This window comes from Bufo bufo, chromosome 2 (genome assembly GCF_905171765.1).
Source record: "Bufo bufo chromosome 2, aBufBuf1.1, whole genome shotgun sequence".
Classification (NCBI taxonomy): Eukaryota; Metazoa; Chordata; class Amphibia; order Anura; family Bufonidae; genus Bufo; species Bufo bufo.
In genome coordinates, this window is record NC_053390.1 from 780,482,928 (window position 1) to 780,758,664 (window position 275,737).

General features: G+C 44.7%; 1 protein-coding gene across 6 annotated transcripts; it reads right to left on the reverse strand.

The window, feature by feature from the left end:
* Positions 1–40,660: 40,660 nt before the first annotated feature.
* ABLIM2 (actin binding LIM protein family member 2) lies at positions 40,661–234,597 on the reverse strand. Of its 6 annotated transcripts, XM_040419150.1 has the most exons (21): positions 234,411–234,597; positions 164,990–165,133; positions 160,047–160,230; positions 159,309–159,424; positions 148,706–148,832; positions 148,343–148,436; positions 145,347–145,434; positions 141,440–141,498; positions 140,352–140,429; positions 126,526–126,672; positions 110,436–110,556; positions 106,207–106,305; positions 100,201–100,305; positions 96,789–96,842; positions 59,447–59,499; positions 58,051–58,189; positions 57,586–57,644; positions 56,299–56,353; positions 54,285–54,292; positions 54,012–54,092; positions 40,661–41,480 (listed from the first exon to the last, which is right to left on the reverse strand). In XM_040419150.1, the coding sequence occupies exons 1-21, from the start codon at positions 234,418–234,420 to the stop codon at positions 41,367–41,369; spliced, it is 1,935 nt and encodes a 644-aa protein (XP_040275084.1). In that variant the 5' UTR covers positions 234,421–234,597; the 3' UTR covers positions 40,661–41,366. The 6 variants fall into 6 exon arrangements, with proteins under 6 accessions (XP_040275084.1, XP_040275087.1, XP_040275086.1 ...); XM_040419153.1 differs by lacking the exon at positions 126,526–126,672; XM_040419152.1 differs by lacking the exon at positions 106,207–106,305.
* Between the last annotated feature and the right edge of the window lie 41,140 nt (positions 234,598–275,737).

Genomic DNA, 275,737 nt, shown 5'->3' on the forward strand with positions numbered 1-275,737 from the left:
GCCCCATAGAAGTGAATGGGGCTGCGTGAAAATCTCAAGCATCCGCAAGCAAGTGCGGATGCGGTGCGATTTTCATGCACGGTTTCTAGGAGACTATCGGGATGGGGACCTGATCATTATTATTTTCCCTTATAACATGGTTATAAGGGAAAATAATAGCATTCTTAATACAGAATGCATAGTACAATAGGGCTGGAGGGGTTAAATTTTAAAAAAAAATAATATAACTCACCTTAATCCACTTGATCGCGCAGCCCGGCTTCTCTTCTGTCTTCATCTTTGCTGTGCACAGGAAAAGGACCTTTGATGACATCACTGCGCTCATCACATGGTCCGTCACATGATCCATCACCATGGTAAAAGATCATGTGATGGACCATATGTGATGAGAGCAGTGACGTCATCAAAGGTCCTATTCCTCAAAGAAGAAGACAGAAGATCAAGTGGATTAAGGTGAGTTAAATTATTTTTTATTTTTTTTAACCCCTCCAGCCCTATTGTACTATGCATTCTGTTCTCAGAATGCTATTATTTTCCCTTATTACCATGTTATAAGGGAAAAATAATAAAATCTACACAACACCTAACCCAAACCCGAACTTCTGTGAAGAAGTTCGGGTTCGGGTTTGGGTACCAAACATGCCGATTTTTCTCATGTGCGTGCAAAACGCATTACAATGTTTTGCACCCGCGCGAAAAAAACGCAAACATGGAACGCAATCGCTGTGAAAACTGGCTTGTTTTAGTGTCAAAATCGCACCATTTTCCCTGAACGCATCCGGCCCCAATCCGCAACACCTGTGTGAAAGGGGCCTAACACTGAGAGAACGGAGAACAGATAGAACAGCCAAAACAGCCAGGAGCAGTGTACAGTCTCTATGTCAGCAGCACTGCCAGCTATGTAAAACAGTTACACAGACTCCACCACAGCAAAATAGCAGGACATCATTTATGAAGACTATTTAGGACATAAATGAACAATTAAAAAAATGGTTCAAAAGTGTCCATAGCCGTGAAGTACAAGTCCCCCAGTGGGACAAAAAAAAAGTAAAATAAAGTTTAGTAAAGTTGTGAAATAAAAAAAAAGGGTAAAATAAGGAATAAACTAATTTTACATAAAAATGGCATTTATTGAATAAATGTTATAAAAAAAAAAAAAACGAAGGTTTATTGTATTAGACCCCGGTTTTAATATCCCCTATAGTTCTTAATGTAAGACAGCTTCCTAAAACAGGCTTAGAAAATGGTAAATGAGACGAGCCTGCCGGCCCCGCCCCTTCCCCGCCCACATCACACCAAAAAAAAGGAGATTGCGGCGCAATCTGTGCAAGAAATAAGGCTAATATCGGCGTATTTCTGGTTAGTAAATGACCCTTTATATATATTTGGTATCCTCAAAAATGCAACATCCCAAACAATGTAGGTGTCTCTATTTTGTACAGCGGCCAATCATCCACATCCTATGAGGCCTGAGATGTGGGTCCGCCAGATAGGGAAGGCTCCATGTCACTGCAGCACTGGAGGTCAAGTTGTCCATGACAATTATCTTCATATGTGATTGAATTCTTAATGAAACCACTCAGTTTGCAAATCAGCTAAGCTGTATTCGAATTTATGTTCCCTATGACAGTTAGTTGTTTTAGGCATTTTGTATTGGTTCCTGATTTATGGAGGTCTTCTTGTCGGGTCTCTTAGCTGCATGGTTAGGAGGTTTGCTCTCAGCATAAAGAGAGATAAGAAACAGCTGAGGAGGAGGAGGAGGAGGAGGAGGAGGATGACCTCTCCCTGCTGTGTGCCCTGGCCGGGCTTCTGGGAATATGGCCAACACTAAGATGGAACGCCCTCTGGCTCTTAGTTTACTGCTACAGATTCTGTATAATGTATAATATGACAGCACCAATGTACTCGTGGTTCAGTCCAATGTGGAGGTCTATCACCTGTCCCTCAATTTTTGTTCCTCTCATGCAGTCTCAGACTATCTTGGGTCCAGCCTTTATCTTTACAGAACACGTACATGTCCACATTTAATGACATCATAACCTTTCTTGTTACCATTGTACACACAGGACATATCACCAATAATGTCTAATAAGAAGTAGACCTCGGTGACCAGAAGGATTCTTTGATATCCTGGTGAGCAAATATGACCCCGTTCTTACATACTACTCTATAAATATGTCCAGTGTCAGACTTGGGATGCTTAGGGCCCACCAGTAAAATGTACGGTATTTTGGGGCCCACCATACAGAAACCTGCTCACACAGCAGCAAGATGCTACCAGATGATTGAATATGGGGGTCCCTGCAGCAACTTTGAGAAGGTAGGTCCTGGGGAGAAGAGGACACTGGTGGCTTTCCTCTATACCTAGAAGTCATCTCAGCTCTGATCGTGTTTATAATAATAAACTGGGGAGTTTTTTTATAATCTATTACGTTTTTTAGATGACCATAGGCTGGTTGAGGTTCTATACATTGAATATATGTATGTAGTGCAGTAAGTCTACAGTGCTATGTGCCACTTGTGCAGGGGGTGGGAGACTAGGGGCCCACCTTGCTCAGGGGCCCACCGGCAGATTCATCTGTACCCCTGGGGGCCAGTCTGAGCCTGAATACATCCAATAATATGCTCACTAAACTAAAGTCACCTGTACTGCAAATGTTTGCGCCGTTTTTTTTTTCAGGAATCGGTGCATACCCAGTGCAGATGACTAAATCCCTGGCAGGTAACAGGGCTGTACTGTGCGTTCGCCGATTCCCGAAGCAACGGTGCACGTGCACTAACACAGGGCTAGGTGAGACTACATAACTCCCTGTCGCTAAAAGCTAGGGGGTGGGGCAGCCAGGAGTAAGGAGCGTGGCTTACATTGCAACGAGGTGCAACAGTGATGCCCTTTTTGCACCGACCACTTAAATTGAATATGATAAAAATTTCTTTGGAATGCGACCAACAATCAAGATAGGACCAAAAGAGTTTTACCCAGAGGACCATTGCACACCTAACAACGCACATGGATATGAGGTACGTGGTGACAGGTTACAAGGAAGGGGGGAGGCTCCTGCTGCAGCCGATTGTCTCACAGCCAGACATAGGACAACATGGAGGAGGAGGGAGCACATGGCGGAGCTCGTGGGAAAATCCTCCCTATGGTAATATTCTATTAAAATAGAGTCAAAAGAAAGGAAACACTGGAAAATATATATTTCATTTAGCCTCAAGGAGTAGAATATTCCTCGGAGTTATCTTCTATAAATAAATGGATATTTCTTGAAAAGTCCAATCATTAAATCCCATAAAACCCCCCCTATAAATAAGATAATACAGTCAAGCTTAGTTTTTCAATGTGTTCTTCATTATGTCCGAGAAACATTTCACAAGTCATGTCAGCCGCCTCCGTGCCACGCTTTCTGATGCTCCAATTGTGTAAATATTCAGACGATAAGGCCTCATGCACACAACCGTATGTATTTTGCGGTCCGCAAAAAATACAGGTGACGTCTGTGTGCATTTCGTATTTTGCGGAACGGAACAGCTGGCCCCCTAATAGAACAGTCCTATCCTTGTCCGTAATGCGAACAATAATAGGACATGTTCTATTTTTTTGCCGAACGGACATACGGAAACGGAATGCACACGGAGTAACTTCCGTTTTTTTTGCGGACCAATTGAAATAAATGATTCCGTATACGGTCCGCAAAAAAAAACGGAACGGACACGGAAATAAAATACGTTTATGTGCATGAAGCCTAAATCATTTATGCAAAAACCCCGCCGTTTATGGCAGTGGCCGAGGAATCTCCAATATGATCCAAGCTAAACATATCCAATGTATGTGACGCCACAGTATATAGAATGTATATCTTATATATGCCCAGCCACCTATCAGAGTCATATTCCTAATCCTTGAAGTGTAGCACTTTCTATTAACAATGAATGTGTGTGATTAGGATATACATTGAAGGGGTATTCCGGGACTTACTTATCGATAACCTATCTGACGGACTCCTGGCATCCCGGAACTACACAGCTCCGTACAATCCTGGTTACCGCAGCGTTGCTCCAATTCAAATTAATAAGAAGGAGCTGTAGCACGGCCACTAGACAGTGTAAGGCGCTATTGATACCTAACCAAAAGGAAACGTCATCAATAAAAACCCTTTAACAGGACTTAAGGACAACTTAAAAAAAAAATTTGGGGTGGCGATGTGAAAAAATTGAAAATTGCAAAAATTGGTGCACTACATTGCTAAATGCAATTGACAATATACACTGCGTGCAGAATTATTAGGCAAATGAGTATTTTGACCACATCATCCTCTTTATGCATGTTGTCTTACTCCAAGCTGTATAGGCTCGAAAGCCTACTACCAATTAAGCATATTAGGTGATGTGCATCTCTGTAATGAGAAGGGGTGTGGTCTAATGACATCAACACCCTATATTAGGTGTGCATAATTATTAGGCAACTTCCTTTCCTTTGGCAAAATGGGTCAAAAGAAGGACTTGACAGGCTCAGAAAAGTCAAAAATAGTGAGATATCTTGCAGAGGGATGCAGCACTCTTAAAATTGCAAAGCTTCTGAAGCGTGATCATCGAACAATCAAGCGTTTCATTCAAAATAGTCAACAGGGTCGCAAGAAGCGTGTGGAAAAACCAAGGCGCAAAATAACTGCCCATGAACTGAGAAAAGTCAAGCGTGCAGCTGCCAAGATGCCACTTGCCACCAGTTTGGCCATATTTCAGAGCTGCAACATCACTGGAGTGCCCAAAAGCACAAGGTGTGCAATACTCAGAGACATGGCCAAGGTCAGAAAGGCTGAAAGACGACCACCACTGAACAAGACACACAAGCTGAAACGTCAAGACTGATTTTTCTAAGGTTTTATGGACTGATGAAATGAGAGTGAGTCTTGATGGGCCAGATGGATGGGCCCGTGGCTGGATTGGTAAAGGGCAGAGAGCTCCAGTCCGACTCAGACGCCAGCAAGGTGGAGGTGGAGTACTGGTTTGGGCTGGTATCATCAAAGATGAGCTTGTGGGGCCTTTTCGGGTTGAGGATGGAGTCAAGCTCAACTCCTAGTCCTACTGCCAGTTTCTGGAAGACACCTTCTTCAAGCAGTGGTACAGGAAGAAGTCTGCATCCTTCAAGAAAAACATGATTTTCATGCAGGACAATGCTCCATCACACGCGTCCAAGTACTCCACAGCGTGGCTGGCAAGAAAGGGTATAAAATAAGAAAATCTAATGACATGGCCTCCTTGTTCACCTGATCTGAACCCCATTGAGAACCTGTGGTCCATCATCAAATGTGAGATTTACAAGGAGGGAAAACAGTACACCTCTCTGAACAGTGTCTGGGAGGCTGTGGTTGCTGCTGCACGCAATGTTGATAGTGAACAGATCAAAACACTGACAGAATCCATGGATGGCAGGCTTTTGAATGTCCTTGCAAAGAAAGGTGGCTATATTGGTCACTGATTTGTTTTTGTTTTGTTTTTGAATGTCAGAAATGTATATTTGTGAATGTTGAGATGTTATATTGGTTTCACTGGTAAAAATAAATAATTGAAATGGGTATATATTTGTTTTTTGTTAAGTTGCCTAATAATTATGCACAGTAATAGTCACCTGCACACACAGATATCCCCCTAAAATAGCTAAAACTAAAAACAAACTAAAAACTACTTCCAAAAATATTCAGCTTTGATATTAATGAGTTTTTTCGGTTCATTGAGAACATGGTTGTTGTTCAATAATAAAATTAATCCTCAAAAATACAACTTGCCTAATAATTCTGCACTCCCTGTATGGCTAAACCCTCACTCTGATATTAAAATGAGACTTTCGCCAATATATTCTTGAATCAAGAACATACCGAGGCCCGTGCACCTCGTCAAGGTCTCTCATAGTGGCACAGGATCTAACGCTAACCTACTTGTGCCGTATGGGCAATTACAAGGGCATGAGGTCCGACACACAGCGAACAACTCCCAGGTTACCTCCAGCGTGAAATCATACATACAATGGAAGGAGGAAGAAAGGTGTGAGTCCCCCTTATCACTGACTCATGTGACGCAGGCCGCTCAGGTGCACCTGGATAATACTCAACCTGGAGTTGCCACACCTCCAGAGACACATATGCAATCAAAATTACAGAATAAAGTGGTCATAAGAGGCAGAAAAATGCTCAAAACCCCAAATGCTGTTGCGCATTTCTAGCTGGGGGAGCAAATCCTGCACATGTGATCCGTTGCTAACAGCGATCCCCAGCGAAAATGCATACAATGGAGGATGCTGGCAGCGGACCACATGTACCACAAGGGCATCCTAGACAAGATAGCCAAATGTGCGGATGTGAATGATTATATAAAAGAGAAAATTACAAAAATCGGTGCATTACATTGGTAAATGCAATTGAGAATATATGGCTAAACCCTCCCTCTGACACTTGACGAGGTGCGCGGGCTCCGGTATGTTCTTAATATAAGGAATATATTGGCGAAAGTCTCATTTTCATCAGAGTGAGGGTTTAGCCAAATGTTGTCAATTGCATTTACCAATGTAGTGCACCAATTTTTTTAATTTTCTCTTTTATATAATCATTCACATCCGCACATTTGGCTATCCTGTCTAGGACGTCCTTGTGGTACATGTGGTCCGCTGCCAGCATCCTCCATTGTATGCATTTTCGCTGGGGATCGCTGTTAGCAACGGATCACATGTGCAGGATTTGCTCCCCCAGCTAGAAATGCGCAACAGCATTTGGGGTTTTGAGCATTTTTCTGCCTCTTATGACCACTTTATTCTGTCATTTTGTTTGTCGATGTGAAAAAATACAGCAACTCCACCATTGTTTTTTGGGATTTTGTTTTTATAACATTCATTGTGCAGTGAAATAATAACTTTATTCTACAGGTCAGTACGATTACGCCAATACCAGATTTATATACTATAGTTATTTTATGTTTTTCTACTTTTGCACAATAATTTATTTCTGTATCTCTGCATCCTAAGACACATATATTTCCATCCACACAACTATGTAAGGGCTTATTTTTTTTTAGTTTTCACATGCAATTTTGTATTCAATTTTTATTGCATTTTCCAGGAGTTAGAATGAATAAAAAGATGCATTTTTAATGCTGTTCATTGTACAGGACGAATTATGTGATTACTTTTTTCACATTTTGTATGTGTATAAACTGCTTTGTAAGTGAAAAAAAATTATAAAAAAGTATTTACTTGAGTTTTTTTTTTTTTATGTTTTTTCTGTGCCAGAGATGCACTTGGCTATCTCCATCAGTCCCACAAAGTGTGATTGATACGGCAGCGCGCATGCTTGACCTGCCACTTCATTTATTCTGTGGAACAGGGCCCCCATTCTCGTGATCGATGAGGACCCCAACAGATGGAATCAAATACTTATTTCCTATCCTGTGTATAGGGGAAAAGTTTGTATTGTGTGAAAACCTATTTTGAAGGATTAGAAAGACATGTCTGCTTTCTTCCAAAACAGCGTCACTCCTGTCCATAGGTTGTGTTTGGAACTGCAGCTCAACTCCATTGAAGTAAATGGAGTTACAACACCCAACGCAACCTGTGGATAGACATGGTGCAGTTTCTGGAAGAAAGCAGCCATGTTTTTTCTAAGCCTATGCAGCCCCCTTAAAGGGGTTATCCCATCTCAGCCTTTATAGCAGGGATCAGCAACCTTCGGCACTCCAGCTGTTGTGAAACTACAACTCCCAGCATGCTCCTTTCACTTGTGTGGGAGTTCAGAGAACAGCCAAGCAAGTGTGCATGATCGGAGATGTACAGGGTGGGCCATTTATATGGATACACCTTAATAAAATGGGAATGGTTGGTGATATTAACTTCCTGTTTGTGGCACATTAGTATATGTGAGGGGGGAAACTTTTCAAGATGGGTGGTGACCATGGCGGCCATTTTGAAGTCGGCCATTTTGAATCCAACTTTTGTTTTTTCAATAGGAAGAGGATCATGTGACACATCAAACTTATTGGGAAAAACAATGGTGTGCTTGCTTTTAACGTAACTTTATTCTTTCATGAGTTATTTACAAGTTTCTGACCACTTATAAAATGTGTTCAATGTGCTGCCCATTGTGTTGGATTGTCAATGCAACCCTCTTCTCCCACTCTTCACACACTGATAGCAACACCGCAGGAGAAATGCTAGCACAGGCTTCCAGTATCCGTAGTTTCAGGTGCTGCACATCTCGTATCTTCACAGCATAGACGATTGCCTTCAGTTGACCCCAAAGATAAAAGTCTAAGGGGGTCAGATCGGGAGACCTTGGGGGCCATTCAACTGGCCCACGACGACCAATCCACTTTCCAGGAAACTGTTCATCTAGGAATGCTCGGACCTGACACCCATAATGTGGTGGTGCACCATCACATTATGGGTGTCAGGTCCGAGCATTCCGAGATTGGATTTGATGTGTCACATGACCCTCTTCCTATTGAAAAAACAAAAGTTGGATTCAAAATGGCCGACTTCAAAATGGCCACCATGGTCACCACCCATCTTGAAAAGTTTCCCCCCTCACATATACTAATGTGCCACAAACAGGAAGTTAATATCACCAACCATTCCCATTTTATTAAGGTGTATCCATATAAATGGCCCACCCTGTAGTTTCACAACTCCTCGAGTGCTGGAGTTTGCTGATCCCTGCTTCAATTTAGAGGCCCTGTAGTGGGTCTCAGAGATGTGCCCATACACATGTGATTAAAATCACAGCCATAAATGTTGAGATGAGACAACCCCTTTAAATACATTATTTACTAACATTGCAGCACCCTCGAAGGCTATATCCCTGTGCTGGTACTCACCACCCAATAAAATGGTGATGCGATCAATCAATTCTGTGGTCTTGCATGGCCTACATCTGTGGTACAGAAGCAATATAGAATTTTCACACAGCTTTCCGGAAGAAGATGACTCAAAAATCAGAGAGGACTACTACCATCATCGTCACCTCCTATATAAAGCCTTTGGGGAAAGCATACTCTGTGATATACATCAAAACTGCATCTATTTCTTGTATTTGTACTACAACCTCCATCATCTACAGTACTTAGTAGATAGAGGCTTTATTAATTCCAACCAAACGGACTTGGTCATTGCCTCCACCATCCGGCAGCCGTACCCCTGCTCTCTTACCTTGCACCTGTCTGCCTATCCACATCAAGGGCACCCCAGCCACCACCAGACAGGAGCCTCTGCAATGGGCGCTTCCCCCCAGGGCCTTCCTATGACGCGTCCCAGGTGTAGGAATGCTGAGTGGTGTAGTGCGCCCTAAATGTCTCTTTATGTGTCACGGTGCTCCTACCTGGATACCGCTGGACCCCAGGCTTTGGCTCTGAAGCAATGAAAAGGAGGAATAATTAAGGGACTGGAAAGAACTTGAGTCCAGACCTTGAGATGAAGTCAATGGCAGCTTTACTTTGAATAAACATTTCTTCAAACAGTTTACAGGCTATGTCTTGGTTCCAGCAGGCTTTAGCATTAAACTGGCAGGCAAACTCAACTCTGCTCTATCCTTCTCTCACTCTACTGTACTGACAAGCTGACTTGATAATTTGGCTTCTTCTTTATGATGCACTTAGCTTTTTAGTCGGACTTATCTTCAGCCAAGGAACTAATCTCCTGACTCCTGAGGCTTTAGGCTTCTGCCTCTATGGCCAGCAGAGCTTAAGGTGCTCTGGATGGCATGGGCACATCCAACAGAGACGTGCCCCTGCACACCCTTCCCCTTGCTGGAGGTAGACTAAACTGGAACTAACTGGTTCCCACCCTTCCTGCAGGAAGTAGGACTAGCACACTTCTCTCCAGAGGGGGGGTTAGAATGTAATGGTAAGTTCCATTCTATCGAAGATAGCTCTGCCATGTTTGCTGCCACCTGCTGGTGAACCAGGCATATTACATGAACATAACAGTTGCATAAAGATATTATAGATGCACATTGTGGAGGACCTGGACAAAGATACATAACATGACATTTTGTTATCTTATTAAAGACAGCAGCAGAGTGAAGGAGTGGTAACACCACTCTGGGGTGTTAGACCTCCAACAATCCAAGGTGCACCCTCCTTTTACTGCATGGCCCAGGGAATCTGTGGTAAGGACTGCCACCATGGGTTCAACTACTAAGATCATAGCCACTGCCACCACTCCTGTCCACTGAGTTTTTGACTATGAACACACAATGACAAATATCAGGACACTGATACTATGACTGGAACCTCCTAGCTCTGGGTGGATGACTACATTCCTTTGTTTTTGGGTTATGCATGTCTACTAAACACTCTTCCTAGAAATGACTTCAATGGAACCTTGTAGTTCAACAGCGGGATAGTTCAGCTATTATTGATTTAGGATCTGTGCTCAGGTTTTCTTTCAAGTCATCTTAAGAAACTATTCCAAAAATATATTGGCTTCAGATCACAATTTAAGCTGCCTAATAACATACATAATAAACCAAAGTCCGAAATGCAAACTATATTGCATGTCATAGAAATATACAGGCCCGTCTGCAGTAACCCTTCTGGAGTTAATTGTTGTTATGTCATGTTATTGAGTTAAATGTTGTGATTTGTTATGTTTGTGTACTCACTAACACTGTATGGACAACTAGGGGTTGACACCTCGGCTCACTATGTTAGGTTGCCAGGAGATGGAATTTGTCCACTCCCTGGTTAAGTACTCAGAGTTAGTGTTGAGTGAACTTGTGTTTTCAAGTTCGGCGTACAAGGTTCGGGTTATCTAAGAATTCCATTATGGATTACGCTACCACGGACCATAAGTTATGGTGTTTCCTACCTTGTTACAGCTGGACTCCTGGATCCTGGCTCACTTGCAATAAATGAGTGTGTTGCTAGTATGAGTAATTGATGGACTTGGTAGCAATGAATGAGATCCAGACTTGGAATATAATTCAACTTGTCTTTACTGGAGGCAGCATTAATCCATATGAGTTACAGCAATAGTCCTGGGTCCCAGCAGGAATTGGCAATGTATGGCAGGGATCAATATCTCTTCTGCTTCTATCATTTGCCTCGAGCTCTCTTGCAGGATTAGTCGTCTGCTTATGTCTCTGTAATATGTGGCAGGAATCTATACCTTTTGTTCTGTCTATCTTCTGTTGTGTATAGAACTGACTAGCTGAGGAGGAATTTGGCTTCTCCTGGTCTCTGGATAGTTACTCACAGTTGTGCTCACAGGGAATGGCTCTTCCTGGAGATCTGGAGATGGCTGCTTGCTTGTCAACCGGCTGAGGCTGGAGGCTCAGGCTAGGAATGGTGATCTTTGGTCTCAGCCGAGACAATATTCTGGGTTGGGATCCCTAGAACTGGGAGCTCCTACCAGCACAGCCTTCCCCTAGCCGGGGTGGTTGGCAAACTCTAAACTTAACTTCCTTCTCTCCCCATGAGGCAGGACGTGGGCGAGCCCACTCTGCTCAAAGAGGGGGAGCTAAACTGGAATGTACTATTCCAGTCTAGATATGCTAAACTGTTACTAAGACCCTGGTAACACATTGCTGCCACCTGCTGGTGTACATGGAAATTACAGCAAATACATGTAACAGGCTTAGAAAATGCACATTTGTGAGGAATATTGGATAAGTAGCAAGGCTGAAGATCAGCCTGTGTTTGTGGGAGGGGCGAAGGAGACCTATATAGCGCCGCCTCGCTCTCCCATCATGGACGCCGCGCTCTACCGTGACGTCTCTGCACTTCCGGTTTCAGTGCCGACGCTGCCGCTTACCGCTGCTGCTCGTTCCTGTTCCTGCTTGTGCTCGTTCCTGCTCGTTCCTGCCTCCGGTCGGAAGTTCTCAACCTTCCCGAACCGCGCTCCCCTGGTAAGCGAAGCGGCGCCTTGAGCTGCTCCCTTTCCTGGGAGCCTCGGCGCCGCGCTCTTCAAACGATTTCACTTGTCTGCCTGCTGGCCCCACCTCCCGCACTGGTCTCCAGGCAACACCGACGCTTCCACATGTCTGCCTGCTGGCCTCACCCCCCGCACTGGTCTCCAGGCAACGCCGACGCTTCCACACGTCTGCCTGCTGGCCCCACCTCCCAAATCCAATTAGTTTAGAATCAATTCCCTCATCTGTAAGTGGAGATAGGTTCCTGAAGAACTCTCTTTGGTGCTGCACCACAGTAATGAATGCCGTCCTGTATAGGACCACACATAGCAGGCAGTCCAGCTCTCATGCTTCCTTCCAAAAGTCAAACTCAGCTCTGCTATATCATTACATTATAATGGTACGATCGCAGCGATCTTCACCAGCATGTATCTGCTTATCTGTACATAGATCATATAGCATTGTCCTGCAACTTCTCTTATCCTCTGCTGCTATCAAGCTTTGCTAATTGTTCATATTTCCATGGTAGCTCGTCAATTATGCAGTTCTCCACCATTCTTAAGATCTCTACTAAAACGTCAGTGTCTGCCACACGGCAGATTCAGGTCAAATTGTCCGCCACGCTATTGTCTGCCACGCAGCAGCTTCATGTCAATTTTGTCTGTTTCATTCACGCTATTTTCTGCCACGCAGCAGATTCATGTCAAATTTTGTCTTTTCCTTAGATTCATCCACGTTATTGTCTGCCACGCAGCAGATTCATGTCAATTTGTCTTTTCCTTAGATTAATTCACGCTATTGTCTGCCACGCAGCAGTTTCATTTCAATTTTTCCTCAGGTTCATCCACGCTATTGTCCGCCACGCAGCAGATTCATGTCAATTTGGTCTGTGTCATTCACGCTATTTTCTGCCACGCAGCAGATTCATGTCAATTTTGTCTTTTCCTTAGATTCATTCACGCTATTGTCTGCCACGTGGCAGTTTCATGTCAATTTTTCCTCAGGTTCATCCACGCTATTGTCTGCCACGCAGCAGATTCATGTCAATTTTGTCTTTTCCTTAGATTCATTTACGCTATTGTCTGCCACGCAGCAGATTCATGTCAATTTTTCCTTAGGTTCATCCACGCTATTGCCTGCCACGCAGCAGATTCATGTCAAAAAGTTATCTTTTCCTTGGATTCATTTACGCTATTGTCTGCCACGCAGCAGATTCATGTCAATTTTTTGTCTTGCTTTAGGTTCATGCACGCTATTGTCTGCCACGCAGCAGATTCATGTCAATTTTCCGGTTTCGCTTTCAGGTTTTCATGCACGCTATTGTCTGCCACGCAGCAGATTCATGTCAATTTTATGTCTTGCTTTAGGTTCATGCACGCTATTGTCTGCCACGCAGCAGATTCATGTCAATTTTCTGTCTTACTTTAGGTTCATTCACGCAATTGTCTGACACGCAGCAGATTCATGTCAATTTTCCGGTTTCGCTTTCAGGTTTTCATGCACGCTATTGTCTGCCACGCAGCAGATTCATGTCAATTTTCTGTCTTGCTTTAGGTTCATGCACGCTATTGTCTGCCACGCAGCAGATTCATGTCAATTTAATTTCTTGCTTTAGGTTCATTCACGCAATTGTCTGCCACGCAGCAGATTCATGTCAATTTTCTATCTCATTTAATGTTTCATCCACGTAATCGTCTGCCACGCAGCAGATGCCCTTTCCGGTCTCGTTTCTTTCCCTGACACGCATCAGGTTCTCAGTTTTGGTCTGCCACGCAGCAGTCCATGTTAGTTTTCCTGACACGCATCAGGTTCATCCACCGCCCTGTCACGCATCAGGGTCTGGTTCTCACGTCTCGTTTGCACTTCCTGACACGCATCAGGTGCTGTCGTGGTCCTGCCACGCAGCAGGTGCATCGGCCGCCCTACTCGGCCCGTTCTAACCTGGTCGGACCCTGATGCGCCTCAGGGGCTTCGCCTCTAGCCACGCAGCTAGTTCACGGGTTCCGGCCGCCCGCAAGGCATCAGGTCATTCAAGGGCGCCTCACATGTATCGGGCACGGTCAAGCTTGACCCTCAGCTTCCGCTCCTTGATTCATGTCAGGTTCTACCTTTCTTCTGCATCTCTCAAACCTCACCCCATGTTTTTAGGGTCACCCCGGAGGTTCGTCTAGGTTCAAAAATTCGCTAGGCGAAGTCCTCAAGGTACCAATCCTAGGCCCCCCTTTTTCATCCAGGTCACTTCCGTTCAAAAAAAAAAAAAAAAAAAAAAGATGGGTCCGGTCGTCTGTCCGCCGCGCGGCAGATTCACGTCATTAATTTACTGAGACGCTTGGGTTTGTTCTGTCGTTTGTCTGCCGCGCGGCGGATTCATGTGATTTTATTTTCCAGAGACGCATCGATCTTATCCGGTCATTTGTCTGCCACGCAGCAGATTCATGTCATTTTATTTTTCCTGACACGCATCAGGTTCATTCGATCTTTTGTCTGCCACGCAGCAGTTCGTGTTTTATTTTCCTGACATGCATCAGGTTCATTCGCTTTATATCTGCCACGCAGCAGTTCATGTTCTATTTTCCTGACACGCATCAGGTTCATTCGATATTTGGTCTGCCACGCAGCAGTTCGTGTTTTATTTTCCTGACACGCATCAGGTTCATTCGCTTTATATCTGCCACGCAGCAGTTCATGTTCTATTTTCCTGACACGCATCAGGTTCATTCGATATTTGGTCTGCCACGCAGCAGTTCGTGTTTTATTTTCCTGACACGCATCAGGTTCATTCGCTTTATATCTGCCACGCAGCAGTTCATGTTTTATTTTCCTGACACGCATGAGGTTCATTTACCGCCCTGACACGCATCAGGGACAGGGTTTTCTTTCATGTCATATTTCATATTCCTGACTCGCATCATGTGCTTCTCCACGGTCCTGCCACGCAGCAGGTACGTCAGTCGTCTGACACGCATCAGGCCGTTTCAGCCCGGTTGGACCCTGGTGCGCCTCAGGGGCACTTGCCACTAGCCACACAGCTAGTTCACGAGCTCGACCACCTGACACGGATCAGGTCTTTCGTTTCGCTCTCTGGCCTCGCATGTATCAGGCACGGTTAAGTTAATTGACAACGCGCGCTCCTGCTCCCTGATCCACGTCAGGTTCTACTTTATCTCCAGCATCTCTCAAGCCTCATCCCATGTTTTTCCAGGGTCATCCCAGAGGTCTATTTTGTTCAAATTTCGCTTAGGTGATTTCATCCAGGTACCAGTCTCAGGTCCCTTTCCATCCAGGTCGTTCCTGTTCCACGGTTTCGTACGCCAAGTCCAGGTAATCTAGGTCAGCTCATCAGGTAATGCCAGATTCAAAAGAACAGCAGCAAGCCAGAGTCCCGCAGGAAACCAGTCACCGGGGCAATGTTCAGGGCCTTTTCCACCTCCCTAGACAATGATCCTTTCGGGCCATATAAAAGCATAGTGTCTTTACGGGTTCTTACGGCCCGGGGAATTCAGCAGCTCTCCAGGACACGCAGGCCCCACTTTAGATCAACTAGCCTGGCAGCAGACGCATTGCACCCTATCACTCCACTTCACCAAAACTTCTCAAGTGGGACCGCCAGTCAAAATTCGCTACTACCAGACCTTCAATGACTGGTGCCCGGTTGCCGTGTTCAAAAGCTATTCGCCACTGCAAAAGATCCCGCGCCGGGCAGCCCTCTTTTCCCTTTCAACTCTAAACATCTCACGGCGTCACAGTTCGTTCACCACATCAGAATCTTAGCTTCGGACTAGGGTTCGATGCCAAGGCCATTTCGGGACATTCATTCCGCATAGGGGCGGCATCCGCAGCGTCAAGTCATGGGGTCCCAGCGCACGTCATCCAGAAAATGGGCAGATGGCAATCTTCCCGTTTCACGCACTACGTTCCGAACCCGCAGGTTGAGGTTGCCGGAGCCTTCACCAGCTTAGCTTTACGAGTTCCGCATTAATCTTTCCTACCCGATTGATTTTTGCCCCTCATTTAGCTCGCACACGGCCATGGCTTCCGGCACACCTCAGCCATTGATAGTTGACAATCAGTCACCCCTCCCCAACTCAGTTCGTCCACTCTGCTCCCACCGTAGCCAGGACCACAAGTAGCAAGGCTGAAGATCAGCCTGTGTTTGTGGGAGGGGCGAAGGAGACCTATATAGCGCCGCCTCGCTCTCCCATCATGGACGCCGCGCTCTACCCCTCCCACCCTTCCCCTTTCTTCACCTCTCTCACCATCAGGCTTCCCCCTCATTTAGCTCGCACACGGCCATGGCTTCCGGCACACCTCAGCCATTGATAGTTGACAATCAGTCACCCCTCCCCAACTCAGTTCGTCCACTCTGCTCCCACCGTAGCCAGGACCACAAATCACATTAGATGACAAGGCACATGTTACCAACAAATAGTAGCGGGGAAAAAGAGTTTAGTAACATAACTCTGGGATGTTACACACCTTGATATGCCACACCTGTGAGGTGGGATGGATTATCTTTGCAAAGGAGAAGTACTCACTAACACAGACAGATTTGTGTATTTGAGAGTAATGAGAGTATTGGGTCTTTTGTGTATGTAGAAAATGTTTCATATCTATGAGTTCAGCTCATGCAAATTGGGAGCAAAACCAAAAGTGTTGTGTTTATATTTTTGCTCAGTGTAGTAACATCGTTTATAAGGCCGAAAAACAACAACTGTCCATCCAGTTCAGCCTGGTATACTGAAAGTTGATCCAGAGGAAGGCAAAAAACAAAACTGTGAAGTAGAAGACAATTTTCCCCACTTAAGGGGAAAAATGTCCTTCCCGACTCCAATCAGGCAATCAGAATAACTCCCTGCATCAACGACCCCTCTCTAGTAGCCATAGCCTGTAATTGTCACGGCCATGGCTATGACCGTGACTCCTGAACCGCATGCGGTTGTCAGCGGTTTTCTTTGGTGTTCAATCACAGGTGAGGGCTGTGGTATTTGCCTCACCTGTGGTTGCCGCTGGCAACAGTATGTATGTGGCAGCGTAGCAGGCTGAGCTGTGCCATGCAGCTCGCTACGCTGCGCATGCGGTTTTGTGTGTGATGTGTGGATGTGTGCACTGTGTTTTATGTTATTGTGTGCACGTTCCCTTTACGTGGTGTTTTCCCTTCCCTGGTGTTGGAAGGGTTAATCCCCTTCCTAGTGTGTGTGATCACTGGGTGTGTCTGACTGTGGGGTGTGGCTTCTTGGCCTATAAAGCCTCACTGCTTTTGCAGGCCTTCAGGTTGCTTCAGCCATGCTTAGCTGAGAGCAGCCTCATGTATTTATTACCTGCCAGTAAGAGCCACCCCTGTGGTCATAAACCTTTATGTCTAAACCTTAATGTCATAACCATAATGTCGCTTTAAGTTATTTCTAGTTATGTGTGATGTCCGTGTGATGTTTTATATGTGATTTTGTGCAGCTATGGATCTGGGTTCCTGTGTGGGGATGCGTTTGTGATCTGCACCCTGCTTACACAGGGATCCAGTCAGCAAGGCTGTGGCAGGTAGGTGGAACTCTTTGTTCACCTGCCATATCCATAGAGCTGTTTATGTCTCCCCTTTTCCTGCAGCTTGGCCGTTGAGACTCCTGCTCCTCCGTGTCTAGGAGGAGTGGGCTTGTCTTACTCAGCTCCTAGGTGAGGGTCATCTTGAGGGCTAGCAGGGACTTTTAGGTTCCGGAGCATGAGCCCTCCTACCATCAAGGTTGGCTCATGTAGCTAGGAGCCAGGGTCAGGTTAGGGATGCGTTTAGGAGGTGACCTGCTCCCTAATCCTGTCTTCTTGGTCAAGCAGCCGTAACATCACCGGGCTCCACACGGCTGAGGATTTCCCCCATCCTCAGCCGTGACAGTAATATTATTACACTCCAGAAATACATCCAGGCCCCTCTTGAATTCCTTTATTGTACTCACCATCACCACCTCCTCAGGCAGAGAGTTCCATATTCTCACTGCTCTTACCGTAAAGAATCCTCTTCTATGTTTGTGTACAAACCTTCTTTCCTCCAGACGCAGAGGATGTCCCCTCGTCACAGTCACAGTCCTGGGGATAAATAGATGATGGGAGAGATCTCTGTACTGACCCTTGATAGTTATTAGATCTCCCCTCAGTCGTCTTTTTTCTAAAGTGAATAACCCTAATTTTGATAATCTTTCAGGGTACTGTAGTCCATCCATTCCGGCTATTACTTTAGTTGCCCTCCTCTGGACCCTCTCCAGCTCTGCTTTGTCTGCCTTGTTCACAGGAGCCCAGAACTGTACACAGTACTCCATGTGTGGTCCGACTAATGATTTGTAAAGTGGTAGGACTATGTTTTCATCACCGCCATCTATGCCCCTTTTGATGCAACCCATTATCTTATTGACCTTGGCAGCAGCTGCCTGACACTGGTTTCCACAGCTTAGTTTGCTGTTCACTAGAATTCCTAGATCCTTTTCCATTTCAGTGTTACCGAGTGTTTTACCATTTAGTATGTACGGGTGACTTGCATTATTCCTTCCCATGTGCATAACCTTACATTTGTCAGTGTTAAACCTCATCTGCCACTTATCTGCCCAAGCCTCCAATCTATCCAGATCCCTCTGTAGCAGTATACTGTCCTCTTCTGTGTTAAAGGAAACCTGTCACCTGGAATTTGGCAATATAGATAAGGACATGGGCTGCTAGATCGCCGCTAGCACGTCTGCAATGTCCAGTCCCCATAGCTCTCTGTGTTTTTACTGTATCAAAAAAACGATTTGATAGATATGCAAATTAACCTGACATGTCTCCTGTCCCGGAGATGAGTCCAGCGTGAAGGAGCCCAGCACCGCCCCTCATCCTCCGAATCTCCTCCTTGCTCTCCGATGTCTCAAAGCTAGAGAGCCGTAATATTGCGATGTGCGAGCTAGCGCATGCGCAGTTCGTTCCCTGAGGCTGATGCCAGCACAGGGAAGGAACACTGTGCTGACACTATGCATGCGCTAGCTCGCTCATCACGAGATTACAGCGCTCTAGCTTTGTGACGTCGGGGAGCAAGGAGGAGATTCGGAGGATGCGGGGCAGTGCTGGGCTCCTTCACGCTGGACTCATCTCAGGTTAAATTGCATATCTATCAAATCTTTTTTTTTACACAATAAAAACACAGAGAGCGATGGGGACTGGACATTGCGGACGTGCTAGCGGCGATCTAGCAGCCCATGTCCTTATCTCTATTGCCAAATTCCAGGTGACAGGTTTCCTTTAACACAGAAGAGGACAGTATACTGCTACAGAGGGATCTGGATAGATTGGAGGCTTGGGCAGAGAAGTGGCAGATGAGGTTTAACACTGACAAATGTAAGGTTATGCACATGGGAAGGAATAATGCAAGTCACCCGTACATACTAAATGGTAAAACACTGGGTAACACTGACATATCGCCCCTGAAGAAGCAAGGCAGCGAAACCCGGGTCGGGCAGGAACGTGACGACTGATTTATATTCTATGCCTTTTGTCTACCGACTTTTGTGAGTAGAATAAAACCGTTTTAAAAAAGATTGCAAGAGGGTGCTTCACTATCCTGCCTATCTCCTTTTATCCCTGCAGAGGAGGAGGTCAGGAGCGGACCCTGTGGGTGTCGAAGAGAGGGGCTTATACCCTCTTGCTATCCACTGTTGACCGGGAGACATAGTCTCTAGCAGCGCGGTTCCAAAACCCTGTGATTTGTCTAAGCAAGTGTGAGCGACCTACCACACTATTCCGGGACCAGCAGCAGCGCAAGTAATTGTCCGTGTTGGGACACAGGACTGACTTTCTGTTTTTTTGTATTTTAATGGTAGCCTGTGAATGACACTATTATGGGGGATCTGTGGATGACACTGTTATGGGGGATCTGTGGATGAAGCACTGTTATGGGGGATCTGTGGATGACACTGTTATGGTGGTCTATGGATGACACTATTATGGGGGATCTGTGGCTGACACTGTTATGAGGGTCTGTGGCTGACACTGTTATGAGGGTCTGTGGCTGACACTTATGGGCATCTGTGGATGGCACTGGTATGGGCGTCTGTGGATGGCACTGTTATGGGGGCATCTGTGGATGGCATGACACTGCTATGGGGGGGGGGGGGATCTGTGGATGACAGATAAATAGCATCTTATGCTATGTGTCATCCACAGATCCCCCCTAAAAGTGTCCCTGTGTATAGTGAATGACCCCTAATACAGGGGGTGGGGGCTGGCATCTACACTAGTTTTGTAATGGCAGCGGAGCCCAGTGCAGTCATTGTATTCTATTGCACCGGGCCCCGCTCACTGTAATAATCGTATCTAACTGCAGGCAATGCTTAACTATAGAATATCTTCAATCCAGCAGCCTGTACTTCTACGTCCGTAGCAGGCAGGAGACTGGGCGGGCACTGGCAGCGTAACGCACTATGTCACGTGCCCGCGCCACCTGCTTCATTCATAAAGTGGGCGGAGCAGGCGCGTGACGTAATGAGTTGCGCTCCCAGTGCCCGCTGCCCGCCCAGCCTCCTGCCTGCTACGGACGTAAGTACAGGCTGCTGGATTGAAGATATTCTATAGTTAAACATTGCCTGCAGTTAGATACGATTAGTACAGTGAGCGGGGCCCGATGCAATAGAATACAATGACTGCATTGGGGGGAAAAAAGTGTGTTTTATAGGGCGAAAAATACGGTACTAACCTTTCAGGCGGTACAGTGTCAAATGCTTTGGAGAAGTCCAGATATACGACATCCATTGATTTGCCGCTGTCAAGTCTAGAACTTACCTCCTCATAGAAACTGATTAAATTAGTTTGACATGACCGATCCCCCATGAAGCCATGCTGATATGGAGTTATTTGCTTATTTTAATTGAGGTACTCCAAGATAGCATCTCTTAGAAAACCTTCAAACAGTTTACCCACAACAGATGTTAAACTTACCAGCCTATAGTTTCCAGGCTCTGTTTTTGGACCCTTTTTGAATATTGGCACCACATTTGCCATGCGCCAATCCTGTGTGACATTCCCTGTCAGTATAGAGTCCTTAAATATCAGAAATAAGGGTCTGGCTATGACATTACCTAATTCTCTTAGGATATGCGGGTGTATGCCATCAGGTCCTGGGCTCCTGGCTATTTGTCTATTTTAATCTTTTTAAGACGCCGCTGTATTTCTTCCTGGTTCAAACAGGGCACTTTTAATGGGGAATTTACTTTTACATTCTGCATTTCATCTTACAGTTTATATTCCTCAGTGAATACAGTGGAGAAAAACATATTTAACAGCTTTGCTTTCTCCTCGTCGCTCTCTGCAACTCCCCCCTCATTACTCTCTAGAATGCCGACACCTTCAGATTTATACTTTTTACCATTTATATAATTGAAGAACATTTTAGGGTTAGTTTTGCTCTCTTTGGCTATTAATCTCTCGGTCTCTAGTTTGGCTGCTTTTATTCGTTTTCTACATATTCTATTTTGTGCTTCCTCGCTCCCACCCTGTTTTAGTGATTTAAATGCTTTCTTTTTGTAATTTATTGCTTTCTTTACAGTTCTATTTATCTACATCGTTTTTTTCTTGTTCCTTAACCTTTTATTTCTTTGTACCTCTCACAATTAGATTTTAGGATGCTTTTAAAAATATCCAATTTTGTGGCAGTATTTTTTTTTTGAGGACTTTATCCCATTTAGTTAGGCCTATGGCCTCTCTTAGTTGGCTAAATTTAGCTTTTTTTGAAGTTTGGTATTTTTGTTCCTCCCTGTAGAAACGCTCTTTTGAATGACAATTGGAAGGTTATTACTTTATGGTCACTATTTCCCAGGTGTCCCCCAACCTGCACGTCTGTTGTTCTGTCAGGTCTATTGGTTAATACTAAGTCCAGTATGGCCGTCCCTCTAGTCGGGTCCTGAACCAGTTGGGAGAGGTAATTGTCTTTGGTTATTGGCAAGAACCTGTTTCCTTTATGAGATATACAAGTTTCAGTTTCCCAGTCTATATCTGGGTAGTTGAAGTCCCCCATAATAAGCACCTCATTATGATTTGCCGTCTCGTCTATCTCGTTTAGTAGTAGATTTTCTGTGGACTCTGGTATATTAGGTGGTTTATAGTAAACTCCTATTAGTAATTTATTATTGTTTTTAGCTCCATGTATTTCTACCCACAGTGACTCCACATGTTCATGTCCCTCACTTATATCTTCTCAGAGTGTGGGCTTTAGACAGGACTTTACATAAAGGCAGACCCCTCCCCCTCTCTGATTTTGGCGATCTTTTCTAAACAGACTGTAACCCTGTACATTAACCGCCCAGTCATAGCTATCATCCAGCCATGTCTCAGTTATTCCCACTATGTCATAGTCCTCCTCACACATCATTAATTCCAGCTCCCCAGTTTTATTAGTCAGGCTTCTGGCATTAGTATACATACAAATAGGAGGTTTATGTATATTTTTTACCCTACACCTTTCCTTCTGAACTGTTCTAATCCCTCCTTCCATTCCTCCCCCAGTCCCATTACCTTGCCCCCGGTCTCTATCTGCACTATCTTCCCATCCTATAATGTAATTACCCTCCCCAGTCCCTAGTTTAAACACTCCTCCAACCTTCTAGCCATCTTCTCCCCCAACACAGCTGCCCCTTTTCCATTGAGGTGCAGCCCGTCCCTACGATAGAGCCTGTAGCCGACAGAGAAGTCGGCCCAGTTCTCCAGGAACCCAAACCCCTCCTTCCTGCACCAGTTCTTGAGCCACTTGTCAACCTCCCTAGTCTCCCGCTGCCTTTCTTGTGTGGCCCGTGGTACAGGCAGTATTTAGGAAAATACTACCTTTGAGGTCCTTGCCCTAAGCTTGTAACCTAAATCCCTAAAATCATTTTTAAGGACACTCCACCTACCTCTAACTTTGTCATTTGTTCCGATATGGACCATGACCGCTGGATCTTCTCCAGCCCCTCCCAGTAATCTGTCAACCCGATCCTCGACGCCCCCCCGGCGTCCTAGGCAACACGAGGCTACGCCGCTGACTCCGGAGAGCTGGATCGGATCACAACAGCCAACTATCAGGAACCACTACCAGAGGACCAGAAGGATACAAGCGTCAAGAAGGGTAAGTGATCTCTGTAGCCAGAGACAGTGCGGGACGCCGCACTCAGGCACAGAACACCTCTGCCTTTTACAGAATAATATATGGATTATTACCACTAACAACTATTACCTATATGTAATATCAACCATACCTGTAAAAACGCACCATCCTCTGTTGCGCAATACTCTGCCAAATTGCTACTTACCTTATACCCATGAACTAAGTCATACAAAGGGGCAATACAGGATAATATCCTCACTATAAGATCTTTTATTTTAATCGATTTTATCCACCACACAGTGGTTACCTTATAAAAGACAACAAGACATACAGTTCCATTATCCATATTTTTATGAAGGACAATTTTTACTTTTATTTTAATTTTTTCCACATTTTTATGAAGGACTATTTTTTCCAAGTTTTTATCCCTTTTTCATTGTTTTCTCACTGATATTATCATCTGTCCTAAACAAGACATTGTGCACACCATATATATATATATATTTTCTTTTTTGAAGGTTTTTTAAATAAGACCCCTACCCGGGTTTTCCCATCACAATCCTATATACACTCTCTATTTTTCCTAGGACCCTCCTCCAGGACATCTATCACCTTTTCACCTACTGGTGATCACTCCAACACCCCCTATCTTTACCTAATTATACCTATACTCTTTTTATCTACTACATGAATAACAGACCATAAATAAATTACATTTTGTACCCAAATTAAGAGTGTGCCTGCTTATCCCTTATTGCTTGTTATCCGATCCTCAATGTGTCGAACTCGAGCGCCAGGAAGACAACACACCGTACGACGATCCTGGTCTTTGTGACAGATTGCCCTATCTGCACCCCTAATAATGGAGTCTCCCACTACCAGCACCTGTCTGGCCTGCCCTGCTCTCCTGGTCCCCTGCTTACTGGAGCTGACATTCCCCGGACTGGCAGATGGATGGTCCGTCTGCAGCAGTGCTGTCCCTGGACTGACATCCCTCTCATCTGCCAACCGTACAAACTTGTTGGGGTGTATCAGATCAGAGCTAGCCTCCCTCTTCCCTCTACCCCGCTTTCTAACTGTTATCCAGCTAGCTATCTCACTTTCCTGAGCCTACTCGCTACCACCCTCCCCCTCATCTACCCCATAATGTGCTTGCTTGGTGAGCAGTAAACTCTTTTCCAAGTTGTCAACGCTTCTCAGTGTTCAAACTGGCCCAGTTAGATACACGATGTGCGATTCCGAACGGGCAATTGGCTCACATTTTGAACAAAGATATACACCCTCAAACGGCTGTTCCAGGACTGCATACATCCGACAAGATGTGCACTGGACTGCGCTGTCAAAAATGGAACACATACTAAATGGGGATTACACAAGAAAAGAGAAAAAATGCAATATAGTAACCAAAGGAGTTTTCCCAAGAAATACACTTATCCTCTATCCACAGGAGAGGGGAACAGTATCTGATCTCTAGCAGTCCAACCACTGGGACTCCCATAAATCACAAGAATGTGGGTCTCATGTTTGCCTATTTGAATGGAGCAGTGGTCACACATGTCCACTGCCAATCCATTCAACTCTATAGGACTTCCACAGACAGACAGCTATCTCCAGCAGTTTCATAGAGTTGAGTCGAGCGGCACTGGACATGAGTGACTGCCATTCCAATCAGATGGAAGAACATGAGACCCCCAATCTCGATTACAGTCCTAATGATCTGATCCCTACCTATCAGACACTCCTGTAGATAGGGGAAAGACCTCCTGAACTACTGGCAGAAGAGGCAAATCTCTTGCATGGACATGAGTTTGTAGCCGTGGCTGCAGACAATGACTGACCAGGGCACCGTCAAGTGCATGCAGTTGACAGTTCTAGTCTTGTCTCCTCCTTACAAACTGCTTAAATGTGCATTATATAGAAGATAATTGATGGTTGAACAGCAGTTAAACAATCATCAAAGTAAGATCTTTCTTTTCATTCATCTTTTGGATGAAAATTTAAAAAACTGATGACTTCTTTTCAATGTCATCTGTTAAATTTCACCCAACGAATGTTCATTTTGGTTGAAATCGTCCATTTTGATTAACTTTATTGCCACCTTAGAGATGTTGGACCATCTGGGACTTTGATGGCATATTGCTAGTTTATACCATCAGTGTCAGATAGGTGCGGGTCCCACATCTGAGACCCTCTCCTATTTCCACAGTGACACCACCGAAGTGAACATTGAGAAGCCACGCACGCATGCATGACCACCCTCCGTTCACTACCCAGGGTGTTACAAAAATAGCTGGCTCTATTTCTGGTTGTCCCATAGCGATGAATCGAGAAGTAGCTGCGCATGTACAGTGTGATCTCCATTCACCGCTACGGCGTTTCTGATAATAGCTGAGCGCGGATGAGTGGCTATTTTCGAAACTCCCATAGCGATGAAAGGAACGCACGTGCGGTGCTCTCTCCTTCACTCTAGGGGCTAGTCTCTGTTCACTTTTGGGGTGCCGCTCTGGAGACAAGAGTGGGCAGGGGCAGACTAGGAACTTAAAGTGGACTCTGGAAAAAACACTAAAAGTGGCCCCATTTTGTAGTCGGGTCCAAACTGATAGAAGGCAGGGCCAGCAATACCATATTGTGGCACATAATACCACCCCAACAGAGCCAAATACCACAGTCCATCACAAAATACTGCCAGCAGCACAAAATACATCCCTAAAAACTAGTATATATAGGAGAACGCAACGTCATGTAACACAAAAGAGGCGGCAATGAGTGAAAGATCTTTATTGTTGTAGCACATGGTCATTATCTGCACTGCAAAATAATAAATCACAGAACAAAATATCAAATGCAGAACCGTATTGTGTCATCAACCTGTACAGTGAAAAGAAACCAAGCGGCTTACATCGTCTGGATAGGAAGACATTGAGCTGCAGCAGTAATGTGCGGTCTGGACTGTAAAACGCCATTAGCGCTGTATACTGTATGGAGACGGCTGTGGATCGGATCAGGTGTCATTGAGCCCATGCTCACAGAATAAGACTACAAAACGGACTGCGTACATTCAATGAGGGTAGAAAAGAAAATACATGGAGAAGTATACATTTCCTTTAATTGGATGGAACCATCTCTTGGTCCAAGGCCAAAGTAACAATTCAGATGCTGACGTTCTTTACACGCTTGGGGTGATACGGTATGAAATCTGCACGTAGGACCTGGCTAGGTGGCATTGTGTTGCAAAAAGTAGACTCTTTTATTTTGTACATAAATGCTCTTAGTACTATCCTTTGTAGGAAATGAGAACTTTGCCAATGTGTGGCTTCGAATATATGCTCTACTGTGAGCTTAAAGAGGTTCTTCTAGGAATGAGAATATTGACAACCTATCCTCAGGATAGGTCATCGATATCAAATTGATGGGGGTCCAAAACCCAGAACTCCTGCCGATCAGCTGTTTGAAGAGGCCACGACGCTCCGGTGAGTGCTGCAGCCTCCTCGCACTGTATAGTGGCCGTGCTTGGTACTGCAGTCCAGGCCCATTCACTTGAATGGGACTGGGCTGCACATAGGCCATGTGACTGATGACCGTGATGTCATTGGCCTAAGAAGAGCACCATGGCCTCTTCAAACAGCTGATCGACAAGGTGCTGGGAGTCGGACCCCCACCCATCAGATATTGATGACCTATCATGAGGATAAACCATCAATATGTAAATCCTGGAAAACCCCTATATAGTGCATATCCACCATCTAACAGTTTTTTTTATTTTTATTTCATTCATTTGTTCCTTTCTCTTATGCTTCTGATACAGAGCTCCAAATCCTCTTTGTAGACAAAGCAGGTAGAATTATCTTTCCATTTGCACCAGAATTCTGGAAGATAAGAATTAGAACATTTTTGGCGCATTCCATTTTATTTATTTTCAATTTTTGTAGTCACTTTTTCAAAGTGGGTGGAAAAAAGGTGGAAAAGTCCAAAAAAAAAAAAAAGAACACTCTTGCTCCAGGTGTAAAAAGAAAACTGGAGGAAAAAAGTGCCATTTAAAAAGAGGCTCCAAATTTATCCAACGACGTGTACCGTTTAATAAATCTACAGGAACACAGATTCAATAAAAACTGACTTCAAATATTCCCTCTCATGATAATTTCCCCCATAGAGCTTAATGATAAACCTCTGGCTACCTGCAGCCACCACTAGAGGGAGCTTACTGCACACTATACGCCATTCTATAGGTACACAGTATGCCTTAAGCTCCTAGGCTCCCTCTAGTGGTGACTCCAGACAGAAGTTATTATTTAGCTGGGAATTTGGAGCTCTGTATTAGAAAAAAAAAAATAATGGAAAAAAACTAATTAGCACAGAATTTTTTACCTATAAACAACATGGTATTTAAAGGTGGAAATTCTTTTTAAGTGCTATTTTGCTCTTACAACTACATCCACGCTTTGTGATCTGAATGGCTTAGAGACAGGATGCTGGAGGCTTATTAATGGCCAGTCATAAAGAGTGGGGGCAGCGGAGTGACAACTGCTCTCTGCACGTTTCTGGCTCAGAAACAGTGGTTGTCCTTATTCAAGCCTCTTCATTTCATGGCCTAAAGCTTCGTCTACTGTAATACTCATCCTATGGATGAGAACACAGAACTGAAGTAGGAGACTATTCACACAGAGGAAAAGGAAATGATTCTGTCATCAATACCACTGGAGGTGACTCAGGCTGATTCCCTTCCTCAATCAACACTCCGCCTGGACTGCCATCAATTGCTATTGACTTGAATTGTACCCACGGCCAACACACAGTGAGGTCAGAGATTTTGTTGGACAAAACGATCTTACTCATAATTCAATCATAATTTCAATCACCAGAAAAATTTTAAATAAACTGAGACACGAGGAAAGAATGCAATCATCCCCTTCCGATTTTTTGCGGACCATATGCGGAACCATTCATTTCAACGGGTCCGCAAAAAAAACAGAAGTTACTCCGTGTGCATTCCGTTTCCGTATTTCCATGTGTCCGTTCCGCAAAAAATTAGAACATGCCCTATTATTGTCCGCATTACGGACAAGGATAGGACTGTTCTATTAGGGACCAGCTGTTCTGTTCCTCAAAATACAAAATGCACACGGACATCATCAGTATTTTTTGCGGACCACAAAATACATACAGTCGTGTGCATGAGGCCACGATGGGAGCCGTATCTTAAAGGGGTTGTATGAGATTAGAAAAACATTTCTGCTTTTTGTCAGAAACAGCTCCATTCTTGTCTAGGTTGTTTCTGGTACTAGGTTGTTTTTGCTACTGCAGGTTAGTCCCATTCCATCATTTTAACCAGCATGATCAACCACAATAGGCAGTATGTCTTGTTTAATAGGGTTGTTCCTGCTGATGGGTGCTTTTTACGTTATATACGAGCCCCACTGTCTCTTTGATTTCAAATACTTAAAGGGGTATTCCCATCTCAACATTTGTGGCATATGGCTATGGTATGTCACAAATGTCAGATTGTTGTGGGTCAGACCTTTGGTACCTATCTCCAGAATGGGGCCCTCGAGGTGAAAGGAAAGCAGTCACGTATGCGTGGCCACCCTCCCTTCACAGCTATAGGAGATACGAAGACACCTGAGCACATAATACTTGGATTGGTTACTATATTCTTTTTATAAATGTAATAGTACTGATGACTTTTTATGGGAAGTATAAGAATATGGAACAAAAACACAAATAATGGCTCCAGCTACTGGGGGTGTACAGACCCTACAGGCAGGCTGCTTAGAAAGATCCTTGGTTGGTCCCATCCTCTTCGATACTAGGCCGGGAGAAGCTAGTCAGAACCCTCCTAAGGAAGCAAAAAGCTAGGAACTGACCCATGACTGATGGGAAAGTGGAAACACCAGGTCCATTCATTCTGGGTGAAATAAAAAACTTTCTGCACTAAGGGGCCCGTTTTGATTTAGCACTGGTGCCCTTCTATGTATACCACTGCCTGGAATATAACATGAGGAGTAAAATAGCCAAATCAAAATGGGAACCAAATGGTTTGAGTCTTCACCCTCTGTCTGCCCATAGTCCACTTATACCACAGTGCTTCGTGGTCTATTTGAACCAGAGGCCATTTCCAAAACTGAAGGCACTTTATTGAGTTGACAGGCTTTGGTGCCCATCAGTCGTATGTCTAGTGTGACAGCTACAAAATATTTTGAAGCTGAAGAAAAAAGTTCCACTTTATGTATAACCTATACTAAAAAATTCCACCCTAGTCTAGAATGATCTTTGGCCTATTTCCTTTGACTAGTAAATCCATGACCACTTGGCGTAGGACCATAACCAAACCTAAAAAATCCATGACATTAACTGACATTGACTTTTTTTAGATGGAGGAAGCCCTGTCTGGCCAGACATTTCCCCTTCAGCGGGTGCAAATGAATGGCTGTCCATGTTATTTGGGTTCATTAGAGCAGGAGCACAAAGTGGCTCTCCATTCTGGCTCATTGACGTGGTCCATATACCCTTATGGTTTCCCTGATTGAGGTCTGAGTCTAGAAGCCATATCATAGGAAACTTGAGCACTCCAAGCGTTGGGTCTAATGATCTCTGGTTGGCAAATATGAGCTTCTTGTATCTAAAAGGCTTACTTAGGATTAGAAAAACGTGGCTGATTTCCTCCAGATACTTTTTGTCATGGCATCTCAGCTCCACAGAAGTGAATAGGGCCAGGCTGCAATACTATACACCACCTGTGGACAGGTGTGGCGCTGCTTCTATAAAAGTCTGGAGTGAGGAACATACCTCACATGGTCATACGGCCAAGTTAAATTTAGGACACACAAGTAGGTATCCTCCATAGAATATTATGGATCTTGTTTTTTTATTCTCATGAACTTTGATGAAATATTATAATCTGAAACGTGATATATAGTGTATATACATATGAATTTTTTGGAAATAATCTACTAGCTATGTTTATGTGGCTCTCTCCTCACGTTTATATTTACTGGTCCCTTAGGGCTCATTCACACGACCGTATATTTTTTCCGTTTCCGTTCCATTTTTTTGCGGACCATATGTGGAACCATTCATTTCAATGGTTCTACAGAAAAAACGGAATGTACTCCGTGAGCATTCTGTTTCCGTATGCCCGTATTTCCACAAAAAGATAGAACATGTCCTATTATTTTCCGCATTACGGACAAGGATAGTACTGTTCTATGAAGGGCCAGCTGTTCCGTTCCGCAAAATACGGAATGCACACCAATGTCATCCGTAATTTTTGCGGATCCGTTTTTTGTGGACCGCAAAATATATATACGGTCGTGTGAACAAGCCCTTAGAGGAAGGTAAGAAGAATCTATTTTGACACCAAATTTTCCAAGGCATTTATCATAAGACATGTCTATGGTAATAGAAAAAAATTATTATTTCCTCATACCAGGCTGCAAATGGCCATTGTCACCAATCCTCTTCCAACACCATCATATTTTTCAACTGAAGCTCCTTACGTAAGGCCACGGTATAAGATGTGAAGTTAAAGTGGAAATCCAGTCAAACTTAGGCACAGAATTACAAGACTGTGGGTGTGGCCTACTTTATGGGTGGAGTCTAAGACACTGACCAATCTGTACCTAAAGTGATATAAGTCCAATACTGTACATAAAGGTTACTGAGGGTCCATGAATATCAGTCTAAATACAGTGGGTTAACGCCCATTCGAGTGGGTTGCACCACCTTGGTGTATTCTCCATAGAGGAAAAAATATCCAAGATGGCTGCCTTAATATTTCATATAGAAACTGTGAGGGATTTTCCAATATACAGAAAAAAAGACAACTATTTTATCTCACATATCAGAATACCTCCTCAACCATGTACATATATATTGGTAGCTCTCATGACAACCCTGCCTTTTACAATCTACTACAAGTTTAGTGTCCCTTTAAGAATGCCCTTTAAAAGTCCCTTTAAAAATCTAAATAGATTTCCATTTGAGAGTAAAAACTGATTTTCCTTTTACACCGGTACTCTCCTTTAAAGGGGTTATGCCATGATGAATGTAGAAAGTGATAATTAGACGCCATATAGTGCATAACAATCTCTTTCTAACAAAGCTAGAACCAGCCCTGTACCTCACATGGACCCAGAGATTTAAAAGGTTGTGTCCTTAGACAGGTGGTGGGGGGGGGGGGGGGGGGGGGTCTTCCTTTCTGCTGAGGTTCTCTTCCTATTACAGCTCAGGGGAGTGACCTTTCAGCTGCAGCTCTCGGCTTCTAACAGCGAATATGGCTGGTGGCAGTTGAAGGATGGAACTGAGCATGTGTGACCACCTCAAAGAGATTTTTGAATAGGATGGAGAAATAATTAAATAAACAAACAGCAGGTGGCGCTATACAGACACATTTTACTGGATAACTCAGTGGCTATACATAATTTTTTATTGCATACAACTGCAAAAATATTCAGATCCAGATACTGGTTTTAAAAATCTAAAAAATACTTTCGTGAGACAACCCTTTTAAGTATCAGAGTCTGTGATAAAGTGTTAACCAGGGCGAGGGATAAAAATCATGATGTTGGCAAATTAGTGCCATTAACGGAGGATGAAATCCAGATCTGATTGTCTTTTTGCTCTTTGGGTAACATTCAGTACATGCTCATTCCTCCTTCTCAGCACTTTCATAGAAAACAGATTAATTGTCTCCAGATGTGTCATCCCATAGCGCTAGTCCCTCAGGTTATCGCCTTTGTTTCCTTGGAACTTTCTGCTGCTCTTTTCAGGGAATCTGTCATATTTCATATGTGCAGCACCATGGAATGAATGGCGCTTTAATAATAAATAATAATATTGCTTTACATGACTGATAATTCTTACTATTAAAGGGGTTATCCAAACCTATAAAAAGGTCCCCCATATGCTGGGCCCCTCACACTGAATATACTTACCTGGGTCCCTGCTCCCTGCGCCGCTCCTGGTCCCGGCACCGCTGCTGCTGCTTCTCCCCGTGCGCGGATGAAAACATCCGGTGTCGGGGGGTGCAGCCAATGGCATGCGGGGACGGGGAACGAGCCTCCCTAGCATCACCCGCGATGCTAGGGAGGCTCGTCCCCGTCTGCCATTGGCTGCTCCCCCCCCCCCCGGCACCAGATGTTTTCATCAGCGCACAGGGAGAAGCAGCAGCAGCGGTGCCGGGACCAGGAGCGGCCGCGCAGGGATCGGCGAGCAAGGTAAGTATATTCAGTGTGAGGGGCCCAGCATATGGGGGGGGGGGCTTTTTATATGATTGGATAACCTTATTAATACTAGCTTATATGGAGTTCTGTACGTGCACATGAATCAATCATATACGGGTCACATGGGTGAACCTAATAAACATTAGTACCTATTAGTGACATGGGTGACATATCTTATAGGAGAGTCACGTGGGTGCACTTGCCCTGTGTCTTACAGAACTCACATTTATGCATCCTACAAGGGTCACCCTTTAGAGAGGACTCCAAATGGATGGAAATTATTCTATTTTCACATTTGCTCCTAAACTATACTGGACTACTTTTGAGAAATTACTTCTGGGGGTTATAATGGGCACATGAGCACATCATATTAAAACATACACCTTGCCTCTAAATAAATAAGTGTATATATATACACTCACCTAAAGAATTATTAGGAACACCTGTTCTATTTCTCATTAATGCAATTATCTAGTCAACCAATCACATGGCAGTTGCTTCAATGCATTTAGGGAGGTGGTCCTGGTCAAGACAATCTCCTGAACTCCAAACTGAATGTCAGAATGGGAAAGAAAGGTGATTTAAGCAATTTTGAGCGTGGCATGGTTGTCGGTGCCAGACGGGCCGGTCTGAGTATTTCACAATCTGCTCAGTTACTGGGATTTTCACGCACAACCATTTCTAAGGTTTACAAAGAATGATGTGAAAAGAGAAAAACATCCAGTATGCGGCAGTCCTGTGGGCAAAAATGCCTTGTGGATGCTAGAGGTCAGAGGAGAATGGGCCGACTGATTCCAGCTGATAGAAGAGCAACGTTGACTGAAATAACCACTCGTTACAACCGAGGTATGCAGCAAAGCATTTGTGAAGCCACAACACGCACAACCTTGAGGCGGATGGGTTACAACAGCAGAAGACCCCACCGGGTACCACTCAAATAGGAAAAAGAGGCTACAATCTGCACGAGCTCACCAAAATTGGACTGTTGAAGACTGGAAAAATGTTGCCTGGTCTGATGAGTCTCGATTTCTGTTGAGACATTCAAATGGTAGAGTCCGAATTTGGCGTAAAACATAATGAGAACATGTATCCATCCTCTGATGGCTACTTCCAGCAGGATAATGCACCATGTCACAAAGCTCGAATCATTTCAAATTGGTTTCTTGAACATGAGAATGAGTTCACTGTACTAAAATGGCCCCCACAGTCACCAGATCTCAACCCAATAGAGCATCTTTGGGATGTGGTGGAACGAGAGCTTCGTGCCCTGGATGTGCATCCCTCAAATCTCCATCAACTGCAAGATGCTATCTTATCAATATGGGCCAACATTTCTAAAGAATGCTATCAGCACCTTGTTGAATCAATGCCACGTAGAATTAAGGCAGTTCTGAAGGCAAAAGGGGGTCCAACACCGTATTAGTATGGTGTTCCTAATAATTCTTTAGGTGAGTGTATATTATATGTATACAGTGGTCCCTTGAGATATAATGGCCTCTTGCAATAGTTTTTCCTGGGCCATCGTAAGATTAAACTAAACTCAACATACAATGCCTCAGACTCAGGTCCAACTAATCAACATGGCCATTTCTTGGGCGGACTGGCTGTGGACTCTATAGGGAAATTTCCCGGTGGGGCGATGCCCAGGGGGCCGCCCAACAGGGGCAGATTGGCCATAGACCTTACAGGGAATGAGCTCTTAGCGGTAATTAAAGCTGTGATAATCATCTGACCAGTGCCTGCACATGCGCTTCTGAAGTCAACTGCTGTGGTCCACCCCTAGCTCCCTGCTCCATATCTTAATCAGAGACAACTGGTGGAAGAGGACAGAAAATGATGTCATCTATTGAAGGACACCACAAAGGGGCAGATTTTGGGCCAATATATTGTGCTGCAATGTGATGGTTCTGATGGGACGGTATTTTGCGCTATGGTACTGCTCACCCCACCTAGTTTTATTGCCCCACCTTCTATCAATTTGGACCTGCTTACAACATGGGGCCACTTTTAGTTTTTTTTCCCAGGGCCACTTTAAGCTCCCAGTCCGTCCCTGGCGCCTAAGCCCTCCTTTTGGCCGCTAGCCAGGTACATGATGAGCTGTCGGCAGTAATTAACATTGTACCTGGCCAGCGACCGCACTTGCTCTCCTGAATTCAACTGCTGTGGCCCACACCTCACCTCCTGCTCCATATCTCTTAATCAGAGAGAACTGGAGGAGGACAGAAGATGGCAGCTATTGATGGCCACCACAGAGGGAAAGCTTTTGGGGCAGTATATTGTGCTACACTGTGCTATATGGTTCTGCTTGGACAGTATTTTGCACTATGGTTTTACTGAAGCCACCTACATGTGTTACCCTGCCTTCTGCCAATTTTGGCCCGCCTACAACATGGGGCCAATTTTATTCATTTATTTTTTTCCAGGACCACTTTAAGTTCCCATTCCGCCCCTGGATGAAATCCTTTTACTAGCTTGTCTAGTAGCGCTTCTTTACAGTACAGTGCGATACTACATGTCTAGTACTTCCCTCTGTCTTTACCAGGATGAACTGCTCCTTTAGATGTCAGGGGAGGGCGGCTCCATTTTATTTTCCCCGTACCCTGTGTGCCATACAGGACCCTGAAGAAGCTCCTGTCCTCATCATAGAAAGTGATTTACAGCTTTCAGCATCTACACTGCTTGCAGAATTATTAGGCAAATGAGTATTTTGACCACATCATCCTCTTTATGCATGTTGTCTTACTCCAAGCTGTATAGGCTCGAAAGCCTACTACCAATTAGGCATATTAGGTGATGTGCATCTCTGTAATGAGAAGGGGTGTGGTCTAATGACATCAACACCCTATATCAGGTGTGCATAATTGTTAGGCAACTTCCTTTCCTTTGGCAAAATGGGTCAAAAGAAGGACTTGACAGGCTCAGAAAAGTCAAAAATGGTGAGATATCTTGCAGAAGGATGCAGCACTCTTAAAATTGCAAAGCTTCTGAAGCGTGATCATCGAACAATCAAGCGTTTCATTCAAAATAGTCAACAGGGTCGCAAGAAGCGTGTGGAAAAACCAAGGCGCAAAATAACTGCCCATGAACTGAGAAAAGTCAAGCGTGCAGCTGCCAAGATGCCACTTGCCACCAGTTTGGCCATATTTCAGAGCTGCAACATCAGTGGAGTGCCCAAAAGCACAAGGTGTGCAATACTCAGAGACATGGCCAAGGTAAGAAAGGCTGAAAGACGACCACCACTGAACAAGACACACAAGCTGAAACGTCAAGACTGGGCCAAGAAATATCTCAAGACTGATTTTTCTAAGGTTTTATGGACTGATGAAATGAGAGTGAGTCTTGATGGGCCAGATGGATGGGCCCGTGGCTGGATTGGTAAAGGGCAGAGAGCTCCAGTCCGACTCAGACGCCAGCAAGGTGGAGGTGGAGTACTGGTTTGGGCTGATATCATCAAAGATGAGCTTGTGGGGTCTTTTCGGGTTGAGGATGGAGTCAAGCTCAACTCCCAGTCCTACTGCCAGTTTCTGGAAGACACCTTCTTCAAGCAGTGGTACAGTAAGAAGTCTGCATCCTTCAAGAAAAACATGATTTTCATGCAGGACAATGCTCCATCACACGCGTCCAAGTACTCCACAGCGTGGCTAGCAAGAAAGGGCATAAAAGAAGAAAATCTAATGACATGGCCTCCTTGTTCACCTGATCTGAACCCCATTGAGAACCTGTGGTCCATCATCAAATGTGAGATTTACAAGGAGGGAAAACAGTACACCTCTCTGAACAGTGTCTGGGAGGCTGTGGTTGCTGCTGCACGCAATGTTGATGGTGAACAGATCAAAACACTGACAGAATCCATGGATGGCAGGCTTTTGAGTGTCCTTGCAAAGAAAGGTGGCTATATTGGTCACTGATTTGTTTTTGTTTTGTTTTTGAATGTCAGAAATGTATATTTGTGAATGTTGAGATGTTATATTGGTTTCACTGGTAAAAATAAATAATTGAAATGGGTATATATTTGTTTTTTGTTAAGTTGCCTAATAATTATGCACAGTAATAGTCACCTGCACACACAGATATCCCCCTAAAATAGCTAAAACTAAAAACAAACTAAAAACTACTTCCAAAAATATTCAGCTTTGATATTAATGAGTTTTTTGGGTTCATTGAGAACATGGTTGTTGTTCAATAATAAAATTAATCCTCAAAAATACAACTTGCCTAATAATTCTGCACTCCCTGTATTCCTGACCATTATATGTATGGACTTGCTTTATCAACCTAAGTTATCTGCTTATTTTTCTTAAATCTTCATTTTCTCTTATCTTTGGGTGAAATTTTAGGGCTTGGGAACCAATTTCTAGCCTTCCATAGAGTTATGTGCTCAAGTTACAACGGTTTCAATATACAATGGTCGGTCGTCTTGGAACCAACCAACCGATCAAGAACTTGAGGGATCTCTTTCTCTCTCTATCTTAGGTCCTCAAAATGTTCATCAGTTATTGCCCTTGAATCATGTTTAGTGCACATGACTACTGATCTCCAGATAATATGACAGTGCCAGACACTATTTTACCCCCATTCGAGTAACTAGCCAAAGTTCTACTAAGACAGTCACAGCCAAAATGTCCACCAGCTAATGGGCCTCATGAGATTTACATCTATAATGCCACCCTTAGTTGTCATTATACCTTTCTTAAAGGGATTATCCAACCCCTATAATGACCCCCCCCAATGCCCAGACCCATCATATAGATTATACTTACTCCGCGATGCTAGCGAGGCTGGTCCCCGTCATGGCCTCCTATTGGCTGCTCCCCCGTCACTGGATGTTTTGATCAGTGCGATGGTGAGATGCAGCGGCGGACGTTAAAGGATCAGGAGCGTCGGAGGTGCCAGGGAGCGGGGCAAGTAAAACCTATATGCGGGGCCCAGGCTTTGGTGGGGTCATTATTGGGGTTAGATACCCCCTTTAAGTCAGTGATGGCAGCAGGGACCATTGCTTGTCCCTGCAGCCTGCACGGTAGGTGGTGTCTATTTGTCTACATGCCCGGCAAGCAGCAGGGACAACCCTAATGACCATCACTTAACCTCTAACACCTTCACCAGTAATCCGGGAGATTAGACTACACTTTCCAGGGAAAAATCTACTGTAGGTATATACTGTTGTATGAGAAGCTTTAATTGCCCTGCGAACAGCAGTCATTGTCAAAAATTCGCAATACTCTAGAAATTTCTACTTTCTCCCCATATATAAAATGAATTTACTGTAGATTACAGCATAATTTGAAGTCAATTAATACAATGCCACATTATTCAGTCACCCAGAAAACAGTTTATAGACTCAGCCATGTTCATACATATATAAAATAATGAATATAATAATAATAATAATAATAATAATAATAATATAATATTTTATTATTTATCACAAGAATGGAAATGAGAAATTGCTGTAAAATACATATTTCTAAATTTAATTCTAAATTTACTTTTTATTTTTTTAAACTGTATATCAATAGAATGTGATATCTGTGTATCACACTATATATATATATATATATATATATATATATATATATATATGTATATATAGATACATTTATTTTATATATTAAGATTTATATATTGTATTTTCTATAATTTTTGATAGGTATAGAATAGATAGAAAACATATATTTTTGGCCTGGGATATAGGGCACCCGTGGCCTGTTTGTTTGGCATTGCAGCTGCCCGTAGCCTTGGGTGATACATTTTTATAGTTAGGGCTTTTGGATTTTCCAGGCTGCAGAATTAGGGTGAAAGTGGCCGTCATTAAGAACAAGACTGACCCCATAGATAATATTACTGACCCCGCTGACCCAAGGCAAACAACTTTCGCATTAATACCTAACAAATTCATGCCCCCTAAGGTTGGGGCTGCTGCGTTTTGACCACTCTGTGGACACCCAGACTCAACAAGGTACTTTTACTTAGGTTAAGTTAAAATAAGGATCAAATCATTAATCATACCATACTATCATATAAATCCTCTATTAGTCTGGGTGTTAATACCTTACATTCATACACAGATGAACAGAAACGTCTAAGGCGATATTTCACTAGCTAATCATTAATCTGTGTGACTCTCCATCTATTAACGTCCCGTACAGGAAACTACAACTCAACAATGTTGGGAGTTGTAGCTTTACAACAGCTGGAGAACTGACCGCTACATTATAATATAGATGATAGAATAAGGGGGTGAAGTAATAATGACTTGTAGGATATAGGAGAATAAAAAATAAAACTAACACAAAATAGGAGACTCCTGAATCTATGTAAGAAGCATACCTCCCCCTAGAGAAATTACAGCTGAAGGGCATCATGAGCTGTGACACAATCGGGAGCTCCTCAACCTTATGCTTATGTACCTGACACAGTCACACGTGGAGAAGCCAGAAATCGGTCTCCGTTCTGACCCAACTAGGCGTAATCGGACAATCGAGCAAGACGAGGGTTGTGTGGAGGATGTACTCACCAGTCATATACTGAGGGATGAATGTTTCTTAACTCCAGTCCTCAAGTTCCTCAACAACGATATTTCATAAACAACATCTTTGGCAATTCCTGATGCCAATGACTACATCACCTATGCAATATGAAGGAAATTCTGAAACAAATGAGCTTTTGGGGTCCTTCAGGACTCGAGTTGATTAACACTGATCTGGGGTATGTCACTTAAGGTTCACCGATAGCGATAGGACAGGGAGATAACTTACAGCTCATCTATGGCCAAAAATAGCACCACTGTCTCTGCCAATTTGCATAGTTTCTCTCTATGGAGCATTGCCTATATGACTCCCTACAACAGCTGGATCTCTGCCAGGAGAACTAGTACCTCCTGAAAGATACATCAAAGGCATCTCACCTGGCCAACCAGTATCCTGCTCAGTATTGACAAGGAGCAAGAAACACCAAAACAGCGGCCTACAGATAAGTGTCTCAGCTTCTACTGATATCCATAGTCATGTTTCAAGACTTTTTTTTAATGGGTCAGACTTTCACACAGAGTAGCTACTCATAGGTGGCACTAGAGTTACAGTTTTCTTCCTTCTGGAAGAGAGCTAATTTGCATACTTTTTTCCCCATGAAGCATTGCATATAAGACCACCAGCTAGATCTCTACAAGGACAACCAGCACCCCCTGAGAAACTTTTTTGGGTTATTATAAGCAATATTAAATGTACATCTATGTGCCTCGAGCCTCACCGAAATGTCTATTTGGTGAATAAATTTTCCACTGTGTGTAGGCCATGAGTACACTTTGGGGGTCATTTACTAAGACCGGCGTTTCACACCCTTTTTAATAAATTTGTTGCAAGTTCTGCTATTCATGTGCCCGAACAGAAATCTACCCCAGCGCAACTCTACATCTACACCTCTCGCAACTCACTTTTTGGAAAAGTGGCATGGGTTTCGGAAAAAGTTCCAAATTTTGTTTCAAACCGGAACTATTGCGACTTTTGTATGCCAGAAAACTGATGTAGACGGTTAGTACATAACCCTAGAGAAGTAAACTCCACTCTTTAAGATGCCTGTTGCCATTCTTCCCCATACGGTGCGGTCGTGGGGCGTTTGGGACGGGCCGTGCTGCGGATGAGTACTGTGCAGCCAACTAGGTCGCAGTTGCCTCTTATTTAACTAATGAAGAACGCACTGTATAGTCAGTCTGCATTGTTAATGGCACCTTTAGTACCTCAAGGCCATTAACATTGTAAACCAGCTATACAGTGCAGTCTTCATCAAATAAGAGGCAACTAAGAGGCAGATGAAGCCTTAATGGCCACGAGGTACACGAACACAGCATTGCCGCATCCTCAGCTCCCCACGACGGCACTCAGTGTGGTCTTACCCTTATTCAGCCTAATCCCTACACAGGCTTCAACTGATAGACATATAGTATAGATTTACTTAGGCTACTTTCACACTAGCGTTGTTTTAATCCGGCGTTCAATTCCGACACCGGAACTGCCCGCCGGATCCGGAAAAACGTGTGAAAAAGGATTACATTTGAATCCTGATCAGGATTTTGATCACAATGAAAAAATGCATTGGAAAAAACGGATCCGCCATTTATGGACTTTAACTTTTTTTTCACATTTTTCGGGCTTAACATGCAAAAGCCGGATCCGTTTTGACTGAACACACAGTGCCAGATCCGGCGTTAATGCAAGTCAATGGGAAAAAGGCCTGATCCGGCGTTCAGTCAAAGTGTTCAGGCTTTTTGGCCGGAGGTAAAAATACTGCATGCTACGTTTTTCTGAAAAGCCTGATCAGTCAAAAAGACTGAACTGAAGACATCCTGATGCATCCTGAAGGACTGACTCTCCATTCAGAATGCATGGGGATAAAACTGATCAGTTCTTTTCCGGATTTGAGTCCCTAGGACGGAACTCAGCGCCGGAAAAGAAAAACGCTAGTGTGAAAGTACCCTAAGACTAGTGTTTCATACTCCAGTCTAAAATCTACTCTAGCTATGAGCTATTTGTGCTAAAATTAAAGGGGTATTCCCATCTCTAGGGTATTCCCTATCGCTAGGATATGCCCCTAGCAATAGATGTATGGTGACCGAAGCGATTGATTTACTTAGATCTGGATATTTTACTGTCTGTGAGCATATGAGAAGTAACAATGATATAACTGAGCAGAGTTCCAAGCCATATAGCCTATAAAATAACCAATTATGGCTACAAAGATGCCTGAGATAGCTTCTATAAGAAACTTGGTTATTAGATAATAATGTAATATGCCAGTCTTAGTGGATACATGGGTGTAGCAAGCACAGGCATACAAAAAATTTAGGTTAGTCAAGCTTTCATCTCCATAATAACCACGTAGAAATGAATACAATCATGGCTTACATGCGAGTCTTTGGCCTTTGCAACACTTGATTTTGATGAGGATTTAGGAAACATGGGCTATACATACTGTTGTACTCCTGACCTACAGGGGTCGGCGTTACTGTGTTCCAGGGCAGCTAGAAATATTGTAAATAAAGCAATACTGGCAGACATTGGCATATTAAGAAGATGATGAGAGTACTGGCTGGACCCATGGAACAGTCTTGCCACGCTCCTCGAGGAGAAGAGTGTGAAGAAGCTGATAACGCTACAGATGGCAGTTCTGTAAAGCGGGTGGTGCAAGCTAGAAAAGCAGTGCCTTCTTCTTTAGGTCGTTCCTCTTCCACAACGCCAAGCGATCAAATTCCTCGATGGTCATCTCAAAGACATGTTGGAATTCCTCTGTTGACAGGTGCCTCTTCATGGTGGTCATGAAAGAGAATAAACAATGGAAAAGTCTTGTTAGGAATCACCTATATCTAGTGAAATTCAATATTCTTTAAGGTGTTCTTTCATGTACAAAACACATTCTTAAATTCCCATATTCAGTTAGTCGGAGAAGTGAGTAGCTACAAACAGTGACCATCACTCTGAAGGACCCACAATGTTCACACATTACATGGACAACCCATTTATTTAAATAAGAAATGTGTAATGCTTCATCTCTCCAGCGGGGGAGCTGCAGGGAAATTGAATGCTAGCTGCCAGGTTCCTCCACAGATGACAGCTGATCACTAGGGATCTCAGCACCAGGATAAGTTTTGTCCAGCTTATTGTCGTTGGATCTAACAAAGAGGGATTGTTCAGAAGAGGACAAAACCCTTTCAAGACATCTTTAAACAGAGTCAAAGCTCTCTGGCAATTACCAATTTTTTTTTATTCATTTATTCATTCAAACACTAAACAGTAATTAGGTCCAGGTTGAACTGGATGGACATGGAGCAGGCAGTTCCTAGAAAAGCCGCAGGGGGCCATTATCGGGCTGTTCTCGGAACTGCCTGCTCCCGGTGACTGCGTTAGATTTCAGACTGGCTCCCGGCACAGGCACAGGTAAGGACTTACCTGTGCATCGCCGGACGGGTGAGTCTACCTTACTAAAGATGGCAGCCCGCATGTGTTCGCTGGCGAACACTGCGAACTGACCATCACTGGTTAAGAAAGGCAACCGTCTAAGGTTCAGGTGCCTTACTGCAGTACCCCCAAATAGGGTACTTGGAAACTGTTCTTGTTATGTAGTGTTCTAATGTATTGTGATGCACCAGAATGGATTTGTATGGATTAATCTGGGTTAATGATCTTAACTCTGCCCCCGTAGGAAGTTTGGAGGTAGCTTTGGGCCAACCTTAGTTCAGTCTTGAGATAGCTGAGGAAGTCAGATGAAGCTACATGTGCTCACTCCTCAGAGCACTAGGCCTGAGCTTCAGAGAATCACCATCCCTGCGATAACTACTGAGTGAAAGTCATCTCTATTACAAAGTACTCCAGGAAATGAGAAAGGAAAGAACCAAGTAGGTCCAGAATCTGCATGGCCTAGCACCAGGGCCGTCTTTAATATTGATTGGACCCTGGGCAATAATTTACTTGGGCCCCCTGGATCTCGCCTTCACACACCCTAGCATGCAATCACGCCCTCCACCACAACACACAGTGAATGGGTCCACATCCGAGCCGCCAAACGGCGGCTCGGATGCGGACCCAAACAACGGCCGTGTGCATGAGGCCTAAGCACATGCAGTCTCAGGAGTGGTCCACACCACACCCCTGCCTTGCAGCCTCACAGGAGTACAGGACCAGTATCTGCTCACGTATGTATGGCATAATGGGATGCACATCACACATGACACAGGTCTGTACCAGGCTGCAGGCCAGCAGACACATTATTATTGCCACATGTGTCACATGCCACTACTGACTGTACAGACGTTCAGAGTTCAGACAGTTCCACTTCCTTCAGAAAAGCGAGCCTGCCGTGCACTCCAGCGACTTACAGATAGAGGCAGTGGCGTTGCTATGGCTGGTGTCACCCTTTGCTCAGGGGGGCCCTCATGGTGTGGTGTGGACTGGTCATTTTTACTAAGGAATATAGTTTAACCTTTTATGTGCAAAAGAGAAAAAAAGAAGTCACTAAGTCAGCTCCAATCAGATATCTGCACATAAAACCAAGAGTCTTGGTCTATGTGCAGATATCTGATTGGAGCTGACTTCTTATTTTCTCTTTTGCACATAAATGGTTAAACTATATTCCTTAGTGACCAGTCCAGTCCATGACCAGTCCAGTCCACACCATGAGGGCCCCCCTGAGCAAAGATTAGTAAATGTGGCCGGTGGTGGCCCCAGCCCCCAGGCCACAGTTCAGTAGCAGACAGAACCCAACCCCTTATGTCTCCTGGGGCCGCCTGTCTCTATAATAATCCCCCACTAATTTATGAATGGATCTGGGGTTAATTATTAATTCGGTGACCTGACCGGTTTCTAATATAAAATAAAGCTTTTTGCTTTACCTACCGAGTCCTCCCCTCCTGGCGCGGCAGTGGCAGGTCTGGCTGTGTAAGGTAAGGTGAGTGAGTCACTGGTGGTCTAGTCACGTGAGGCCGTGACTCACCACCCAATCCCTTTAGCTCCGGACCGGAGGCAGAGACTTACTCCCTGCTGCTGGCTGCTCCGCCGTGGCGCCACTCACCAGGCTGCGGTAAATCACACACCCCCTTTTACCTTGTGACGGCCGGGCGCTGACGTGCTTGCTAACTAAGCAGCGCAGTTGTAAGTTGTTCTGAAGACTGCTGCGCTGCTGCCTGCTGCATAAAATTAGTGAATGGATGGGAGTCGCGAGTCGGGACTCGGGAAACGGAGCTCCCTTGGGCCCCCAGGAGCAACTGGGCCCAGGGCAGCTCCCCCTTTTTCCCTGCGGCAAAGACGGCCCTGCCTAGCACTGGAGTCAGTCACTAAGGGTTTGCTGTTAAAATCTGATAGAGAGAGTGAGAGGGACATTGCTAAAACACCTTTCACTCTTGAACACGGTCTGGCCCACCGGATCTTAAAGGGGGTATCCCATGACTAATGTTAAACATGAAAACCAGACAATATACTGTATATTACCTGACAACCTCTTTCTAACAAAGCTAGAACCAGCCCTGTACCTCACATGGATCCAGAGATCTCCCCATTCATTGCTCTACTAGATTTATATCAAGCTGGCAGCTCAGGGGAGTGTCTTTTCTGCTGCAGCTAAGGGGGCGTGTCCATGCTCTCCCTATCACAGCTCAGGGGGCGTGTCTCAGCTCTCCCTATCACAGCTCAGGAGCCAGCTGAAGAATGAAACTGAGCATGTGGGGCCTTCTCAGTGAGCAGGACAAAGAAATAAGAAAAAAACAAACAGCAGGTGGCGCCATACAGATACAATTTATTGAATAACTCAGTGGCTATGCTACATTTATAATCACATGCAATTACAAAAGTATTTAGATCCAGGTGCTGGTTTGAAAACTGTAGAATATTTTTCATGGGAAAACCCCTTTAATCCTGTACTCCTCAGCTGGGTATTACAGCCAACATTGCAAGAACCATATTGTCAGCCTTAGACTCTGCAGAGAAAGTTTGGAAACAGAGGGATGGAACAATACAACTCTCATCCTGGCCTATATCCATACATTGCTATCTGGGAAGAATTACACTGAGAATTGTTTGGAACTGTGTTTGATATTGTTGGATGTACTACAACTCCCATTCTGCACTTTAGTGAAGAGAGATGTTTATACTGTATAACTGGCTGGGTTACTGACTCCAGCATAATACGCCACTCACTACATCTACATCTCCTGAGTTGCACCCGCACCAAATCCACAACACCAAGGGCACCCCAACTACCATCAGGCAGGAGCCCTAACATTAGGGTGTATCCCGAGGGAAGAATGAAAGGCCTTAGGGAGGGCCAGTGTGAGGATTGCCACTGTGAATGATTATTTCAGCTATAGCCACTACTTCTATTCCCATTCTGCGCTCTGTTCCACCCGGGGAGAACATAATCACAGTGCCTATCAGCTTGATTAGCGGTAGCGCTCACACTGCACTACTACTGATTATACAGAAAGATATAACTGTCAAAAGACAGCTGCAACCGTTTCATGTAGATCTCTATCACATTCTCTTCCCTACACTGATCACAGTGATCAGTGCAAGAGCAATTAGTTACAAGTGAGCGCCCTCTGGTGGCTCCTGACGTGTAACTTTCTGCATGTCAGTGAAAGATTATGATGGGAGTCGGGAGCAGGTAATTTATTACAGATGGAGAGTGATATCACATCACGGCACGTTATGTTCCAAGAACCAGTAAAAAAAAAAAAAGGTCAATTAAACATTTCTTGACATGGGGTTATGCTATGATTGATTTAAAAAAAATCATACATCATACAGTCAGTGGCGACTCTAGGAACAATATATAGGGGGGGCACATAAGATACCACAGTCAAAAATGGGGGGGAGCGGGCACTAATAATTTTCACCACTTAATCATACTACTGAAAAAACAAAATAAGTATATATAAAAAAGATTACAAAATACGAGAGTATTGCAGTATGCAGGGACACCTTTTTATTGTACTAACCTAATACATTTTTTTTGGCATGAAATGACGGTTTTATTGGTACTATTTTAGGGTCTATATGATTTTTTGATCGCTTGGTATTACACTTTTTATGACGTAAGGTGACAAAAAATGGCTTTTTTGGCACCGTTTTTTATTTTTTTAATGGTGTTCATCTGAGGGGTTAAGTCATGTGATATTTTTATAGAGCAGGTTCTTACTGATGTGGCGATACCTAATATGTCAACTTTTTTAATTTTTTTTATTTCACTTTAGCACAATAATAGCAGTTTGGAAGCAAAAAAAAAAATCATATTTTAGTGTCTCTATTGTCTGAGAGTGATAGCTTTTTTATTTTTGACCAATTGTCTTAGGTAGAATCTCATTTTTTTGCGGGATGAGATGGCTGTTTGATTGGTACTATTTTGGGGGGCATACGCCTTTTTGATTGCTTGGTATTACACTTTTTGTGATGTAAGGTGACCCTGAGGGGTTAGGTCATGTGATATTTTTATAGAGCAGGTACTTACGGACGTGAAAATACCTAAAATGTATCCTTTTTTTTTAAATTTATTTTACTTTAACACAATAAAAGCAATTTTAGAAAAAAAAAACATGTTTTAGTTTCTCCATAGTCTGAGAGCCATATTTATTTTTATTTTTGGGCGATTGTCTCATGTAGGGGCTCATTTTTTGCGGGATGAGGTGACAGTTTAATTGGTATCATTTTGGCATACATACAACTTTTTTGATCACTTTTATTACCTTTTTTGGGAATTGAGGAGGGCAAAATCTCAATTTTATCATAGTTTTTTCTTTTATTTTTTTCTGGCGTTCATCGTGCGGGGAAAGTAACATGACCCTTTCAGAGAGCAGGTCGTTACAGATGCGGTGATATCAAACATGTGTAGTGTATTTTTTTATTTTTATTCTTAATCAGTGATAAATGTGCGGCTATAAGAAGAAATGGGTCTGAGGCCTATATAATACCCTACAGTACTCTATATGGTGTACTGTAGTGTATTGTGATTTTACACTAGCCTGATCCGGCTTAGCTATACCATGGCAAGTCGGAAAAGGCGTCCAGTTGCCATGGTAACCATCGCACGCTGCCACAACAGAGCAGCGGCATATGAGGGAGGGATCCCGTCAAGTATCGGGTGGGTGCAATGGCACAGCAGCGCTTGATGGGAGAGGAAGGGAGCTCCCTGCCTATTAACCTCTTCCATACAGCGGTCCCTATGGACTGCGGCATGGAAGGGGTTAAACGGCTGACATCGGTGCCAGCACCGATGTCTGCTGTTTCAAGCAGATTGGCAGCTGTATGCTGACCCTCTGCGAAACTGCTCGGTTATCCTGAAAATGGGGGAAGCGGGGGGGGGGGGGGGGGGATTTCGCGTGGTGGTAAAAAATGAGGAGGGGGTACATTGAGGGCTGCAGGGGGGGGGATATTATATATACATTTTAGAAGGTTCTGGTTTATGCGGGGATCAGAACCTGTCAGCCGGCATTAGGATCATCTGATTGGCTGAGATCCCTGGCTGTGTGTAACCGCCGGGGTCTCAGCGCAGACATGGTGACGGTTTAATGACAGGAATAACCTGGGGGGGGGGGGCAATTGCCCCCCCTTGCCCCCCTGTAGAAACGCCTATGCATACAGTACATGACAATACCTTCCTAACAAAGCTAGAACCAGCCGTGTACCAAACATGGATCCAGAGATCTCCCCATTCATTGCTCCAATTGTCCTGCTAAATTTATTTCAGGCTGACAGCTCAGCTCAGGAGACGTGTCCTTTTCCAGGGGGCATGTCCTTTCTGCTGCAGCTCTTTCCCAGTAACTGCCATAGCTTCAAACAGAAGATATGGCAGGTGACAGCTGAACATATAAACTGAGTGCATGCCACTATAGGGTTATTATCAGAATCACTCAGTCTGGAGTCATTCCATTAACCCTCCTCAACCATACAGACCATACAGACAACATAGAGGATGGCCGATCATCACTCAGGACACACAACAATAATGACAGGGGCTCAATTGTGGATTTTGTGTCCAGTAAATGTGTGGGTGGGTTTTGGACGCTCATAACTGGCAATTTGACCCAGAACAAGTACTGTATGGAAAACTCACTCAACATGTAAAACGTATTAATATGTGGGGAATGCTGCTGCGGTGAGATCATACTTGTGAAAGTAACCACATCGTATGGTCTGTATTTCCTTTAAAACAAAACTTTGGCAAATATTCCTTGCATCCTGCAAAAATGAGGAGAGCTTAGGTCAATTCTGAAGAACGGGATGTAATCAGTAAAGTAATTAGGGCGGAGGTAAATGCTGAGGTAATGGTAACATTGCCCTCTCCAGGGTATCACCAGAACTGCAAGGTTCACAGTTTAGAGGGATGAAAGTCAATGACTGAGGAGAGCGTCTTGGCCGTCTTTCAAGGCAGATACCAGTTTTAAGACCTCCCTTTCAAAGCAACTTTTATATTGTAACAAAAGGTGACTCTTACATCACAATCTCTTTCTAGTTCTCTGCGTGTCCTTTCTGCTGTAGTCCTCTCTCCATCACAGCTCAGAGGTGTGTCCTTTCTGCTTTAACCCTCTCCCTATAACAGCTCAGGGAACCTGTCCTTTCTGCTGTAGCCCTCTCCCTATGATAGCTTCAGGGGAGTTTCCCTTCTGCTGCAGCTCTCTACCTATTACAGCTCAGGGTGTGTGTGTCATTTCTGCTGCATCCCTCTCCCTATTACAGCATAGGGGACATGTCCTTTCTGCTGTAGCCCTCTCCCTATGATAGCTTGAGGGGAGTTTCCTTTCTGCTGCAGCTCTCTACCTATTACCGCTTAGGGGACATGTCCTTTCTGCTGTATCCCTCTACCTATTACAGCATAGGGGACATGTCCTTTCTGCTGCAGCTCTCTCCCTGTAAATGTCACAGCTTCTAACAGTAGATACAGCTTATGGCAGCTGAAAGGTGGAACTGAGCATGTGTGACCACCTCAGCAAGGTGGACGAGAGAAATAAGGAAAAGAACAAAGAGCAGGTGGCGCTATACAGATACATTTTATTGAATAACTATAACTCTTTCCATATAGCTGCCTTTTACTTTCAGTGATACCCAAAAGCTTAGAGCAGGTGCACAATATTTTCAGTTGTCAGACACCACCCTATCAGGTCCTGCAAAGCCCCAGTCTCCCTTAGTAGCCATACTGCTTCCAATCACTGCCCACTACAGTCCCTTCATTAGTCAAACACCATTTCCAATAAATCCCAGTCACTCCCATAAGTACCAGCCACAAGTTAGCATGTCTATGGTCTCCCCTGTATTAGAGAGCACTGGCGCTATAGTGCCTTTAAGATGGAGGCAGCACCCGCCTAAAAGTTGAGCATTATGGTCTACCTTGTGTTAGTGAGGTCAAAATGTTGGAACCTCTTGTGGACTGACAGGGTTGGGGAGATGAATGTGTTTTTATAACATTGTAAAGCGAGATGGCGGTTGTTCTCCAAGTACATGTTGGGGTTGGCAACAGAGAAGAGGGGGACCCCCAGTGGCCACGAACTGTTAGAAGAGCGATCACTTTGAGATGGAGTGATAAGCATAGCAGGGAAGTTGTTAGATAGGGATACCATCCCACCCAAAAGGAGCTACAGAAACCAAGTTTATGTCCAAACAGAGGGGGGCGGAGTGGCCTAGTGAATGGTAAGTGTAGTGCCCTGGAGCAGGGGTACATTGAAGTTTGGACATTTGCCCCTATTTCCCCTATGCAAAGTCATTAAATAAAAAAAATATATATATAGTCATATATATATATCCCGTTAATTTGCATTGTGTTTGCATGGCACTGTGGAAAGGGTTAATGAACACTGAGAGACTTTTGGGACTTTCTAACTAAGTACTAATGAGAAGCTGGTAATTTTCCACAGCTACCATAGGGTTTAAAGAAGAGCATATTTTTGAGGTAAAAACAGACTTGTTTATTACCAAAACCAGACAGACTGACCTTTTGGATGTCTGGTTTAGCTCTGTTATTATGTCTAAAAACCTACTTTTGTCTGGAAAAACTGCCTCATGTCTGGAAAAATTTCATTGCCATTGGGTATCATTGAAGGTCTAATGCAAGTCTATGAGAGATGGGAGTTGTAACATTGTATTTGTTTGTGCTGAGTTTATCCACTCCACACCTCCCACTAGAAGGTTGTAGTTCAGCCAGAAACTGTATATAAGGAGAGCAGTCAGAGCCCCTAATGTTCTGCAGTTAGGACTCAGTGCTTAGAAGAGGAGACTCTGCCAGACTACTGAGTGACCAGAAGAAGACGCTGAGACAGGGATACTCTGCCACAGACCCTGGATCACCAGCCTTGGACCAGGATACCAGCCTTTTGAGAGAGAGAGGGGCATCTAACTCAGGCCTTTCCTAAGCATCAAACCTTTCTTCTGCCAGGGAGGAGACTGAGAAGCCAGCCCTATGCTTTACCTGTATTGTATTTACCTGAATTCCTACAGTAAAGAATCACACTGGTTTACTGCAGACCCTGACTTTCTGGACCTAATTCCCATTGGGGTACACCACTCCTTACAATCTCTTCCGGAGAGAAGCAGCAAGTGGTGACACCTCGACGGTGTCCGGGGGACCCAGAGTAATGTTGGGGCCTCCCAAAACCCGGCCACTGCACATGACCGAGCATCACTTCTTAACTCCGGTGAGGGGAACCAGCTAACCTATGCCAGCTGGTTGGTGGCATTGAAGATTTGGAGCACCGCGAGGGACCCAGAACAGCTGGCCCTGGGAGAGCACTGTGGACAAAGTAGGTACTGAACACATGGATCAAAGGCTACCTTGTCAGATGTGGTTGTAAAACATATTTTGCCAATGTGTGATTTTGCTTGGAGGTTCTTCCATTTCAGTCTAAGGTTCTGTATTGTTTGTGGCTTCTTCATCTGGAAGTTAGTTCTTTGACTTTCTTACTTAACCCTTGAATTTACTGTCTGGAGTCACCTTACCATCCAGCAAGGGTATACAAACAAGAAGAAGGGGCTCCTCAGTGATTAACCTTTGCCCCCCATTTCCATAACCCTTGGACCAATTCTCCACCCCCATTTGCTAACAATGCAGGTACTTTGTAGAGCAAGTTCTCGACACCTAATAGCAAAAGGAATAGGAACAAGAACGGGCCTATGTTATACAAGGCAGAGTTGGATTTATAGAAAATTGGGCCCTGGGCAGGAAGGCAAAATAGGGACCCCCGCTAGTCAAATTTAAAATCTGCTATAATTTCGAAATCCCTCTTGGTCTAGGAATTAGGACATTTTTAGTTGTAATCTCCCTAGTGGTCTAAGGCAATGAAGGGGTTCATTTCACATTCTCCAGTAGCCTAGGCAGTAAAAGGGTTCAATAATAAGTCCAGGTTTTTTTTTCAGAGCCCCATCCTCTAGGGTAATACTAGGGAATATGGGCCCTGGATAACTACCCATTTTGCAACACGGCCCTACTCCCAGGCCCCCATGGTCTCTCTCTATGGTACATACACCTTGTCATCCAGAGATATTTCATAGATGGTGGCCTAAGGCTTCCACAGGTGTATTATATTATATGCAGCAGCTCAGATTGAAGGTCTCAGCTTTCCAGGGTCACTTTTAGAAACCCCTTTATAGTCCATCTTTGGACTGTATATTGATTCAGGTGTTCAGCATTACGACGTGCCTCACAGAAATACCCTGCATTAACGTTCCCATCACATATGGTTGGCGTATTTAGTATTTGTCCCTCCTGAACTCCAGGACATCCGTGAGCCTTTGATCTCTTCTGAGCGGTACGCCAAGGCCACACCTGCTCTAAGACGAGTAGATCAAGAGCAACGCTGAATAAACATCAGGATTGGTAAGTAGCCTCACGTCTTATTAAGAAGAGGAGCCAAGGGGTCTCTTATCTGTCCAAAACAAACCAAATGTCCCCAAACATAAATTCCGATTAAAGGAGCACTTTTAACCTAAGTGCACGGCAGCTGTCAACAGGCCCCCGCTGTTATCGGATAATGAGACATATCCATTCACGAATTCCAGATGTCCAAAGTTTTCTCACATTACTGGTGAGATGTCGTTTTTATTTTATAATCCTGGCTTAAAAAACGAAATGAGACAGCAAAAGCAAAATCACTTGCTGAGTAATCAGGAGAGGAACACATTGAAGTGTTTAAGGGGAGAAGTACCAATCTGAACAAACAAGGTCCTTTGGTGAGTGATGTTCAAAATGCGCAGCGGCTGCTTGGCACGTTGGATATATGATGGGGAGGACAAAGGAGAAAACAGGGCTTTTCACATTTTTTGTGGGCATAAATATGGGCCTTTCAATTCAGTAACGTGGCGATCTTGGACGTAACACCTGTGGCGCGACGTTGTGTAGCACTGCAACCCTTAAAGGGAATGGAGACGTAGCACCACTCGCCAGTTGCCACCACTGCAACCCCAGAATCGCAAGAAAAGAAATCCAACGCTGTTGGATTTTTTGTCATTCTGTAGTCAAGGTCGCGACATCTTGCGGGTCGAGCTGTGACCCTATTCAGTTCTATGGCCACAGCAATCCTTGGTTGCATAACGGGTGTTGCAGCCAAGATGGCCATCCAGCCCCGCCTTACAGTTAAACACATGGGTGGTTTTGAAGAGAATTTGCCCTTTCAATTAATCCTCCTACTGATTATCCTGCACTATGCGCCCGCAGCGGGAAACTACGATTGACTAGGGCTAGGGCTACACGGTGACAGTTGTCGCGCGACAATTTTTATAATGATAGCCAATGGTGTTGCACTGGGACATGCAACATGCTGCAACATGACTGTTGCAAAAAATCCATCCAAGTTGGATTTTTGTGCGACTGTCGCAGCCGCAGCATGTCACATGTTGAAGTGCGACACCATTGAGTATCATTGCAGAAAATGTTGCAATCTAGACTAAGGATATGCAGCATTTAGAGTGGCAGTAAACAGATGGGATTTTCAAAAACCTTATCCACTAGTTGTGAAAAATTTCCGTAATGAATTCAGCACATAACTTTTACCTTTTTGCAAATCAGCTGCAAAATCTGCAGCATTTACACACTAAGGCCCTGATTTATTAAGGCTGGCGTGTGTTACATCGGCCTTGATGGGGCCTGCGCTGTCGGGGGAGTCATGCCATTTATAGCGCAGGCTTCCTTTGAATGGTGTGCTGTGTCATACTGCATATGCGGCCACCAACTGTGATCTACTGATCACCAGCAGAGACATATATAAAAAGGGGATTGACGAGACGGAACAGCCCCTTAAAGGGGTATTCCCATCTCAAACAATGGGGGCATATCTCTTTGGATATGCCCCCACTGTCTGATAGGTGCTGTTCCCACCTCTGGGGCACGCACATATCTCGTAAAATCGCAGCCTAAAACGCAGCCTGCAATGTGGTGGTCCGGCCACCAAGCATTCCTATTAGCCCGCCAAAAATAGATGAGCGGCACGCTCGGCTATTTTCAGAATCTCCTTAGAAATGAATGGGAGCACACCGCACCACTTCCATTCACTTCTATAGGGGCCGACGAAAATAGCTGAGCCAACACAATTTTTGGCGGCCCCAAAGAAATGAATGGAGGGCGGCCGTTGCACGCGCCGCGCGCCCCCCTTTCACTTTGCAGGCTGCATTTACGAGATAGGTGCGGGTATACGATATTGGCCCCATTGTCTGACCCTTTAAGGCGTCTTTCACACAAACGATACGGATCATGTCAGGATCTGTTCAGGGAAAAACTGATGGTTTTGCGCGCAGATTCTATCAGTTTTGTTTGAGATTGCATTCAGTGTGTGCGTTTTTTCCATCCGCATCGTATCCGGATTGCATACATGTTTCACGCATGTAAAGAAAAACTGAAGAATAACAATCTACATCTTCTAGCAACCGTCAGTGAAAAACACATTGCATCCGGATGTCTTCCATTTTTCACACAAGCCTCATTCACTTCTATGGAGCCAGGGCTGCCTGAAAAATATAGAACAGCTGCCATTTTTCCTGAACGCAGAGATGATGCGTGACGTACGGTACGACGTTCATGTGCACAGATCCACTGAAATGAATGGGTCAGGATTCAGTCCGGATGCTTTGTGTTCACTACATGCATCGCTTCTGGACGGAAAACTCACTTTACAAACTGCTAGCAATTCATTCATAACTTCTAGTAGGAATATTAAAGGAATGGCACAACATAGAGTCATAGGAAAAGAGGCTCCAGAATGAATATTACATGGGGAATGCAAGTAGTTGCTAAAGCAGACATGTCAGGAGAGGGGACGGCTCCTCGTTAAAGGGTCAATGCCATCATTATGAACACACACAGCCGCTTTACCTCCAGTCTGGTCCGGTCCACTTCTTTGGGGAGCTTCACCCTCAATTGGTTTGTTACAATCAGCATTTCATAGGGATAGATCTAGGATGGAGAAACAGAGCAGAGAGCTCAGACATGTGTCCCCGTGCCTTCAGGTGAGAAGAAACGTAGACTTCACATACTTGAATCCATAATGTCACATAGAATGGTAAGGTCATAAGAAAAGCACAGACAGTGTAACCTTGTACGGGAGAGGTGAATGGGTGCTAACTGCTCTGGGCTCACGCCTCTTACCTTGTACTCTGTGGGGAGAAAACACATGACAATTAATGGGGTTATACACTCCAATCTATGATGTTACTTATGATAGCTCCCTGCTTCCCCATTATATTCAACTGTCTTTGGGTACACATGTATATTGGTTGTGGACTTCACTGCATTTTGGTTGGGGTTAGAAGTTTCAGTCCCCTTACCATAATATAGAGACAGATTAGCCATCCATTAAAGGACTACACCACACAGACGGTATTGTAGAATTACAGATTGAAAGAAAGAATATATACAAAGTATATAGACAGAAAATTTGCACCTCTCTGGCCGAATTGAAACGATTGCGTAGTTTAAATGGGTACTCAGAGAGGACAACTATGCTGTCTATCTCCTATATGGTAAAGACTGTGCCTACCCTTGTTAGTGCATGTATGTACCAACTGCCAAGTTGCTTTAGTAACGCTGACTTGTTTCACCCAAAACCAGGCTCATTATTGTGTGGCACCACCATCTGCACACCCCACTGACACCAAGGTCACCCCACCTATTACCAGGCAGGAGACCCGAAACCAGGAGGTGCCCCAAGGTGAAGAAAGGGTGTGCCCCTCCCTTCAATTAGCAGCCCGGAGTGAGGACCGCTATTGTGATTACTACTCATTTCTCCATCCTCCATGACAACTTCTACTGCAGTCCCTATAAGCAATGTTGGACAGCTTACCAGGAACCTGGTATAACCCAAAGAATCCAAGCTTATTCCTGCAGCTAGGGGAGCTCACTGCCTAAAGATTTTTAGAAGTCCCTTTGAGTTCAATATTAGCTGCATAAGTCTATATGCAGTTAGCTCCCCCTAGTGGTGGCAGCAGTCAGCCAATATTTTGTCATTGAATTCTATGACCTTGTGATGTAAAGCAGCGGATTTGGAGCTTTTTTGTACTACACAATAAGGCTTTTAGAGCGAAGGATGGTAGGGTTTTCTTTGTTTTGCCAGGGGGAACTATGATTTCTGTGTTTGGGGCAGGTATGACGAAAAAAAGGCTGATGCTATGTTCAAATGTTGAACTCTATGTTTATGAAAAGACATTACAAAAGTAAAGAGGAAATTATAGTTTATAAACCTTAGTAAAAGTGAACCTTTGAGGAGGATTTAGGCCCCTAAATAGGGTTGCCATCAGGCTGGTAAACCACCAGTCTAGCCAATATTCTCACCTGGAGTCGAATGGCGGTATTAAACTTGTACTGGTAACATTAAAAAGGTTGTCCGGGTTCAGGGCTGAACTCGGATATCACCTCTTCTGTATTGATATAGTATGTATGAGAGGAGCATCAGAGTATTTCCTTGCTCCGATGCTCCCCTTTGCCTGGCTACATCGTGCAACAGGAGCCACTGTTTGTTGTGAGCCAGTAATTTTCCCTTCAGTAGCCAAAAAGGTATGAGGTACCTCCTTGCTACTAATGGCTCTATTTCAGGCTGTATAGCAGCTACACATACGAGCCAGGTCTTGGTTTTAAGCTAGGAAGTATTGTGGTGGTAGAGTGGAGATAGAACGTTTAGAAACCAGGTTGGGAGTTACCTGCAGATCTCACTCTCGACCTGGAGATAATACCTGCTGTACAGCCTGAGATAGACCAGGTTGAAGTACCCTCCCCACCCCCCCCACCCCTACTTCAGCTGGCTATGAGAGCTGGAGAAGAGGCACAGATCCTCCTGTCCCTGTGTAGCTATACCAGACCCAAGGGGAGGGGTAACATGGACTTCTTTGCATGTTATCAACCCCTCATCCCCCATTAATCCAAGATTGTATGGGGGGAGGGGGTGTCTTCCTATTCCAGAAAAGTAGAGAAAATATGAGCACTTGTTCTAAATTACCACTCTGCACCTATTTAGCCTGTTTATTGACGCCATGACTAAGCTGTTTACCAGCATCCAGATCACAGCGTCCAGTAAGTGGAGCAGCAGGGCTTGATAACCCCCCCCCCCCCCCATAAAGTACAGTCACATATAGACAATAATAATACCATGAATTGAGTGAACCTGTACCTTTCATGCCCCAGCTGGAATCATCATCCAAATTGTTCTGACCAAAGTTTGCAGCCTGGAGAATAGAATTGGTAAAACTGAAACAAGGTTCTTGTCATTCATTTCTAACAGATGCCAAACATCAAACTCAATATCCAGGGGACAGGCTGAAGAAATGTACCATGACTGCTGAAGGCCATGCTTCGTTTTACTAATTCCTCTGCTTTGTACTGTACATTTGTGCCGCTGTGCTATGAATTGTACACTGCATTGTGCATTCTCTTACATAAATGTATCGTATTGTATTGATAAAGGATCTGCTTTACCAGTCGGAACCCAGCGCTTTGTCAGGAAAACCATGGCCACGTCATGCTGATAATGGCGAGGGTTGCAGGAGTCAGACCTCACCAATCAGTCGTTGCTGGCATATCTAATTAACATGCTATCAAAGAGGCACCTTTTAATTTAAAGGGAATGTGTCATCAGAAAATGACCTATTGTTTAAAATCATGTGCATATGTTAAACATAATTTTAAAGAATTTTAGGGGATGTTATTTTTATTTTTAGATATAACTAGTTATATAAAAAAAAACACATAAAATCCTGCAGTTTTCACATTGGCCAATAAGACTAAAAATATGCTGAGACTTCCTATTCTGTAGAAATCACTTCTCAGCAGTCATCTCATTATCATCACAATGATAATACGTAGATAGATAGATATGAGATGAGATGATAGATAAAGATGATAGATAGATAGATAGATAGATAGATAGATAGATAGATAGATAGATAGATAGATACAGGATAGATAGATAGATAGATAGATATAGATATTAGATAGATAGATGATAGATATGAGATGATAGATAGATATGAGATGATAGATAGATAGATAGATAGATAGATAGATATTAGATAGATAATAGATAGATAGATAGATAGATAGATAGAAAGATAGATAACCCAGTATCAACTATTCAAAATAGGTAATGTCACAGCTCATCTCCTTCCCCTCCCTGTACAATGACCTTTGAACATATCACAGAACAGGCTGACAACACTCTCCTTTAGAAGTCAGTGAGTCATCTCATGTTTCATTGACAAACTGAAATCTGCTACATCTGAATCTTCAGATCATACTGAGTTTTTAGAATAGCAACTCAGGGATGACAGATTCCTATAAAAATGATCTACCTTTCAGCTACACTGGGAAAAATCAGAAAAGGAAGGATTTTTGTGAAATCATGTAACTAGATAACCTAGCCTAACTGTGAACACAACAGAAAAAGAACAGAAATACTTACTCGATTTAGTCCGTTTTTCCCATATCCAGGTAGGGATGCAGACTTGGAGTAAGGTAACCCTATATACCAAAACACAAGGAATAGGTTATATCCTAAACTGATGCATAAGAGAATTCTACGTGCTTTAATCCAGCCCAGTCTATATATTTAGAGCACTGTGCTACAATGCTTGAATTAACGTGCTTTACATATGTACGTACTTTCTCATAACAGCGCACCATGTGGTTAGGCATGGTATTGCAAGCAAACTGTTTATATGAAAAAATAACATTATCGTGGTGCATGAATCCATTAGATCTGTATGTCTGCCTTGTGTTAATCTGAATCAGTTATCTGAATATCCTCCACTAGAACAAGAATTCATGCATGTATAGGTACCATTCATCACTCATGTTTGTAAATGGTAATCCGATTTAACTACACCAGGCCGCGTTAGTCGCCTTAGAAGAACGTAAAGCAACTTACGAGAGTACGACTCCCCTGGGTTCCTCCGGGAGGAATCTCTGTAGGTTGCAGAACTTAGGAAAAGCGATCGCGTGTCTGCTTCGGGCGAGTTACTCTGGTCATCTATGTCTGCTTTGAGATTTAACCAGCTTGATTTAATCTGAGGGGACAATCCATGTCAATTAGAAGGAGCAGAATTGAAAACATTTCACCTAGACATAAATGTAAAGCCGGCCAAACGTTTCTGAAAGCGATCCCTCCTGATCCCGTTATACACATTCAAGCTTGCCTTGGCCAGGGAAAGGGAAGTAAGCTTCTGTACATCTGGTGGTGGCTTATCTGTCCTGAGAACCAAAGGATCGGGTAAACTGAAAACCAACAGCCTGATCCTTGTTGGTCCTTGAACCCCATTCAGTTCAATGGTTAAACAGTGATCTTTGGTCATAAGAAGAGTGTCGCGGACAAGATCATCATGCAGCCCCAGGCTTATAGTTTTACAGAATATGTGGCACAGATATCTCATAACAATACTGTAATAACCATTAGAAATGGGGGGCCTATAAGCTTAGGGCTCAAAGCGCTGCAGAATATGGTGGCGCTATAGAAATACATTTTATTATTAATATTATTATTATTATTATTAGGGCTCCTTTTTGTGTCTCCGAGGTTTTTAAGACTAAAGTTCATAACTAAGGTTGAGCGAATGGGAGCATCTGACTTCAATCAGAATTTCCGGGAAAATTCAATTCGCCGCAAAGCCGAATTTCCTCATGCTTTGTGGTAACGAATACATTTTCGCAAAATTGGGGGAGGAAAAAAAATCATACTCACCTCATCCATTTGCATGTAAAGGGGCCCACCTCCACCATCTTGATTGAAGATCCCGCGTGAAATCCCATGCGCCTTGATGTATGACATCGCCACACCACCGACATGATGTCATGACGTCACCGCGTGAGATTTCGAGTGGGATCTTCAATCAAGATTGCTGCTGCAGACTCTTCACAATCGAATGGATAAGGGGAGTATTTTTTATATATTTTTTTTCCACCGGATTAACCCCTGAAAGCCCTCAATCTTCATCTCAGATGCCGCCATCCATGATGAACAAGGCATCTGAGGGGTTCAATGAAGGGGGGATGTGGCGCAATCGCCGTTCTCCGTCATTGCAACCCCAAATTACAAAGAAATGCACTTTGTGAAGAAGCCGAATCAAATTTTTGATATCGTCGCTCATGACTATTCATAACCAGTGGAAGACTAAAAACCTCTTTTTGCAAAAATCCACCATATTTGACACAAAAACACTGATTGCTTTGACAGAAAACAGAAACGTAGGCCTATGGGTTAAATTAGTAGCCAGGACACAACCCTTGCCCAATTATATCTGAAAACTGGTAAAACTTTACAATTTTACCTTCCTGCTGTCGGGATCTATATTGAGTTCTTCCCCCACAGATCTCCTTGAAGCTGAAACAATAAAAAGGACAATAAGTGAACAATAAAATTTAACTGCTTGAGCTCTGGGGCTCTGAGCCGACTCCTAGGATTTTCAAGTGTTAAGCCTTTATTACAATTAGCCAATTTTTGGAAACATGCGTTTATAGGAACACTAATTACTGATAGGTGTCCTAATCGTGTTGCTGATCAACCAATAAATGACCAAATGCTCATTTGTTGGGTGATTGCTTCTTTCATCAGGATATAAGATAAAGTACATGATTATCAGCAGCACATCTCACTGTCTAATCAGCTGCTGATAATCAACAGAAATGAATGAGAGAGGGAGGATTGCGGTAGTAATCTTCCCTTCTCCTTATACTTTGAATAGGCCTCTGTAATAGGCCACTGCAAATGAGCACCTATCTCCATGTTTTTTTTTAAATCTCTCTTTATTAGAATATTCAAGAAAAGAAAGAGTATATTACAGTTCCATGTTACGTTAACGATATCAATAAACCGCAAAGTTTTGTAAGATTTACATACAGTTCTTAAATATCCTTTGTTCCAAATTTTGTATCACAATTCTAAAGCTGAGCGTCCTTTTATAAAGCCTACTCGATGGCTTCCTATCAGTCCTGGCAGAAAAGCGGCAAGTCTATTGGCCAATATTTTGGACATCAGTTTTATATCTTGGTTAATGAGAGAAATTGGCCTAAACGACTCTGGACAGGTTAAATCCTTCCCTTGTTTGGGGAGAATCTTTATATAAGCCATATTACCCGAGGGTGGCAGTCTCCCTCCTTGTAGAATAGAGTTGAAAAGCGAAGTGAGTGTAGGTGCAGCCTCTTCCCCCAAGGCCTTATAAAACTCTGCAGGATACCCGTCAGGGCCTGGAGCTTTCCCATTTTGGAGAGTTTCCAATGTGAATTTAAACTCAACTTCTGAAATTTCTGCATTTAGGGAATTTAAAGAGTCTTCTGACAGTCGTGGGAGATTAACCCTTTGCAAAAGATCATAGGAGTCCTGTGCATATAAGGACGCAAAGTATTTTCCCAATAGATCTACTACTTTTTTCGGGTGATTCTGCAAAGTTCCTGTTTCATCTTTCAGGGGATACATTTGTACTTGTCTTGAATAGGGTCGCGATAAGTTAGCTAGCATCATCCCCGCTTTATTGCCATATTTAAATAGTTCAGCCTGCTTGTGATCTGCGAACCATTTAGCTTTGCCCTCCTGATAATAGTCATAAGTATGTTTAGCTGGTACCCATCGCACTTTATGTGTCTCTGTTGGGTCATTTAGATAATTTGTATAGGCTTCTCGTACAGTCTTTACGGCAGTGTCATAGTGTTTACTTATTTCTTTTTTTTTCCTATCGTGTAAGCTATAATGCGTCCCCTCAAGACCACTTTCGCTGTTTCCCAAAATAGTTCAGGGTTTTGTGCATGAGCTTCATTATCTTGGGAATATTCCCACCACCATCCCCTAAGCTTATCTGCGAAATCCACATCTGTTGTTAGATGACTCGGCAGCCTCCATATGTAATCTGTGCCCTTCGGAATATTATCTGTGATTTCCACCCATACGGGGGCATGGTCAGTAAATGACCAAGTCCGCTATGTCTGTTTTCTGGGCTCTCAATACCAAATCAGTAGATATTAACAGATAGTCTAACCTGGACCAGGACTGTTGCGCGTTAGAATAATGAGTATATTCTCTCTCTATTGGGTGATGGTGTCTCCATATATCCATTAAGCTCATTGCCAATATTAAAGGGGATAAAGTGTGGTTGCCATTAGGGGTCTGCGGGGTTCTTATTACATGTTGACGCCTATCTTCCAAATCGTTATGCACTCTATTAAAGTCTCCTGCCACTAAAATTTTAGATGTTTCTTCCTGTAGTATAATGGATTCTAGCTTTTGATAAAAAAACATTTTGGGATGTATTGGGCGAATATACGTTATACAAACCGAATTCCAAAAAAGTTGGGACACTAAACAAATTGTGAATAAAAACTGAATGCAATGATGTGGAGATGGCAAATGTCAATATTGTATTTGTAATAGAACGTAGATGACAGATCAAACGTTTAATCCGAGTAAATGTATCATTTTAAAGGAAAAATACGTTGATTCCAATTTTCACGGTGTCAATAAATCCCAAAAAAGTTGGGACAAGTAGCAATAAGAGGCTGGAAAAAGTAAATTTGAGCATAACGAAGAGCTGGAAGACCAATTAACACTAATTAGGTCAATTGGCAACATGATTGGGTATAAAAAGAGCTTTTCAGAGTGGCAGTGTCTCTCAGAAGCCAAGATGGGTAGAGGATCACCAATTCCCACAATGTTGCGCAGAAAGATAGTGGAGCAATATCAGAAAGGTGTTACCCAGCGAAAAATTGCAAAGACTTTGCATCTATCATCATCAACTGTGCATAACATCATCCGAAGATTCAGAGAATCTGGAACAATCTCTGTGCGTAAGGGTCAAGGCCGTAAAACCATACTGGATGCCCGTGATCTCCGGGCCCTTAAACAACACTGCACCACAAACAGGAATGCTACTGTAAAGGAAATCACAGAATGGGCTCAGGAATACTTCCAGAAACCATTGTCAGTGAACACAATCCACCGTGCCATCCGCCGTTGCCAGCTGAAACTCTACAGTGCAAAGAAGAAGCCATTTCTAAGCAAGATCCACAAGCTCAGGCGTTTTCACTGGGCCAGGGATCATTTAAAATGGAGTGTGGCAAAATGGAAGACTGTTCTGTGGTCAGACAAGTCACAATTCAAAGTTCTTTTTGGAAATCTGGGACTCCATGTCATCCGGACCAAAGAGGACAAGGACAACCCAAGTTGTTATCAACGCTCAGTTCAGAAGCCTGCATCTCTGATGGTATGGGGTTGCATGAGTGCGTGTGGCATGGACAGCTTGCATGTCTGGAAAGGCACCATCAATGCAGAAAAATATATTCAGGTTCTAGAACAACATATGCTCCCATCCAGACGTCATCGCTTTCAGGGAAGACCCTGCATTTTTCAACAAGATAATGCCAGACCACATTCTGCATCAATCACAACATCATGGCTGCGTAGGAGAAGGATCCGGGTACTGAAATGGCCAGTCTGCAGTCCAGATCTTTCACCTATAGAGAACATTTGGCGCATCATAAAGAGGAAGGTGCAACAAAGAAGGCCCAAGACGATTGAACAGTTAGAGGCCTGTATTAGACAAGAATGGGAGAGCATTCCTATTTCTAAACTTGAGAAACTGGTCTCCTCGGTCCCCAGACGTCTGTTGAGTGTTGTAAGAAGAAGGGGAGATGCCACACAGTGGTGAAAATGGCCTTGTCCCAACTTTTTGGGGATTTGTTGACACCATGAAATTCTGATTCAACATTTTTTTCCCTTAAAATGGTACATTTTCTCAGTTTAAACTTTTGTTCCGTGATTTATGTTCTATTCTGAATAAAATATTAGAAGTTGGCACCTCCACATCATTGCATTCAGTTTTTGTTCACGATTTGTATAGTGTCCCAACTTTTTTGGAATCCGGTTTGTAGATTGTTATCGATCCTTCTGTTGATTCCAGCTCCACTTTCAAAAGTCTACCTTCATCGTCTGGTTTCACCAATTTTACATTATATTTCAAACTTTTATGTAAAAGAACCATCACACCTGCCTTCCTTTCCCTTGAGGGGGAGCCCACTACCTGTCCCACCCACATTTTCTGAAGTCTCCAGAAATCTTGTTCCTCTAAATGCATCTCCTGCAACAGGGCCACATCAGTTCTCAATTTTTTTAAGATGTCTTAATACCATCGTTCGTTTGTGCTGGGAGCACAAACCCTTTACATTCCAGGTGATAACCTTCATGTTAACCCTGTTAAATGAATTGTTGCAGGAGACGCATCCCAACAAGAAAGACTCCTTCCCTGGGTCCCCTTCTGGTATGACACTACCAGCTTGGACCAATAACATAACCCCCTCTTTCCTCCCCCCCTTCTCCCACCCCCACATGAACTCAAGACCCCAAACCTTTCCCAACAATGATATCATAAACTGTTGTGACTCCTCTTTCGCACAATTCTGGGAGCAGTCGTTGTTACCAGCCTGCCCAGAATGCCCCACTTTCTTTTCTTCTTTCTAACTCTACTCCGTTTCTCCACAGCCCTGTGTAAGATCTTATCTGTCAATCTTCCCTTAGAGCATCATTATCTTCTCCCATTTTCCCCTCTTGATTTCTTAGATCATGCTTCCCCCCTAATTATATCTGACCTTTGTCCTATATCACAATTAGGACATTGTACGAATATGATTTGAGAAATTATCACAGTCTCCTCTGTATCTCACATGTCCCTTCGGGTATTCAGGCTTCTATTCACTTATGTCCTGTCAGGTGTTTTTCTGTCTCTTCTCTTATTCGGTACTTTACTCTTGCAAGTCTTCCGTAGTCCCAAAGGTAGTTGGCGATCTCTGGGAGCCACATCTCACCGTTGTTTTCTCGCGTCTCCCTTTGCCCGAGAATCCACCTCTTTGCGCTAGGCTGGCTTGGTATGGTGGTAGATCATTTTCCATGTCCAGAGCCTCCATAGCTTCTTTAGGGGAAGGAAAAGTCTCTGTGCAGCTATCTGGTCAAAATACTCTCAAAATCGCCGGATAATTTTACCAATGTGGAGCAAATGTGTGAAAAGGCTCTCCTGTGCTTTGCTACCTCAGCTAAATAATCGCTGAAAATCAGTAGTTTGTGATCACTTACCGCCAGCGGCTGTAAGTTTCGTCTGTATTTGGTAAGTATTGCCTCCTTTGCTGCGTAATTTAAATACTTCACAATGATGGGTCTTGGTCTGGATTTTCCCAGCTCCGGATCTGGGGCCCTTGCTGGCCCAAGCCTGTGCGTCCTCTCAACTGTGAAAGTTCCTTGTAGCCTTAGGGCTTGCGGTATTTCCACCGCGCAAATTTGTACCAGTTGGCTCGATGATATTAGCTCCGGCAGGCGCACTATTCTCAGATTGCCCTTTCTGCAGCGATTCTCCAAATCCTCCACTTTGTCTTTGAGGGCCTGGTTGTTACTAAGGACCTCTCGTATTTGGGTTTGGGCCCTTTCTAATTCCTGCTCCACCAGATTTACTCTCTGCTCCAGCTCATTGATCTGGATGGATTGTTGGGATACCTCCCTCTGTATTTGTTGGAGCGCTGAGGAGACTCTGGCCTCCAGAGTAGATTTTATGTCTGGTGCTAACAACTTGGCTACTTGAATAGCCATAGTCCAGCAAGAGATAGTAAGGTCTGGTGATGGACTAACCTCTTCCTCTTTAGCTCCAACGCTTGCCGATTAATCATCCCTCTGGGGGGTTTGCGAGGCAGACCTCGTAAGTCTGTGTGGCTTTTCTATCACCGCCGCCATCTTGCCTCGCGGCTGTCTTTCTTCTCTTTGCGGGAGTGACAAATGTGCGCTGGAGGAGCCACTTTTCTGCAGAAATTTCTCCATATAAAGCCCCTTTGTCTTCTGTGGTGTTATCAGATGGAGTACTCAGCCCCTAGGAAATCTGTTTTCGGGCCGTGGGTCCTGGAGCTCCGTCTTCCTCCTCCTTTACATGTGCGCGCCGGAATTGGAAGTCCCTATCTCCATGTTTAACATTGATCTCCTCTCATCCTGCCTGAACATCAGGCAGTGTAATAAGGCCCTTAGGTTGCCAAACGATCCAGGATCGATCATACAGGAAGTTCATTGAAGCTGATCATACAGGAAGTTGATCATACAAGAAGTTTATCATACAGGAAGTTTATCATACAGGAAGTTGATCATACAGGAAGTTGATCATACAGAAAGCTGATCATACAGGAAGTTGATCATACAGGAAGCTGATCATACAGGAAGTTGATCATACAGGAAGTTGATCATACAGGAAGTTGATCATAAGTCAACGCTGATTTTTATGCCCATGTAAAAGATGGGGTCACCTACAAACAAGTGTGTGATCCCTGGGAATATTTACATGGGGCAATAATTGAGAATGAATGCGCACACAAAGGTTTGAAGACATGCTTGACGTCTGTTCAGGTTGCCTGAAGTGTAGCTGAAAAGCATGCTGACATGGTTTTCCACAAACACACATGCTTGTTGAAATCTGTGCAACAACAGATAAATCTGCAAAAACTGTGCAGACAAAACCTTGTGATTAAACCGCACGTCAGGGTAGAGTCCAGCTACTTCATAGCTTTCCAGGACTTTGACATTAATATCCTAACCTTGGGATAGGTCATGAATATAAGCAGTGAGAGTCTGTATTAGCATTTGTTCCTGATAATTGCCTAATCATCAGAGGAGGTGAGAGCTGCATTTACATGCAGAAATCACCAGTGCTGTAAGGGGATGGACGATCGCTACTGATTCATGCTTTTGGAAGCAGATTACTGTTCACACAGAACGATCTGCTTCTCAGAAATTATGATCTTGATGTACACATCAACGATGCTTTCACTTGACGACACACAGGGCAATTATCAGAAAGGAGTGTTCCTAGGAACACTCCTTCCTGGTAATTGCCCTGGTAGTCAGACTATGGAAAGGGGCCTTTATAGATATCAGTGAGCCATACAGTAATTCAAAATTAGGTGCGCTCCAAAGGTGCACATACTATTGGTACAACCAGTGCAGCTGTACACCAGGGCCCTGCAGGCAAAAGGGGCCCATACCGCAATAAAAATGGGCACCAAGGTTCCTTAGGCTCAAAATTCATGATGGAGTCTACTCCATCAGATTAAGGATTGACTAGAGAGTCATGGAAAGGAGTAAGAAGAATTATGGTGAGTCCCATACTCCTGATAAACTAGGGGGCCTCATGGGCAAGAGAAGGCCCATATCACAATAAAAAAAGGACATCAAGGTCCCCCCTGGCTTGAAACTGCTGATGGATTCTGATTGATAAGAATAAGGATTGATTAGAGAGTCATAGAAAGAAGTAAAGAGCATGAGGAAGGAGTCCACACGATATTCCTACAGAGGGGACCTCTACTGTCTATGTCCACCTCTACTGTGGGCTACCCCTCCACTCCGGCTAATAGAAGAGGGGTCCTGATTAGTGATGAGCGAACTTCATGTTCGTCGTTCGGGTTTTCTGGCAATTCTGTTATGGATTCCGCTACCACGGGCCATAACGGAATTCTATGAGGCATTCAGTTTTGCATTCCGTCATAATAGAAATCTAAGGGCCGCGTAACGGATCTGAAGAACATGAAGTTCACTCATCACTAGTCCTGATCAGCCAACTTGGTCTTGGACAATTGGTTACTGCTATATAATCCACACAGATAGTTTGTTCTATGTCCTTGAGTAACTTTGCCTTTTTAAATGAGATGCTACAACAGATGGGATGTGGGTGAAATATTAGTGATGTATGGAAAGTCACATCATATGTGCGGCGTATAATACAGAAAACACGAAGAGCGGAGCTGAATTCTAGTTTTTATTTCAAGATTTTGTAGATGGCCTCGTAACAGACATTCAGGAAGATCTATCGAAAAGAGTACAACTGGAAATGTGGAGCAGTCGCACATAGCAATGTAAAATGCAATATATATGAGGCCGCGCGTTTTCTTCAGCACAACTTATCACAGGTATTATCACTCTCCCTCTCCCACAGTGAAATCGAGTCTCATAGACGTCTTCTTATATAAAACATCCCATGAAACATCAGAAAAGGTGCACTGATGATGAAGCACCGTTTATACAATCTCCGCTGTATCTTTGCAAGTATACTTACAAACACAGACGGAATGTAGGCACATCAGGAAAATATAGAACTGCTTTGTTTTTCTGTTCCTGTCTTCACTATTATTGTAATCCTACGGAGATCAGAAATTCCTCCCCATAGTGAAGTACCGTAAGTCACAGTAGATATAAATGGATTTATTATACTCACAAGACTTCTATAAAACAGGCATAAAATATATAAAAACTCCCGCGTCCTCTCACAGCCCACGTTTTATAGAAGTCTTTCAATGGGGCCACAAAAGATGCTTCCGCATTTCCTTTCTGCGGCCCCGCAAAAAAATAGAACATGTCCTATTCTTGTCCGCAGCCACGGACAATAAAAGGCATTTCTATTATAGTGCCGGCCATGTGCGGTCCGCAAAATGTGGAACGCACATGGCCGGTGTCCGTGTTTTGGACATGTGGACATGTGAATGGACCCTAAAGATGTGTGTGGCAGCCTACAAACATAACAAAAAATAAAACCTGTGGGATATGGGAGGATAGGGATTCCGCTTGAAGGTAGGAAGACTCATGATGGAAGGGGTAGTGGTGTTGGGCCTCCCGCTGCGTCTAAGGGCTTGTTCACACGACCGTATGTATTTTGCGGTCTTCAAAAAACGGATCTGCAAAAAATATGGATGACGTCCGTGTGCATTCCGTATTTTGCGGAACGGAAAAGCTGGCCCCTAATAGAGCAGTCCTATCCTTGTCCATAATGCGGACAATAATAGGACAAGACTCAAAATGTTGCGGAACTGAAATATGAACATACAGAAACGGAATGCTCACGGAGTACATTCCGTTTTTTTTTTTGCGGACCCATTGAAATGAATGGTTTCACATACGGTCCGCAAAAAAACGGAAGGGAAATGGAAATAATATACGGTCGTGTGAATGAGCCGTAGGGTTGTATTAGGAAGGTCATTACTAGTGTTGAGCCAGGAGGTCCAAGGAGACCATAGTTTGTGAAACTTGTCATGTGTATGCGTTTCCCCACTGGAAAGCTCCTCTAATCTGAAAATTTCCTGCACTTTTCTCACCCATTCTCCCGGAGAGGGAGTGGCCATGCTTAACCAGTGTAGAGGTATTATGGCCGCCATAAGGAGAAAAGAAGTTATGTTTGGAGATGGGACAGGAGTTGTCAGGTAAATAGAGGAGCACCAGGGTGGGGGTGAGAGTGATGGAAGAGTAACAGATATGATTGATAGCATCACTGACTTTCTCTCAAAAAGGAAGTATTAAAGGGCATTGCCACCATATATGCAGTGCAGAACCAAGTTCTGTAAGGCATCTCCAGCACTCCGCAGGTCGAGCAGGGTGTAGTCTGGGCAAGATGTCAGGTGTTCTCTACCACCTAGTGATAAGCTTATAGGAATTTTCCTGTATGCGGATGAACCTGGAGGTGCCGTGTGAGCGTAATAAAATCTGGGAGACCTCGGACTCAGAGAAGGTCCTGCCGAGTTCTTTTTCCCATTGCAGCATGTATGTACAGTACAGACCAAAAGTTTGGACACACCTTCTCATTCAAAGAGTTTTCTTTATTTTCATGACTATGAAGGCATCAAAACTATGAATTAACACATGTGGAATTATATACATAACAAACAAGTGTGAAACAACTGAAAATATGTCATATTCTAGGTTCTTCAAAGTAGCCACCTTTTGCTGTGATTACTGCTTTGCACACTCTTGGCATTCTCTTGATGAGCTTCAAGAGGTAGTCCCCTGAAATGGTCTTCCAACAGTCTTGAAGGAGTTCCCAGAGATGCTTAGCACTTGTTGGCCCTTTTGCCTTCACTCTGTGGTCCAGCTCACCCCAAACCATCTCGATTGGGTTCAGGTCCGGTGACTGTGGAGGCCAGGTCATCTGGCGCAGCACCCCATCACTCTCCTTCATGGTCAAATAGCCCTTACTTTCAAAGTGTTCCCAATTTTTCGGCTGACTGACTGACCTTCATTTCTTAAAGTAATGATGGCCACTTGTTTTTCTTTACTTAGCTGCTTTTTCTTGCCATAATACAAATTCTAAAAGTCTATTCAGTAGGACTATCAGCTGTGTATCCACCTGACTTCTCCTCAACGCAACTGATGGTCTCAACCCCATTTATAAGGCAAGAAATCCCACTTATTAAACCTGACAGGTCACACCTGTGAAGTGAAAACCATTTCAGGGGACTACCTCTTGAAGCTCATCAAGAGAATGCCAAGAGTGTGCAAAGCAGTAATCAAAGCAAAAGGTGGCTACTTTGAAGAACCTAGAATATGACATATTTCAGTTGTTTCACACTTGTTTGTTATGTATATAATTCCACATGTGTTAATTCATAGTTTTGATGCCTTCAGTGTGAATCTACAATTTTCATAGTCATGAAAATAAAGAAAACTCTTTGAATGAGAAGGTGTGTCCAAACTTTTGGTCTGTACTGTAGGTTTTAACTGAGCGTTCTTCTCCAAAATGTTATTGTAAATAAGAGAGATCATACCTTTGCAGGGCAAGGCAGTCATAGCCATTGTTTCCTACTAGTGTTGATCACGAATATTCGAATTGCGAATATTAATCGCGAATATCAGCACTTTGAGAATTCGCAAATATTTTGAAATAGTGATATACTGTATATTCGTAATTTCGAATATTCTCGATTTTTTTTTCATCAGTAACCTCCCTTCTTGCTTGTGGGCCAATGGGAAGGCAGCAATGTCTTTGTCAGAGCTTAGCAACATCCCTAGCAACCAATAGGAAAGCTGCCTACCCCTTACTATATAAGAACCTCCCCGGCAGCCATTTTCTGCTATTTTTTGCAGTTCTGAGAGAGAGAGAGAGAGAGAGAGAGCAGTGTCATTGCTGTGCTCTGTGCTTTCCACTCATTACATTAGATAGTTAGTTAGCTCATATATATAATACAGATAGTTAGTGGGAGATAGTCAGTGTAGGTTAGATAGTGATATAGTGTAGCTGATAGGTTCTGCTGTCCATACATACATGCAGACCTGCTAAAATGTGAAGTTTCACGTATTGCGCCAAAATATTCGCATTGTTAGTGCCGATTTGCGCAATCGTGACTGTATTGGAGCACTCTAACTGCATATAAAGCCATTTTTAATGTTCTGCCGTGCCAACCATTTTTGCCAGTCTCAGTCAGGAGACTTCTAGCAGCTTGGAAAATATAGCAAAAGTGACCCAAGCCTGTATTTTGCGCGCATTACGCGAATATTACATTGCCGATTTTTCGCGATCAAGAAAATAATCTCGAATTCGTGAATATATGATGAATATTCGCCCAAATATTTGTGAAATATCACGAATTTGAATGTAGCCCCTATTTCCTACCATGTGGGAGCGCGATCAGCCACAATGTCCTGCAAGAACAGCCCGCTCAACCTGCTGAAGTGGGAGTAGTGTACTGTAAGTGGGTCCCGTTCTTCACTTTCGTGATTTTTTGTAGTTCAGATAACGTAGGAATCCTCCTCCCCTGTAACGGGTCTTCCACTAGAATGTCTTCCAGCCCCACTCAGATTCCCAGATCATCAGCATATGTCGGGTCTACCACATAGGGAATAAGATGTGTTGGCATGAATAAAGAAGGTGTGTGCCACAGCGCCAGTGGAGAACTCGGTGTGTGCCAATTATGGAACACTGCCTTGAGAGATGTAGAAGGGGGAGGGGTTGTATGCGGGAAAGTATGCGCCTGCCATAGCCTACGTAGCGTAGTCAGGGGCGGTCAGCAGAGCGGAAGCTAGTTGGCATCCTAACTTTTTGTCAATGGAGAACAGTAGTTCGGGGTGGAGTCTTAATTGGATTGCCTTATAATAAGCTTTAATGTCTTGGCAGGCAGTCCTTTGCCGGAACAGCCTGCCAGATTTCTTTGACGCATGCGAAAAACTAGCCTAAAACCTGATTAATCTGTGGCAAAATGGATGACGTGTTGACCGATAGCGAGAATGAGGTTGGCACAAATTTTGGGGGCACTATATGTATTGCACTATTTTGGGGGCACTATCTGTCTGACACTATTTTTGGGAGCATTATATGTATGGCACAGTTTTCCAGGGCACTATACCGTGTATATATATATGTCACTTTTTTGGTTCCATTATCTTTGGTTCCACTGTGTTAACTGGCGCTGTGCTTGAGACACTATTTTTGGTGGCACCATATGTACAACATTATTTCAGGTGCACGGTGTCAAGACTTCATTTAGTCACGTAACCAAAGGGGTCTGTCTCAGATCCGACACCGTGTCTAAGCCTCTCCCCCTCACTGCCTGATTTAGAGTATCTATCCGCACCTAGCTGTGTCACATATCCTGCAATACTTTCTCCAGCAGTGCTTTCATCCCTCACAGCTCATGGCATCTCCTCTCCACACCACCGGTGGTCGTCTAGCGTATCATTCTAGCCCTCACCTGCTTCATTTTGTTCTCGTTGTTCACTTTCCCTTTCATCATTTGTCTGCAGCTGATAGAAGGGAAAGTGATCTGTCCCATACAATAGCTATGAACCAGGCAAAGTATAGACTACTCCCTATTCACTCCCTCCATTCACTTCTTCTTTCCTATTAATGTGACTGAAGAGAGCCACACATAATCTGGCATATCCACCCACTAGAACACTGCACTTGTTAAACGTGTCACCAAACATTTTATCTGCCAGTTATCTACCTTTTTCCTAATCTGTTTTTATTTTCTAATTTGCAGATTTTTGAATTTTATTTCCTGAACATGATTACGGGGGCGGCCATCTTGCCTGAGTTGTTCTTAACAGCATTTAGAAAGCATTGAGAAAACTGCTCTACGGCAACCCCATGGGCCATAGACACAATGGACTGAAGGGGACCTCATTGACTTCTATGGGAGAGTGTATTGGGCATGCTGTTATCTATACACAGAGGTGATATCATTACAGGCAGGATTAGAATGACAAATGAGAAGATAACTGCAGTAAAGTGATGTGAACAGGCCAAGAAGTGGCACCTATTATTAGACATAGTGGCCAGTGCAAAAAATGCAGGATTTTATGGGGTTTATTTTAAATATAGATATTAACATAGAAAATTAAAAATAATATGATCAAAAAATTTTTTTAAATATGTTTTAAACAATAGGTCATTTTCTGATTAGACGTTCCCTTTAAAATAGTATGGATAAGTATGGGTACACACATTTTTGTTTATAGTTTCACTGAAATTGGGGTTTTCCAAGAGTTTAATATTGATGGCTTATCCTTAGGACAGGTCATCAATATTTGATTGGTGGGGGTCTGACTCCTGGCACCCCCGCTCATCAGCTTTTTGAAGAGGCTGCAGTGCTTGGTTGAACGCTCCTGCCTCGTACTAGACCAGTGACATCCCATTTATTGGTCACATGGCCTAGGCGCAGCTCAGTCCCTGTGTAAAGAGGTGCGATTGTTGGGGATGATGGGTGTCAATATGGGTGATCCTGAGGATAGGCTATCAATATTAAACTCCAGGAAAACCCCTTTAAAGATGATTTGGGTTTGATGATCCGACTATTGCAAATATAGCCATTCCCCATTATTGTACTCCTAATTGGGTTCTGATGAGGAGCAGCACACCAAACAAAAAATCTAATTTTCTTCCACTTCATTCCAAAGCCATCAGTACCGGGAACCCTGGCAACCTGTATTCTGAAAGACAATAGTGACACTGACCCACGTTTACTGATGTGAGTACACCTAGATTTTAGAACAAACTGCGCCAAAAAATGGTGTTGGCGCATCTAGGTTTAGAGAAAGTTTCTAAGTCTAGCTCAAAACAGGGCGTGGCTTTGTTGGAAAGTGGGAATGACCTAGAATGCAATACTTTGTGCCAAAATGACATCACAATTCTGGCCTAAAATTCTGTCTGTTCTATTATCCTATAAAATAGTGGTATATTAGGGAATTGCTGTACATGCAGGTTCAGGCACCTAGCTCTACTATATATGGAGCTGCCCTCTGCCAATTCCAAATAGAAGAGATCACCAGGATATAAATCCCAGTAAACCACTGAGGGGTGTATAGGTGCACCATCCTCTACAGAACTACATAGGTGAATCTGGAACCGGGCACATGGGTCAGCCCTCCGTTGTCACACTGTTCTCTATTAGGCAGTCGATGATTCACGAGCGTCTACTTGTTTCACACGTAGAGATAACTAAAAGCAGCTTTTACTGGCAAACACCCACACCGATCAGCAAATGTGTCTTCTGGAAAACAGAAGATTTCATACTCTCCATAAACATCTTTGAATTTCCCTGCAGAGCTCAATGGTGCATTTCACATGTGGTGTGTGCAGTTCATGGACGAAGCTAATGAGAAAAACAGGAATGACGAGAGCCATGACCTTGTATATAGACTCATCCGTGACCTGCATTGTGACTGGCTACCTAGAGGTGGCACTAGAGAGGTAGTCTCTGCTAGTAGATGACCTTACCAATCCTCTGCCGCTGCTGTTTCCCCACTGCTCCGGTTCCTACTCCTCTCCACTCCCTCGGGCATGACGCATAGGAAATAAATAGCTTGGACTTTTCACATGGTGAAGTGGGTCATCGCTGCAGCAGATTGGGCAGTTCAAGTAATTTTGTATTGAACCTGAAAAGTGGAAGTGTAGAGTAGTGGTACCAGAGCGGTGGAGAAAAAGCAGTGGCAGGAAGGTCAGGAATGATTGCTTGTTACTTGAAGTCATTTTGATCCCGTTTTTAAATATAATCACTGACCCAGAAAAAAACACTGTAATACTATACTTAAAGGGCTTGTCCGGGTTCAGAGCTGAACCCGGACATACCCATTTTTTCACCCAGGCAGCTCCACTAAGATGAGCATTGGAGCATTTCATGCTCCGATGCTCTCCTTTGACCTGCGCTGAATTGCGCAAGGCAAAGGCATTTTCAGGAGATCCGGTGACGTATCGGGCTCTCCATAGGGCTGGCAGGTGGAGGCTTCCGCCCAGCAGTAAGCCCGGTGACGTGACCGGCACTGATGGGCGGGCTTTAGCGCTGCCCTAGCCTATAAAATGGCTAGGGCAGTGCTAAAGCCAGCCCATCAGAGCCGGTCATGTCGCCGAACACATTACTGGGCGGAAGCCTCCATCTAGCAGTGTGTTATTGGAAATAAAAAAAGCCCTTGCCCTGCATGATCCAGCAATGAAATGCTCCGATGCTAATATCAGGGGGGGGCTGCCTGGGTGAAATTCTGGGTATGTCCAGGTTCAGCTCTGAACCCAGCCAACCCCTTAAAAGGGTTTTTCCAGCTTACGGGGAAAAGTATGCAAATTATCTCTCTTCCAGAAGGAAAATAGTCTCTCTAACTATAGACTTACCTATTTAAAGGGGCTTTCCAGTAATTATTTTTTAGCAAGTTCCCGTAGCCTGCCCCCTGCTCCACGCCATTCCGATCCTCTGTTATCTCCATCTTCTGGTCCCCACACGGTTTACATCTGGCGGTGCATGGTCACATGCACCGCTCCAGCCAATGACTGGCTTCAGTGGTGATGTAACCACAAGTAGCATGTTAAAGCTGAAGCCTGTCATTGGTTGGAGCTGTGCATGTGACCATGCTCATGTACCACCAGAAGTAAACAGTTCGAGGACAAGAAGATGGACACAGCAGAGACAGTGTGGTGGACTAGAGCGGCAAGGGGCAGGAAAGTATGAATCGTCTATTTAAGGGGGCACTTGCTAAAAAAACATTATTCCTGGAAAAATCCTTTAAATAGGTAAATATATAGATGGCACTAGAGAGACCGTTTTCTTCCTTCTAGAGGAGAGCTAATTTGCATACTTTTTCCCCAGGAAGCACTGCCTGTAGGACTTCCTACACTGGCTGGATCTCCATAAGGAAAATCAGTTCCTACTAAGATCTTCTGCTCTCAAAGTCACACGTTCTCTCATAAGGGAATTAAGATTCCAGGTTTGTGAAAAATTTGTGTAGAAAATCAATTTCTGCAAATAAAACAATGTTATTTTTCACTCAAAAATTAAAACTCCCTTTTTAGTAAATACCATTGATCGAAATCATTCAGAAAAGACTGAATGGACTGCATGGTTGGGTCTGTCGAGAGAGACTACAGTCATCCAAGGACCCTTGGGTCAGAAGAAGCAAACAGATCCCTCTGCCATATATAAAAAGTACTATAAATGATGCGTAATAGTAGGGGGGCTCTTTTATAGATTGTGCACTAGAACTATGGAAGCACTGCAGCCAATATCACGAGGAATATGATGAGAACCAATGTGGCCAGTGCCAATCAGGGCTTCCTGGTGGCAGATCCAGCACTGATGGAGCTGTAGAGGATTGCCAAGCAGGTCTATAATATACTCCAAAACCTGGGTCTGTCTTCTAGTTTCACTTTAAGAGGTTATCCTTAGGAGTATAGTACAACTTCTTTGGGAGACGTGTAAAAAAAACAACGCAAAGCATAAAAAAAATAAGAAACAGATAAGTAGATATATCTTTAATTTTACCTAAATATGATGATGATAAGTATGTTTGGAAATCCAAGAACCATACAGAGCAATAGGGAAGGGTCAAAAGCTAAACTGAAAAGCTTAGGCTACTTTCACACTAGCGTTAATTTTTTTCCGGTATTGAGATCCGTCATAGGGTCTCAATACAGGAAAAAACGCTTCAGTTTTGTCCCCATTCATTGTCAATGGAGACAAAACGTAACTGAACAGAACGGAGTGCAATAGAATACATTCCGTTCCGTTTGGTTGCGTTCTCATGCCGGAGAGCAAACCGCAGTAAGCCGCAGTTTTCTTTCCGTCATGGGATGCGGAGCAAAATGGATCCGTCATGACCCACAATGCAAGTCAATGGGGACGGATCAGTTTTCTCTGACACAATGGAAAACGGATCCATCCCCCATTGACTTTCAGTGGAGTTCATGACGGATCCGTCTTGGCTATGTTAAAGATAATTCATCCGGATCTGTTAATGACGGATGCAGACGATTGTATTATCAGTAACCGAAGTGTTTATGCTGATCCATGACAGATCCAGCAAAAATGCTAGTGTGAAAGTAGCCTAAAACAGGCAAAAAAAAAACCCAAAAAACACAAAACAAACACCTAACAAACCATAGCGGTTTTGTGGAAGACATTTTTTATAGCTTTTAAAATATAGGGTACAGAGTTATAAAATGAAATTCAATCCCACCAGCAGAGGGCAGCAATATGTTTTAGTTCCTAGCCATTTAATATATATTTTGCGTTTATTCTATCTATCTATCTATCTATCTATCTATCTATCCTGTATCTATTATCTATATATCTATCTATCTATCTATCTATCTATCTCATATCTATCTATTATCTATATCTATCTATCTATTATCTATCTATCTATCTATCTATCTATCTCATATCTATTTATTATCTATCATCTATGTATCTATCTTTCTATTTACCTATTATCTATCTATCTCTATTTTCTATCTATCTATCTATCTATCTATCTATCTATCTATCTATCTATCTATCCTGTATCTATCTATCTATCTATCTATCTATCTATCCAATATCTATCCATCCATCTCTCTATCTATCCAATATCTATCTATCTATCTATCTATCTATCTATCTATCTATCCATTATCTATCTATCTATCTATCTATCTATCTATTTATCCATCTAATATCTATCTATCTATTTATCCATCTAATATCTATCTATCTATCTATCTATCTATCTATCTATCTATCCAATATCTATCTATCTATCTATCTATCCAATATCTATCTATCTATCTATCTATCTATCTATCCAATATCTATCTATCTATCTATCCAATTATCTAATATCTATCTATCTATCTATCTATCTATCTATCTATCGATCTATACAATATCTATCTATCTATCTATCTATCTATCTATCCAATTATCTAATATCTATCTATCTATCTATACAATATCTATCTATCTATCTATCTATCTATCTATCTATCTATCTATCTATCTATCTAACTACCTATCTATCGATCTATACAATATCTATCTATCTATCTATCTATCTATACAATATCTATCTATCTATCTATCTATCTATCTATCTATCTATCTATCTATCTATCTATCCATCTGTAGTGTCCCACTAGGTAAAGGTGGGCACTACACAAGGGTTAACATGTCTTTTGCATTACTGTGATGTTTAATATGCATTTCCCTGTGTTATCTGGGTGTCAGGCCTGTTGGGGGTGTAGTTTAGCCTCCTAGACGTTAGAGGGAGCTAGAGAGCCCTAAGTATATATAGGTAGGCCCAGACAGGGGAGAGGTAGTTCAGTCCAGGTGGCTAGTAGTGTAGCCTAGTCAGCCTGAAGTTCCTGAGACTAAGTTTAGCTCAGAAGAAACACCCCAGTAGAAGAACTGACCTTCTGGGAGAAACCTGCAGCCACCTACATACCAAGCGGCACCAGTACAACCAGCTCAAAGAAGTAAGCTGATGGGCAGAGGTACTATAAAATAGAAGCAAGGGTCAATACGGGAGGAAGATTATTTTACCAAGGATTAAAGCCAGCATTTAGGCATCCGGGCCTTGGGATACAGCCAGCCAGAATAGCTGTGGAGATAGTGCAGCCTGGACTGTGAAGCATTAATTGTATACCCTCCAAATATCTTGCAAGATTATACCTGCCATATTGTGAAGTAAGCCTGCTTGTGGAACATATGCTAAAAGGGACTGCATCATTACCAACTGTATGTACAAAGTTTGGACTGTTTTAAGTAAAGAAACGTTTGGTTCATCATACCATCTGTGTACCTCAATTACTACTCCTATAAATCGGTGTGGCACCTCATCCACCATCAGGCCTGGTCCCTACATACAGAGTGTGCCCCAGAGGAACTTGTGTCTGCCTCTCCTTCACTGCCGCATGCCTGCCCAGGGTTCTCCAATACAGTGAGTAACCCTCGATTGCCCATAACTGTGACCTCACTTCGCAATACCCTGCAGGTCTGGCGTGCTGCATAAATTGGCGTCACGAACAGGATACGATCATATCTGTGCCATTGTGGATTACAAAACTGTGTGCCATTATCTACCTAAAAAGTGATTAAGCCCTACTGTTTATTTAAAAAAAATTGCTGGGCCAGAGAACTGTACTAATTTGCAGTGTGAAACTGTGCTTTTATGGACTGTTTTGCTGTTGTGGAGCCACCGCTTGCTGTCAGTGAATAGACAGCGTTTTGCTCAAAGATGGCCGCTTAACCTGACTCGATTAAAAGTGCGTCTCGTTGTACCCGTTTGGCGCGAAAAAGGACAAGGTGGAGTTACCGCCCAGCCTGCAAGGAGGAAAAACGCCGCCCTGTCTGGAAAAAGTACCGCCTACCTGAATCCCGGAGCTGCAAGAGGGCGCGCCTACCTTCTGACGCTGAACGTGGGACTCCCGTCTGACGTAGCCACGCATCTCGCGAGACTTGGAGCGAGCACCACCGGAGTGAGTACTAACTTTATCCTTCACTGGCCCCCTTCTGATTACTATACGCAGCCCCGACCCCTGCTAGGGTACCAGAGAGGGTCCTCCCTTAGCGGCAAGAGACTTTACTTGAAAAAAAAAAAAAAAAACTCTGACATTTTAGCTCCGGTCCGCTGTCATTTAAAGGGCCATACCCATCTAGTAACACTATGTCCGCACCTGAAGGAGCGGGGCAGGCGGCCCCAGAAGTGCCCGCAACTGACAATAGGGCAGCATCGAGCCTGATGCTATTAACCATGCCGTATTATTTTGGGGCCCCCTGGTTTCCGCGATATTCAGGGGAAGCCCACAAATTAAAGGACTTTAGGGACCAGATACTGGCCTTATTCCGGCTCTATCCTATATCTGCTGAACAACAAATGGAGATCCTCCTAGCTCAGTTAGAAGGGGCCGCCCGCAGGGAAGTCATGTCCTGGCCCCGTTCTGAAAAGAGTAGCTTGGAGCAGATTTTTGATTGCCTCGGCACCACATTTGAGGCCAGAATGGTGTACGAAGTTAAAATGCGATTCTTTAGCAGGAAGCAGCAACCTGGGGAGTCACTCCGCGATTTTGCTCTGTCCTTACAAGAGACCCTGAGGGCTGTGGTCCAGGTGGACCCCAAGGAAGCGGAGGATCAGGACAGGACTCTTAGAGAACAGTTTATTGCGGGTATAAGTACTGAGCATTTAAAGGGCCAGCTGAAGATGCTGTCGGCCCAACACCCCAATTGTGCATTTTTGGACTTTAAAGAGCTGGCAATCAGTATCCTAGGCCAAAACCCGGCCGCAGGGCCAGCAGCCTCAACTGAACCTCAGGTTTGTCAACCAAAAACTGTCAATGTGGGGCCGGCTGGAGTCAGTCAAGCCACTCAGGCTCCAGTAACAGATGTAGTGGCAGCACTAATGGAGCAAGTAAACCATCTCACTCTGAGCTTAGAGAAAGTATGCAAGAAAATAGAGGAGTGGGGAAGACCATTACTGTTAGAAGATGAAGGCCCTTTTTCTCCAAGGCTCCCACCTGCATATAGGGATGTATACCCAAAGGAACCTGATGGACGACCGAGTTATCGGTCTAGAAATCGAAAGCAGCCTGTTTGCCACTATTGCAAAAAATATGGACATACTGAATCAATGTGCTGGCAGTTAAACGGGCAACCCCTGAGGCAGAGGACCGCCCCTCGGGAGGTAGAACAGTAAGTCCAAAGGATCCAAGCTGGATGCCTAAATACGTGGGATCCCGTCCAAAAATTTAAATATGTATCAACGGGTGTCACGAGGGTATCAAGAGCCACGTCTGACTCCGTTATACCCGGGGTCAGGAAGTCGCAGCGGGTGGCTGCGTGCTCTATATCTAAAGATCACGGTGTTTCTTAGTTATTGTTTTCTGTGTTTGCCTTGCTGTCCTTTTTGTCTCTCTCAGGGATCCGTAGCTTCTCCTCCTCAGCTGTTTCTTGTCTGCCACTCCCAACCTCCTTATATTCTCCCCTCACACTTCTCTAGTTGCCAGTTATAGAGCTTCCTGCCTGGACATCTATACTGACCCACTGGAGTTGTGAATCCTGGTTGTTGTTCCTGTGTGCTACCCTCCGGATCCCTGTTTGGCTTATTGTTGTCTCCTGTTGTCGCCCACCTGGGAATATATGTGGAGTCTGTGTTGTCTGTCCTCCCCTTGGTGTTTTCCCTTAGAGTTAGTGGTGTGGACTAGTGTTCCCATCGCCCTGTTCACTACCTAGGGCTCAGCTCAGGGAAAGCCAGGGCTTTAGGCACGTGATCGGCATACGGGTGAGGAACCCGTCTAGGGACGTCAGGGCAGCCAGGTGCCAGCCGCCAGGTGAGTCAGGGGTCACCATCTTCCCTCTCACTTGGGCAGGGCCTTCCTCGTTCCCTCCCTCTGTGTCACGTATGTGATAGCCACGCCGACCGTGATATTATAACTGGCCCATACTTTTTGAGAAAAAAAAAATAAAAATATTTTTTAATTTTTTTTGTTTGTTGTTTTTTTCTCTCTCTCTACTTAGAATCCAATATGGATCCTATTGATGCCTTGGCAGAACAGCTTCAAAGCCTGTCTTTGGAGGTGGCAGGATTGAAGGCGTCTGTTCTCCAACAACAGCAGCAAATGCAGCAGACCGCACCCCCAGCGGTTGCTATGGGTAACCAGGTTGTCACTGAACCCAAGGTTGCTCTTCCCGACAGATTTTCTGGGGGAAGGGACAAATTTGCGACGTTCCGTGAGGCCTGCAAATTATATTTTAAGTTGCGCCCTTACTCCTCAGGTCATGAAGAACAGCGGGTAGGGATTGTCATTTCCCTGCTTCAGGGGGATCCGCAATCCTGGGCGTTTTCGTTACCCCCTGGTTCTCAGGCTCTTTGGTCAGTGGAGGGATTTTTTGGGGCTTTGGGTCTCATATATGATGACCCTGACCGAGTCGCCCTGGCTGAGTCGAAGTTACGGAGACTCCTACAGGGAGATCGGTCAGCAGAGGAATATTGCTCAGAGTTCCGTAGGTGGGCTACGGATACTCAGTGGAACGACCCGGCTCTCAGGAGTCAGTTCTGCTCTGGGTTATCTGAAAGGGTTAAGGATGCACTGGCGCTGTATGAGACCCCCCTTTCCCTTGATGCTGTTATGTCCCTCGCTATCAGAATAGATAGACGTCTTAGGGAGAGATCGAAAATTCCGGAGCAATTGGTTACCTCTCCCAAGCAACAGTCAGCCTGTACTGACTTAGATGAGCCTATGCAGCTAGGCGGAACTTCTCGTCAGGTCCGTTCTCCCGAGGTTCGCCGTAGGGGGGGGGCTTGTTTTTTCTGTGGGGGGAGGGGTCATTTCATTAATGTCTGTCCCTCCTTTCTCAAAAACAAAAGACCGTCGGAAAACTACTAACCCCAGGCTGTGCGGAGGATGTCAGCCGGGGGGTATACGTTTCCTCCATACGAACATCTCAATTTGTGTTACCAGCGGTCATTGTCTTTGGTGTTAAGACGGAGTCTATTTCTGTTTTTCTAGACAGTGGAGCAGGGGTAAACTTGATTGATGCCCATTTTGCCCGCACTATGGGTTTGTCTCTCTGTACACTGCAGAGACCTATTCCCGTATTCGCTATAGATTCTGCTCCTCTGTCTCAGAGAAATCTCACCCACATTGTTCGTAATTTACACCTTCGGGTAGGGGACCACCATAATGAGTGTCTTTCATGTTACGTTCTGGAGGGCCTTCCCTCTCCGGTGGTATTGGGTCTTCCCTGGTTGGTAGCGCACAATCCAGTGGTGGATTGGCAGGCCAGGGAGATATTGGAGTGGAGTGAGCATTGCAGAGAGAATTGCTTAAATAACAATTGCTTAATCGCCTCCATAGCTTCCCTACCTACATTTATTTCGGACTTTGAGGACGTTTTTTCTGAAAAGGGTTGTCAGAAACTACCACCTCATCGTCCTTATGATTGCCCGGTTAACCTGATTCCCGGGGCAAAATTACCCAAGTCCAGGTTGTATAATCTTTCGGGTCCCGAGAGACAAGCCATGAAAGATTATATCTCCGAGAGTCTGGCTAAGGGACACATCAGACCCTCTTCTTCACCCGTGGCTGCAGGGTTTTTCTTTGTTAAAAAGAAAGATGGGGGTCTGCGTCCTTGCTTAGATTTCCGTGAGTTAAACCAGATAACCATCCGTGACCCATACCCTCTTCCTCTCATTCCTCACCTTTTTAATCAGATTGCGGGTGCTAAGTGGTTCTCCAAACTTGATCTTAGGGGGGCCTACAATCTGATTCGTATCAGGGAAGGGGATGAGTGGAAGACAGCTTTTAACACCCCTGAGGGGCATTATGAAAATCTAGTTATGCCTTTCGGTCTGACCAATGCCCCTGCTGTCTTCCAACATTTCGTTAATGATATTTTTAGTCATCTCATCGGCAGGTTTGTAGTCATATACCTAGATGATATCTTAATTTATTCAGCTGATCTGAAAACACATGAGATGCATGTCAAGCAAGTACTGCAGGTCCTACGGACGAATAAATTATATGCGAAAATTGAAAAATGTGTCTTCGCTGTTCAGGAATTACAGTTCCTGGGATATCTATTATCTGCTTCAGGTTTCCGCATGGATCCTGGGAAGGTCCAGGCAATTTTAGATTGGGATCTTCCTGAGAACCTTAAAGCCCTACAACGGTTTTTGGGTTTCGCAAATTTCTATAGAAAGTTCATTAAAAATTATTCAGTGATCGTTAAACCCCTTACCGACATGACTAGGAAGAGGACGGATTTTTCCAAATGGTCTGACGCCGCTAAAGATGCATTTTCCTCTCTAAAGGAGAGGTTTACCTCGGCACCTGTTCTAATTCAACCTGATGTCTCTCAGCCTTTTATTGTCGAGGTAGATGCGTCAGAGGTGGGAGTGGGAGCTGTATTGTCTCAGGGTCCGTCTCCTGGCAAATGGCGTCCTTGCGCTTTCTTTTCCAAAAAATTATCTTCTGCGGAGAAGAATTATGATATTGGAAATAGGGAACTGTTGGCGATTAAACTGGCGCTTGAAGAGTGGCGTCACTTCTTAGAGGGAGCAATCCACCCCGTCACGGTGATTACGGATCACAAGAACCTTCTGTACCTAGAATCGGCTAAACGTCTCACCCCTAGACAAGCTAGGTGGTCGCTATTCTTTACCAGATTTAACTTTGTAATCACCTATCGTCCTGGGGCAAAAAATACCAAGGCAGACGCATTATCTCGTAGTTTCCCTGGAGGGGGTAATGTTTGTGATCCGGTACCTATTTTACAAAGAGGAGTGGTTGTCTCTGCTGTACACTCTGTTCTAGAGGGAAAGGTGTTAGAGGCTCAGAAGAAACACCCCAGTAGAAGAACTGACCTTCTGGGAGAAACCTGCAGCCACCTACATACCAAGCGGCACCAGTACAACCAGCTCAAAGAAGTAAGCTGATGGGCAGAGGTACTATAAAATAGAAGCAAGGGTCAATACGGGAGGAAGATTATTTTACCAAGGATTAAAGCCAGCATTTAGGCATCCGGGCCTTGGGATACAGCCAGCCAGAATAGCTGTGGAGATAGTGCAGCCTGGACTGTGAAGCATTAATTGTATACCCTCCAAATATCTTGCAAGATTATACCTGCCATATTGTGAAGTAAGCCTGCTTGTGGAACATATGCTAAAAGGGACTGCATCATTACCAACTGTATGTACAAAGTTTGGACTGTTTTAAGTAAAGAAACGTTTGGTTCATCATACCATCTGTGTACCTCAATTACTACTCCTATAAATCGGTGTGGCACCTCATCCACCATCAGGCCTGGTCCCTACATACAGAGTGTGCCCCAGAGGAACTTGTGTCTGCCTCTCCTTCACTGCCGCATGCCTGCCCAGGGTTCTCCAATACAGTGAGTAACCCTCGATTGCCCATAACTGTGACCTCACTTCGCAATACCCTGCAGGTCTGGCGTGCTGCATAAATTGGCGTCACGAACAGGATACGATCATATCTGTGCCATTGTGGATTACAAAACTGTGTGCCATTATCTACCTAAAAAGTGATTAAGCCCTACTGTTTATTTAAAAAAAATTGCTGGGCCAGAGAACTGTACTAATTTGCAGTGTGAAACTGTGCTTTTATGGACTGTTTTGCTGTTGTGGAGCCACCGCTTGCTGTCAGTGAATAGACAGCGTTTTGCTCAAAGATGGCCGCTTAACCTGACTCGATTAAAAGTGCGTCTCGTTGTACCCGTTTGGCGCGAAAAAGGACAAGGTGGAGTTACCGCCCAGCCTGCAAGGAGGAAAAACGCCGCCCTGTCTGGAAAAAGTACCGCCTACCTGAATCCCGGAGCTGCAAGAGGGCGCGCCTACCTTCTGACGCTGAACGTGGGACTCCCGTCTGACGTAGCCACGCATCTCGCGAGACTTGGAGCGAGCACCACCGGAGTGAGTACTAACTTTATCCTTCACTGGCCCCCTTCTGATTACTATACGCAGCCCCGACCCCTGCTAGGGTACCAGAGAGGGTCCTCCCTTAGCGGCAAGAGACTTTACTTGAAAAAAAAAAAAAAAAACTCTGACATTTTAGCTCCGGTCCGCTGTCATTTAAAGGGCCATACCCATCTAGTAACACTATGTCCGCACCTGAAGGAGCGGGGCAGGCGGCCCCAGAAGTGCCCGCAACTGACAATAGGGCAGCATCGAGCCTGATGCTATTAACCATGCCGTATTATTTTGGGGCCCCCTGGTTTCCGCGATATTCAGGGGAAGCCCACAAATTAAAGGACTTTAGGGACCAGATACTGGCCTTATTCCGGCTCTATCCTATATCTGCTGAACAACAAATGGAGATCCTCCTAGCTCAGTTAGAAGGGGCCGCCCGCAGGGAAGTCATGTCCTGGCCCCGTTCTGAAAAGAGTAGCTTGGAGCAGATTTTTGATTGCCTCGGCACCACATTTGAGGCCAGAATGGTGTACGAAGTTAAAATGCGATTCTTTAGCAGGAAGCAGCAACCTGGGGAGTCACTCCGCGATTTTGCTCTGTCCTTACAAGAGACCCTGAGGGCTGTGGTCCAGGTGGACCCCAAGGAAGCGGAGGATCAGGACAGGACTCTTAGAGAACAGTTTATTGCGGGTATAAGTACTGAGCATTTAAAGGGCCAGCTGAAGATGCTGTCGGCCCAACACCCCAATTGTGCATTTTTGGACTTTAAAGAGCTGGCAATCAGTATCCTAGGCCAAAACCCGGCCGCAGGGCCAGCAGCCTCAACTGAACCTCAGGTTTGTCAACCAAAAACTGTCAATGTGGGGCCGGCTGGAGTCAGTCAAGCCACTCAGGCTCCAGTAACAGATGTAGTGGCAGCACTAATGGAGCAAGTAAACCATCTCACTCTGAGCTTAGAGAAAGTATGCAAGAAAATAGAGGAGTGGGGAAGACCATTACTGTTAGAAGATGAAGGCCCTTTTTCTCCAAGGCTCCCACCTGCATATAGGGATGTATACCCAAAGGAACCTGATGGACGACCGAGTTATCGGTCTAGAAATCGAAAGCAGCCTGTTTGCCACTATTGCAAAAAATATGGACATACTGAATCAATGTGCTGGCAGTTAAACGGGCAACCCCTGAGGCAGAGGACCGCCCCTCGGGAGGTAGAACAGTAAGTCCAAAGGATCCAAGCTGGATGCCTAAATACGTGGGATCCCGTCCAAAAATTTAAATATGTATCAACGGGTGTCACGAGGGTATCAAGAGCCACGTCTGACTCCGTTATACCCGGGGTCAGGAAGTCGCAGCGGGTGGCTGCGTGCTCTATATCTAAAGATCACGGTGTTTCTTAGTTATTGTTTTCTGTGTTTGCCTTGCTGTCCTTTTTGTCTCTCTCAGGGATCCGTAGCTTCTCCTCCTCAGCTGTTTCTTGTCTGCCACTCCCAACCTCCTTATATTCTCCCCTCACACTTCTCTAGTTGCCAGTTATAGAGCTTCCTGCCTGGACATCTATACTGACCCACTGGAGTTGTGAATCCTGGTTGTTGTTCCTGTGTGCTACCCTCCGGATCCCTGTTTGGCTTATTGTTGTCTCCTGTTGTCGCCCACCTGGGAATATATGTGGAGTCTGTGTTGTCTGTCCTCCCCTTGGTGTTTTCCCTTAGAGTTAGTGGTGTGGACTAGTGTTCCCATCGCCCTGTTCACTACCTAGGGCTCAGCTCAGGGAAAGCCAGGGCTTTAGGCACGTGATCGGCATACGGGTGAGGAACCCGTCTAGGGACGTCAGGGCAGCCAGGTGCCAGCCGCCAGGTGAGTCAGGGGTCACCATCTTCCCTCTCACTTGGGCAGGGCCTTCCTCGTTCCCTCCCTCTGTGTCACGTATGTGATAGCCACGCCGACCGTGATATTATAACTGGCCCATACTTTTTGAGAAAAAAAAAATAAAAATATTTTTTAATTTTTTTTGTTTGTTGTTTTTTTCTCTCTCTCTACTTAGAATCCAATATGGATCCTATTGATGCCTTGGCAGAACAGCTTCAAAGCCTGTCTTTGGAGGTGGCAGGATTGAAGGCGTCTGTTCTCCAACAACAGCAGCAAATGCAGCAGACCGCACCCCCAGCGGTTGCTATGGGTAACCAGGTTGTCACTGAACCCAAGGTTGCTCTTCCCGACAGATTTTCTGGGGGAAGGGACAAATTTGCGACGTTCCGTGAGGCCTGCAAATTATATTTTAAGTTGCGCCCTTACTCCTCAGGTCATGAAGAACAGCGGGTAGGGATTGTCATTTCCCTGCTTCAGGGGGATCCGCAATCCTGGGCGTTTTCGTTACCCCCTGGTTCTCAGGCTCTTTGGTCAGTGGAGGGATTTTTTGGGGCTTTGGGTCTCATATATGATGACCCTGACCGAGTCGCCCTGGCTGAGTCGAAGTTACGGAGACTCCTACAGGGAGATCGGTCAGCAGAGGAATATTGCTCAGAGTTCCGTAGGTGGGCTACGGATACTCAGTGGAACGACCCGGCTCTCAGGAGTCAGTTCTGCTCTGGGTTATCTGAAAGGGTTAAGGATGCACTGGCGCTGTATGAGACCCCCCTTTCCCTTGATGCTGTTATGTCCCTCGCTATCAGAATAGATAGACGTCTTAGGGAGAGATCGAAAATTCCGGAGCAATTGGTTACCTCTCCCAAGCAACAGTCAGCCTGTACTGACTTAGATGAGCCTATGCAGCTAGGCGGAACTTCTCGTCAGGTCCGTTCTCCCGAGGTTCGCCGTAGGGGGGGGGCTTGTTTTTTCTGTGGGGGGAGGGGTCATTTCATTAATGTCTGTCCCTCCTTTCTCAAAAACAAAAGACCGTCGGAAAACTACTAACCCCAGGCTGTGCGGAGGATGTCAGCCGGGGGGTATACGTTTCCTCCATACGAACATCTCAATTTGTGTTACCAGCGGTCATTGTCTTTGGTGTTAAGACGGAGTCTATTTCTGTTTTTCTAGACAGTGGAGCAGGGGTAAACTTGATTGATGCCCATTTTGCCCGCACTATGGGTTTGTCTCTCTGTACACTGCAGAGACCTATTCCCGTATTCGCTATAGATTCTGCTCCTCTGTCTCAGAGAAATCTCACCCACATTGTTCGTAATTTACACCTTCGGGTAGGGGACCACCATAATGAGTGTCTTTCATGTTACGTTCTGGAGGGCCTTCCCTCTCCGGTGGTATTGGGTCTTCCCTGGTTGGTAGCGCACAATCCAGTGGTGGATTGGCAGGCCAGGGAGATATTGGAGTGGAGTGAGCATTGCAGAGAGAATTGCTTAAATAACAATTGCTTAATCGCCTCCATAGCTTCCCTACCTACATTTATTTCGGACTTTGAGGACGTTTTTTCTGAAAAGGGTTGTCAGAAACTACCACCTCATCGTCCTTATGATTGCCCGGTTAACCTGATTCCCGGGGCAAAATTACCCAAGTCCAGGTTGTATAATCTTTCGGGTCCCGAGAGACAAGCCATGAAAGATTATATCTCCGAGAGTCTGGCTAAGGGACACATCAGACCCTCTTCTTCACCCGTGGCTGCAGGGTTTTTCTTTGTTAAAAAGAAAGATGGGGGTCTGCGTCCTTGCTTAGATTTCCGTGAGTTAAACCAGATAACCATCCGTGACCCATACCCTCTTCCTCTCATTCCTCACCTTTTTAATCAGATTGCGGGTGCTAAGTGGTTCTCCAAACTTGATCTTAGGGGGGCCTACAATCTGATTCGTATCAGGGAAGGGGATGAGTGGAAGACAGCTTTTAACACCCCTGAGGGGCATTATGAAAATCTAGTTATGCCTTTCGGTCTGACCAATGCCCCTGCTGTCTTCCAACATTTCGTTAATGATATTTTTAGTCATCTCATAGGCAGGTTTGTAGTCATATACCTAGATGATATCTTAATTTATTCAGCTGATCTGAAAACACATGAGATGCATGTCAAGCAAGTACTGCAGGTCCTACGGACGAATAAATTATATGCGAAAATTGAAAAATGTGTCTTCGCTGTTCAGGAATTACAGTTCCTGGGATATCTATTATCTGCTTCAGGTTTCCGCATGGATCCTGGGAAGGTCCAGGCAATTTTAGATTGGGATCTTCCTGAGAACCTTAAAGCCCTACAACGGTTTTTGGGTTTCGCAAATTTCTATAGAAAGTTCATTAAAAATTATTCAGTGATCGTTAAACCCCTTACCGACATGACTAGGAAGAGGACGGATTTTTCCAAATGGTCTGACGCCGCTAAAGATGCATTTTCCTCTCTAAAGGAGAGGTTTACCTCGGCACCTGTTCTAATTCAACCTGATGTCTCTCAGCCTTTTATTGTCGAGGTAGATGCGTCAGAGGTGGGAGTGGGAGCTGTATTGTCTCAGGGTCCGTCTCCTGGCAAATGGCGTCCTTGCGCTTTCTTTTCCAAAAAATTATCTTCTGCGGAGAAGAATTATGATATTGGAAATAGGGAACTGTTGGCGATTAAACTGGCGCTTGAAGAGTGGCGTCACTTCTTAGAGGGAGCAATCCACCCCGTCACGGTGATTACGGATCACAAGAACCTTCTGTACCTAGAATCGGCTAAACGTCTCACCCCTAGACAAGCTAGGTGGTCGCTATTCTTTACCAGATTTAACTTTGTAATCACCTATCGTCCTGGGGCAAAAAATACCAAGGCAGACGCATTATCTCGTAGTTTCCCTGGAGGGGGTAATGTTTGTGATCCGGTACCTATTTTACAAAGAGGAGTGGTTGTCTCTGCTGTACACTCTGTTCTAGAGGGAAAGGTGTTAGAGGCTCAGGGGGACGCCCCGGCCTCTTGCCCCTCAGAGAAATTGTTTGTACCGTTAAACCTGCGTCTTGAATTATTAAAAGAACATCATAATTCGGCACTTGCTGGACACCCGGGTAGTAAAGCAACCTTGGAGCTTTTATCTCGTCGTTTTTGGTGGCCAAGGTTGCGTCAGGATGTAATGGATTTCGTGTCTACTTGTTCTACTTGTGCACGCGCGAAAGTCTCTCATACACGTCCAGCAGGGTCTTTATTGCCACTTTTCATCCCCAATAGGCCATGGACACATCTGTCAATGGATTTCATCACTGACTTACCGTTGTCGGCAGGTAAAACAGTGATCTTGGTAGTAGTAGACAGGTTTAGCAAAATGGTACACTTTATTGCGCTACCCGCACTTCCTAATGCTAAAACTCTCGCTCAGGTGTTTATCAGTGAAATCGTGAAGCTTCACGGGGTCCCTTCCGATGTGGTTTCGGATCAGGGAACCCAGTTTATTTCTAAGTTTTGGAAAGCTTTTTGTTCCCGTTTGGGGGTTCACTTGTCCTTTTCCTCAGCTTTCCATCCTCAGTCGAATGGACAGACTGAGCGTACCAACCAAAACCTAGAAACATATTTAAGGTGTTTTGTGTCTGAAAACCAAGAGTTGTGGTCATCATATTTACCGTTAGCTGAGTTTGCCATAAATAATCATTATCAGGAGTCCACTGGCAAGTCACCATTCCTTGGTGCATATGGTTTTCATCCCCAATTTTGTACGTTCAAAGAGGGGGGGTCTTCTGGGGTTCCCGAAGAGGAAAGGTTTTCTTCATCTCTTTCATCGGTATGGCAGAAGGTGCAAGTTAACTTGAAAAAGATGAGTGGTAAATATAAATGCATGGCCGATAAGAAACGGTCACCAGGTCCGGACCTAGGAGTGAATGACTATGTGTGGTTGTCTACTAGGAATATTAAGTTGAAGGTTCCTTCTTGGAAACTGGGTCCTAGGTTCATTGGTCCCTATAAAATAGTAGCCGTCATTAACCCTGTGGCTTTTCGCCTGGAGCTACCTCAAACTTTTAAGATCCATAACGTCTTCCATAAATCGTTACTCAAGAAGTATGTTCCACCTCTAGAACCATCGCCGCTGCCACCTCCTCCTGTTATTGTGGATGGTAATCTGGAGTTTCAAATAGCCAGAATTGTTGATTCTCGTCGGGTCCGCCGCTCTCTTCAGTATCTTGTGCATTGGAGGGGTTACGGTCCCGAGAAAAGAATGTGGGTTCCAGCGTCAGAGGTAAACGCCAACAGGTTAATTCAGATTTTCCATGCCTCTCATCCGGAGAGACCTGGTCCTGAGTGTCCGGAGGCCCCTCGTGAAAGGGGGGGTACTGTCACGAGGGTATCAAGAGCCACGTCTGACTCCGTTATACCCGGGGTCAGGAAGTCGCAGCGGGTGGCTGCGCGCTCTATATCTAAAGATCACGGTGTTTCTTAGTTATTGTTTTCTGTGTTTGCCTTGCTGTCCTTTTTGTCTCTCTCAGGGATCCGTAGCTTCTCCTCCTCAGCTGTTTCTTGTCTGCCACTCCCTACCTCCTTATATTCTCCCCTCACACTTCTCTAGTTGCCAGTTATAGAGCTTCCTGCCTGGACATCTATACTGACCCACTGGAGTGGTTAATCCTGGTTGTTGTTCCTGTGTGCTACCCTCCGGATCCCTGTTTGGCTTATTGTTGTCTCCTGTTGTCGCCCACCTGGGAATATATGTGGAGTCTGTGTTGTCTGTCCTCCCCTTGGTGTTTTCCCTTAGAGTTAGTGGTGCGGACTAGTGTTCCCATCGCCCTGTTCACTACCTAGGGCTCAGCTCAGGGAAAGCCAGGGCTTTAGGCACGTGATCGGTGTACGGGTGAGGAACCCGTCTAGGGATGTCAGGGCAGCCAGGTGCCAGCCGCCAGGTGAGTCAGGGGTCACCATCTTCCCTCTCACTTGGGCAGGGCCTTCCTCGTTCCCTCCCTCTGTGTCACGTATGTGATAGCCACGCCGACCGTGATAACGGGATACCCTTTGAAGCCCTGCTGGATACGGGGTCACAGGTCACCACCATCCAACGACCTGCCTTTGACAAGTTCTGGGATCCAAGTCTCCTCACCCTGCCACCAGAGTCCTGGCTAGATATCATTGCCAGCAACGGGAAGCCAGTGAAAGTCCATGGGTACTGGGAACCTACTCTTCAGGTGGGAGAGGCCACCTTACCACAGCAAGGTGTGATTGTGGTACAAGCAGGAGATAAAGGAGGACACCCTGTGATCCTAGGGACTAATGTCCTTAAAAACTGTTACTCCAAAGTGCTTGAAGCATTGAACCAAACTATATCCAGAGCCTCGTCTGCTTCCAGAAGGGTCATTCAAAAGACTATCAGCGTGCTGTGCGCTCAACAAAGGTTCGCCAACAAAAAAGGGGAAATTTGTACTGTCCGGATCCAGGACAACCGGACGGTAATCCTGCCTCCGAATTCCCAGATCATCCTGTGGTGCCGTGCGGTGTTAGGGATCCAGGGTCAGGACTATCAAGCCCTAGTGGAACCTATCCAGATTGAGAACCATCCTTTCGTACGGACAGCCAAGAGTCTGGTGACCGTGTCCCAAGGTAAAGTGCCTGTCCATTTAATTAATTTTGGTGATCACCCCGTTACTCTTTTTAAGCACTGCCCCGTTGCTCAGCTTTTCCAGGTGTCTTTCCAGGATGTGATCCGTCTGCCTGCCACGGAGGCGTTCTATCAAGAAGAGGCACAGACCCATACCACCTACTACCTATCAGTCTGTGAAAGAGATGATACAAGAGATGAAAGACTCTAATATAATCCGGGACTGTCACAGTCCCTGGGCTGCGCCCTTAGTCCTTGTCCGAAAGAAAGATGGCAGTATAAGGTTCTGCGTGGATTACAGAAAGATCAATCAAATTACCCACAAAGATGCTTATCCATTACCACGCATTGAGGAGTCCTTGACTGCCCTGGGGTCATCAGCCTATTTCTCCACCTTGGACTTAACTAGTGGGTACTGGCAAGTACCTATGGCCCCAGAAGATTGAGAAAAGACTGCTTTCACTACACCTATGGGCCTGTTCGAATTCAACTACATGCCGTTTGGACTGTGTAACGCTCCAGGAACGTTCCAACCGCTGATGGAACGTTGTTTAGGCCATAGGAACTTTGAAACCGTATTGTTATATCTAGATGATGTCATTATATACTCCAAGACTTATGAGGACCACCGAGAACACCTGGCGGAAGTGTTCCAAGTCCTTACCAAATATGGCCTCAAAATCAAGCCATCTAAGTGCCACCTGCTGAAACCAGCGGTAAAATACCTAGGGCACGTTGTCAGTGCCGAAGGAGTACAGCCTAATCCTGATAAACTTGCTGCTGTCCGCAATTGGCCTACTCCTACCACCGTGAAAGAGGTGAGAAGCTTTCTCAGCTTTGCAGGGTATTACAGGCGTTTCATCCCCCATTTCACACAAATTGTGGATCCAATCCAGGAACTCCTGAGAAGGCACCGTAAGAAGAGTCCGAAGACTCCTATTCCTGTTGAGTGGAGCGAAGAACGAGAGATTGCCTTTCAGCTCCTAAAGAAGAAGCTGACCGAACCCCCTGTTCTGGGTTACCCAGATTATCAGAAGCCGTTCCACCTCTACACAGATGCCAGTAAAAGAGGCCTGGGGGCTGTGTTGGCTCAAGTGCAAGATAACAAAGAGAGGGTAATTGCCTACGCCAGCAGATCCCTTAAGTGAGCTGAGAAGAACGACCAGAACTACAGTTCCTTCAAGCTGGAGTTTCTTGCCTTAGTGTGGGCTGTGACCGAAAAGTTCAAAGATTATCTCGCTGCCACACCATTTGTGGCCTTCACGGACAATAACCCCCTGGCGCATCTGAATACAGCCAAGTTAGGGGCTCTGGAGCAAAGATGGGCCTCCCGCCTTGCCAACTATGACTTCACTGTGAAATACCGGGCAGGCCGCTCCAATGACAATGCTGATGCCCTGTCTCGGCTACCCACTACAGAAGCCCCAGATGAACCAAAAGATGCCTGGGAAGAAGTGGAAATGCCAGCGTTCTACAATAAATTTGCCCAGCAGGATAATATCCGCACTGAAAACCACCCCGCTGCTGATCCCTCCCCATCAGATATTCCAGAGGCGACCAAGAAAGGTGGATTAAGCTCCAGTCCGAAAGTAGAGTCCTCGGTGAACTGCTCGACTTCCTTACCAGTGAGAGAACTCCTGAGAGAGTCCGTAGGAAGAGTGCAGACCCAGAACTGATGAGACTGTGGAGAAATCGCCACCAACTTTTCCTTCAAAAAGGCCTGTTGCTTAGAAGGAGCCTGGATCCAGTGTCCTGTGATAGGATATATCAAATCCTCCTACCACGTCGGGATGCCAGTCTGGTGCTAGAAATGTATCACAACCAGTCTGGACACTTCGGCGTGCAGAAGACTGAGGCCACCATTCGCAGAAGATTCTATTTGATTGGGATGAGGGAAGATATTGAGAAATGGTGCCGAGAATGCACTGCCTGTGCTGTGGGGTGAACTGAGCGTCATGACCAGAGGGCGCCTCTCCATCCTATCGTAAGTAAAACTCCTTTAGAACTTGTTGCTATTGATCATGTGAAGTTGGAGCCGAGTCGCTCAGGGTATACTTATGCCATGACCATTATTGATCACTTCACTAAGTTTGTCGTAGCAGTGCCTGTGAAAGACCTGACAGCTAAGACTACAGCAGAGGCGTTCTGGAAGCATTTCCTCCTGCTCTACGGCTGCCCAGAGAGAATCCTCACCGACCAAGGCTCTGCATTCGAGTCACAGCTGTTCCAAGAGATGTGCCTGCTGCATAATTGCCAGAAAGTCCGGACCACTGCCTATCATCCGCAAGGTAACGGACTCTGCGAAAAGATGAATCAAACTCTCATTGAAATGCTGAGAGCAGTACCCCCTGAGACGAGGGGTAATTGGCCTACTCTGCTGCCACAACTCATGTATACCTATAATAACACAATTCACTGCTCCACCGGTTACACACCTTTCTACCTGATGTTCGGCCGTCAAGGGAGGTTGCCTGCGGACCACTCCCTAGGTGTACAGGTGCCTGACGTCATTAACCCACTACCGAAGACTGATTGGGTAGTGGAGCACCAAAGACGTCTCCTCAATGCCAAAGAGATCGTTCAGGAACGCATGGAAAACGACAACAAAGAGACTATGACCTGGCTGCTCATGCGGAACCCTTAGCTCTGGGAGACCTGGTGTGGTTGAAGAACAACCATAGAACCAGTAAATTGGACAGCAAGTGGGAAAGGATTACCTATGTCGTTTCTGCCATTCCTAACGCTGAGGCTCACATTTACCAAATCTCTAGAGAAGGTAAAGGCTCTCAAGTTGTACATAGAAATCGTTTAAAACCCTGTATAGAAGGAGAACCTGCAGCAGAGGACATTGAACCAGAATCTCCTGAGCCTGAGTTGCCAGCCCAACCTGCTGATCCTATGCAGGCTGTTGAGAACCTGATACATGATAAAGATCCACTTCATTGGTTTGTCACTCCCTGGTTAAACCTGGTAGTACCTGCTCCTGTTCCAGTTGTTTCTCCATCCCAGGATGAACCCACTTCAGCTCCTGTTATTTCTTCGCCTCAGAGTGTACCTGAAGGAGCTCCAGAGCCTGTGGACTCCTCCAACCCTCCTGAACCAAGTCAGGAGGAATCTCCGCCAGTAAGAAGGTCCACGCGGTCTACCAAGGGGCACCCACCTGTGAGATTTGGGGACTACATTATGGGCCCAGGTAGCCCCTCATGGGAAACCCCTGTTTAACCCTCTACAAGCCTTGGGTACGGACTCATTGTGTTCCTTGAGCCTCTAAGAATTGTTATTTGTTCTGCATTTTCTGTGGACTATTATTATGGACTATCCTGGTATTATTGATACGCTGCACCAGGTCAGCGCCCCTGTTCCCTTACAATTATCCTGAGAGAAGTGAACGGCGCCCCTTGTCACCGCACTTTCAGTGAAACAGTTTATTATATTTCAATTGCTAAAGTGGTGATTACTGTGTATGCCTGTTCTCCATTTTGTCTTTCAGGCAGCAGTATACAGCTGGGCAGGGCCCCTCCATGTTGCGCCGAGGACGGGCAACGTTGTAGCATGGGGGTATGTAGTGTCCCACTAGGTAAAGGTGGGCACTACACAAGGGTTAACATGTCTTTTGCATTACTGTGATGTTTAATTATGCATTTCCCTGTGTTATCTGGGTGTCAGGCCTGTTAGGGTGTAGTTTAGCCTCCTAGACGTTAGAGGTAGCTAGAGAGCCCTAAGTATATATAGGTAGGCCCAGACAGGGGAGAGGTAGTTCAGTCCAGGTGGCTAGAAGCTACTATCTATCTATCTATCTATCCATATCTATCTATCTATATCTATCTATATCTATCTAATATCTATCTATCTAATATCTATCTATCTAATATCTATCTATCTAATATCTATCTATCTAATATCTATCTATCTAATATCTATCTATCTCATATCTATCTATCTATCTATCTATCTATCTATCTATCTATCTATCTATCTATCTATCTATCTCTCTCATATCTATCTCTCTCATATCTATCTATCCAATATCTATCTATCTAATATCTATCTATCTCCTATCTATCTATCTATCTCCTATCTATCTATCTATCTCCTATCTCCTATCTATCTCCTATCTATCTCCTATCTATCTCCTATCTATCTCCTATCTATCTATCTATCTATCTATCTATCTCCTATCTATCTATCTATCTATCTATCTATCTATCTATCTATCTATCTCATTGTATTGTAACAGCATGAGGCTGCTGATAAGCAAGAAGGAAAAATATTGCAATAAAAGCATAGAAACACCCTACATATCACACAAATATGAAAAAGTAATGGACAGAACAGTAAATAAAATAGTGAGGCCCATTAACCCTTCACATGTGCTAAGGGTGTCTGCTTACTGAGGACAAAAATACTCTGGTTGTTAAGAGGATAAGAGTTAAATGTCCCAGTACAGACACCAGTCTATGCACACATGAGGTATCATCACATATGCATTAATTCGGCTGACGGTATCTAGTCCCACTCCCCCTGTGGATAAGCAGTAGTCCAGTCAGGTTGATTTGTGGGGGGTCCGGAGTGGAGCCCCCCTATGATGTTTGTATATGATGGATATGTTGGATATCTCTATGACCGATTAGTAAATGACTGTAAATAAAGCTGGGATTGGTCTGCATGCAGAAGACAAAAAGTAGCAGCAAGCGGAAAGCAAAACTGTACCATGCTGTCTGTAGATAGGGGGTTTCCTATAGATGTTATCTTTAACTCCAGTGTCTACAGGAGAGAAAAGGAAAGAATAAAAGGGATGAGAAGTCACGGCCTGCAAATCATATATCTTTAAAGGGAATGTCCAGAACTGGAGAAAAGGGTCTATTCCCAGAAACAGCGCCACTCCTATGCATGGGATGTGTCTGGTATTACAGCTAACCAGCAATACCACACGCAGCCCGCAGACAAGAGTGGCACTGGTTTTGGGGAAAAAAAGACCCTTCTTTCTGACCCTGAACCATCCTTTTAAATCAAGAAAAGAAAGCGTGACATCATTTATTTTTCGTGTTAAAGGGGAAATCCACTAAATGTAAATAATAAATGACCCTCACCAATTCCTCATATAAAGGGCAGGGGCAGAGTTAGTGGCCAGCACCAGTCCAAAGCCAAGTCCCACTTGGCCCATGATATGGGTAAACATGCCCAATGCTTGTCACGGGGGCCACAAACACAGAGGACGTCACGTGGCTTTCCAGAGTCGTTATGGCCCAGCGGCCCCCTCCCTAGGTGGGAATTAATGAAAGTCCCTGCTGGATTTAGATGGAGCCCCCTTTAACGTACACCCGTCTAGTCCACAGATCGCAGGCAGCCATGTTGTGGTCCCAAAGAATATATAGGACAAGGTTGGTTAATATTTCACCAGGAATCCATGACGTGGCTCCAGAATTTCCAATTACACGTCATGGGTTACCAGTGCATTGATAGGCTGCATTGCCTTTAATATTTCAAAATGGCCGCCCCCGCTGACGGTGAGAGACAGATTAACTATAGGAGTATGTTAGTACATGAAGCAAGCATGAGAAGTAAAGAGAGCACAAGAGGATTAAATAGATCTTAAAGGAAAGCTATTATCAAAAGACATCACATATGGTTAAAGGGGCTGTCCATTCTGCTGACACCAGACCAGATGTCCTATTAAACTACGGTTTTAGGCAAATCCATCAGAAATCTGAATCCCTACTGCAGTTCAATGGAGAAGATCCGTAGTGCGTCTTATAAAATATATATATATATATATATATATATATATATATATATATAAAATACGGGGTATATGAACTGTAGGCAAATTATCCATAGCTTGACTCTGACAAGATCCTCGGGGGCTGTACCCAGCCATAGGAATATGCAGGAACCGCCCCTAAGGGGTGACTTTGTGCATTACATTTTAACTGTGCCTAAGCAGAGGGTTTGGAGCTCTGTATAAAAAAAGCACAGCTCTGACCGCTATAAAGATACATTGAAAATGAATCAGCACAGAACGAAAATTTGCATGTTTTAACGAGAACTCATCTGACATGTCTGTTTTAGTTCTAAATAACTATTATGGAACATCTATTCTTATGATGCTATGTTGTACCATTCTTCTATTATTTCTACTTGAAGTTTATGAATGAGGTCCAGCTGGGTGTAACCAGTTGATGGTGTGTCCCTGCTCAGTCTGATACTGGCAGCACTGATTGAGGAGTGTCTGGGGCACCCCCCCAACTGATGACACCCAGTTGGACCTTTATTGTAGACTGTTGGTCAAACAGACGTGACAGGAGAGGGGACAGATGCTCTTTAAAGAATAAAGGGGTTTTCTGAGAGTTTTTACTGATCAGTGGAGGTCCGACACCCAAGACCCCCGCCGATCAACTGTTTGAGAAAGCAGTGGTGCTCCTGTGAATGCCACAGCCTTCTCTCAGCTCGCCAAGCACAACGCCGTACCTTGTATATTGGTATCTCATTCTCTTCAATATGGCTGAGCTGTGCCTAGGGTCATGTGACTGATGAAAGTGACATCACTGGCCTAGGGAAAGCTTAGAGAAGGCCATGGCACTACTGCAAGTGCCGCTGCCTTCTCAAACAGCTGATCACAGTCCGACACTCCTGACCCCCACCGATCAGATACTAATATCAGTAAAAACTCAAAAAAAAAAAACTTTAAGGCAAAAGTGCAAGAGGTATTAAGTAGTATTCTGTATATGCAATGTCAAATTTGCTCTATTAAGAAAAAAACCCCACAAAAATACATTCCAGACTTCTACAAATACAGGTATTTTGATAATAGCTTTATTAAACTAGACAGGATCATATTAAGGAAGAAATGAAAAAAAAAATATATATATATAACTTTGTATATGTGCATAGAAAAAACAACAAAAATAGTAACAATAAAAATAACAAAAAACACACAAAATGAAATAATAAAAAAAGCACTAGTTTTAGTATCAACGCTATAGTTTCACCAAATATCCGACTTGACATGTTTGAAGTTTTCATCAGTAGGGGTCCAGAGGCTACGCCCCCCCACTGATCGCTGGCGTAAGGAGGCACAAGCTCTTAGCTAACATCGGCATTGCTTGGCTCCACCCTGAGATGGGGAGAAGCTGTGAATAGGACATTTAAAATGCTATTTAAGCCATAATCATTGAAAATTTGTTTGCACCCCATATTTCTGGCCAAATCTGCAACTTTCACCCCTTCTCGCCACTTTTTTTAAGTGGCGAGAAAAGGGGGCGTGATGGAAGGAGGTGATGCCAGTAAAAACACTGGCGTGAACAAAGACAGAAATCTACAACAGCTGGGAGGCCGTAGATTTTAGTCTGTCGCGCGGCAAGCGGGAGTATGCACTAAATCTAGAGGCCTCTGCATAAAATTGGTGCAGCCTTCGGCGGTGCAGAGGGAATTAAGCCGGTACACCCTTTAGCTGAGCACTTCTGTTCCCTCGTTCCAGCGATTGGTGGGGAATAGTGATGAGCGAATTATTCAAAAGTTCTACAATTTGCTTAGTGACGAATTACTTTTCCACAAAGTGCATTTTTTTGTAAGTAGTAGGTGCAATGACAGGGAGCGGCGATTGCACTGCCCCCCTGTCATGGAACCCCTCAGATGCCGCGTTCATCACTGATTGCGGCATCTGATATAAATAGTGTAAAATAATCATATAAAAATCAATCATCACAAAAATCGAAAAAATTATACTTACCCGATCTATTTGCTCGCGACGGGCCGTCCCCCACCATCTTGCTTGAAGATCTGGCGCGAAATCCCGTGGTGATGTCATACGTTATCACGCAAGGGATTTCGGCCGAGATCTTCAATCAAGATGGCGGCCGGCCCGTTGAGACCAAATGGATCAGATAAGTATGATTTTTTTGTTTGTTTTTTACACTTTTTCAGGTTAAATCGATTTGCTACCACGAAGCACGAGGAAATTCGGCTTAACGGCTAATCGAATTTATCCTGACTTCAATTCGCTCAACACTAGTGGGGATCTTAAAACCTGGATATAAACTTCTCACATGTTCTAATCAAGTTCCGTGCACAGATCCGAAATTCCTGGTTAGTGATCACAGGGTAAACCTGAGTTCGTGCCTACCTGGGATATGGAAATGTCTAGGCGCCTGTTGATAAGAAGACGACGACGTAGATTTGGTGTCTGAGCACATGGATAAGCTCGGAGTGCTCCGGCCACTTTCACTGCCTCCAATGGGAAAAGCAAAAATAGTAAATAAAACCAAAGGTCGAGAACTGGTGAAATCATGGTGATCTTCTCTTCACGACACAGAATGGATGGAAACCGAAGACAAACACAAACTCTTTAGACTAAGGATTATGCTTCTGGATATGGACCAAACGACCCAAAAAAAAATCCCTTTGGTTCTTTGTATAACACATTTTTAGATTTTATTAGATCGTTTTGCATTGCGGTTTTGTTAGTTTTTTTGCTAACAACAAGAGTAGATCCTCAAGGGAGAAAAAGTATGAAGATAGATTAGAACATCTAATTTTTATTTTGTGTCCACCTCTTGTCTTAAATAAAAGGGCACGTAGAACGTCGCGGCCAACATCTGACCTTCCACTTATTTAGCTGTTTATGTCATGAATTGATGAAGGCCCCTCTGCTCACTGCCCTCACTGCATACAGGTCGGGGAATCAGTGCTATGACCTATGGATGGTGGTGACAAGTTCATCCGATAATCCTACCCGTGGTCCCTGAATCAGGCAAAACCCTTAGGAAGTTCCCAATTGCCTCGTATCAGAAGGGAAAGGTTTTCTCCCAACTCCAATTATCATATAGTAATCACAGTAAGGTAAGGTCCACACTTGGCGGAAATATTGTACGATATGCAGTGAATTTGCAGCAAAATGCATGTCTACAGCTCCTATGTGTTTCCATGGTAACAGACTACAATCCAACCCTGTGTAGTCTGATCTTGCAGTCATAGCCCCATCTGCCCCTTATTCATATTAACTTACCTTTGGCAAGGTACAAGAAATTGGATACAGATGGGGCATGATGGCAGGGACAGCTTGCTTTATAGTGTGTTACCATGGAGACACATAGGTCTGCATAGGAACTGTAGACAGAAAACGGCAGAATAGTTAATAATTAGATTATTTGCAAATTTGGGTAGAACTGATATAGTACCATTTCAGTGCTGTGATTACCTGGCCATTGACCTGCACCTTCCCGTAACACAATATTTAAGCGCAAATGATAAAGGGAACTGATTTGAGGCCCATTGTCCCCATCTTTGGTAATCTGCTCTTACATACAGGATCCGTGCTACATTACTAGACCTTGGGCAATATACATTTCTTCCTAGCACCCTGATTACAAATTAGTACACAGGGACAAATTAGTCTCCTGTCTGAAGTCCTCCAGACCAGTTTATTTTTCATCTATATGAATGCCTCCCCAACGTCCCTTGGCATGTGCCCAATCATGGGCATAACTATCAGGGTAGCAGGATAAAGCTACTCTGGGGCCCAACAACTAAGGGGGACCATCTTCACCCAAAAGGTGCAGGTAGTGGTGAAATGCATGTAAGGTGGCGTGGAAAATTGAATATGTCCCCATGCGTGCATTATTCCTGTGCTGTGACATCGCTGTGTGCATTATTCCTGTGCTGTGACATCACTGTGTGCATTTCACCTGCATCACTTTTTGTACAACTCATGTCTTGTAACATCACTCATCTTAATTTATCTTTGTATTATGAAATCATTGTGTTCTTTGTCCCTGTGCTACGGCATCAGTGTGTTTGTTATGCCTGTACTGTGACATCACTGTGTGCATTATCCATGTACTGTGACATCACTGTGTGCATTATACCTGTACTGTGTCATCAATGTGTTTATTATACCTGTACTGTGACATCACTGTGTTTATTATCCCTGTACTGTGACATCACTGTGTTTATTATCCCTGTACTGGGACATCACTGTGTACATTATCCCTGTACTGTGACATCACTGTGTTTATTATACCTGTACTGTGACATCACTGTGTACATTATACCTGTACTGTGACATCAATGTGTTTATTATACCTGTACTGTGACATCACTGTGTTTATTATCCCTGTACTGTGACATCACTGTGTGCACTTCCCCTGTACTGTGACATCACTGTGTTTATTATTCCTGTACTGTGACATCACTGTGTTTATTATCCCTGTACTGTGACATCACTGTGTTTATTATCCCTGTACTGTGACATCACTGTGTTTATTATCCCTGTGCTGTGACATCACTGTGTTTATTATCCCTGTACAGTGACATCACTGTGTTTATTATCCCTGTACTGTGACATCACTGTGTTTATTATCCCTGCACTGTGACATCACTGTGTATATTATCCCTGTACTGTGACATCACTGTGTTTATTATCCCTGCACTGTGACATCACTGTGTATATTATCCCTGTACTGTGACATCACTGTGTATATTATCCCTGTACTGTGACATCACTGTGTTTATTATCTCTGTACTGTGACATCACTGTGTTTATTATCCCTGTACTGTGACACCACTGTGTGTATTATCCCTGTACTGTGACATCACAGTGTTTATTATCCCTTAACTGTGACATCACTGTGTTTATTATCACTGTACTGTGACATCACTGTGTATATTATCCCTGTACTGTGACATCACTGTGTGCATTTTCCCTGTACTGTGACATCACTGTGTTTATTATGCCTGTACTGTGACATCACTGTGTTTATTATTCCTGTACTGTGACATCACTGTGTTTACTATCACTGTACTGTGACATCACTGTGTGCATTATGCCTGTACTTTGACATCACTGTGTGCTTTATTCCTGTACTGTGACATCACTGTGTTTATTATCCCTGTACTGTGACATCACTGTGTTTATTATCCCTGTACTGTGACATCACTGTGTTTATTATCTCTGTTCTGTGACATCACTGTGTTTATTATCTCTGTACTGTGACATCACTGTGTTTATTATCCCTGTACTGTGACATCACTGTGTTTATTATCTCTGTTCTGTGACATCACTGTGTTTATTATCTCTGTTCTGTGACATCACTGTGTTTATTATCTCTGTACTGTGACATCACTGTGTTTATTATCCCTGTACTGTGACATCACTGTGTTTATTATCTCTGTACTGTGGCATCACTGTGTGCATTCTCCCACTATTATTACATCATTGACTGCATTGTCCTACCATAATTATACAGCAGTGTTCATTATCCGACTATTACACATGTGTTTGCATTTCCCACTATTATCACATCACTGTGTGCATCATCCCACTTCTGTGACATTAGTGTGGGCATTAGGAAAACCAATCATAAGGTTTTCTGAACTTATAAATGAAAGTGGCCATGGTTGACTGGGGCTTTATTACAAGTTTCGCTACTGTGCCTTATGATTATTTTTTACACCCCCGCGTGCCCATCAAAGATAAAGGGAGCCTGTCTGCACATATTACCCTACTAAACCATTCCAACCACTAGACAGGTGCCATGAGAGTTTAAACACGTCTATGCTGCCACGTACAGCGGATCAAGTCAATGAAGCTTGATCCTGTCTCGGTAAGCATCCACTGGACTACACTCAAGCCAGGAACAGTCCTGAGGTTTGGTCAGTAATTCTTCTCAAACCCCACCCCAATGGTCTTGATTCATTATGCTAAGTGGGGAGTTGGTGCACATGCAATGCTTTCCATGGGCATTGTCTTCACTGACGTCCTATACTATGGATGCAGCGCCATCTCAAAGAATGCAGAAGAATACTACAGCTGTCAATCATGACTGGCCTGAAAGGAGTTACTGGCCAAACCTGAGGACAACCAACAGCTAGCGGACACTTGCAGAGACAGAACTTCATTGTCTCCATTGTGCTGCCGCTTATTACTGTGGCCTATAGCCACATGTTTTAATAGGTTCCCTGTAAGGACAAAATGCATCCATAGACTGTTATGTATGCAGCCTGGGAGGAGCTTGAATGGATCATCTGTAATTAAGAGGGACCAAGTCTGACGAAAATGTCTACTATAAAACGGCACCAAAAAGATTCAGTTTTCTGTTATACGTCCTCAATACAAGTACCCTATCCAAGGCTTGTTGGTGCCCCCACCAGCAGCACAGATGTTCTGGAAGCAACCCCACCCAGTGGGACACAGGATTTTATGAGTTGTCTGAAGACAAGGACACTTGAGATGCCAAGAAGCCTTGGCCAATAATAACAAGTGAGAGGATGTGTTGGCTCTCTTATATCTAGCAACCACTAATGGTGTGTGGCTCATCTCCTGTTCCTACGCATTTCAGGAAACGTAGCCATAAAATATTAATGTAAATGAATAATAAGTGAGAATCCCTGCATGCTGACAGTGAACCAACAACCTATTAAAGGCAATTCAAACGTGACATAATTGAAGATAATGGTACGTGATAGGGAGACTGTGAACCACGCTCCGGTTTTTGTACGGCTGCCTCTCAGCATGTTTGCCGTGTAGCGCCTGCATCTCCCGCCCGTCTCCATTATAGTGAATGGGGCCAGGCCAGACCTCCGGCAGCACACGTGTGCAAGCATTAGTACGGATCCGGCCTGTCGGACAAGCCTAACGCTAACAAAGCTAGAACCAGCCCTGTACCTCACATGGATCCGAAGATATCCCCATTCATTGCTCCAGTTACTCTCCTAGATTTATTTCAAGCTGACAGCTCAGGGTATGTGTCCTGTCTAATGCAGTTGGTGCCAGTTGCAGGATGGAACTGAGCATGTGCGTCCACCTCAGTGAAGTGGACAGGGAAATTAAAACAAAGAGCAAACAGCAGGTGGCGCTATACAGATACATTTTTTTTAAATAGTTCAATGGCTATACTAAATGTTTAATTACCTGCAATTACAAAAGTATTCAGATCCAGGTGCTGGTTTGCAAAATGTAGATTATTGGTTTTGTGGGACAACCCCTTTAAGCATAGACCAGTGCTAGTTCAGGTATCCCACAGTGGTGCATTGTTGAAGATGTAATTTACATGAAGGACCATACAGTAGGTCAGGTTAGGAGTATGTAAGTAACCAAATAAACCTCACGTTGGTGCTTTTACTCTTAGTATTGCTTACATCTGAAGTAGTCTATAAATCTGACATTGAATTTCTGCCTTATCAGCGCCCCTCCTTGATGGTTTATACTGCAGATCTGCTTGTACTGATTGGCTGCTGTCTATGTGCACAAGCCCACCAAAATCCATCAGGAAGCTGGCGCATGGAGCACTGCTTTTCAAATATTCTAAATTGTCTATTAACCTACAAGCAACCAAACTGCTAGATAGTTGTCACACATTTCAGGAAATAGTAATTGTGGCCCCAGTAGCCGCTATTCTATAAATTTGGCTTGATTCTCCGTCACAATCAGCTATAACAACGTCTCATAAGACATGGAGCCCTCCTGCCCTGGGATGGAGAGGGAGCTTGGAGGAACCAGCCGCAAGAGGGTCTGGCTTTTATTTTGCTTTGGGAACCCCCTACACTATGGACACCCCTGCCATGAAACATAATTATCCTTCAAGGAAACATGCTGAAATAGGACAACCTTGGTTTAACTCATGCCAAAAGTATTAAAGGAGGCAAAAAACAATAGAGATTTGCTAAACGTGACTGCATTCTTCCAGAAACGGCACCAATGTTTTTGATAGGCTGTGTTGGGCCCATTGAAGTATATTGGGCTGAGCTGTAAAACCAGACATCAGCCCATTGAGCAGAGTGGCGCTGTTTCTGAAAGAAGGCGGCACAACCCCTTTAATTTTATGGACGACTTTCATTTTTATGGTTTACACCATTTCATTCTCGTTAATCACATGTACATGGAGGCTTCAGAGTTTAGTCGTTAGAGACAACGGTATGGAGGTCTATGGGCACATGAAATGTGGGGTTTGGATGGAACAGGAGATATTTTATGGTCATGATGGACACATAAGACAATTAAAATGGTAATAAAACAAATGGAGACAGAGGAACGAAAGCCTTTCTCATGCATCCACAAGACACAACAGAATGGCCGCCCAAACAATGGCCGTTAACTACAGGAATCACATCACAATGGCATTCCTGCCCTTACCTTTGAAGAAAGGGATGTAATGATGTCTGAATGTAGATGTGGGGCTTGTATGTTGGGACAGGGAGATGCAGCTACTGGTACCGAAAGGATCAGTACCAGCTGATAAGGCAACAAAAAAGGAAATTAATAGAATGGTTTAGTTCCATGGTGGAACTCATGCGGTATAGATAGCAAAGATACATTGCAAAGCATCAAAAATAATAGAAGCAAATGTTTCGCAGTTTGCTTGTTGCATGAGTTCATGCGGAGATATCTGCTCTGCTAAACATCCAATGCCTTCAATGGAACTGAACGCTTCTTCAAAGATTGAACCATGTACGTATGGAAAAACCCAAAGCCACCATTGAAACATTAGTCACAATTTTCTAACCTAACCTTGAATCTCATTGGCGAATGCAGACTACAAGGGCCATATCAATAGTAAAAAACCTATGCTAGACATGGCCTTGGGGCAACCAGCCATCTTGAGGATTTAGGCCTCCAAAACACCAGGATGGTCACAGGTTTCTAATGATGTCCTGCTATAGTCTTTCTAATGCCTAAAGAGAACTTTGAACACTGTATTCAGATGACTTGACTCCCTTGATTGAAGTTGAAGTTGCTTGGTATGAGATCCCCGCAGCGTACAGATTGACCAGCGGCCAGTTGACATTCCATCATTGCACATGCACCATGGTGGATGATGGAACAATGTTTAAATATAATTCAAAATGTTCCATCAAATCATCCAAGATGGTCCAGTGGATAGACTACCTGGTCCCTAATGGTTTAGTTCCCCACAGTCTGGTTGCAAAGTCGGACTGGCCCTTTTAGATAATAATCATTTGGCTTCGGGGTCAATCACTTGCCACTAGGGTCTATTTCTGTGATTGAAAATCAAATTTACAGTTATTAATGATGTGGAGTTTGGGTCTTGAGATTCATTTCCTCTGGTGGACCCCATAAATCCCAGTCTGACACTGGTTGGTTGGTAAAAATTCTAATAATGGCCAAAAATAGCCTTGAGTTATGTGGTTATTAGTCATTCATATTTTAGCATTTTCTGTCCAGTTCCTAGTGTGAAATGGTTTCATTTATTGACATTTGTGTTCATTGGTCTAGTCCTGGGATCAGCAACTTCCGGCAACTCCCAGAATCCTCCATTCAATTCTATGGGAGTTACTAGAACAGCTGATTAAGTGTGCATGCTGTGAACTGTAGTTTCACAGCCGCTGGAGTGCCAAAGGTTGCTGATCCCTGGTCTAGTCACTCTAGTGCCTCAGTCCTTGTTGGTGTTCAAATGTTTAGTCCCTTATGTCCAATATATCTACCCTGGTAGCTCCACTAATGTTCACATTAGACTTTGTGTTCCACCACATCAAGACACCAGTGAAAAGAGCTGCAATCATCTTCTCTGGAACCAGAGAGGGTAGTGTGCACACTCATATCAACCACATTATGAGGTGGCATTTTGTCTATGCCTTGCCCAAGCCTTGAGGATATCTATATAATCAGCTGACAAAGATAATAAGCCACAATGTCCATGGTTGGTTTCCTTACAGTACAGCTGCAGAGAAAGCACGGCATTACATGTAGTCCGTGATTCTTAAGATCACATCATGGTGAATTAAGAAAGTTGAAAAGATTGATGAGATTATACATTGCAATGAGGAAAGGTAGCTCCAGAATTAGAAGAACATGGCTGCTTTCTTCCTAAAACTGCCTCACTTCTGTCCATAGGTTGTATGTGGTATTGGAGCTCAGACCAATTCGCTTCACTTTTTTCTACTTCTGGAAAATCACTTTAAATTGAAAGATGCTCTTTTGATTGTATTTTGATTGTGAATTGTGGCCATTCACATACCTAAAGTCTATATAGAGAGCTCAAAGCTCTAAGTCTCTGCTCGGAGATTTCTTCTACAAGAAATCTCACAATATTCTAAGTTTAAAATCAGTGGAGGCTTGTGCAGAATTTTGTTACATTTTCAATAAAAGAAATCTCTGAGAAGTCTCAAAGGGGCAAAGCACCTTCAAGAACCCTTTCATTTTGAAATCAGTTGGTTGTCCCAGATCTATTTGGAAGTTCACTGTGACTGGATCCAAGAACTCCTACAAATGAGGTTTAACCACAGCTTGGAAGTTTGCAGTTCTTGGCACCCATGACTTATGACTTTGATTCGATACTAAAGGTGCAAATTGTGACAACTATCAAAGTACCACAAGTATACATCAGGGGGCAGATTTCCATTGTCTTACAGTTACACAAAGGGTTACACAATGCATGAAGGTCTCACAATTAAGAGGGTGAGTCAAAAATTATCTGCACTGGCTGTAGAAAACATCATTTTTGACATATTCTCCTTAGTTACTGCTGTGCAGTTTTGAACATGATGTATCAGTTCATTTGTGACTGTGGTGCCAGATACAATGGCTGCCCCACTTGTGATTTGCATGAAAGAAGTGCAGCTGTGTAGGGATTTGTTTTTTGTGGTCTGAGGGTATGTCTAGTGACGATATTTGTCGAAGACTTTGTGCACAGTATGGGCAGGGTACTGACTGTCCGTAAAGAGACCAGCCCTTTATGAAGACTCACTGGAAGTGCTCCATGGGAAAACAGTATGCAAAGAGATATCTCCCAAGGAAAGAGAACCATCTCGCTAGCGTCACCTTGTGGAAGTGGCTCCCCATGAGTCCAAATTTTAACAAGCCTTGGGATATGACAAGGGAAAATAGCCAAGCCAGATATATCCATCTGTAGACAGCTGTTTGGGGGTGCTTGCCCCTCATCAGTACAGAGCAGGATTCTGGCTGGCTGTGTGTGATGCCTTGGATGCAGCTTAGGCACGGTGCTGAATATCTTTAAAGAGACCAGCCCTGTATGCAGACTTACTGGAGGCATATTGTTTTCCCATGAAGCATTGCCAATGAGTCTCCATACCATGGAGCACTATTTGTGACTCTTCAAACAGGGCAGGTCAGTTTAAGGACAGCCAGCACCCTGCCTACGTTGCATCTAAAGCATAGCACTCACCCAGCCAAAATCCTGCTCTGTACTGATGAGGACCAAGCACTGTAAAACAGCTGTCTACAGATGGATATAAGGCTTGGCCATTTTCCTTTGTCATATGCCAAGACTTGTTAAAAAGTCTCTCTTGACTCATAGGGAACCACTTTCACAAGGTGGGGCTAGCAAGATGGTTCTTTTCCCTTGGGAGATACCTCTTTGCACAGTATGCAGAAAGTGTTTTGTCGCAAAGAAGTGGGTATGAATGGACAGAGAAGTTCAAGGAAGGTCAATTGCCAGCCATAAAGAAGGAGCTGGACACCTGTCCACGAGTGATGACAACATTAAGTGTGCACGTGAACTGATTCTGTCGGATAGACGGTGGATTATGTGGCTCTTCGAGGATGAAGATTCACATCTGATGAAGAGGTGAAGACAGCGGTGCATTTGTGTCTCAAAGCTGAGCCTAAAATACTTTTTAATGAGAGAACACAAAAGCTTGCTGACAGATGGATAACTGTATTGAAACACAGGGAGAATATGTAAAAAAAATAATTATGTTTTTGTCTTTTCTGAAAGTAGATTAAAATAAACGATACAGCCAAAGTGCGGATAATTTTTGACTCACCCCTTTTCAAAGATGTAATGAAAAGAATATTTTATATTGATGATCCATAAAATCTCTATTCACTTTGATGGAATAGGATAAAATTGTACGCCAAGGGCATTATAACGCTATCAGCAGCACTGAAGATTTCAGCTCAGTTAGCCCCACATATTGACCTTATAACAAGTGATATTGGGAATTTTTCAAAGATGTTTCCTAGAATCAGTTTTTCATTAAATCTTTCCGATGAGAGGATCCAACCTCTTTCCTTGTGGGTGGGGTTAACTGGCACTTGGCCCCTCCCTCCTTTCTACACTCACTACTACTTTAGCACTCACTTAGTGCACCCGGGAAATGGAGACTGAATGAAGGCTGGACCCTCACATACCAGGATGGTGAGGGTGTGGAGACATAATCCAGCACAAGGACAGGGATCCATTTTGGAGACCCTGTGCTATGTATATAGTATATAGTGACTGAACTATGTACTGTGATCGCTGGTAGACCATACATTTTCCTGGACCTCAGAATTGTCCTGTAATATATGATGTCATTCCAATGAGCCTATGTGTTTTCACACATTTTTTTGTATTGATGTGATGGTAATGGGGACAGAATGTCATGGGTGAGTCTATTTACCTGTCCGGCTGTAGTGCTGAGGTGAGTGAGATGTTGGGGTGTATCGTCCATAGCCAATGGAACCGGTGGAGCTTGGGCTGGATGCCCTGTACTGTTTGAGTGACCGGTCATCCAGATCTCCCTTAAAGAAAAAAACATGGACTACATTATATAAGACACCTCAGTATAGACAATAAATTAAAGGGGTTGTCCAAGATTTTGATACTAATGGCCTATCCTCAGGATAGGTCAACAATATTTGATCGGTGGAGGCCCGACTCTTGGCACACCTGCTGATCAGCTGTTTGAAGCCGCGGAGCACCATAGTCTATTCTTTGGCCAGTGATACCACGTTCATCGATCGCATGGCCTAGGTGCAGCTCAGTCCCATTGAGGTGAATGGGACTGGGCTGCAATACCAAGCACAGACACTATCCAATGGACGGCGCTGTGCCTGTTAAGGTGCAAGGAGGCCTCAGCGTACACCAAAGCACTGCAGACCCCTCAAAAAGCTGATCGGCGGGGGTCCCCACCAATCTGATATTGATGACCTATTCTGAGAATAGGTCCTCAATATCAGGATCTCGGAAAACCCCTTTAAAGCAAATCTGTCACCTATACAGGACAATACACTGAACGGACATAAGGACCATCCACACATATTTAGGCCGCTTTCACACAGTCAGCTCTTGGTCAGTGTTTAATCAGGGTTTTCCATCTGTGATTCTGAGCCAAAACCAAGTATGGGTCAAAAACACCTATACCTTATCTCTGTAGGCTTCACTCCTGGATTTGACTCACTGATAGAAATCACTTACCAAACAATGAGCCGTACACTGAGAGCAAGGTACCGCCATATACTGAATCTACGTGTACCCTCCGATATGAAACCTTCAATTAAAGTGTGAGCATCCCAATTGCTAACTCTCTGAGATATGAATATTCATGAGAGAACATCCTATGTACTGAGCGTGACATCTTTGCCCTTAGGAAAGTTTTGTGGTCACTTTTCTGAATTCTATCTACATTAAGTCACCAAATAACTGAATGTCTGATCATGTCCATAATGAATTATGTGAGATAGTTGTGGTAACGCTTGATTTCTGTTACTTTAGAAAAATAATTCTAATATACCATGTTAGCGAAATTTTACTTAGTACTTAGTACTAGCAAGCAGCGATTGTCCAAATCAGACAACTCCTTCAAGAGAACTGTCGTAGGGACAAGTTTCCTTTAAATCTAATTGTGCCCATTAAATGGCCCTCAAAGACAACATAGGTGTGCCATTTAGGAGCCCCAAAAGAACTGCTGGTCTTATAGTATCAGTATTTGTGACAAAGAAGCCTGTACACCATTTTTTTTATGATTGCATTTGACTGATTTTGGGCAAAAATTGTTTTTTTCAATTGATCTTTATTCAAAATATTAAGCCATTCTGTCACAAAGGGTTAACCGTTTGTCTAGCTGTGTGAATCGTACTCTCACTTTCACTTTGTGCCGGTCATCCAATAACCCTTATCTCTAAATTACTAAAAGGTCACAAAACCTTATTTAAAGCCTGTATTACACTGCCCGATTTTTCAGCAGATAGTCACTAACGATCGTTCACATGAACGCTCATTAGCTATCATCTGGCAGTGTAATACTGCTGCCGACTGCCCGATGAATGAGCATGATCGAGCAATCCAAATCTTTTGACATGTTAAAAGATTTTCATTTGCACGTGGCAGTTTGTGCTGTCTAATAGCAATCTGCCGCCGGCAAACCACTATACAGCATGGGGATTAGTGATGGCATAGTGATTGCTCCTCCCCATGCTGCGGAGGAGATCACTGTATATAATAGCAGTAGTCTCCTCCGCAATTGCCAGAGGGAACGCTTCCCTCCCGAAAATCGTCTGCCACATCAGGCTGTGTAATACAGCCTTAAGCCACATTCTTAACAGTAAGATAAGAATTGAGCTATAATGAGTGTTTATAACGTTAGAGATCAGAGATAAGGAGCTGAGCTGCCTGACAGAACAGAGTAAAAACACAGAGCCTGCTACTAGAGATTCTCAAGGCTGTACAGAGAAAGAGGTTCAACATTTTTATTAAAGACCAATTGAAGAAATTGGAACTTTTGGAAATGTTTTAGGTTCTGTCTTATGTATGACTTATCTTAAGACACCGTATGACCACCTTGGAGTCACTTCTTCAGGGGGGTTTCCCACAATCAACATGTATCCCTTATCCACAGGATAAGTGATAACTGTTAGATCTCTGGGGGGTCCCACTACTAGGACCCCCCCCCCCCCCCCCAACCACTAGCATGGAAGTCCTAAGTCTCCTTTTTCTTTCACGCCATCATGTCCACATTGAGAAGGCGTTTGTATGGAGTGGAGGTCAATGTTCTGCTTCAAAAAACTGTTTTCCCCTTTGTAGTAGTGATCCATAGGGGTCCCAACATAGGGGGTCCCAACAACGTTACATTTATAGAATATACAGATTGTGGGAAATTGTTCTGAATATCGATTAATTACTTAAATATCTCCCACTCATCCAGGAAGCAGAACAGGGCTATTAGGGTACGTCCACACGGTCAGGTGTGAATTTAAAAAAGCGGAGAAGTCCTATCTGTCCTTAATATTTTCTCTCCTTTATGATGCACTCTTGATTTTGGCTTTCATGCAGAAACCTGACCGTTTGGCCACACCCTTAAAATGGCCTTCAGCAGAGGCAATGGCGCCCGCAGCAATGTAAATTTCTATCACTGTCTCTCATCCTTAGATAGAGATACATCTACCTACATTTTTATGTCTCTCTGTTGTGGGTTCCTGCAGATTATTTTTGCACAAAATAATTCACAGATAAAACTAAGATTTTGACAGCCCAGCAATGAGATGTATGGAAATAATGAAAAAAAACACAAAAATACCAAAAATTATATTCTTCAAATAAAAGGTGCAGACATGGCCAATTACCTCTGTAGGTGTTGGGGAGAGCAACTGAGGTGACTGCAAACGGCAACACAAAATAGGAAATTAGTGAGAGGATTCAATGCAAGTGACGCTAATGGAAATAAGAGGGGTTAGCATGTTAGCATCCAGGTACTGTGGAGCATTTACAGGCAGCCAATGTTCTGTGCCCAGACACTGTATCATATAATAACCAAGTCTAATAAAGTCCTACGTAGGAAGATGAGAGGGAACGGGGAGATGAATCTTCTATATCTCCTATGCTATGATTGTATTGCTCTGCCCACTCCTTATAATTAATGGTAATTACTGGAAGCAGATGACAACGGGTTCATAGCTGGTGTCGTCAGTGGACTTCAGTGGACTACTTAAAGGGAACCTGTCACGTTAAAGATGGTGTCTGAGCTGAAAGCAGCATTTTATAGAGCAGGAGGAGCTGAGCAGATTGATAAATAGTTTTATGAGCAGAGATTCAGTATAATCTGTATTTCATTCATATAAATTCCTGCTCATTCTGGGCTTTGAAGTCCAGGAGGTGGTCCTATCAGTGATTGACAGCCTTCCCTCTATGACTGTGTATACAAAGATTGCTGTCAATCACTGATAGGACCGCCTCCTGGACTTTAAATTCCTGCTTATTCTGGGCTTTGAAGTCCAGGAGGAGGTCCTATCAGTAATTGACAGCCCTCCCTCTATGACTGTGTATACAGAGATAGCTGTCAATCACTGATAGGACCGCCTCCTTGACTTTAAATTCCTGCTCATTCTGGGCTTTGAAGTCCGGGAGGCGGTCCTATCAGTGATTGACAGCTATACACAGTCATAGAGGGAAGGCTGTAAGTCACTGATAGGACCGCCTCCTGGACTTCAAAGCCCAGAATGACCAGGAATTTATATGAATGAAATACAAATGATACATAATCTTTTCACCTAAAACTATATATGTTAATCTGCTCAGCTCTTCCTGCTCTATAGCATGCTGCATGTAGCTTACACTGCATTTTATTGGTGACAGTCTCCCTTTAAGGTGGGAGAATAAGTCATCTCCTCCTGTAGCAACTTAAAGGGGTTGTCCGGAATCAGAAAATAGCGTCTCCCCTGTTTTTCTAGAAATGGCGCCACTCTTTTCCTTGGGCTGTATGTGGTATTGCAGCTCAGTGTAAAAGTTCCTGGTAAGGCTCCTCAACCTTCAGTACAACATGTGAAATCTGCATGAATTTGAGGACACGCTGAAGACTTTCAAATGCACAGCATGCCCATTATTTTACAAAATCAACATCTAACATATGGGGCTGTTTGCAGTGGATTTGTTGGTGGAAAAAAAACTGCATGTCTAAATGTAAAAATGGGCTGTTGGCTTCTTTTCTGCAAACAGTGGTATTGAAGCTCACCTCCCAGCTGTACCTCAACTACCCAGCTGTAATACCAGACACAGCCAATGAAAAAAAAGATGTGCTGTTTCTGAAAAAAGACTATTTTATTTTATCCTGGACAACCGCTTTGTAGAGGACTCATTATCCCGCCAGACATGTGGATTATAGTAAATACTTACATTCCCCACAAAACAACAATGCCACAGCATCTGTGTGTAGAACTCTGCTTTGTGCTGTTCCTGTTATTTCTCCTGGAAGTCTAACTAAATAAATATGCAATATAGAGTCACCAATTCATTTATCAATAGGGGTACTGGTAAGACAGTCTTAAAGGCTATGTACACCTTTGGGAGCAATTAATTTTTATTATTGCATTGTACTCATTTTGATCTGAAAATCATTTTTTCAATTGGTGTTTATTAAAAAATTTGAACCCCTGTCTCTGTGGAGCCTTGAGATTCTCTAGTATCAAGATCTGAATTTTCACTCTGTTCCGTCAGGCAGCTCAGCTGACGGCCCCTTATATCTGAACTTTGGCCTTATAAACACTCTTTATAGCTCAGTTCCTATCTTATTGGTAAGAATTTGGCTCAAATAAGTGTTTATGGCGTTTTAGTAATTTAGAGATAAGGGTTATCAGATGACTGGCACAAAGTGAAAGTAGGATTCACACAGCTAGACAAACAATTAACCCTTTGTGACAGAACGGCTCAATATTTTTAATAAAGACCAATTGAAAAAATGATTTTTATTCCAAAATGAGTAAAATGCAATCTTAAAAAAAATTGGAGGCGCTTTTGGAGGCGCTGGCCAACTATCTGAAGTGTATGGGGGCCTCCAGAGTCTCCCCCAATAGACAATGTCAGAGGGCAAAAAAGTATTGGGTATTCTGAATGTCAGTGCTTAGTTCGGGATGTCTGGCAGTGGCTTTTCATCTCTTGCTATTGAAAACACAAGCATGCTCAGCCGAACCGAGCATGCATCTGTATGATTGGGTTGGACGGAAGTGTTTGGCTGACAGTTACTGAGCACATAGGGGCGCTTTTCGAGTACGTATGGACAACTCTATTGACAATAGGAATACAAATCACCCAGTAGTCAATTTATTGACACATTTCCAGGAGGAATAACAGAAGAACAGCACAATGCAGAGCTCTAATAAAAGATGCTCAGGCATCGCTATTTCATGGGGAATATAAGTATGTACTAAAACAGACATATCAGGAGAGGTGACAGGCCGTCTTTAAATGTAATAAACATAGGACTTTATGACATCTAAGGTTGCACTAACACGTGACAGAAAATCCGCAGGTGCAGATTTTTACAAAGTTGTGGATTTTTTTGTGTGAATTATGGTACAGATTTTGTTGTGGATTTCCTATATGAAAATCTCTCCATTCAATGTAATGGTAAAATGATTCTGCAGTGGAAAAATACGCGAACAAAATTTGCTCCGATTTTTCCTCAGCGTTTACAATCAGTTTCCCATTGAATTGAATGGAGAGATTCTCAGACAGAAAATCCGCGACACAACATGATTTATGCTGCAGAATACAACGCAGGGATAGACAATTTTCAGCCACATAGGATAACATGGGGGAAGTCTTGATGTTGCGAATTTTCTTGTTGCAGCGCAGATAGACACAGTAACAATATCGTTGGATGCCCTAATATTTATATACACTAATAAAAGTAAATGAATAAAATGTCATAAATGTCAGGGGAAGCATTATTTTATCTAAGCATTTTATTTTATTTATTTTTTGTCATTTTTAGCTTTTGTAACAATGGTGGTTTCTGGACTGGATGGAAAAGAAAGTGTGAAAAATAATATTTAGAGGGCAGCCTGATTTGCTCCGTAAATAATACTTTAGACTCCTGTGGTTGGTGGTCGATTTCTGCAGGAAGAGCTGAGCCGTTCATTCTTACGTTATTACATTTGGCCACCTACTATCCGTTTCTTGCACTACGCCGGGCTTGTGGTTTGACTCTTTGTTTTCCCAAAAATATTTATACAGCGTAAAACACACAACGGCCCTGTAAATGCTGCTGACTACAGGTCTCCCTGGCATGAGCCCCCGGAAGACATAAATCACAGCTGTCACTGCCGCGCATATTGATTCCAGAAGTCATAACTCATCTGGCGGAACAATGTTACCACAATGTATGGGAATATTACACGTGTGCGCATCCTCCACGCATCTGACATGAAACCTCACTTTATTAAAATAGCTGCATAGGCATAGTATAAATACACATCATTTAGGAAAATACATTTATTTTACTTCATGCAGCGCCCCCTTGTGTATTCTTCAGACCATTCTTCAGGTTGCCTAGCAACCATCTGACTTCCTGTCTAGGTGACCACCATTTGAATACATGTACATACAGTACAGACCAAAAGTTTGGACACACCTTCTCATTCAAAGAGTTTTCTTTATTTTCATGACTATGAAGGCATCAAAACTATGAATTAACACATGTGGAATTATATACATAACAAACAAGTGTGAAACAACTGAAACTATGTCATATTCTAGGAGGTTCTTCAAAGTAGCCACCTTTTGCTTTGATTACTGCTTTGCACACTCTTGGCATTCTCTTGATGAGCTTCAAGAGGTAGTCCCCTGAAATGGTCTTCCAACAGTCTTGAAGGAGTTCCCAGAGATGCTTAGTACTTGTTGGCCCTTTTGCCTTCACTCTGCGGTCCAGCTCACCCCAAACCATCTCGATTGGGTTCAGGTCCGGTGACTGTGGAGGCCAGGTCATCTGGCACAGCACCCCATCACTCTCCTTCATGGTCAAATAGCCCTTACTTTCAAAGTTTTGCCAATTTTTCGGCTGACTGACTGACCTTAATTTCTTAAAGTAATGATGGCCACTCGTTTTTCTTTACTTAGCTGCTTTTTTCTTGCCATAATACCAATTCTAACAGTCTATTCAGTAGGACTATCAGCTGTGTATCCACCTGACTTCTCCTCAACGCAACTGATGGTCCCAACCCCATGTATAAGGCAAGAAATCCCACTTATTAAACCTGACAGGGCACACCTGTGAAGTGAAAACCATTTCAGGGGACTACCTCTTGAAGCTCATCAAGAGAATGCCAAGAGTGTGCAAAGCAGTAATCAAAGCAAAAGGTGGCTACTTTGAAGAACCTAGAATATGACATATTTTCAGTTTTCACACTTGTTTGTTATGTATATAATTCCACATGTGTTAATTCATAGTTTTGATGCCTTCATAGTCATGAAAATAAAGAAAACTCTTTGAATGAGAAGGTGTGTCCAAACTTTTGGTCTGTACTGTACCTTCCAATCTCTGCAGGGCAATTTAAAGGGGTTGTCCACCCTTTTACAAGTAATGGCCTATTGTCAGGATAGGCCATCACTTTCTGATCAGCGGGGATCTGACACCCCGCACCCCCCGATCAGCTGTTCTGCAGTAGCTATTGAAGTGATAAGGAGCAGCGCTGCAGTAACCACCTCCCAATGGATGGAGCTGACCAGTTCTGATGCAAGAACTACTGCAGGACAGCTCATTGGTGGAGGTTTTGGATTCTCACCAATTAGAAAGTGATGGCCTATCCTAATTAAAGGGTTGGAAAACCCATTTAAGACTCAACCCATTTCACTTGGGGACACTCGAAACAACATTTGTGCAATGCAAATTTGCATATGTTCCACCCACTTTGGACACACTTCAATGGACAATCCCATGCAGAACAGGATTGATTGGGAGGTAATCATGTAGGTGCATTTACTGAAACGGTCACTAGTTCTAGCCAGGCACAGTAACCTGTCGCTCTAGTACATAGAGTAAGCATAATAGAGTGCATGAAAGATCACAGAGCGTCAGCATATACTACATGAAACTGAAGAAAAATGTAAAGTTATATACTCTCTGTCTATTGAGTGGTAGACTTCAGGGAGACATGGCAGCACAGCTCACGTGTAATATGCATAGACAGCACGAAAATATTGTAACTTCCTTGAAAATAATAAAAAAATCTAAACTTTTTAAGCAACATACACTCACCTAAAGAATTATTAGGAACACCATACTAATACGGTGTTGGACCCCCTTTTGCCTTCAGAACTGCCTTAATTCTACGTGGCATTGATTCAACAAGGTGCTGATAGCATTCTTTAGAAATGTTGGCCCATATTGATAGGATAGCATCTTGCAGTTGATGGAGATCTGAGGTATGCACATCCAGGGCACGAAGCTCCTGTTCCACCACATTCCAAAGATGCTCTATTGGGTTGAGATCTGGTGACTGTGGGGGCCATTTTAGTACAGTGAACTCATTGTCATGTTCAAGAAACCAATTTGAAATGATTCGAGCTTTGTGACATGGTGCATTATCCTGCTGGAAGTGGCCATCAGAGGATGGATACATGTTCTCATTCTGTTTACGCCAAATTCGGACTCTACCATTTAAATGTCTCAACAGAAATCGAGACTCATCAGACCAGGCAACATTTTTCCAGTCTTCAACTGTCCAATTTTGGTGAGCTCGTGCAAATTGTAGCCTCTTTTTCCTATTTGTAGTGTAGATGAGTGGTACCCGGTGGGGTCTTCTGCTGTTGTAGCCCATCCGCCTCAAGGTTGTGCGTGTTGTGGCTTCACAAATGCTTTGCTGCATACCTTGGTTGTAACGAGTGGTTATTTCAGTCAACGTTGCTCTTCTATCAGCTTGAAGCAGTCGGCCCATTCTCCTCTGACCTCTAGCATCCACAAGGCATTTTTGCCCACAGGACTGACGCATACTGGATGTTTTTCCCTTTTCACACCATTCTTTGTAAACCCTAGAAATGGTTGTGCGTGAAAATCCCAGTAACTGAGCAGATTGTGAAATACTCAGACCGGCCCGTCTGGCACCAACAACCATGCCACGCTCAAAATTGCTTAAATCACCTTTCTTTCCCATTCTGACATTCAGTTTGGAGTTCAGGAGATTGTCTTGACCAGGATCACCCCCCTAAATGCATTGAAGCAACTGCCATGTGATTGGTTGACTAGATAACTGCATTAATGAGAAATAGAACAGGTGTTCCTAATAATTCTTTAGGTGAGTGTATATTTTTAGTGATCCTGTTGATATTATGTTTTTTGGAAGACAGAGGCGGGCCTAAAGAGGGCCAGCCCACGAGGGGAAAGGATAAGAAGGTACTTCTTACAACATGTGAAAATGAAGAGTACCTTGTACAAGTAAGAACTCACCATCTACTTGTCAGTCAGGGCATCAAGTCACTTTTTTTGTCTGTGCACGTCTCCAATATTGTCCTTAAAGGGATTCTGTCATCAGATTTGAGGCCTATAACCTAAACAAATGGCCAGGTCCCCTACTAATACCCTGAATCCGAAACTGACCTTATTAAATGCGCCTGTGGCTCTATTATCATATAAAACAGGTTTATATAACCTGTCACTCACGTACCAAATGTGTCCAAGGGGACGTCTCATCATGCAGGGTGCCCGGCTGCAGCCATCTCCTTTCGGTGCCTGCAGCCGGGCACCCTGCATGATGAGACGTCCCCTTGGACACATTTGGTACGTGAGTGACAGGTTATATAAACCTGTTTTATACAAACCGGATTCCAAAAAAGTTGGGACACTAAACAAATTGTGAATAAAAACTGAATGCAATGATGTGGAGATGGCAAATGTCAATATTTTTTTTGTAATAGAACGTAGATGACAGATCAAACGTTTAATCCGAGTAAATGTATCATTTTAAAGGAAAAATACGTTGATTCAAAATTTCACGGTGTCAACAAATCCCAAAAAAGTTGGGACAAGTAGCAATAAGAGGCTGTAAAAAGTAAATTTGAGCATAACAAAGAGCTGGAAGACCAATTAACACTAATTAGGTCAATTGGCAACATGATTGGGTATAAAAAGAGCTTCTCAGAGTGGCAGTGTCTCTCAGAAGCCAAGATGGGTAGAGGATCACCAATTCCCACAATGTTGCGCAGAAAAATAGTGGAGCAATATCAGAAAGGTGTTACCCAGCGAAAAATTGCAAAGACTTTGCATCTATCATCATCAACTGTGCATAACATCATCCGAAGATTCAGAGAATCTGGAAAAATCTCTGTGCGTAAGGGTCAAGGCCGTAACACCATACTGGATGCCCGTGATCTCCGGGCCCTTAAACGACACTGCACCACAAACAGGAATGCTACTGTAAAGGAAATCACAGAATGGGCTCAGGAATACTTCCAGAAACCATTGTCAGTGAACACAATCCACCGTGCCATCCGCCGTTGCCAGCTGAAACTCTACAGTGCAAAGAAGAAGCCATTTCTAAGCAAGATCCACAAGCTCAGGCGTTTTCACTGGGCCAGGGATCATTTAAAATGGAGTGTGGCAAAATGGAAGACTGTTCTGTGATCAGACGAGTCACGATTCGAAGTTCTTTTTGAAAATCTGGGACGCCATGTCATCCGGACCAAAGAGGACAAGGACAACCCAAGTTGTTATCAACGCTCAGTTCAGAAGCCTGCATCTCTGATGGTATGGGGTTGCATGAGTGCGTGTGGCATGGGCAGCTTGCATGTCTGGAAAGGCACCATCAATGCAGAAAAATATATTCAGGTTCTAGAACAACATATGCTCCCATCCAGATGTCATCTCTTTCAGGGAAGACCCTGCATTTTTCAACAAGATAATGCCAGACCACATTCTGCATCAATCACAACATCATGGCTGCGTAGGAGAAGGATCCGGGTACTGAAATGGCCAGTCTGCAGTCCAGATCTTTCACCTATAGAGAACATTTGGCGCATCATAAAGAGGAAGGTGCAACAAAGAAGGCCCAAGACGATTGAACAGTTAGAGGCCTGTATTAGACAAGAATGGGAGAGCATTCCTATTTCTAAACTTGAGAAACTGGTCTCCTCGGTCCCCAGACGTCTGTTGAGTGTTGTAAGAAGAAGGGGAGATGCCACACAGTGGTGAAAATGGCCTTGTCCCAACTTTTTTGGGATTTGTTGACACCATGAAATTCTAAATCAACATATTTTTCAACTTAAAATGGTACATTTTTTCAGTTTAAACTTTTGTTCCGTGATTTATGTTCTATTCTGAATAAAATATTAGAAGTTGGCACCTCCACATCATTGCATTCCGTTTTTATTCACGATTTGTATAGTGTCCCAACTTTTTTGGAATCCGGTTTGTATGATAATAGAGCCACAGGCGCATTTAATAAGGTCAGTTTCGGATTCAGGGTATTAGTAGGGACCTGGCCATATGTTTAGGTTATAGGCCTCAAATCTGATGACAGAAGTTTTTAGCATAAGTAATAAGATAATTTTACTCTCTTGGTCAGTACAGTGATAGCAAATATATATGTTTTTTTTGTTTTGTTTTTGTATTTTACTACTTTTGCACAATAAAAGCTCAGTTTCTAAGAAAATGCTTTTGCATCATCACATCCGAAACCCATAACATTTTTTATTGTAACTTTTTTTTTTTTCTTCTGAACGGGCTGTGCGAGGGTTTGAATTTTGCTGGAAAACTTGTAGTGCTCATTGGTTGTATTTTGGGTTACATACAGTACGTCGTTTTGAACTCTTTTTTTTTTTTTTTTGTGGTATATATATAAAAAAAAAATAATAATATTCTGGAATTTTTTTGTTTTATGGTGTTCACTGAGAATGATCAATTACAGGATCATTACATAGCTGAGGATGTTACGGATTTTGAGATAACAAATATGAGTAATGGATTTTATTTTTTAATTTTTTTTCCATTTTTTTTTTTTAATTAAAACTTTATTTGTTTCTTACTTTTTCCACTTGTTGGTCCCACATGGGGACTTAGACATATGATCATTTGATCTCTTACATAATTAAAGGATAACTGTCACATTTAGACCCTAATTTCAATTTTCATATATGTAGTTACTAATAACATGATATTCCAGAATCAGTTACTATTAGACTGACTTACCCCATATTTAATAAGATTCAGCCCTTAGCAACCAGTCTGCATAAAACTGCAATACACTATTCAGTTAAGATGGCCGCCACTGCCATCACCCTGAGGCTAATCCCACCTGCCCTCACTAGCCAGTAACAATAGCCCCCCAAAAGTGTCAGTAACCAGAGCCCTCCCCCTAAAGGGTTAATCTCCTGCAGCACAAAGGGGTCCTCTTACCACATGTTGCTTTCATTTATACACTGAGCAGATGGCAGATCTCCCTTCCCTGGTGTGCGCTGCTTCAACTCTGCATTCTCCAGCTCTGCTGAGTGAGGGAGTGTCTGCCAAGCGCAGGGACAGGGAGAAGTGCACACAGCCCAGGCACTGTTATCAGCTGCTGGGGAGGACCTGACTTTAATCATTTACTTACAGTCCCTGGCTGTCAGTAATGTGAGCCTACCTCTGCGTCCTCTGTCCTTCAACAGATGGACGGACCATGCCTAGCAACCCTATTTTAAGCACAGGTAAAAGTAGGCAGTACAGGGAACAAAAATGTGGAATTAAGGGGTAATTGAATACACAGTGAAAAGTTAAAATAGGGTCACCAAGGAGATATTAATCACCACAATCCAATACTCAAAAAAAAAAAAAAAACGACAGTTATCCTTTAACTGTACTACTTATCTAGTACAGTGTATTATGCTATCAGTAGGAAACTGACAGGCTATCTATTTGGCCATGTCTCTGACATACACAGAAGGTAGACCTGGGGGCCTTCTTTAGACCCTCATCTGCAATGTATATGCATGAACACCCCGCAATCGCATTCGCGGGATACCAATGGGTGACATAAGGAGTCCTCTCCTCTGAAACCACTTAGATGCAGCATTCACTATTGACTGTGGCTTTGAAGGGGCTAAACAGACAGGATTGGATGGCCCTTCCGATCATGCCATTAGAGCAGGTAAAAAAAAAAACATACAGCAACTTAAAGTATATTGTTTCTATAGGTTTCTGTGGAGTTGGTATATCCCAAAAGAATGGCCTTTTATTATACAATGGACACTTTTGCTTGTGATTTGGTCCATCCACTGCTGTATTATGAAGGCATTCTCCCTTTAGAAACATTGAGTAAAATACAGTGCCATATGGAGGAGTCACAGCAGTATATAACCATAGGATCTCTGTGGACTGGGTTCAATTTTCTATCTCCACAAACCTTACTACCCAGGGCTCCTCCAAAGATCTTGGAACCTACAACCACTGGGGAATGTCAACCTTGCTTGGAGTTGTCTATTGATCCTCAGCACTCTCTGCATAAATAACTACTCTAGTAGAGATTATATTTTTTAATGTACAATATTGTGGAAAAGTATATGGCTCCTTCCCAATTTCTTCTATTTTTGCATATTTGTCAGACCTCAATGTCTCAGTTTATTAAACTACTTTTAATATTAGACAAAGATAACCCAAGTAAACACAAAATGCTGTTTTTAAATGTTGTTCAGCCCCTGACCTGATCCTATCTGAAAAAGTTATTGGCCCCTTAACTACTGAATGATCTACTTAACCTAGTTCAACTTCACTAGCCACTACTAGGCCAATATGCACAAGTGGACTGAACTTGGAACTGTGGTGAACCTTCCCAAGAGTGGCTACCAAAATTTTACCAGGACAATTCATCCAGGAGATCACAAAAGAACCCAAATGAACATCTAGAGAACTGCAGGCCTTACTTTCCTCGGGTATAGTCAATGTACACGATTCCACAATCAGAAAGAAACTGGGCAAAAACGGAATGTATGAGTTGCAAAGTTCAAACCACTGTTCACCAAATAGAACAAAGGCTTGTCTCGTATTTGCCAAAACGCCCTACCAATTTTGAAATAATATTCTGTGGATTGATGAGTCAAAGGTGAAACTTTGGAAGACATGGGTACCATTACATCTGTGGTAAAGTTACCACTGCATTCAAACATAAGAACATTATACCAACGATGGTGGCAGTGTGATGGTCTAGGGCTGATATGCTTCAGCAGGACCTGGATGACTTGTCTTAAATGATGGAAGGATCAGAAAATCCTGAAGGAGAATGTCCACCCATTACTTTGTGACCTAAAGGGCAGTAGGGTTCAGCGATGGACTGGCCATCGGGAGTACCGGGAGAATCCCGGTGGGCCGATCGAATTATGGGCCGGCCAGGGCCGCCATCGAGGGGGGTAAAGCAGATACCCCAGTAAGGGGCCCGGACCACGGGGGGGCCCGGCCGGTCCCGAGCCATTTTAATTTTTTTGCTGTCACCTGTCAGTGTGTTAACACTTTAAAATCAGCGCTCATCTCTTTACTAACTGACTCAGCTCCAGTAACAGCAGGCAGTGTGGGGGCGGCGCTCACTCACTGACGTCACACGCCTGCTCCTCCCACTAGGCGGCGCAGGCGCGTGACGTCAGTGAGTGAGCGCTGCCGCCCGCACTTGTTACTGGAGGCTGGAGGGTGGAGGGAGCTGAATGTAAGGTACCGTAGTAAAGAGATGAGCGCTGTGTTAAAATTAAAGTTACTGTCTGCAGCCTGCAGGATATTACCGATTTATTAATGTATACTAGTACTGTGAGTGGCGGGGAGGGGGATCTATGGATGACGGCACTGTTATAGGGAGGGCGGGGGATCCGTGGATGGCACTGTTATGGGGGGGGGGTCTGTCATGTGGATGACACTTATGGGGGGGGGCCGGGGGGTCTGTGGATGACACTTATGGGGGGGATCTGTGGATGGCACCATTATGGAGGGGGATCTGTGGATGACACTGTTATGGGGGGGATCTGTGGATGACACTGTTATGGGGGGATCTGTGGATGACACTGTTATGGGGGGATCTGTGGATGACACTGTTATGGGGGGATCTGTGGATGACACTGTTATGGGGGGATCTGTGGATGACTGTTATGGGGGGGATCTGTGGATGGCACTGTTATGGAGGGTATCTGTGAATGGCACTGTTATGGAGGGGTATCTGTGGATGACACATAGCATAAGATGCTATATACGGTATGTGTCATCCACAGATCCCCCTCTATAACAGTGCCATCCACAGATCCCCCCATAACAGTGCCATCCACAGATCCCCTCCATAACAGTGCCATCCACAGATCCCCTCCATAACAGTGCCATCCACAGATCCCCTCCATAACAGTGCCATCCACAGATCCCCTCCATAACAGCGCCATTCACAGACGACCCCCCATAAGTGTCATCCACAGACCCCCCCCATAAGTGTCATCCACAGACCCCCCCCCATAAGTTTTACTTATGTTTTTTTTTGAGTGTGTTTGGGAAAAATAAAGTGGGCCGGTCTGGCTGAAGTCCAGGGCCACTTTATTGTCCCAGTCCATCCCTGGTAGGGTTATGCAGCAGGAACATGAGCCGAAGCACACAAGTAGGTCCACCTCTGAATGGCTCAAAAGAAACAGAATTAAGATTTTGGAGTGGCCTCATCAAGGTCCTGACTTTGATCACATTGAGATGATATGGCAGTGTGGCAGGACCCTAAACGACCAGTTCAAGCTCAAAACCCATAAAATGTACAGTAGCTGTAGTCATTGCTACCAGGCTTTGCACAACCGTGATTAGGTTTAGGTGGGGCAATTACTTTTTCATATCGGTGATATGGGTTTTGAATAATTCTTTACCTTCGATAAATGGAATGATCATTTTGTGTTTTCTTGTGTTTTTATCTTACATTATAATTAGTTGGATGATCTGAAACATTTAAAGACTACAAATTGGCAAAAACACTTTGACAACTCTATCATCCATTACTTATGCCATAGAGTAAATAATCCAGTTCCAGTACCTCCCCGTAACTATGCCTGTCGTCTGTTGAGTAACTGATGTATGGAGAATAGGAAATCATATCGGGACGGTCAATGTTATAGATGGCTTTATCTTTAGGAAGAGCCGCCAAATCCTTGTAGTCAATGATCTCGTCTCCAAGTTTTGCCTAAGGAAGAAAGGAAAGAAAGAGATGAAAGACAGGTAAGGAGGAAAACAGAGCAGGAAAAAACTGTGAAACAGAGGTGATCATTTGAAGGGAGTAAAGAACAGGGGTGGAGAACATTGATCTATTAGATGGAAGATGGCAGTCCTTGGAAATGCCAATCATTAAAGGGGTTTTGTGGGACTGAAATATTGTTGACCTATCATTACAATGGGCCATTAATATTTTAGAGGTGGGGATATAACATCCGATAGCCCAGCTTTTCTGCCTGTGCTGCCTCCCCTCCCTTGTTTACATAGGCACAGTGACATATATAAGGCTGTGCCTCTATAAACAATGAAGGAGACCACTGAGGTCCAGGGTAATAGGTCATCAATGATTAAAGGGGTTATATATGACTGATGTAAATATATGTCTTATACCTCACATGGATCCACCTAAACCCTTCCCCCCGTTCATGGTGCTATTACTCTGCAAAATTCTCTTCAGGCTGGCAGGATGTGTGCCCTTTCTGCTGCAGCTTTTTCCCTATCACAGCTCAATGGATGTGTCCTTACTGCTGCAGTTATCTCCCTATCACAGCTTATGGGGCATGTTCTTTGTGTTGCTTCTCTCTATCACAGATCTGGAGGCCTGTAGCTCTGCTGCATCCCTCTCCCTGTAACTGTCACGGCTTCCAACAGCAAATATGACTGGTGGCAGTTGAAGGATGGAACTGAGCATGTGCGACCATCCCAGTAGGTGGACGTGAAAATTACTATACAGATTAAACACCAGAGGATGCCATTATAAAGAAGTAAAGAGAATATCACGACAGAAAGTAAAAAAACTACATTTTAAGTTATATCAAAAACTTTTATTTCATTTTTTTTTTTTTTATGTCCAAAATGCCCTAAAATATTTTTTTTATTTTACTTTATTTATTGATTTTGACTTTTTACTAAAGAAATTTCCACCTAAAGCCCTGATTTAAATTCACTATTCTGGCACATCAATGACTTCCCAGCGGTGTACGGAGTACGGACTCTGCATTGTATCAATGGGGCCGCAGAGAACGGAGCACACATTGCTGCTCCTGCCTGTGCCCCTCGTAGATTTACTAAATGCTGTCTTAGCACATGGGTACCCTGTACCCATGTGCTGTGCCAGGATTGGCTGAGCGGAGAGGCTCCTGCCTGTGCCTGCTTCACTGAGCTAAAAGTCCTGCATGTCAGCTCTTAGCTTAGCGGAGCAGGCACAGGCAGGAGCCTGCTCCGCTCAGCTAATCCTGGTACAGGGTACCCATGTGCTATGCCAGCATTTAGCCAACCTCAGGGGGCACAGGCAAGAGCAGCAATGTGTGCTCATGCCCGGCCCCATTCATAACGTATAGACTTCGTACACTGCTGAGAAGTTAGCGGTGTGCCAAAATAGTGAATTTAAAACGCGCTTGAAATCAGGGCTTAAGGTGGAAATATTTTTTTGTAAAAAGTCAAAATCAATAAATAAAGTATATTAGAAAAATTATTTTTAGGGAATTTGGGACAAACATGAATAAAAGTTTAGTTACGCTTTAATGGTGGCTCAACCCCTTTAAGTTCCAGAAAACCCATTTAACATAAAACTGACTCTGTAAAGACTAACGGGAATACTGCTGTAAATAAGAGTAGGCTTAAACATTGAGCTCATCCTGCCATACTATTTCTCCTGACCCCCCCCCCCCCCCCCCATACACATACAGCCTTAGTATGGCCAAGCAGGTATGTACTTTCAGTGGGTACAGAGGAGACACCTGTGGTGGCGGCTTATCAGGCACTGAAATTCAACATGGCTACATGTAAAATAAATGTGTTATGTCACCATATCCTGAACCAATAACTTTTTTATTTTTCCCTCAACAGAGCTTGTGTCGGGGCTTATTTTTTGTAGCTTTGCAGTTCTTCTGTCGTTTTTATTGGTATCATTTTGGGAAACATGCAACTGTTTCATCATTTTTATTCTATTTTTAAAGGGGGAAGATGAGGTGACCAAAAAACAAACAAACAAAAAAAAAAAAAGGAGTTCTGCCATTGTTTTTCTTTTATGTTTTTAAAGCCGTCTTTATCTGCCATTTGCCTTTCTCCATTTTGTCTGGTTTCATTTATTCATTTATGTGTGTTTAACAAAAAATATATTTCATTGACTGAAGAGGTTTAATATAAGTAACACATTCGGATGGCATGCAGGTGCAAGATTAGAGATAAAAATAAATGACTCCCTACTTCATTGCAAGGTTTTCAAGGTTTATGGCAGATAACAAACTGTCCTCCCTACATCGTAATTATCTATATTTTTAGAAATGTGCTAAGAAGGCTGCCAGATGTATCGGCACTATGACCAGTATATGCATCTGTTGTCAATGTGTCTACAAGGCAATTACTACGTCCAATATGTGTCCATTTTTATCTTAATTCTGGATCAGGGGTGTAACTACCATAGTGGCAGACCATGCGACTGCTATGGGGCCCAGGGCAAGGGGGGACCTAGTCTTGGTTGGGATCATCTCCTCTTCTACTGGAGGTGAAAACTTGGTCAGGACTCTACCCTCTAGAGAAACAACTTTTAGCAAATGAAGCAGTGGAGAAAATGGCCCAAGGGTCATTGAAAAGGGTTTAGGCGGAAACCCTTCTGTCCTGTGTGGGGGGCCTGGTGTGATCCTTGCTATGGGGCCCTTACTTCTCCATGTACGCCACTGTTCTGGATATTCCCATACTTTTCCAGACATGCGTTGATGTGAGCTGTTTATCAGTAATATATTCATTCATTTATTTTTCATTTTACTACGAAAATGATTGCTATAACGTCATACTACACTGTACAGTAACCACCCAGGAATTGTCATGGAGTTAGGAGGGATAATCCCCACAGCTCTTGTGAAATTCAACTTGAATTTATCATTGCTCTCTGGCCATAATATACTTAACTTAAAAGGGTTGTGTCACAAAACATACTTAAATTCTTCAAACCAGCCCCTGGATCTGAATACTTTTGTAATTGCATGTAATTAAAAATTTTGTATAGCCAGTGAGCTCGTCAATAAAATGTATCTGTATAGCGCCACCTGCTGTTTGTTCTTTTCCTTATTTTTTGTCCGTCTCAGGTCGAACGTGCTCAGTTTAAATAAATCTTCAACTGCCAACACACATTCTGTTTGAAGCTGTGTTAGTTACAGGGAGAGAGCTGCAGCAGAAAGGACACCCTCCCCTTTGAGCTGCTAGCTTGATATAAATCCAGCAGAGCAATGAATGGGGAGATCTCTGGATCCATGTGAGGTACAGGGCTGGTTCTAGCTTTGTTAGAAAGAGATTGTCATGTGCTATATGATGTCTGATTGTCATTTTTACATCCATCATGGCATAAGCCTTTTTAAAGGGGTTACCCCATGACTAATCTAAAAAATGAAAATCAGACATCATATAGCACAGGGGTACTCAACTGACAGACCGCGGTCCGAATCCGGACCATGGTTGCCACTTGCCAGCTGTCCGGACCCCTGCACAGTGGCGTGCTAAGGATGGAAGCGCTCATTGCTGGAGCGCAGGGAGCTTCTGTCCTGTCACTCACCGCTCAGCTCCTCGCGCTCCTCCCTTCCTTCAGGCCGGCGGCGCTCTGAATGGTGAGGCAGGAAGACTTCTCCCTGCTCCACCATTCAGCCTGCAGGCACAGATCGTGCTGCCGGCCGGTGTGGGCGGAGCCTGCAGACTAGAAATCTGCATAAGCTCCACCCACACAGTGCTGCAGCTCGATCTGTGCCTGCAGGGGAGAGAGGACTGTGAGCTTCAGGAACGGGACAAGATGAGTAGTTACTGTGTGTTTTTTGTTAGTTTTTTTAACACAGAGTGGCAATGGGCATTTGTACTCTGGAGGGGGCACAATGGGCCTTTGTACTCTGGAGGGGGCACAATGGGCATTTGTACTCTGGAGGGGGCTCAATGGGCATTTGTACTCTGGAGGGGGCACAATGGGCATTGCAAATGTGAAGGGGGCACAATGGACATTTCTACTCTGGAGCGGGCACAATGGGCATTGCTAATTTGAAGGGGCACAATGGGCATTTCTACTCTGGAGGGGGCACAATGGGCATTTCTACTCTGGAGGGGGCACAATGGGCATTTCTGCTATGGAGGGGGCACAATGGGCATTTCTAGTATGGAGGGAGTACAATGGGCATTTCTACTCTGGAGGGGGCACAATGGGCATTGCTAATGTGAAGGGGGCACAATGGGCATTTCTACTATGGAGGGGGCACAATGGGCATTTCTACTATGGAGTGGGTAGAATGGGCATTTCTACTATGCAAGGGGCACAATGGGCATTTCTACTATGAAGGGGGCACAATGGGCATTTCTACACTGAAGGGGCACAATGGGAATTTCTACTCTGAAGTGGGCACAGAGAGGATTGCTAATGTGAAGGGGGCACAATGGGCATTTCTACTATGGAGGGGGCACAATGGGCATTTCTAGTATGGAGGGAGTACAATGGGCATTTCTACTCTGGAGGGGGCACAATGGGCATTGCTAATGTGAAGGGGGCACAATGGGCATTTCTACTATGGAGGGGGCACAATGGGCATTTCTACTATGGAGTAGGTACAATGGGCATTTCTACTATGCAAGGGGCACAATGGGCATTTCTACTATGAAGGGGGCACAATGGGCATTTCTACACTGAAGGGGGCACAATGGGAATTTCTACTCTGAAGTGGGCACAGAGAGGATTGCTAATGTGAAGGGGGCACAATGGGCATTTCTACTATAGAGGGGGCACAATGGTCATTACTACTATGGAGGGGGCACAGTGCACAGAGGGCATTACTACTGTGAAGGGGGCACAATGGGCATTACTAGCACAGAGGGCATTACTACTATTAAAGGGGCACAATGGGCATTTCTAATGTGAAGGGGCACAATGGGCATTTCTACTCTGGAGGGGGCACAGAGATCATTGCTAATGTAAAGGGGGCCCAATGGGCATTTCTACTATGGAGGGGGCACAATGGGCATTTCTACTATGGAGGGGGCAAAGAGCACAGAGGGCATTACTACCATGAAGGGGGCACACAGGGCATTATTACTGTGAAGGGGCACAATGGGCATTACTACTATTAAGGGGCACAATGAGGATTTCTACTATGGAGAGGGTACAGAGGACATTATTACTGTGAAGGGGGCACAATGGTCATTACTACTATTAAGAGGCACAATGGGCATTATTACTGTGAAGGGGGTACAATGGGCATTACTACTATAAAGGGGCATTATTACTGTGAAGGAAGCATAATGGGGATTATTAATATGAAGGAGGCACAATGGGGATTATTACTATAAAGGGGACACAATGGGGATTATAACTATGAAGGGGGCACAATGGGGATTATTACTATGAAGGGGGCACAAAGAGGGCATTACAACTGTGAAAGGGCACAGATAGGGCATTACTACTCTGTGGGGAGGAACTAAGGAGGCATCACAATGTGTCAGGGGCACTAAGGAGCATCATAATGTGTGGGGGCACCAAGGGATCACCCTGCTGTGAGGGTGCATTCAGGGGTATCATACTCTGTGGAGCACTAAAGGGATATGATACTGTCTGAGGGGCATTAAAGAGGCATCATTATTGTTAGGGGGCACTGAAAGGACATTCTTACTGTTTGGTCAGCAGAAAGGAGATAAGGTGGGCTTGGAGGTGTGGATTATTGTAAAAAAAAAATAATAATAATAAAGCAACGCTACATGCCAATGGTGTTGCCCCTTTTTATATATATTTTTTTGTTTTGCAGCTCAGACTTTCATCCTACAGCAGACTCAGGTATGTGGACCTTTACCAAAAGTACTTGAGTACCCCTGATATAACACATGACAATCTCTTTCTAACAAAGCTAGAACCAGCCCTGTGCCTCACATGGATCCAGAGATCTCCCCATTCATTGCTCTGCTAGATTTATATCAAGCTGACGGCTCAAGGGGAGTGTCTTTTCTGCTGCAGTTTAGGGGGCGTGTCTCAGCTCTCCCTATCACAGCTCAGGAGGCGTGTCTCAGCTCTCCCTATCACAGCTCCGGAGCCAGCTGAAGGATGAAACTGAGCATGTGCGGCCTTCTTAGTGAGCAGGACAAAGAAATAAGAAAAAATACAAACAGCAGGTGGCGCTAAACAGATACATTTTATTGAATAACTATTTTATTGAATACATTTTATTGAATAACCAGGGGCTGGTTTGAAAATTGTAGAATATTTTTCGTGGGACAACCCCTTTAGGTTTTACTCCAGGAGTGACCCTTAGACATGCTTGAAAAATTACCCTAACAGATTTTAGCGCTAACAATAGCATTCACCACATGTGATAAATAACATTATATTTTAATTTTTTAATTCTTAACTTATTTTTCTTTTTAAATTTAAGACATTTTCAGGTACAGCAATACCAGTTGTTTGTCTTTTTTTATTTATTTTTTTTACATAAGAACAGGGTTTTTTTTGGATAACTTTATTACTATATTTTAGTTTTTTTTTATATTTTTAAAAAACTTTGATTTTAACATATTTTTTTTTGTCCTCTTGAACCTGCAGTCGTTAGACTGCTTGTACTATTCATAGCAATACCTCTGCACTGCTGTGAATGGTGATTTTGCCCCAATAGAAAATACTGGACAGGTTTAGATAAATAAAAAGGGGGTGTTGTTTTGGGGGCCTGACTTAACACTGGGTGTTTTTTTTTACACCAATGCTTCGATCAAATGTTGAGTTTTTGCAGCATTGCCCTTTTGAAAAAAAAAATTATGTTTTTTTCCTGTCATTTTTCATATAAAATGCAATAAAAAAAAAGAAGCAAAATGAAGTCTGAACAGGTGTAATGAATGATCTCTTATGGAGAAGCAAATAACTACAAATCCAGGAAATATTCATCCCCTCCACCTCTTTCAGTGCTGACCCCTGTACCGAGCACCCCTATGCAGGAGCCCAGTTTGCCCTGGTTTGCCATACCGGTTTATTTTGTACCTTAAATTGAAGTTGATTGTTTATGGTGACAGTCAGTGAGAGAAAATGTCTGTTCTGAGAGACGGATATCTTCAGCAGGCCCTGATGCCGTAGCAACTGCATTGTGAGGGTGTCGAAAGAAGGGCACAGGGAGCCATTGCGGCATCTGAGAGGTTAAACAGCTGGGGTCTGAATTAATCTCTGATCCCAGCCACTACAGGTGGGTGTCAGCTGTGTAATACAGCCAGCAGTGCCTTAGCTTTCTTGGGCATGGAGTTCTCTAGACCTTCACAGGTTGCCACTGCAATCCTCTTCCACTCCTCCATGACAGAGCTGGTGGATGTTAGAGACCTTGCTCTCCTCCACCTTCCGTTTGAGGATGCCCCACAGATGCTCAATAGTGTTTAGGTCTGGAGACATGCTTGGCCAAGTCCAGCACCTTTACCCTCAGTTTCTTTAGCAAGGCAGTGGTCGTCTTGGAGGTGTGTTTGGGGTCATTATCATGTTGGAATACTGCCCTGCGGCCCAGTTTCTGAAGGAGGGGATTCTGCTCTGCTTCAGTATATCACAGTCAGTGCCGGTTTTAGACAAAAGGTGGCCCTAGGCGGAAATAAAAGCGGGGCCCCAAACTCTGAAGTAATGTATCAACAGTCACATTTATTCACTTGACGCAAGGGGTGAAGTCACCGCCACAGTCCACGATTGGTTGCAGGCAGCGTCAAAATGGATGATGACATCCAGAGACCTGAGCAGAGTTCGGAGAGCACCGGAGCCGAGAGCCAGTGTCAGGAGGCAGGTAAGGCCCAGTTCACACTTCAGTTATTTGGTCAGTTATTTCCATCAGTTATTGTGAGCCCAAACCAGTAGTGAAGCCTACTCAGAGATAAGGTATACTGGAAAGATTTCCTCCTGTTCCGTGTTTTTGACATACACCTGGTTTTGGCTCACAATGATTGATGGAAATAACTGAAGTGTGAACTCAGCCTAAGGCCTTATGCACGCGGCCGTTGGGTGCATTGGGGACCGCAATTTGCGGGCAACATCCGTGCGGCCACCGGGATGGATCGAGACCCATTCAAATTAAATCGGTCCGTGATCCGTCCAACTGTAAAAATAATAGAACATGTTCTATTTATTTGCGGTGCGGAGGCACGGATGGAAACACCACGGAACCACTCCGTAGTACTTCCGTGGGGTTGAGACCCATGCTTCCGTTCTGCACCGCATCTTCCGGATTGTGGACCTGCTGTATGCGGGCCGCAATATGGCCACGGCCGGGCAACGGCCGTGTGCATGAGGCCTAAGGTTGATCATCATATCACGGACTTGAATGCGTCCGCAATCCAGAAGAAGCAGTGTGGAACGGAGGCATGGAACCCCATGGAAGCACTATGGAGTGTGCGGACGGATTACGGACCCATTCAAGTTAAATGAGTCTGTTTCCGTCTGCGGCAACCGCATGGTGCCCGTGCATTGGGGACTGCAAACTGCGGTCCCCAATGCACGGAACGGCTGGGATACGTTTGTGTGCATGAGCCCTAAGTGTGCTTCCCTTAGCAAGTTTGGCCAGGAGACCTACTTTAGGCCGCATGCACACGGCTGTTGAGCGGCTGTTCCCTGCATTGGGGACCGCAATTGCGGTCCCCAATGCACGGGCAACATCCGTGCAGCGGGCCGGACTCATTCAACTTGAATGAGTTTGTGGTCTGTCCGCACTGGAAATAAATATGACATGTGATATTTATTTGCGGTGCGGAACAACGGAAAGAAACACCATGGAAGCACTCCGTAGTGCTTCCGGTGTTCCGTTCTGTGACTTCATTCCGCATCTCCGGAATTGCGGACCCATTCAAGTGAATAGGTCCGCATCTGTGATGCATGGTGCACCCAACAGCTGTGTGCATGAGGTCTTGCCCTGTTAAATAACCAGAAAACACCTGAAAATAGTCACTGTTACCAGTGCTCTGTATATAGAGACAGCAGGGACATGTACATAATGTGTTCTCTGCACTCAAAGTAAAAAAGTAAATAACAAATAGAAAGAAATCTGAAAAAAAATAAAATTTCAAGTAAAAATGAAAAACAGTGGATTTCTTTATTTATACTTTATGGCATTGAGTGTTGGGTGAATAAAGGAATCCACTTGTTTCACTGAAGTCAAAATGCTGCCTTTCTTCCATAACTTTAGATAGATAGATAGATAGATAGATAGATAGATAGATAGATAGATAGATAGATAGATAGATAGATAGATAGATAGATAGATAGATGATAGATAGATAGATAAATATGAGATAGATAGATATGAGATATCCCAAAAAAATAAAACACAAGCGGCACAGCAGGAGCAAGGTGAATGACGCTGTGCCAGCGGCTGTGGGAGTGATTCAGCATCCAAGGAAATAGAAAAAAAAATCCACGCTGCTCACAAAAGTTGTTCAAAGGTCGTGTTCTTTAATCACCAATGTGACGTTTTAGTCCTCTAAAGGTATTTTCACACTAGCGGCACGGACCTCCGGCAGACTGTTCCGGCGGGTGAACAGCCTGTCAGATCCGTCCTGCCGCTAGTTCACGCGTCCCTTCGGACTGCCGCTCCGTCCCCATTGACTATAATGGGGGCAGGGGCGGAGTTTCGGCGGCAGCGCACGGCGGGAGGCTGCCGGACTAAAAGTCCCCGCCGGAAAAGCCTGATGCTAGTGTGAAACTAGCCTTAGCAGTATTTTTATAATGCTTGAGAAAAGGTAAGAGGACTGAAACATCACATTCAACAACTTTTGGTAGCAGTGTGGCATTTTCTTTTCTAGATAGATAGATATGAGACAAATAGATAGATAGATAGATAGATAGATAGAGATATGAGATAGATAGATAGATAGATATTAGATAGATAGGAGATAGATAGATAGATAGATAGATAGATAGATACAGGATAGATAGAAATTAGATAGATAGGAGATATGAGATAGATAGATAGATAGATAGATAGAAGATAGATAGGAGATTACATTATATTATATTTAGATAACTGTGTTCCAGGCAGCAAATAGTTAAAAAACAACAGCTCCAAGGAGGCGGGGGGGGGGGGGGGGGGGATGTGTTGGATGCAGAGGACAGGTCCTGTATATCTCTGCAGGCTGCAGGCTGCCTCCCCGCCTGTTAGTCCGGGGTCTGGACTGTCCGGCTCCACCTATTAGGGCACATCAGCTAACAAGCAGCCCTCGTCATTGATTGCAGCACAGAGAGGAGAGAGGGGCCGGAGCACATATGTCAGGTCATTGGAGGGGGACATTCTGAACTCACCAGTACACCTCGGGAGCAGGCTATAGGAGGCCATTACATTCCCAGTGCAGGAGCCGGTGTGCAGAAGACTGCTGTGGAGCCGGGCTACAGTGAGTGGGAGCCACCAGCTCTCTTCCACATCCATCTGGGCAGCTCAGTGGGGGCCCCATTTAGAGAGGGGGGCCCTGAGCAATTGCCCTGTTTGACCCTCCCCCCATAACGTCGGCCCTGGTCACAGTACATGTTGGCATTCATGGTTCCCTCAATGAACTGTAGCTCCCCACAGCCGGCAGCACTAATGCAGCCCCAAGCCATGACACTCCCACCACCATGGTTTACTGTAGGCAGGTCACCCTTGTCTTTCCTCATCTGGTTACCGCCACACAAGCTTGACACCAACTGAACCAAATAAGTTTATCTTGGTCTCATCAGAGCACAGGACGGTTCCAGTAGTCCATGTCCTTAGTCTGCTTGTCTTTAGCAAACTGTTTGCCGGCTTTCTTGTGTATCATCTTTAGAAGAGGTTTCCTTCTAGGACTACAGCCATGCAGACCAATGTGCGGCGTATGGTCTGAGCACTGACAGGCTGGCCCCCCACCCCTGTAACCTCTGCAGCAATGCTGGCAGCACTCATACAACCTCTGGATAGGACGCCGAGCACGTGCACTCAACTTCTTTGGTCCATCATGATGAGGCCTGTTCTGAGTCAAACCTGTCTTATTAAACCGCTGTATGGTCTTGGCCACCGTGCTGCAGCTCAGTTTCAGGGTTTTGGCGATCTTCTTATAGCCTCGGCCATCTTAATGTAGAGCAACAATTATTTTTTTCAGATCCTCAGAGAGTTCTTTGCCGTGAGGAGCCATGCTGAGCTTCCAGTGACCAGAATGAGTGAGTGTGAGAGAGCGATAACACCAAATCTAACAGACCTGCTCCCTATTCACACCTGGGACCTCGTAACACTAATAAGTCACATGACACCGGGGAGGGAAACCAACTAATTGGGCACAATTTGGCCATTTTTACTTAGGGGTGTACTCACTTTTGTTGCCAGCGGTTTAGACATTGATGGCGGTGTGTGGAGTTATTTTGAGGCCACACCAAATTGACACTGTTATTCAAGCTGTACACCGACTACTTCACATTGTATCAAAGTGTCATATCTTCAGTGTTGTCCCAGGAAAAGATATAATACAATATTTACTAAAATGTGAGGGGTGGACTTTTGTGAGATACTGCATATAAGTAGTTGTCACCTTACATCCACTGACTGATGAAGGGTTCACACTCTTAAGCAGCCCCTGCTTAGGAAATACTAACCTGGATCTTATACCTAAGATTAATTACTGCCGACCAAAGCTAATTAGAGGGCACCCCACCATGTAAATTAGGGCACACAACCATATTATGGCTGCAGTCCTGTAGTAGGATGCCCATACCGTATCTATAAACCTCTGATTTCATACAGAACGTTATCAAGGCTTCTACGCCAGCTTTCTAGTGTAGAAAAATAGCACATTTTTGCCCATATCCTGTTTTACACTCCACTCGCCTATTTTCTAAGAAGTGGGGGAACCTAAATGGCCCAACAAAGTTAAAGGGGTATTCCGGTAAAGTAACTTAATTTTTGAAAAACTGCATCAAGGCTGTAAGCTGTGACCCAACCAGAACCCATATCTATACATATAACCAGACCAATTTGTCTAGCTCCTGTGTGAGCCTGCAACACACTGAGAGCATCATGGCGCCTGATCTTCCCTCACAAAACTACAATCCCCACAATCCTGAGCTTGTGAGTGTTGATGGTTACTGATTGGCTGCCTGATATACAGTCCAGTCACACCCCCTCTACTCACCAATCAGCAGCACACTGACACTCCCTTTGTTTCACCAGACATTTAGCTAGAGAATTAATAGCAACACACTGAGCATGCTCGACCTGACAAAGGCTCAGAACTACAGGTCGAGGTCGCCATGGTAATTTATGAGAACACACAGTGGGAAGCAGAGGAAGAAAACTACTTTTATAACTACTGAACGGTAAATATGTGAAATTTACATTATATTAGGTCATTATTGATGATGAATTAGTCTAAACCATAAGTTATATTTATGGTAACCGGACCCATAGAACTGCCTATTCTTGTCCGCAATTGCGGAAGATCTGGGCGCGCTCCGGAAATGCGGATGCGGACAGCACACTGTGTGCTGTCCGTATCCATTCCTGCTCCATAGAGAATGAATGGGTCCGCACCCGTTCTGCAATTTGCGGATGCGGACCCATTCTACGGACGTGTAAATGGACCCTAAGACCGGTGTATGTATGGAGGCCTTACTGGGAAAAGCTTGCACAATTGGGATGTAGTACAAGACACTAAACAAGCAGGAAGTGCAATCAACAGAGGCAAATTGTAGGTAGTAAAGTGACCTTGAAATCCTTCAAACTGGTATTTAAATACTATTGGAATCATAAAAAAATCATTCAATCAGCTCTCCAGGTCACAGGCTTATGCTGAGTACCTTATTTTTCCATTTTTAGCTACAACTTGTAACTAGAGATGAGCCAATTTCTTAAAAATTTTATTCAGCTGCTTCACTGAATTTTACAAAAAAAGAATAGCGGGTGATTGCACCCCCCCTCCCTCATTGTACCCCTCAGATGCAGCGTTTATACATGATCGCGGCATCTGAGAGTAAAAACAGTGTAAAATCCATTTGCTCGCAAGGGGCCGGCCGCCGCAATCTTGCTTGAAGATCTGGTGCAAAATCTCGCGCGGCCCGAGATGACGCTGTTACGCCGGCTGGTGTGTTGACGTCATACGTCACCACGCATGGGATTTCGTCTGAGATCTTCAATCTGGGTGGCAGCGGCCGGCCCGTCGTTATTAAATGGAGTTGGTAAGTATGATTTGTTTTTGCTTTTTTTTTTTAATAACACCATTTCAGGTTAAATCGATTCGCTACCGCGAAGCGCGAGGAAATTCGGCTTTGCGGTGAATCAAATTTGTCCTGAAATTCTGATCGAATTCCACTTGGTTGGATTCGATTCGCTCAACTCTACTTGTAACCTATAAAGTGCAATGGTATACCCAACCTAAGATGCCATAAAGTGAGAGAACAGACTGCGGAAAAAAATATCATTGTAAAGACACATAGGTCTCATTTACTAGATCTGTCTTTGTTGCCTATAACAACCAATCAGAGCTCAGCTTTCATTTGTTAGACTGCTGTGGTGAAATGAAAGCTGTGCTGTGACTGGCTGCCGTGGGCAACAAAGCCTGTCTTTCTTTTCAACAGTTTAATTTAGTTTTGGGCTGAGCCTACAGGCATCTTTGTGTATAGAGCCTGACAGTATATCTAATAGAAATGTCCCAGTAAATACAATATAATCCACATTGTCATCAACTCACATAAATGACTCTGCTTGGAGATCCAGATGTGTTCGAGGTTGGAACTGATATGATGCTCTCCGAAGACGTTCTTGTTTCCTATCAGATTATGAAGTAAATACAACATTAGAAAACGTCACTGTATTTTTTGGGTGCAAATACATTGAAAAATATGACATTCAAGTCAAATGGATGCAATGGAAGACGTGTTGGGCTTCAGATTCACATTGGTGTCAGGGCTGTGACATCACAATTTGGTTTCCATCAGCTAAGCTGCTGTGACATCATCAGTGTGTTTCAGTCAAGTAAGCTGCTGTGACATCATAAGTAAGCTACGGGTAGTTAAAGTGTTTTGACATCACAGTTACATTCAGTCAAGTAAGCTATGACATCACAAGCGGGTCAGGTCAGGTAGGCTTCTGTCAACTTCTGTGACATCACAAGTATATTAAAGTAAGTAAAGCACTGTGACATCACAAGCGGGATTCTGGTAGCTAAAGTGTTGTGACATCACAACTACTTTCAGTCAGGCACGCTACTATGACATCATGAGTGAGTTTCAGTCAAGTAAGCTTCTGTGACATCACAAGTAAGTTTTTGGTAGCTAAAATGTTGTGACATCACAAGCATTTTAAAGTAAGTAAAGCACTGTGACATCACAAGCGGGATTTAGGTAGCTAAAGTGTTGTGACATCACAACTACTTCAGTCAGGCAAGCTGCTGCGACATCAAAACTAAGTTTCCGGTAGCTAAAATGTTGTGACATCACGAGAGGGATTTTGGTAACTATAGTGTTGTGACATCACTACTCCATTCAGTCAGGTAAGCTGCTATGACATCATAAGTGGGATTCAGCCAGGTAAGCTGCTGTCAGCTTCGGTGACATCACAAGTGTGTTAACGTAAGATAAAGCACTAGCACAAGGATTCAAGTGAGACCAGGTCTGCTCAGAGACGTAAAAGCGATGCTAAAGTTATCTGAGGGTGCAAGTTCCTCCGACTAGAACAGTCTGTACCAAGAGGTCTGGAAAAGTAGGACAGTCAGGAGCTGAGAAAGAGCCAACTGAGTCAGCTTCTCGAATATTTCTCAAATATTAACCTCTGATTTACCTTGTTTCTTTCTTCCGTTTTGGCAGCCTGTCTGCAGATTGGATGCCATATTGAATTCCCTACGAACAAATAAAACATACAGGATTGGGACCAAATGTTTTCATTGCCTCTGAATATTAGTATATTCACAAAGAGCAAGCAGAGGTCTTAATAACAGAAACACAAAGAGGGGCATTTACTAAAGTTCTTACGATTGTGGCGTAAAGAAAGTCATAAATTACGGCGCACACCATATTTGTGGCGCAATTTGCGACTTTTTGAGCCTCTTACCACTTTCCTAAAGTGGCGAGAAAAAAAGTGTGGGGCTTAGATGGAGGGGCGGGATAAGCGGGAGGGGGAGGGGGAGGGGGTTTGATCTGCCCAAAATGTACCATTGGCATCATTTATCAAAATGGTGTAAAGTAGAACTGGCTTAGTTGCCCCTAGCATCCAATCAGATTCCTCCTTTCATTTTCTAAAGGAGCTGTGAAAAATAAAAGGTGGAATCTGATTGGTTGCTATGGGCAGCTAAGCCAGTTCTACTTTACACACGTTTGATAAATGACCCCACCTATAGCTGTGAATGGAAAAAAGAATTAGGGACACTGAAATCTGATATGCCTGATCCTTGATTCCACAAGTTATCTATATGTGTCTATGAACAGCGTCATAAATCTTTTATACTCCGCCATATATAAACGGACATGGTTGTAACTATAAGGCCATAGTTCACTTTCCGGGCAGTGTGACGGAGAGACGTGTTAGTCACAGGTTTTGCCGTCGGGACTCAGGAGCATTGGATAAAATAAGAAAAGGTCTCGTAATTTGGGAACATTGGCTGCTTCTAAATATAACAACTGCACCCGCTATACACAGCTCTGCCGGGATTTATAGTCAGTACATAGTGGAGCAGGGTGTTATACGACACTGTCCGGCTCAAAGTGTGCCTTCCCCTTTATATTACTTGTGGCCAATGGCTATAAAATATAAAAAATCTACCAGTCTGTACTATATCTTCCTTATCTATTTTGCCTCCTTAGTCGTTTTTTACTCTTGGGGGCATTTGTTGCAGGTGCACACAATCCTGTGGTCCTCTAGTGGACCCTGACTACAAACAGCCTCCTCTGTAGTCAGGTTCTATCAGTTTCCAATGGGCTCTTAGACTTTTCTCTCTAGGGATCAATCCTGTAGCCTCCTTCTCTCAGTAGTCACACGGCAGTATGTCCCGACTGAGAAGAACCATCTCTGCAGCATCTTGGAGATGGAGGACTGACAACACAGAAGGGGCGGGAATAATTGGCTGCTTCATACACTTTAGGCTCTGTCCGAATCATGTTTATGGCTTCCTTTTAAGCTATACTGCAAATGCGTCCCACAGGTTTTTTTTATGGACACTGTTGTATGAAATAGTTTACACTACTATGCTATTCCCTAGATTTTTTGCGATTGTTTTTGTTATATTTTGTACTAATGTCATATATTGTGTTATGTATCTGCCGTGTCATATGCTTCAGGAATGATAAGGTATGGTTGGCATTAGGAGTGGACCTTACCATTCCATTCCTCCCCTCTTGGTGGGAGTGGGATGGTTCTGCTTCCCGCCAGGAGGGAGAGCCCTAAAGAGTTAGCCGGGCAAGCCTGGAGTGAGGAAGCACGTCCATCTGCTCCCGCTCCAGGGGCCCTTGGGACTAGAGATCCAGCTAGACCGTGGGGATCACTACGCCAGGGAAACTGCAAGATCCCAGGCTACAGAAGATCTGTAAGAGTTTACAGTCAGCAGAGTGATCAGCACTACAGAATGAGCTGCAGGTGAGGGGATAACAAGTTAAGACACCCATCACTACAGTTCAGGACAGGCACACTTAAAAGCCTGCATTGTACAAGTGGACACCTATAGCCAAAAGGGCCAGCTTATTGCTGGTAGTGAAGGGAAATAATGAGAGATAGAAACACTACTCTAGAGTGCTATTGTCTGCCATCTTGCCTGCCACCATACCTCATTATCTTGGGTTAGAGACATTTCCCCTTGTACAGACGACAGCTGGATGTACTGTAATTCCTCCTTTGTTCTCCTACGTCTGCCTGATTCCTTCATACCACCTTTTGACTGCACCTAACCCCAGGGAGCGAAGACCTGAAGTAGTACAGGACCCAACATCTCATCAGGGCCACTACTACTCCTATCCTCTTCACCAGCTCCCCAGGGGCTCGCTGAATAATGCCCAGACACAGACCAAAAGGACAGGGCCAGATCCAGGTTCATGTGGGCCCTTGGGCGAAAAATACCAGTGGGCCCCCTTGAGGCATTTTTGTACATTTACATGTCCCTCTGTGGCTCCCACACGGTATAATGACCACCAGTGGCCCTTATACAATAGAACTGACTGGGCCCCACAGAAAATTTTAGTACACCCCACGCCCCCCCAGTGGGTTCACATCACGTTTGTCCTATCGGTTTGATGTATACAAATGTGCAGCACTCCACGTTTTTGTATCCTGCAGAGTCCAGTAAAAAAATGCATACGTTAACGTAAATATATTTTTTTTTTACAATGGAACTGTATGGTGAACGGCGGCCACTGTACGGCATCAGTCTGAGGCATCTGTTACCACATACATGTTTGGTATGCATTAAATGGATGGCAAAAATAGGATGTGAACCCAGCCCTAGTGTCAGAATAAGCACCAGTGCACAGCGGAGCAGCGTGGCGGAGAGGGGAGGCCGCCATGTACTGACAGAGCGCTACCTGGTCCTGGTGGTCAGGGATGAGGACTGTGCTTCCTAAAGATCATTTTCTACTGGGAAATACAGGGCACAGTATAATACACTAGAATCTATATAATATAAAGATATTATCCCTACCCCCGAATAATAATACAATTAGGTGGTCATTTATTATATAGAAATACGTCTATATTAGGCGTACTTCTGAAACAGATTGTGGCGCAAAGGTCCTTAGCACTGCAATCTGCATATTTTTCCCGCTCATGCCAGGTCTAAAAAAGGTGGCGTGGGCAGGGAAAGGGATACAGTTATGGCCATCCAGTTATTGGATACCACCGCCATACATTGACCAGATAACACCGCCATACCGTGACCGGATAAAAGAGTATAAGAGGGCACAGTACACGGAATAACTAGGGGCACTACACAGGGTGTTGTAAGAGGGCACAATGCAGGGTATAAGGGGGCACAGTACGGAGTGAGGGGCACAGTACGGGGTGGGGGGGGCACAGTCAAATGACCCTGTGACGTTAGAAGGTCCTTATGGTGACTGCGGTTCAGACACCACCATAATGAGAGGCAGAGGTGTGAGACAGGGGCCTGGGGCCCTGGATGGACAGGAAGGGTGGACACAGCAAGTAGGTGGAAGGGGTTCTGAGGGGGATTTATACAAGAAGTAGTGGCAGGAGGTCTGTGCAGGGCAGCACCAGGAGATAGGAGGGTGGAACAGGAGCTCTGGATACATGAGGGAGCAAAGGAGACAGAAGGGTATCCATGAGGGTGAGATAGGACAGGATATGGGGGAGGCAGGTTTCACGGACTCAAACTGCTTAAAGGGAACCTGTCACCGGGATTTTGTGTATAGAGCTGAGGACATGGGTTGCTAGATGGCCGCTAGCATGTCCGCAATACCCAGTCCCCATAGCTCTGTGTGCTTTTATTGTGTAAAAAAAAAGATTTGTTACATATGCAAATTAACCTGAGATGAGTCCTGTATGTGAGATGAGTCAGGGACAGGACTCATCTGAGGTTAATTTGCATATAGATCAAATCGGGTTTTTAAAGGAAATCTCTTTAATAAAGTATTTCTTCTAAGCACCATATGGCGGTTCATATACTACAATACGGATCCTTATTACCACCCTATGCCTCCATGCGCATAAGGTCATACATCGGTAAATAATAAGATAGCAGAGTGCTCACCTTGCAGGTACATCTCCTCCCCCTCGGCAAACATCTGGTTGCAGCGGACACATCGTGCACAGGTTGGGTGATAATGTTTTTCTCCGGCCTACAAGGAATCGGTGGGATTCGTTAGGATGAGGTTTAAACATTTTACATGGGTTCTAAATAACTCAGTTCACCAGAAGTCAATGGGGGAGATTGATCATAAGCAGGATTGTTAAAGTTTTTTGTTTTATCTGAAGTGCAGGGCTTGATCATTTTTATCTGCATACAGTGGCCCAGATTTACCAATATGACTGCACCTTCTGTGTAAATTGTGCCAAAATGTGGTGCAATTTGGAGCTATTTGGCACATCTAGGCTTAGAGAAGTTATCTGAGCCTAACCTGGCAATGGGGTGCATGGCTTACTCAAAAGGGATGAGATCTAAGAAGCGCAATTTAGGGTCAAAATTGCACCACAATTCTGGCGTAAAATTCTGGTTCAAAGTAAGCCAACCAATAGTAGGTATGGAGTCAGAGAAAAATGTCTGTCCCTGCACCTTAACCCCTGTGATAAATCTGGTGCAGGTCCAGACCACCTGTCTAAGGGGATGAAGTTGTATACAACTTTTTTTGTTTGTTTGTCTGCTTGATTGGAAGACAAATGCTGCAGTCGTCAATTTTAAAATTTGTTGCATGAAATCCCAATGGATTTTTCAGTCTAAAGTCTAGTCCTATTTATGAGAAAGGCTCTGTCAGTTTCTACACTTGAAACTCTTTTTGAACTTTTTTCAAAAAGTTGCAATGACAAATCTGAATAAAAAAAAAACATCTGGCTACCCTGTAATAAATGTAACCTGCCAAGCATGGTGCAAACCGGCCTAAGAATGGAGCAAATACGTCATAAATTTGATGCAAATGCCTACTCAACCGACAAAACAGGCAAAATTACTTCACTTTTCTGGCATGGCACACTTTATACATTATTCCCTGACTTTACATCATCCATAGGATTAGGAAATCTGTCCCAATGATCACCTGGAAGAGCCCGATGACTACCAGAAAATATTCTGTAGACTGATAAGTCAAAAATGTTACTTTTTGGCTTAAAGATGAGTATGATATGTGTTCAAGGTGGCTCATTTTTTACAAGGTTTTTAAAGTTCTGCAACGCATGTCAAGAACCACCAACATAACAAACCTATTGACCTAAACAGGAATCCGCTTTGTATTTCATGTGTCACTGATGCGGGAGGCCACATGTAGCTCAGCCCTATCTCATATCCACAGGATCTGATCGTTCCCAGCGGTCAGGGCTCCCACTGAACCATTTCCCAATCCTGTGGTCCCTTTCAGCCCGCAGTGTTCGCCAGCGAACACATGCGGGCTGCCATCTTGACTCACAAGTCCGGCAATGCACAGGTAAGCCCTTACCTGTGCCGCGAGCCGGTCTGAAATCAAATGCGGTCACTGGGAGCAGGCAGTTCCGAGAACAGCCGCCGGGGACCATCATCTGGCTGTTCTCAGAACTGCCTGCTCCCGGTGACCGCATTTGTTTCAAACCGGCTCCCGGCAAAGGCACAGGTAAGGACTTACCTGTGCATCGCCGGACTTGTGAGTCAAGATGGCAGCCCGCATGTGTTCGCTGGCAAACACTGCGAACTGGCCATCACTGGTCCCTTTCCGCCGTATGAATGGAGCAGGAGGTTGTGTTTCCTGCAGCTCCATTCAGTCCCTATGGGACAGCTGTAAATAGCCGAGTGCTGTACTAAAATCTTTTTAACTGTCTTACCAGGTCTGTCGTACTCACAAAAATGTCCAATTCGAAACACAATAGATAAACACCCTAGTGGACAGTTTTATAAAGGGTTTAGATGAATTCTTAAAAGTAAATCCCACTTATCCCTTGGTTGAACATGATGGGGGTCTTTTTTCAACCGTATTAACTATATAACCCCATTAAGAAGCGGAATGGTGTCACCCAGTATGTATTCATACATTTCCAGGAGGAATGGCACAAAGTTGTAAGAAAAGATGTTTGTGATCTGGCAATACATGGGGAATACGAGTGCTTAGTGAGATGTGTCAGGACATCTCATTAAGCCATTAGAACTTTTGTTGCATCAGTTAAAATGCGGAAATTGGACTGTGAGGAGTCAATATGAGTCAATACACGGATCTGACCACCAATTACCATAAATTACTTTATTGCTGCTCTAAGGGTTCCTGAAACCTTAAATTTACAATTTTAAAGGATTCACGCACTTTCTAGCCCAACTTATCTATAATAGGTGTGCCATGTCCTGAGGATGAAAGGAACTCAGACAGGAGGTGAGGAGATGTTACATCAAAAAGAAGGCATCAAAATGTCTAAAATAAACAAAAATTGTCTTTTTTATACATCTAGTTCTCTACAGAACCAGTACATTCATGCTCATATTGAATGGTTATTTCATAATTGCCTTATAGGTGGGGGTCCAAATGTTGAGACTCTCATATATCTTGGGCACACTTACATTTATAGAGAATGGGAGATTTGAGATTGTTGTGTATGGTAGAAGCCAGAACCTGGATTCTAGGTGGGTAATTCTGGTCATACGTTCAGCTTCAGATGAGGATATCCTCACGTGGACCTTTTGGGACTTGTTTGAACCAGAACCTGGATGCTTGGTGGGTCATTCTGGGCCCACTCTTAAGTTCAGATGAGGTTATCCTCACATGGGCATCATGGGGCTTGTTGTGGATGTAAGGAACCAGAACCTGAATCCTTGGTGGGTCATTCTGGGCTTACTCTCAGCTTCAGATCAGGTTATCTTCATGTGGAACTCAAGGGGCCTGTTGTGGCTGGTACAAACCAAAACCTGGATCTTTGTGGGTCATTCTGGGCCCACTCTGTTTGAGATGGGGTGATCCTCACATGGGCCTCATAAGGCCTGTTGTGGCTGGTACAACACAGAACCTGGATCCTTGGTGTGTCATTGTGGGCCCACTTTCAGCTTGAGATGCATCCACATTTCTTGTTTGGTGTACTTACCTCCAGCACCCGGCCCGTGATGAACTTCTCACAGTGATCACATTTTATGCCAAAATTTGCATGGTAGTCCATTTCACAATACGGTATCCCATCTCTGCAAGACAGATTAGAAGTCAAGGGTTCATATAATGGAAGGATGCCACAAATATAGGACAACATGACCTAGCCATGATCAATTGCGCCACTGTCCTACACCCATCATCTTCATCTGCCTATCCTCTGACTTCTTTGTATAAATGCACCACACAACCCATATACATAATAGTAATAAACCCCCAGGTGGGCACATGTAGCCGTACTATAGGCGTGTTTCCAGGACACATCCCATGTTCACTTGTATCTGCCTGTGATCCGCCTACTTACTTGCTAATATATTCCGCCTTCAAATAGACACCACAGGTCTTACATTTGAAACAGTCCAAGTGCCAGTGCTTTTCCAGAGCCACCAATGACTGCCCATTTTTTATTTCCAAGCCGCAGCCTCCGCAGTCTGTAAATAGTGAAAATATCACATTGTCAGTCTGACGGTATATATAACATTATATGGTATAGCACAGTTTGCAGCCGCCACTAGGGGGAGCTCACTGCTTACAGATTTTTTGTGGATAATGTAATAAACAAAGGACATTTGGAGAAGCCCTCAATAGGGTTTGGGGCCAATTCTCATACTAGCTATGGAGTCCACTAATTATGAAGTTGTCGTTGTTGTGACAAATGTTCACTACGGTGTTATGGAGAATGAGGTTGCAGTATGATATATGGTGCAAGAAGTGGAGCACGTAGTTCTAAAATAGATATACTCCTATATGCTGGGAATATAGGGGTACAGGAAATAAACTACAATGAAGTGACAGAGACTGTGAGGGATGAGAATCCATTTTGTATAAACATGTCCTCCATCTTGTGCATATGTGGAAAATTACTGAGCCAGCTGTGAAGGGTGGGGTGGGGGGGGGGGGTTCTGTGAATAAACCAAATGTTCTAGCTACAGGCCAAGGTAAGCAGCTCCCTTGCTCCCCTTATCAGAGTTTGATGTCCAAGAAAGTTATGTTTTGTTTTCTTAGTTTCGGGATGTACTGCTGAAGAATGTCAACTTTGAGATAAGATGCCGCAGAAACTTTTTAATTATTAGAATTCTGTTAGTATGGTACGGAAGTATTGGCTTTTATGAATAACAAATCAAATCATTAGTTTTGATTTCCACCCCCTTGGTGGTGGGCCAGATTTGTCTATGATTATCTGTAGTGTTATAAAGATGTATACTTGTGTGGAATAAAGGAAATAATATGATTCAGCAGTGTGTCTGTGTCAGCTCTCTGAGTGCTCATAAGGACACTTTAAATTGGGATCCCGGCAATTATAGAAGAAGGGGGTGACCACTAATACGCCTTTTTACTGATGTAAACAAAGGGGGTTTGGGTCTTAGCTAAACAGCTGGCTTTAATCAATCATTACATGTACCCAAAATGGTGCATTAAAAACTAACTTGTCCTGCTAAAAATAAGACCTCATACATGTACATTGATAAAAAAACAAAAAAAAGTTATAGCTCTTTGAATGCGATTTTTAAAAAAATCTGCGTGGTCACTAAGGGGTTAAAAGGATTGTGGAAAACTTCTTGACACTTCTAGCAGAATTGTGAATGCAGATCTGAAATATTATACAGGCTGTAACTAATTACAATAAAAGTAATGCGATGTATGAACACAGTGACACAGTGATGTATTTACACAGTGCCTCCACCAGCAGAACAGTGAGTGCAGCTCTGCAGTACAATACAGGATGTAAACCAGGATCAGTACAGGATAAGTAATGTAATGTAATGTATGTACACAGTGACTGCACCAGCAGAATAGTGAGTACAGCTCTGGAGTATAATACAGGATGTAATTTAGGATCAGCACAGGATTTGTAATGTATGTACACAGCGACTCCACCAGCAGAATAGTGATTGCAGCTCTGGACCAGCTGTGCCTGAACTGCAATTACCTGTAGGTGTGGTCGCCTGTGGCTGCGTGTGCTGATGCTCCTGAATCGCTTGGAGGAAAAATCTATCCACCTGAGGCTGGCTCTCTCCTCCCCAGGGAGAGAGTGAGTTCTCAGGCATGAGCGAGGGAAGTAAGCCCCAGGCTCCTGTTCCCAGCGGCAGGCAATCAGGGGACAGGAGGAGCCAGCGTTTGGCCTGTATGGAGGACTCAAGGGTAAGAAGATCTGGCAGGAGTCGGAGCAATGTGGCTTCTGTCTCCCCTGAGCCTGTGGACAGTAGGAAGAGCCGCAAGGCTGGATCCACTAAGGACGACCTGAATGCTAGCACAGGTGAGAGTGGCACTTCCAGGGCCCAGCGAAAGCCGAGTGTTCACGGAAGTGAAGCAGATCTTTAGGAGGAAGGCTGGGGCGTACTGAGGGCCCGGGAGTCCATTTCCACCTACGGCTCCCTGGTCGTGAGCCACCTCCGTAAATATGAAGACGCGAGTAAGACCCTGAGGAGGCACCTGGAGGAGCTGCGCGGCTTGAGGGCTTGTGCCGAAGTGGCCCCCAAGAGGAAGAGATGGATACATCTGTTTCTTTGAAAAGGGGTAAGCCATCATCTGATGGAAAGGATGGCATGGGCAGTGGGAAAAAGAAAGCCGTCTAATTCAATCAACCATGATGGCGGCACCCACTTCGTTGACACTGGCGTCCATTAATGTCGCGAGCATTAAGTCAGACACGGTTAGATTTGCGGCCTTTGATTTTTTCAGCCGGGTTGAAGCTGACATTTTATTTTTGCAGGAGACCAGGCTGGCAGATTTGGCGGCCATATTTAAAGCAATTTTGGCGCAGGGCTTCCTACTGGTCTCTTGTGGCCGAGGCATATATCGAGGTGGCGGTCCTTTTTACTGCACCGGTAGAATGCTGACGGGTTATTGAATTAGAAATGGAGAGGTGTCTGATCTTGGATGTCCTCATGAAGGGACAAGAACTTCGTCTAATTAACATCTATGGTCCCCAGTCCAAGTGGGACCGGAAGTGTCAATTTATGAGGATCAAGCCCTATCTTTTTACAAGTCGGCAGGTGGTCTTTGGAGGGGACTTCCATACTGTCACGAGGCCCCAGGATATGGGAGGTTCTAGGGACGGGCTGACTTATGACAGCATCTCGCTTAATAGTATATCAAGTGAGGCTCGCCTGGTGGATGTACACATCCGGCACACCCCAGGCCACCCGGGGTTCACCTATCATAGGGGTAGTTGTAGGTCTAGAATAGATAGGTTTTATTTAAAGGAGAAAGCCGTCTCTTCAGCCGTGTCTGCTGTGGAGGTGGAGTTCTCCGCCCACTGTCTGATTTTATTTTCTCTGAATTTTACAGAGACCCCCCGAGTGGGAAGAGGATATTGGAGGCTCAATTTATCTCTCTTGGAAGAAGCGGAGATAAGACAGTCCTTTGAGGTTTTCGTTCAGAGCCAGGTACCATTGGTGGATCTCTGCAGCAGTAAGTCTGAGTGGTGGGAGATGTTCAAGGAAAGGGTGGGGAGATTCTTCCGCCAGCTCTCGAGCCTCAGGAGTCTGAGTAGGTACCGCCTGTATCAGGGCCTGAGGAGGAAACTCGAACGTCTTGTCTCGACTGGGGGTAGCCGTGGGGAGATCTCCAGAGTGAAGTCTTTGCTTATGAGGTGTCAGTACGATAGACACGCATCTTTGGTTTTTGAGAGGGATTACAGGAAATACCGCTCGCCCGACCCTTACAGAAACTTCAGGATGTTAGTAAGTAGTAAGATTGTGTCAGGACTGATTGATAGTACGGGTTCCCTGAGAAGGTCCAGATCAGGGATCTTGGAGGTCGTCAGATCCTTTTACTCATATCTCATGGTGAAGAGGGATCTTGATCGTGATAAGATATCAGTTTTCCTGGCTGAAACTGTTCCTGAACCAGGAGCCGACCCCTCTCTTGACGTTTTGACTGAAATGATCCAGAAAGAGAAAGTCAGTCTGGTGATTGATGGCTTAACATCTGAGTTTTATAAGACCTTTAAGGACACCTTAGTTCCCCTCTTGACTGAGGTATTCAATCAGTGTCTCTCCTTGGGTACTCTACCAGTACGACCACCTCAAGTCAATGAGGAGGTCGGTCCTGATCATTCTGTCAAAGAGTAAAGATCCATTCCACATTGAGAATTGGAGCGCTCCTCGGTGTGGACAGAAAGATTCTGGCGAAGGTGCTATTTAATCGGTTTGTGAAGATTGCGCCCCAGCTCCTTTCTGGGGCCCAGCATTGCTCTGTTCCAGGCCGCAGTACTTTTAGTGCTATGCTCAGTGTCCGGGAGGCTGTGGAGCAGGGCAGGGCAGGTCACTGGAAGGGTTACATGCTGTCCTAGGATCAGGCAAAAGCGTTTGATCGCGTTGACCACCAGTACCTCTGGTCTGTCCTTCTGAGATATGGCCTGCCGGGGGGGGGGGAGGGGGGGGGATTGTTGGCTTAAGACCTTGTATGCAGGAGGAGAGCGTTTCCCACTTGTGAATGGTTGGATTGGCCGCCCCTTTTCAGGTGGGATCTGGGGTTTGCCAGGGTTGTCCTTTGAACCCGCTATTGTACGTGTTCGCGATTGATCGCTTCCTTAGAAGGGTTGATTTCCGCTCAGAGGGTGGACCAGTGGAAGGGTTGGTCGTTGACCCTCAGGGAAAGGGTGAACATTATCAAAACCTACCTGATCCTTTTGCTGTTATATCTGGGCAGTGTGTGCGTCTTGCCAAAACCTTTCTGGACTCGGGTCTACAGTCTGTTCTTTCAGATGTTATGGGGAAATAGACTGAACCTTGTCAGGAGGGAGGTTACTTACCGCACGAGGAGGCTAGGAGGGTTGGGTATGGTCGACCCTGTGGTGTTCCTGGTGAACACCTTTATTAAGATTAATCTTGCAAGCCTCTGGAAAGAGAGGGCTCCTCTGTGGGTAGTCTCCTGTCGGGATGGTTTCGGCCTTTCTTCCAGGAATGGGAGATAGGAGGGCAAGTGTAGGATCTCTGCACACCACATGGGCATCTCCCGGCTTATGCTGCCCTGGTTCTGAAGTTATTATGTTGGTGGGGTCTGGGGATGTGGGAAATCAGGACTCAGTCAAGGGAACTCCTTGATCAGAGTGTTCTGTTGACCCATTTCCAGAAACCTCTGGCCCTCAGGGACTGCCCAAGTCGAGATCTGGGGGTCGGGTTACGGCTTTTAAATTCCATTAGTATCCCTTTTAAGTTTTTTGAGTGCAGTGGTGTGCTGGAGAGCATGGGCCACTTTCTGCTTCATTGTCCCTTTAACACAAAGGTTTACACCAGCGTGGGGACCTCCATCGGCTGGCCTAGGCTGGTCACTCTTTCCTATGCAGAATGGGCCTATGGAGCATTCAGACACCTGGGTGGTAGGGACCGCTGCACTTTATTCTTAGTCAGCTCAATGGTCAGGTACTACACGTGGCATGCACGATGTTTAGACTCGATGCAGCACAAAATCCTCCCCATGGATGAGGTGGTTAGGAACATTCTTGGAGACCTGGTAAAGGTTCACTATCTGGAGTATGAGAGGTTGGAGGCGGGTAGAGCCTCTCTCCTCTGGAGGAGTTTTGCCTTTAGGGTACCCTAGCCTGTTGTCTCCCTTCCTGGTGGTGTGCTGATGCTGACACTCTACTTTTTTTTTTTGTGGCTGTATGAGGATATAGGGCTTGCAGGCGCCGAACTTGGGCTTTAATGCTCGTGTGTGGCTGAAAAGCCTCACTGTGGGTGGTCTGCCATGTATTTTAGTTTATATGTCTATATGTATATTTGTATATATTGGTATGTAGTGTGTATATATGTTGTATATTTGTATAGTGATCTACAGTACAGACCAAAAGTTTGGACACACCTTCTCATTCAAAGAGTTTTCTTTATTTTCATGACTATGAAAATTGTAGATTCACACTGAAGGCATCAAAACTATGAATTAACACATGTGGAATTATATACATAACAAACAAGTGTGAAACAACTGAAAATATGTAATATTCTAGGTTCTTCAAAGTAGCCACCTTTTGCTTTGATTACTGCTTTGCACACTCTTGGCATTCTCTTGATGAGCTTCAAGAGGTAGTCCCCTGAAATGGTTTTCACTTCACAGGTGTGCCCTGTCAGGTTTAATAAGCGGGATTTCTTGCCTTATAAATGGGGTTGGGACCATCAGTGGCGTTGAGGAGAAGTCAGGTGGATATACAGCTGATAGTCCTACTGAATAGACTGTTAGAATTTGTATTATGGCAAGAAAAAAGCAGCTAAGTAAAGAAAAACGAGTGGCCATCATTACTTTAAGAAATGAAGGTCAGTCAGTCAGCCGAAAAATTGGGAAAACTTTGAAAGTAAGGGCTATTTGACCATGAAGGAGAGTGATGGGGTGCTGCACCAGATGACCTGGCCTCAACAGTCACCAGACCTGAACCCAATCGAGATGGTTTGGGGTGAGCTGGACCGCAGAGTGAAGGCAAAAGGGCCAACATGTGCTAAGCATCTCTGGGAACTCCTTCAAGACTGTTGGAAGACCATTTCAGGGGACTACCTCTTGAAGCTCATCAAGAGAATGCCAAGAGTGTGCAAAGCAGTAATCAAAGCAAAAGGTGGCTACTTTGAAGAACCTAGAATATGACATATTTTCAGTTGTTCCACACTTGTTTGTTATGTATATAATTCCACATGTGTTAATTCATAGTTTTGATGCCTTCATAGTCATGAAAATAAAGAAAACTCTTTGAATGAGAAGGTGTGTCCAAACTTTTGGTCTGTACTGTATATATTTTATAATTTGAGTTGTTGGGTGTAGTGTTAGGTTGGGTGGTGGGTAAATGGGGGGAGGGTTTTAGGGTTCCATGGGACATTGGGGACTTTTGGGGTATATGAAAAATTCTGGGCTGGTTCATGGATGTCTGTTATCATGTACTGGGGGCATGGGATGCTGGACCAGCTCAGAGCCAAAAAAATAAATAAAAAATGTGTGTGTTTAATTGGGGTGTTGGTGTGTGGGATTTTTGTAAGTTTTTTGTAAGTTTTCAGTATTTTGCTGTGCGTAGGTAGGGTGCAACCGGATTAGTACAATAATATTGAAATAGAAATGATAAAAATTGTAAATACTGTATATAGTGGGTGTTCTATGGGGAAGTGAGTGTTGGGCTGGACCGGTGTTGTCTGTACCGTGCTGAGGTGCCTTATGTCCTGTATTTTTGGTTTGTATTTATTTATTTATGTTTTTAAAATTTTAATAAAAGATATACAGGATGTAACTCAGGATTAGTACAGGAAAAGTAGTGTAATGTATGTACACAGTGACTCCACCAGCAGAACAGTGAGTGCAGCTCTGGAGTATAATACAGGATACAGCTCAGAACAACATAACAAATGGAATGTATGTAAACAATTTTATATACAAAAATACTAAATTTACAAAGACTGTATATAAACTGTAAAGTGGTGTATAAAGGTGGTCATACACTTTAAAGGTTTATGAGGCGTGTTGCGGACAGTCCAAATTCTGACAAAAAACTGAGAGACATGGCTGGACAGTAATTTGAGTGCACGGCTCGCTGAACAATGTGTCACACTGTGCACAGTACATGCCATTCTGTAAGCTTTACATATTTACCAGGACTCGTAGTTGTCCCTCTGTCTCTCTGCCCTGCATGTGAGATTTAATGACTTATTTTGTGAACCACCTTCTGTGCTCTAAGTTCCTTCCACATCTGCTTCTCAGCAAGCACCAAACATCTGATCCTGGCATCCATTTACTGAAGCTCCATAAACTTCATCAAGCTAAATATTCGCAGAATCCGGATGTAACAGGGTTATAATTAACACATACTGGATAGTTTTCTTCTCTGATACAAGTTACCAAGTGCTGCAGCAGGAATGATAAGGTGAAGGTTATCTGTGTTTGTGAATTTACAGTTACTTTTTCTACCGGGTAGGTCTATGGTAGATGATAGGATTAAAGGGGTTCTCTGGACCTGTACCTGGACCTAAAATTTGCCTTTCTGCTAACCTATGGAGAGAAGACATTTTCAACAGTGTTTAACCTTCTGTCGCTCAGCCGATTCCACAATCCGGCTGTGCAATTGGCTGCTGGTCTTTCCTCTGATATCCCGACCGTATATGCTCCTTTTTCTTCCTGTTCAGCTGCATGTACATTATGTTGTCGGGTGCTCATGTCACCCCAGCTAGGATCGCAAAAGTTTTGCTCAAAGTGTAATCGCCCACTGGTTCGCTGAAAGACCTATTTTAGGTACCGACCTGGAGAAGCCCTTTAATTTACCCTTTAAATAAAAAATTGATAAAAATGCTGCAGTACTACTTATTACCAGAAGGTGGCAATGCAAAGACCTTGAGTTCCCCCAACCTATTATTGCTGTGCATGGATAATTATATCCACTACATATTTTAATATTCTGATGTAGCAGACTGCAATACGTTAAAGGCCACGTCCACTTTTGCACCCACTGGGCTGATTAACCAAGACGAGCGTTTGCACCTACAAACCGGATTCCAAAAAAGTTGGGACACTAAACAAATTGTGAATAAAAACTGAATGCAATGATGTGGAGATGGCAAATGTCAATATTTTATTTGTAATAGAACGTAGATGACAGATCAAACGTTTAATCCGAGTAAATGTATCATTTTAAAGGAAAAATACGTTGATTCCAATTTTCACGGTGTCAACAAATCCCAAAAAAGTTGGGACAAGTAGCAATAAGAGGCTGGAAAAAGTAAATTTGAGCATAACGAAGAGCTGGAAGACCAATTAACACTAATTAGGTCAATTGGCAACATGATTGGGTATAAAAAGAGCTTCTCAGAGTGGCAGTGTCTCTCAGAAGCCAAGATGGGTAGAGGATCACCAATTCCCACAGTGTTGCGCAGAAAGATAGTGGAGCAATATCAGAAAGGTGTTACCCAGCGAAAAATTGCAAAGACTTTGCATCTATCATCATCAACTGTGCATAACATCATCCGAAGATTCCGAGAATCTGGAACAATCTCTGTGCGTAAGGGTCAAGGCCGTAAAACCATACTGGATGCCCGTGATCTCCGGGCCCTTAAACGACACTGCGCCACAAACAGGAATGCTACTGTAAAGGAAATCACAGAATGGGCTCAGGAATACTTCCAGAAACCATTGTCAGTGAACACAATCCACCGTGCCATCCGCCGTTGCCAGCTGAAACTCTACAGTGCAAAGAAGAAGCCATTTCTAAGCAAGATCCACAAGCTCAGGCGTTTTCACTGGGCCAGGGATCATTTAAAATGGAGTGTGGCAAAATGGAAGACTGTTCTGTGGTCAGACGAGTCACGATTCAAAGTTCTTTTTGGAAATCTGCGACGCCATGTCATCCGGACCAAAGAGGACAAGGACAACCCAAGTTGTTATCAACGCTCAGTTCAGAAGCCTGCATCTCTGATGGTATGGGGTTGCATGAGTGCATGTGGCATGGGCAGCTTGCATGTCTGGAAAGGCACCATCAATGCAATAAAATATATTCAGGTTCTAGAACAACATATGCTCCCATCCAGATGTTATCTCTTTCAGGGAAGACCCTGCATTTTTCAACAAGATAATGCCAGACCACATTCTGCATCAATCACAACATCATGGCTGCGTAGGAGAAGGATCCGGGTACTGAAATGGCCAGTCTGCAGTCCAGATCTTTCACCTATAGAGAACATTTGGCGCATCATAAAGAGGAAGGTGCAACAAAGAAGGCCCAAGACGATTGAACAGTTAGAGGCCTGTATTAGACAAGAATGGGAGAGCATTCCTATTTCTAAACTTGAGAAACTGGTCTCCTCGGTCCCCAGACGTCTGTTGAGTGTTGTAAGAAGAAGGGGAGATGCCACACAGTGGTGAAAATGGCCTTGTCCCAACTTTTTGGGGATTTGTTGACACCATGAAATTCTGATTCAACATATTTTTCCCTTAAAATGGTACATTTTCTCAGTTTAAACTTTTGTTCCGTGATTTATGTTCTATTCTGAATAAAATATTAGAAGTTGGCACCTCCACATTATTGCATTCAGTTTTTATTCACGATTTGTATAGTGTCCCAACTTTTTTGGAATCCGGTTTGTACATACTGGCCATACACTGCATGCCGAGGACGATTCCTGGAGCCCTTTCTATGGTACAGTGCTCTGTTGCAGCGCATGTCACTGACATCAGCACAAGAACTCTGTGTTAGGACAGGTTTTCCCTGGTTGAGCAGCTGTGGAGAAGATCTGCTGGAGTGGTGTAACGTACGTCATTCCTGGACTCCACTGAAGTGTTCTCTGAATAACATGTGACGATCCGGCAGTCTGACGGATGACTGCTACCTGCCAGAATGCATAGTGGTTCTTGTAAAATTTGTTAAGAGAGAAATAATGGTATTGGGCTGTATTTCAGGGTATATATATATATATATATAAATATAATATATAAATATAAATAGTGTAGCAATGCTGGAAGATTTCAGCTCTGAAGCAGTCAATGCAGCCCTGAAGAATGTATATGGCCTAATTCATTCTTCAGTTATTTGGTCAGTTGTTTTCATCAGTTGAGTGAAGCCTACACAGAGATCAGGTATAATATAAAGATTTCCTCCTGTTCTGTGTTTTTGACCCGCGCCTGAGTTTGGCTGACAATATCTGATGGAAATAACGGAAGTGTTAACTCGTCCTAATACAGTTCAGGCTGTAATGCAGGATCGGTACAGGATAGGTAAAGCATTTACACAGTCAGTCCTTCATTTATTTAGATCAGGGATGCCCAACCTGCGGTCCTCCAGCAGTTGCAAAACTACAACTTCCATCATCCCTGGACAACCTACAGCTATCAGGGCATGCTGGGAGTTGTAGTTTTGTAACAGCTGGAGGGCCGCAGGTTGGGCATCCCTGATTTAGATTTACAGCTGCATATAAACTGTAAAATCAAGCAAACAACAGACTTACTTCTCAGAGACTGAATTGAGAAATTGCTGTTGCTGACGGTGGGGGAGACGGTACATTTTTGGCATATGCACTCCTTGCCGTTAAAAGTAACACGATCACCAGGAGGGAAGGGGCTTCTAGAAAACAGGAAATGTACATATAGATATATATTAGTGTAGGTCCATATTCTTAAAGGGGTTGTTCCACCAAAAATATTCTACATTTTTCAAACCAGCACCTGGATCTGAGTATTTTTGTGATTGCATGTAATTACAAATTTAGTATATGAGTTATTCACTAAAATCTAACTGTATAGCGCCACCTGCTGTTTGCCCTTTTTCCAAATTATCTATCCAGGGGAACTGAGGTGGACGCACATGCTCCGTTCCATCCTTGAACTGCCACTAGCTGTAAGAGAAAAGACATGCCCCCAGAGAAGGTGCACGCCCCCGGAGCTGCCAGCTTCAAATAAATCTAGCAGAGCAATAAATGTGGAGATCTCTGGACCCATGTGAGGTACAGGGCTGGTCCTTGGTTTGTTAAAAAGAGATTGTCTGATGTCTGTTTTTTTTTTTACATTACTTATCGGATAACCCCTTTAACACTGCGATTAGTGTATTTGTATGGCGGCAAAATGTTACATGTTACCCTATATACAGCAGACTGCCCATGTCCTTGTCTCAAATGAATTCCCCATCAACACATTTGCAAAATCAGGATCTTCACCAGCAAGGTAGGACTCCTAAAAGACCCCCTTACCTGCATATAGCACAGACGAAGCAGCAGGGGTGGTAGGTCTTCCCAAGTGCAGACACCACCTCTCCCTCTATGAATTTATCACAACTAAAGCATCTGGTTCCAAAGAGTTTCTGATAATCCAGAGTGCAGATGTAGTCTCCCTGCCGCACAAAAAATCCACCCTGGGCAAGGTCACAGCCACAGACTAGGAGAAGGAGAGAAAATGTTCATTATTAAAGAAGACTGACCAACTTCAAGAATTGTTAGAAGGTGTTTCAGGTCATGGGTGGAGAACCAGTGGGACATGTCCACATCTGACCTCTTTGACTGACTTAATGCCATTTTTGGAGACCTCAAGGCTTTCTGTTCATCGGAGGTACAATGTGGCTATTACTATTATTTAGGGGTCTGTGTATTCTAGCACTTCCTCTCTTCATCTCCTCGTTTCCCTTGGCTCTATTTTGTCCCATATTATAATTAAAACTGAGAAATATATAAAGAAATCTTCCAAGGAGCTCAGCTTTGTTCTCCCTCCTCCACCTTACTATTGTCTGGCTGTAAGAAACTGGCTGCAGCAGGAGCCTCCCCCCTCTGTAGAACAAAATACATGGTTAAAGTGGCGCTGTACTTTTAGTAAACTTTTGATAGATGTCATAGAGAGACATCAAAAGTTTAGATCGGCGTGGGATTGAGCTCTGAGAGTCCCACCGATCCCTAGAACGACGGAAGAGTAGTGATTGCTTAGCGTGTTCTCTCTTCTTGCTGCAGAAGACAGCCTATGGGCCCACCTCGAGCAACGAGGAAAGAGAGCGTGCTAAGCGCACTAGAGATAGTTGGGGTCTCAGCACTCAAACCCAGTGATCTAAACTTTTGAAATGTCTCTATGCAAGGGTACACCTAGCATTTCTGCTGCCTGAGGCGAAGTTTGAAATGGTGCCCAACCCCTCCAGCCCTACTGTTTAAGGCATACTGTGATACAGTTGAATACAGAGAGATATTCCCACAGCCCCCACTTGTCTCTAGGTCTTGCCGCCTGAGGCAATCACCTCACCTGGCCTCATTGGTGGTGCACCCCTGTCTCTATGACATATCAAACGTCTACTGAAAGTACAGGGCCACTTCAAGCCCTAACCCCTTTGCTATCCCAACCCCTCAGCCGGCCACCAGACAAAGATGGAAGAATTAGGAACGTGCAAAAACTGCTGCAGGCTGAAAAAAGTGGGGGCAACTATATTTCTGTATGATGGCTAGCAGTGGTGAACACTGGTGCCTTGTAGCGCTTTGGTGCTAGGTCCAAATCTGACCAAGGACAAAATGGAGTTTCTATGTTCTTCTCGTGTTTGTGTAGGTTTCTTTCGAACAGGGGCGGACTGGAAACTTAAAGTAGGCCCAAAAAAACCCTAAAAGTGGCCCCATGTTGTAGGTGGGTCTAAGTTCACAGAAGGTTGGGCAACACAGGTAGGCAGGGACAACAGAAGTGGGCAGGAGGAGCAATACCATGAGGAGGGCTTGGGCGGCCCTCAGGGTATCGACCCACCGGAAAATTTACCTGTAGGGTCTATGGCCAGTCTGCCCGTGTCTCCAGGTATTCCGGTTTCCTCCCATAATCCAAAGACATACTGAAATGGAATCTGGACTGTGAGCTGCACTGGGGACAGCAAGTAATGAGAACTTTTCTAGGTTTAATGTCCCTTTACCGGGTGTCTGTGGCTGTCACTGTTATAGCAAATCTGTGACTGGCTGCCACTGTTATGGGGATCATGTGGCTGTTTTTGGGGGCCCTTAGGGCCATTATTGGCAGTGCTATGGCTATTTTTTCTGTCTGTGACTATTACAGGGGGGTTGTCCTGCTGTTGCTGTCTGTCCCTGGGGGTTGTGCAGCTGTCACTGTTGTGGCTGTCTCTATTACACTAGGGGGACCTTGCCACGTGAACATTAGCACACTTTAAAAGGTTAATTTAGATGTTGCAGCTTTCGAAAAAGCCCATGTGTAGAAGAAAAAAATCAGCAAAGAAAAATGGGCATGCTTCAAATCTGCAGGGTGCTGCAGATTTTTACTACGAATTTCGCCTCCGTGGTGAATCCGTGGCCAAATTCACCTCAATTTTGCGTAAGTTCATCGGTAGAATATGTCTGCCATATATAGGTGAAGTTTGCTTTATGGCGGTTCTGCCTATTTACAGCTTCTCTATATTATCACAATATTAATATCAAGGGCATTATTATTTATTATTAATATATTATTACAGAATTATTATTATATTACAGGTTTCGATATTCTGCATTTCCCTAACTAGAAAGACCTAGTGCTGGAATAATCACACATGGCTGCATCGGTGGCTGCCGGGAGTTCAGTGAATTGGAGCAATTATTGCCTTACGCTTTTCCTTGCCTCACCTTATGCTTTGTGTCCCCTGAGCTATTACTGCCGCACACTGCTCTATCTGCCGGATCCAATACCTCCCAGCACCACAGATCACTCTGCTGGAGGGGTGCTACAATGTATCAGTGCAAGGTCAACGCATCAACCTGATGTTTACAGATTTACAGTGCTTTGAAAAACTATTCATACCCCTTGAACTTTTCCACATTTTTTCACGTTACACCCACAACCGTAAATGTAATTTATTGGGATTTTATGTGATAGACCAACACAAAGTAGCAAGTAAATGTCAAGTGAAAAGAAAATAATACATGGTTTTCAAAAGTTTTAATAAATAAAAATCTGGAAAGTGTGGCGTGCATTTGTATTCAGGCCCCCTGAGTCAATACTTTGTAGGACCAGTCTTTTGGGTTATGTCTCCACCAGCTTTGCACATCTAGTCTGACATTTTTGCACATTCTTCTTTGCAAAATAGCTCAAGCTCAGTCAGATTGGATGGAGAGCGTCTGTGAACAGCAATTTTCAAGTCTTGCCACAGATTCTCAATGGGATTTAGGTCTGGACTTTCTAACACATGAATATGCTTTGGTCTAAGCTAGGCCATTGTAGCTTTGGCTGGATGTTTAGGGTCGTTGTCCTGCTGGAAAGGGGAACCTTTTGCAGCCTCTAACAGGTTTTCCTCCAGAATAACCCTGTATTTAGCTCCATCCTTCTTCCCATCAACTCTGACCAGCTTCCCTGTCCCTGCTGAAGAAAAGCATCCCCACCGCATGATACTGCCACCACCATGTTTCAGGGCGGGGATGGTGTGTTCAGGGTGATGTGCAGTGTTAGTTTTCGGCGTTAGCGTTTTCCATTTAGGCCATAAAGTTTAACTTTCTTCATCTGACCCGAGCACTCTCTTCTACATGTTTTCTGTGCCCCCTTCATGGATTGTGGCAAACTGCAAACATGACTTCTTATGGCTAGCTTTCAAAAATTGCTTTCTTTTTGCTGTTCTTCCATAAAAGCCAGATTTGCGGAGTACAGGACTAATAGTTGTCCTGTGGACAGATTCTCCCATTTAAGCTGTGAATCTCTGCAGATCCTCCAAAGTGACCATTGGCCTCTTGCCTGCTTCTCTAATTAGTGTTCTCCTTGCCTGGCCTGTCAGTGGATGGCCATGTCTTGGTAGGTTTGCAGTTGTGCCATACTTCTTCCATTTTCAGATGATGAACTAAACAGTGCCCTGTGAGATGTTCAGAGCTTGGGGTATTTTTTTTTTTTATAACCTAACCTTGCTTTATAATTCTCCACAACTTTATCCCTGACCTGTCTGGTGTGTTCCTTAGATTCCATGATGCTGTTTGATCCCTAATGTGCTCCAACAAACCTCAGAGGCCTTCGCAAAACAGATGTAGTTATACTGAGAATAAATTACACACAGGTGGACTCTATTTACTAATTAGGTGACTTCTAAAGGCAGTTGGTCACAATGGATTTTATTTAGTGGTATCAGAGTACAGGTGGCTGAGTACAAATGCATGCCCCACTTTCCAGATTTTTGTTTATTAAAAATTAATTTTAAAAAACATGTATCCATTTTCTTTCCACTTCACACATACTTGCTGCTTTGTGTTGGTGCATCACATAAAAGCCCAATAAAAAAAAAAAATTAAGTTTGGGTGGTGTCATGTAAAAAAATGAGGAATGAATACATTGTAGCATGCGCTGGGCAAGGTGAATTGCTAGGTCTGTACTCCTTTTCAGCTTAAACCAGAATATTTCCAATCACAGAAAACACAGATCTTGAAAATAGTGAATAAATAATGTATATTCAAAAGTGACAAAACTTTTCATTACACAGTGGGTGGACTGCGGAGGGAACTGGAACCTGTGATACTGTATGTTCCTGTGTCTCTTCTCTCCCAATAAATCCTAATCTGGCTTTCCACATGTTGGCCGGTAATGTGAAAGATAAGGGGAGATGTCCCTCCTTCTCACTCCATGCCTGACCACACGGCAAATATTACACATGTCCACGTAGCAACCACATATTCAGATTCGCTAATATCATACCCTAAGATACATTTGGCTTGCTGTGCTTGGAATGTTCCCTCGCCGGTTCTTCTATGAAGTGACCCAGTCCATGAGACGACATAAGGGCTCTATGTGTCATGGACAGACACGCTGGACAATAACTTCCTTCATCTGAAAGGTCATTCTGTTGTGGCTCCGCACAGATGGATCCTGTTTTGGAGAAATTCAGTAGCCTGCCTCCCTCTACATGAAGTCCGTACGTAAGATATGTGGAGCAACATATTCCATACAAGAGGAGAGAGACGTCCTCTATAAACACCACATTCTAATGCCAGATACATAGGCACCGCTTATCTCTAGCTATCTCTTGCTTGTGATCCAACCGCACTGCCAGATGTGGCCCCTTCATTTGGATCCAATAGGTCACCCACTGGTCATAACAGGATGGCATATGGAAATACCCCTTTAACTGATGCATATCCCTCATAGACATGGCAGTTATATCCCTCCCTCAACCTGTGAAGCACGGCAGTCACTATACACATGCGTGCCAAGCTCTTACCTTTACACGTGAAGCATTTGATGTGAAAATAACTGTTCTGCACCCGAAGGACCTCTCCTTTACACGCACTGCCGCAGTTGTTGCAGAGGATTGCATTGCCGGTCGGCTTCTCTAGGTGGCTCTGTAGAGCCTGGTGCTGAGATACTGGGGGGCAGAGAAGAACATGGATCTTCAGCATTGAATATACAACAAGTATGTGGAGTGTAGGATAGCCAGTCACAAGTCTACAAATATACATTCATGACGTATCGTCAATACGGAGGAGCAACGACACTCCCTATTCTGCAGTCTAATATATAGCAACATGCATGGACAAGGGTGGCAATGATGAAGAACTGACACAGGAACATTGTGTGGATCCAAACAGCATCAGTGTGAATGCATATATACACACTAAAGTATTAGAATGTGGACACTGATGGGGACATCGCCCAAAGGCAGAGGAACATTTTTAGACTTAGAAACCAGTTGTAGTTTTACTCGTCACTGCCAGCAGAAGGCACCATAAATTGCACTGTCCGTGCTGGACAGATGTAAACTGGAGGCCTCTCTGTGTTATTTGAGGCTGAAGGCAATATTTGGGCCCTATAGCCTGGGCATTGGATTTGTCAAGTCAAAGTATGGCACTCTCTGGGCGTTGTTTGATACTATGTGACTGAGCATTTGTGGGCACTATATGGTATAATGTAGAGAAAATACTGCATTTTCTGAGCACCATTTGTCCAATTGTGGTTGCACATGAGCACTGTGTAGGAACTGGCTCTATGTTGGCAAAGAATGGTACTTTTTGGCAGTAGGTCTAATATAGGTGTGCTTCAGCTTAATAAATGACCCCTATGTATTTGGTCAATGCATGGCACTAAATACACTGCGTGCAGAATTATTAGGCAAATGAATATTTTGACCACATCATCCTCTTTATGCATGTTGTCTTACTCCAAGCTGTATAGGCTCGAAAGCCTACTACCAATTAAGCATATTAGGTGATGTGCATCTCTGTAATGAGAAGGGGTGTGGTCTAATGACATCAACACTCTATATTAGGTGTGCATAATTATTAGGCAACTTCCTTTCCTTTGGCAAAATGGGTCAAAAGAAGGACTTGACAGGCTCAGAAAAGTCAAAAATAGTGAGATATCTTGCAGAGGGATGCAGCACTCTTAAAATTGCAAAGCTTCTGAAGCGTGATCATCGAACAATCAAGCGTTTCATTCAAAATAGTCAACAGGGTCGCAAGAAGCGTGTGGAAAAACCAAGGCGCAAAATAACTGCCCATGAACTGAGAAAAGTCAAGCGTGCAGCTGCCAAGATGCCACTTGCCACCAGTTTGGCCATATTTCAGAGCTGCAACATCACTGGAGTGCCCAAAAGCACAAGGTGTGCAATACTCAGAGACATGGCCAAGGTAAGAAAGGCTGAAAGACGACCACCACTGAACAAGACACACAAGCTGAAACGTCAAGACTGATTTTTCTAAGGTTTTATGGACTGATGAAATGAGAGTGAGTCTTGATGGGCCAGATGGATGGGCCCGTGGCTGGATTGGTAAAGGGCAGAGAGCTCCAGTCCGACTCAGACGCCAGCAAGGTGGAGGTGGAGTACTGGTTTGGGCTGGTATCATCATAGATGAGCTTGTGGGGCCTTTTCGGGTTGAGGATGGAGTCAAGCTCAACTCCCAGTCCTACTGCCAGTTTCTGGAAGACACCTTCTTCAAGCAGTGGTACAGGAAGAAGTCTGCATCCTTCAAGAAAAACATGATTTTCATGCAGGACAATGCTCCATCACACGCGTCCAAGTACTCCACAGCGTGGCTGGCAAGAAAGGGTATAAAAGAAGAAAATCTAATGACATGGCCTCCTTGTTCACCTGATCTGAACCCCATTGAGAACCTGTGGTCCATCATCAAATGTGAGATTTACAAGGAGGGAAAACAGTACACCTCTCTGAACAGTGTCTGGGAGGCTGTGGTTGCTGCTGCACGCAATGTTGATGGTGAACAGATCAAAACACTGACAGAATCCATGGATGGCAGGCTTTTGAGTGTTCTTGCAAAGAAAGGTGGCTATATTGGTCACTGATTTGTTTTTGTTTTGTTTTTGAATGTCAGAAATGTATATTTGTGAATGTTGAGATGTTATATTGGTTTCACTGGTAAAAATAAATAATTGAAATGGGTATATATTTGTTTTTTGTTAAGTTGCCTAATAATTATGCACAGTAATAGTCACCTGCACACACAGATATCCCCCTAAAATAGCTAAAACTAAAAACAAACTAAAAACTACTTCCAAAAATATTCAGCTTTGATATTAATGAGTTTTTTGGGTTCATTGAGAACATGGTTGTTGTTCAATAATAAAATTAATCCTCAAAAATACAACTTGCCTAATAATTCTGCACTCCCTGTAGGAACAAATATGGTGCATCTTTTGGTTGTCCGCGCACCAGAAAATCGAATCTATGTCTGTTATAGCTCTGCGACACAATTTATGGCAATTTTTGGTGCAAATTGTGGTAAATCTACAAGTCAGTGGGAGGCCACACCCTTTCTACTAAACCCTGCCTACTTTTCTCATTTCTTTTAAAAAGGGAAAAAAAAGTGCAAAATGGCAAAAAGTTTCACATGTTTGTGCAAATGTAAATTGTGCTTAAATGAGTTGGTAGATTTCCCCCAAGTCTACTATGTATGAAGTCAATGGGTGATGTACGGTATAATATGGAAAGACTAAAAAATGTCTGCACTTATTTATACAAACATAGGAGGTAATTTATTAAGACCAGCGTGTTAGACGCCGGTCTACACCTACAACAGTCGCCCCCTTCCCTGTGGAAAGGTCACAGATTGCAGCACAAATAACCTGCGACAGATATACTCAAAAAAGTGGCTTATATCTGTTAGTAAATGACCCCATAGTCTTCTATTTACTAATCCAGTAGACGGCATATACCAGAATTACCACAGGGGCTCAGGCTGGTGCCAAGGATAGACGCTTTTCTCTGACTATATACCAACCATTGGTTGGTTTACTTTGAGACAGAATTTTATGCCAAAATTGTGGCACAACTTGCATCTTAAACCACACCCCTTTCCAGCTAAGCACCACCCTTTTTAACATGAATTCCAAGATTTGAGAATAGGCTTACACAGGCTGATAAAATTATTTACAGAATATAATTAAATATAAGGTAAAATAGACAAATCACATACAGAATAAATAATAATCAATCACCTGGCCTACAAAATAGGGGAACACAATGGGGGAGCTCCCATTGCCATGAAACCCATGTAGCACATGGCCGACACCCTATGGCAATACAAGAGAGAGATAGTGACCTACAACATCCTATCTGGATTATGTTACCAGCGGAGCTAAGTTCTTTGTGTTTGTGCAGAAAGTTGTATACCTCTCAGCCCCTCTTCCTAAGGATGTCCATTGTGGAGTACACACATCTTATGGGTTATCCACTCTGGAATGTGGCCTGGTGGTCATCTGACACAGAATGTCATATTCTAGGTTCTTCAAAGTAGCCACCTTTTGCTTTGATTACTGCTTTGCACTCTTGGCATTCTCTTGATGAGCTTCAAGAGGTAGTCCCCTGAAATGGTCTTCCAACAGTCTTGAAGGAGTTCCCAGAGATGCTTAGCACTTGTTGGCCCTTTTGCCTTCACTCTGCGGTCCAGCTCACCCCAAACCATCTCGATTGGGTTCAGGTCCGGTGACTGTGGAGGCCAGGTCATCTGGCGCAGCACCCCATCACTCTCCTTCATGGTCAAATAGCCCTTACTTTCAAAGTTTTCCCAATTTTTCGGCTGACTGACTGACCTTCATTTCTTAAAGTAATGATGGCCACTCGTTTTTCTTTACTTAGCTGCTTTTTTCTTGCCATAATACAAATTCTAACAGTCTATTCAGTAGGACTATCAGCTGGGTATCCACCTGACTTCTCCTCAACGCAACTGATGGTCCCAACCCCATTTATAAGGCAAGAAATCCCACTTATTAAACCTGACAGGGCACACCTGTGAAGTGAAAACCATTTCAGTGGACTACCTCTTGAAGCTCATCAAGAGAATGCCAAGAGTGTGCAAAGCAGTAATCAAAGCAAAAGGTGGCTACTTTGGAGAACCTAGAATATGACATATTTTCAGTTGTTTCACACTTGTTTGTTATGTATATAATTACACATGTGTTAATTCATAGTTTTGATGCCTTCAGTGTGAATCTACAATTTTCATAGTCATGAAAATAAAGAAAACTCTTTGAATGAGAAGGTGTGTCCAAACTTTTGGTCTGTACTGTATGTCAAATGACAATTATTTCTTGTAAAATACCCTTAGGCTACCTTCACATCTCCGGTGTGAATTCCGGCATGCTTTTCCAGCAGCCTCCTGGAGTTCACCGGATCTGGCACTGTCCACCGGCTTTATTAAGTATAATGGGGTCCAGCGGAGATACGTCCGCTGTACCGGTAGACAAGTGTAAAGTCGGCCGGACACAAACTGCTGCCATTTGTGTCCGGACGATTATCAGTTTGTCAGAACAGCGAGCCCCCCTTCCTGCTAAGTACAGCCCCCTTGTCGAACAGGTCAGGAAAAAAGGGTCGAAACCCTAGTAGCTCCAATTTGCACCGCATTTTAAACAGATTCTAAGCGCAGACACAGTAGTAAATCTGGGCCACATAGTTTCACAGGAAGAAATATGTCTGTCAGCCTTTGGTTTTTCAGCCCAGAAATGTTACTGCGACGAGTAGGAACACCATTATGAATAATACATCTCAGAAATCCACTGCAGACAATCTCTAGGCCGTCGATTGAAAACACTTTATTAATTCTTCCATGAGGGCAGAGAAGTCATGTTGCTCGTGATATAAAATAACTGGTTTAGTAGAATAACAGCTCGTGAGGCCTCGGCGTGATCATGGTGAGGAATTTCCAAATAACAATGAAATGGATTCAATTATTGAATGTGTTGTGTGAATAATATACATGCGCCTGTAGCGATGTATACGGAGACAATGAAACGTGAGAACTTGCTTCTAAATGTTACATACTTAGCAAAAGCAGTGAAATTAAAGCCTCTGACCCCGTCCCTTACTCCCTGCCTAGGGCTGCAGTTTAGGGTTGGCAAATATTCATCATGTTATTCACTCTGGAAGTGTAGCCACATAGCCATCAAGTTAAAAGGGAACCTGTCATGTTAATTCCGGGTTTAGAGCATGGCGCAGTGATGGCGCGCGCTAAGGAGTTGTTCACTTGCAGTTGCAGACCGCGTTACACAGCTGGAGTCCGCTCTAATGGCCGAGATCGGAGATAACGCCGATTCCAGACATTTAAAGGCTACAGACACCTTTAGGAGATTTTTTTTTTTTAGGATTGCATTTTGCTCTTATGGAGCTTAAAATCATTTTTTTATTGGTCTTTCTAAAAAAACAAAAACAAAAATTTCAGCTGGTTTTTGAAGGGTTAAATATCAGTTTGCAGATCTCAATCTCTGATCTCCTGACCTCATAAATCCTTATTTAAACCAGATTCTTATGAGTTTGATAAGAGTTTAGATATAATGAGTGGTTATAAGGTCAGGAGATCAGAGATAAGGCTTCACATTAGCAGTCAGCTGACGGGACACTGCAAATAGGCTGATTTTTAACCCCTGTATCTAAAAAAATGGCTGAAAATGTTGAATATTAATATTTATAATAAAAAACTATTGAAAAAAAAATACTTTAGCCCAAAATCAGCAAACTGCAGTTACAACCCCAGCGACCAGTTATCCTGTGACTAGGGTATACCTTAAAAACTTAGCACAACCCCTTTAACCTCTTAGGTACCATTGTCAGTGGTGACCATGGTATCTAAGTGGTTAAATAGAGGGAGGGGCACCTTTGCTTGTCCCATTAACCCCCAGCGACTTGATCACAGTGCTGAGGGGTTGCCATGGCAGTCAGAGGCCTAACAATGGCTTATAAGCCTACCATATATGGCAGGCAGCCAGTCAGATTTACTGTAGCTGACATCATACACTGCAATACAGATGTATTGCAGTGTATTATATGGGCCCTTAGAGGATCACAGGTTCAAGTCCCTTATTAAAGGGGTTATCTCATCATGGACAATGGGGGCATATCGCTAGGATATGCCCCCATTGTCTTATAGGTTCGGGTCCCACCACTGGGACCCACACCTACAGTACAGACCAAAAGTTTGGACACACCTTCTCATTCAAAGAGTTTTCTTTATGTTCATGACTATGAAGGCATCAAAACTATGAATTAACACATGTGTAATTATATACATAACAAACAAGTGTGAAACAACTGAAAATATGTCATATTCTAGGTTCTTCAAAGTAGCCACCTTTTGCTTTGATTACTGCTTTGCACACTCTTGGCATTCTCTTGATGAGCTTCAAGAGGTAGTCCCCTGAAATGGTCTTCACTTCACAGGTGTGCCCTGTCAGGTGTAATAAGTGGGATTTCTTGCCTTATAAATGGGGTTGGGACCATCAGTTGCGTTGAGGAGAAGTCAGGTGGATACACAGCTGATAGTCCTACTGAATAGAGTGTAAGAATTTGTATTATCGCAAGAAAAAAGCAGCTAAGTAAAGAAAAACGAGTGGCCATCATTAGGTCAGTCAGTCAGCCGAAAAATTTGGAAAACTTTGAAAGTAAGGGCTATTTGACTATGAAGGAGAGTGATGGGGTGCTGCGCCAGATGACCTGGCCTCCACAGTCACCGGACCTGAACCCAATCGAGATGGTTTGGGGTGAGCTGGACCGCAGAGTGAAGGCAAAAGGGCCAACAAGTGCTAAGCATCTCTGGGAACTCCTTCAAGACTGTTGGAAGACCATTTCAGGGGACTACCTCTTGAAGCTCATCAAGAGAATGCCAAGAGTGTGCAAAGCAGTAATCAAAGCAAAAGGTGGCTACTTTGAAGAACCTAGAATATGACATATTTTCAGTTGTTTCACACTTGTTTGTTATGTATATAATTCCACATGTGTTAATTCATAGTTTTGATGCCTTCATAGTCATGAAAATAAAGAAAACTCTTTGAATGAGAAGGTGTGTCCAAACTTTTGGTCTGTACTGTATATCGAGAACGGAGCCTCGCAAATGAAGGAGGGTGCACTGCGCATGCGCAGCTGCCCTCTATTCATTTTCTATGGGGCCGGTGAAAATAGTCGAGCGCTGGCTTGCTGGCATGCGCAGTACGCTCCTATTCACTTCTATGCGGACCGGTGTCCTCCAGCCACCACCTTGTGGGGCTCCGTTCTCGATATAGGTGTGGGTCCCAGCGGTGGGGCCCGCACCTAAAAGACAATGGGGGCATAAACTAGCGATATGCCCCCATTGTCTATGATGAGACAACCCCTTTTAAGGAAAAGTTAAAAAAAAAAAACAACTTATAATTAATGGTGGAACTGTGGTGTCTTAGACTATGGCTTACCCCTATGGTAGGAAGCCTTAGATAAAACATCAAATTAGTGACATCTGTTGCCATGACAACTTGAGGAATCACACTAGTGGAGCAAAAAATGTCAGGGTCTGAATAGTTACATTTAGACCTGACATTTTATAGCTCCAGACAGAACTGCTAGAAGAAATGTATGAGATAATACAGTATATAGTGAATAGAACTTTACTGGCCGTTACAGGCCCAAAGCCTGCAGCAGCACTACTGCTAGGTCCCACCGATAACACCTGACAGAAATGAGGACAGGGATGGTGATGACTGGGGTTCTTTGGGACGGGGTTGACTAGTAGCAGTCATGAGCGTGAATAGGTGTGGATGTGATTTAGGGCATGTTCTTTCTGTGCTGACAAAACCTGATGTGGAATCTGTTTCACGATTCCCCTTTTTACAATGCGGGTTTTACTTCTCAGCGTTTTTATCAATGCGGTTTTGAGGTGTTTTTTCATCCTCCCCTTTCAAATGGGAACTCTGGACGCGGATTCCAAGCAGAATCTGCATCAAGAATGGACGGACATGTCACTTCTATTTTCCCCATCGCAGTTTTTGAAAACCGCAAGCGTAAAATAAGTCTTTATGTTAATTAACAAGTGGTTTCCCCATTTAATGCAATGGAGATAAATTGAAAGCGTTTTCGGTGCGGTTTTTGGGCATGAAATACACACAAAAAAATTCTGTGTGAACATACTCTTAGGCCCCGTTCACACGAGCGAGTTTTCAGCGCGGGTGCGATGCGTGACGTGAACGCATAGCACCCGCACTGAATCCTGACCCATTCATTTCAATGTTTCTGTGAACATGAGCGGTTTTTTTTTTCACGCATCCGTTCTGCGTTGCGTGAAAATCGCAGCATGTTCTATATTCTGCGTTTCTCACGCAGCCCTGGCCACATGGAAGTGAATGCGGCTTCAGTGAAAAACGCATTGCATCCGGAAGCAGGTGCGGATGTGATGCCTTTTTTTACTGATGATTGCGAAGAGATGTTGTTTGTAAACTTTCCGTTTTTTATCACACGCGTGAAAAACGCATCAAAACGAATTGCACTCGCGTGGAAAAAAACTGAACAACTGAACGCAATCGCAGACAAAACTGACTGAACTCGCTTGTAAAATGGTGCGAGTTTCACTGAACGCATCCGGAGCCAATCAGTCACGCTCGTGTGAAAGACGCCTTACTGTCTGACAGCAGCCACACATGGACCTATCCAGGTAGGGCTAATGCACACGACCGTATGTATTTTGTGTTCTGCAAAACACGGATCCGCAAAAAAAAAAAAGGATGACATCCGTGTGACGCCTGTGTTGCATACTTTTTTTGCGGATCCATTGCAACAATGCCTGTCCTCGTCTACAAAACGGACAAGAATAGGACATGTTCTTTTTTTTGCGGAACGGAGATGCAGACATGGAATGCACATAGATTAATTTCCGTTTTTTTCAAGCCCCATTGAATTTAATGGTTCCGTATACGGACCTATTAAAAAACGGAATAGAGACTGAAAAAAATAAATAACATCCTGCATTATCTGTCCAGTAGAGTAGTTGACTCCCATCATTCACCTGACTAGGATCTGGAATTGGATAATTGGATGCACTGAAAAAACTTGTCAAAATGTCACTCCAAAACGACAACATCCTCATGAGAATGTACAGACTGAAGGGTGAAAAGGGAGCTTAGAAACCCAAGACATGCTGAGCCACCTCTGACATTAAAGGGGTTGTCTAGATTTAGAATTTTCAGAAACAGCGCCCCCTTCTTTCCTTGGGCAGTGCCTGGTATTGCACCTCAGCTCCACTCAAATAAATTGACAAGAGTGGTGCTTTTTCTGGTCAAAAATTTTTTTGATCCTTCTTTATAAAATGTGGACAACCCCTTTAGGGCTCATGCACACGAACGTATTTTTCTTCCGTTTCCGTTCTGTTTTTTTTACAGGTCTGTATGCGGGACCATTCATTTCAATGGGGCTTGAAAAAAAACGGAAATGACTCCGTGTGCATTCCCTGTCCGTATGTCCGTTCCGCCCCAAAAAAATAATACATGTCCTATTCTTGTCCATTTTGCGGACACGGACGGGCATTGTTACAACAGATTCAACACGGATGTCACACAGATCCGTGTTTTGCGGACCACAAAATACATACGTCCGTGTGCGCGGGCCTTTAGGACTGGGTTTTCCACAGCAGAAATTTCGGCTGTATTACAATGTGGATTTTGCGCACCCCGTTCTGAACTGTTAGGTATCTGCCATGTGTGCACGAATCCTTGATTTCGTAATGCTAGCGTAACACGCCAAATATAATACTATAATAGAGAGTAGACCGCATCTCAGCCGATCGCCCATGTTACTCTTTTCAGCTGCTTCCCTCCATGACTTTACTCCTCAGTAAAATGAGTGGTTGCGGCGCAGCGCAGGTGTGTCGTGACAATTGCAGCTTTCCTCCCTCTGTGACTCACTCCATGTGAGTTGTTTTTCACAGTGATAGTTAAGTGATCCACACTTACTCACCCACGCACATATAGATCTCTCATCGCCATTACCTCCCTTCTGCAGAGAGCTTGTCCTGGAGAGAGGGGCTTCTCTCCAAAAATCCTGACAATGTATTAACCCTATATACTAGACAAGAAGTAGAGTTGTAACTCGAAGCCCGTGGGGCCCCCCGCCTACCACATGCCATTTATCATACTGGTGTTTTCTTATGCGGCACCATTAGCCACCAGGCCGAGGGGCCGCTGCGGCCTCTGCACCCCCGGTGATTACGCTATGTCTGACTTGATGCACAATAGGAAGCAGACATATTTACTAAGGGTTTTGCACCTGTTTTCTGGCGTCATTTGTGCCAAGTGCACTGGTTATTCAATAGATTCATCATTTATTATTGTCGTGCACCTGTTTTCTGGCACAAAACAATGGTAAAAACAAGCCAAATACATAGAAGTGCCTAATTTCTTGCCAAATCTGTCATACAGCGTTAACTGGGTGCACCCTGTAACTGCCTGGATTAAAGGAGTTCAGAGACTTTACTACTGATGACCTATCCAGTATCTGATCGGTGGGGGTCCGACACCCGGGACCCCCTGGCGATCAGTTGTTTGAGAAGGCACCGGCACTGGCGGTAGTGCCGCGGTCTTCTCTCAGCTCACAGCGCCGTACATTGTATAGCGGCTGTGCTTGGTATCGCAGCTCAGTCCCATTCACGTCAATAGAGAGGCGCTACGCCTAGGCCACGTGACTGATGAACGTGACATCACTGGCCTAGGGAAAAATAGGAGAAGGTCGTGGCGATGCTGCAAGCACCGGTGCCTTCTCAAACCGGTGTCGGGCCCCCCACCAATCAAATACTGATGGATAGATCATCAGTAGAAAACTTTCGGAAAAACCCTTTAACCCCTTTAGGACACAGCCATATTTCACCTTAAGGCTGGGTTCACACTTGAGCGAATTTGATATGCGCGTTTAACGCGCGTTTTTGTCGAGCGTTTTTGTGCGCATTTTTGTCCATGGTGAACGCGCGTATTACGCGCGTTTGTGTGATTGACAGCAGTGTCATATGGCTGCAAACGCGCGACAAAACGCCCCAAAGAAGCTCAAGAACTTGTTTGAGTGTAGGGCGTTTTTCAGCGCGTTCAAACGCGCTGTAAAACGCTCAAGTGAGAACCAGGGCCATAGGGAAGCATTGGTTTTCATGTGTTGAGCGTTTTACAGCGCGTTTGAACGCGCTGTAAAACGCTCAAGTGTGAACCCAGCCTAAAGGGACACTGACAGGGCCAATAAGCATATTGAGGTATATATATGGCAGTACAGGTCTTATAATGGGTATTACAATCATCTAAGTATCCCCCCTGTCCACATTATACATACAGTAAACTTAAGTTTTATAACCTGCTCCAACGGTCTTCAATCTGCCCAAGGGGCGGCGTTTCACCTCTCTTGCGCCCAGCCAGCCTCCCCCAACTGCCGCTTTGAAGCGCCGCCCAGCTCATGAATATTCAGTTTGCTGGGCGGCTTCTGCGGTCCCCGCTCTGAAGCGCTGCGCTTAACAGTGCCCTGCGCATGCGCCGGATCTTGTGAAGTCGGGGACAGTAAGCGCCGCCCAGCGAAGTGAATATTGATGAGTTGGGCGGCGCTTACTGTACCGGACTTCACAAGATCCGGCGCATGCGCCGGGCACTGTTAAGCGCAGCGCTTCAGAGCGGGGACCGCAGAAGCCGCCCAGCAAACTGAATATTCATGAGCTGGGCGGCGCTTCAAAGCGGCAGTTGGGGGAGGCTGGCTGGGCGCAAGAGAGGTGAAACGCCGCCCCTTGGGCAGATTGAAGACCGTTGGAGCAGGTTATAAAACTTAAGTTTACTGTATGTATAATGTGGACAGGGGGGATACTTAGATGATTGTAATACCCATTATAAGACCTGTACTGCCATATATATACCTCATTATGCTTATTGGCCCTGTCAGTGTCCCTTTAAGGACCAGGCCATTTTTTGCAAATCTGACAAGTGTCACTTTATGTGGTGATAACTTTAAAACCCTTTGACTTATGCAGGCCATTCTGAGATAGTTTTTTCGTCACATATTGTACTTCATGACACTGGAAAAATGGAGTAAAAAAAATTCATTTTTATTTAAAAATAAATACCAAATTTGCCCAAAATTTTGAAATATTAGCAAATTTCCAAGTTTCAATTTCTCTACTTCTATAATATATAGTAATACCTACAAAAATAGTTATTACTTTACATTCCCCATATGTCTACTTCATGTTTGGATCATTTTGGGAATGATATTTTATTTTTGGAGATGTTACAAGGCTTAAAAGTTTAGAAGCAAATCTTGAAATTTTTCAGAAATTTTCAAAAAGCCACTTTTCAAGGACCAGTTCAGATCTGAAGTCACTTTGTGAGGCTTACATAATAGAAACCACCCAAAATAAAAAACATTCTAGAAACTACACCCCTCAGGGTGGGTTCACACCTGAGCGTTTTACAGCGCGTTCCTATGCGCTGTAAAACGCTCAACAGGCAAGAACCAATGCTTCCCTATGGGCATGGTTCTCACATAAGCGTTTTTACAGCACGTACGAACGTGCTGTAAAACGCCCTACGCTCCAAGACGTACAGGAGCTTCTTTGGGGCGTAGTGTCGCACGTTTTTCGTACATAGACTTCCGGGAACGCGCGACAATGGGCGTTCGCTTACTTCCGGAGCCGCGTATGTGACGCCCGGAGAATCAAGTGCTCAGGTCAGTACGTTCAGGTCTGAACCCAGCGTAAAGGTATTCAAAACTGATTTTACTAACTTTGTTTACCCTTTAGGTGTTCCACAAGAATTAATGGAAAATAGAGATACAATTTAAAAATTTCACTTTTTTGGCAGATTTTCCATTTTAATAATTTTTCTCCAGATACAAAGCAAGGGTTAACAGCCAAACTAAACTCAATATTTATAGCTCTGATTCTATAGTTTACAGGAACACCCCATATGTGGTCGTAAACTGCTGTACGGGCACACTGCAGGGCGCAGAAGGAAAGGAATGCCATACGGTTTTTGGAAGGCAGATTTTGCTGGATCGTTTTTTTGACACCATGTCCCATTTGAAGCCCCCCTGATGCACCCCTAGAGTAGAAACTCCCAAAAAGTGACCCCATTTTAGAAACTACGGGATAGGGTGGCAGTATTGTTGGTACTAGTTTAGGGTACATATGATTTTTGGTTGCTCTACATTACACTTTTTGTGAGGCAAGGTAACAAGAAATAGCTGTTTTGGCACCGTTTTTATTTTTTGTTATTTACAACATTCATCTGACAGGTTAGATCATGTGGTATTTTTATAGAGCAGGTTGTCACAGACACAGCGATACCTAATATGTATACTTTTTTTTTTTATGTACGTTTTACACAATGATTTCATTTTTGAAACAAAAAAAAAATCATGTTTTAGTGTTTTCAGACTAGTCTGGGAGCCATAGTTTTTTCAGTTTTTGGGCGATTGGTTAGGGTATGATTTTTGTGGGATAAGATGACTGATTGATTGCCACTATTTTGGGGTGCCTATGATTTTTTGATCGCTAGCTATTACACTTTTTGTGATGTAAGGTGACAAAAAATTGTTTATTTAGCATAGTTTTTATTTTTTATTTTTTACGGTGTTCACCTAAGGGGTTAGGTCATGTGATATTTTTATAGAGCCGGTTGATACGGACGCGGCGATACCTAATATGTAAACTTTTTTTTTTCCCTATTTTTTACCAATTTTTTTTTACTTTATTTGGGGAAAATGACGTTTTTGTTTATTCTTACTTGAAACTTTTAATTTTTTCAACTTTTTTTTTCACTTTTTTTTTTGTCCCACTTTGGGACTTCAACTTTTGGGGGATTAATCCTTTACAATGCATTCCAATACTTCTGTATTGGAATGCATTAGCTGTATGAGTAATACAGTGAGTATCCGGCCTGTGAGATCCAGGGGGCTGCCTTCCATGCCATTGGGTCCTCCCTTCAGCCCCACGGGGACACGATGGCATCACCGCCCGCCGCACCATAAAAAGCCGCAAACCGCAGGTCTGAATTGACATTGGGGGTGGTCACGGGATTTAGCCAAGGTGCATTTAGCCAAGGTGCCTGCTCAATGATTTGAACAGGCACCTTGTTCCGATCACCGCCCGCCGGTGATCAGAAAAACATGGTACGTCCTGTGTCCTTAAGGATCGGGACATTAGGGCGTACCGCTACGCCCTATGTCCTAAACAGGTTAAAGCCTCATTCACACGTCAGGGTTTTTGGCAGTGATTTCCATCAGTGATTGTGAGCCAAAACCAGACATGAGGTATAAGGGCTCATGCACACAAAACGTATTTTCTTTCCATGTCCGTTCCGTCTTTTTTTTTGCCGACCGTATGCGGAACCATTCACTTCAATGGGTCCGCAAAAAAAAAAAACTGAAGTTAGGCTCCATTCACACGTCCGCAAAATGGGTCCGCATCCCTTCCGCAATTTTGCGGAATGGGTGCGGACCCATTCATTCTCTATGGAGACGGAATGAATGCGGACAGCACACAGTGTGCTGTCTGCAGCCGCAATTGCGGAGCGCGGCCCCGATTTTGGGTCCGCAGCTCCGCAAAAAGATAGAACATGTCCTATTCTTGTCCGCAGCTTGCGGACAAGAATAAGCATTTCTATGGGGGTGACGGGCTGGTGTGTTGCGGACCCGCAATTTGCGGGTCCGCAACACACCACGGACGTGTGAATGTAGCCTTACTCCGTGTGCATTCCGTTTCCGTATGTCCGTATTTCCGTTCCGCAAAAAAATAGAACATGTCCTATTATTGTCGGTATTACGGACAAGGATAGTACTGTTCTATTAGGGGCCAGCTGTTCCGTTACGCAAAATAAGGAATGCACACGGACGTCATCCGTATTCTTTGCGGATCTGTTTTTTTGCGGACCGCAAAATACATACGGTCGTGTGCATGAGAACACGGAACACAAATGGCCGGTATCCGTGTTTTGAGGATCCGCAATTTGCAGACAGCAAAAACGGCAATGGCCATGTGCATGAGCCCTATATATACCCTGTCTAAATATTATACGAGCTTAGTCAATGTGGGTCATCCTGTGATCACCAATGGACCACGTCAATAGTCAGTATGCAGTTGTTAAAGGGGAACTCTATCCAACAGCTGGAATCCAGGTGGACGTTCCAGCAATCTGTAAGCAGAATCTACTGCACTTATGCAACCAAATATTGAAAAATCATTTTCATAGCAGGGTAGACTGATATAGTAAAGAACAATTATGTGTCTATGTAAAAATAAAAATGATCATGAAAATCTTGTCATTTAAGTGACAAAACCTTAAAGGGCTTGTCTCACTTCAGCAAATGGCATTGATTATGTAGAGGAAGTTAATACACTTACTAATGTATTGTGATTGTCCATATTGCCTCCTATGCTGGCTGGATTCAGCACTTTGCGGGCTCTGTAATGACCACTTTGCTGTGACTGTGCACAGCATGAGGACGTTGGCGCGCTGTGACCTCATGCTATGCACCGTCGGGTCACAGCCTAGCGCGTGGCAGGAAGATCAGGAAGAGCGTGGATATCAGGAGCGATGGCAGTGGCCGGAGCATGGGGGGGGGGGTAAGTTGATTTGAGCATGGGGGTATGATCTAAGGTCTGCACGGGAGATCATTCACATTGGGGGTCTGATCTGAGCTCTGCTTGTGGGTCATATTCACATTGGGGATCTGATCTGAGGTCTGTCTGGGTGTGATTTACATTGGGGGTCTGAATAGGAGGGTCTTATTCATGTCAGGACTCTGATCTGAGGTCTGTCTGGGGGTCATTTACATTGGGGGTCTGAATAGGAGGGTCTTATTCATGTCAGGACTCTGATCTGAGGTCTGTCTGGGGGTCATTTACATTGGGGGTCTGAATAGGAGGGTCTTATTCCTGTCAGGACTCTGATCTGAGGTCTGTCTGGGGGTCATTTACATTGGGGGTCTGAATAGGAGGGTCTTATTCATGTCAGGACTCTGATCTGAGGTCTGTCTGGGGTTCATTTACATTGGGGGTCTGAATAGGAGGGTCTTATTCATGTCAGGGCTGTGATCTGAGGTCTGATTGGAGGTCTTATGAACATTGGGGTCAGATTAAAATGGGGGGTCTGAGCTGAGGTCTAATTGGGGCTCTGAGCTGAGGTTTGATGAAAAATATTTTTTTCTTATTCACCTCCTCTAAAACCTAGGTGCATCTTATGGGAAGGTGCGTCTTGTAGGGCAAAAAATATGGTATTCATCTTCTACCATCAGTGGTAACAGTAGTTAACCTGCTTGATGATGGTTTCCAGCTAAACGACCATAGTGACTACTGTATGTATTAAAAGTCCAGAACTCTGATGGACAAGCACCCCTTAGCAAATCAACATATTGGTTGAAATGCCGTATAGCCTTTGCTTCCAACATATTTAGATACTGTAAGTCAGCAGTAAGGTATATAGAAAATGCATGGTATTGCTATACAGCTGCAAAGTCCATATAAGTAGAAATGCCCAGATGTGAAGTATCAGACCAGTGTTATATATAATGTAGAGGAACGGATTCATGCGTGGTACCGTCAAAGATGATAGGATTCTATACATAAAGATGGTTCTTCTGTACATGCACCTCCTCAGGCATTATGAGTATTCAGTAAGCACAACTGGTCAGAACCATGGTCCTGCAGAGTAGACAATGTGGAGAGCCATCTATAGCCTTTCCGACTATGATTTAAATGGTTTAGGACACCTTTTTACTTATTATTATTTATTAAATTTTTTATAATTTGCATACAATTTGGGCTAACACATTTTATAATTGTTTTTTACTGAAAACTTTGCACCATTTTGTTTCTGCACAGTGGCTTACATAGAGCAGTAAGGGCCCCATAGAAAGGATAAAACCAGGCCCCCCCCCACACAGGACAGAAGGGTTTCCGCCTAAACCCTTTTCAATGACCCTTGGGCCATTTCTCCACTGCTTCATTTGCTAAAAGTTGTTCCTTTAGAGCAGGGGTCTCCAAACCCCGGCCCGCGGGCCAGAACCGGCCCGCTTGTGCGTTCGATCCGGCCCGCCCGCAGCTGGCAGGTTGCAGGAACCAAATCCGCACAACCGCCCATGCTGTCACGCTTGTGTTGTGTGTTCGATTCCGCGCCCGCCCGCAGCTGACAGGTTGCAGGAACGAAAGCCGCACAACCGCCCATGCTGTCACGCTGTGCTTTTTGATTGGCTGCTGGGACCGCCGATGTCCCGGCAACCAGTGACGTCACAGGTGCGGCACCTCCCCTCTTCCCGCCCGCTGTTTGAAATAACAAATCCACGTGTGTAGCAGCGGGCGGGAGTCGGGACTCAGGAGTCCAAGAAGAAAAAAAAAAGAAGAGGAGCAGAAGCCGGCTACAGCGGAGGCAAGTGTTGCACAACGCTGATGGGGACACAATGGGGAACGCTGACATTGCTGTGCTGCGCTGATGGGGACACAAGCTGCTGAGGACACATACTGATGGGGATATTGCTGTGCTGCTGGGGACACTGCTGATGGGGACTTTGCTGTGCTGATGGGGACATTGCTGTTCTGATGGGGACACCGTTGATGAGGACACGGGTGTCCCCATCAATGGTGTCCCCATCAGCACAGCAATGTCCCCATCAGAGGTGTCCCCATCAGCGATGATGGGCACACTGCTGATGGGGACAATTCTGTTCTGATGGGGACATTGCTGGGGACACCGCTGTTTGGCACACTGCTGATGGGGACATGGGTGTCCACATCAATGGTGTCCCCATCAGGATAGCAATGTCCCCATCAGCGGTAACCCCATAATCGATGTCCCCATCAGCACAGCAATGTCCCCATCAGAGGTGTCCCCATCAGCGGTGATGGGGACACATGCTGCTGGGGACACCGCTGACAGGGACATTGCTGTGCTGATGGGGATGTTGCGGTGGACACTGCTGATGGGGACATTGCTGTTCTGATGGGACATTGCTGGGGACACCGCTGATGGGGACATGGGTATCCCCATCAGCGGTGACCCATCATCGGTTTCCACATCAGCACAGCGGCGTCCCCATCAGCAATGATGGGGACGCTGCTAATGTGGAAACTGCTGATGTGAACATTGCTGTGCTGATGGGGACATTGCTGAGGACACCGCTGATTGGCACACTGCTGATGGGGACAAAGGTGTCCCCATCAATGGTGTCCCCATCAGTACAGCAATGTCCCCATCAGCGTCCCCATTCTGATGGGGACATTGCTGTTCTGATGGGGACACCACTGATAGGGACACGGGTGTCCCCATCAACCGCGTCCCCAAAGGCAGTGTCCCCATCAGTGGTGTCCCCATCAGCTGCTAATGGGGACTCCGCTGATGGGGACATTGCTGTTCTGATGGGGACATCATTAATGGGGACATTGCTGTGCTGATGCTGACATTGCTGTTCTGATGGGGACATTGCTGTGCTGATGGGGACACCGCTGATGGGGACATTGCTGTGCTGATGGGGACACCGCTGATGGGGACATTGCTGTGCTGATGGGGACAACGCTGATAGGGACACGGGTGTCCCCATCAGTGGTGTCCCCATCAGCACAGCAATGTCCCCAACAGCAGCGTCCCCATCAGTGGGTGTCCCCATGATGGGAATATTGTTTTTCTGATGGGAATATTGTTTTTCTGATGGGAATATTGTTTTTTTGATGGGAATATTTTTTTTTTTATGGGAATATTGCTTTTCTGATGGGGACATTGCTGTTCTGATTTGGCCATTGCTGTTCTGATGGGGACACCGCTGATAGGGACACGGGTGTCCCCATCAATGGTGTCCCCATCAGCCGCGTCCCCAACAGCAGTGTCCCCATCAGTGGTGGCCCCTATCAGCTGCTAATGGGGACTCCGCTGATGGGGACATTGCTGTTCTGATGGGGACATCGTTGATGGGGACATTGCTGTGCTTAAGGGTGACACGGCTGATGGGGACATTGCTGTGCTGATGCTGACATTGCTGTGCTGATGCTGACATTGCTGTGCTGATGGGGACATTGCTGTGCTGATGGGGACATTGCTGTGCTGATGGGGACATTGCTGTGCTGATGCTGACATTGCTGTGCTGATGGGGACATTGCTGTGCTGATGCTGACATTGCTGTGCTGATGGGGACATTGCTGTGCTGATGGGGACATTGCTGTGCTGATGGGGACATTGCTGTGCTGATGGGGACATTGTTGTGCTGATGCTGACATTGCTGTGCTGATGGGGACATTGCTGTGCTGATGCTGACATTGCTGTGCTGATGGGGACATTGCTGTGCTGATGGGGACATTGCTGTGCTGATGGGGACATTGCTGTGCTGATGGGGACATTGCTGTGCTGATGGGGACATTGCTGTGCTGATGGGGACATTGCTGTGCTGATGGGGACATTGTTGTGCTGATGCTGACATTGCTGTGCTGATGGGGACATTGCTGTGCTGATGCTGACATTGCTGTGCTGATGCTGACATTGTTGTGCTGATGCTGACATTGTTGTGCTGATGGGGACATTGCTGTGCTGATGCTGACATTGCTGTGCTGATGCTGACATTGCTGTGCTGATGGGGACATTGCTGTGCTGATGGGGACATTGCTGTGCTGATGCTGACATTGCTGTGCTGATGGGGACATTGCTGTGCTGATGGGGACATTGCTGTGCTGATGGGGACATTGCTGTGCTGATGGGGACATTGCTGTGCTGATGGGGACATTGTTGTGCTGATGCTGACATTGCTGTGCTGATGCTGACATTGCTGTGCTGATGGGGACATTGCTGTGCTGATGGGGACATTGCTGTGCTGATGCTGACATTGCTGTGCTGATGGGGACATTGCTGTGCTGATGGGGACATTGCTGTGCTGATGGGGACATTGCTGTGCTGATGGGGACATTGCTGTGCTGATGGGGACATTGCTGTGCTGATGGGGACATTGCTGTGCTGATGGGGACATTGCTGTGCTGATGCTGACATTGCTGTGCTGATGCTGACATTGCTGTGCTGATGGGGACATTGTTGTGCTGATGCTGACATTGCTGTGCTGATGCTGACATTGCTGTGCTGATGGGGACATTGCTGTGCTGATGGGGACATTGCTGTGCTGATGGGGACATTGCTGTGCTGATGGGGACATTGCTGTGCTGATGGGGACATTGCTGTGCTGATGGGGACATTGCTGTGCTGATGGGGACATTGTTGTGCTGATGCTGACATTGCTGTGCTGATGCTGACATTGCTGTGCTGATGGGGACATTGCTGTGCTGATGGGGACATTGCTGTGCTGATGGGGACATTGCTGTGCTGATGGGGACATTGCTGTGCTGATGGGGACATTGCTGTGCTGATGGGGACATTTTTGTGCTGATGGGGACACCGCTGATAGGGACACGGGTGTCTTTGCGTTGTTTTGCTAAAGTTTTTTCTCTTTTGTTCTCAGTCATATCATGCTGATTACAAAAACGATCCATGTAAAATATATACATTTAATTTAATACATAACTGATTTTTTTTTCCGGCCCCCGAATACTTGTAAAATCTTCAATGTGGCCCTCCTGTTGAAAAGTTTGGAGACCCCTGCTTTAGAGGGTAGAGTCCGGACCAGGTTTTCACCTCCAGTAGAAGAGGAGATGATCCCCACTAAGACTGGGCCCCCTCTTGCCCTGGGCCCCATAGCAGTCGCATGGTCTGCCGCTATGGTAGTGACGCCCCTGCTTCCGCATCACCTACGTTTCACGTTTCATAGTAAGCTGCAGAATTCCATTCGCAGTGAAATCCATCAGGGAGCTCATCTGACAGCTTCTTCTCCATTCCCTTTCAGACCATTTCTGAATGATCTTCTTAGCTGATTTATGCCAAAATCAAAGATGAATTTTGATGTGGTCATAAATCAGCTTAGAGGATTGCACAGCAGAGGTCAGAGGGGGATGGCGAACCGAACAGCCAGTCTGGCAGATTTAGGCTGCTTTCACATTAGCGCTTTTTGCGGATCTGTCATGGATCTGCAAAAACGCTTCTGTTATCATAATACAACCGCATGCATCCGTCATGAACACCATTGAAAGTCAATGGGGGACGGATCCGTTTTGTAGTGTGTCAGAGAAAACGGATCCGTCCCCATTGACTTACATTGTGTGCCAGGACGAATCCGTTTGGCTCTGCTTCGTCAGGCGGACAGCAAAACGCTGCAGGCAGCGGTTTGGTGTCGGCCTCCAGAGCGGAATGGAGACGGATCGGAGGCAAACTGATGCATTCTGAGCGGATCCTTTTCCATTCAGAATGCATTAGAGCAAAACTGATCCGTTTTGGACCGCGTGTGAGAGCCCTGAACGGATCTCACAAATGGAAAGCCAAAACGCTAATGTGAAAGTAGCCTTACTGTATCACAGAATGGCATTCTGCAAATTGCTTTGTAGTGTAAAGCCTAAAAGTTCAGGAGCCAAACAAAGCAAAATATTAAATAAAATAAATAAAAACCTATTATAAAAACATTTTTTTTATTATAAATATTTTTAAAATTAATTATAATAAAATAATTCGGAAGGAGACTATAGCATTTAATCTGTGGGTCTGACTATATATATCGTAAATTTTGACACAACCTTCAAACCGAACAATGCAGACACATAAAGGTACTATAGTATATTGCTCATGGCTATGTACACCTTCGGAGGCAATTTTTTTTAATGGTTACATTTTACTCATTTTTGGCTTAAAATGATTTTTTCAATTGGCCTTTATTAAAAATATTGAGCCGTTCTATCACAAAGGGTTAACTGTTTCTCTAGCTGTGTGACTGGTACTTTCACTTTCACTTTGTGCCTCATCTAATAAACCTTATCTCAAAGCTATTTAGAGGTCATAAACACTTATTTAAGCCAAATTCATCAGTATGATCAGAACTGAGCTATAATGAGTGTTTATAAGGTCAGAGACCAGAGATAAGGAGACCGTCATCTCATGGTCTGATGGAAAAGACAGAAAATCCATGGGGTGCTACTAGAGCATCTCAGCTCTGAACAGAAAAAAGGACGCCATATTTTTATTAACCACCTCCGGACCGCCGAACGCAGCGACGCGTCCTGGAGGTGGTTGATTCATTCCGCCTGGACGCGCCGGCGCGTCCTCTCGCGAGACGCGAGATTTCCTGTGAACGCGCGCACACAGGCGCGCGCGTTCACAGGATCGGAAGGTAAGCGAGTGGATCTCCAGCCTGCCAGCGGCGATCGTTCGCTGGCAGGCTGGAGATGTGATTTTTTTAACCCCTAACAGGTATATTAGACGCTGTTTTGATAACAGCGTCTAATATACCTGCTACCTGGTCCTCTGGTGGTCCCTTTTGTTTGGATCGACCACCAGAGGACACAGATAGCTCAGCAATATGTAGCACCAAGCACCACACTACACTACACCCCCCCTGTCACTTATTAACCCCTTATTAGCCCCTGATCACCCCCATATAGACTCCCTGATCACCCCCCTGTCATTGATCACCCCCCTGTCATTGATTACCCCCCTGTCATTGATCACCCCCCTGTAAAGCTCCATTCAGACGTCCGCATGATTTTTACGGATCCACTGATAGATGGATCGGATCCGCAAAACGCATACGGACATCTGAATGGAGCCTTACAGGGGCGTGATCAATGACTGTGGTGATCACCCCATATAGACTCCCTGATCACCCCCCTGTCATTGATTACCCCCCTGTCATTGATCACCCCCCGTAAAGCTCCATTCAGACGTCCGCATGATTTTTACGGATCGACTGATAGATGGATCGGATCCGCAAAACGCATACGGACGTCTGAATGGAGCCTTACAGGGGGCTGATCAATGACTGTGGTGATCACCCCATATAGACTCCCTGATCACCCCCCTGTCATTGATCACCCCCCTGTAAAGCTCCATTCAGACGTCCGCATAATTTTTACGGATCCACTGATAGATGGATCGGATCTGCAAAACACATACAGGCGTCTGAATGGAGCCTTACAGGGGGGGTGATCACCCCATATAGACTCCCTGATCACCCCCCTGTCATTGATCACCCCCCTGTCATTGATCACCCCCCTGTAAGGCTGCATTCAGATGTCCGTATGATTTTTACGGATCCACGTATACATGGATCGGATCCGCAAAATACATTCGGACATCTGAATGGAACCTTATAGGGGGGTGATCAATGACAGGGGGGTGATCACCCCATATAGACTCCCTGATCACCCCCCTGTCATTGATCACCCCCCTGTCATTGATCACCCCCCTGTAAGGCTCCATTCAGACATTTTTTTGGCCCAAGTTAGCGGAATTTTTTTTTTCTTACAAAGTCTCATATTCCACTAACTTGTGTAAAAAAATAAAATCTCACATGAACTCACCATACCCCTCACGGAATCCAAATGCGTAAAATTTTTTAGACATTTATATTCCAGACTTCTTCTCACGCTTTAGGGCCCCTAGAATGCCAGGGAAGTATAAATACCCCACATGTGACCCCATTTCGGAAAGAAGACACCCCCAGGTATTCCGTGAGGGGCATATTGAGTCCATGAAAGATTGAAATTTTTGTCCCAAGTTAGCGGAAAGAGAGACTTTGTAAGAAAAAAATAAATAAAATCAATTTCCGCTAACTTGTGCCAAAAAAAAAAAATTTCTATTAACTCACCATGCCCCTCATTGAATACCTTGGGGTGTCTTCTTTACAAAATGGGGTCACATGTGGGGTATTTATACTGCCCTGGCATTCTAGGGGCCCTAAAGCGTAAGAAGAAGTCTGGGATCCAAATGTCTAAAAATGCCCTCATAAAAGGAATGTGGGCCCCTTTGCGCATCTAGGCTGCAAAAAAGTGTCACACATCTGGTATCTCCGTACTCAGGAGAAGTTGGGCAATGTGTTTTGGGGTGTCATTTTACATATACCCATGTTGGGTGAGAAAAATATCTTGGTCAAATGCCAACTTTGTATAAAAAAATGGGAAAAGTTGTCTTTTGCCGAGATATTTCTCTCACCCAGCATGAGTATATGTAAAAAGACACCCCAAAACACATTGCCCAACTTCTCCTGAATACGGCGATACCACATGTGTGACACTTTTTTGCAGCCTAGGTGGGCAAAGGGGCCCACATTCCAAAGAGCACCTTTAGGATTTCACAGGTCATTTACCTACTTACCACACATTAGGGCCCCTGGAAAATGCCAGGGCAGTATAACTACCCCACAAGTGACCCCATTTTGGAAAGAAGACACCCCAAGGTATTCCGTGAGGGGCATGGAGAGTTCCTAGAATTTTATATTTTTTGTCACAAGTTAGTGGAAAATGATGATTTTTATTTTTTTCTTACAAAGTCTCATATTCCACTAACTTGTGACAAAAAATAAAAACTTCCATGAACTCACTATGCCCATCAGCGAATACCTTAGGGTGTCTTCTTTCCAAAATGGGGTCACTTGTGGGGTAGTTATACTGCCCTGGCATTCTAGGGGCCCAAATGTGTGGTAAGGAGTTTGAAATCAAATTCTGTAAAAAATGGCCGGTGAAATCCGAAAGGTGCTCTTTGGAATGTGGGCCCCTTTGCCCACCTAGGCTGCAAAAAAGTGTCACACATGTGGTATCTCCGTACTCAGGAGGAGTTGGGGAATGTGTTTTGCGGTGTCATTTTACATATACCCATGCTGGGTGAGAGAAATATGTTGGCAAAAGACAACTTTTCCCATTTTTTTTTTATACAAAGTTGGCATTTGACCAAGATATTTATCTCACCCAGCATGGGTATATGTAAAATGACACCCCAAAACACATTCCCCAACTTCTCCAGAGTACGGAGATACCACATGTGTGACACTTTTTTACAGCCTAGGTGGGCAAAGGGGCCCACATTCCAAAGAGCACCTTTCGGATTTCACCGGCCATTTTTTACAGAATTTGATTTCAAACTCCTTACCACACATTTGGGCCCCTAGAATGCCAGGGCAGTATAACTACCCCACAAGTGACCCCATTTTGGAAAGAAGACACCCCAAGGTATTCCGTGAGGGGCATGGCAAGTTCCTAGAATTTTTTACTTTTTGTCACAAGTTAGTGGAAAATGATCATTTTTTTTAGATTTTTTTCCCCCTTAAAAAGTCTCATATTCCACTAACTTGTGACAAAAAAATAAAAACTTCCATGAACTCACTATGCCCATCACGAAATACCTTGGGGTGTCTTCTTTCCAAAATGGGGTCACTTGTGGGGTAGTTATACTGCCCTGGCATTCTAGGGGCCCAAATGTGTGGTAAGAAGTTTGAAATCAAAATGTGTAAAAAATGACCGGTGAAATCCGAAAGGTGCTCTTTGGAATATGGGCCCCTTTGCCCACCTAGGCTGCAAAAAAGTGTCACACATGTGGTATTTCCGTACTCAGGAGAAGTTGGGGAATGTGTTTTGGGGTGTCATTTTACATATACCCATGCTGGGTGAGAGAAATATCTTGGCAAAAGACAACTTTTCCCATTTTTTTATACAAAGTTGGCATTTGACCAATATATTTATGCTCTGTAGAGCGGCATGAGCACCTCCCTCTTTCCCTCTTGTCATCAGCAAAAAGACACACCTTACCATCGAGGCCTTCTGCAATTTCACTGATAAAGATATTAAACAATATTGGTCCCAGAACAGATCCCTGAGGTACCCCACTGGTAACAAGACCTTGGTCTGAATATACTCCATTGACTACAACCCTCTGTTGCCTGTCCCTCAGCCACTGCCTAATCCATTCAACAATATGGGAGTCCAAGCCCAATGACTGCACTTTATTGATAAGCCTTCTATGTGGGACAGTATCAAAAGCCTTACTAAAGTCTAGATAAGCGTTGTCTACTGCACCTCCTCCATCTATTATTTTAGTCACCCAATCAAAAAAATCAATAAGATTAGTTTGACATGATCTCCCTGAAGTTAAACCCATGCTGTTTTTCATCTTTCAATTCATGGAATTTTAGATGTTCCACAATCCTCTCCTCAAGTATGGTTTCCATTAATTTCCCCACTATTGATGTCATGCTTACTGGCCTATAGTTGCCCGATTCCTCCGTACTACCTTTCTTGTGAATGGGCACAACATTTGCTAATTTCCAATCTTCTGGGACGACTCCAGTTACCAGTGATTGGTTAAATAAATCTGTTAATGGTTTTGCTCATGGTAGGAATAGCTGAATATCTAATGAAGGATCAGGCATTCTGGATTTCAACATGGCTGATCTATTGTTCCTCTGAGAGGGCTATGCAATGCGGAAGTCTCTACCTTAAAAGTGGTGGTGGTGATTTAAGACGTGATTTATATATATAAATGATGTCTGATCATGTCCTGTCCTGGTGAGGATGGTCAATATATGAGGCAATTATTAGAGATAAGGAGAAATAGTCACCGACTGTAAATGGCCTAAAGAGCATTGTTTCTGCTGATTATGGGGGTCCTTGTATCGGACCCCACCAGACAACAAATTGGTGGCCTTTCCTAGAAGCTCCTTTAAATGTTGTATGATGAACAGATGTCTTTGTTTTCTACTAAAGAGCTCAAATAGGAGCCAAAAACCTAAACTACAACGTAAAAACATAAAAGACTGTTCTGCAACTGGTATCATGGAGGAATGTCTTCCTCGGATGCATTGCTGTAAAATACAGGAACACAATACACTGCGCCCCCGTCTTGTTACTGTGGATGTCTCTGGATACTTGGCTTCATTGTTTTGGAGAGTTCATTTAACTGAATTGCTCCTGATCATTGCTGTGGTTAGTCGCATTCGCTGTGAGTGACTCATGTAGGTAGAGATGTCATCTGCCATACAATGAATACTCATTTCCATGGATACCCGGGGTTCCCTTACATTGTTAGCAACACTTCTCATACTCACCGTAAGGATTATCTGTCTTGTTTCGATAACTTTCAGCTTCATCACTCTGGATTCTCTGAATTAAAAGGAATACTCTAAATTCCATTGGAAATTAAAGGAGCTTTCTATCATTTTAAAGGGTATGACAACTTCTGGTTGGGTGAAGGTCCAACTGTGGGAGTCTGCTACTGATACTCAGAATGACGGAGCCACAGTGCTAATAAATTCAGCATCTTCTTCACAGTTTCTCCTTGTGCACAAACGTCCACCTGCTGCAGGGATTCGCAGCACTAGTGCAGTTCATGCACAACAACAGGAATACAGGAGAGCCGACACGCAGGAAACATTTTATTGTGGGTAAAACCCTTTAATAGTTCACTGAGTTTTCATAAAACTTTTGATAGGTCATAGAGACTGTGAACGGTGAGGGTCTGGGTCTGAGTCCCCCACCGATCGCTAGAACAAGGAGAGGGAAGCACTCGCTAAGGGAGAGGAAGAGAGATAGACTCATTCTAGCGATCGGTGGAGGGGTCTCAGCACCCAGACTCAGTGACTGTTTAAAGGGTTTTACCCACAATAAAATGTGTTTTCTCTGTTAGATTACCCAAAACAGAACTATTTTTCAATCGTAATCATTTAATCAAATTGCTTCTGTGCTTAGATATTTAGATAGTTGTTATGGTGTCCACTGCTTTTTTGCCTTCTTCTCAGAAAGTCCAAAGCTGGTAAAATAAAGTTGCTTTTAGCCTTATTGACTGGTTTGCACAATGGATTTGCTGCCTGTGTACAAGAGGATAGGACTGAGCTTCTGAGCATATGTGACCACCATCTTACAAAGGTTTGGCGCAAGAGAGAAGTCTGTGGAGGTAACGCATGTTTAAGACCCCTCCTGGGCTTCACAGCATCCAAGTCTGTTATACACTGTGCACCCAGTAGCTGGGCATTAAGAATACACATATTGAGAGAGGGAATTGCACCCCTCAACTGGATTGAAAAAATAGTTTTGGCACAGTAAAAAGTAACTCAGGAAGCACCTATACTGTCCCCCATATATGCAGCCTCAGGAACTGTTCAGCAACATTTAAATACTGTGCTTGCGCCTCTTTTGGATGTATGTGTATGCTGCTTTAGTCTTCAGTAAAAGTTAACTGTTTGCTACACTGCATAAGACTACTACCTCCATCATTTTGTTTCTTTGCCACTGCTCATAATCCTTCCTTCTCTCCCAACCAATCACCAACACCAAGAGCACCGCACCCTCCACCGGCCAATGGACTGCTACCAGGGTAGTCCCATGGGGGAACATTAATTTAAACTTAAGACATGCCAGAAGATTAATAAAAATGGAATTCCCCAAAAAATCTATTATTTGTATCTTAATGGAATAGTTTCTGCAGGGAATGACTTGCAAATATGAGTACAGATGGTGAACCAGGCAGTGGAAATGAGCTCATTAAGTCATCTTTCAGGATACATCAATGATGCCTTTTGCTACGTTAGCAAAACTTGAGAAACCATGAAAGTGTGACTAAATTAATAATTCAGGGAGAGCTGCTGCAGTAGTAACTCGGAGCTGTATGTGTATTTCCTGATATCTCAGCGTACGATGCGCTCAAAAGAGGGTCCAGAGAAAATCCTCTCATCCAAGGAAGCCAATGATCGAGTGCAGAGGTACAACACTCAGAAAGTCAGCACCAGCTAAGTGGCCCATAAGTGCCTCACTACAGAGTAGACGTATGGATTGGACCTTAAAAGGGGGTTTTCCTGGTGTTTAGAGGGAGTCTGTCATCTACTCTGAGTGTTTTAGACCGCTCAGATCGCGTTATAGAACATTTGCCCCCTATTAAAACAGTACCTCTCTTGGGTCTGTCCCACAAAGAGATTCTGAAAAAAGTACATTATAAAGGTGTTGCAAGTGTCCAGGGATGGAGTTATGTCCGCCAGTGCCCAGGCTACTCAGCTATGTGCTCAGATAACGGCTCCTCTTGCTGGCCCACCCTTCTCTCCTACTGCATCCTCCTCCTCTGTCTTGGAGTTTCTTGCAAGCGCCGCCGGGCCAGCGCATGCGCACTGCTCTTGTAACACCCCAGAGTGGTGTTACCACTTCTGCACCCTGCTGTCTTTATTGGGCTAACAAACTGTTATCTTATGTATATCTGTCCAGGACCTATACACTGTGCATTCCTAATCTGTTTGCAACTGTTATGTTCATGTAATATGCCTGGTTCACCAGCAGGTAGCCGCAAACACAGAAGAGCTGTGCTTAGATAGAATGGATCTTACCATTCCATTCTAACCCCCCCTCTGGAGGGAAGTGGGCTTGTCCTACTTCCTTCAGGAAGGGTGAGGACCAGTTAGAATTGAAGTTTAGTTTACCCCCTGCAAGGGCATGGGTTTGCAGGGGCATGTCTCTGTTGGACATGCCCACTCCAGCCATAGCACCTTAAGCGCTGCTGGCCAGGGAGGCTGAAGCATAGAAGCCTCAGGAGCCAGGAGATTAGTTCCTCGGCTGAAACATAAGTCCAACTACAGAGAGAAGTGCTGCATAAAGAATAATCAAAGTTATACAGCCAGCCTGTCAGTACAGCAGAGTGAGAGAAATACATTGCATATATAGCAGAGTTGAGTTTGTCTGCCAGTTTAATGCTAAAGCCTGCTGGAATCAAGACAAAGCCTGAGACTGTTTGGAGAAACGTTTATTCAAGTAAAGCTGCCATTGAACTTTATCTCAATTTCTGGACTCAAGTTATTTCTTCAAATCCCTCAATTATTCCCCCTTTTTATTGCTTTATTGTGACATGCTGCAACTGCGACACCACAGTTGCAAAAAATCCATCCAAGATGGATTTTTCTGCGACTGTCGCGGCGCAGTCGCAGCATGTCACATGTCGCAGTGCAACACCATAGACTATCATTATAAAAATTGTCGTGCGACATCAATGTCGCGCAACACATGTAGCAGTGTAGTTGTGCCCTATGTGTCGTGCGACTTATTGTTGCGCGACACATGTCATCATGTAGCCCTAGCCTAAAGCTGACCTACAGCAATGAAGAAAAATGGCTGGGTTGTTATGGAAACCTGGAGTAAAACTGTGTGTATGTGGAGACTAAGGGCCTGCGAGCTTCTATTGGCTAATAAGGGACATGTGACCGTGTGTATGGCATATGTGAGGGATCAGAACACAATAGTCTAAGTTAGTGAAGTGAAATGAGAAAAATATATAAATAAAACTATTGTTTAGAAATAGAAAACAGAAAATTGGCATGTGCGTATGTATTCACCCCCTTTGTTAGGAAGACCATAAAAAGCTCTGGTGCAACCAATTACCTTCAGAAGTCACATAATTAGTGAAATGATGTCCGCCTGTGTGCAATCTAAGTGTCACATGATCTGTCATTACATATACACACACCTTTTTTAAAAGGCCCCAGAGGCTGCAACACCTGAGCAAGAAGCATCACTAACCAAACACTGCCATGAAGACCAAGGAACTCTCCAAACAAGTAAGAGACAATGTTGTTGAGAAGTACAAGTTAGGGTTAGGTTATAAAAAAATATCCAAATCATTGATGATCCCCATGAGCACCATCAAATCTATCATAACCAAATAGAAATAACACGACACAGTAACAAACCTGCCAAGAGACGGCCGCCCACCAAAACTCACGGACCGGGCAAGGAGGGCATTAATCAGAGAGGCAGCACAGAGACCTAAGGTAACCCTGGAGGAGCTGCAGAGTTCCACAGCAGAGACTGGAGTATCTGTACATAGGACGACAATAAGCCGTATGCTCCATAGAGTTGGGCTTTATGGCAGAGTGGCCAGAAGAAAGCCATTACTTTCAGCAAAAAACAATAAGGCAGGTTGTGAGTTTGCGAAAAGGCATGTGGGAGACTCCCAAAATGTATGGAGGAAGGTGCTCTGGTCTGAGGAGACTAAAACTGAACTTTTCGGCTATCAAAGAAAACGCTATGTCTGGCACAAACCCAACACATCACATCACCCAAAGAACACCATCCCCACAGTGAAACATGGTGGTGGTAGCTTCATGCTGTGGGGAGGTTTTTCAGCAGCCGGGACTGGGAAACTGGTCAGAGTTGAGGGAAAGATGGATGGTGCTAAATACAGCGATATTCTTGAGCAAAACCTGTACCACTCTGTGCGTGATCTGAGACTAGGACGGAGGTTCACCTTCCAGCAGGACAATGACCCCAAACACACGGCTAAAGTAACACTTGACTGGTTTAAGGGCAAACATGTAAATGTGTTGGAATGGCCGAGTCAAAGCCCAGATCTCAATCCAATAGAAAATCTGTGGTCAGACATAAAGATTGCTGTTCACAAGCGCAAACATCCAACTTGAAGGAGCCGGAGCAGTTTTGCAAGGAGGAATTGGCAAAAATCCCAGTGGTAAGATGTGGCAACTGCTCATAGAGACTTATCCAAAGCGACTTGGAGCTGTGATTGCCGCAAAAGGTGGCTCTACAAAGTATTGTCTTTAGGGGGGTGAATAGTTATGCAAATTGACTTTTTCTGTTATTTTGTCCTATTTGTTGTTTGCTTCACAATAAAAAAAAAAAAAAAAAACATCTTCAAAGTTGTGGGCATGTTCTGTAAATTAAATGATGCAAATCCTCAAACAATCCATGTTAATTCCAGGTTGTGAGGCACCAAAATACGAAAAAAGTCAAGGGGGGTGAATACTTTTGCAAGGCAGTGTATATACGTCCTTCTTTATATATATAGAAGATATAACAAGTAGACAGGTGAGAATACCAATTCTATTTCAGGGCTCGGCACAGGCTCCAGAGAAGGACCTATGTTCTCCTCCTGTCTTATCCCACAGTTATACAACATTCACAGCAGTCATCACTGCCCTTCCCATGAATCTCGTTCCATGGTAACAAACAGTGATATTCCCATTACAATGTCATATTGTACATCCAGAATTTTACAAGGTGTGCCCGCGTCAGCTTCCCCATATTTATAAATGTCTGTAGTAGATTTAAAGGAAACCTTCTGTTAGTTTGGTCTTCTTTAGAAAGCAACAACCCCAAGGAAAATTCCTCAAGGGTTAAGCCTTAGTTATGGAATACCAATGCTGAAAATATTAGCTGTCCGCTGCCACCACTAGAGGGTGCTGTATTTAGCTCATAATCAAAGACAGTATATAACACAAACAAGTAATTTTAGTAATGTTGTTAGGTCAAAGGGGTTGAGTCCAGGAGAAGCTGGTGCTGATCACCATGGGCCTGGCTTTTCTACCTCCAGCAAACACCTAAACCGCACCTGACCTGACATTTTAGCTTTACATGGAGGCCATTAAAAATAAAAGGTCACCCATGTAGTGCATTGATAAATTGTCCGGCCGGGATTTATAAATTACGGGTGGGCACTGTTACTAATGAGCGCTTCAATTGTGGAGCGCTCATTAGTACATCCTATTTCTGTTTGTGAAAAGTAAAAATCACCTCATCCACTTGAACGTGCAGACAACACTCACTAGATGTGCAGGACAGGACCTGCGCCCCCAGCGTGATGATGTCTCGCAGGTCCTGCTGCATCCACTCTAATGAGGTTCAGTGAAGTGGATGCAGCAGGACCTGCGATATGTTATCACACTGCAAGTCCTGTCCTGCACATCCAGTTTTTACAGAATACAAGCAGAATTGGGGGTGGAGGAAAATGGTGGCCTTTCATAATACTGGGGGCCACTAATGAGGACGCTTGTAATATTGTGGGCCACTAATGGGGGACATTCATAATACTGGGGGCCATATAAGGCCTTTCATCATACTGAGGACCACTAAAGGGGACATTTGTAATACTGAGGGTCAATAATGGGAAAATTTGTAATACTGGGGGCTTCTAAAAGGGACATTAATAATACTGGGGGCACTAATTGGGTATTAATCATACTGGTGACCCTATGGGGGGTTGGATTTTATGTCCAGGGGGCACTATGGGGGACATTTTGTATACAGAGGGTATTGCAGAAGTTGCAATAAATAAAAAAAAAGCCAACTGAATTCATCCATTTTTTATGGAAGTTTTTAACCAACATTAAAAATGAACAGACGGTCTGAAAATGGATGAAAAATGGCCATGAAAAACTGACAGTGTGTCCATTTTATCTGGCCATTTTTTCACTGTTGTGTGAATGTAGTCATAGAGGACAGCAGGACCGGCCCCAGGGAGCGGTGAATATGCGCTTTAGTCACTGCTCCCTGGACATGTTCTGCACGGGACGGCGCTGGGGTCTGTATAAGTATATGGGCTCATCTGGGATCTGTTTGAATTTGGGGCTGATTTGAGGTCTGTGTGAATCAGGGGTCTGTTTCAGGGTCTAATCTGGGGTTTGTAGAAATGTATGGGCTGATCTGTGGTCTCTATGAATCTGGGGGCTGATGCATGGTAGACTGGTTGCAGCAGGCCGAGGTATACAGAGATATAGATGGATGGTGCATTGTCTGCTGATCTTCATTTTGTTGGTTGCTTGTGTGTCCCATTGCAGGTCTCTGCTATCCAGCAGCATAGAGGAAGAACTGAAGGGACAGTATACCCCACAACCAGGTAGCATTATTTATTTTTAACACAGCAACATGGTTATGAAAGAATTTGGTGGCCCTATGTCATACTTCCCCCCTCCCCCTCACCTTCCACCAAGTCTAGGTGCTCATCTGTCCCATGGCACCAAGGGTTCTCCTTTTTAGAAACCAAAATATGGCCACTCTGTCATAGAGAGTGGTCCGAGTGATGAATTTTGAGATGCTTACTGTATATGTCAACGTCAATGGGATAAGAATTTTTTTTATATAAGGGGCAGTAAAAGTTAAAAACCTCACTGATCCCCCACCCACTGTCTTTCCAATGCTTATAGGGTCCTTGCTGGTCTCCTCTTCCTGATACACAGGAAATGCATAGAGATGTCTGCCCAGCCAATCACTGGCTGAGGTGGGTCACAGCCGCAGAAAATGATTGGTCAAGCAAGCATCTCCTGTCATTTCCTGTCAGTTGACCCAGGTCCAGGATGAGGAGACTAATGCTGGGCCAACAGAAAACCAACGGACTTTCCTCATTTTCATTGTCCTGCTCCTATCTAAATCCAACTCCTCTGCTTTGCTGTCCTCATGACATCACTTCGCCCGCCTCTGGCCTATGCGTAACAGGAAAGAAACCCGCCAGTCATGGGCAGGAGGCGGGGGAGGGTGGGGATAGCAAGCCTCATCAGACTCATCTCTGGCACGTACTGTGAGGTTCGGTGGGTCAGTACTGTAAAAGTCTTGAATGCTAGCCCATAAGTGACAGCCTGCTGAAATCAGCGAACGCAGAATAGTAAAGGCGACAGGTTTCCGTTAGGCCTCCTGCACACAATGCGGGTGATCAGAAGATCTGCACGAATTTCTGCAACATAAAAAGGTGAAATCGGCAGCTAAAACCTCAAACATTATTGACATGCTACAAATTTGGAAATCCGCACGGCAGATGAATTTCCGCACAGAAACAATGCGCAAAGCGTACATGAGTTTTGTGTAATCTCATGCACTTTGTTAGTACTGTATTGTAGTACTCTATTCCGCAAAGTCGGCCTTAAAGGGGTAGTCCAGGATTGGTAAAACATGGCTACTTTCTTCAAGCGCCACACCTGTGGGTTGTCTCAGGTCCTCTCAGCTCAGCTCCACTGAAATGAATGGGGCTGAGCTGCAATACCACCCACGACCTGTGGACATGTGTGGCGCTGTTTTTGGAAGAAAGCAGTCATGTTTTTCGAATTCTATAGAACCGCTTTAAAATTTGCTTAGAAAACAGTTAAGCAATTTTTATTTATTTTTTTGCATAGATACTAAATTGGGATCCTCTGATATCTTGGTGAACAATTAACCTACTATTAACCCTGTATGAACAAGGCCTCATTGTGCAATTGCTGTATATACTCACTGCGCAGCTTTCTCAGCATAAGGTCATACCAGTAATACGGCTGTCCGTATTCCTTAACCCCTATTAATACCGTAAGCATATTCCACCGTATTCCATGGCGCAGTACAGAAAATGCACTCAGATCACTTGGAATGTGTTCTCATAGGCACCGCCTCCAATATAAAATACACAATAAGGGTCCATTCACACGTCCGCAACTGTTTTTTGCGGCCCGCAAATTGCGGATCCGAAAAACACGGACACTGGCCACGTGCGTTCCGCATTTTGCGGACCGCACATGGCCGGCACTATAATAGAAATGCCTTTTCTTGTCTGTGGCTGCGGACAAGAATAAGAGATGTTCAATTTTTTTGCAGGGCCGCGGAACGGAAGTGCGGATGCGGACAGTACACGGTGTGCTGTCCGCATCTTTTGCGGCCCCCATTAAAAATGAATGGGTCCGCACCAGTTCCGCAAAATTGCAGAACGGATGCGGACCCATTTTCTGGACGTATGAATGGACCCTAAGGGCTCATGCACACGATTGTATGTATTTTGTGGTCTGCAAAAAACGGATCTGCAAAAAATACGGATGACGTCTGTGTGCATTCCGTAATTTTGTGGAACTGAACAGCTGGCCCCTAATAGAACAGTCCTACCCTTGTCCATTATGCTGACAATAATAGGACATGTTCTATATTTTTTTTGGGGAACTGAAACGTGGACATACGGAAACTGAATGCACATGGAGTAACTTCCGTTTTTTTTTACAGACACATTGAAATAAATGGTTCCGCATAAAAACCTGAACAGACACGGAAATAAAATACGTTGGTATGCATGAGCCCTAAGTGAAATACATATCGTACACAGCATTAGACATGTGATGTTCAGTATTCGCCGCTGGTTATGTGACATATGCATAGTGGGAAGGTCCCGTTAGCAGGAGCATGCACAAGCCACAACTGTACCTATATCTTCCGGCATTCAGACAGGTCGAGGGGGCTGTAATCCCAGTAGGTGCTGGCACGCCGCTGGCTCTGCACTTGCCAATGCTCCGCGCCCGCTGAGTACTACAGGGCACTAAACAAGTCACTGGGAAGGTCAGTGAGCAGAGAAGAGTAACGTGACGCAGGCCGAGCTGCTGGTTCTTGCCTCCGAGCACATGGTTATTTGACTCCATCATCTCCCACACACAAGGACAGACTTAGCCAAGTTGTCGGGCTCCCTTCTAAAATTAGAGGCCATCGGCTTCTGTGAAGACTCCCACGCTAACATTTGGGAAATACCTATCCTTACTGACATGTCTAAGTGTCACTTACAGTGAGGACTAAATATGGGACCCTACAGCGAGGAGCATCTCTCCCATAGTGCAACGATCACGGGCATAATTACCAGTGTAGCAGGCCTAGCGTCTGCTTAGGGACCACCCGGCAGCTGAGGGCCCCTATAAGCATTGTTAAAGGAGTCTTAGAAGGAACCAGTTCCCTGGTTTGGGGTCACTAAACCACCATCCTTCCCCGCAAAGAATAGTAAATGAAAATAAAGCAGGACTCTTCTCAAGTGACATCCAGGTATGTGCACCGAGCCGAGGAAGCACCATGAGCATATGTGCAGTGATATGTGGCGAAACATGGTGTATAAACGACAGATTGGCAGTGGCGCATCTATACCGGGGGGGCAGATCCTGCACTAATGGCAATCCCCAGCAAAAATGCATACAATGGAGGATGCCCGCAGCGGACCACAAGCACCACAATAGACATCCTACACAGGATAGCCAATGTGTGGCTGTGATAAACAAATCAAACAAAATAACAATAACTTATACAAAGACAGGTGCACTCTGCGGTCTCACTAAACCCTCGTACTGATGTAAAATTGAGAGATTAGCCAACATATCCTGCTGTGGAGGAAACATGGCGTACCGTCTACGGCTTCATCGGCGCAGTGCGCATGCTCCAGATTCTTCTACTGTTAAGGGCTCATGCACATGAACGTATTTTCTTTCTGTGTCCGATCCGTTTTTTTTTGCGGACCATATGCGGAACCATTCATTTCAATGGGTCCGCAAAAAACCCCCAGAATTTTCTCTTCTGTTTCCGTATGTCCATTCCACCAAAAAATAGAACATATCCTATTATTGTCCGCATAACGGACAAGGATAGGACTGTTCTATTAGGGGTCAGCTCTTCCGTTCCACGAAGTGCGGAACGCTCATGGACGTCATCCGTATTTTTTGAGGATCTGTGTTTTGCGGACCGCAAAATACATACGGTCGTGTGCATGAGCCCTAAGTCTGATTTTTCGCAATTATTCTTTGCAGGGAAGGATTGGTTTGCTATGGGCATGTTTGAGACCCAAGCTGTATAAAAGCATGCTGGTGGTTTAGTGGCCCCGAAACAGGCGACAGGTTCCCTTTAACCGAGAGGACGCAGAGTTATGGAAACAGCCAGCTCTTCCTAAAGGGGCTGTGCCAAGATAGAAACATATCCTCTATCCACAGGATAGGGGGTAAGTATCTGATCGGCAGGGGTCTGACTTGGCTGTGTCCAGCAGTCCCATAGAGCAGTGTTTCCCAACCAGTGTGCCTCCAGCTGTTGCAAAACTACAACTCCCAGCATGCCCGCACAGCCAAAGGCTGTCCAGGCATTCTGGGAGTTGTAGTTTTGCAACAGCTGGAGGCACACTGGTTGGGAAACACTGCCATAGAGAATGTACTTGGCTAGCCTACCACCAGGGTTACCAACCAGAATTTTTCTTATTTTTTTCTAGATAACTCAAAAATCACGGACAACCAACATTTTTTACGGACAAATTGGAAAACCGTAATGAACGATAAAGATTATAAGTAATACATGTCCATGTGCAATGATGATAATCATCACCAAAATAATCTGGTCAGTGACCACCAGCCTCAAAAAATCACGGACACATCTATTTTTTCACACAGACACAGGAGAAAAAGTTGCCTATTTTTACGGACTGCCTAGAAATGTTTACCAAAATTACCACCCACTGATATGGTGGCACTTGATCCCCATTCTCATAAATCGGGAGGTCCTAGTGGTTGGAGCCCAATCAATAAGGTATTTATCTTGTAGTCAATGGACATGGCCGTGCACAATCCCGGCCACCTCTCTACTGCAGTCTATGGGAAGTCCTGCTGCTGTGACCTCCATTCTCTTGATATGTGAGGATACCTATCACACAGTTATAGCCTATTCTATAACTGATTAGAATACCCCTTCAAATATTACTTCTTAGTCTTTTTGTTTTATTTTAGGGTCAATTTTTGTTAATTGAGCTTGAACTGCCTAAATGCGAACGCTGAGAGTGATAAATGGACAAGGCTAAACTAAATGGAGAGGTTAGCAGTCAAGGTGTCGGGGGGATTAGAAAGACATTACTAAAGGTATGCAAGGAAGATATTAAATGAGTGACATACGCTCACACGGATGCTTCATTTATCTGCTGCAGCTGAGGACTTTATATTAATATTAATGGAATATTCACTGCGAGATCCTCAGTGAGATATCTGTTACACTGCAATGCAGTGACCAAAATAGAAGAGTTACAGTCGACCTATCACCAAATGCCAGGTTTAGTCTACAGTAAATACAAGAGGCAAATACTTAAAGGGCATCTGTCAGCAGTTTTGTCCCTATGACACTGGCTGACCTGTTACATGTGCGCTTGGCAGCTGAAGGCATCCGTGTTGGTCCCATGTTCATATGTGCCCGCATTTCTGAGAAAAATTATGTTTTAGTAGATGCAAATGAGCCTCTAGGAGCAATTGGGGCGTTACCGTTACACTTAGAGGTGTGAGAAGTAAGAAATGCCGCAGCCGGCACTGCCACACGTGTCTGTTTGATCACATAAATCAATAGCTTCACGGTGGTGCTCTGCTGGTGATATAGTCCATATAATAGTGTCCGAAAATAGAAAAAAGCACCGCGGCACTCACCATCAATCTTGAATTGCAGTTTATTTCATTGAGCGTTGAGCAATACGCAGGTGTATGAATCGGCAACTAACTCGCGCTTTGCCGAGCCTCCAGTGACGTGGAGGGGGATATAAATGCCTCCCCCCCCCATACACGTCACTGGTATACGTGCACATGAATATACAAAAACATTTCAACTTTAAAACCAATCAAATGAAAACAGCCAAATCATTCTTGTCATTTAACCCCAAAGGTCCCATGGCTTGCGTTCTAATTATCCATGCGGCTTCTCGCTGGAGAAGGATGGGTTTTCCCCCCCCCCCCCCCCCCTCTATACCTGCACATCTTAAAACATCACTCCTCCCGCCATGTTCGGCATGTATGCGCTCAATTAACCTAGTTGCTCCATTTTTATTTGTTATAGATTTTTTTGTGTTCCCATATAGACATCTGTGTGTCTTTCCAATGTAATACCTCCCCCCGCATGGGCAGAAGATCACATATACCACACGCTGGGTTTTACACATGTCCCACGCCTCCTATCTGTAGATATTTCTGTTTATACACGTAATCGTGTCCACATGCGTAATTCCCTTTAGGGGCACTCCTACCCAGCCAGGTATCAGCTGGACGGGGAAGGTTGCTCCTGACGATGGCCTCCCCTATGGTCCTGCTTCTGCGGACAAAGTCATGCCCCTTTGTAACATCTGCCAATTATTTAAAATAACTTTTTTTTATTGTGGAGGCCATCGGGGAATAGTCAAATGTGAACATCGCTCTGTCTGCATCACCTTTATTATATAGTCTCCTCTTTTTTTGTTTATGGTTTTTCCTACAACCTGTCCTTTTTTGCATAATTTTTATATATACCCCTTGTTCACAATTTGTTTCCGGGTAGCCCCTTTGGTGAAAAGCGCTTCTTCAAGTCAACACATTGTTCTCTAAATTGCAAGGCGCATGAATTGACCATATGGGATTGCGGTTTTAATAGGTGGTGGATGGTAACTCATGTAATGTAGCAATGCATTCATGGATGTGGATTTCCTATAAAGAGTGGGATATAGTTTTCCCAGCTCTCACTCTTACTTTGACATCAAGAAGATCCAGCTCCTCTTCACTCAAAGTGCTGGTGAACCGCGTATTCATTTCATTGATGTTATTTAAATAATCCACGAATGCATTGAACATATCCTTCTCCCCCGTCCAGACAATGAATATATCGTCTATATACCTTAAAAAAACTTTGATCTATCGTATGAATGGGTTCTGAACACTGTAAATGTATCTTTCTTCAAACATCGCTAAAAATAAGTTCGCGAAGGTGCACGAGACGGGTGTCCCCATCGCTGTTCCTGATAGTAGTTTAAACCATTCCTGGTTAAAAATAAACGCATTGTGAGTTAGGATAAATCACAAACTCGATGTGTTGCTCACTTCTTCCTACTTTTTGTAAAATGTGGCGGATAGACTCCACACCCAGCTCCTGTGGGACCCTAGTGTAGACTTTCGACATCCACAGCGGCTAAGTGGAAGCCATCCTGCCATTGTGTTTCTCCCAAAGCCTCCAAAAAAACTTAGAGGCTCTGCTCTCTCCGCAACTGGTGATTGACAGGGACAGGTGTGATCACATTTAAACTGTCTGTTCATCAAAGTTCAGAGGATGCGACAGTTGCAGAGAGAGCTGAGCCTCTAGGAGTAATGGTAACGCCCCCGTTGCTCTTAGAGGCTCATTTGCATGTAATAAAACATCATTTTTCTCAGCAGTGCGGGCACATATGAACATGGGACCAACACAGATGCCGTCAGCTGCCAAGCGCACATGTAACAGGTCAGCCAGTGTCATAGGGACAAATCTGCTGACAGATGTCCTTTAAGATTTACAGATGACGTCATAAATGTTGTAAAAGGAAATTGCATCATATACTCAAGGAATACTAATGGAATACCTGTCAAAAAGGCAGGGCAGCTATTATATAAAGGTAATGTATTGGTAGAAAATTATTATTAAGGGTCCATTCACACGTCCGCAAAATGGGTCCGCATCCGTTCCGAAATTTTGCGGAACAGGTGCGGACCCATTCATTTTCAATGGGGCCGGAATGTGCTGTCTGGCAAGGCAGGTATTTTCCTCCCAGCATGTGCGGCTGGGCTGGATTCCAGCCAGGTGAGGTCAAATACCGGACCGGAGTTTAAGTGCCAGTTCGGGTTTTGGCAGCACCTGGCTGTCCTTAAATAGGCAGCTGGGCTCAGCAGAGATGTCTCTCTGTTTTTGGGATCTGAGGCTTTGTGCCGTGCTGGAGGGCTGAGAGCCGCATGCTGGGGAAACAGGCCCCCCTAAAGCCTGCTGTGGACTACTGGAGGCAGAACTGCCAGACAGGTGACTTGTGTTATATGAACTTTCCATTGTGTGTGAATTACCACCAAGACTGCAAAGTTACAAGCTGCTTTGTGCAATTGCCTCAAGTGCAAATAAACACTGACGTTTTGAGTTAAGAGCTTGTATTTTGCCTCTGTACTGCGCCCGCTTACCCTATCTACCAAAGCGAAACCCCACAATACACAGATAAAGGCTCTGTATTAGAGATGAGGATATCAATTCAAATAAATCGATTCGTCAGCATGGCTTCTTCACTTATCGGGGGCAGTCCCTATAGGGTGACAGAGTGCCTACCAAGTTCCTGCATGTGCCACTGCTCCAATTGGCAGAGCAAGGGCACAGGCTCTGCTAATCAGAGCAGTGTCTGGCAGGTGCCACGCCTGTGCAGATGCTCCTCTGAAGCCGAAGCAAAGCCTGTGTTCTTGCTTTGCAAACTGGGCAGCGGTGCATGCAGGAACTTGTCTGACTTGAGCCCTACAATGTACCACCAATACCCAGGGCACCCCAACCATTACCAGGCAGGAGACCCCTAAACCATGGTGTGTCCCAAGGGGAAAAGAGTTGTGCAGTGTCCCGCTACATGTAAAAAAGGGACACTTCAAACTGCTGTATATGTCATGCTATTTAAAGCTGCTAGTTCCTCACAACAGGCTGGTAACCGCACTTCCACACTTTCACCACTAGGTGTAGCTGTTACCATATATATATCCCCGGAAGAAGCCAGATCACTGGCAAAACGGCGTTGGGTCAGGAGGTGGCCGAGAGATCGACACACCACTCAGGGTATGCTTATCAATTCTTTTTAATCACCAAGTTTTTTCATCCTCACACTTGCCCCCATTTCATTTTGTTCGGGGCTTATTGTTCTGAGGTATCTTGGTGACCAGTAGCTTATAACTTTTTCCCTGATACCTGGTGTGCTGACCTCTCGGCCCCTCCTTGGGTCCTATTCCTCTCCTTTTGTGTCCCACCTTTGTGCTGCCTTTTTACCATCATGTATGTATTTTTACATTGTTAATAAAGTTTATTTATGTTCACTATGTGAAGATTTTGGTCCTAATTTTTTGGTGACAGTTAAGGCTCCCTGCGGGTCGGCAATTTTTGCGATTTATTTCTGTCCGGTAATAATTTGGTAGCCTATATATATATATATATATATATATATATATATATAGCAGAAGTCAGGCACAGAGAGGAGTTAGGAGGAGGTTAGGAGAGGAGAACATGTAACCTGTATGGTGTGCCCCTGGGTACTCCCCAGTCAGGGCATAAAGCAGATAGGACACCAAGTCTAAAGTACTACTGGATCCATTCTTGAGATGCCACTATTCTGGAGTCAGAGACAAAGTGGACTTACTATTATGGAAGCGGCCTGTTCAAATAATGGAGCAGAAGATTAATGCCTGCCGCTATGGAGACCGCCCTGTTGGTTGCCAAGTTTTAGTATTCAGAAGATCCAAAGGACCTAAAGGCTGAGTTGTCAGAGTAAGCTGAGCAAGTTGAAGAAAGTAACCCTCTCTCAGACTGAGTTGGAACCTGCACTTCACTGTCACTGTGCCTGTTGTATGGAATTGAAGCTAACCTCCATCTTTATGTACCAAGGCATTGTCTATGTGGATGTTGTCTACCTTTAAAGCAAGTATCATCAAGTAAAGTTCTTGTTGGTTCCACTATTGACTCTCTCATTCTTCCACACCAACTCTTAAAGCACCTAACAGTGCTGAAGTCACGAACACCAGGGACCCTGCCTCCAAGGCACCCTAAACCTATACACCACCAAGGGCACCTCAACTTCCATCTGGCTGGTGATCCCTGGACAAAAAAAATGTGCCCTGAAGCAATTGGTGTACTTCCCATCACTGCACGCCGGCCCAGAGAGTGCTACAGAACTTTGAGTAATACGACTACCTCCATCGGCCCACCATCACTATAACTCACACAGATTGCCCCTGCAACTTGGTCGCTGCAGTTGTTCCCTCCCTTGACTGTGTGCACGGCCAAGGAAGTGTTGGAGGAAGATGGTCCCTGTGAGTACTACCACCTCCATCCTCACTGCTGCCACCAAACTTATCCTCTTCACCTCATGCCACCTGGGTCAATGGCACAATTTCACTTGCAGTATAGAATGGATCACTACGCCGTTGTTCTCCACACCACCAGGACCGGGAACATTGAACGGTACTGACATCTCGGCCTAGGCGTGTAGCGATCTGCTGGAGTATTAAAGAGGACCTAGCACGTTAGGAATGCATGTAGCTATTAAAACAGACTTGTCAGGAAAGGTAAAAGGTCCCCTTTAAACCAGGGTCTTTCAGTTGAAGGATTCTGTCCCTCTCACTTTGAGACAAGTGGCCATAACTGGCACATCGGAGAATAGAAGGCATCACTCATTCATCCCACATGACTTGATACGTTTTTTGAGGTGTTATATGGTTAAAAAAATGTGCTTTCAATCTGGCTTTTATGCCTATCCCACATGCCACAGGTTGGAGCTATATGCAAATTAGGTCCTGTGAGTAAAAAAATTATAAAACATTTTTTGAACAATTTTCTAATTTAGGAGTGAAAATCTTTTGATTTCTTTCTTTCTGATAAACAAGCTGTTTAGCAGGTGCTGGTGTTCCCACTGTCTCCTTTTTTTGAAAGCATATGGAGCATTACAAGATTACAGATAGTCTTTTACATTCACTACAATAATGAAACTTTGTGTGCCCCACAGAATATTCCAAAATTTTGAATTGAACTGTTCCTTTCTCTTAATAATTCCTTCATGTTGGTGATAGACCTATTTTATACATGTGGGGCATAGAGAAGACTATTGTCCACCATCGGAATCCATCCATCCACTCTCGTCTCTGTAGTCATATAAAATGTCCTAGTAGGAATTATGAGAGTCAACTTCAAAGGCCAACTACAACAAAAAGGCTAGGCAAAGTACACCGTCACGCTGACAAGAACCGTGACCGCAGGAAGAAAGGAGCATCTGAGCAACAGGACAAAAGCTGTCTTGTCATCGGTCTTGTGACCCAGGTAAACAGTTGATTGTGCCGGTGTGTTTTACACTGTAGGTCACTCATGTGGGAATGTCTTCGCCAGGACTATGGTAGTGTAGAAGACCACAACTGGGAATCACTAGACATACAGTATTATATTACTGGATACAGCAGTGGATAACAAGACTGGCATTCATGGGTTTGCGATTATACAAAGATATCAAAACAGTATTTGCACCTGTCCAGAGGACCCCTATTATTGCATATCTGTCACACAGAATGAATTCTGATCTTTAAAGGGGTTGTCTAGCAGGATTAATGTATATATATATATATATATATATATATATACAGTTGCAAGAAAAAGTATGTGAACCCTTTGGAATGATATGGATTTCTGCACAAATTGGTCATAAAATGTGATCTGATCTTCATCTAAGTCACAACAATAGACAATCACAGTCTGCTTAAAGGGCTTCTGTCACCCCACTAAACAGTTTGTTTGTTTTTTGGTTACTTATAATGCCTATAATGCGATGTATGCATACATACTGTAATTAATCATTTTCGTTAAGCAGATTCTGTTAAAAACTTACTTTTAAAATATGCAAATTACCTTGCTACCAGCAAGTAGGGCGGCTACTTGCTGGTAGCAGCCGCATCCTCCTATCCTAAAGACGCCCCCTCCGCATGTTGATTGACAGGGCCAGCGGACGGGATCTTTCTCTGCTGGCCCTGTTTGCATTCAAAATCTGGCGCCTGCGCCGTACCTGTCTTCAGTCGGCACAGGCGCACTGAGAGGAGGACGCTCGCTTGGTCGCTCCTTCCTCAATGCGCCTGCGCCGGGTGTAGATGTGACATCATCGGCGCAGGCGCATTGAGGATGGAGCAACCGAGCGTCCGCCTCTCAGTGCGCCTGACTGAAGACAGATACGGCGCAGGCGCCAGATTTTGAATGCAAACAGGGCCAGCAGAGAAAGATCCCGTCCGCTGGCCCTGTCAATCAGCATGCGGAGGGGGCGTCTTTAGGATAGGAGGATGCGGCTGCTACCAGCAAGTAGCCGCCCTACTTGCTGGTAGCAAGGTAATTAGCATATTTTAAAAGTACGTTTTTAACAGAATCTGCTGAACGAAAATGATTAATTACAGTATGTATGCATAAATCGCATTATAGGCATTATAAGTAACAAAAAAAATAAAAACTGTTTAGTGGGGTGACAGGAGCCCTTTAAACTAATAACACTCAAAGAATTAAATGTTACCATGTTTTTATTGAACACACCATGTAAACATTCACAGTGCAGGTGGAAAAAGTATGTGAACCCCTAGACTAATGACATCTCCAAGAGCTAATTGGAGTGAGGTGTCAGCCAACTGGAGTCCAATCAATGAGATGAGATTGTAGGTGTTGGTTACAGCTGCCCTGCCCTATAAAAAACACACACCAGTTCTGGGTTTGCTTTTCGCAAGAAGCATTGCCTGATGTGAATGATGCCTCGCACAAAAGAGCTCTCAGAAGACCTATGATTAAGAATTGTTGACTTGCATAAATCTGGAAAGGGTTATAAAAGTATCTCCAAAAGCCTTGCTGTTCATCAGTCCACGGTAAGACAAATTGTCTATAAATGGAGAAAGTTCAGCACTGCTGCTACTCTCCCTAGGAGTGGCCGTCCTGTAAAGATGACTGCAAGAGCACAGAGCAGACTGCTCAATGAGGTGAAGAAGAATCCTAGAGTGTCAGCTAAAGACTTACAAAAGTCTCTGGCATATGCTAACATCCCTGTTAGCGAATCTACGATACGTAAAACACTAAACAAGAATGGATTTCATGGGAGGATACCACAGAGGAAGCCTCTGCTGTCCAAAAAAAACATTGCTGCACGTTTACTGTTTGCACAAGAGCACCTGGATGTTCCACAGCAGTACTGGCAAAATATTCTGTGGACAGATTAAACCAAAGTTGAGTTGTTTGGAAGAAACACACAACACTATGTGTGGAGAAAAAGAGGCACAGCACACCAACATCAAAACCTCATCCCAACTTTGAAGTATGGTGGTGGGGGCATCATGGTTTGGGGCTGCTTTGCTGCATCAGGGCCTGGACAGATTACTATCATCGAAGGAAAAATGAATTTCCAAGTTTATCAAGACATTTTGCAGGAGAACTTAAGGCCATCTGTCCACCAGCTGAAGCTCAACAGAAGATGGGTGTTGCAACAGGACAACGACCCAAAGCATAGAAGTAAATCAACAACAGAATGGCTTAAACAGAAGAAAATACGCCTTCTGGAGTGGCCCAGTCAGAGTCCTGACCTCAACCCGATTGAGATGCTGTGGCATGACCTCAAGAAAGCGATTCACACCAGACATCCCAAGAATATTGCTGAACTGAAACAGTTCTGTAAAGAGGAATGGTCAAGAATTACTCCTGACCATTGTGCACGTCTGATCTGCAACTACAGGAAACGTTTGGTTGAAGTTATTGCTGCCAAAGGAGGTTCAACCAGTTATTAAATCCAAAGGTTCACATACTTTTTCCACCTGCACTGTGAATGTTTACATGGTGTGTTCAATAAAACATGGTAACATTTAATTCTTTGTGTGTTATTAGTTTAAGCAAACTGTGATTGTCTATTGTTGTGACTTAGATGAAGATCAGATCACATTTTATGACCAATTTGTGCAGAAATCCATAATCATTCCAAAGGGTTCACATACTTTTTCTTGCAACTGTATATATGTTTTGCCATTCTGATCCTTACCTGGTCTCCGTTGCTTTCCGCTTCCTGTTCTTGGTTTGACACACAGGAAATGCCTGGAGATGACTGCCCAGCCAATTACTGGCTGACGAAGGTCATGTTCTGCCACTTCCTGTGTGTCAAGCCAGAACCAGGAAGTGGACATCAGAACATCAACAGAGACCAGGTAAGGATCAGAATGGCAGGAGCATGCGATCAGTGAGTTGAGCAATGCTTTCTTTTTAAAACCATCCTGCCACTTGTCCTATTTCTGGCCATTTAGATGGTCAGACGAACTCAATAGCAGAAAATGGGCCTGTTTTTAATAGCATCAGAAAGGAGCGCATCCATCTGATGGTTGTTAAAAACAGGTCGGTTGCCAGGAGATACCTGGGAGAGGCCAATCAAATTCATACGCTTTTAAAGGCCATTAAAAACGGATGGCAAATGGATGACAAACAGTTATCAGAGGGCCAGTAAATGGGTAGACCCGCAGATGCAAAATGGCTAACACACTTTTTTTTCACTGTTTTGTAAATGTTCCCTTATTCTACTTTTTGACCCATTCTGCCCCAAATTTAAAAAATGTATCACAACCTCTTTAACTTTGGTGCTCATCATTTATCAAAAAAAGTTTATGGAGGGGATTTATCAAGCCCAGTGTGTGCTACTACGGTCTAGATATCCCCTGCACTGCCTAAGGTTGAGCAGAATTTATGCCAAGGTGCGGACCTCATCACAAAATAGGCGCATCCTCCGGCAGACTGTGTGCCTATACTTTAGGGTTTATGACTTTTTTTTGTCAGAAAACTGGCGTAGGGAGATGATAAATCTGCCCCAATGCTTTTATTCTGACTATAAAATCAGTGTGGCAATTTGGGGAGCACTTAGCTCAATGGATTGCCATCTTCTGGACTAAGATGGTTGACATCTGAAGGAAAGTCACTCCAAGACATCTGGAATTGGGTGCAAAACTGTGTGCAGCCAACTTTATTCATAGTCCAAAGCAATACTGGTGTATGTGGAGAAGTGCTACCCAGAGGGGTCTGCCGCTTTGGATTTCATCAGCTCTGCTCAGCTTTTAAAGTGTCAAGTATGGATTGTGATATACTTTTTATGAATCTGTGTATTTAAAAAAAAAAAAGGTTTAAGTATCCTTTAAATCTCACTCCATAACACTGACTCTCCAGCAGCTCCGCCGCCACATCTCCGACAGTCTGCCAGACGCCCTGCCACATGTTCTGTATAGATGGAGATGAACCCTCAGAATCATTTCCTCCCTTAGGCCCAAAAACCCCCATCGAAAGTTAATGGGGTTATCCAGGAAAAGATAATTATGACTTATCCTCAGGATAGGTCATCAGTATTAGATCTGCGGGGGGTCCCGCCGATCAGCTTGAGCACCCCAGCCTGTTCCTAGGAGACATCACTGTACATTGGTCACATCGCCTAGTTGCAGCTCAGCCCCATTCAAGTCAATGGGACTGAGCTGCAATACCAAGCACTGCCACTATACGATGTCCATGGAAAGCTGCCGGGAGCCTGCATCGCTCAGAGCGCAGCGGTTGCCTGAAACAGATGATTGGTTGGGATGCCGGGACTTGGACCCCCACTGATATCCTGAGGATAAGTCATCTTTATCTTTTCCAGGATAACCCCTTTAAGATGAGTCTGGAGAATGAAAGGCAAAAATGCTCCACCACATGGTCATGTTTACGACCTTACGATCTCGGCTCTTACGTCTTTTGGCCTTTTCTACTCTAATTGATGGTCATATTCTATAAAGGTCAAACTTAAGACATCTCAGTCGACCAGTGCCAATATGAACGCATGGGTTTTGTAATCAGAAGCATGTAGGACAATTAAGTTGAAGTACGGTAATTGGACGTCCAGATACGTTCTCCATACTCATTACATGGTTTCACAGGACTGAAGGGAGGAATGAAAACTATTTGCTACGCCGCTGCCCATTTACCAACCTGCTGACTAGTATTATGTTGTTCGGTTTATTTCTGCAGCTTGTTGTCAGAGTCTTTCTTTCTTCCTCTCGTTCATCAGACTATAATTATCTTCATTACAATGTACAGTAGAACTAAATCTCATTAACTCCTGCTGGCCCAGCAGAACATACTATATCGGTCCATTGGTTACTGGAGGCAAGCTGTGTCTGGAATCTTACAAGAAATTACAAAGAAATTCAATTTTACAATGTGTTTCTCTTGAACAGACAGCCATATGAAAAATACAACCAATCTGAATTACCTTAAAGGGGTATTCCGAGTTTTTAATATTGATGCCTATCCTCTTAATATCCGACACACGCACCCGCACCCGCACCGATCAGCTGTTCTGCAGGAGCTCCAGAGTCGCACATAAGCATTAGAACTACACAGCTCCCTCTACTGTGCAGTGCTTGTAACTGCAGCACTGCTCCCATTCACTTCAATATGGGTGGTGCTGCAGTTACCAGCTCCGTCCACTACACAATCAACTGAACTGTATATGCGCCAGTTACTGGTGCAAAATTGGAGTCAGGGAAGTGGCGCAGCATGAGCAGACAGCAGTAACTGGGCCATGCGCACTGCATATCTCTGTGCCTCTGCCTACAGTGGGCAGAACACTGCACATGCCCGGGCCCGCCGGAGATGCGTGAAGGCGCAGGATTTGGACTACAGTGAAATATGATGTCATACAGACAAAGCGCTGGCCGGGGCTAACTAAGGGGCGGAGTTAGGCGCGAGTAAGGGGAACCTGGGCACTTGTAGCAATCTGTCCGCCCCCGAGCACTTGCGATAGCTCATTAGCATATCATAAACAACAACTTTTTTGGCGATTTGGAGGATATGAAAAACTAAACACAGGTAACATCTGTGTCATGTCTTTGTGCCCCACTGAGCTATGGGATCGGTTTAAGACCGGTCAGGTTGGTGACAGACCCCCTTTAAAGGGGCACTTCTGTTATAAAGGGGTATTTCAATATTCATAAATTATTTTAATTTTGGCTGTTTGTCATTTCAGCAGTTCTATACCATTAAATACAAAATGTTGTCTTTCTGTGGAAGTCCGCACAGAGAGATAAATCTCCTGTATAGATAGGTAATCTATTATTACCTTAGTACAATAGTAGATAAGTAGAATTAGAATAACAGTATGCCAGCTCTATCGTTCTCTTGATAGGCCTAGATAAAGATGTCCACAGAAGAGCATTTCACTGATGAAGAGCACTGACTGATTGCCGAAAGTTAAAGAGCCGGGGCAGGAAGAAGAATACATGGAGTGACCTCAAATAATTATATCCAGAAAACCATCTACCTGTCTTTTAAAAAATAAATAAAAAATCACATATGTGGTTACAAATTTTTGATGGTACTGTCGCTTTAAAATTTTCCTTTCATTGAGTGAATGAAATATCTCATATTCAGCCGTCCGTAAAGGCAAAGGCAGAAATGATCAAAAATGTCAAACGTGTAAAGGGCAAAACCTTTGTAACAAATTACTCCTGCAAAACAAGCTCGTCTCCTAAACCCTGATTATTCCTCTTGTCAGCTCCCAGTGCGGATGGATAATCCGGAGCCTGCTAGGAAACGGCCATTAGGGAGTCTGTGGGAATTGAGCAAATCTTCTGAAGTACAATTCAGGAAATGCTTCTACGTATTTGTAAAACCTTCCAAGTGATCGCTTAGCAGGTTGGAGAAAGCCGATGAGAAGGTTACAGAGAGGAGGACCTAGAAAGTCCTGGTAGCAACTGCGAATGATAGATGACTCCGAAGATCAATAGACAATAGATACGACATAGACACATTAGATAGATAGATATGAGATAGATAGATACAGGGGCGTAACAATCGCGATCGCAGAGGGTGCGACCGCAACTGTCCCGGCGGGGGGGAGTGGGCCCGATGCGCTCACATGTAACGGGGCCTGGCACACATTAAGCAGGTGGGCAGAGCCTGACTAACGTAGGTTAGGCTCCACTCATCTGCCTAACGAGTAACTAGTTTTATCGTGGAAGCGCCGGGGCCTGATGCTGGAGGCCTAGAGACTGGAGAAGTGCATATCATACAGGTGAGATGAGCGCTCTGACGGGGCCCGGCATTAAGTACAGTGAAAAAGCTGGGCCCCGTTACATGAAGACTGTGGGCAGTCGGGGACACTACAAGGGGCTTTGGGATGCACTACTGGGGACATTACTGGGGGCAGTGGGGGACACTACAAGGGGCTTTGGGATGCACTACAGGGGGGATTACTGGGGGCAGTAGGGGACACTACTAGGGGCTGTGGGGGGCACTACTGGGGACATTACTGGGGGCAGTGGGGGACACTACAAGGGGCTTTGGGATGCACTACAGGGGGGATTACTGGGGGCAGTAGGGGACACTACTAGGGGCTGTGGGGGGCACTACTGGGGACATTACTGGGGGCAGTCGGGGACACTACAAGGGGCTTTGGGATGCACTACAGGGGACATTACTGGGGGCAGTAGGGGACACTACTAGGGGCTGTGGGGGGCACTACTGGGGACATTACTGGGGGCAGTCGGGGACACTACAAGGGGCTTTGGGAGGCACTACTGGGGACATTACTGGGGGCAGTGAGGGACACTACTAGGGGCTGTGGGGGGCACTACTGGGGACATTACTGGGGGCAGTCGGGGACACTACAAGGGGCTTTGGGAGGCACTACTGGGGACATTACTGGGGGCAGTGAGGGACACTACTAGGGGCTTTGGGAGGCACTACAGGGAACATTACTGGGGGCAGTGGGGGACACTACTAGGGGCTGTGGGGGGCACTACTGGGGACATTACTGGGGGCAGCCGGGGACACTACTAGGGGCTGTGGGAGGCACTACTGGGGACATTACTGGGGGCAGTGAGGGACACTACTAGGGGCTGTGGGGGGCACTACTGGGGACATTACTGGGGGCTTGGGGGACACTACTAGGGGCTGTGGGGGGCACTACTGGGGCCACTACTGTAAGCAGTGGGGTGCACTACTGGGGGCTGTGAGGGGCACTACTGGGGGGCAGTGAAAGACATTACTGGGGACATTACTGGGCGATCAGCGACCAGGGGTGTGACAATTGCACACAGAGGGTGCGACCGGGCACGGCGTGGGGGAGGGGCCCCGATCCAAAGTTTGCCATGGGGCCCATAGCACTCTAGTTACACCACTGGATAGAAAGATAGATAGTAGATGGATATATCCCCACCCTAGATTTGTCCCCATCCCCCAACCCTAGACAATTATTTCCCACTTGCTTTGGCAATGCTAAAATGTATTTAGTCCTGCCAATAAAGCTTATTTGATTTGATTGATAGATAATAGATATGAGGGATATGTGATAGATAGATATGGGATAAATACATACCTCCCAACCGCAACATTCAGCATATCTGGATTTGCTGACCCACTGAAGCGAATGGGTCCACATCCGTGATGCAGAATGCACACGGAATGGTGCCCATGTATTGCGGATCCGCAAATGCGGTCTGCAATACGGCAACAGGACACCTACGGTAATGTGCAGGAGGCCTAACAAAGATAGAACCAGCCCTGTACCTCACATGGATCCAGAGATCTCCCCATTCATTGCTCTCCTAGATTTAGGCTACTTTCACACTAGTGTTTTTCCTGGATCTGTCATGAATCAGAAAAAACGCTTCCGTTACTGATAATACAATCGTCTGCATCCGTCATGAACGGATCCGGTTGTATTATCTGTAACAGAACCAAGACGGATCCGTCATGAACTCCATTGAAAGTCCATTTTCTATCATGTCAGATTGTGTCAGAACAAACGGATCCGTCCCCATTGACTTTCAATGACTTTCATGCCGGATCCGTCTTGCTCCGCATCCCATGACGGAAAGAAAACCACAGCTTGCTGCGGTTTGCTCTCCGGTATGAGAACGCGGCCAAACGGAACAGAATGCATTCTATTGCACTCCATTCTATTCAGTTACGTTTTGTCTCCATTGACAATGAATGACGACAAAACGGAAGCGTTTTTTTACGGTATTGAGACCCTATGACGGATCTCAATACTGGAAAATATTAACGCTAGTGTGAAAGTAGCCTTATATCAAGCTGGCAGCTCAGGGGGAATGTCCATTCTGCTGCAGCTCTCTCCCTATCACAGCTCAAGGTTAAAATTGAGCATGTGCGTCCACGTCAGTGAGTTGGATATGAAACAGGATAAAGAACAAACAGCAGGTGGCGCTATACAGATACATTTTATTGAATAACTCAGTGGCTATACAAAATTTTTAATTACATGCAATTACAAAACTATTCAGATCCAAGTGCTGGTTTGGAAACTGTAGAATATGTTTTGTGACAAATACACCTTTAAGTTCTAAATAAGTAATTTTTTTCATGAAATGATAAAATGTCTCAACATCTGATATGTGTTCTATGTTCTCTTGTGAATAAAATATGGGTCTATGAGATTTGAAAATCATTGCATTCTGTTTTCACTTACATTTTACACAGTGTCCTAACTTTTTTGGAACCAGGGTTCTATTTTGTGGCCTGCCTACTACAGATATGTGGCTTCCTGCACCTCCTCTTTTGGTTCCATCCCTCATTTCCATTCATTTTCCAATTCCTAAATTGTTCTTATCATCAATGGTGCCCTAGGCAAATGCCTATTCTGCCTATCCCAGTACAAAAACAAATATCATGGACACAGCTTTGAGAATCGAGCATGCCGCTAGTCTACAGCTGGACGGCATCTGCTCTGTTACCGAGGTCTGTACACGTAATTTATTTTGTGATTCATTATTCACTCAGGAAAATTATTAAAAATATTCCGAATATCACCGACTGCCAGGGTAGGATATCCTGCCAGGAAAGACCTGAGGACCCTGCCGAGTGGATTTTGGAGGGCTGATTAGAGGGCTGGACATTGTAATAACATTGCGCTACACTGGGGAGTTTCGCAGAAGATAATATTGTTTCAGAGAAGAATAACAGTGTCACCAAACGCCTGTGAATCTTAAGACTGGAAAACAGGAGGAAAACTGTAGAGAGGGCGTAGAAGTCATGTGTCCGCCATCGAAAAGACACAGAAAAACAATTAACACCTTCAGACTAACAGACCAAATTCATACTTACAGTATATCACAAAAGTAAGTCCACCCCTCACATTTTTGTAAATGTTTTATTCTATCTTTTCCTGGGACAACACTGAAGATCTGATACTTTGATACAATGTAAAGTAGTCGGTGTACGGCTTGTATAACAGTGCAAATTTGGAGTGCCCTCAAAATAACAACACACCGCCATTTTTCCTCCCAGGTGTCATGTGACTCATTAGTGTTACAAGATGTCAGGTGTGAATGGGGAGGCGGTGATGTGTTAAATTTGGTTTTATTGCTCTCACACTCTCTCATACTGGTCACTGTAAGTTAATCATGGCACCTCATGGCAAAGAACCCTCTGAGGATCTGAAAAAGAGAATTGTTGCTCTACCTAAAGTTGGCCGAGGCTATAAGAATATTGACAACACCCTGAAAATGAGCTGCAGCACGGTGGCCAAGACCATACAGTGGTTTAACAAGGCAGTTTCCACTCAGAACAGGCCTCGCCATGGTCGACCAAAGAAGTTGAGTGCACATACTCGGCGTCATATCCAGAGGTTGTATGAGTGCTGCCAGCATTGCTGCAGAGGTTACAGGGGTGGGGGGTCAGACTGTCAGTGCTCAGACCATACGCCGCACACTGCATCAAATTGGTCTGCATGGCTGTTGTCCCAGAAGAAAACCTCTTCTAAAGATGATACACAAGAAAGCCGGCAAACAGTTTGCTGAAGACAAGCAGACTAAGGACATGGATTACTGGAGCCACGTCCTGTGGTCTGATGAGACCAAGAGAAACTTATTTGGTTCAAATGGTGTCAAGCGTGTGTAGCGGCAACCAGGTAAGGAGTACAAAGACAAGGGTGACCTGTCACCGCCAGTTCTGTGAGAAGGTCTGTTAGACATTCTTCTCTACCTCTTGCATGAGGTTCTTTGTTTTGGTTTCACTTTGTCATCTCCTTTCCTTCTCCCAGATGTCACCTATTTACACTAATTGTCTCCCTTTATATTCCTTCCCATACTGCCTCACTTTGCGGTTTATACTTCTTCCTGGATGAGTTGCTCACTGCTGGAGGCTGCTACTGCTGATTCCTCAGATAAGTCCTTTTCCTTTATTTGTGTTTCCTTGCTGGCTTGATTCTAGGTGACCCTGACTCCGTCCGTATTAAAGGGCTTCTGTCACCCCACTAAACATTATTATTTTTTTTTTTGGTTACTTATAATCCCTATACTGCGATTTATGCATACATACTGTAATTAATCATTTTGCTTCAGCAGATTCTGTTAAAAACGTACTTTTAAAATATGCAAATTACCTTGCTACCAGCAAGTAGGGCGGCTACTTGCTGGTAGCAGCCGCATCCTCCTATCCTAAAGACGCCCCCTCCGCATGTTGATTGACAGGGCCAGCGAACGGGATCTTTCTCTGCTGGCCCTGTTTGCATTCAAAATCTGGCGCCTGCGCCGTACCTGTCTTCAGTCGGAGCAGGCGCACTGAGAGGAGGACGCTCGCTTGGCCGCTCCTTCCTCAATGCGCCTGCGCCGGGTGTAGATGTGACGTCATCGGCGCAGGCGCATTGAGGATGGAGCGGGCGAGCGAGCGTCCGCCTCTCAGTGCGCCTGCGCCGACTGAATACCGTTACGGCGCAGGCGCGAGATCTTGATAGCAGACAGGACCAGCCAGAGGACGATCCCGTCCGCTGGCCCTGTCAATCAACATGCGGAGGGGGCGTCTTTAGGATAGGAGGATGCGGCTGATACCAGCAAGTAGCCGCCCTACTTGCTGGTAGCAAGGTAATTTGCATATTTTAAAAGTACGTTTTTAACAGAATCTGCTGAAGCAAAATGATTAATTACAGTATGTATGCATAAATCGCAGTATAGGTATTATAAGTAACCAAAAAAAACAAAAAAACAGTTTAGTGGGTGACAGAAGCCCTTTAAGTGCAGGGAGCCGGTGGTCATGTCCCCTCACTATTATAGGGTTTTCAGGTGTCACACAGTATAAGGTACGTGGGCATGCAATCGTCTACCATAAAGACCTTTGCATGGGCATAGCAGTCAGGGAGAGCTCTAGGGGTTTTATAGGGCTCACCCATATGCTCCTTAGTTTGTGATCAAGCCAGTCGGATGTTTATTTATAAGTTCCAGCTTTCTGCAACACCATCCGTGACATGACCTGCCTACAGTCAAGCATGGTGGTGGGAGTGTCATGACTTGGGGCTGCATTAGTGCTGCCGGCTGTGGGGAGCTACAGTTCATTGAGGGAACCATGAATGCCAACATGTAGTGTGACATACTGAAGCAGAGCATGATCCGATACCTTCAGAAACTGGGCCGCAGGGCAGTATTCCAACATGATAACGACTCCAAACACACCTCCAAGACGACCACTGCCTTGCTAAAGAAACTGAGGGTAAAGGTGCTGGACTCCAGACCTAAACTCTATTGAGCATCTATGGGGCATCCTCAAATGGAAGGTGGAGAAGTGCAAGGTCCCTAACATCCACCAGCTCCGTGATGTCGTCATGGAGGACTGGAAGAGGATTCCAGAGGCAACCTGTGAAGCTCTAGTGAACTCCATGCCCAATAGAGTTAAGGTTGCGCTGGAAAATAATGGTGGCCACACAAAATATTGACACTTTGGGCACAATTTGCCCATTTTCACTTAGGAGTGTACTCACTTTTGTTGCCAGCGGTTTAGACATTAATGGCTGTGTGTGGAGTTATTTTAAGGGCATGTCCAATTTACAGTTATACAAGCTGTACACTGACTACTTTACATTGTATCAAAGTGTGATATCTTCAAGTTGTCCCATGAAAAGATAGAAAAAAGTATTTACAAAAATTCTGAGGGGTCTACTCACTTTTGTGAGATACTGTAACTATTCAATAACATACTGCTAAAGGGGTGCTCCGCTTTGGACAATCCCTACTTGTTAGAAGGGTTCCTGACAATAAGCTGTCCACAAAGTGTCATCCTGCTGGGAACCACAGAGATCATCTGTAATCAAACCTGGCGGTGTTTAGTTTTCCTACAGCGCCACCACAGGTCAAATTAAGTATTACCCAGTGTCTGTTCAAATCAATTGGATGTCTGTGTAATTCAGTACAGGACAGGTCCTCCAGAGCAAGAGTTACTCTTTGTAACTGCTCTATACTATGGCTAGGAGATAAGGATTCGTCATCAGAAGGAATCGTCAGATATCTGGGGCATTGTGCTTTGTCTTTGGCATTTGATTCACGCATACTGGAAAACTTGGTGCAGGAGACATGATTACAACCCAATACAATTGGAGGAAAAATGTTCAAAACATTCAATAAAATAGATGCAAATCCATCAACAATGAAGACATCAGCATACCATCCAACTTTACCTGTTTGGGCCAGGTACATTCACAAAGCAACATATCAACTCAAACTTTTTTTTAAAGTGCACCACATAATGGCTGTGCTTCGTTATACAATCATTACTGTAAAGGAACAGGTCTTTTTTGGGCTTCCCTAAAGTCTCTTTCAGCCATATTATTCCCTGTTTCAGCTGCACAGTTAGATGCATTTCACTAAGAAGCAGGGGGTGTCTCCCTTCTGTGAAATCTGCCAGCACTGTACTACTGTCACGTCCTTCTATGTCTATTTTCAGTTCCGGAGCTCACAGAACAGATAAGGAGGGGAAGATAATTACAGAAAGGCAGGAGGCTCCTATAATCTTCAGAAGCAGTGTAGAAGCAGTTCTATTATCAGACTCAGCAGCTCAGCAAACTCTGACACGCCCCCATTTCCTATGAGTCGTCTTCTTTGTCTCTGTCACTGGGGACGGATCTTGTCTGGCAACAGGCAGTGGACTGCAACTTAGGTGGAAGTGAGAACCCTAGTGGCCATAGATTTACAGCTTTTTTTAAGGTAGATGCAGGCAAATTTTTTAAATGAAGTGATTTAGAAATTTGCTAGATACACCATTCTCTATTAGATGAAATGAAATTGTGTGAAAGTATGGTGACTCTTTAAACTCTACAATGGTTTGTGTTTCCAGGGAACCTCAATCATCCCTATGCTCCAATTAGCAGATCCATGGGGACTATCAGGCGCTAAACGTTAAGGAAGTTAGCCAGATAGAGGTTACGTAATGTCCATGTGAAGCGCTACATGAGCACTAATAATAATGATATCTCTGGGGAAAGATGTCTGACCTTGCAAATTACTGCAATCGGTCTTCAACATGCTGTATCTCCATTAGACTGGGAAAGCTCAAGGTTTAAGAGAGGAGAACCTGTGTCAGGTCTTACCATTAACTCATATGTATAGGATAGGTATTGTCCAGCTGCCCATTCTCAAAAACTAAGGATTGCCTACTGAGGTATCTCTAGGGGAAAGAAATATCCAACATAAAGACGTGTCAATTGAAAAATAACCTGAAGGAGCAGTATTCTGGAGTAAACACCTAGGACAATATTCAAAAAAATTAGACGTGGCTTTGGACTGGTGGCACTTATCAAAACCTTTTCTAAGTAAAAAGTCAGAAGTCAAAATCTGGCATTCTGCACTGGGCGACAGAACGGCCCAGTGTACGCTGGTAATAATAAATCCCCTACTATGTGTAAAAGAAGAAAAACACTACCAGACCCAAGTGATTTGATGTTCTGGGTAAATATTATATGTGGTGATGTGTACAGTATAAGGGCTGGAAAGAGTGTATATCCCACCCAGATACCTCAGCTGGGTGAGATAAATAAAATCCAGAAAGCGTAGTTTGCTGATAAAGTTTTGTTTACATTTTGTTCTGGGCTGGATTTCATTTGGACTGGTGGAAAGGTTTGGTAGTGGGATCTGCCAGTCCACACCCTTCTAGTACGGGTGTTGTCTTTTACCTGAGGCAATCGCAGGTGAGGCCTGCTGTAATCAAGGCGGGATAAAACCAACCCTCTGTGTGTCAGTCTGGGGAGAGAAGACTTGGAAACAGAGGCCTACAGAGGCTGTGGGTGGTCTCAGCCAGGAGGGCTGAGGGGCCACGAGGCTACGTGTAGCCGGATCTCTTCCCTATCTGGACTTGTGTTCCGTGAGCGAATGTGAGCTAAGGGTTGGAGCTTGAGACCCTGTGTATAAGCTGTCAGGGAAACAAACTATTAGTTAGAGCCCAGACGGGCAGGCGTTTGTTTTGATGCTTGTGTTTGTGCGGGTGCTGAAGTGGCATAATAAAGCACCAGTTTGGACATTAAATCCTATTGTCTGCGAAGACGTCTGTGATTGCGACCCCCTGAGAGAGAGCGATCCCTTACATATAGTGCAAATAAAATAAGTGACATTGTAAAGAACATAAAGTCGAAAAGAACAAAGTACTGTAATTTAGTCATTTCCTGCATCACTAAACATATTCTAACAGCCCTGTAAAATGACATTGTGGATTAAAATAAACTGAGATGAAAATGTCACATATTACTGTGTCTGGATTAGTTAAACAATTAGATTTTGCAGGAAAGATAGAAATCAGGGAAGTTGCTTAAAGGGGTAGTCCCACAAATATTCTACATATTTCAAACCAGCACCTGGATCTGAATAATTTTGTAAAATGTAGCATAGCCACTGAGTTATTCAATTAAATGCATCTGTATAGCGCCAGCTAGTGCTTGTCCTTTTCCTTATTTCTCCACCCACCTCTCTGCAGTGGACACACATGCTCAGTTTCACTCTTCAACTGTATCCACTGTTAGAAGCTGTGACACAGAGAGAGAGAGATAGCTGCAGCAGAAATGACATACCCCCTGCAGATTGCTGCAGCAGAAATCAATCTAGCACAGCAGTTGGAGCAATGAATGGGGAGATCTCTGGATCCATGTGAGGTACAGGGCTGGTTCTAGCTTTGTTAGAAAGAGATTGTCCTGGACAATATGATGTCTGATTTTTATATTTTTCATTACTCATGGCAAACCCTTTTCTTGGGATATTCAGCTGATCGTAGAATGTCCTGCTGTAAAAAGTAGGTATTCACTTTCCCTGCCAAAAATAGGGAATTATCCAATCTCAGCCTACATCAATGATTTGTCTGTGTAAAGTATAGCTGTGCTTGGTTCTCCAAAGACTAATGAGGGACCACCACCCATTATTTAATTACAATTCCCTAACTGGGTTTGTAAAGACTGGTTTTCTAAAGTTGATAATCCCTTTAAAAATTGGGTAGAAACGCTCTAGGAAGCCAAACCTAATTTTTTGAGTGATCAGGCATCAGATAAAAAGTTTAAAAAAAGACGTGAAATTACTGCAGGCTCTAAATACTTAAAGGAGTTGTCTAACTTCAGCAAATAGCATTTATTATGTAGAGGAAGTTAATACAAGGCACTTACTAATGTACTTTTATTATCCATATTGCTTCCTTTTCTGGCTGGATTCATTTTTCCATCACATTATACATTGCTTATATCCATGGTTACGACAACCCTGCAATCCATCAGTGGTGGTCGTGCTTGTACACTATAGGAAAAAGCACCAGCCTATTTGCACTCTCAAGGTCCCGGCCACCAGAGAGGCCGGCACTTTTTCCTTTAGTGTGCAAGCACGGCCACCAATGCTGGATTGCAGGGTGGTCATAACCATGGATACAAGCAGTGTATAATATGATGCAAAAATGAATCCAGCCAGCAAAGGAGGCAATATGGATAATAAAAGTACATTAGTAAGTGCCTTGTATTAACTTTCTCTACATGATTAGTGCCATTTGCTGTAATGAGACAGATGTTGATGTGACTCAAGCTCCCACTTCCCTTCGGTGTCAACATTCAAGAATCCCTTTGATAGCAACTTCTCGTCCCATGAGAACAAAAGCATAGTGCATGTTTAAATCCAGCAGCCCGATCTTTCTTTCTGTAGGTCAACCATCGGGGGAGAGTTGAGGGGCTCTCATACAGCGGCGTAGCTAAATTCTCATGAGCCCTGGTGCAAGAGTTCAGATTGGGCCCCCTTCCCTCAGTGCTTTGTGGCCAGGGGCAGGGAAGCATATAGCCTTCAGGCTGCCTGAGGCAAAAATTTAAACTGCACCCCCCCCCCCATGCTAAATTCTTGACCTTACCCCTTCCCTCCAGCCAGAGGTGTAACTTGACCAGCACTTTCTATAATACCAGTGTCTTATCATGTGGCACAAGGTCTTTAGGAACCCTCAGGATCCTGGGCTCAGTAGCGACTGCTACCTCTGCACCCCCTATAGCTACAGCCCTGGCATATAATCCATACAGGCCTCTATGGGTCTCATAGGCCCAGTTTATGGTCCTACTTCTCACAGGACTATGGGCAAAATGAACAAAAAACCTAGATCTGCCCCCTGACCTACATTTTCATAAACTTCATTGCCTTTTAACTGATTCCCATATGTGGTTCTACCACCATATATGTAACCATGTGGACTTCACAACCATTATCAAAGTCGAAGGATCTCTAAGGGGGCTGCCACATGTTTAGGTTTTTCGATGCCATTTTTCAAGCCAAAACCAGGAGTGCATTGAAAAAAAGTGGAGAAAAGTTGTATTTGCCCTTAAAGGTGGTTTCCGAGATTTTGATACTGATGATTGGTCATCAGTATCTGATCGGTGGAGGTCCAACACCCATTACATTGTATAGCGGCTGTGCATGGTATCTGCTACTAGTCCACGTGAATGGTGAACATGTCATCATTTGTTTGAGAGAAAAGCTGAGAGAAGGCTGAGGCACTCACAGGAGCGCTGGTGCCTTCTCAAAGAGTGCATCAGCGGGGGTCCCAGGTGTCGGACCCCCACTGATCAGATACTGATGACCTATCCAGAGGATAGGTCATCAGTACTCAAATCCCGGAAAAAAAACTTTATTATTTTCTCTCCTGTTATGATCCACATCTGATTTTGGCTTTAAAAACACCATCCAAAAGCCTGAACGTGTGTCAGCACCCAAATCGGTCAGACAATCATGGAGTTATGGGTCCAGCTCAGCAGATCTAAACCATGTGGCCTCTGTTCAAGCAATACTTGTACAATGTATACAAGGGCTTTGAATTCTTTTACAGGAAAACTTAATTAAGTTGTAACCAAAATGAAAGATAACTTTTTGAATTATTTTTTTTTTTTTAAAGTCAGTGTTTTGCTCTTGATAACCACAAATATTAGTTGCATCCAAATGCGTTGTTGTCTCTATTCTTAGCCCAGGGATCATCTGGCTCTTGAAATATTTCCCCCCTCCAGTAACTGAAAGCATGGCAAGTTGGCAACAACATTCTCAGTATTGTACAATAGGCTCCCAGACCCTGATTCTCCCCAATATGCTGCAAAAATGACAGCAGCAGGAATATAACCGCTAATGTATGCACTGTGGAGGAGACGGGCACAACGACAGCGATTCACACATTGAATAATTCAGTGAGATGACATGTTCTCCTTCCCAATTACAAACCGCTTCACCTTCTAGCTCCACGACTCTGATGCTTAATATGTAAAGTCATATGAATTCCATGTTTATGAATATTTAATCATACGATATACTGGATATATATAGCCTGATGGGAAGATCCATACTAAGGGATAACCTTAAAGGTCAATTGGTTTCCAGTAGCCATTTATGTTCAAAGGTCACGAGGCTACGTGCAGTATGAGAAAGTAGTATTGAAGGGACACTAAGTGTGGAAAAAGTACAAAAAGATCCCGGCACTTCCTTCCTTTATCTCCTGCTTTTCTTTGACTTATTTTGTCTCATGTTACAATTAGAACAGAAATTCAGAAACTCAACTCAGGAACTCAGCCATGTCCCACCTCCTCCTCCTCACTGTCCTGTGTCTGCAGCAGGAGCATCCCCCCTCCGCCCTGTCTGCAGCGAGACAGAAATATTTCCCTGCTATAGGCTAAGCCAGGCCCTTTCAGGTGTTCACCAGCCAAAATGGAGCAGATCAGAAGAAATTTAACCCGTGTGTTCTCTGCAGGATGTCTACAAGACTGTTTGTTGCAGAAAATCCTGAAGACTGACAAATGTTGGGTCAAGATTATCTCCTGTTTAGGCCTCATGCACACCACTGTATTTATTTTGCAGTCCGCAAATTGTGCCATCCGCATTATGTTCTTAAATGACTTTTTTCTTGGCTATGTACACCTTCGGAGGAAATTTTCTTGCATGTTACTCATTTTTGGCTAAAAATTGGCCTTTATTAAAAAATATTGAGCTGTTCTGTCACAAAGGGTTACCTGTTTTTCTATCTGTGTGACTGGTACTTTCACTTTGTTAATAAACCTTATCTCTAAACTACTAAGAGGTAATAAACATTTATTTAAGCCACATTCTTATCACTAAGATAAGAACTGAGCTATAATGAGAGTTTATAAGATCAGAGAGCAGAGATAAGGAGCCCTTCAGCTCCTGGTCTGACGGAAAAGACAGAAAATCCACAGGCTGCTACTAGAGCATCTCAGCTCTCTACAAAAAAAAAAAAAAACATTTTTTTAATAAAGACCAATTTAAAAAAATATTTTTAGCTTAAAATAAGTACAAAGCAAAATTATAAATAAATAAAAAATTGACCCCAAAGGAGTACATTGCCTTTAAATGTATCTGTGGTCCACATTTTACGGACATGTTCTATCTTTTTGCAAAACGGACATACGGATGCAGAAAACACATGGATGATACATGCGCTTTCTGCATCCATATGTCCATTCCGCAAAAATATAGAACATGTCCAACATTTGGCCCAAAAGAGAATACAAAGCTCTAAATGTTTTTTTGGGCCGTTAATACATGCTGTACACCACTGGATGTATTTCTAGATCTCTCGTGTGTCTTGTACGTGTAGTGGCGTATCTTTAATGCCGCAGTGCAGGTCAGTTTATCTCTTTAGTTCTTTTCATTTCTTACATTTGCGGACCCTTGAAGTCAGTGGGTCCGCCAAAAACGCAGATGCAACATGGACCTTATCCGTATTTTCCGGATCCAGAGTTTTCGGACCGCAAAATACATATGGTCATGTGCATGAGATCTAAACCTGTAACATTCATTTCTAGGTTGCTATGCATAGTGTGGTGATTTGCAGCTGCACACTGGGCAGAACAGTTGTTGGGGACAATCTTCCCAATGCCAAGTGAGTATTGCCCTTGGGCACCATTAATTGGTGTGGCAGCACATAGTTTTACAAAGCTTGACTGCCTGACTTACGGAAAAAGCTTGAGAATCGGCGTCTGCTGTCGGACATCACCTTTAATGGTAAGATTTACGAGAAACGCTGTTCGGTGGATGCTTACAATCAATTAAATTATGATGCTATTAGGAAATTGTGCATCGCTGGGGTGTAGGAATGTGAAGTTCGAAGGAGCTGAGCTTCTGTTTCACAGAAACCATTCACAGAAGACAGTCTACCACAAATGGCACCTGTAAGGCCTGAAACGCGCTGACGTTCTCAGGCAAGAAGTCACGGCATAGACTGCTCTTAGATAACGTGACAGCAGACAAGTGGCGGGCGCATGCTGCCCATTAAGAGACATCCGTGACGATGAATACGTGCAGTGTTTGCCTTCAAGGACCAGACACAAGCCTTCTAATTGTGAATGCGGTCTCTGTGTCATGTCTGCCGGCTCTGCTGCTCACATGATGGAATCATTTAGCTCTACTGATTTCATTAAAGCACATAAGCCAGTGAACAGAAGCCCACGTGTGAAGATCCAGATGAACGGCCAGTCTGTGGCAGCCTTAGGTTCTTCAATGGGGAGAACTTCTATCTCCGCAGCAAGACCACAGGGCTACGTGGTCCTCCGTGGAGTCATACAACCTGATGATCATGACTCAAGCAGCTTTCTCATTCTCCCCCATGGACAATGGGAAAACAACAATGTAATATTGACCAAAATATTGCAACTGAGATGTTTCTGGCTTGCTCCTATAGGGTCCTAGGTGAGACAGGTCCCAGCCCTGATTGGTCCTATGCCCAGGGGTGCACCTAGCCTTTCTGCTTCCTGAGGCGAAAACTGAAACAGCGCCCCCCCCCTCCCCAATGCCAATTTCTTAACCTAACCCCTTCCCTTCAGCTCATGGCCCTTCGGCTGCCCCCCTCTTGCCACTACATGGTGCTGCCTGAGGCGATCGCCTCACCTGGCCTAATTGGTGGTGCACCCCTGCCTATGCCCTAGATCACTTGGTGCATGCATAAGGCTCTATTCACTGTATCTATATTGCGGCCCGCAAACCATGGATCCGTAAAATACAGATACCGCTCTTTCCTGGGTACCTATTATAGAAATGGCTATTCTTGTCAAGAATACAAAGCGTTATATAATTTGCGGAACAGCCACATGGATGTGGACAGCAGACAGCTGACATCCATGCAATGTCCGCACTTTTTGTGGCTCCACAAAAATAAATAGAAAAGTAGTGCGAAGTGTTCAGCACTAGAAATCTTCATTTCGTCTTAGGGTACTTTCACACTAGCGTTATTCTTTTCCGGTATTGAGTTTCGTCCTAGGGGCTCTATACCGGAAAATAACTGATCAGTTTTATCCTAATGTATTCTGAATGGAGAGCAATCAGATCAGGATGCATCAGGATGTCTTCAGTACAGTCTTTTTAACTTTTCAGGATGGAGATAATACCGCAGGATGCTACGGTTTTATCTCCGGCCAAAAAAACGAACACTTGCCGGAATGTATTAGTGCCGGATCCGTCCTTCCGGTCTGCGCATGCCGGATGCGAAACCAGAAAGGAAATATGCCTAATCATGCAGTGATATGACAGAAGAATATATATTCAGGACTCTGGGAAAGTATGGTGGGAGCTGTAATCTGTCCGCATTTGTTTTCACCCAACTTTCCTAGAAACAGGTGAAAGAAACGTGAATGTTTCACACTACCAATATGAATAGGAGTCTTGGAAAGCTGAGTGACAACTCAAGAGGCAGCTGTCATGCTTACAACAACTATCCTGGAAACAGACCTCCTATGAATCGATGTATAGTGCTCCTAAAGCAGCTTTCCCAAAATCCAGAAAAAAGTCTAATGCTGGCCCCATTGGTTGTCACCAGTGGCGTACCTACCATATAGGCAGACCACGCAGCTGCTATGGGGCCCGTGAGGAAGGGGGGCCCGCAGTGAAGGAGAGTCCCCGCCCCTGTCTATCTTCCTAACTGTCTCCCGTCTGCCCCACCTCCTAGCCCCGCCTCCCGTCTTCTAGCTCCGCCTCCCGCCTGTTAGCTCCGCCTCCAGCCTGATTCCTCTGGATTGCCACAACCCCACCAGTAATGAAGTAAGTGAACACTTTTAGGTGAGAACAGTGCAGAGGTGTATGTGTGTGGAGGAAGGGGGGGGTTCACTCAGCTTTCCCAGGCTATTCCTCTGCACATATGCCATTCAGAACAGGAGGAAAGCTGAGTGCTATTATGTAATGTGACTCAGCTTTCCTGATGTCCTGCATGGCACAAGTGCAGAGGCATGAAGAGATATGAGGGGAGGTGGGAGTTGTGTTACTCAGCTTTCTCATGTCTCTCCACATGTGCCATGCAGGACAGTAGAAAAGCTGGGTGCTGTTACATCATGTAATGTCACTCAGATTTCCTGCTATCCTGCAAGGCCTAAATGCAGATAATAAGAACATGGAAAGGCAGGGGGGGGGGGGGGGGGGGGGGGGAGGGGGTTCACCCAGCTTTCCCAGAGACTCCTGTCTCTGCACATGTGTTATGCAGGATAGCAGTAATGTCACTGTATCCCAGCTGTCCTGCATGACACAGAGGATGGGGGAAGGGGGACACTCACTTTATCAAACTTTTCTCATGTCTTTTCTCATGTGCATGTGCCATGCTGGACAGCAGGAAAGTTGGGTGGTATTACATCATGTAATGCCCCAGATTCTTGTCAATATATGCGGAACACCGCCAGAACCTACCAGATTCCATTCACTATAATGGGTCTGTTGGGTTCCGGCATGAGTACTGCCATTTTGTAGAACAAAATACTGCTCCACCAGGTGGGGCAGGGGAGAAGTTAGGGAGGGTAGGGATGAGGAGCCAGGGCGCATAGTGGGAGGGACTAGGAACGGGCATGGGGGCCCAATTTAAATTATTGCTATGGGGCCCAATGATTTCTGTGTATGCCCCTGGTTGTCACCCAACTTTCCTAGAAACAATCCCTGCAAAAATGTGGATATTTAAAAGGAAAGGATTGACACCTAGCTTTCCCATAACCCTGAAAGATAAAGCTGACACTTTTCCCTAGAACCGGATGTATAGAATCTGTAACAACCAACATGGCTTCTGTTACGACTACCAAAGGGGTCATCACCCGGCATTCCCAAATCTGCCCAGCATATGAGAGCAGGGGATGTATGACAACATAAATATGTGAGAAATCTGAGTTAACCTCAGGTGGGAGCTGTAATCTTAGACTTAGACTTAGACTCCAACTTTCCTGGAAACTGATCCAACTATGAAATGGATGCGTAGAATTTTTGGCACCAACAAACATGGCTACCCTTATCCTGCCAAAAGGGAAAACACCCAACATCCCCAAACTCCAGAAAGTAAAATCTACCGAATTCTGCATTGACATGAGAGCATGGGTGACATCAATCCATAACGCACATCCGTGTCTGATCTATGACAAAAGGGTTATCAGTTCATCCATGAACATCTCCGTGAAGAATCCGTGTTTAGTCCTTGTGTCTGTTTTTTGCCCTCTATACGTCATCTGCTAAGCTGAAAATTCATTCCAGAGCATCTCCCACCATTGGCCTATGAGAACCATGGACCCAACATAGACCCATAGATTTTATTGTGTGTGTGGGATCCGTAATCACGGACAAAAATAGGGCGTGCCTCCATGGTGTCACTATGGGTCCACAGTCCGTAGAAAACCACTGATGTATGCACACACACATTAAAGGCTACATGCACACGACCGTGCCGTTTTTTGCGGTCCACAAACGGCGGATACACAAGAAACGGAAGCCGCCCGTGTGCCTATCCACACGCACACAATTTGCGGAACGGCCCATTGTAGACATGCCTATTCTTGTCCGCAAAACGGACAAGAATAGGACATGTTATATTTTTTTTGCGGGGCCACGGAACGGAGCAACGGATGCGGACAGCACACCGAGTGCTGTCTGCATCTTTTACTGCCCCACTGACGTGAATGCGTCCGCATCCGAGCCGCAAAAAAGGCGGCTCGGATGCGGACCCAAACAACGGCCATGTGCACGAGGCCAAAGTCAAAGGAAACGTGAGCGTTCCACATGTGAAAGAGGCCTTAAAGGGGTATTCCAATTGGTTGAAGTTATCCCTTATCCATAGGACCTACCGCTGGGACCCCCCACGGATCACAAAAATGGGGGGCACCGTACCCCCTGCGGCCCCCCTGAAATGAACGGAGAGGCCGGTCGCACATGCATTTCTATGGTTCAGGAGATCGGCGAGTACAGCGCTCAGCTATCTCCGGAATTCCCATAGGAATGAATGGAGCGGCCGCAAGCATGCCCGACTGCCACTCTAGTCATTTCAGGGGGGCTGCAGGGAGTACGGTGCCCCCATTCTTATGATCCGTGGGGTTTGGTAGGACCCCCACCAATCTAATAGTTATTCCCTATCCTATGGATAGGGGATAAGGTCAACTAACCGGAATACCCCATTAACTACGTTTAGGAGTCCGGGAAAGCTGGGTAGTAGCTGTAACGCTGACCGTTACACTGAGACTCCCAGCAGTACAGTACATTGCTACACCCTTCTAGGATAGAAATGTCCTATGTTCAGTATAAAATTGCACTCGGCAGACAAATGCAACGGGCAGATAATTGGATTTCCCTTGTTCTGCAATGGGTGGCGCCCTATAAAGTGGGCCATGTATTCCTGGCATGCCCAGAGCTCCTATAAGCCTCCCCATCCATCCACCTGCCTCTTGTCATTCATGTATCACACGTGACTCCTCCGCTACTATGTATCACTCTGTTTATAAATAAATACAATGTATCAGTGTTCTATCCCCCCCTGCAATACATGACCATGAGGAGGAGGAGGAGGAGGAGGAGGGCGAGTATGGCTCACTGGGTAAATGCCACCCCCTGCTCTCCAGGAGCAGCTAGCCACTGACTGACAGGAGCATCCTCCTTTACAAGGCGTCTACTCGCATGCTGAATTAACCCCTTCACAGCCAGGCAAAAGAACTGATCACTATTAAATCATTGCATTACAAAAAAAAAGATGGTAATTCAGAATACAGGAGGATGCTCCCATAGAGAAGTCTGATAGATTTGCAAAGGTTAACCTGGGCACAACCTTCATAGTGCCAGGGGATAATGAAGATAGGCAGTGCCTTATTACTATACATGAGGAACATGGCATGGGGTAGGTGGTAGCATGTCTTATAGGACCAGCTGCCCCCACCCCTAGAGGTGGTAATGCAGAATATGGCCAGTGTGCTGTATTCCCATTGCAATGCTCTTTGCACAGGTAAGTGATCCTCAGTACAAGGGTATATATAGCAATAGCACTTACCTGCACTCATGCTGGAGCTGCTGGCCCCTGGCTCCCATCCAGTTGCATGCAATCTGTAGCCTTTACCTGTTACACATCAGCCCAGCCACATGTCTCATTGCAATGTGATCCCCCCCACACCACCACCTTCTCCAAGGAGCCTGCAACACCCAGTGCACTGCAAGCAATGAGAAGCCAAGGCAGAGGCTCCCTGTCCTACACTCTTCTTCTCCTCCACTGTCCCCTCCTCCTTATCTTCAGCACCGAGCTGATAAATGTTTCTGGGACAGCTATAGCGCAGGAAAGAAAGCCCAGAGGCATCATGGGTAATGTAGTTTTCTTAGATGGCAGCCTCTGAGCTCCTCAAGCTGAAGTGTCAGCGCAGGAAAACTACACAGACCTTGGTGCTTTGCAAGGCAAGTGTAATGCGCGGAACGAGCGCTAGATGGCGCCGTGCAAGAAAATAAATTAATTAATTAATAAATCAGTTCTGACTTTGCAAAGCAATTTAGTGCAGTTCCAGAAATGATAGCACCCAGCTGTGAATGAAGGTGTGCCAGGCAGGGTGAGGTCCGAGAGGGGGGTCAGACAGGGCAATACTTACAGTGGAGATATGGCATGTCACCCTCACAATAGTCCAAGAGGCTAAGATTTAAGGATTTCTTTAAATTTTTCACGAAACCAAAAAATGGTTGTTCTTTGTAAGCAGCCTGGCAAACAGCTCCCCAGATCTCAGCTTCATTAACCCTTTCAGTGTGACGCAGGGAGGTAATGTAAAATAACTGTTTTTGGAAGAAATCAACCATGTTTTTCTATTGCTGGACCATCCTTTTAAAGGGGTTTCCTGCTGGTGCTGGGGGGAGAAGCCCCGCCACGCTGCCTCATCTCTTTACATCCGGCGGTATATGAGCACGGTCACATGTACTGCTCCAGCGAATGACTGGCTTCAGCGGTGACACGCTGCTGGTGGCCACATCACTGCTGAAGCCAGTCATTGGCTGCAGCGGTGCATGAGGCCATGCCCACAGCCATTTGGATATAAACAGTGCGTGGAGCAGGTAAGTATGAATCTTCCGTTTTAGTGGACAGGCTGCGGGCACTTGCTAAAAAAATAAAATAAATCAGGGGTACCTGAAAACCCGGGTCCATTCAGACGTCCGTAGAATGGGTCCGGATCCGTTTCCGCAATTATGCGGACCCATTTCAATGGGGACTGCCAGTCCGCGGCTCCGCAAAAAAATAGAACATGTCCTATTCTTGTCCACAGCTGCGGACAAGAATAGACATTCTATTGGGGTGCCGGATCCGCAAAACACTACGGATGTGTGAATGGAGCCTAAGGATCCATTCACACGTCCGCAACTGTTTTGCGGTCCGCAAATTGCAAAACATGGACACCGGACGCGTGTGTTCCGCATTTTGCGGACCGCACATTGGCCGGCACTATGATAGAAATGCCTATTGTTGTCCGTGGCTGCGGACAAGAATAGGACATGCTCTGTTTTTTTGTGGGGCCGTAGAACGGAAGTGCGACCCATTATGCGGACGTGTGAATGGACTCTAAGACTAGAATTAGCAGCGAAACACAAAGATATACTGTAAGCGTTATTATTTTACACTTGCAGGTCTCATCCCGGCACCACCGGGAAACCCCTTCAAAGGGATGGTCCAGCAGTAGAAAAACATGGCAGCTTTCTTCCAAGATTAGCGCCACTCCTGTCCACAGGTTGCATGTGGTATTGCAGCTCAGCTCCATTTACTTCAATGGGCAAACCTTTGCAGTTAACAGCTACTACACAACAGATGAGCTGTGCCCTTTCAGCGCTACTGCAGAACAGACGATTGGGGGGTATGCTGTGTCGGACCCCTGCTGATTAGATATTGATGGCCCAGAAAACCCCTTTAACACCTTGGATCATTAATGGCCAGCACCTTGCATTTATGACAGTGGTAGTTCTTGCACAGTGACTTGCAGGGGCGGCTGTGACTGACAAGAAGGGTCATTTAACCACTTGGATGCCACCATCAGTAGTGAATTTGGCATCTAGGTGGTTAGATGGGGGCAGGGGTCTACTTATGTCACCCCCATAGGAGCCACCGCAACGCAACTGAACTAGTAGTTGGGAGCCTAATGAAGGAGCTTTAATGGGAATATACAAAAAAATTACAATTGACCATTAAATAAAGTAAAATAAGTTTAAATTAGTCATAAAAATACCCAAAAATGAGTGAACGCACAGACATTATCTATCCTATAACAATGTCACCGGTTGTGCCATGAAACAACTGATATGTGAGACCCCAGGCCTGGCCTGTATGAGGAGCACATGGGCTGAGGTCAGGGATACGGAGAGGCAGAATTCCCTTTAATGCTGATATACTTGATACAACCTACGGTATTTGAAAGCTGATGCTGGTCTTAACAGTAGACTTGCGTTGATCCAATCCAATCTATTTTCTGCGTGTTGTAAAAATAGATTCAGTATATTTAGTGCGGTTACTGCCGGGCTCGGCCGCCGTGGCGAGGCACATTGTGGAGCTGCACGGTGGAATGCACTGCAATGTATGGGGGGTAATGCAGCTTCGCTAGTCAGCATGTCAGCGCTTGCAGGGGCCCTCAGAGCTAGGGCTCATTCAGATGGCCGTGAGTGTTTTTCGGTCTGAAAAATGTGGATTAGAAAAACACAGATACCAACAATTGTGCGTTCCGTATTTTGCGGAACGCACACGGCCAGTCCTATACAGAAAACGCCTATTCTTGTCCACAATTGCAGACAAGAACATGACATGCCCTATATTTTTCGGCGGGGCCACAGAACGGAAGTATAGATGCGGAGAGTTCTGTCCACGTCTTTGAAATGAATGGGTCGGCACCCTTTCTGAAAAATTGCGGAACGGATGGGGCCCATTCATACAGTCGTGTGGATGAGCCCCTACAGTGGGGCCCCCTACACCTCAACCTCTTTGATCTGCACAGTATACTATACACGATTAATAGCGGAGTATACTACAATGGTGTCCGTACAGGTTCCATTTAGGAACTTGTTTTTTGTCCAGTCTTCACGCGCGGCAGAAAATTCTGCGACTGAAAACCAGTTCAGGGCATCAAGCACATGGATTTCTGCACGCCCCATTAAGGTGAATGGAACTGATTTTCAGTTGCAGAATTTTCTGCTACAAAATCTGCCGCGTGTGAAGCCGGAATCTGCGACAGAGTCCCTGATCGGAGCCGCCAAAACAGACGTGAACGAGCCCTCGCCAGGTGTGTCTATTTACTGGGCTGTGATGTTTATTTTAAAAAGTGTATTAGAAAAATGTATTTATTGTTAACCGCCTCCGGACCACCTAACGCAGGATCGCGTTCCGGAGGCGGCAGCTGCAGGCAGAGTCACGCATATATGCGTCATCTTCGCTCAAAGCCGGCCCGCGCATGCGCATCGCGGGCCGGCAAAAGTTCAAGCAGTATTTCGTCGTCAGCCTGCCAGCCAATGATCGTTGCTGGCAGGTTGCTGATTTTTTAAAAATCGAATCACAAGCCATCTAACACCTTATACAGTATTTATAAATATAAGGTGTTAAATGGCTTCTCTGCTTCTCTGCTGGTCCTTTTGGTCGGTTGGTTCCAGCAGAGGAGCAGACTTCACTGTGAGTACCCACCAACACCACACTTAGCTCAAGATCACCCCCCATCACCCCAATTAACCCCTTGATCACCCCTGTCAATCACTAGTGAAAGAGAAAAAAGTGATCAGTGTAAACTGTCACTTTTTTTCCCCACTGGTATTGACTGTTAGGTTTTAGGGATAGTTTAGGTCCCCTGGTTAGGTAGTTTAGGGATCAGTTAGCGCCCAGCCCACCGCACCGCAGTCACTGATTCGCTGATTAGCGTATCGCTAATCAGCATTTGTACTTTTATAGTATCTGTAAGTGATCAAAACTGATCACGGTCAGATCTATAATAGTATTAGTGTCACCTTAGTTTTTTATCAACCGCAGCGGCCTCCGGTACTTCGCTAGCCTCCCCTTTGTAAGACAGGCTTGCTTTTTTTCTTGGGTAGTCTCAGGGAATACCCCTAAATTTAGTAGTCCAAATGTCAAACAGGGGGTATTCTTCTGAAGAGGCCTACAGGATTCTGACCCAGTCGGATGAGGAATGGGAACCCTCATCTGACGAATCTAGCGGGTCAGAATATGAACCTGTAGAAAGCAGTGGCTCTCTGACCCAAAGTTCGGACAAGGAGGTTGAGGTCCCTGATAGCACCAGGCGTACCCGGCCCCGTGTCGCTAGACCACAGGTTACGCAGGATCCGCTTCAAGAGCAGCAGAGTGGGGCTGTCGCTGCCTGATCACGTGGTGAGGCATACACCAGCAGCGCAGCCCTCCCTGGACCTAGTACCAGCACTGCCGTACAACATGGTGAAGTGGCGAGCACCAGAAGGGCAGTTGAAGCTGGTACGGTGGCACGTGCAATAGTTACCCCGTCGCAGCCACAGACAGGCCCGTAGAGCCCCTAGAGTCCCTGAGGTGCTGGCAAATCCTGATTGGCAGTCACCAACTTCAGCCGCACCAGTAGTTCCCCCTTTCACCGCCCAGTCTGGAGTTCGGGTTGAGACAGCTCAGATCGGTTCGGCCCTGGGATTTTTTGAGCTGTTCTTGACTGCGGAGCTCTTGGACTTAGTCGTGGCAGAAACAAATCGGTATGCCACTCAATTTATAGCCGCCAACCTGGGAAGCTATTATGCCCAGCCTTTCCGGTGGAAACCAGTCCAAGTTTCCGAATTAAAAAAAATTCTGGGCCTTCTCCTCAACATGGGTCTAACCAAAAAGCATGAATTGTGGTCATATTGGTCCAAGAACCCGATTCATCACATGCCCATGTTCTCTGCTGCTATGTCCAGGGCACGATTTGAGGCCATCCTGCGTTTCCTGCATTTTAGCGACAACACCACCTCCCGTCCCAGAGGCCACCCAGCTTTTGACCGGCTCCACAAAATTCGGCCCCTCATAGACCACTTCAACAACAAATTTGCAGATTTGTATACCCCTGAGCAAAACATCTGCGTAGACGAGTCCCTTATACATTTTACCGGGCGCCTTGGCTTCAAACAATACATCCCAAGCAAGCGTGCCCGGTATGGGGTCAAATTGTATAAGCTCTGTGAAAGGGCCACAGGCTATACCCACAAATTTCGGATCTATGAGGGAAAAGATCAGACCCTGGAGCCAGTCGGTTGCCCTGACTACCTGGGGAGCAGTGGGAAGACAGTCTGGGACTTGGTGTCACCCTTATTCGGCAAGGGGTACCATCTTTATGTGGACAATTTTTACACAAGTGTGCCCCTCTTCAGGCATTTGTTCCTAGAACAGATTGGCTGCTGCTGCACCGTGCGACCTAGTCGCCGGGGCTTCCCCCAACGGCTCGTTACCAACCGTCTTGCAAGGGGGGAGAGGGCTGCCTTGTGTAACGAAGAACTGCTCGCGGTGAAATGGAGAGACAAGCGTGACGTTTACATGCTCTCCTCCATTCACGCAGACACGACAATACAAATTGAACGGGCAACCAGTGTAATTGAAAAGCCCCTCTCAGTCCACGACTATAATGCGATCATGGGAGGAGTGGACTTCAATGACCAGATGTTGGCTCCCTATTTAGTTTCCCGACGCACCAGACGCTGGTATAAGAAGGTGTCTGTATATTTGATTCAATTGGCGATGTACAATAGTTTTGTTCTCTACAGTAAGGCTGGGAGAACGGGATCCTTCCTTAAATTTCAGGAAGAGATCATCGAGAACCTCCTGTATCCAGGAGGTTCCGTGGCCCCAACCACCAGTGTAGTGAGCCGTCTACACGAGCGACATTTCCCCAATGTCGTTGCTGGTACCTCAACCCAACCGTCACCCCGAAAAAGATGTTGTGTCTGTAGCAGGAGTGGAATAAGGCGTGACACCCGCTATTTCTGTCCTGACTGCCCTGACCACCCTGCCCTATGCTTAGGTGAGTGTTTCCGGAAGTACCACACACAGGTACACTTAGCATAGGGATTGCATCTCACAGGACAGGCACACAGGGCTATTAGGGCCCTTTTACTCTCAGCTGCTGCAAACCTCTCCTTTCACCTGGGATAAAGTGCATAATGTACTTCACCACATCTTTGGGCGATTTGCGCTTTGCACATTGTCCCATGGGGAAGGAGAGGTTTGCCCTAAAAAGGTAAAAAAACAAAAACAAAAAATAAACACCGGTAATATCTTGGTCAAATGCCAACTTTGTATAAAAAAAAAAAGGGAAAAGTTGTCTTTTGCCGAGATATTTCTCTCACCCAGCATGGATATATGTAAAATGACACCCCAAAACACATTGCCCAACTTCTCCTGAGTACGGAGATACCACATGTGTGACACTTTTTTGCAGCCTAGGTGGGCAAAGGGGCCCACATTCCAAAGAGCACCTTTAGGATTTCACAGGTCATTTTTTACACATTTTGATTTCAAACTACTTACCACACATTAGGGCCCCTAGAATGCCAGGGCAGTATAACTACCCCACAAGTGACCCAATTTTGGAAAGAAGACACCCCAAGGTATTTCGTGATGGGCATAGTGAGTTCATGGAAGTTTTTATTTTTTGTCACAAGTTAGTGGAATATGAGACTTTGTAAGAAAAAAAATCATCATTTTCCGCTAACTTGTGACAAAAAATAAAAAGTTCTATGAACTCACTATGCCCATCAGCGAATACCTTAGGGTGTCTACTTTCCGAAATGGGGTCATTTGTGGGGTGTTTGTACTGTCTGGGCATTGTAGAACCTCAGGAAACATGACAGGTGCTCAGAAAGTCAGAGCTGCTTCAAAAAGCGGAAATTCACATTTTTGTACCATAGTTTGTAAATGCTATAACTTTTACCCAAACCATATTTTTTTTTACCCAAACATTTTTTTTAATCAAAGACATGTAGAACAATAAATTTAGAGAAAAATTTATATATGGATGTCGTTTTTTTTGAAAAATTTTACAACTGAAAGTGAAAAATGTCATTTTTTCGCAAAAATTTTGTTAAATTTCGATTAATAACAAAAAAAGTAAAAATGTCAGCAGCAATGAAATACCACCAAATGAAAGCTCTATTAGTGAGAAGAAAAGGAGGTAAAATTTATTTGGGTGGTAAGTTGTATGACCGAGCAATAAACGGTGAAAGTAGTTTAGTGCAGAAGTGTAAAAAGTGGCCTGGTCATTAAGGGTGTTTAAGCTAGGGGGGCTGAGGTGGTTAAACACGACCGTTTTTGTTTTTTTTTGTCCGCATCTGATCCACATTTTTTGCAAATCGGATGCAGACCCATTCATTTCAATAAGGCCACAAAAGATGCGGACAACACAGTGTGTTGTCTGCGTCCGTTTGTCTGTTCTGCAAAAAAGATAGAGCGTGTCCTATTCTTGTTTGTTTTATGGACAAGGATAGGACAGTTCTATAGAGGGCAGGACGTTCCATTCCGCAAAATGCAGAAAGCACACACGGCCGGTATCCGTGTTTTGCACATGCGCAAATTGCGGACTGCAAAACAGGCTACGATTATGTGCCCTTAGTGTTTCAATCTCCAATACAGCAGGTCCTGGGTTCCATCCCTGGAAGGTGTGAGGCTGAGAATGAATTGAATGTATGGAGGCTTCACCACTGGCCCCGGACAGTGTAATCATGGGGGTCTTGCTGCTGGAGCCCCCTCTTGATCAGCTGTCTTCGCTCTGGCAACTGAAAAATCTGTTAATCACTGAAGCATTTCCTGTGGCCCATTAAAATCAATGGTCTTCTGTTAGAATTGATGTCAGTGATCCTATAGAAGAGAAATCTACCCTCACTCACTGGCCGCACCCTTCCCCATGATCTCAGTGTGCTAGGAAATGTTATCAGGGGTTATCTAAAGCTTCACCCCACCCCCCTTTACAAAAAATGGACGCTTCTGTAAGGTTTGCCCATGTAATATGCTCATAGATTGCAAGCTCTTGTGAGCAGGGCCCTCACTCCCAGTGTTGTATATTAGCCAGTAAGTTTGTGATGTCTTTTGTTTTGTACATCAACCCTCTGAATTGTAAAGCGCAGCGGAATATGGTGGCGCTATAGGAATAAAGATTATTATTATTTCTACTGTATGTTACTGATAATCGGAGGCACAGAGATAGGGTCCATTCACACATCCGTATGTGTTTTGCGGATCCACGGATCGGCAAAACACGGACACCGGCAATGTGCATTCCGCATTTTGCGGACCGCACATCGCCGGCACTATAATAGAATATGCTTAATCTTGTCTGCTATTTTTTTCGGGAACGGAATTGCGGTCCGCATTTTTTGGATCCGGGCAGCACATCGTGCAGCCCCATAGAAATGAATGGGTCCGCAATTCCGTTCCGCAAAATGTGGAACAGAATTGTGGATGTGTGAATGGACCATTATTCTGACAAGTTACACGACTAGATCATGGGTCTGCAACATGTGGCCCTTCACCTGGTGTGGAACCACAAGTCCCAGCAGTGAAATGTGAGAATAGTAATATTCAGCTTTAAAGGGAACCTGTCATCAACTTTATGCTGCCCATACTATCGGCAGCATAACGTAGAGACAGGTGAGATGATTGCAGCGGTCTGTCATTTATAAGTTAAAAGTAAGTGGTTGCCGAGAACCAACATCACAATCATTGCAGACTGGGCCTGGAAAAGAGTCCCGGCCACCTGAGAAGAGTCCTGGTTATTCATGAAGTCCTGCTCTCCTGCTGATGGCTGACAGTCTTCTAACCTAGTTTTCTCCCTTTCTCTCTAGGAGAGAACTGACAATCATCAGCAGATGGATGAGAGTGCAGGAGATTAGGAATAACCAGGACTCTTCTCAGGTAGATTTGACTCTTTTCAAGGCCTGGGCTACAATGATTATGATGCTGGTTCTCAGCAACCACTTCCTTTTAGCTCATGAGTATTGTTGAGCGAACTTGTGTTTCAAGTTCGGCGTCTAAAGTTCGGGTTCAGGTTATCGAAGAATCGCGTTATGGATTCCGCTACCACGGACCATAACTTATGGTCCGTGGTAGCGGAATCCATAACGCGATTCTTCGATAACCTGAACCTGAACTTTAGACGCCGAACTTGAAACACAAGTTCGCTCAACACTACTCATGAGTAATACACAGCTGAAATTTCTGTCACTAATTTATGCTGCCCTCAGTGAGATCACCATAACGTTGATGACAGGTTCCCTTTAAAGCATAACCATTCAGCTCATTATTAGAAACTTGCAGATTAGATAAGCTCCTATAATGTGGTTCGACAGGTTTAATTACATTAGATAAAGGGTGTAGCTGTGTGGGATGTAGTGATAGCAGGTGCTCCCAGGCCTTGACCTTAGGGGACCCGAAGGCCTCTTCGGTATATGACACCCCGGTGGTATAAATAATCTATCTAACATGCAAGAAGAGGCAGCGCCCAGCAATAGATGAATAAAAAAGTTAAGTTGATGAAAAGAACTGTCTTGCCTCTTTTCACATTTATGTCTATTTGAGTCCTTGAGAAGCTCCCTGGGGCTTGAACCTCTATTTTTTTTTATCTCTATCTCACATCTATCTATCTATCTGCAGCGACTGGGGCTGCAGGGGCAACACGTGAGGCACGGTGGGCTGATGGGGGTAGTAGTAGTTTTACTCACGGTCAGCAGCGCTCCCTGGGCCGGCGAGCAGTGAAGGGAAGGACAGCACCAGTTCCTTCAGGGAACACTCTGTTGTCCAGGGATTCCCGCCAAATGGTGGTTGAGATGCCCTTGGTGGAATGGGTTTTTAGGTGCCTTGGAGGCAGGGTCCCTGGTGTTCGTGATGCCAGCACCATGAGGTGCAAATGAAAAGTAATAAACTGACTCCAGATCTTGTGTGAAGTTCAACAGCAGCTTTACTTTGCATAAACGTTTCTCCAACAGTTTACAGACTTGGTTCCAGCAGGTATTAGCATTAACTCTGGCAGGCGAACACACTCAACTCTGCTACATCTGTGGCTCTCCGGCTCTGCTATAATGACAGACTTAAATGGAATCTTTGCTTTCTGCTTTAGGCTGCAACTTCTCTCTCTGTAGTCTGACTCCAAATTAATACCAAGGAACTTTTCTTCATGGCTTCAGAGGCTTCACACTGTGACCTCCATTTCCAGCATAGAGCTGAAGGTGCTCTAGCGGGCCTAGGCAAGACCTGTCCAGCAGGGATGTGGACCCGCTTCCTTCCCCTAGCAGGGAGTAAGCTACACTTTCAACACTCCTTCAACTAACTAACCTCCTCCTCTCCTTAGAGAGAGAGAGAGCTTAGGATGGAAAAAAGGGTTCCATCCTCTACAACAGCAGTCCCCAACCACCGGGCCGCTGCCCAGGACCGGGCCCTGGAAGATTGTTTGCCAGGCCGCGGCAATTAGGGTGGCCAGACGCCCCGCACAACTCTCTCTCTGATTAGAGGCTGAATATAAATTCAGAACGCAGCAGCCTAAAGGACTCGCAGTACGCATGCGCCGCTCTGAGTTCCTCCCACCAGCTGAGTACATTCTTCAGACCAGCGTTAGCAACTGTCACCGAGATGTCGCTCACTCCCACATCACATGATGAGGACGGCCCTTATATTACCTGTCATATGGTCACTCACGTGGTCCGGTAATCTGCTATGAGAGCCATTGTATCCAAGGAAATGAAGATGTTGAAAGCGCGCATGTTGCCCGTAGTAACGAGTCATGCGAGCTGCGGCAGGTCTCTGTGGGGAGTATAGTGTGGATCTCTCTGTGGGGAGTATAGTGTGGATCTCTCTGTGGGGAGTATAGTGTGGATCTCTCTGTGGGGAGTATAGTGTGGATCTCTCTGTGGGGAGTATAGTGTGGATCTCTCTGTGGGGAGTATAGTGTGGATCTCTCTGTGGGGAGTATAGTGTGGATCTCTCTGTGGGGAGTATAGTGTGGATCTCTCTGTGGGGAGTATAGTGTGGATCTCTCTGTGGGGAGTATAGTGTGGATCTCTCCGTGGGGAGTATAGTGTGGATATCTCTGTGGGGAGTATAGTGTGGATATCTCTGTGGGGAGTATAGTGTGGATATCTCTGTGGGGAGTATAGTGTGGATATCTCTGTGGGGAGTATAGTGTGGATCTCTCTGTGGGGAGTATAGTGTGGAGGTCTCTGGGGTTAATTACTGTGAAGTGGGGACTGCTGAAAGGGGAAAATAAATACTGTGAAGACTGCTGAAGGGGTTAATAACTACTGTGAATGGGGGATGCACCTTGTGTTTTGTTATGCGTGTGAATCAGTCAGCGCCGATCAGCACCCCTAAGCCCCGCCCATCCCATAAGCCCCGCCCAAGAACCCCACCCCACCCGGTTCCTGGGAGAATTGTCTTGCATGAAACTGGTCCTTGGCGGAAAAAAGGTTGGGGATCACTGCTCTACAAGATTAGCACTGCTATGTTTGCTGCCACCTCTGGTGAACCAGGCACATTACATCTGAACATAACCTTTAGGCCTCATGCACATGGCTGTTGTTTGGGTCCGCCGTTTTTGCAGCTCGGATGCGGACCCATTCACTTCAATGGGGCCGCAAAAGATAATGTCCGCATCCGTTGCACCGTTCCGTGGCCCCGCAAAAAACGGCACGGTCGTGTGTATGTAGCCTTACTTAATCACTTGCCTCAGAGTCATCAATACAGTTCATTTATATAGTAAAGATGATAAACCAAATAATTTCTCAGCTGTAATCCTTGTAGCAGGCTTGACAATGGGTTTCTTAAGATTGTACTTTAATAGGTGAGAAAGGTTCCTTCTTATATCTGTCTACACTAGGTCCACACTTTAGCACTCAAGTACTGGATATAATATCTTCTTACTTGTAATTAGCAATCCCCAGGGCGGTCTCCCTACCGGCAGGCAAAATCCGCTGCTCCATTATTTGTACAGGATGCTTTCATATACTTTGATCCACAATGTCCATAGAGGAATGTGGTAATAGACAACTTTGCGCCTAGTCGTCCAGTTGTGTCCAGGCGCTTTGAGGCTTCTCCCGGTCACTGGTGCTTGTGGAGCCCATGAGCTAATGCTGCTTCTATCTCCACTAGACTCACTCTACATCCAAGTATTGACTCTTTGGTCAGTGCTAGGTAGCTGTAAAGATTTAGTCCACACTCCCTCAGCTTGATGAGGGCCAATGGGCTAAAACGGCAGCTACATCTTGGACTTTTGCTGTTCTACACTGCCTAGGTACACCCTCAGATATACAGTACAGACCAAAAGTTTGGACCAGGGCTGGCCTTTGGGGTGTGCGGGCTCCATAGCAACAGGGGCGCCGGGCGGCCGACAGCCCGGCGTGAACTAAGTCTCTACTCTACTCACGATTTTATTCTGCGACTGTCTGCGGGCGGCCGACTAACACAGCGCTCAAAGCGCACGGTCCGGACAATTGAGGAGTGAGGAGGGGGCGGGGCCCGCGGCCGCTCTGAGCTCCGCTCTGCTGCCTGGCTGGCCTGCCTGTCTCTTTAAGAGAGCAGACCAGTGGCTACTAGAGCGTAACTGCCGCACAGGCACGTCTTCCCTTTTGACGTTGCCACTGAGCTCCGCCCCCAGAGAGAAGACGGAGCGCGCCCGAGCGCCAGCCAGCAGCCACAGCAAGGAAGCAGCACTACAATCTACAAAGGCACAGCAAAAGAACAAGTAGGTATTTGGGGAAATGTGCCATAAGGGGGGGGGGGGGGCAGAAATGTGCCATGGGGGCTGGGGGGGGCAGAAATGTGCCATGGGGGCTGGGGGGAGGGCAGAAATGTGCCATGGGGGCTGGGGGAGGGGCAGAAATGTGCCATGGGGGCTGGGGGGGGCAGAAATGTGCCATAGGGGCTGGGGGGGCAGAAATGTGCCATGGGGGTTGGGGGGGCAGAGATGTGCCATGGGGGCTGGGGGGGGCAGAGATGTGCCATGGGGGCTGGGGGGGGGGCAGAGATGTGCCATGGGGACTGGGGGGGGCAGAGATGTGCCATGGGGGCTGGGGGGGCAGAGATGTGCCATGGGGGCTGGGGGGGCAGAGATGTGCCATGGGGGCTGGGGGGGCAGAAATGTGCCATGGGGGCTGGGGGGGCAGAGATGTGCCATGGGGGCTGGGGGGGGGGAACAGTTGTGCTGATGCTGCAGTGCCCATCTGGAGGGGAGAAATGTGCCATGGGGGAGGGGGGACAGAGATGTGCTGGTGCTGCCCGTCTGGAGGGGAGAAATGTGCCATGGTGACTGGGGGGGGGGGATGTGCTGCTGCCAGCCCACTGGCCCTTGGAGTGGGATAAGTGTGCAATGGGGGAGGGGGGGCTCAGAGAGGACTCAGGGGGGCTCATAGAGGACAGGGGGACAGTGTGCTTTCCTGCTACTACATCAACCCCCCCCCCCCCAGGGATTTTGGGGGCCATTAAGGGTTGGACTTTAACTCCTTGCTGCTGATGTTGAGTGTGCACATAGCCACCAATCATATTCCTCTCCCCCAGCACATCAGTTACCTTTAGGAGGGGGGGATATGATTGGTGGCTATGTGCACACTCCGCATCATCCAACCCCTAATGCCCCCCAAAATGCCCGGTGTGGGGGGGGGGGGGGGGTATGACAGGCAGGAGGAGCAATGTGTATGCGGGCCCTTGCACTGCACTCGCTCAGCTGTGCTTGCATACATATTGTGCCCTGTGTCCACTGTCCTGTGCCCACTCTGCTAAAGCCTGGCATAGCCCAGCTATGCCCAGCTTTACCAAAGCAGACAGGCAGGAACTGTGATGTGATCATATTTATTGTATGTATGTGTGTGTGTCCGTCCCTGTGTCTGTGTGTCTCTTCCTGTGTGTCACCATCACCATGCCCACAGTGTTCCTATGTCTTGACGCAGCTGCATCAGGACGTTCTCTGCGGAGGAAGAAGGAAGAGGAGGCAGCGCCGCCAGCAGGGAGTCCGTGCGATAGACACAGGAAGGCACACTAAGGACGAAGGTAACACTACCACATTATCAGCACTAGTGTTATCTGTGGTTTTACACAGGACTGCAGGTAACACTACCACATTATTGTAGTGTACGGGGACTGTAATGCCCGTCACTACAGAAGGGTCACTTGTGTGCTGTCGTCCCCCTTATTTATGGGGAAGTTGGTATAAGTCATCTTTATAAAATATAATGTAATGTAATGCTATGTATGTCCCTGTTGCTGTAAAATGTGCATGTACAGGCCTGCTAGGGGTGTCATTCCAGCTCTTAGTCACTAGAGGGAGCTAGGGAGCCCTAGTTTATATAAGGCCCAGTCAGGGAAAGGAAAGTTAGTTGTAGTTGGAGTCTGAAGTCTGTAGTCTAGTCTAACCAGAGATTAGACTATGTCAGAGTCAAGTCCAGGCCTGAAGCCTGTGGACCAGGAGAGGGTAATGCAGTCCCTGTAACCGGGTTCCAGATCCAAGGAGAAGGTTCCCCTCCTGAATTTATATATGCAGAAGCAGGAACACCACAGCTAATCAGCCTGAGGACACTGAGAGAGTCCAGAAGTTTCTAGAGCCTGAGGAAGCTGAGAGAGAGACAGGGGCAAGCCCAGAAAAGCAAGAGGTACTCAAGACAACAGAGGAGGTACTTGATAATTATCAAGCCAAGGATATACGCCAGAGCTAGGGTATTGGGCCTTGGAGAAGAGTTTCTATGTTCCAGGTTCAGTCAGGAATAGAGTGCAAGCCGCCTGTACTGCAAGTCCTGTGTTTAACACTCTGAAGTCACCTTGCTATATATATATTGCCTGCATCAACTGTATTGAAAATCAACTGTCTTCAAAGGAACTGCGCTTCCATCAATGTCCATGCATGATGACTACTAAAGTTTGAGTTCTGTTTTAACATCACGTGGTTCCTCAGTTATTCCTGCTATCAGCAAACGGCGTGCCACCGTTTAATTGGCACTGGCGTCACGAACATTATTTATCATCACCTGCCCTTGCAGAAAGTCAGCTGTCTCAGGTTAGTGTCACTATTGCACTACAATACCCAGGAACACTGTTCAAACCTAACTTGAGTACGCTGCACCTCTCTTTTGGCGTCACGAACAGGATACGCACGCTTTCTAGTGCAAGAAGCGTGAACTTTGTGCCTTATACAGTTGCCCTGTGACCAAAGTGACAAATTGCCTGTTTTATTAAGGTGGACTTTGTGGACTGAAAAACATACCCAAAGTGGGCCTAAAACCTCCAAAAAGCGCTGTGCAGTGTTGCGCTATCAAGAGGAAGAAAATCGCCACACCGGAGTGTGGTTTTGTGGACTTTTCATCATCCTGCTTGCTGTCAGTGAATAGACAGCGTTTCTACTAAAGATGGCCGCTGAGCTTGCTGAAATTACTGCTGCGTCATCTTCATCCCGAAAATGCGGGAAAAGTTGGCGCCTTTCTGATGAAAAAGCGGGAAAAGGTTCAAGGTCAGGCGCCACTGCTTATCTGGACATTTGCATGTCTGCCAGCATGGACTCCGCCTTCCCCATACTGGAATACCTGGGGGGCGGCCTCCCAGTGCAATGGGAGGATCTGGCTGATCTTATTGGCGCCACCCTGTCGCTCTCCAGAGAAGGATCGAGCATGTTGGAGAGTGAGCACTGCTTTGCTGCCACGTCCGCGCCTGAAATACCGAAAATGGATCATGTTGGTGTAGAGCCTGAGGAGGCTCCACCGGCCTACTCTCCGGGACCGGAGAAACCCGCCTGCCCACCATGGGAGAAAGAACCAGAGCCCTGCTATGGCTCTTGGAGAGACTTCTTTCAGCCCTCTTTCAAGTGGTCTTCATTAATGGCAGAGATCCGGGAGGCCGCTATAAAGCGGAATACAAAGACTAAAATCTATTATGAGGAACTGACCAAGACTATCCATGAACGACACACCAACACCCAACCCCGCCTGGAAAGGAGAAAGGGGTTGGTGGTGTCCTTTGACAAAGCCCGTGGCTACGGGTTCATACAAGATTACCTAACTGGCAGAGACTTATACGTCAACAGGAGATCTGTCAAGCGAGACTACCTCCCTTCGTATCAACATAGTCTCCGCGAGGGAGAGGAAGTGGAATTCACCCCTGCCGAGAGCCTGAGAGGCCCATATGCAACTGCCGTGACCCGTCCCAAGCGAGAACCTGAGGACTGGGAGGCAGAAGAAGACTACTCTGGCTGCGAGCGGGAACCTGAACGCTCTCCAGAACAGGCCCACCACGCCTTCCAGGAGCGGAGCTCCTTCATTGGGCCTAACGTCTTCTGGCAGCCAACCGTGTTGGAAAAATGGGTGAGCCCCTATCCTTCCCCCGAGCTGCCTCGTCGGGAGAAGACCATCCAAGACCTGGAAAATTTAAAAGGACTCCGTGTTACCCTGGAAAATATCCGTAAAGGTCGGAGACCAGATGCGCCACCGGAGCCTGCAGCGGCCGCGTCCGACGCATCGTGTACTGTACCTGCGCCGGCGGCGCCAGCAGAGGACAGCGATTCCGACACGGAAAGCATCGGTGACCAGATCGTCCGGCTGGAGGAGAAGTTGCGGGAGCTGCGCAAGATTGCCACCGCCAGGATGCAGACGCCGCCTAAAGGAGACGAGGTAAGGGTGCCTGTCACCACCCGTAAACCACCGTCTGCTAACACTGCTCCGTCCAGGCCCCAAAGAAGACCCACTATTCCTGTGAATTGCTGCACAGAGCCCACCGGACCGCTTGCGGCGGCGGTACCCAACGCAGCACAACCCACAATCATTATGCCGGGACCGGTACGGTCCACAAGAGTGTTCACCCCTAGGCCTATGAGGCCAATACCTATTAGGGGTCCCTTCACTTTGCAGCTGCCCCCTAACACTGTGATGTGGGCACATCCCCCTGTAGAGGACTACTACAGGACGTATTTGCCAGCAGAGCCAGGTGATTATGACATGCCACTGTGAATCAGCCTGCTAGGCCTTTGATTTATTTTGCTAAAGAAATATGTTGAAAGCTTAACCCTTCCAGGACAGGAGTCCTATGTTTCTGGTCGTTTGTTGCTGCTGCCAGTTTATCCACGGCTCAGTGGTAGGTGTTAACCACGGAAATAATAGAGTCAACAAAGCCAAGTTTGTTTCCAGGACCTCCTGCCTGCTTTTGCTATCCCACGCCAAGTTGTGCCTGTTCCTTTGTTGCACCTTTTACCCTTAACCCCCTTTTCAGGTTGATCAGGGGTATTACAGCACTTGTTTTATATTGTGCAACTTGATACTAAGGAACCGTGCCCGGAGATAGACTCAAAAGAACCTGAGCCTCTGAGATTCTTACTCTTTTTAAAGGAAATATGCCCAGAGATAGACTCCACCGCATGAGAGCCTCTGTGATTTATAGGAAAGTAACCTGGGTACGGACTCATATTTGTTCTTTGAGCCTCCAAGAACTTTTATACTGTTTTACCGTTTCTTGCTGTTCTATTAAGGACAATTTGCACATATGGACTATCCTGGTATTAATGTCACGCTGTGCCAGGTCAGCGCCCCAGTTCCATTCACTATCCTGAGAGAAGAGAACGACGCCCCTTGTCACCACACTTCACCTTTGCCAATTGGACCTGATATGAATGTAAATGCAGATGAATTACATATATGTATGCCTGCATGTCTCTTTTTCTGTTTCAGGTAGAAATTCCAGTTGGGCGGGCCCTGATGGAGTACGAGGTCGTACTCAGCTTAAAGCAGTGGGGTATGTAGTGTACGGGGACTGTAATGCCCGTCACTACAGAAGGGTCACTTGTGTGCTGTCGTCCCCCTTATTTATGGGGAAGTTGGTATAAGTCATCTTTATAAAATATAATGTAATGTAATGCTATGTATGTCCCTGTTGCTGTAAAATGTGCATGTACAGGCCTGCTAGGGGTGTCATTCCAGCTCTTAGTCACTAGAGGGAGCTAGGGAGCCCTAGTTTATATAAGGCCCAGTCAGGGAAAGGAAAGTTAGTTGTAGTTGGAGTCTGAAGTCTGTAGTCTAGTCTAACCAGAGATTAGACTATGTCAGAGTCAAGTCCAGGCCTGAAGCCTGTGGACCAGGAGAGGGTAATGCAGTCCCTGTAACCGGGTTCCAGATCCAAGGAGAAGGTTCCCCTCCTGAATTTATATATGCAGAAGCAGGAACACCACAGCTAATCAGCCTGAGGACACTGAGAGAGTCCAGAAGTTTCTAGAGCCTGAGGAAGCTGAGAGAGAGACAGGGGCAAGCCCAGAAAAGCAAGAGGTACTCAAGACAACAGAGGAGGTACTTGATAATTATCAAGCCAAGGATATACGCCAGAGCTAGGGTATTGGGCCTTGGAGAAGAGTTTCTATGTTCCAGGATCAGTCAGGAATAGAGTGCAAGCCGCCTGTACTGCAAGTCCTGTGTTTAACACTCTGAAGTCACCTTGCTATATATATATTGCCTGCATCAACTGTATTGAAAATCAACTGTCTTCAAAGGAACTGCGCTTCCATCAATGTCCATGCATGATGACTACTAAAGTTTGAGTTCTGTTTTAACATCACGTGGTTCCTCAGTTATTCCTGCTATCAGCAAACGGCGTGCCACCGTTTAATTGGCACTGGCGTCACGAACATTATTTATCATCACCTGCCCTTGCAGAGAGTCAGCTGTCTCAGATTAGTGTCACTATTGCACTACAATACCCAGGAACACTGTTTAAACCTAACTTGAGTACGCTGCATTATCAGCACTAGTGTTATCTGTGGTTTTACATAGGACTGCAGGTAACACATTTTTTTCCTCTTTGTGTGTGTTTATGCGACCAGGTGTAAGGAGGGAGGGGGGGGACGGGGGCGCCACAAGGTTAGCTCGCACAGGGCGCCTGAACACCTAAGGCCGGCCCTGGTTTGGACACACCTTCTCATTCAAAGAGTTTTCTTTATTTTGATTGAAAGTTGATTTACCTTACGGTAAAAACTTACATTGGCGCTGGTAGGTAGAAATATAGCACATTAAATACAGTGGCTAGATGAATATTCCGCTATAGTAGAGAATGAATATCAATTGAGGATCCAATGAAATAATCACTGCGATGATAATTACCTTTTCTCTAGATGTGGGCTGGAGAAACAGTCTAGATTCTTTGAGTGTTTGCACGGTTCCCGTTCCTGTGTGTAGAGAGGTGTGAAGAGAGGCAAAACTTCACTGCTCACCTACCAGCATTCACACTGCTCATGCACACCGGCCGGTAGCTGTGTGGTGCGAGGGAGCAGACTATAGGTTCAGCGTCCAGGATTTTCTGTGCGTGTGACGTCACCGCGAAGTACTACTGGTGCTCCCAGAGATCAAAGTTTGATCCCAGAGATCAAAGCTCTTTTGGTCTGTACTGTATATATATATATATATATATATATATATATATATATATATATACATATATACATACACACACACTCACCTAAAGAATTATTAGGAACACCTGTTCTATTTCTCATTAATGCAATTATCTAGTCAACCAATCACATGGCAGTTGCTTCAATGCATTTAGGGGGGTGGTCCTGGTCAAGACAATCTCCTGAACGCCAAACTGAATGTCAGAATGGGAAAGAAAGGTGATTTAAGTAATTTTTAGCGTGGCATGGTTGTTGGTGCCAGACGGGCCGGTCTGAGTATTTTCACAATCTGCTCAGTTACTGGGATTTTCACGCACAACCATTTCTAGGGTTTACAAAGAATGGTGTGAAAAGGGAAAAACATCCAGTATGCGGCAGTCCTGTGGGCAAAAATGCCTTGTGGATGCTAGAGGTCAGAGGAGAATGGGCCGACTGATTCAAGCTGAAGAGCAACGTTGACTGAAATAACCACTCGTTACAACCGAGGTATGCAGCAAAGCATTTGTGAAGCCACAACACGCACAACCTTGAGGCGGATGGGCTACAACAGCAGAAGACCCCACCGGGTACCACTCATCTCCACTACAAATAGGAAAAAGAGGCTACGATTTGCACGAGCTCACCAAAATTGGACTGTTGAAGACTGGAAAAATGTTGCCTGGTCTGATGAGTCTCGATTTCTGTTGAGACAGTCCGAATTTGGCGTAAACAGAATGAGAACATGTATCCATCCTCTGATGGCTACTTCCAGCAGGATAATGCACCATGTCACGAAGCTCGAATCATTTCAAATTGGTTTCTTGAACATGACAATGAGTTCATTGTACTAAAATGGCCCCCACAGTCACCAGATCTCAACCCAATAGAGCATCTTTGGGATGTGGTGGAACGGGAGCTTCGTGCCCTGGATGTGCATCCCTCAAATCTCCATCAAATCTCCATCAACTGCAAGATGCTATCCTATCAATATGGGCCAACATTTCTAAAGAATGCTATCAGCACCTTGTTGAATCAATGCCACGTAGAATTAAGGCAGTTCTGAAGGCAAAAGGGGGTCCACCACCGTATTAGTATGGTGTTCCTAATAATTCTTTAGGTGAGTGTATATATATATATATATATATATAAGTGATGTCAGCACCGCCTAGGGGTAAATAGATGTAATGATACTAAAACAGCTGCTATGAGGAATTACAGCTTGATACAACAATACGTTTGGTATACATATGCCCAAAGTTATACAGGGACCCACGACTATCACTGAGTGGGACACTGCATATCTATCTATCTATAATAGCAAAAAGGCAGCACTCTCACATGTGAAAAGGAAATCAGCCCTGCTATATATTCTGTGCTGTGTGTCCCACTCCATGCCTGAGCAATAGGTTCTATACGGTCTTTCTAGTCTGGTGAATCCTGTGTAGGAGCTAAAAACCATTTGTCTGTCTGTGGATCATGTTCTGCCTGACTTCTGAGTCTGTCTGCCTGCTGTCTGACCTTTGCCTGTTACCCTGATCTGTTCATCTGCCTGTGCTCCATCTTCTGCCTGTTGCCTGGATGCTGAGATTGTACTGGCAACCCTGACTCTGGGACTGTTTCTGTGATTCATATGTACACTGCCTGACCACATCCTGGTTCTGACTACAAGCATTGCCTTATCCCTTAGTGCTTTGCACCAATATCTCTGACCCCCTGTAGGTCAGCTTCGAACTACACTTGACTATTCCAAGGGGTAGCGGCCTGGCTGTCCTCCTGTGGCCTGTATATGGGTTAAAGGGTGAAAATGAGGGAGCTTTCTGCTGTCTGACCTGTGCCTGTTACCCTGATCTGTTCATCTGCCTCTGCTCTATCTTCCTCCTATTGCCTGTATTCTGACCCTGTACTGCCTGCCCTGACCCTTGGACTGTTTCTCTGGTTTGCTTGTACACTGCCTGCCTGACCACAGCCTGGTCTGTCTACAAGTATCGCCTTATCCATTGGTGCTTTGCACTGATGTCTCCGACCATTCTAGGCTAGCTGCGAACTTCACCAGACTATTCTAAGAGGTAGCAGTCTGGTGGCTCCCCTGCAGCAAAGACCAGATCCCTGTATATGGATTAAAGGGTGAAAACCAATGCCCTCAAGAGTAGCACAAAGTCAAACTGGTTAGTTGGCACAGTGGTTCCACAACCATTGCCCATAACAGTTGGCTGCTAACCCATGGGGGTCAAGAGACACCTGTGCTAATCACCGAAGGGACAGGCAAACTCTGTTTCAGTAACAGGCCGATGTGATGGCAGGCAGAGTACATCTAAATCCAAGAAACAGGTCCGACGTCGAGGCAGGCAGCAAAGGGTCAATATGGTGATCAGGCCAGGGTCGGGTCAGGCAGCAGAGGCAATCAGGCACAAATCGGTACATAGGCTATCAGATACAGCACACCTTATGAGGAATTAGCAGACTAGTGAACCTATTGTTTAGGCAGAGAATGAGACAAATCTATATAGCAGAAGCTGATTAACATACAGTATTAGAAACAGCTCATGCACATGACCGTATGTACTTTGCGGTCTGCAAAAACGGATTTGCAAAAAATAACGGATGACGTCCGCGTGTGTTATATATTTTTCGGAACGGAAAACTGGCCCCTAATAGAACAGTACAATCCTTGTCCGTAATGTGGGCAATAAAAGGACATGTTCTATTTGTTTGCGGAACGGACATACGGACATATTTTTGTGGACCCATTGAAATGAATGGTTCTGCACACATTCCCCCCAAAAACGGAACGGACACGGAAAGAAAATGTGCTCGTCTGCATGATCCCCTATTCAGACGGCCGTAGTGTTTTTCGGTCCGCAAATTGCGGAACCGCAAAACACGGATACCGGACGCGTGCGTACCACATTTTGCGTACCGCACATGGCCGTCACTATGATAGAAAAGACTATTCTTGTCCACAATTGCGGACAAGAATAGGACTTCCCCTATCTTTCTTGCGGGGCCGTGGAACAGAACTACAGATGCGGACAGCACATGGTGCGCTGTCCGCATCTTTTGCGGCCCAATTAAAATGAATGGTATCCCGAAACAGTTTTTTGCGGAATGGATGCGGACTCATTCATATGGTCGTCTGAATGAGCCCTTAGCCCTTGGAATACTGCAGAATGGGGTGAGGTTCAATGAAGAATACCTCCAATATACACACAGGACATTGGCGACAGGCTGGCTATCCTGATCTATCTATCTCTCTCATATCTATCTCTCTCATATCTATCTCTCTCATATCTATCTAATATCTATCTCTCTCATATCTATCTCTCTCATATCTATCTCTCTCATATCTATCTCTCTCATATCTATCTCTCTATCTATCATCTGTCTATCTATACTCACACACATAATATAATTGCAGCTCATACCACCTCACGTCATTGTGGCTATTTATTTCATGCAGTATATTTGTCCTCACATGCCAAGTATTTCAAACAGGGAGCTGTAAGATGCCACAGCTGGGTCGGGTGCATATACAATATCACAAATAACTTAGGTCACTGAAGTAAAAATAATTTCTCTTATGCAACATAATAATCTACCGAAAGCGCTATCTGCAATAACATTAGACTGTAAAATGAAATATCTGAAGAGTCAATTGTCAGAAATGGTGATTTTTTTAGGTTTAGCAAATGTGCTTCAGATCAGGAATCTCAGAGACCCCCATACAGAATATCACCCAGCTTCCCAAAAACATGGCTGAACTCAAGGACAGGCGATTCTTAAGGGAAATATTGAAGCGCTAATAAACCTAGTGCACCCGCACTCCTGCTGCTTCCTCTGCCAGTGTCATGGCGGGGAGTGGGGAAAACCCCCCACCGTGCAATGCCAGTGGCTGCAATGCCAGATAGGAAGGATAAAGGAGCAGGTCACCACCTAGCGCAACCCTGAACTCACCTTAGACTCCTACCGCATGAGCCGCCTCAGAAGGTAAGGGGGCTCATGCTCACTAACCTTTGACCCTACTATCCCTACAAAGCCCTAGGCCTAATGACAGAGCAGAGACCACCGATTCATCCAACACCACGGATGAATGGTGTCTCAAACGGCCCAGTGGCAAGCAGGATAGAAGGCCATGGGCTAAACAGTATGACAGGTAAGTTACACAGTAACATAACTATGCAATCCTCACTTACCTGCCGTAGCCATGATGGAAGGTGGCTCCAAGCTGGAAAAGCCCACAGGCGAGTCTTCGCTTAAACCCCTCCGGGAAAGCCCGCCCCTTCCGGAGCCTCATACAACAATCAAACCTCCAAGCAAAACCCGCACCATAACTATATACACCAGGTGGGGGGAAGAATGACAGAAACACACCGGAGGGGACAACAGACAAAGCAAGAAATACAAAATAACAAGTAAGGATAGCTCACACAGACAGTATCATTCAGCCCAGGAGCAGAGCTCCACACCAGGCTGACAAACAAACCAAACAGACACTCAGGCTCCACCACACCAACATATAGGAGGCCTGGGGTCACACCCACCACACCGACCAAGCACATCTTAACCCCGTGCACACCAAAGCAGGGAAAGGAAACATCCTAAAAGGGAAAGCGCACACACATGCATAAAAACAAGTAGCCACCGGCAACCAGCATGCGCAGCGAAAATGTTGCGGCACACACCGAGGCCGTGACAGCCAGCCCTTCCCTCTCCTTGATTGACAGGGTAAGGCAAGGGTGCACAGAGTAGCTTGAGCCCGCCCTCAGTGCACTTAACTGCTCATTTGCATATGGATTAAAAGTACTTTTTCTCCAGAATGAAGCAACGGATCGCTAAGTAAAAATATCATTGCATTCCTCTCAGCTAGACCTACAAGACATGGATCCTTTTTAACAACGAATTTGCTGGTTACGGACTCCGTTTAATCTGATTGGTTGTCATGGATCACACCGCTGATAACTTCTTTTAATATTGTCCTGATTACAATATTTTGCAGTAGTTTAACCCCTTCAGGACACAGCCTTATTTCACCTTAAGGAACAGACCATTTTTTGCAAATCTGACCAGTGTCACTTTATGTGGTGATAACTTTAAAACACTTTAACTCTAGTTTTTTTGTCACATATTGTACTTCATGAAACTGGTAAAATTGAGTCAAAAAAATTCCTTTTTAGTTATACAAAAATACCAAATTTACCAAAATTTGGGAAAAATTTGCACATTTCTAACTTTCAATTTCTCTACTTCTACAATACATAGTAATAACTCCAAAAATAGTTATTAATTTACATACCCCATATGTCTACTTCATGTTTGGATCATTTTGGGAATGATATTTTATTTTTTGGGGATGTTACAAGGCTTAGAAGTTTAGAAGCAAATCTTGAAATCTTTCAGAAATTTTAAAAAACCCAAATTTTAGGGACCAGTTCAGGTCTGAAGTCACTTTGCGAGGCTTACATAATAGAAACCACCCAAAAATGACCCCATTCTATAAACTACACCCCTCAAGGTATTCAAAACTGATTTTACAAATGTTGTTAACCCTTTAGGTGTTCCACAAGAATTAATGGAAAATAGAGATACAATTTCAAAATTTCACTTTTTTGGCAGATTTTAAATTTTAATAATTTTTTTCCAGTTACAAAGTAAGGGTTAACAGCCAAACAAAACTCAATATTTATGGCCCTGATTCTGTAGTTTACAGAAACACCCCATATGTGGTCGTAAACTGTTGTACGGGCACACGGCAGGGTGCAGAAGGAAAGGAATGCCATACGGTTTTTGGAAGGCAGATTTTGCTGGACTGTTTTTTTTTACACCATGTCCCATTTGAAGCCCCCCTGATGCACCCCTAGAGTAGAAACTCCAAAAAAGTGACCCCATTTTAGAAACTACGGGATAGGGTGGCAGTATTGTTGATACTAGTTTAGGGTACATATGATTTTACACAATGATTTCTTTTTTGAAACAACAAAAATCATGTTTTAGTGTTTCCATAGTCTGAGAGCCATAATTTTTTCAGTTTTTGGGAGATTACCTTGGGTAGGGTATGATTTTTGCGGGATGAGATTAAGTTTTTTTTGGCACTATTTTGGGGTGTGTGTGACTTTTTGATCGCTTGCTATTACACTTTTTATGATGTAAGGTGACAAAAAATGGTATACCTAATATGTATACTTTTTTTTTATTTATGTAAGTTTTTATTTTTTATTTTTACGGTGTTCATCTGAGGGGTTAGGCAGTGCCGGACTGGCCTGCTGGGATAACGGGAAATTTCCCGCTAGGCCGGCAGGCCTTAGTGCCGCAAGGCCGCGGCCCTGGTGACAAGTGGGGGCGGCCGACGGCAGGGCACAGCAGCAGGAGATGAGCGCTTCCATTGTGGAAGTGCTCATCTCAATAGTCATCTGTATCGCCGTCCTCAGGACGGCGATACAGATGCCTGTGCTGCGGCAGGGAAGGGAGAGGTGTTTTTTTTTTATATAGGTACAATACTGGCACATGATAAGGGGGGACTACTGGGCTGGCACATGATAAGGGGGGACTACCGGGCTGGCACATGATAAGGGGGGACTACTGGGCTGGCACATGATAAGGGGAGACTACTGGGCTGGCACATGATAAGGGAAGACTACTGGGCTGGCACATAATAAGGGAAGACTACTGGGCTGGCACATGATAAGGGGGGACTACTGGGCTGGCACATGATAAGGGGGGACTACTGGGCTGGCACATGATAAGGGGGGACAACTGGGCTGGCACATGATAAGGGGGGGACTACTGGGCCGGCACATGATAAGGGGGGACTACTGGGCTGGCACATAATAAGGGGGCTACTGGCACATAAGAGGGACTACTGGCACATGATACGGGGGACTACTGGCACATGATAAGGGGGGCTACTGGCACATGATAAGGGGGGCTACTGGCACATGATATGGGGTCTACTGGCACATGATATGGGGGCTACTGGCACATGATATGGGGGCTACTGGCACATGATAAGGGGTGGCTACTGGCACATGATAAGGGGCGGCTACTGGCACATGATAAGGGGCGGCTACTGGCACATAAGAGGCGGCTACTGGCACATAAGGGGCCGCTTCTGGCACATAAGGGGGACTACTGGCACAGAAGGGGGACTACTGGCACAGAAGGGGGGCTACTGGCATATAAGGGGCAGCTACTGGCACATAAGGGGGGGCTACTGGCACATAAGGGGGACTACTGGCACATGATAAGGGGGGGCTACTGGCCCATAAGGATGACTACTGGCACATGATAAGGGGGGCTACTGGCACATAAGGGGCGGCTACTGGCATATAAGGGGCGTCTACTGGCACATGATAAGGGGCGGCTACTGGCACATGATAAGGGGCGGCTACTGGCACATAAGAGCGGCTACTGGCACATAAGGGGGGCTACTGGCACATAATAAGGGGGGGCTACTAGCACTTGATAGGGGGGGCACTCTGGCTACTGGCACATGATATGGGGGTGCTCTGTCTACTGGCACATGATGGTGGGGGGGCTCTTATTACTGGCACATGATTGGGGGCATCTATGGGGGCACATCTTACTGGCACATGATTGGGGGCATCTATTGGGGCACTTATTACTGGCAGATTATTGGGTGGCACTATAGGGGCCTCTACTGAGGCTAAAAAGAAGGGGTATTTTATATGGGGGGCTCTGTATAGGGGCATTTTATACTGGGACACATTATGGTGGGTACTATGGGGAAGGGAGTAGAGGAGTACTATGGGGTCATCTACGGGGGCACTAAGAAGCGGTATTTTATATGGGGGCTCTGTATAGGGGCGTTTTATACTGGGATACATTATGGTGGGTACTATGGGGAAGGGGGGAGAGGAGCACTATGGGGTCATCTACGGGGGCACTGAGAAGGGGTATTTTATATTGGCACATTATGGGAACATTAGCTCAACTGGGGGCATTACAAAGGGGTATGTTTTGCACATTATAAGGAGAATTATTTCTACTGGGGGGCATTATGGTGGGCTTTATTACTCGCTCATGGTATGAGCCCCCTAGTAGCAGCACCAGCCTCTCCCTGCTCTGCTATCCCTCTGCCCCTTCTCCAAATCCTTATTATGAAATCTTTCTCATTAGGATAAAGCACAACATCAGCTCCACCGAGCCCCCGGCCAAAGTGTTGAAGTGGCGTCCGAGATCCCCAAGGGCCAAGCCAAGTAACTGTAAGTTTTTATGTGAAATATGTTTGTTTGTAGTTGATCTTTATTATCGATTTTACATTGCAGATTTTTATTTTTTTTGGCAGCATATGGGTGAGATTTTATAAATATTTTTATTATTTGGTCGAAAGGCTCATTGGGGGGGATTGTAACAGGACTGCCGTAGAATATCTAAAATAGCTGGTCAAGTAAAATGTTCCATGCAACAATCATTAAATAGGTGGCCAACAAAAAAGGGGCGGGTCAAAGGGCGTGGTAAAACACTGTCTGAGCATGCTGAGAGTTGTAGTTTTGCAACAGTTGGAGGCATCCTGGTTGGGAAAACTATGTGATAATATGAACAATGGGGGTTCTACAAAAGAGCTATCGTGGGGCAAAGTTCATATTCGTGTTTTAAAATGAATGCTTTCTCCTATTATAAACAAGTAAATAATGACGCAATGCTGTGGGGCTGGTGTGCAACTTTTTGATCGCTTGGTTTATTTAGAAAATGGTTTATTTAGCACATTTTTTTTTTTTTTTTTTACGGTGTTTATCTGAGGGGTTAGGTCATGTGATATGTTTATAGAGCCGGTCGATACGGACGCGGCGATACCTAATATGTATACTTTCCCCCCTATTATTTACCAATTTTTGTTTTACTTTATTTGGGGAAAATGACGTTTTTGTTTATTTTTACTTGAAACTTTTAATTTTTTTGGGGGGAAAACTTTATTTTTTTAACTTTTTTTTTCACTTTATTTTTTGTCCCACTTTGGGACTTCAACTTTTGGGGGTCTAATCCCTTTACAATGCATTCCAATACTTCTGTATTGGAATGCATTGGCTGTATGAGTAATACAGTGAGTATTACTCATACAGCTTCCGGCCTGTGAGATCCAGGGGGCTGGATCTCACAGGCTCTTCACCGGATGGCATCGCGCTGCCTTCCATGTCATTGGGTCCCCCCTACAGCCGCATGGGGACCTGATGGCACCGCCAATCGCCGCCGCAAACCGCAGGTCTGAATTGACCTGCGGTTCGTGGCGATCGCCGACACGGGGGGGTCACGGGACCCCCCCCGCGCATTTATCCAAGGTGCCTGCTCAATGACTTGAGCAGGCACTGGGTCCCGATCACCGCCCGCCGGACGGCGGTGATCGGAAATACACAGGACGTACCCGTACGCCCTGTGTCCTTAAGTACCAGGACATCAGGGCGTACCGGTACGCCCTGTGTTCTGAAGAGGTTAAAGGGGTTATATGAGACTATTAAATTTCCCAGTCCCCTCACACTGAATCTACTTACCTGGCTCCCCGCGTCCCCGCACCACCGCTGCTGTTTATCCCCGTGTGCGGATAAAAACATCCGGTGTCGGAGATGGGGGGTCAGCCAATGGCAGGCGGTGACAGGGACGAGCCTCCCTAGCATCGCGGGGAATGCTAGGGAGGCTCATCCCCGTCACCGCCTGCCATTGGCTGCTCCCCACCAACATTGGATGTTTTCATCTGCCCACGGGGAGAAGCAGCTGCGGGCGGTGCGGGGACCAGGAGCGGCGCAGGGAGCGGGGTAAGTATATTCAGTGTGAGGGGTCCGCACATATAGGGGATTTTTTTAGTCTTGGATAACCCCTTTAAGGATAGCTGCCAATGCATGGAAGGGGAACCCAGATGAACCAACTGGTCTATATTGTCTACAGGGTCAAAGGCACACTAATCAGGACTTTCACAGTACCCAGAAACACCTTCTCCATCTGTAGAAGCAACCACACATTAGTAATATGCTGAATCTTTTTTATGACAGCAGCAGCCACCAGGGGGTGCTCTTAACATGTGGATGTGTACAGCCAGTACTGAGTACAGCTATACAGCTAGTGCAAGTAATCACCCTATTTTGCCTTTTTTAACGTTGTCTTGAATGTCTTGCTATTTCCAAAGATTAGAAACAATTCAAGAATGCAAATTATGAGGCTCAGAGTTAAAAATGAAACATCACTAATCAGAGATGCAAGCATTAGGCCCTTTATGGCATGAAGACTAGTTCTGAAAAACTGGTCAGTGTGCAATGGAGACTAAACAAGACCAAGCCCTGATATTTAAAGGACATCTGTCAGCAGATTTGTCCCTATGACACTGGCTGACCTGTTACATGTGCGCTTGGCAGCTGAAGACATCTGTGTTGGTCCCATGTTCATATTTGTTTCAATATATACAAATGAGCCTCTAGGAGCAACGGGGGTGTTACCTTTACACCGAGAGGCTCTGCCCTCTCTGCAACTGCTGCATCCTCTCTACTTTGGTTACCAGGGCCATGCATGATGACGTTTTCATACCTAGTCCTGTCAATCAAAGAGGACATGGCAGTTGCAGGGAAAGCTGAGCCTCTAGGTGTAATGGTAACGCCCCCATTGCTCCTAGAGGCTCATTTGCATATATTAAAACATAATTTGTCTTAGCAATGCGGACACATATGAACATGGTACCAACACAGATGCTTTCAGCTGCCAAGTGCACATGTAACAGGTCAGCCAGTGTCATAGGTACAAATCTGCTGACAGATGCCCTTTAAAGTAGTTTTCCAGTCCTTTTATGGGTCCGACATCCGGCACCCCTGCTGATCAGTCCATCAATATTTAAGGACTGGAAACCCCTTTAAGGGTACATTCACACGACCGTGTGTAATCCTTTTCGTTTTGTGGTCCGCAAATAATGGAACCGTGTGTCCGCATTTTGCGGACATATGACTACCGTTTGTGTTCCGTGTGTCTTCCGTTTTTTTACGGTCCGCAAAAAATGGAATGAAAAAAAAAATAGAGAGAAAAAAAAAAGAATTATTTATGCCTTCAAAAATACGGAAACGGATCCGCAAAAAAACGGATGACATACGGAAACCATTCCGTATGTCATCCGCAATTTGCGGATCCATTGACTTGAATGGGGCTGCGGACCGATCTGTGCGGACAATACTAGGACAAGCTTCATATTTTTGCGGACTAGAAATGCGGAAACACGGATGCGGACAACATACTGAACGTTGTCCACACATTTTATTCACCCAAAGAAATGAATGGATCCGCATCTATTCCGCAAAATGCGGAACGGATGCGGATAAAATTATACGGTCATGTGAATGTACCCTAAAAGGGGTTATTCTACACAAAAAAATTACCTATCCACAGATTAGGTATAGTACAAAGCATCAACACTGCAGCAGGACCACAACATAGCCAATATAGAGAAAGGAGGATCTCCCTGGGGACATGACCTTACATCATGGAGCTGGTGGAGTGAGAGTTGATGATAACGGGTGTACATATATTATCCCTGGTGGTATAGGGTGGATTAGAGGCTCATAATAATATTTCTAGTGTTCTAGGGTCTAGTGATCTGGGGCTAGTTATACTGTTCTGGAAGAGCTAGCTTAGATTATAGGCTATTACATATTTTTTGCTTTATCACTTGTAATTTCGAATTTATAACTGTATACTCAACTATTTTTGCGTCTCAATTGCTCACTGATGGTAAATTCTCTGTTTGTGCAGCGGGCCGTCCCCTCAGGTGGAGTAGTCCCGGAGTGTAGGATGCGAGTGGCATACTGTGGCCTAATGTTTGGGTTGTAGTGCTCCAAATTTCAGGTTGTCGCTTCTTGGGGGTCAGTCTCCATTAAAGAGATTGAGTTGGAGAATAAAGTGGAGTCCAGACTTGGGAACTTGACAATACAATCGATTTTAAACGGTTTAGTGCAATTCTCCTTTACTTGGTTTCAGTAGGATGCAATATGGTGGCGGTTCTTAGTACTCTGCTCTCTCTCTTCTGTGCAAATCTCAGGCTTTTGGCTGGTTACTGGACTTTTTAGAGATTCTAGTACTGTTGAGTGGGGTGCCTTTGCCCGTTGATCCCAAACTCAGTCTATTAAATTCAAGGAGTCAGGGTGCTCTCCGGGCTGCTTCCCCTGGAAGACTCCTACTGCAGGAGGGGAAAACGCTCCCTCACTGCGTCATGTTGTCTTTTTCACAGTCTAACTCCAACCAACTCCTTCCTCAGCAACCCCTCCCTTGGTGGGAAGCGGGAAAAGCCCACTTCTGCTCTAAGGTGGGATAATAATGGAATGGCCCTTAGATTGTGAGCCCCATTGGGGACAGTTGGATGCTAATGTCTGTAAAGCGCTGCGGAATATAGTAGCGCTATATAAGAGCATAAAATAAATAAATAAATAAATAAATAAATGGTTAGTTCCATCCTATCTAAAGGAATCTGCCAGATCATGTGCCACCTGCTGGGAAACCAAGCACATTATATGTCACATAACGTTGCATAAATACATAATTAAGGCACAGTATGAGAGGACCTGGAAAAGAATACAAAGTTGGCATGCATTGTTAACCAGAAGAGACAGTAGCCGAGTATAACGATGGTAGTGTCCACTCTGGGGTACTACATTCGCTTTCAGAGAATGCAAACATTCTTATTTACTTGCAGAGGTTGAAACCCATTAGTGTTGAGCGCGAATATTCTAATTTCGAATTTTTATCTCGAATATCGCAACTTCGAGATTTCGCGAATATTTTGAATATAGTTCCATATATTCGCGAAATCGAATATTCGTATTTTTAAAAAAAAAAAAATTTTCATCTGAAAATATATGATTCCTCCCTGCTTCTTGCTTGTGGGTCAATGAGCCATTGGCCCACGAGCAACTGAATTGAAGCTGGAAGGAAGATGGACCAAATATGACGAATATTCTAAATAAAGAATATATTGCTGTATATTCAATTTTAGAATATTCGTCCTATTCTAATCTAAACCAATAATCTCGGTTATAATATTCGAGTTCACGAATATTACAACAGAAAAATCGTAATGGTTTAATACGTGTGCCCGAGCGCATGACAAAATCCTTATTTAATCATTCAACTTCAGCATACAACACCCCGACAAGCGTCCCCGTCACCATGGGAACGTCTGTGGGTTAGAAAATACTATCGGATCTGAGTTTTCCCTGAGATCGTAAAACCTCAGATCCGATGGTATATTCTAAGCCACAGGCGTTCCCATGGTGACGGGGACGCGTTTCGGGGAGCAGTATGCCAAAGTGGAATATTATTGCTCTAACTTCGTCTTTTAGAATATTAAGAATATTCGTAAAATACACATAGATTGTAATATAGTGTTATAATCCATTTTTTTTTTTGTCTAATTTTTTTTGCCTCTTCTGGACTTCAGTTTTGGAAAATATGTACACTATTAAAAAAATTACTATAGCAGTATATTAGCTAAATTACAGCCTATATGTGTATTTTACGAATATTCTTAATATTGCTCTAACTTCGTCTTTTAGAATATTACGAAGTTAGAGCAATATTAAGAATATTCGTAAAATACACATATTAGCCTAGCCATAGTCATAGGAACGTTGCCTTATACAGAAAAAAAAAAAATTGTACGATTAATTTAATCGCATATTATTTGCGATAAATGAAATAATTACGAATATTCGATTTCGACGAATATAATACGAATATTAAATCGAATATTCGCGAAATATCGCGAAATCGAATATGGCACCTCCCGTTCATCACTAAAACCCATATAGACCTTATACTTCCCATGACTGCTCACAGTTTGCTACAAATCTATCTATTCTAAACAATCTTCTATGACAGATCTCGCTCCAGTCCTGCGGGTTTGTTACAACTCTGTATCAGTGTAAGGGCTCATGCACACGAGCGTAATGGTGCCCGTGCAAATAGCGGTCTGCAATGCACGGGCACTGGCCATGTGCACACCGTTTGCAGATGCGGATCCATTGACTTGAACGGGTAAAAAACATGTCCTATCTTTTGTAGTGCAGAGCGGGATGTCGCAGCCAAGAAGAATAGGTCTGTACTGAAGATATTTGTAGCCGTATTACCATTCATGATGATTATCCAGGATCCTACGCGCACATTATCCACTGGAAGTCGTTGACTGCCATCTGGTGGTGAAATAAGAGACTTACAAGTATAAAATAATGCAAATACAACAAAAGGCAATTTATTGTGGTCAAAACATAACTTTTTATCCACATGGCTGTTATATAATGAATAAATGTTCTGACCACCATCTAAACGCTGAGCCAGCAGTGATATAATAATGGCTGCGCACTGATTGTATGGCAGAGCTAGGTAAAACATCGCTATTGTGGCTTTTTCCAGCATCTGACACCTGTGTAAGAGGGTGAAACAGCCACCATTGCTTAAAGGGCTTCTGTCACCTGAAAAATGGGTATTAAGCTGGCTGACATTAGCGATGTGTTACTGTCAGCTGAACATAACTATATTAATATTAGTGCCATCTCACTGCCTATGGCTACATGCACGCGACCGTATGTGTTTTGCGGTCCGCAAATTGTGGATCCGCAAAAAAAATATACAGATGACACCCATATGCAATCAGTTTTTTTTTTTGCGGATCCATTGTAACAATGCCTAAAACGGACAAGAATAGGACATGTTCTATTTTTTTTTTTTGCGGGGCTACGGAACGGACATACTGATGCGGACAGCACACGGTGTTCTGTCCGCATTTTTTGTGGACCCATTGAAATGAATGAGTCCACATCCTATCTGCAACAAAAACCGAACGGACATGGAAACAAACAACGTTCGTGTGCATGTAGCCTAAAGCCTTTATAGAGAAAAACAAACTTTTATATTAGGCTAATTAGCCTCTAGGTTGCACTAAACCGTTTAAAATCGATTGTATTGTCAAGTTCCCAGACATGTCTGCTCAGCTCACCATTTCCTGCTTCTTCACAGCAGCAGCAGCAGCAGCAGCAGCATGAGTCATCGGCTCCTCCTCTTATGCATATTCAAATACTTAGCAATACTTAACTGTGTGGAGGAACAGTGGCCTCTAGTGGTAAAACCGCACAATGACAACTCTAACAAGTAAAAACTGGATTAGAAACTACTGTATTTAAACGGTTTCTGTCACCTAAAAAATGGGTATTAAGCTGGCTGACATTAGCGATGTGCTACTGTCAGCTGAACATAACTATATTAGTGCCATCTCACTGCCTAAAGCCTTTATTGAGAAAGATGAACTATTATAATATGCTAATTAGCCTCTAGGAGCGGGAGGTGGGGGGGGGCATTGCACCTGCTCCTAAAGGCTCCGTTTGCCCACCTCTTTTCACGCCCTTCTTCTCTTGATTGACAGGGCCAGGGCAGCGCTGCTCTCCTCCTGCCGGCCGTGTCTGCAGTGTAAATCTCGCACCGTTCAGTATTCGGCGCAGGCAGGGAAGGACGCTCGGCGGCGTTAGGTGGGCAAACGGAGCCTCTAGGAGCAGGTTCAACGCCCCCCCCCTGCTCCTAGAGGTTAATTTGCATATTATAAAAGTTCGTCTTTCTAATAAAGGATTTAGGCAGTGAGATGGCACTAATATAGTTATGTTCAGCTGACAGTAACACATCGCTAATGTCAGCCAGCTTTATACCCATTTTTCAGGTGACAGAAACCCTTTAAATACGGTTTCTAATACTGTTGATGAAAGTTTTTACTTGTTAGAGCTGTCATTGTGCAGTTTTACCACTAGAGACCGCTGTTCCTCCAGACAGTTAAGTATTGCTAAGTATTTGAATATGCATAAGAGGTGGAGCCGATGACTCATGCTGCTGCTGCTGTGAAGAAGCAGGAAATGGTGAGCTGAGCAGACATGTCTGGGCAGAGACTGGAAGACAGCATTGTGTGCCCTCTTCGCATCAGTGGGACTTGGAGTGGTCAGGGTCACTGTTGAGAGTGACTGATGGCTGTCAGTGATCCAGATGGCATCCAGGAGAGAGAAGATCAGTTCCCGGAAGGCTGTAAGAGCAGTGGAATGGTCAGGGCTGCCATAAGAGGTGAAGTTACTCAGCCTGAAGAAGAAGCATTCCGCCATTTTGTGAGCTGTCTGAGAGGACCGTGTGGATCCAGATTATGTTCCTAGAGATGAGCATTGGTGTCAGGAAGCTGATCAGAACAGAGGGTCAAAGTTAAAGGTCCTGCAGGATCACATGTTGTGGCAGGAACTTGCTGTTCGGTTTGGAGAAACCAGCGGATACAGTACATACTCAGGTCAGTGACTCAGCGGCATGGTATTGACTTGTAGGCTCTGCTGTGTGCGCCGCCGTGTTAGGGTTGTTCAGCTGGACAGGAACAATAACTCTGAGCCTGGTGTATAGGGTATCTTATGCACTTCTATATTGCTGTGTTTGTTACTAGTGTTATTGCTGTGTTTAATACTACTGTTTTTGCACAAATGCTGGTGTCGGAGTCGCTTTTCTCGTCTGCGACTTCGCTGTATCATGTGGAGCCTTCCCCGGTTCACGGTCTTACACCTGGGCAGTTTACTTGGCTCACAAGTAGAGATGAGCGAACTTCTGTTTTAAGTTCGGCGTCTAAAGTTCGGCTTCCGGTTAGCGGAGGATCCCGATATGGATTCCGAATTCCGTTGTGGTCCGTGGTAGCGGAATCAATAATGACCATTATTGATTCCGCTACCACGGACCACAACGGAATTCGGAATCCATATCGGGATCCTCCGCTAACCGGAAGCCGAACTTTAGACGCCGAACTTAAAACAGAAGTTCGCTCATCTCTACTCACAAGTTTACTCACAAGTTTTTAAGTGAAATGTTCACTTTTTTAGCGCCCTATTATTTTTAGGGCCAATGTTCTGGGCTAATTCTCTGATACAGAGCTTCAAATTCCCTCCATAGACCTAAAGGGGTTATCCAGATATTTGAGACCTTAAAGGGGTTATCCAGATGTTTAAGACCTTAAAGGGGTTATCCAGATGTTTAAGACCTTAAAGGGGTTATCCAGATGTTTAAGACCTTAAAGGGGTTATCCAGATGTTTAAGACCTTAAAGAGGTTGTTCAGCTTTGTGCATTTTTGTTGTCTGGGCTTTTTAATATTGATGACCTATCCTCAGGATAGGTCACCAATATCAGATTGGCAGGGGTCGGATGTGCCATCTCCCTTCTCTTTTCCTGCTCGCGGTTGATGTCCCGTAGACATACAGCAGTGGACAGGATTAGAGAAGGGAGACAGCACGTGCACACTGTGGGCGCAGTCTCTCCGTACAGCTGATCCGACACTCCTGAGGATAGCTCATCAATATTAAAAAGCCCGGACAACCCCATTAACTTTATTCAGTGGGTTTACACAATTAGTATGAAAACAAATTTATATAGGCTTTTTTTTAAAAATGTTTTACTACTTTTGCACTAAAAGAGCGCTTAAAAATATTGTATTTTTGTGTCGGCAATTATTCTGTTGGTCACTTTTTAATAATTTGACAGAGCTGTGTGGTGGCTTGATTTTTTCTGTAGGGTGAGCTTTACTTTTCATTAGTGCCATTTTGGGGTACATACAACTCTTTTTTTCAGCAATTTCACCATTGCTTTTCATTTCTTTATGGCATTCACCATAAATAATGCATTCATTTTATAGGAAGAGGTTTTATGGATGCCAAATCAAATTTAGTATTTCTTTTTTATGCTTCAAACATTTTTTTTACAATATTTATTAGTTCCACTGGGTGATTTAAACATGCAGACCTAATAGATTAGATAATACACTGTACACATGTACTGCAGTGTATTATACTGGCCTTCATTTTTACACTGACAGGCAGCCTACTGGCAAGGCCTAAAAGACCTCCATACATAGAAAACTTAGGGGCCACTGTTAGGCTTCTGGCTGCCATAGAAACCCAGCCACGCCCAAAAATTGTGTTGTGGTGGGGTCAGGACCCGTTCTGTCTAACTGCTTTGATGTTTCGGTCACTATTGACCACAGCATCTAAGGAGGTTAATCTGAGTTATCGCCAATCCTCACTTTTTGTAGCTGGTTCCGGCTCAAGCTCCTGTATCTGTGCCATCAGTTGGAAGTAAGTTTACAGCATGCTGTTGGAACGACCCATTCACCATGTCTTATATGTATAGTATAAATGGGTTAAAATTCATAGCCTATTCTTAGGATAGTTCATCAATATTATTATTATTAATAATAAATTAGTGAAGGTCCAACCCTCAGCACTGCTGCCAATCAGCTGCAGTACCAAGCACAGACACAACTAAAACGATGGCGTTGTGCAGCACGGAGCATTATAAACAATGAAGAGGCCACTGCTCTCATCCAAGCACCACAGTCCCTTCCCACAGCTGATTGGTGGGGGTTGATGAGAGTCAGATCCCTACTGATCTACTATCGATAGCCTAAAATCCTGGAAAGCCTATTTGAGTGATAAAATCCTGACTGTGTGCTGCCGCCACTAGAGGGTGCTGAATGCGAACTGCTCACTCAAGTGGCATCCAGGACTTTATCACTTAACTTGTTGGTAGCTGGCGTGTTACTGGTACTACATAAGAAAAATTACATACAGTTGGTACAGGTCATTCATTAGAGTACCCTGAAAGCATGCTCCCTGGTCAGAATGTATCCTCCATGGACACCCGAACAACTGTATAAAGTGTTTACAGACAGCTTTGGTTGCTGTGGTTTGGTCTCTGGTGGGCACAGCCACCGTATAGTTTGGTAAAGTGATCTGTCATGACTAGACAGTACGAGTGTCCCGAGGTAGAGTATCCAATCTGTACATAATCGATCAGAAGTTCTAGGGGCGCTGAGGTGCAGATGGCCTGCACAGGAGCCTGCTGTTCAGTACTCTTACTCAACCCACAGGATCGACACTTATCGGCCAGATCTGGACAGTATACTAGCCGTTGGAGCCACTTGAACGTTTTGTCGCTCCCAAAATGAGCTCCCATTTCATGAGCTTCCCTGGCGGCCTCCGGTCCCAACGACATGGGAATGACAATCTGTTGCCGGTACTGCAGCTCTGACTATAAGTATATGATCCGGCATAGGAGGCCCTGGGTAATTGTCAGCTTGTCCCACTGCCTTAACAACTTCTGACCCTCTGGGGTCAGGAGAGCTCGTTCTTCTGGCCGAGGCCAGATCTTGCTCCGAACCCATTCTTTCACTTTCCACAAGTCCCGGCAGCTATTCTGGACTCTCTCCCAATCAGTCAAAGTTTTCCCCAGCCCAGCGTCATTCTAGACGCCACCCCACTTGAATGTGCCACATCCGGGAACAGAGGTAAGCGACCAAGGTCAGGAGTTTCAGTATCCTCTAACTCATCGGCTCTCTGAGTCGACTGATCTACTGGAACTCGAGAAAATGCATCGGCGTTGCCGTTCTCCCTACCGGACCGGAACTTGATGCTGTATTGGTACTTAGAAAGGCGAGCCAACCATCTTTGCTCGAGTGCACCGACCTTGGCATTCTCCAGGTGTGCCAACGGGTTGTTTTCCATCATCACGGTCACTTCTGCACCAGTCAGGTATTCTGCAAACCTTTTGGTCATGGACCACACCAGTGACAGTAGTTCCAGTTTAAAGCAGCTATAGTTATCAGGGTTGCGTTCTGACTCTCTTAGGGACCGGCTCCCATAGGCGATGACTCTCTCCCGTCCATCCTGGACTTGGGACAATAGAGCCCCCAGACCATGTAGGCTTCCATCAGTATACAGCAGGAATGGGGTATCAAACCGCGCGTAAGCCAGGATCGGCGCATTGGTCAGTGCCTCTTTCACCGCTTCAAAGGCCTCTTGTTGCCGGGGCCCCCAGTCGACGGGGCGTTTCTTCGGGCCCCCAGCCGTGCCTCTTAGCAACTCGTTTAACGGGCCCACCAGATGAGCGAATTTGGGTATAAACCTCCTGTAGTAGCCCGCCAGTCCCACGAACGCCCGTACCTCCCGTAGCGTACTTGGCCGGGGCCACTTCTGAACGGCCTCCACCTTGCTGGGGGCCGGTTTTACCCCTCCTGCGTGACCACATGTCCTAAGTACTCTATTTGCTGTCGAAACATCTGTCATTTTTTTGGCTTGATCTTGAGCCCATGGTCTCGTAGCTGTCCCAAGACTTGTCGCAGCTTCTGGAGGTGATCTTCAAAGGAAGCCCCGAACACTACTAGGTCATCCAGGTATATCAATACTGATTTGAAAATGAGGTCCCCCAGACAGTCTTCCATCAATTGCTGGAATGTCCCCGTAGCAGTGGAGAGGCCGAAGGGCATCCGGTTGAACTCGTAGAGTCCCATAGGTAGAATGAAGGCCGTCTTGGCTTTGTCCTTCTTGGCCACCGGCACCTGCCAGTACCCACTAGCCAGGTCAATAGTTGAGAAGAACTTTGCTTGGCTTAGGGCTGATAATGACTCAATCCGTGGAAGGGGGTAGGCATCCCGGACGGTCTAAGCATTCAGCTTTCGATAATCCACGCAGAACCAGAGACTCCCGTCTTTCTTCCGCACCAAGACTACCAGACTTTGACTCTACTGGATCACCCGGTTCTCCGACATGGCCACCATGTCTTTCACCTCCTGATACATCTTAGGTGGGATCTGCCGGTAATCTTCCCTGATCTGCGCAGCATCGCCGGTTGGGATTTCATGTTCGATGGCAGTAGCACACCCAAAGTCCTCATCATGTCTTGAGAAGGCCTCCTGAAATTCCCAGAGGGTGTCTTCCAGCAGCTTTTGTTTCCCCGGGGTCAGGGTTCTGCAGTCCACCCCCATACGGGCCATGATCACTCGACAGTTCCACTCCGCTGTCGGGGTTTCCCTTGAATGGATCTCCACAGCATAGGTCCAGGCTGATCTCCTATCCGGCTGCAGTGTGAAGCCCCTTCGTCGAGCGATACCCCCTTCGGACACATAAACTTTGGCCAGCAGGGTGTTTGTGGGGACGGTTAACTCGCAGTCCTCAACATTACAGCAGCGTATAGGCACACATCCGTCCTTCACAATGGCGAGGTCCCGGGCTACCAGTGGGCGAATATGCGTTTCTTCTTGATAAGCGGGCTCAATTAGGACCTCTAGTCCATTCAGTCGTCGTCCAGCCCCCACTGGCAGCATCAATATTCGCTCGTGTCAAGGTGGGATCTTCAGCGGGGTCCTCCGGAGCACCCTCATGTCTCCAATGGCCCGACCGGACAGGTTACTCTTTTGCAACTCCTCACCATCTGTTGTAAGACCTTCTGGGTAGGCCGGTGTGCGGTGGCCTGTTGCCAGTACTTCGACCCTTCCTTGGCATAGAGTTGATGGTCTAGGTCTCTCAGTATATTCATGCCCAGGGTCACGTCCATTGCTTTCCGGGAAGAATGGTCCACCAGCACGACCCCTTTCTTGCCGATGTCTTGCCCAAACAGTCGGACCCACATCCAGACTATCCCTCGAACATCCATCTCTCTAATATCGGCAGCTGTCAGCCTGATGACGCTCCCATCTTCTGGCTCCATCATATGCCTGAAGTGCCTCTCAAAGAACTCTAGAGGCATTAGGGTGCACTCTGACCCTGTATCAGCATACCTTTCGGCCTTCCAACTCGGCTTCTAATACGGGGCTGCTGGCATACAGATCACGTTCTTCTTGTTCTGGGTGGAGTGACACGAGGTGCGGGGACCATTTCCGGAGGCCGGGACGGTTCTGCCTTCATCTTTCAATTCCTCCCGCAGGGCCTGGACCACATCCTTTAAGGACTCTGATTCTTCAGACCCCGGCCGGTCCCTTGTAACATGCGTGCTATTCACCACTATGTACCACGCCGCAGGTATGGGCTCTTCCTCTCTCTCTACGGCGGCTAAGTAGATGCTGTAGAATGTTATACCGGCCATTGTTCGGGTTATCTCTTGTAATTTATCTTGTAAGAATTTATTGGAGAGCCCCACTATGAACTGATCTCGTAGAAGCCGGTCCACCTCCAGGAAGGTGCCCATGGCCTCAGGGTCTCGTCA

Excerpts from the sequence above, each read along its gene's own strand:
- ABLIM2 (XM_040419150.1), bottom strand. Across the intron at positions 140,430-141,439 it reads AAACGGAAGAAAGAAACAAG|GAAACAAGAACGTCTTCGGA; the intron begins GTAAATCAGAGG and ends ATAATCTGATAG. Across the intron at positions 41,481-54,011 it reads TGGACCGGACCAGACTGGAG|AGGCACCTGTCAACAGAGGA; the intron begins GTAAAGCGGCTG and ends ACCACCATGAAG.